The following is a 288,358-nucleotide window of genomic DNA, read 5'->3' on the forward strand; positions in this document are numbered from 1 at the left end:
ATGCTTATAGTTCTGTTGTTTGAAGTACAACCTGCTACAAAGACAGTCTGATTAAAACCAGTCCCTTCTGCAAGTGCATGGTGGGGCTGGTTTCAATCAGACTGCAAAAAAGAAAGATTACACACAAATAGCATCATAAATAACAATAATATCATTCATTTATTAAAACTTGTGATTCCAAAGTCAAACTTTTTTTATTTGTGAAATTAAATTGCAAAGTCAAACTTTTTTAAATTTGTAAAATTATATCATGTATATTGCAAAGTCAATCTTTTCTCAAAATTGTTAAATGATATTGACCTAAAATATCTTTATATTTATCTGAACACTTTCATTAATTCTTTAAGAGCCAAAACTTGTTACTCCTAAATGGAGTCCAGTTATGAAGTACAATCTGCTACAAAGACAGTCTGATTAAAACCAGTCCCTACTACTGCAAGTGAATGGTGGGGCTGGTTTTAATCAGACTGCAAAAAAGAAAGATTACACAAAAAAAGCATCATAAATAACAATAATATCATTCATTTATTAAAACAGGTTATTGCAAAGTCAATTTTTTCTTAAATTTGTTAAATTATATTGCAAAGTCAAATTTTTGTCAAATTAGTTGAATTATATTGACCTAAAAATATATTTTTCTTTTATTCTAAACACTTTCATTAATTCCGTCAGAGAACATGTTTGAAGTACAATCTGCTACAAAGACAGTCTGATTAAAACCAGTCCCTACTGCAAGTGAATGGTGGGACTGGTTTTAATCAGACTGCAAAAAAGAAAGATAACACACTAAAAGCATCATATAAAATAACCATTATACCATTCATTTATTAAAATATGTGATTCAAAAGACAAAACTTTTCTTAAACTTGTAAAATTGTATTGTAAGGACATTCTTTAATTTGTTAAATTATATTGACCTACAAATATATTTTTCTTTTATTCTGAACACTTTCATTAATTCCTTAAGAGAACATACTTCCTACTTCCCAATGGTGCCTAAAGTTATGTTGTTTGAAGTACAATCTGCTACAAAGACAGTCTGATTAAAACCAGTCCCTACTGCAAGTGCATGGTGGGGCTGGTTTCAATCAGACTGCAAAACAAGGAGAAAGATAACACACAAATAGCATCATAAATAACAATAATATCATTCATCTATTAAAACTTGTGATTCCAAAGTCAAACTTTTTTTATTTATGAAATTAAATTGCAAAGTCAAACTTTTTTAAATTTGTAAAATTATATCATGTATATTGCAAAGTCAATCTTTTCTCAAAATTGTTAAATAATATTGACCTAAAATATCTTTATATTTATCTGAACACTTTCATTAATTCTTTAAGAGCCAAAACTTGTTACTCCTAAATGGAGTCCAGTTATGAAGTACAATCTGCTACAAAGACAGTCTGATTAAAACCAGTCCCTACTACTGCAAGTGAATGGTGGGGCTGGTTTTAATCAGACTGCAAAAAAGAAAGATTACACAAAAAAGCATCATAAATAACAATAATATCATTCATTTATTAAAACAGGTTATTGCAAAGTCAATTTTTTCTAAAACTTGCGAAATTATATGGCAAAGTCAAATTTTTGTCAAATTTGTTGAATTATATTGACCTAAAAATATATTTTTCTTTTATTCTAAACACTTTCATTAATTCCTTCAGAGAACATGTTTGAAGTACAATCTGCTACAAAGACAGTCTGATTAAAACCAGTCCCTACTGCAAGTGAATGGTGGGGCTGGTTTTAATCAGACTGCAAAAAAGAAAGATTACACAAAAAAAGCATCATAAATAACAATAATATCATTCATTTATTACAACAGGTTATTGCAAAGTCAAATTTTTCTAAAACTTGCGAAATTATATGGCAAAGTCAAACTTTTCTTAAATTTGTTAAATTATATTGCAAAGTCAAATTTTTGTCAAATTTGTTGAATTATATTGACCTAAAAATATATTTTTCTTTTATTCTAAACACTTTCATTAATTCCTTCAGAGAACATATTTGAAGTACAATCTGCTACAAAGACAGTCTGATTAAAACCAGTCCCTACTGCAAGTGAATGGTGGGACTGGTTTTAATCAGACTGCAAAAAAGAAAGATAACACACAAAAAGCATCATATAAAATAACAATAATACCATTCATTTATTAAAATATGTTATTCAAAAGACAAAACTTTTCTTAAACTTGTAAAATTGTATTGTAAGGACATTCTTTAATTTGTTAAATTAAATTGACCTAAAAATATATTTTTCTTTTATTCTGAACACTTCCATTAATTCCTAAGAGAACATACTTGCTACTACCAAATGGAGCTTATACTTCTGTTGTTTGAAGTTCAATCTGCTACAAAGACAGTCTGATTAAAACCAGTCCCTACTGCAAGTGAATGGTGGGGCTGGTTTTAATCAGACTGCAAAAAAGAAAGACTACACACTAAAAGAATCATATGTAACAACAATTTCATTTATTAATTAAAACATGTGATTCCAAAGTCAAAACTTTTCTTAAACTTGTAAAATTATATTGCAGAGTCAAAATTTTTTGTTAATTTGTTAAATTATATTGACCTAAAACTATATTTTTCTTTTATTCTGAACACTTTCATTAATTCCTCAAGGAAACATACTTGCTACTCCCCAATGAAGCTTATAGTTCTGTTGTTTGAGGTACAATCTGCTACAAAGACAGTCTTGATTAAAACCAGTCCCTACTACTGCAAGTGAATGGTGGGGCTGGTTTTAATCAGACTGCAAAAAAGAAAGATTATACACAAAAGGCATCATAAATAACAACAATTTCATTTATTAATTAAAACATGTAATTCCAAAGTCAAAACTTTTCTTAAACTAGTAAAATGATATTGCAGTCAAATTTTTTTTAATTTGTTAAATTATATTGACCTAAAAATATATTTTTATTTTATTCTGAACACTTTCATTAATTCCTTAAAGAAACATACTCGCTACTCCCCAATGGAGCTTATAGTTCTGTTGTGTGAAGTACACTCTGCTACAAAAACAGTCTGATTAAAACCAGTTCCTACTGGAAGAAAATGATTGGACTGGTTTTAATCAGACTGCAAAAAAGAAAGATTATACACAAAAAGCATAATAAATAACGATAATATCATTCATTTATTAAAATATGTGATTCAAAATCAAAACTTTTCTTAAACTTGTAAAATCATATTGCAAAGTCAAAATAGTTTTTAATTTGTTACTATATATTGACTTAAAAATATATTTTTCTTTTATTCTGAACACTTTCATTAATTCCTTAAGAGAACATACTTGCTACTCCCCAATGAAGCTTATAGTTCTGTTGTTTGAAGTACAATCTGCTACAAAGACAGTCTGATTAAAACCAGTCCCTACTGCAAGTGCATGATGGGGCTGGTTTTAATCAGACTGCAAAAAAGAAAGATTACACAAAAATAGCATCATAAATAACAATAATATCATTCATTTATTAAAACTTGTGATTCCAAAGTCAAACTTTTTTTATTTGTGAAATTAAATTGCAAAGTCAAACTTTTTTAAATTTGTAAAATTATATCATGTATATTGCAAAGTCAATCTTTTCTCAAAATTGTTAAATAATATTGACCTAAAATATCTTTATATATCTGAACACTTTCATTAATTCTTTAAGAGCCAAAACTTGTTACTCCTAAATGGAGTCCAGTTATGAAGTACAATCTGCTACAAAGACAGTCTGATTAAAACCAGTCCCTACTACTGCAAGTGAATGGTGGGGCTGGTTTTAATCAGACTGCAAAAAAGAAAGATTACACAAAAAAAGCATCATAAATAACAATAATATCATTCATTTATTAAAACAGGTTATTGCAAAGTCAAATTTTTCTAAAACTTGCGAAATTATATGGCAAAGTCAAACTTTTCTTAAATTTGTTAAATTATATTGCAAAGTCAAATTTTTGTCAAATTTGTTGAATTATATTTACCTAAAAATATATTTTTCTTTTATTCTAAACACTTTCATTAATTCCTTCAGAGAACATATTTGAAGTACAATCTGCTACAAAGACAGTCTGATTAAAACCAGTCCCTACTGCAAGTGAATGGTGGGACTGGTTTTAATCAGACTGCAAAAAAGAAAGATAACACACAAAAAGCATCATATAAAATAACAATAATACCATTCATTTATTAAAATATGTGATTCAAAAGACAAAACTTTTCTTAAACTTGTAAAATTGTATTGTAAGGACATTCTTTAATTTGTTAAATTAAATTGACCTAAAAATATATTTTTCTTTTATTCTGAACACTTCCATTAATTCCTAAGAGAACATACTTGCTACTACCAAATGGAGCTTATACTTCTGTTGTTTGAAGTTCAATCTGCTACAAAGACAGTCTGATTAAAACCAGTCCCTACTGCAAGTGAATGGTGGGACTGGTTTTAATCAGACTGCAAAAAAGAAAGATAACACACTAAAAGAATCATATGTAACAACAATTTCATTTATTAATTAAAACATGTGATTCCAAAGTCAAAACTTTTCTTAAACTTGTAAAATTATATTGCAGAGTCAATTTTTTTTTTAATTTGTTAAATTATATTGACCTAAAAATATATTTTTCTTTTATTCTGAACACTTTCATTAATTCCTCAAGGAAACATACTTGCTACTCCCTAATGGAGCTTATATTTCTGTTGTTTGAAGTACAATCTGCTACAAAGAAAGTCTGATTAAAACCAGTTCCTACTGGAAGAAAATTATTGGACTGGTTTTAATCAGACTACAAAAAACGAAAGATTACACACAAAAAAAACCAAAATAAATAACAACAATTTCATTCAGTAATTAAAACATGTGATTCAAATGTCAAAACTTTTCTTAAACTTGAAAAAATCATATTGCAAAGTCAAAATTTTGTTTAATTTGTTAAATTATATTGACCTAAACTATATTTTTCTTTCATTCTGAACACTCTCATTAATTCCTTAGGAGCCAAAAAATTGCTACTCCCAAATGGAGCATATAGTTCTGTTGTTTGAAGTACAATCTGCTACAAAAACAGTCTGATTAAGACCAGTCCCTACTGCAAGTGAATGGTGGGGCTGGTTTTAATCAGACTGCAAAAAAGAAAGATTATACACAAAAAGCATCATAAATAACAACAATTTCATTTATTAATTAAAACATGTAATTCCAAAGTCAAAACTTTTCTTAAACTTGTAAAATTATATTGCAGTCAAATTTTTCTTAATTTGTTAAATTATATTGACCTAAAAATATATTTTTCTTTTATTCTGAACACTTTCATTAATTCCTTAAAGAAACATACTTGCTACTCCCCAATGGAGCTTATAGTTCTGTTGTGTGAAGTACAATCTGCTACAAAAACAGTCTGATTAAAACCAGTTCCTACTGGAAGAAAATGATTGGACTGGTTTTAATCAGACTGCAAAAAAGAAAGATTACACACTTAAAGCATCATAAATAACAATAACATCATTCATTTATTAAAATATGTGATTCAAAAGTCAAAACTTTTCTTAAACTTGTAAAATTATATTGCAGAGTCAATTTTTTTTTTAATTTGTTAAATTATATTGACCTAAAAATATATTTTTCTTTTATTCTGAACACTTTCATTAATTCCTTAAGAGAACATACTTGCTACTCCCCAATGGAGCTTATAGTACTGTTGTTTGAAGTACAATCTGCTACAAAGACATTCTGATTTAAACCAGTCACTACTGCAAGTGAATGGTGGGGCTGGTTTTAATCAGACTGCAAAAAAGAAAGATTACACACAAAAAACATAATAAATAACAACAATTTCATTTGTTGAAACATTTGATTCCAAAGTCAAAACTTTTCTTATTTGTAAAATTATATTGCAAAGTCAAAATCTTCTTTAATTCGTTAAATTCTATTGACATAAAAATATATTTTTCTTTTATTCTGAACACTTTAATAAATTCCTTAAGAGAACATACTTGCTACTCCTCAATGGAGACTATACTTCTGTTGTTTGAAGTACAATTTGCTACAAAGGCAATCTGATTAAAACCAGTCCCTACTGCAAGTGAATGATGGGACTGGTTTTAATCAGACTGCAAAAAAGAAAGATTACACACAAAAAACATAATAAATAACAATAATTACATTCATTAATTAAAACATGTGATTCCAAAGTCAAACTTTTCTTATTTGTAAAATTATATTACAAAGTCAAGATTTTCCTTAATTTGTTAAATAATATTAACCTAAAAATATATTTTTCTTTTATTCTGAACACTTTAATTAATTCCTTAAGAGAACATACTTGCTACTCCCTAATGGAGCTTATAGTTTTGTTGTTTGAAGTACAATCTGCTACAAAGACAGTCTGATTAAAACCAGTCCCTACTGCAAGTGAATGGTGGGGCTGATTTTAATCAGACTGCAAATAAGAAAAATTACACAAAAAAATCATCATAAATAACAATTATATGTATATCATTCATTTATTAAAATATGTGATTCAAAAGTTAAAACTTTTTTTTAACTTTTCTTAAACTTTTCTTAAACTTTTCTTAAACTTTTCTTAAACTTGTAAAATTATATTGCAAAGTCAAAATCTTCTTTAATTTGTTCAATTATATTGATCTAAAAATATATTTTTCTTTTATTCTGAACACTTTCATTAATTCCTTAAGAGAACATACTTGCTACTCCCTTATGGAGCTTATACTTCTGTTGTTTGAAGTACAATCTGCTACAAAGACAATCTGATTAAAACCAGTCCCTACTGCAAGTGAATGATGGGACTGGTTTTAATAAGACTGCAAAAAAGAAAGATTACACACAAAAAACACAATAAATAACAATAATTTCATTCATTAATTAAAACATGTGATTCCAAAGTCAAACTTTTCTTATTTGTAAAATTATATTGCAAAGTCAAGATTTTCCTTAATTTGTTAAATAATATTAACCTAAAAATATATTTTTCTTTTATTCTGAACACTTTCATTAATTCCTTTAGAGAACATACTTGCTACTCCCTAATGGAGCTTATAGTTCTGTTGTTTGAAGTACAATCTGCTACAAAGACAGTCTGATTAAAACCAGTCCCTACTGCAAGTGAATGGTGGGGCTGGTTTTAATCAGACTGCAAAAAAGAAAGATTACACAAAAAAATCATCATAAATAACAATTACATGTATATCATTCATTTATTAAAATATGTGATTCAAAAGTTAAAACTTTTTTTTAACTTTTCTTAAACTTTTCTTAAACTTGTAAAATTATATTGCAAAGTCAAAATCTTCTTTAATTTGTTCAATTATATTGATCTAAAAATATATTTTTCTTTTATTCTGAACACTTTCATTAATCCCTTCAGCATGTTTAGAGCCAATAATTGCTACACTTCAATGGAGCTTATAGTTCTGTTGTTTGAATTACAATCTGCTACACAGACAGTCTGATTAAAACCAGTCCCTACTGCAAGTGAATGGTGGGAATGGTTTTAATCAGACTGCAAAAAGAAAGATTACACACAAAAAACATAATAAATAACAACAATTTCATTTGTTGAAACATTTGATTCCAAAGTCAAAACTTTTCTTTAATTCGTTAAATTATATTGACCTAAAATATATTTTTCTTTTATTCTGAACACTTTCATTAATTCCTTAAGAGAACATACTTGCTACTCCCAAATGGAGCTTATAGTTCTGTTGTTTTAAGTACAATTCTGCTACAAATACAGTCTGGTTAAAAACAGTCCCTACTGCAAGTGAATGGTGGGGCTGATTTTAATCAGACTGCAAAAAAGAAAGATTACACACAAAAAACATAATAAATAACAACAATTTCATTTATTAATTAAAACATGTGATTCCAAAGTCAAACTTATCTTATTTGTAAAATTATATTGCAAAGTCAAAATTTTCTTTAATTTGTTAAATTCTATTGACATAAAAATATATTTTTCTTTTATTCTGAACACTTTAATTAATTCCTTAAGAGAACATACTTGCTACTCCCAAATGGAGCTTATACTTCTGTTGTTTGAAGTACAATCTGCTACAAAGACAATCTGATTAAAACCAGTCCCTACTGCAAGTGAATGATGGGGCTTGTTTTAATCAGACTGCAAAAAAGAAAGATTACACACAAAACACATAATAAATAACAATAATTTCATTCATCAATTAAAACATGTGATTCCAAAGTCAAACTTTTCTTATTTGTAAAATTATATTGCAAAGTCAAAATTTTCTTTAATTTGTTAAATTATATTGACCTAAAAATATATTTTTCTTTTATTCTGAACACTTTCATTAATTCCTTAAGAGAACATACTTGCTACTCCCAAATGGAGCTTATAGTTCTGTTGTTTGAAGTACAATCTGCTACAAAGACAGTCTGATTAAAACAAGTCCTTACTGCAAGTGAATGGTGGGGCTGGTTTTAATCAGACTGCAAAAAAGAAAGATTACACACAAAAAACATAATCAATAACAACAATTTCATTCATTAAAATTACTTGTGATTCCAAAGTCAAACTTTTCTTATTTGTAAAATTATATTGCAAAGTCAAAATTTTCTTTAATTTGTTAAATTATATTGACCTAAAAATATATTTTTCTTTTATTCTGAACACTTTAATTAATTCCTTAAGAGAACATACTTGCTACTCCTCAATGGAGACTATACTTCTGTTGTTTGAAGTACAATCTGCTACAAAGACAGTCTGATTAAAACCAGTCCCTACTGCAAGTGAATGATGGGACTGGTTTTAATCAGACTGCAAAAAAGAAAGATTACACTCAAAAAACATAATAAATAACAATAATTTCATTCATCAATTAAAACATGTGATTCCAAAGTCAAACTTTTCTTATTTGTAAAATTATATTGCAAAGTCAAAATTTTCCTTAATTTGTTAAATAATATTAACCTAAAAATATATTTTTCTTTTATTCTGAACACTTTCATTAATTCCTTAAGAGAACATACTTGCTACTCCCTTATGGAGCTTATACTTCTGTTGTTTGAAGTACAATCTGCTACAAAAACAGTCTGATTAAAACCAGTCCCTACTGCAAGTGAATGATGGGACTGGTTTTAATAAGACTGCAAAAAAGAAAGATTACACACAAAAAACACAATAAATAACAATAATTTCATTCATTAATTAAAACATGTGATTCCAAAGTCAAACTTTTCTTATTTGTAAAATTATATTGCAAAGTCAAGATTTTCCTTAATTTGTTAAATAATATTAACCTAAAAATATATTTTTCTTTTATTCTGAACACTTTCATTAATTCCTTTAGAGAACATACTTGCTACTCCCTAATGGAGCTTATAGTTCTGTTGTTTGAAGTACAATCTGCTACAAAGACAGTCTGATTAAAACCAGTCCCTACTGCAAGTGAATGGTGGGGCTGGTTTTAATCAGACTGCAAAAAAGAAAGATTACACAAAAAAATCATCATAAATAACAATTACATGTATATCATTCATTTATTAAAATATGTGATTCAAAAGTTAAAACTTTTTTTTAACTTTTCTTAAACTTTTCTTAAACTTGTAAAATTATATTGCAAAGTCAAAATCTTCTTTAATTTGTTCAATTATATTGATCTAAAAATATATTTTTCTTTTATTCTGAACACTTTCATTAATCCCTTCAGCATGTTTAGAGCCAATAATTGCTACACTTCAATGGAGCTTATAGTTCTGTTGTTTGAATTACAATCTGCTACACAGACAGTCTGATTAAAACCAGTCCCTACTGCAAGTGAATGGTGGGAATGGTTTTAATCAGACTGCAAAAAGAAAGATTACACACAAAAAACATAATAAATAACAACAATTTCATTTGTTGAAACATTTGATTCCAAAGTCAAAACTTTTCTTTAATTCGTTAAATTATATTGACCTAAAATATATTTTTCTTTTATTCTGAACACTTTCATTAATTCCTTAAGAGAACATACTTGCTACTCCCAAATGGAGCTTATAGTTCTGTTGTTTTAAGTACAATTCTGCTACAAATACAGTCTGGTTAAAAACAGTCCCTACTGCAAGTGAATGGTGGGGCTGATTTTAATCAGACTGCAAAAAAGAAAGATTACACACAAAAAACATAATAAATAACAACAATTTCATTTATTAATTAAAACATGTGATTCCAAAGTCAAACTTATCTTATTTGTAAAATTATATTGCAAAGTCAAAATTTTCTTTAATTTGTTAAATTCTATTGACATAAAAATATATTTTTCTTTTATTCTGAACACTTTAATTAATTCCTTAAGAGAACATACTTGCTACTCCCAAATGGAGCTTATACTTCTGTTGTTTGAAGTACAATCTGCTACAAAGACAATCTGATTAAAACCAGTCCCTACTGCAAGTGAATGATGGGGCTTGTTTTAATCAGACTGCAAAAAAGAAAGATTACACACAAAACACATAATAAATAACAATAATTTCATTCATCAATTAAAACATGTGATTCCAAAGTCAAACTTTTCTTATTTGTAAAATTATATTGCAAAGTCAAAATTTTCTTTAATTTGTTAAATTATATTGACCTAAAAATATATTTTTCTTTTATTCTGAACACTTTCATTAATTCCTTAAGAGAACATACTTGCTACTCCCAAATGGAGCTTATAGTTCTGTTGTTTGAAGTACAATCTGCTACAAAGACAGTCTGATTAAAACAAGTCCTTACTGCAAGTGAATGGTGGGGCTGGTTTTAATCAGACTGCAAAAAAGAAAGATTACACACAAAACACATAATAAATAACAATAATTTCATTCATCAATTAAAACATGTGATTCCAAAGTCAAACTTTTCTTATTTGTAAAATTATATTGCAAAGTCAAAATTTTCTTTAATTTGTTAAATTATATTGACCTAAAAATATATTTTTCTTTTATTCTGAACACTTTCATTAATTCCTTAAGAGAACATACTTGCTACTCCCAAATGGAGCTTATAGTTCTGTTGTTTGAAGTACAATCTGTTACAAAGACAGTCTGATTAAAACAAGTCCTTACTGCAAGTGAATGGTGGGGCTGGTTTTAATCAGACTGCAAAAAAGAAAGATTACACACAAAAAACATAATCAATAACAACAATTTCATTCATTAAAATTACTTGTGATTCCAAAGTCAAACTTTTCTTATTTGTAAAATTATATTGCAAAGTCAAAATTTTCTTTAATTTGTTAAATTATATTGACCTAAAAATATATTTTTCTTTTATTCTGAACACTTTAATTAATTCCTTAAGAGAACATACTTGCTACTCCTCAATGGAGACTATACTTCTGTTGTTTGAAGTACAATCTGCTACAAAGACAGTCTGATTAAAACCAGTCCCTACTGCAAGTGAATGATGGGACTGGTTTTAATCAGACTGCAAAAAAGAAAGATTACACTCAAAAAACATAATAAATAACAATAATTTCATTCATCAATTAAAACATGTGATTCCAAAGTCAAACTTTTCTTATTTGTAAAATTATATTGCAAAGTCAAAATTTTCCTTAATTTGTTAAATAATATTAACCTAAAAATATATTTTTCTTTTATTCTGAACACTTTCATTAATTCCTTAAGAGAACATACTTGCTACTCCCTTATGGAGCTTATACTTCTGTTGTTTGAAGTACAATCTGCTACAAAGACAGTCTGATTAAAACCAGTCCCTACTGCAAGTGATTGGTGGGGCTGGTTTTAATCAGACTGTAAAAAAGAAAGATTACACACAAAAAACATATTAAATTACAACAATTTCATTTGTTGAAACATTTGATTCCAAAGTCAAATTTTTTCTTATTTGTAAAATTATATTGCAAAGTCAAAATTTTCTTTAATTTGTTAAATTATATTGACCTAAAAATATATTTTTCTTTTATTCTGAACACTTTCATTAATTCCTTAAGAGAACATACTTGCTACTCCCAAATGTAGCTTATAGTTCTGTTGTTTGAAGTACAATCTGCTACAAAGACAGTCTGATTAAAACAAGTCCTTACTGCATGTGAATGGTGGGGCTGGTTTTAATCAGACTGCAAAAAAGAAAGATTACACACAAAAAACATAATTTCAACAATTTCATTAATTAAAATTACTTGTGATTCCAAAGTCAAACTTTTCTTATTTGTAAAATTATATTGCAAAGTCAAACTTTTCTTTAATTTGTAAAATTATATTGCAAAGTCAAATTTTCTTAAATTTGTAAAATTATATTGCAAAGTCAAACTTTTTTCAAATTTGTAAAATTATATTGCAAAGTCACACTTTTCGTAAATTTGTAAAATTATATTGCAAAGTCAAACTTTTTTCAAATTTGTTAAACTATATTCACCTAAAATATATTTATATCTATCTGAACATTTTCATTAATTCCTGAAGAGCCGATACTTGCTACTCCCCAATGGAGCTTATAGTTCTGTTGTTTGAAGTACAATCTGCTACAAAAACAGTCTGATTAAAACCAGTCCCTACTGCAAGTGAATTGTGGGACTGGTTTTAATCAGACTGCAAAAAAGAAAGATTACACAAAAAAGCATCAGAAATAACAATTTTATCATTCATTTATTAAAATATGTGTTTCAAAAGTTAAAACTTTTCATAAACTTGTAAAATTATATTGCAAAGTCAAAATTTTTCTTTAATTTGTTAAATTATATTGACCTAAAAATATATTTGTCTTTTATTCTGACCACTTTCATTAATTCCTTAAGAGAACATACTTGCTACTCCCCAATGTAGCTTATAGTTCTGTTGTTTGAAGTACAATATGCTACAAAGACAGTCTGATTAAAACCAGTCCCTACTGCAAGTGAATGGTGGGGCTGGTTTTAATCAGACTTCAAAAAAGAAAGATTACACACAAAAAACATAATCAATAACAACAATTTCTTTCATTAAAATTACTTGTGATTCCAAAGTCAAACTTTTCTTATTTGTAAAATTATATTGCAAAGTCAAACTTTTCTTAAAATGTAAAATTTTATTGCAAAGACAAACTTTTCTCAAATTTGTTAAACTATATTCACCTAAAATATATTTATATCTATCTGAACACTTTCATTAATTCCTGAAGAGCAGATACTTGCTACTCCCCAATGGAGCTTATAGTTCTGTTGTTTGAAGTACAATCTGCTACAAAGACAGTCTGATTAAAACCAGTCCCTACTGCAAGTGAATTATGGGGCTGGTTTTAATCAGACTGCAAAAAAGAAAGATTACACACAAAAAGCATAATAAATAACAACAATTTCATTCATTTATTAAAGTATGTGATTCTAAAGTACAAACTTTTCTTATTTGTAAAATTATATTGCAAAGTCAAAATTTTCTTTAATTTGTTAAATTATATTGACCTAAACATATATTTTTCTTTTATTCTGAACACTTTCATTAGTTCCTTAGGAGAACATACTTGTTACTCCCCAATGGAGCTTATAGATCTGTTGTTTGAAGTTCAATCTGCTACAAAGACAGTCTGATTAAAACCAGCCCCTACTGCAAGTGAATGGTGGGGCTGGTTTTAATCAGACTGCAACAAAGAATGATTACACAAAAAAAAAACCATCATAAATAACAATTAAAGTAGCATTCATGAAAATATGTGATGGCAAAGTCAAACTATTCTTTAATTGATAAAATTTATATTGCAAAGTAAAAAAATCTTTAACACATCGTTGTGAACATCATTAATTTATTTAAACATATGATTGCACAGTCAATTTTGTAAAATTATATGGCAATCAAAAACACTGTTGGAGATACTGGTGAATAATGAAAAAAATTGGGCAGAAATTTGATGATATTTTTTGTAAACCTTAAAAGACAGATTAGGTTACAAGCACGTCAAACAATCAATTTATCAACTTGTGTCAATTAAAAATTAATTTACCAGAAAATGAGAGAACAAAACAACCATAAGATCAGAAAGTAAGCAAAGCATTTAAAATTGTATGTTTATGTATGCGATTAGTAGTGTTATTTTGGTGCAGCTGATATGTTAATCCATGCCATGCGTGTGTTTTCTTGTGTTTTGCAAACCAAAGGTTACAATCTATTTCGCTTTGAAACAGATTGTAAACACTGATAAGCAAAATTATGCTACGCTGAACCTTTTAACATTATGGAGTGCTTTACAATGATAGATTTTAACTTTGAAATGAACATTGTTTGATTGAATGTTGTGCACCTACATAAAGCAGTCGCGGATCTAGAAATTTTCACAAGTAGGGGGCCCACTTTAGTCACGCTTCAGTGATTCCTCATATAAGCAACCATTTTTTCCCCAAAAAGGGTGCCCTCCCCTAAATCCGCCTCTTTGAAGGTTGCGAGTACTAAACAATATGAGCTTTACAACTAATAATAAAAGAAATTTTGGAATGTTGTCATTCTAATAACATTCAGGTGTACAAGACCTGTAGCATCCATCTACGGGGAAGCAGGAAATGGTTGCATCAATGCTTTATTCATGAATTAAAATTAATACACATTTGGTGATCAACATATCTGAGATCATTAATATTTAATTTAAACAATTGTTTTTTATAGTGAATTGGGAAACAAGTTATTGCAACTTATATTAATCCCTACACTTCATAGTGCAAGTGCTACCTTGTAGCGGAATTAACCTGCTCTTTTCGAAATCTACAAGGGTGTCTTTTACGTACATGAGATATGGCTGCCTCTGAAGACAGGTCATCCATCTATCGTCGACTTCCGACGGACTATCATCGTTTCCTCAAGTCATACTCGCAAATAGTGTCCAGGTAGAGCCGAACATTCATTCAAAGTAACTGCAGATTTTATCAAGCAAATGTAAATTAGTCAAGTTGAGAAATCCAGAGGTTATCCGATAACTTCTACTAGGCAAACGAAATAATGAGTGCGTTCCCTATTACATCTTTGTAAAAAATAGGGTAGATAGGCAGGTATTTTTTTTTTTTTTACATTTGGTTTTACATTGCGTCTATAGGAGGGACATTCTGACTTTAACAGTGCTTATTGAAAGATTACAAAATAAACTTTAGGATACGCTATTCTCGAGCTTGAAAAATAAGGTGGGTACCATAATAGTAAACATGCATCTTTTTTTATTTGGCCTTACCAATTACTAAGAAATAACAAAAATCACAATTAGTTTTGACAAAATATAACAACTATACATGTGTTCCTGATTTGGTACAAGCATATTAACAAAAGAAAACTATTTTATCTATTATATATCGAATTATTTTTTTAAAATCTTTTCATATTTTCCCTCTTTTTAGTTTGACTTAGTAAAGATGTATTAAACTATTTAACTAAATACTTTAAATATGGCAGATAACCCTGGTTTTCGATCATTATGAAATTATTTCTTCCTTGCTTAAAAAGAAGTAATCACTATATACTTACCATTCTTCAACCAAATTGCTTTTCCTTATGGCTTGCTGTCTCTTCATTTGTCAATCGGTCATACTGCTTATTCAAATTCCATCTAAAACAGTAATTAAGCAGGTTCCTTAGTAACAAAACAGGATATATTTGTCAATGAATGTTCTAATTCAAAAGTACTCTCTTTACAAAGCCATTGTCTATATCATTCCTTGTATTTGGATGGTTCATAAAATCATTTGATTGATTCCAGGATGTTTATAATCAAGTAATCAAGATGGAATCTTGGAAGGAGGATGTGCGGGGGGGGGGGGGGGGGGGGGGTTAACAATATATTTTGAAGGAAAAATCAAATCTGGGTTTTTGCCACTAAATTTTAAATGGTTAACCAAAGGTCTAATCTATAAAAATAAATGCATACACGGAAACAAACGTATTATAAGTGAATATGTAACGAATAGGTAACGAATAGGTAACAGGGTATTTACTGAGCGCTGGAACCTGTACATGCGCGCTTATAGGGTAATTTCATCTCTAAGAACACATTGTTACCACAAGAGACACGGACACAATTGAAAATCCTTTTCTAAAAGGTGCAACGTACAACAAACGTATTATAAGTGAATAGGTAACGAATAGGTCACGAATAGGTAACAGGGTATTAACCGAGCGCTGGAACGGGTTCATGCGCTCTAATCGGGTCATTTCATCTCTAAGAACACATTGTTACCACCAGAGACATGAACACAATTAAAAAACGATTTATTTCAAGGTGCAACGTATACCTCGTGCATTAAAAGCAAATAAGGAACGAATAAGTAACAGCGTATTATCCGAGCGCTGGAACGAGTACATATGCGCTAATAGGGGTATTTCATCTATAAGAACACATTATTACCACCAGAGATATGAACTTAATTGAAAATTCTTTTCTAAAAGATGCAACGTACAACAAACGTATTATAAGTGAATAGGTAACGAATAGGTAACGAATAGGTTACAGGGTATTTACTGAGCGCTGGAACGGGTACGTGCGTGCTAATAGGGTAATTTCATCTCTAAGAACACATTATTACCACCAGAGATATGAACAGAATTGAAAATCCTTTTCTAAAAGGTACAACGTACAACAAACTTTTTAAAAGCGAATAAGTAACGAATATTTAACAGTGTATTATCCGAGCGCTGGAACGGATACAAATGCACTTATAGAGTTATATCACCTCTAAGAGCCCAAATCTTCCACCAGAGACAACAAAACAATTGAAAATCATGTTTTAAAAGGTGCAACGTAAGATACACGTATTATAAGCGAATTTTAAGCGAGTGATGGAACAAATTAAACAAGGTAATAGCATGCTCCGAAACGATGTACACCCTGCTTACATGTTTAACTCCACCTTATTATGTTAGTATGTGCCCTTCCCCAGACAAGAGCCTGAAATTAAGTAGTTATCGTTTGTTTTTGTGTTACATATTTCCGTTTATTTTTTTTGTATATGAAATACGGCCGTCAGTTTTGTTGTTTGAATTGTATGAGGTTGTCATGTCTGGGCCTTTTATAGGTGACTACACGGTTTGGGCTATGCTCAATGTTGAAGGCCGTACAGTGAACTATAGTTGATAATTTCTGTGTCATTTTGGTCTAATGTGGAGTGTTGTCTCATTGGCAATCATAACACATCTTCTTTTTTATGCAAGCGCTAACACGGTGATTTCATCCCGTCGAACCAAGATCCATCTTCAAACATACGGACATAAAGCAGTTAAAAGGTAGAACGTATAAAAAACAAGTAAGGAACAAATGCGTATCGAACATGAAGTAAAAGGATCGGTTGAGCACAAACACATATAAAAAGGTCATAAAAAGATCATTTTACCTCAACAAATTTAGAACTATTACCATATGTAAGAGTGTTAACAACTAGATTTGTAATTGCTAGCAATACCGGATGGCACTCTTCCCCCTATTACCAGGTGAGCGGCAGCCATTTTGACAATTCCAAAGTCAAAGAGAGCATCTACAGATGTCTAGTAACATTTTTGCAAAGTTTCATTAAGTTTGAACATTTTGAAATTTTGGATATTTTTGCTGTTTCCATGGTTACGGCGGCCATTTTGAAAATTCGAACTTCAAAATCCAACTCTGCCTATGCCAGTTGTTACCATTCCTGTAAAGTTTCATCCAGTTTACTCAAAATTCTTAATTTTGAAATTTTTGACCTTTTTGCATTATTTCCATGGTAACAAGACCTATTTTGGAAATTCGAACTCCAAATGCCACATCTACCAATGTTGCTCATCATAACTGTGAAGTTTCATGAAGTTTTGAGCATTTTGAGAATTTTGAAAATTTTGGTGTAGTTTCCATGGCAACATAGTAGTTCCAATAATCGCCAAAATCATCCAACACCTGTATATAGTGGGCACCTACATTGTTTTAAAATATAATGATTCTGAGTTGAAGCATATCCAAACAGTTCACCAAAAACCAAAAACTGATTTTTTTCACAATTGTGCCGTTTCCATGGTAACGGCAGCCATATTAAACTATTCCATGCCTTAATCAAAAAGGGGGAAGGATATTCAAAATCAAATAAGTAACGAATAGGGAATAGGGAATAGGTAACGAATAGGTAACGAATAGGGAATAGGGAATAGGTAATGAATAGGGAATAGGGAATAGGTAACGAATAGGCAACGAATAGGGAATAGGGAAAAGGTAACAAATAGGCAACGAATAGGGAATAGGGAATAGGTAACGAATAGGTAACGAATAGGGAATAGGGAATAGGTAACGAATAGTGAATAGGGAATAGGTAACCAACTTGACGCCCATGAAATGTCTTGCCTTCTTTTCATACCATTGATATTATGTTAATAGTTTTGATATGAAGCTTTGATACAACTATCACATAAACTTATTAACTGATGTCAAGGTAAAAAAACCGGAGATACTGACAAGTACTTCATAAAATATTTCCACACATCCAATATAGTAGATCTATTACATACAGTATAAAACAAGAATGCACAACCTGAAGTGTCTAGCTTTCTTTACTGACCATTGACATTTATGTTGATAGTCCTAAATATACAACTTTACTACAACTAAACTATCACTTAAAGTTAACATAATCCAAGAAAATGTGGTCAAGGTCATTTAAACCAAACGAGAAATACGAGAAGTACATGTACACCTTACAATTATTCAATACACTAGATATAGTTGACCTATCTGCCTACACCTGCCAGTTGGACATGTACACCTTACAATCATTCCATATACCAAATAGAGTAGACCTTTTGCATACAGTATAAAACAAGAATGTGTCCAAAGTACACGGATGCCCCAATCGCACTATCATTTTGCATGTTCACTGGACCATGAAATTGGATAAAAAATATAATCAGGCATTAAAATTAGAAAGATAATGTCATAGGGAACATGTGTACTAAGTTTCAAGTTGATTGGACTTCAACTTCATCAAAAACTACCTTGACCAAAAACGTTAACTTGAAACATGCACTTTCATTTTCTATGTTCAGTGGACCATGAAATTGGGGTCAAAAGTTTAATTTAGACCATGAAATTGGATAAAAAATATAATCAGGCATTAAAATTAGAAAGATCATATCATAAGGAACATGTGCACTAAGTTTCAAGTTGATTGGACTTCAACTTCATCAAAAACTACCTTGACCAAAAATTTTAACCTGAAGCGGGACAGACGGACGAACGAACAGCTAGACGGACGAACGGACAGGCGATGAAACAGACAGACAGACGGACGAACGGACGCACAGACCAGAAAACATAATGCCCCTCTACTATCGTAGGTGGGGCATAAAAATCCCAGACCATAATACAAAAACTATAACCACTCAACAATGAAAATGCCAGTTAGACATGTACACCTTCCATACACCAAATATACTAGACCAATTGCTTATAGTATCTGAGATATGGACTTGACCACCAAAACTTAACCTTGTTCACAGATCCATAAAATGAGGTCAAGGTCAAGTAAAAACTGTCTGACTAGCATGAATACCTTACAAGGTTACAGACAAACCAAATAGATATCCTATTGCTAATAATAAGAGAAAAATGGACTTTGTAACATAAGGCATCTATGTACAAAGTATGAATCATCCAGGTCTTCCACCTTCTAAAACAAAGCTTTTAAGAAGTTAGTTAACATTGCCACGCTAATCACTATTCCTATGTTGAGCTTTCTGCAGGCTCGACAAAAACGAGAACCGAGAAACACTCATAAACCACGTGCACATCAACAAAAGACAACCACTTAACAACAGGTTCCTGACTTAGGACAGGTGCAAACAATTGCAGTGGGTTTAAACATTTACACCTTTTGCAAACAAACATATAGCAAGCATGTTGATCAAAGGTTTGCTTTGCATGATTTTATAGTAAGGCTGTAACACGCTGCAATATCCACCCTGACCTGAATAAAACATCACAACATATGAAAACACTATAGGTTGCACTTTGTAAATACACAGCTTTTTCTCAAACCACGCCGCTTTTGGGGAGATTTTGAATATTCATAGATAATTAATTTTGTTTACATACTGGTTTCCAGTTCTGATCTGTAGGTTGCATCTCATAGAGACATAACTTCGGAATATTGTTTATTTTGAAATATGTGGTAACCCTACAGTAGAGCAGGGGTAGTTAAGAAATTTAGTGTTAGTTTAAACTCTTTGAAGTTCGAGGCATATAAATGATTAAAATATTTCGCACAGCCCTATAATTTGACCTTTGAAAAAAAAGTAGTGCATATGAACTTTCAATTCTAGGATATGACTTTTTTTCAAAACTTCATAGTAAAAGTGGTACAATTTAAGCTGTAAAGGGAGTTCCTATGGGAAAATGCATTGTCAGTATTGCAAGAAATTACAGAAATGCAATATAATATCAATTGAAATAGTTTAAAGGTACAGGGTAACAAAAACAGATTTAGAAAAAAAACATTACTGTACTTTATACATGCATTAGTTTAGTTACAATAAATTACGTTTAATAAGCCCTAACATTTCAATTTATGGTCATTATTCAATCAAAATAACAGAGAATGTATATATAGATCTAACATTGTTGGGTTGATGTTTAGACGAGTTGTATATACATTATGTACACAGCCATGTATCACCATCATTGATGGCGATCCGATGGATACATCTGTTGTAGGGTTGTCACTGACTGTTAAAAGGCTAATTTTAGTATTATTTGTGTAATAGACATTACAAGAACTTTAACTGTGACACCTGTTAACCGTTAAATAGTAATATTTTCTTAGCATCTGAATGAACTCTAGAGAACTGTCGCAATTAATTAATGCTATTTATCTATGGTCGTAAAGTCGCCACTGAAGAACACTTAAAGTTTCTGGTTATTTTAACATGTTTAACATTCAAAGATAAAGACAGAGTTAATGTATTTTCTGGTCAGTTAGAAGGTTGTTGCTCGATGTGAAAAGTTGGTTACATGTTTGCAATATATAAATATTGTATAAGAACTCGATGTTGTCTTTTTAATTCATATTGAGGTGTAACATAAATGGTGGCAGCGGAAATGGGATTAATTAATTTAAGTTATTAATTATTCTGTAGTGGATTATAAGCGTAATTTTCCTAAAGGATATATGTGCTATCGTAGGATTATTGCTTATGTAGCTGATGTGAATTATCAGTGTTTTATTTTTTTGCCGTTAATCCGGCGTATATCCAGCTGTGTAATTCAGCGATTGATTGGATATAGTATATCCAGCTGTGTGATTCAGCGATTGATTGGATATGAAACTTTTGTTTAGTTTATTGGATATTGATTTCGTATTTTGGAATATATCCGGCTGTTGATTCAGCGTTGACTTTGAATTATCGAGCATAGCCTTAAACTCACTTTTTCGTTATATTTCCATTAATCACAGGATTAATTGTAGTTAGTTATACTATCCGTAATGGCAGAAGAAGGTGTACAAGAAGGAAGCAGCATAGCAAAAAATCGACCAAGAAGAAATATAAATTTAATGCAATTTACAGATGCCGAATGCGCAGATGAAAGCGACGTGCCAGTTGAGGAAGAAGTTTTTCAAAGACCGAAAACTCCGCCGCCGAAAAAAGCAACAAGAAAGACAAATAGACATGAGTTAGATATTGAAAGGGAAAAGCTTGTCATCGAACGGGAAAAACTAGAAATCGAAAAAGAGAAATTAGAAATCGAAAGAGAAAGAATTCGTTTACAGGGATTAAACTGTTTAAATACTGATAAATATCAGTCACTACCATTTAAAGTAAAATTACAACCATTTGATCCGAAACTCGATGACATCTTAACATTTTTATCGGAATTCGATGCAGTAAGTGGTCAGGCAAATTGGTCTAATGACATTAGGATTTTACAATTAAGAACATTGTTGACAGGTGAAGCAAGACAGGTTTCTTCACAAGCGTCCACTTCGTACGACGATCTGAAAAGTGCGCTAATCGATCGATATGGAAAGAGACCCCATGAATATTTTGTTGACTTAGTTAATGTTAGAAAAGCTGACAATGAAACTTACAGAGCTTTAATGGCGCGGATTATACAAAATCTCAATCGATGTACCAAGGACAAAGATCCGATCAAAAGTTTACAAGAGGAATTTTTCCTGATGGCTCTTTCACCCGTTCAAGCGCAATGGGTCAGAAGAAACAAAGGCAGCGCGTCCGTAGTAGAAGCAGCAGAAGACTATATAGTACCGACAAAGAATGACAATGTACAAAATGATGAAAATAGAACTGACAATAACCGTTGTTTCAAATGTAAAGCTGTTGGACATTATGCACATGATTGTGAAAAAAAGGCCAAGACAACAGGAAATCTTGCATCTTATTTGGTTAAACCGCTTGTTGGGCATAGACTTATTTGTGTTTCAGGAGAAGTAAACGGGAAGCAAGTAAGCTTTGTGAAAGACACCGGTACCGACATGACATTAATTCGTGAAGACCTTGTGGATAAAAAGAACATTTTAAAAGGACAAAATGTAACTCTACAATCTGCTATTGGACAACCGTTTTGTGCTAAGCTTGCTGTTGTTAACATAGACACACCGTATTATACAGGTATCGCTAAAGTTGGACTCGTACCGAAATTGGCCGCCGAAGCACTTTTGGGAATGGATATACTAGAGCGAACTAGTAACGCATTTGTTCTAACCAGAGAAAAAGCCAAGCGCGCCGAAGATGAAATTGAATCTGACGATGATACACCTGAAAGCAAAGTTGAACATGCCACGGAAGTGATGAAAATATACGAAGATGACGAGATTGTTATTGGTAACATTTCGTCTGGAAATGAATTGGTTCCTTATGCGTTAAGCGAGTATCGTGAAGTTCAGTATGAAGAAACAGGCTTTTCAGCGCCGTTTGTGTTGTTGTATGGCTGGTCTATGAGAGGTCCGATGATTATACATATACTTCGTGAGAAACACTGTTCAGTTATTGAACATGGAATTACTATGCGTAATTGTTTGGCAGCTATGCCAGAAATTGTTAAAGAAAAGATCAAGGCTTGGTACGACAAGCATACAAGGTTCAGAGAATTTGAACCTGGGGGCGAAGTGCTATTATTGTTACTGTCCGAGGCATTAAAGAACAATACCGATGCTTTATCAGGAATATAACAAAGATTGACTCTAAGCGTTATGCTTTATTGTTTTTATTACATCTCTGTAAATTCGAGCAACGCCTTTTATTTTATTTTTAAGTGAATTTTCGAAAACAGTGTTTTCTCTTGAAAAGGGAGATGTTAAAAGGCTAATTTTAGTATTATTTGTGTAATAGACATTACAAGAACTTTAACTGTGACACCTGTTAACCGTTAAATAGTAATATTTTCTTAGCATCTGAATGAACTCTAGAGAACTGTCGCAATTAATTAATGCTATTTATCTATGGTCGTAAAGTCGCCACTGAAGAACACTTAAAGTTTCTGGTTATTTTAACATGTTTAACATTCAAAGATAAAGACAGAGTTAATGTATTTTCTGGTCAGTTAGAAGGTTGTTGCTCGATGTGAAAAGTTGGTTACATGTTTGCAATATATAAATATTGTATAAGAACTCGATGTTGTCTTTTTAATTCATATTGAGGTGTAACACTGACTCAGACGTACTTATGAATATAATTATTTTCTGTGACTGTATCTTACATTAATTTGTAGGATCCTTTACGATAGATAATTTAGCTGATCTGTAACAATAACATCTACATGCCTTATATATCATGTACTGTAGTACGCCGCTAGATTAAAACTGACGTGGAAAGGTAACACATGCCCACCGAAAGCTCTTTTTTTGAGAGCCCAGGTGGTCGTGTGGTCTAGCGGGACGGCTGCAGTGCAGGCGATTTGGTGTCACGATATCACAGTAGCATGGGTTCGAATCCCGGCGAGGGAAGAACCAAAAATTTGCGAAAGCAAATTTACAGATCTAACATTGTTGGGTTGATGTTTAGACGAGTTGTATATATATATATATATATATATATATGTATATAAACTAGAGGCTCTTAAGAGCCTGTGTTGCTCACCTTGGTCTATGTACATAATAAACAAAGGACACAGATGGATTCATGACAAAATTGTGTTTTGGTGATGGTGATGTGTTTGTAGATCTTACTTTACTTAACATACTTGCTGCTTACAATTATCTGTATCTATAATGAACTTGGCTCAGTAGTTACAGTGGAAAATATTTTGTAAAAGACGCAATAATTCCTGAAAGGGTCAATGGAGCATTTTGATCATGTTGACTTATTTGTAGATCTTACTTTGCTGAACATTATTGCTGTTTGCAGTTTATCCCAATCTATAATTATATTCAAGATAATAACCAAAAGCTGAAATTTTTTCTTAAAAATTATCAATTCAGGTACAGAAAACCAACAACGAGTTGCCTGATTGCTCTAAAAATTTCAGGGCAGATAGATCTTGACTTAATACACAATTTTATGTCTGTCTGATTTGCTCTGAATGCTTTTGTTTCAGAGGTATGAGACAAAACTGCATTTTGCCCTATGTAATATTTGTAGGCATGGTGGCCAACTAAGTTTGCGGGCGGGATCATCGGACACATTTTGTAAACTAGATACCCTATTAATGATTGTGGACAAGTTTTGTTAAATTTGTCTTAATAGTTTTAGAGAAGATTTTTGTAAAAGATTACAAAAATTTACGAAAAATTGTTAACAAGAGTTCACACGCTGAAATGTCTCGCCTTCTTTACTTATCATTGACATTATGTTGATAATCCTAAATATAAAGCTTTATTACAACTGTAACATGAACTTAATTAACATTAACAAAAACAAATCAACATTGATCAATGAACCATGCCAGGCAAACATATAACAAATAAATAAAACAACAAATAAAGTTGACCTATTGCTTATACTTTAAGAAAAACAGACCAAAAGACAAAAACTTAACACTGACCACTGAACCATGAAAATGGGGTCAACGTCAGATGACACCTGCCAGTCATACATGCACACCTTACAATCATTCAAAACACCAAAAATAGTAGACGTATCACATACAATATAAGAATAAACTGTTATCACAGAGATGTAATTTTGATAATGCAAATGTTGAAATTAAAATAGCAAGACTTTTAACATGTATGTTTTGCAAATATTCAAAGTCAATGTACTATGACTGAAAGTATATGGTTAACAAAGTCCATGGAAATGATATAATTTTATAAATGCTAATACAACTATATAACAAATACCATTGACTTATCACAAACTAATACATGTAAACTAAGCAACATTTCAAAGTAAATAAACCATGACCGAGGGAGCGGGGCCAAAAAACTCCATGGAAATTAAGTGTGTCAATGCTTATGCAACTGCATACTAATTACCATTGACTTATCATAAATAGTTCCATTTTAACAAACTTAAAAAAATACTTAGTCTAATACATGTAAACTAAGCAAAATTTTAAAGTCAATAAAACCATGACCGAGGGGGCGAGGCCATATAATCTCCATGGAAATGAGATATGCCAATGCTTATGCAACTGCATACTAAAGACCATTAACTTACCACTGGTGATTACCTTATAAACGCATTCATTTGAAAAGGTCTTCCCGAATCGACGTACACAGAAATATTTGCCACTGGCCTTTACTCAAACAACGATTCACGCATAAATGTATTACAAAAAAAGTGTGATGTATGTTTGTCTAGTGACTCAGATCCGTTAAATTACACTTAAAATCATAAAAACATTACCCTCTCCCTTTGCCACATACTCCTTTGAGAAGAAATACAATTTGAAACAGAAAACAGAAAAGATAAAAATGTAGTGATCCCTAAAATGACAATCCTTTGTTTTCGTCTCGGTAAGCAAGCTGCTGCAGTCTTCGTTTTATAATACGTAATCGATCATCTGCTGAATCAGTATATTTTAACTACTGTAAATCATCAAAATGGCTTTCATAAAGGAGCAACCACTTAACTTCAAAATTATTTTTTGGGTTTTTAAATGAGTCATATATTTTTTTTTTGAGCGAACGTTTTATTCGGCTTTTTTTCGATGCTGGTCCCTTCGTTTAACATTTAACTTTAAACTTCTGTGGGATGATTACATCATACATGTGTTGCCTTTTTATTAGACATATAATGTCACTTTCGTTCATTTTGAAAATAAGTATGAACACAATTTCACTTACCTTTCGTTATGTTTTTCGTGTGTTTCAGATTCGAAAATGCTGTTTCCTTTGTGAATAAGATATTTACTATCTCCAATTTTATATCGATGCTAAACGTGACATGTGTGGTTCAAATAAAAAGTTGCATGCGCAATGAGGTTAATAGAATTTCGGATAAAGGTAACTTTTGCTTACTTTGACCTTGACCACTGACAAAGATTCACTCGATTTGATTGTTTTTTTTAAATTGATCAATGATAAATTGATTGTCCTTCAGCTAGCATGACTTTTTTTCAAATGTAGCAGAAACTTGGTTAACAATTATATAAAAATAGGGGGGTAGGAAAGGGAGATCTATTGATCTAAATCTAAATATTTTTAATAGTTAAACGTCTGATGATCTGTATCGTACGTACCCCCAATGTATGAGAACAGATTTTATAGGTCGTGTTTTTATCTATAAAGCAAAAATAATCTTGGAAAATATAAATACCTTGTATGTGTGGCTTATTAATAAACAGTTTCAAAGATTACATTAAGTCTTTTTCTTCTCAAAAATATGTCCGACTTGTTTGTCTAGTGACAAAGGATATTTTTTTTAAAACATTTTGGCGGTAAGTTTTTCACTGGTCAATAATTGAGGGTCATAAAACATCTAAACCAATGAGAACCAACAAAACAAGACACACTCTCGACACGAAAACAGCTCACACATTTATTCGACCAAAGCCTTGTTGATCAATTTAATATCGATCTCAAATCGAGCATAATAAGGTACCTTAAGGACAAAGTGGAAAGGGATTAATATAAGTTGCAAAACTTGTTTCCCAATCCACTCTAAATAAATATGTTTAAACTAAATTATAATAAAGAACGAACATTTATTTTAAATCCATATACTCAACTTGAGAAGCCTGATATTTAGATTTCATAACGGCAACCAGATCTGAATCTATATAGATATAATGATATATTTAAATATTATTTCCTGACACAATTTGAACAACTTCAGTTGCTAGCTGACAATTTACAAGGAGAAATGTGTTTTAGTCTTTACCTACTCAATAGACTCACTTCCGACAACAGGGGACCAACGTTCTCACCTTAACTTACCTACGTATTATTTTATTTTTGTCTAGAATATGCATGAAATATTTGCAACTGGACATCGGCGGATACAGAACTTTTTATAAGGGGGACCCGCTGACTGATATTAAAGGGGGGCTCCAATCATGCTTCGGTTATTCCCTATAATTATAATCAACCAATTGTTTCGAACAAAAGGGAGCCGGGCTGATTGAAATGTATTTACAACAAAACCATACGATTGAAAGTAAATGTAACAGTGCTAAATATGGTACTACGTCATAAGAATCTGCGTAGCATAAGGTATGAAAAATACCGGTAAAAAATACTTTACGCCAACGCCGCATTGTATTTCGAAATCTGCGACTAAAAACACCAACTAGGGTGAGGAAAATTGATAATTTCAAAATTGAAACCGTCTCGTTTGTCATAGATTCTGGCACGGAGATACTGTTTATTTCGTTTATGTCAAACTCGACGTCTAATCTGTTGCTGCATTTTGAAGAATAAACTAAAACCAGTGACATGAATTTTTTTTAATGATCGTAAGGTCATGTGTATGGTATATGTATTATTGCTGCCGCCTGAAATTTTCCGCTCATCTTGTTTATCCGTTTTATCAGGTACGCTTGCGTTAGGTGTCCGTTTTATGCGATACTCGTCCATTGTATGAACGTTCGACATCTGTTCTCTTCGGAACATTTTCGTTTCTCGTACGTGGCATATCCTGTGGGTATCCGTTAGGCATTCGTTAATCGTTCGTTTTAATAAGTTATGACACCATCGGACTCCCAACGGAATGAAAAAAAATGCCAACGGAAATTTTTTTTCTTCCGTTCGGCGTCAGGTGTTACCACAGCTTTAAATTAAATGATCTGTCTCCTGAGATCTTCTGTTTTTTTTACAAGTGTCCAAACAAACTCAGACTTATATGACAATAAGTAAAGGTCGGAAACATTCGGTAACCGTTGAAAGCATAATGACCTCAATACTACACACGTGAATACAACGCTATATTGAAACAAAAATCCCATCGATTTCCCCCAGAATTTTGTAAAAAAGAAATTGCTTAACAGAAAGGTAATCGAATTCAAAGAGAGGGGTACAAAGGGAGGGGACTCTGAACACGGGAAACACATGAAATTAAAATCGCAAGAAGTTGCAAGGAAAATAAAAATCGAATGAAACGAAGCACGAGATATAAAATCGTAAATATTAAGGACATAAATACGAAGAATAAGTTATTATTCAGCTGTTCATGGAGATCATGCAGTCATTATTATGGACATAAACTTTAGACTTGCGGTCATATTTCGTCGTCTGCTGCATATGATTTGTTTGATTTGAGAAAAAAAATATTATTCATAGTAACTTGATAACAATTTATATCCTGGGAACACATAATTTAAAACAATCTCCGAGCTGACTTTGAATTTAGAACTGATTTACTTTTTAATCAAATTCGAGACAAGCACGAAAAATTAGAATACCGACACGAAACACGGAAAATAAATACATGGGAAACACGGAGCACGCACGTCTAACCAAACACGAGAAAACGAGAAATTAAATGTAAAAACACGAAAACACGTGAAATAAAAAGGCCGAAAACGTTGCACGAAAATAACTCTTTACCATCCTCGTTGAAGGCCGTACTTTGACCTATTATATGGTTTACTTAAAAATTTTATAGATTGCCGTGTATTTGGCATGATGGAGAGTTGTCTCATTGGCTTCCATAACACATCTTCCTATGTATAATTGCCCATGTGAAACCTGGGACTATTATCATGATTATCATGATTACTAAGTGTAATAGTCACAGGTGGAATTGAAAAATAAAGAAATCTGAAATCCACAGTTCTTTAAGGAAGCTCGCTTGTCGTGTTTTGGAATTTCGGTCAGATTTTCGGAATCCTCTGGTTTTATCCATTTGAATGCCTTAACACATTTTGCCAGGTGACCCTCATTTATCTTTTTATAATTTTTTACATGTATAATGATACGCTATCTGTTGAAGTCTCATATAACATTATAATATTTTTTAAAAAGTTTTTGAGGACTTACCCTTGTCGATGATAAAGCTATAAAAAGTCAAGAGAGAACATTTTTCCGCCAAAATTTCAATGGCTAATATCTCGAAAACAAGCACGGTGATCTTACATATTGTGTTTGCTCTTTTGATTCCTTTATTAATTCCTTATCAATGTTTGTTAGTGTTTTGAAAAGTTAATTATTTTGGAACTGAGAAGCCAACTCTCTTAAAATGTAACACAAAAATGGAAGATTTATTACTTTGGGATACATATTGGAACGAACTGTGCGCTTCTCCTGTCGAACTCCTGATTATTTTTTTTATTTTTTTTGCAGAACAAATAAATCACAAGTTTTCAATATATGGTAGAATTAATAAAGTAAGTATGTTTTTGGAGGAAGGCTTTTATTTTAACAAACTGTCAACACTCCTATGGGATCGAACTGTGCGTCTCTATTTGTTTTCATTTGAGTCGGAGTTCCTTCAGACACTTGTAATAAATAAGAAAATCAAGGAAGGCAGATCATTTTTTTTTAAATTCAGATATATTAATGACATTCTTTATATCAATCCAAACTTTTCTGATTTTTTTCCACGATACTTCGAATTTGACATAAGGTGTCATCTCAATACCATAATCTATGACAAATGAGACGATTTAAATTTTGAAATTATTAATTATATATATTAATAGTAGCAATATACCAATTTCAACTGCATATTGGATATACATTTTTCATCTAACTGTATATTTTTCGATCGGAATGAATCCAAGAGCTTGCACCTGCAACTCAGACTAGCGTTTATTACGTGTTAAGCTAGATTCACACTGCCGATCAGACCAACTCGATCAAGCCCGATCAAGACAAATTACGTGATTGGGAGACTGGTCCGACTCAATCGACAATCATGCTCGGGATAGTCTATCTTGCTCTTCATCGATCTGACTTTCTACCCGAGAGTTTTTGACATGTCAAAACATTCGAGTAAGAATCAAGAAGCTAGAAATCTAGAATTCGTCGTGTAACGGTCGAATTGGTTGGGAAAGGATCGTGTAGAGATCGCGTTAGGTAGGAATACCAAAAAAGTTACCGATCAGTTCTCGATCATTTCGACCTTTGCTCGACTAATGTCTAATCATTTCCAGATTACTCGAACAATGCCCGATCGCTTCCAGATCACTGCGACTTCTATATTTATTTTTATCCAGACCAATTCAACCAATACCCGATCCCTTCGCAACCACATTCGACCACTCTTCGATCTCTACTTGGTCATACACGGGAACCCATGACTGCTACACTATTCTCTAAATGTATGTGCAGATCTAATTTACTCTCATAACTCTGTTACCGCAACAATATATTGGCAACACTTTTTTTAATTGTACAAAAATTCTTCCATGTACAGTACGTGTCCTAACTTTTGCAAGTAGAGGAAACATTTTAAAAGAGAGGCAAAAGACACCAAAGAACCAATCAAACTCAAAGGTAAAAAACAAACCGACACAGCCATAGCGTAAAACGAAAACCGACGAGAAGATAAACAGCAGTCCACATAACATAGAAAACTAAAAACTTAGCAACACATAACCCAACAAAACCTGAGAAGATCTCAGATGTTCCGTAAGGAAATAAAATCCTGCAATTTTGGCACCGGCGGATTTTTCAAATATGAAAATAATTGTGCAATGAAATTCATTATTATTGAAAAATTCGCCGGTGCCAACATTGCAGGATTTTCTTCCCTTCCGGAATACCTGAGATCTTCGAGAGATTTGCTGGGTTACTTGTTCCTATGTGCATGCGTTTTTGACATTTCAAACAGGGTCAGCAAACTCTCAGTGTTTCTGCTTCTGTAACGTTTAACAAACTATAATACACAACGTTTACAAAACTTTGGGGAGAAAAAATGCACTCTTGATCTCTTAATAGATGTATGTCAAGTTGTAACAGTTTCAGAAAAGGTATCAGTTTACTTTGGGTAAACATTTACGGAAATGTGTGACATCTTTTCCCTCTTTTGCAATTTAGCAAATGCATGCAGGTTGTTGCCTTACAGCAAACAAATAATGTTTCTAACCCTTCAACTACTGGATATCAAATCTATGAAAAATACTGATTACATACTCATGCACAATTATTATTATAATATATGACACAAACGGTAGGCTTTATTTGTAAGATAACAAGGACAAGGGAGTGATAAAGTTTAGGTATATCATAAGTTCTAATACAGAGACACATCTCATTTTGTGGTGTCCACTCTAATGTTCCTCATTGTTGAGTTAGTGCAAGTTTTTCTAATGCCCACACAGTGGTCATCGTATCAGCCACTGCCTTACCTAGATTTCTCGGTGCCCGTTGCTGTCTACATCATCTTATATGCATTCTTCAAGCTCCGTCACAGCTATTAACGTGTCTCCATGAGCTCTTACCATCTTGCTCACAAATCCAACTGCTTTATTTCTATGTCGATATTTTAAATGTATAATTTTACTCGGACCTTCTACTGAATGTAACCAAATAAACGGAGAGTGTGTCCAGCTATCATAACATTATAAAGGGTCATTACACAAGAACGTGCACCCGCATTTGAACAGTGTTTTATGGTAATAAACATTGTGTATACGGCGATTCATAAAATTTGGTAGAGGCAAAATAAAATTAGAGAACGGAAATTAATATTGTTTGGGAGTATGTATGGACAAGAGTAACTCTTCGGAATCAAAATTTCGGGAAAATGTGCATACCCTACCAATTCTAGATTATCCCTACGTCCCTATACGATCTGGTCAATCTGGTATGGTCGAGATCAGGTTGAGATCGTGAATAGTTAATTTGGTCTAGATAGTCGAGTAAAGATCGTGTAAATATCGGGAATTGATCGGAATTATCGAATAAGTATTCATTTTGTTGTCTGGATGAAGTCGTGATGGAGTCATTAAGGAGTCATGAATGGTCGAGTTAAGGTCGTGAACAGACGGATGGCGATCGGGTAGAAGTCGTAAACAGGCCAGACCAAGAATTTGGCTGAGCTTGGTTGCGGAAATTTGGACAATCGGGATCATGAGTTGATCTGATCGGCAATGTGAACCTAGCTTTATATAGTGTTCATTAATTTTCAAAAGGTGGGACAATCGGGAAGACAACGTATATCCCGTCATTTTATTGTTTTGTAATGGTAAATTTTTGTATTATTGTCTATCGTTTTTGCTGATGTGCATTGTCTATACTGATTCTGACCAATGCTTATATTCTATATATGTATATGCCGCTATTACTGTTGTTGTTACCACTTATGTAAACCAATTGTATCTGATTTTATGCCCTTTATGGGCGGGCGCAGGACATTTGAGCGAAAAAAATAAAACTACTAGGGGACATTTGAGCGCCGACATTAGAGCCCATTTAAGCGCCGGATTAATCCGCTCACCTGTATTTTCGGAAGCCCATTTTAGCGAAAATTTTATAGTTGTCACCAAGCAATTCATGTTTTCCTCGATGCTATTATAAAATTACAAACAACAATAGTCGAGTGACCATTGCGCACGTTCTCTAGGTTATAAATTCCAGGCTAGAACAGACTTTTAACATTTGATTTAACCTTTTAGACTTTTTAGTGCTGCATTTTAATTGAAAAGTTTTTTTTATTGTTTTATGTTGTGCTGTCTTTGTTATGAAGTCAGTGGTTGATTAAATAATTTTATTATGTAATTACAAAGTCAAAAATGTTTCTAAAGTTCATATGTTCGAATGTTCAATGAGTCTATTACTGCTGTATTGTAATGGACATGTTTTATATTGTTTTATATTGTGCTGTCTTGAGTCTATTTAACATTTTTTAATTTATTATATATTATTTATTTACTAAAAAGGGTTAAAAATATTTCGCTAAAATGGGCTTTGACAATTTTAATTTTCGCTAAAATGGGTTAATATTCTGGCGCTTAAATGGGTTCTATTTTGGCGCTCACACGTCCTATTTTTTTCGCTAAAATGTCCTATCAATGCGCTCAAATGTCCCCCCCCCCCCCCCCAAATATGCCTGTTTGTTTTGTTCACACATTGTTGCAAATTTAATGGAATTTTATTGCACTGTCAAACAAGTGATCGATTTTTTTTATCCGATGCAGTAGATACATAATCTTTTTCGTCAAGATATATGTGTCTGTAATATTTTTTGCTAAATATACACGTGTGGACACAGATCAGTGTGGATAGTTTGTTTGAATGTTTGACAGTGTTAGCTTACATGGAGTTCTATATATATATTAACCTGTTGCACAATCAATGACAATGACAGCTCACCTGAAACATTAGCAGTATTGTTTATTTAATACTTTGTTTTAATGTTCAAGACTGCAATGGAGGAGACACTAATTGCATTGCTTAACCAAAATTAATGATTCAAATGATGAAATGTTTCGCTAAATATAACACTGTGTTATAGTAATTCAAGTTCTAAAGGGTATATATGAGCTGAAAAACCTGACAGCATTGTCTGACTCCTTATCAAAAACTAGCAAAATAGATTTTTTTAAATGGATCAAACTGGAAAGCATTTGACAAAGAAAAATAACTTATTATTATTGCTGAAAGGCTGTGACCTATACTTGCCCTCAACTTCTACTCACAGTTTTTCTCATGTGGAATCTTGTCTTGTTGACAATCGTCTACATCCAGTTTGTCTCAAGTGTAAACTTGTCTTGTTGACAAAAGTCTACGTCCAGTTTGTCTCAAGTGTAAACTTGTCTTGTTGACAATCGTCTACGTCCAGTTTGTCTCAAGTGTAAACTTGTCTTGTTGACAATAGTCTACGTCCAGTTTGTCTCATGTGTAAACTTGTCTTGTTGACAATCGTCTACGTCCAGTTTGTCTCATGTGGAAACTTGTCTTGTTGACAATCGTCTACGTCCAGTTTGTCTCAAGTGTAAACTTGTCTTGTTGACAATCGTCTACGTCCAGTTTGTCTCAAGTGTAAACTTGTCTTGTTGACAATAGTCTACGTCCAGTTTGTCTCATGTGTAAACTTGTCTTGTTGACAATCGTCTACGTCCAGTTTGTCTCAAGTGTAAACTTGTCTTGTTGACAATCGTCTACGTCCAGTTTGTCTCAAGTGTAAACTTGTCTTGTTGACAACCGTCTACGTCCAGTTTGTCTCATGTGGAAACTTGTCTTGTTGACAATCGTCTACGTCCAGTTTGTCTCAAGTGTAAACTTGTCTTGTTGACAATAGTCTACGTCCAGTTTGTCTCATGTGGAAACTTGTCTTGTTGACAATCGTCTACGTCCAGTTTGTCTCATGTGGAAACTTGTCTTGTTGACAATCGTCTACGTCCAGTTTGTCTAATGTGTAAACTTGTCTTGTTGACAATCGTCTACGTCCAGTTTGTCTAATGTGTAAACTTGTCTTGTTGACAATCGTCTACGTCCAGTTTGTCTAATGTGTAAACTTGTCTTGTTGACAATCGTCTACGTCCAGTTTGTCTCATGTGGAAACTTCTCTCATTGACAATCATATCACATGCATTTTCTTATTTTATATCGGCGATAAACAATGCAATATAACAATGTTTTTTTGATAATCGAAAACAAAATTGAAGATAAAAAATTAGGGGATCACAAAATAAATGAAAAGTAAAATAACAAAAATGGGACTCCGAAAATTCAAAACGGGAAGACCCTAAGCAAATGACAAAATGACAAAAACAAAAGCTCACTCATCAAACGATTGATTTCATCATAAAAAAACCAACAAAACTGGTGAAATCACATAACAAGAAAAACAAATGGCGAATATATCATTATAGAAAAGGAAAACAAAATGGTGGAGATATCGTAGAATAGACAAAACAAATGGCGAAGATATCATATAACAAGAAAAACAAATGGTGGAGTATCATAAAAATGATCATAGTACAGGAAACAAAACGATGAAGTATCATATAAAACAATAAAACAATAAATGAAAATTGATATCCTCATGATAATAGAGCAGGAAAAACTATCTGATGTATTGCGGAAGTTAAACAGTGCCAACTCCAGAATGCGCAACTAGAAGAATATTTTAATTCAGATTAAATGGATGATTATGGTTTTTAATTCAATTGATCAACATAATTTTGCATTAACAAACCAGCAATGAAGCTGCTGAAAATCGATTATTGGTCATGTAAACGACAAAAATCGAACTTATCAATCATGAACCGCAATATTTGGATTTTTTCAACAAGCGATATCCATAACTCTGAAATAGAAAATGTAAAAAAAAAAAGACAATCAAAATTGACCATTGTTTAGTGGTCTATAACATTTCAGTACTATTTGAATCACAACTGTAAAGGTTCTCTATCTATTATCTAGGAACCACAACATTTAGAAAATGTACCACACTCAATAGTTTATTTTTACACAAGTCATGCCATGCAATTCGAAAGGCCAAAGTGAAACGACGCAAATACATGTTTAGAAAAGAAGCGAAAGAACCAAAGGGATAAAAAAAAAACTGGTTATGTCATGGCAAAATAAAAAAAAACCAAACAAACAAACAAACAATGTTTAACCTGTATTGTATGGTCCACACAAATCCATTAGAATTGTAATCATTTCATTCGACAAATGCGTGTATCAAGTCATATGACAGTTGTGTTTCACTTGTCCAACTAATTTATAATGTTTGATTTTTTTAATTCTTTGTTACATTGCTGTATTTTATAAATATGCCAACATGGTTAAAACTCAAATAAGACAGCATGGATCAGGTATGCAGATTTATTTTTTAGACCAAGAGTACAAAAAACAAAGGAGTTAAATAAAAAAAGAAAATAATAGGGTGTTATATATAGAATAGGAAATAAAAGTTAAAACTTATAAAGAATAGAGAAAAAATACATCAGTTTAAAAAAGAACAGAAAAAAGAAAAGTCCATTTCAACTATGAAATAAGCAAAACATTGCCCATATCTAGCTATCATGGTTATGTATGCATCGAATAGCACATTGAATACAGAAACATACGCATGGATGCGTAATGATAATAGTATGCCTACCACAACATTGTTGCCCGGCGAAAACATATATAGACAATAATAGTGCATTGACTTGACATATCAACGATATAAGGATGAGACTTAGAATCGGGGAAATGCGAGGCTGTGCCGAGCATTTTTCGCGTTTCGGACCGAATCTTTATATCGTTGATATGTCAAGTCAATGCACTATTATTGTCTTTATACTGCAATCTAAAAAAAACATTTTCTATTGTTGTTCAGTGTGTTAATGTTATCTTTTTATATAAATATTGGGAAAAATCCCCCTTTAAAAAGGCCTCATATCACACAGGCGGAGAAATATACAACACGATGAAATGTACATCATAACCTGTTGAAAACCGGAATCAATGGTGAACGAATTCGTTTGTTTACAGACTAAAATATCAACAATTAACATAAAAAATAATGATTTATAAGTTGCAAACAAAAAATAATAATAAGTGAAATATGTTTTTCCCAAAAAATGTAAAAGAAACAAGTTTGAGTCGTTAAACGCATCGTTGTTTACATTGGAAACAAGAACAGGTTGAAGAGGTCGTATGAATAATTAAATATAGATTCTTACACTGCAACAAGTGTATTACGATATTTCTCCACTCGAGACAGTTAAATTTTATTATTTAAAGCGCGAGGCTTGCCGAGCCCTTTAAATAATAAAATTTAACTGTTATCGTAATACACGAGTTATAGTGTCGGAATCTGTTTCTCTGATGCTTTTTATCGTTCTTTTTCAATGATTTTCAGAAAAGTGTGCTCTTTATATGCGACGTCATCAGGCAAGGTCGCCTTCATGACGTCACAATAGGAAAATTGAAAAGAAAACAAAACATTTTGACGTCATAATCAAATTTCGACTAATCATTTGCCGAGAACAGATTTTTCACTAGTGAGGAGAAATATTTTTCTCACACCGGTCAGGAAATGTGAAAATAGCACAAAAATTAGAGAAATATAATTTCGACAATTTCTATTTAAATATTCATGAGGAAAAGTGATATCAGGTCAGTGACTGTATATGACATAGAAATATACGGTCAACGCATTTTGACTGCTCAAATAGAACGAGTGCAGCATAAAAAAAAACTATTACTTCACTTTGTAAAAATTCTTCTTCTAAAAGAGCATAATGATAAAGTTGACAACAATTCCCGTTTACATTAACAAACTACAATAAATAAATGACAGTTTGTCTACCTAGTGCAAATTACAGTGCCAACTAATATCACCAAACGTTCTGATTGAACCACTAATTGCTTTGATCACAGTCGTTATCATTTTCATCTGTAGCACTTTTGTTTAACTATATAAATATTCATCATCTTCATCATCTATAAATAAATATTCATCATATTCATCATCTATTTCAACATAACTACAATCACTTTGTTCACAACTATCAACTTGTTCGGTAACCGTATAGTAATCTTCCTTTTGTCGGTTGTAAAGGTCACATGTGAAGGGATCACTTAGTGTATGGTTATGATCTTCGTCTTCGTCTAAAAATCGAAGTTTGTACGGTAATAGTGGATGCATGCTCGGCCATGGTACATTAGGTCTTTCAAATGAAGCTTTATACCTGCGATCAATATCAGGCCCTAACATCCCATAAACAGCTTGGCGTATCATATCCTCTCCAAAATAATCATCAAAGTTCATCTTCTCCAGGTCGCAAATATATTTTCCATTCCGGGTGCTTTGTTTGTGTTTTCACTTTACTATTCTTCGTTTTAGTCGGAACAACCCTGTGACTATGTACCTTAGTTTTAGATTTTGTAAGATCAGGTTTCTCACAAAAGTCATTTGTCATACTCAAATTCTTTTTTTGCAGATTTTTTGATATGACGTTGTTTTGTATACAATTTTTATCATTGTATTCATGAATTTGGCTAGAATACTGATCGTCAATATTGATTTCTTCCATATCTTCTGACGTTTGACTTTCAACAGTTTCTTTGTTGACATGTTTACTATTATTTCGTTTTGTTTTGAATTTTATTTTTTGTTGTGTGTTCTTAATTTTGCAGAAATCGGATAGTTGTACTGCCCGTTCTTCAGATTCTTGAAGTTGAATTACATCTTTAAGTTTTCTTACGTTGCAGCCTTCTTTCAAATTTTGAAGATTTTCAGCCACTTGAAATGCCGTATCATTGAAGACATTTGATAAAATCTCAAGTCGTAATTGCCCTTTTCTGCCCGAAAACAATAAGATATCAAAACTATCGCCATCAGTTACGTTCTCTTTTATTATTTTCCGTATAGCAGATGGAGAATATAGATCTTTTTTCCAACTAAAAAGAATACATGTGTCTCTATCTTGCAATGAATCGGAGGTCGAATACGTAACAGATTCAAGAAGTGATGTGTGTCTTTTAAACACAAATTTCTTTATGCTTGGTGATGGTATTTCGACACTTACTCCGCGATAAAATGGTTCCTGAAAAATCAAACAAATTACTGTCAATAAAATATGCAAAAATGAAGAAAACCACATCTTTTCTGTTATTAACTCTAGATGATAATGTTTGCTATCTTCGTTCGATTATTTTTATTGTTTTATTCATTTCCCTTGCATAATGTTCAAGGCGGCTAACGACTAGGGGAGTATTTTTCTGTATTTTTATTACAGTTTCCATTTTCTATTCCTAATTTCCCCCATTTTCCTCTTTTTTGTAAACTCCACCAAGAATCACAGAATAGGTGTCTAAGGCGGAAGAGGGTTGTTATTGTTCGTTATTGTAAAATTGAAAATTGAGGAAACTGTTGTTGATAAGTTATATCAAACATTGCTTACAATGGAAGAAGCCTCCTTCCTAATCAACAAATATATGTTAATAGGACACTATGTCGCACAGACAATACCACAGTTTCGCGTTCACAGAACCTCCAATTACTGGCTTTAACTCTTGTTTTGGAATATGTTTTATGCCAAGAAATCCTCTCTAAAAATTCTGATGGACCTCTTACGGCACTCATTAGTATTAAATCATTCAACAAATTAATGTATGACCTCCATGTACGTTCGCATAGAACATGGCCATATACATGTGACAATTCAAATGGTCAATATAAATCATCCATGTTACTTGCTCTATGGGATGATTTAAAATTTCAATGGAGGCAATGTCTTGGCATGTAAAACGTTTATGTTTTTTACGCCACTTTTAAGAATCGTATTTAGGCTATTTCGTGGCGGCCAGTTTTATTGGTAGAGGAAACCGGAGTGCCCGGAGATAGACAAACTGACATATCTAGTCAATTAAGATTGGAGTCGAGTGCACCCACACGAGCGGGGTTCGAACTCACAACATCAGTGTTGACTGACTAATGATTACAGTAGTTAATACTTAGACCACTCGGCCAATGAGTCCCCCTTATATAATGAGCATTGGCATCAAATCGATTTTTTTTTATTTAAGGTGGTACCCAACACTATCACTAAAATTAATTTGGCTCGTTTAATTTTCTTAAAATTTTGTCAAAGTATTTATTTTGACCCTTTAACAAAAATATTAAAATATATGAAAATTTTGAACCAACCGTTTTGTCAGAAAAGTTACACTGGTTATATAGCAATTTGACAAACACCAACTTTGATCATCGAGAAGCTTAATATTCCTTGTACAACACAACGTAATTAAAACGTTTAGCTGACTTTACAGAGTTATCTCCCTGCAGTGTTAGGTACCCCCTTAAGTAATCTACATGTATACGGTCTAGTGGTTATAAAACAATAAACTCATCATAGATACCAGGATTGAAATTTTATATTTAGGCTAGACGCGTGTTTCGTCTTCAAAAGACTCATCAGTGACGCTCGAATCAAAACATGTTAAAAGGGCCAAATAAAATACGAATTTGAAGAGCATTGAGGACCAAAATTCCTAAAAGTTTTGTCAAATACAGCTATAAGGATTAGCTATTCCTGAGGTAGAAATCCTTATTATTTCAAAAATTCAAAAGTTTTGTCTGCAGTTAATTTATAATTATGAACATATACAATGAAAGAAGGTATTTTCAAGCTTACATATTTTAAGCATTGCTTTTTTTTTAATACTAGAACACACCCGTGATATCGCGGGTCCGTGACTGAATTAAAGTATACAACTATGCGCAAGCCTTATTTTAGTATTATTATTGTCATCTGATAAAGTCATGCCGATTATAAGATACACAGTTTTCTCTGCTTTTAAATCTTTCTGTTTGAACCCGTCGAACTGGAACTTATCAATTTTTGGTAATATTAATTATTTGGAAAACAAAAGGTCCTGGAATGGAGTATTTTTTAATCAACAGCATTGTCCTATATTAGTTATGAATACAGTTGAATTCTTTGATTCGCTGTTTTACGTCATGCCCGCTAACAAATTGAAAACTGTACCTATACGCCTTATTTTTAGTCCAGATTTACAATAGGTAACAATTTGCCAATTTAGTAGTGTCAACCCTGTGATAATGACCCGTGTATATAGCATATTAATCCTGAATACACCGTTTGTTGGTGCGCCTGTCGGATGCGGAACGTACAGATAAGGTAATAGGTAACAGGAACAGGTGATTATACTATTGGTATCGGTATCGGACTCGACCCGGAACTTCTTAATTATTGGCAATATTAATTACGTGGAAAACAAAAGGGCCTGGAGTGGTGTAATTTTTAATCTACACCTTTGTACTATATTAGTTATATATAAAGTTGAATTCTTTGATTCGTCGTTTTTACGTGATGACGGCTGACAAATTCGACCTCGTAATTTTAGTATTATAGATGTTTAGATGAATGTTCTGTTTCTCTTCAAAACAGAATTGTTCAGACACAATATACAGAACAAACTTGCAATTTAAACCACAGCAGCTTAAAGACGGGAGTCATTATTTCAGAAAATCACAATTTACTAAACCACATCTACATGTCTGAAAACTAGCCAATGGATTGTGTTAATAATATCGTGTTGTTGTTTTCGCATTTGTCATACAATCAACGACAAATGGGCATGTCTAAATAGGTTCAATGCTATATAGTTTGAATATGACATTTTTTTTCGTGACGGACATGTTTTTTAATGCATGAATATTACAACCGAATTACTTTTATTTAGCAAAACGTTTACATATTAGGTTTGGCAAAAACCCTGGTTTTATGAGCATTTTCCAGCCCAGCGGGAAATACTGGAAAAACCCGGGTTTTACTGGGTTTTACCAGATAATACTGGGTAATATGAAATACTGACCTGCATTTTGAAGAGGATTTAGTCATTTAAAACAATGCAATATATTTAAGATATTCATAAACCCATTTTGATTTATAAATCAGTATCATACTTGTTTAAGAGACTTAGGTCGTGTTCACACCAAACGCCGTGTAGAGTAAACATGTTTACAATTAGTTGAGTGTAGTGTGCACTGGTTTCACATTTGTTCACATCTATACACCTTGTTCAGCTACCTGTACATAAGATTTGTTCTCACTTGTAAACTATGTGTCATTTAAATGTTCATTACGTAGAACTGAATTCAAAATTTTGGGACAATTTTTCTAGCGGTAAGGGAACAACCATTTGACTTCAAAAGGGGGTTGGTGGGTGGGAATTGAAATATTCCGATCCCCAATTTGATACAAAAAAAAAATGATCATACAGATGATAAAAGAAATATTCTGATCAAAGAGTTTTACCATACATTATAGTGTTAGATATTGAATAAAAATGTATTTGATCACCAGCATCGAAAAAAAAGGAATAAAAACGTACGCGCGAAAAAAATTCTTACTCAGATAAAAAAAATTACCCTCCCCCTTTTTAAGTTAAGTGGTTACTACTTTATGAAAGCCATTTTTATAATTTGCAGTAGTTTGAATATACTAGAGATGTCTCGATTACGCACTAGAAAAAGATAGCTGCAGCAGCGTGCGTACAGCCGAAAAAAAGGATTGAGTTATTAGGGATCTCTAAATTTTTATCTTTTCTGTTTGTTTCAAATGGTATTTCTTCTCCAAGGAGTATTTGGTAAAAGAATAGGGTCACGTTTTTTAAATTTATTTTAAGTGTTATTTAACGGATCTGAGATACTAGACAAACATATCATTTACCCCACACTTTTTTTAGTCATGCATTTATGCGTGAATCGTTGTTTGAGTATAGACCAGTGGCAAATATTTCTTTGTACGTCAAGTCGATTCGGGAAGACCTTTTCAAATGAATTAGGCAGCAACTATTTACTTCATTTTTTGGGGAGGGAAAAGGGGGGGGGGGGTAGAGGGGCGTGGGCTATTGATTTTTCCAGGACAAATTTTGGTGACAAGTCGAAATCAATTTTAGCATTATATATATATAAAGTGGCAGTTGAGGGTGAAACAAACACATTTTTTTTTCAGGGCCAAAAACTAGAAACATTTTTTGTTTCCAATACAAAATCCATAGCTCACCCCCACCCCCTTGCCTTTATGTTTTATACTCAACTATAATAGCCCCACCCCCATGCCTTTATGTTTTATACTCAACTATAATAGCCCCCCATGCCTTTATGTTTTATACTCAACTATAATAGTCCCTCATGCCTTTATGTTTTATACTCAACTATAATAGCCCCCCCCCCGAAAATCAATTGTTTCCTGCCTTATGGGTTCGGCAATGATGCTGCTTTGAGTCTTAATCGGGGGTTAATAAAGTACGTGAATTTGTTTTTAACAAAAAAAAATCTGTAAAATTTTTAGACAACAATTTCTGTAAAGAACTATACTAATAATTATCAAAAATATCAATTTTACTCAAAAATAGTTTCCTCCTTAAATATATACACGATAAAACTATTTTCCTAAATGCCTAGTTTCGTGTACACTTAACCTACACAAGACATACATTGACTATCGACTGTGTGTAGATAAAACATGATTTAAACTACATGTAAACATTGAGTTTTATCAATGGGAACGCAATTGTGTTTAGTTTACGTGTGAGTTACACTAACACAACACCGAATTTAGGTCAATGTGAACACGGCCTTAGACAACAAAGATTTTGTTTCATCAGAAATTTTAAATCTATTGAAAAAAGGTTGTATTAAAGAAGTAAGCACTATACCGTTAGTGGTTAACCCTCTTATGGTAGCTTTCAACAAATCGAGTAAACCCAGACTCGTCCTTGACTGTCGTCACATAAATCCACACTTATTTAAATACAGGTTTAAATACGAGGATTCTAAAGTCGCTAGATAATTGTTCAATGAAAACGATTTCATATTAACACTGTGTATCATCGCCACCGGAAATTGGGTACTAACGAAGCGGAGAGAAATAGAAAAAAAAGTAAACAAGTTAAGAATTCATTCAATTTAAAGCATTTCCACTCATTTGATGAGGGTGCCGCTTCAGGAATGATTTTCTGATATATAATTCTTTAAAGTATTAGGCCGATAAGTACAAAATTAATACAAGATATTGTGTAATACTCCAAAACTTGCCACTTAGTACCGGAAAATTTAGAGGTCTATCGTCCTCTGTCGCCCCAATCTCAAGATATTGAATTGTTTTTCATTATTTTTCCAGACCCTTTTTTAGATTATTATAGTTTGGCATCATATTTACTGAAATTTGTTGTGAAAAAGATGTATTTTAAAGAATATAGACAATAAAAAATAAAGTCTAGGGTACGGCAACTTGCTCGTGTTGACAAATTTACTGTATGGCAACTTGTTTTCAACTGTATGGCAACTTGCTAATTTTAGAATAGTTATTTACCGTACTTTCAAAGAAAATAAAGTATTAAGTTCAAATATCTAAGGTTGGGGAGCACCTTTTTATGTTTTTGTCCTTTTTATGGAAAGAGAATCGTCCATAGATTTGATTTCCAATAGTAATAATGGTAAAATATAATCTTTTTTTTTGTGTGTAACGATGGCCTGTAAAAGCAGCATTTATTTGATACCAAATATTGCAAAATAGGGGGTTGAACATGTCACAAAGATCTCAAAAACTTGGTCCAAAGGAAAATTTAAATCAATTAGAGTGATACCTTTCCTGAAACCATAGACATATATCTATCAAGAGGTGAAAAAAAAATCATATGCATTTCTGCTGTTTTTTTCTCCATAAAATTGAATTGAAAAGATCGAACGTCAAATCTTTGTTGAAAAACAATACAAAATGACTTATTAAACATGCTAAATACAATCTAAATGTTCATATAAACCCACTAGGAAGGCTATTATATTATTCAACTATCTAAAAATCAATGCAATTGTACAAAAACTTTCATATTTAGCAAATTTACCATGGCTATAATGCGAAACTAAACTTGTAACTGTGTATTAGTATACCTGAAGCTGTCTCCTAAGTGGGCAATCATTTAACTACAAAAAGGGGGTAGAAGTTCAATGTTTGTTTCTTGAAACATATAAATGAACCAAAATTCAAAAAATGAAATAAATACAAAGGCTATAGAGCAAAGGTTACGGACTCAAGTTGGGTCACGCAGGTGCAACAAAGGCAGTGTTAAACACGTAGGGATATATCATGCCCCTCTTTTTATGTCTAACCAATGTAGTTATTTCTGATTTCTATTTGTAATGTATCCAAAACGTTAAAAGGAAAGACCACTTCTTATCCAGCTAAAACCCTGGTCAGTCCGTATGATGAAAATAATTTAGATGTATATGGAATGTTATATTGACCCAGAGTACCTGGATGGAATTGTGAAAAATAAAGTACCTTTTCACTGATTTGCAATTCGTAAAATAACCGAACAGTTTGGCCTGGTAGAAGAGGCCGAAAATGAGGACTTGGTTCTCAAATTGATGTCAAATTTGCTAGTCTAATACTTCAGAAATGTAAAAATGGGCCCAGGCTTTTTATATGTCAACTCAGAGTTTTTTTTAGTTTGGACTTGGAGATGAAATAGTGCTTCAACTTGTGACACCTTACATGTTACTTTCTGATTTATACACTGGTTTTGATGAGTTAAAATAAAAATCAGTAAACCTTCGCAATTCATTTTAATAAAATTATGTAAGCAATGAGTCGTATGAATACCCTGACTGAGATGTAACCTTGATCTATAAGAGTCCCCGCCATAAAAAAAATAATGTTCTCGCCCTATAGTATTCACTCATTCTATCTGTTTGTTACACTTTCCTACGTCTTGACGATAACCAAAGTTTGCTACGACTGATTGACATAAAACATTTACTCAACAATATGCATAACCAGAAGAAGAATCCCTTTTGCTGTTTGGAGCATTTTCGATTATTCATAAAATACATGTAGTGTCTTTTTCTTGGAGTCAATCACTCCGTCTGCTTTAATTGTCTGTCCATGTGTCAATAAAAAAAATATGGTACTTGAGTGCGTATTTTGAAAATTAGTCAGCTTTATAAAAGATTCCTTATGGAGCTTGGCATTTCTGCGACTTTGTACAGTGGTTTTCAAACTTTGGAATACATTGAAGATATGCACTTCCCCTTTTCATTGCTTTTGTGTTCGTTTGGAAAAAAGGGTAGATTAAAGTTGCTGTTACCTCTTATCAGTATTTAAAATTTGTTGTTAACTGTTTTTGTCAAAAATCGAGGTGTTGTTTTAACGGACCCTCTACCCCCCTCCCCCACCACCACCACCATCTAATTATGCATTAGATAGAACTACCATTTTCTTGACAGCATTTAAGATGTGAACAAAATTATATATTTTAAAAAGGAAACTGACAAAAAAATAATTGTAAATGCAATTCACGATTTGTTTCTCCTTACTTTTGATGAAAAACAAAGTATTTTCTTAAATTTTCTTTTTACAAATGTATCATTTCAGAAATTTAATAATAATACATTTGTATGTGTCTGTTCGAATTCTCGATCCTGTGGTTCGGTTCGTTGCTTCATCTCTATCTTATTTGTTGTTTTCATAAATTGTTTTGTTATGAGTTGGGCCGTCAGTTTTCTTGTAGAGTCCTTCCACATTTTTCGGTCGGTGCCTTTTATAGCCGACTATAACATTATAATGTACGAGTTTTCGTTGTTGAAAATCGAAAAGCGGTACGCAACGAGGACTTCTGAACTAAATTAACGGCATATATTTGATAATATTTGATAAGTACAACATTTTGTATATTTGTAAGCCTGTAAAGCTTTGATATCAACAAAATATCGTCACTTGATATTATCTATACAGTGATTTATTTCCTCTTAATATTATAATAAATTGCAAGACGCCGTAAAGACAAAAGTTGTTATTTTGCAATTCGCCGTACAACGTCCTGCAATTCGCCGTACAACAAACAAACAATGTTTTTGTCCATATTCTCTTAAAAACATGTTTTTGACAACAAATTTCAGTAAATATGATGCCACACTATTATAATCTAAAAACGTGTCTGAAAAAATAATAAAAAACAGTTCAATATTTTGAGAATGGGGCGACAGCGGACGATCAACCTCAAAATTTTCCGGTACTAAGTGGCAAGTTTTGGAGTATTACACAAAATCGTGTATTAATTTTGTACTTATCGGCCTAATACTTTAAAGAATTATATATCAGAAAATCATTCCTGAAGCGGCACCCTCATCAAATGAGTGGAAATGCTTTAAATTGAATGAATTCTTAACTTGTTTACTTTTTTTTCTATTTCTCTCCGCTTCGTTAGTACCCAATTTCCGGTGGCGATGATACACAGTGATTAAGTTATGATTTAAAATTGTCAGATCATCATCGTGAGATATGTAAAGATCATCAACAGTATTTAGGGTTTTCATGGCTTTTTGATAATACAGTAAAATATTTTGTGTTTGCTGTTCTTTCCTTTGGAATTTCAACCGCAGGATATATCTTTTTGGTTTTGCGAGAAGTGGTTAAAGATTTCAGATCTCAAGGCAAGAGAATTATAATGTTTTAAGATGATGGTCTTGCGGGCGATAAAGTTTTTGCCACTGCTTTACAGTGTAGTAAACAAGTTAAACTTCAATTAGAAGATTTGGGATTTTTAATAGCGCATGAAAAATCGCACTGGTTTCCTTGTCAAAAACTAGATTGGCTTAGTTTCACATGGGATATCAAAAATGGTAACATATTCGTCAAGGAAGAAAGGATTGAGAAATTAGAAAAATATTTGATTTTTTTTGTTTCAAGTGACTAATGGGAAGATTTTATTCAGAGCTAGATTTATAGCAAGTATTGTTGGTCAGCTTATTTCTATGCACGCCGTTTTTGGCAATGCAGTACGTAGAAATACTAGATTTCTTTATGAGTGTGTTATGTCTAAAGCCAGCTAAGCTTTAAGCGAATTAATGTACTGGAATCTTCACTGAAGAAATACAGTAGGTGCTAAGATAAGCACGGTAGCAGTCAATACTTTGTTTGACTGTGAGGTTTTTTGTGATGCCTCAGATGTGGGCTATGGTGGTTATGTTACACCTTTTGCTGAGTCTCATTTTGAGACTTTTGAAACATTTGGTAATTGGACCAAATCGGAAATGGGTGAAAGTTCTACATGAAGAGAATTAGAATGTGTCAGAAGGGTATTAAAGACATTTAAAAATGTTACTGAAAACAAAAATTAGAATTAATTCCGATAACAAGAATGTCGAGCATATTTTGAAAGTAGGTAGCAAGAAATTATAATTACAATCAAATGCTATCTCTATTATTGACTTTTGCGAAGTTCGAAAGATTAACTTAACACCTAATTGGATACCAAGAACTGAAAATTAGGATGCAGATTATCTGAGCAGAGCCATGGATCATGACGATTGGGGAATATAAACCTCAATTTATCATTATTTGTGTAATTTATGGGACATTTGTACGGTAGACAGATATGCTACACACTATAAGTCTCAGTTTGAGAGATTTTATTCAAAAGTATGGTGTCCAGGGACAGAAGCTGTAGATGCTTTCACTCAGTTTTGGGGTCATGATGTAAACTGGCTTGTACCGCCACCTATCTTAATTACTAACACTTCGTTCCCGTGTGGAGTTCTGCCCCTTATTGGCGTATTTTACATAGAGATGGTGAATTTTTCGATTTTGTCTGAATATTTATTATTTACCACAGAATAATTGTATCGTCAAGGGGGCAGGGAAAAAAAAGTGTTTTCAAAACAGGGTTTCTGAAATTCAGACTGATAGCTATGAGGCTATCGTTTTGATTTAGTAATTCTATTTTGCAGGAATAGGATTGAAGCAGAATGTCGGAGCAGCTGTGGAAGCAAGCGGAGTTTCGAATGACCATATTCTTTATGATTTAACCGGAAAGATGTCGTCATTTCTTCTCAACTCAAGAAGTAACAATACGAACAAGACATACTTTTCAAGTTTCAACAGATGGAGCCCATTTATCAAAGAACATGGTTTTAATAATTTACCCGCTGCTCCTATTCACGTCGCATTGTACATAACTAATATGATAGACAAAAACTGTTCTCCTAACGTTATTAATAGTGCTATTTATTCTTTGAAATGGGTACATGAGCTGAATGGTTTTGCTGACCCTACTGATAATCAATTCGTTACATTACAAGAATCAGCCAAGAGGTTAAACGGAAAACCTGTCAACAAGAAAGATCCTGTTAGTATCGACATTATTTTTGAACTATGTACAAAATTCAAAGATTCTAATGATTTATTAATTGTAAGAGATTTAGCAATATTATGATAGTGTTAAGTTTATTCAGGATTTCTCCGTTTCGACGAGCTTAGTTCTTTAAAATGTAAAGACGTAACTGTGTATGATGAATTTTGAAATTATTTATTTCTCAAAGTAAAACGGACCAATTTAGACAGGATAAAGCAATTTTGATTGCGAAAGTGAAAACTATAGCATGTCCAGTCAGTATTTTCAAGAATTATATTAATTTGGCTAAATTGAACCTGAATTCAGATTTTTACATAGTTCGACCTATATTTAGGCATAAGTCTATAGCTACACTTATTTACAAAAATAAGAAAATAAGTTACACAGCAGCTAGAGAAAATATATTGAAAAAAATGAAATTAAGCGCACCTACGTTGTATTTGGGTTTACATTACATTTCTTGCGTGCCGGTGGGGCGACCGCTGCTGCTAGTTCAGAAGTTGATGAACGATGCATTAAAAGGCATGGCAGATGGAAGTCTGACAGTAGCAAAGACGACTATATTGCTGACACTTTAGGAAAGAGACTTTCTGTATCTCAGAGTCTTGGATTATAGATATTTTACTCATAATTCAACCCTTTCATTGTATGTTTTCTAGCTGTCTGGGTTATCGGCAATATGAATATATTGTTTTGTTTTATTATAATAGCTTATGTATTTAAGGGGGAAAATGTTAAGGTAATACTTACATTTTGCCGCGTTTCAACGAATAGCGGGAATCATTTGTATTTACGATGCGTATGAATTTTCAAATTTAGTCACGTGAAAATTTTCATGTGCGGGAAAATATTTTGAAAGCCTTCACTTTCTACCCAAAAGTCGTAGTGTCAAGTTTATTTTTACATTTCAGATATGTAACATTTTAGTTTAATTCATGTTTCTGCACATGGTTAGTGTTTTTTTTATTACAAATAATTGTAATTCAATATTTTTTTTTATATATACTGCCCAAGTATACCTCTGGAGACGGTCTTTCGAGCAAAGGGTTTAGACGCAGGTTTCTAACTATTGTCCACTACATATTTGGTAAATAATGTACCGAGTTAACTCGTTTAAGTTGGTTGAACCTGGCCGGCGGGATCGTCGATGTAAGAGCCTTTGTAATTATTTGGTATTAAACTAAATATACAACATGTATGTCATATATAAGCATTCAGTAACCATCTATAAGTGTATTGATTTGTTTATGTATTCATGCTCATGAATTGTATTTTCAACTTATTAAAATCCGATGTCCTTCAAGTTGTCTGGGTTATCGGCAATATGAATATATTGTTTTGTTTTATAATAGCATATGTATTCAAGGGGGAAAATGTTAAGGTAAAACCACAAAGAAATATCGCTTCATAATATGTTTCCATATATCAAAATACAGCATAATCAACAAAATAAATATGAACAGTACCTTTAATTGAATCAGACTACAAAATAGACCCTTTAATGGGTAAAACATTCCAATAAAGAAGAAAAAACGCTTGAAAATGTACATTTACAGTTGGTTGGGTATTTTGTTTAACTTAGATCGTATTAAGCCTTTCAGACTTATCAAATACACATTTAACATAATCGTTTAAGAGACTATCAATTATCAAATACACTTTAACATAATCGTTAAAGAGACTATTAACGGGTTATCAACCATCATCTTGATCACTATCATTGTCAATTTCGTCTGTACATTCACTAGTACAACTATCATATTGGTCAGTATCGACACCACTAGAGTAATTGTCTAGATTTTCAGCATTTGGATCATTCTGAACTTCATCATGCAGTTCCGGGTTACGATGCCAGTGTGATGTTTCCTCGTTTTCGTCCAGATATCGTAGTTTGTAGGGTAAGAGTGGGTGCATACTAGGCCATGGTACATTCGGTCTATCAAATGAAGTCTTATTTCGCCGAGTTACATCTGGACTACAGAACCCATAAACTGCTTGTCGTATCATATTATCTTCAAAATATTCATTTACTAAACCCGCAAAGTCAACTTCTACTGATTGCAAGTATATTTTTAATTCTCGGACTGGCTTTGATTGTGTTCTTACTTTAGAATTTTTCATTTTCAAACGGTCAGTCCATTGCGTACGTAACCCTGTATTATTGTGCAATTCCTTTTCTCTATTATTGTTATTAACGTTTAGCGTTTTCAGTTCAAAAAACTTGTTTCTATCATTAAGTAAAGCATCATTATCTGTGTTGTTATTTACATGATGTTGAATAGGCCGGTCCGCACTTTCCTGATAAGCATCCACACCATTATTCTGAAAACTATTATCATTAATGTCATTAAGATAGTTATCGTTATCTTTCCCCGGGCCCGTAATTGAATCGTCCGGACTGAAGTCTGACCACAGCAAGTTGGACTGTTCGAAAAGGTCATTTGTTTCGAATAAACGAAGAATATCTGCTAGTCTCATCAGTTCTAAACCATTATTTTGGATCACCTTTGCAATTGAGATTGCCAACTCTTTACTTATACCTTTCATAAATTCAATATTGAGGTAACCGTCTGTTTCAGAAAATGCTGTAACATATATAGCTTGGTCAAATTCCTCTAGTCCTTGTCCTTGTACTTTCTGCAAAAACGCAGACGGTGAATACATTTTGTCTCTGCTAATCAAGAGTGTGCACGTTTTTCTACGTTGCATATTTCCTTTCGAATATTTCAGTGATATCAGTAAACATGTTTCTTGATCTATGTATATTTCTTCAGTGCTATACGACTTGAGTCTTATTTCTTCTCCCCTGTATGCGTTGGCCTAAAATAAAATAACAGAAATAATGTGATTGAATGAATGGAATTATCAATCTAGAAATCTGCTATGCACTGTTTATTTTCGACATTTTTGATACATGTGATATGCCCGACAGTTTTAAGCCTTCCTAGCTACTATCGGGACAAAAGTTGAATATAGATATTAAACTAAAAATACGAACAAAGCCAAGTTGAACTTATACATTGTACTGTGTTGAAAAGATACTGAAACAGTGCATGCCAATTTCATGTTGTGTATCTATTTCTTTCTGAACATGTAAAAAGTTATACGGCATGTAGAGTTAAAACATTTGTTCTCAAACGAATTTGACAGACAATGTAGAAATAACACAAGTAGTATTTTCTTGTTATCAAAGGATAACACTTTACAACGACAGATTTGAAGTCTGTCAAACTCACTCGTAGTGGATCTAAATTTATTTGTTAGAAACTTCAATGGATTTATCGAGACTTCAAACAATAGTGGCTGAACAAATTGGTCAATTACCGGACTATTATATGAGATAAATTTGGAAAGACATACGTTGATATCCTTCAAATAATAATTTGTCTTACAATGCGATTTTAACAGATATGAATATTCTAATTTCATAAATGGTTTGGAGGATAACTGAAAGTTTTGCCCAAAATCCATACACTTAACATTTTTAATTTGTATGAAGCCTAAATTGCGAGTTTTTCTTTCATTTAATTTACTTTTACATACACACCTTACAACAAATACAATACACTACTACAGGTTCAAATAAGATTGTGTCCAAGGTGCCAAACTCGAACTATCATTTTCTATGTTCTGTGGATCGTAAAATTGGAGTAAAAAACTATAATTTGGCATTTTGAAAAAAAAGATCATATCATAACGAACATATGTACTAAGTTTCAAGCTGATTGGACTTCATCTTCATAAAAAAATTACAGTCATCAAAACAAATCACTTTAAGGCGGGACAGACAAACGAAAAGACGCACAGACCGTTAAACATAATGACCTTAGGTGGGGCATACACAATCAAATTAACAAAATTGAGATACATACAATGCCAAGTGTCCTTTGAAATAAACTTTTTTTTATAAAATTTCAATAGTTTTGAAATACATTTTCTCTAGAATTTTTTTTTGGTCCTTTTACTAAATAAAATTTTATATATCTAACTCCGTTATTATTCCTTCAATGAAAAACAAATACTTTTGTTTTGAATTTGAGTGCTAGTAGCCTTTTACGACAATGGAATGAAATATAATAACTAATTACCATACTCGAGCCTTTTGCTTGTTCTGTAATAAATAAAACATAATTATATATAGTAAATCATAAGCAATAGTAATCTATTTTGTTTTAAAAGAAAATCAGAACAAAATAAAAAAAAAAAGAATGCGAAACTTTTGTGTTGAGAAAAATTGAGCATTATGCAGATGACAGTAGAAAAACAAGAAATTATTCCAATGAGATTTTTCACAATTTTAGTTTCGTGATGAATTACAAGACGTGTAGTTCCTTGATATGTACTTTCATTTTAAACAATTGAATAGTGTAATCATCAACTCAATCATTTCAAAACAAAAACTAAAAGGCGAATGTAAATTGAATGCATTCGTATAGATTAGTCTTTATATTTGTTTACGATAATTTTTTTCATAACCCATAAGTTTTGTAGTTATTTCACGTTTCAGGATTCAGCATTACATTCATATCATAAACATGAACAATGTTTCTGCGTATCTTTTCTTATCAATCAAATAATCTGCTATCCCCTTTTAGAAGGTAAATCAAGTTTAAATACCTTTCATTAAAATGTGTTTTACTTTACTTTGTTATATCTAAGTCATAATTACTATAAATTGAAAAAAAGTTCATTATGATACGATCAATTGTTTATATAATAAGAAGAAGCTGTGGTATGATTGACAACGAGACCACGCTTCAGCAGAGACCAAATAACATTAACATTTTAAACAACTATAATAGGTCACAGTACGGATTTCAACAATAAGCAAAACCCCTACTGCATGGTCAGCAATGGAAGGCACCGAAATGACAAAAAAATGTACACACAATATTAACGTTTTGATTTACTTATAATCAAAACAATGATCGAAAAAATAAAAATAGTTTGCGGGTGTCAGGACCTCCTCTAACATGGGACATAATCACAAGGAGCTTCATCTAGGAATAATTGTTATAACTCTTTTACAGCTGAAATCCATTTTAATTATCAAAATCATACTGAACCAACGCCCCTTTTCTACCAGACTTGTATGTAGTGTATGCATGTATAATACAAAATATCAAATTAATCGTTATGTCACATAAAAATAAGTTATTTATTAGTATTATGTTTTACCTTTTCTAGTTCTACAGGAACCAGCACTAGCATTTTGAAACTGTATTGACTGACCCAGATTTCCGTCATGAAAGCTGTGACTATTGTTCAGTTGTCGAGGATGTGAATTATCTATTTAATGAAATATTTATCATCAGCATAACATCATAGAAAGAAATGAATGCACATTAAGAAACCGATCATATTATAATGAATTGTGTTTGTATTATAATATTAAATATATCCTTTACAATAACAGAAATATAAGGAAATGGGGTATGTTTTTCGAATTGAATTAAGCAGCTAACAAGATTAAATGGCTCACTTTTGTAAATAAAACTATCCTACTATATACCATCAGAACAAATGCATACTCATTGAGATTTTCCTTCGTTTCAGTATGTAAATTTTGCTTTATTAATGTCATCCATGTTGAAATATCTAATAAAGTGTTTATTTTGTACAAACAACTGTATACTTATAATTTCCAACGGTTCGATAGTATAGTGCGAAATTATTGTAATAACGGTTCTAGTGATTACTATTGATACGGTAGCCTGGGGTCCTGGCTAATCTTGTCAGTATAGCCAGGCGTGTATCAATGTACTGCCTGTCAATGATTAGTTAATACTAATTTTGTCCTCAATGTTTGTTTTACATCTGTATTCAATCAATTCTCGTTAAACATCGATTAGTAAAAATTAGACTGTAATTATTTTTCTTATGAATTGATGTATAGTGTTATCATATTTAATTAGTAGTAGGATGATAATTAGTTAGCAGAAAAGGGTTAATTCTTATCAGCAATCGCCTGGTGAGAAAGTTAAAAGTTTAAGATTTCACATGTCCAAGGTGTCAATTGGATTCCAATTGTGCTGGTTTACATCAAACATCAAAATTTATGCAAATATTTATTCAGCCTCACTTTAGATTCAGAGTCAACTGGCACTGAATCGATCACATGGTATTTGTTCCCCACCTGGCCCTTACGACGCGCAGCTAGATTGGGCCGGATCCCAGGCTATTGATACGGGTACTTATGTACACGTATATACATACATGTATCACGTGATACTGATATTTAGCGGGAATATTTTCCCTTGTTGGTCACTTCTAGCCGAGCATCAGACTGGACAACAGTGAAATAAATTTCATTTTCTATTGAATTGTTATTCTAATTTGTATTTAGTAGGGATTTATATTTTACTATAAAGTAACTTGATTTATTATTTCATATAGTATATTTATTCAGTTATATACAGTCCAAGTGTACCTCTCGAGAAGGTCTTCCGATCATTTGGGTTTGGACACAGGTTTCCAAAATTTTCCACTTTATTTAAAATGTAGTTTTTTTACTGCAGTTTAAATGGAGTTTGAACCGAGGTAACTCGTTTTTGTTGGTTTTTCTTGGCCGGCGGGATCGTTGATGACAGAGCCCATATTTTTTAACACAATTTACTGGTTTTTCTATAGAATTCCTTATGAAAGTTGAATCATAGTGCATTGATACTTATGCTTCATGTATATTGTGTATATATATATTATATTTATATTTAATAAAATATGGGGTCCACCAGTATTGCTGGGCTATCGGCTATATATAGTATTTTAGTATTTATTGATATGCCTAGAAATAGTATTTAGTAAAGTTGATACATTAAATGATATGTGTTGTGTACGTGAACATGGATAAGTATGATTTCAACAAAATCAGACACACCTATAGAATATTTGACATGTATTTACCTGGTATATTCTTATCAATAGTTGTTGTTTGGTCTCTGGTAACAACATTCTCATTGGTTTGTCGCTTTTTCTTCACTGTTCTCCCTTGACGTTGGACGGCATTTTTATTTGATACTAAAAAGTTAATGAATTCAAAAACGTTTTTAACCTTTGTAATACATTTTCTTTTGTTCGAGTACTTAAGATCAAACCTAGTTTTTGGTGGGGTTTATGTTGCTAAGTCTTTGGTTTTATTTGTTATGTTTTGTGCACTGTTGTTGGTTTTTCATCCTCCATCCATTTTTTGAATTTTTTTGTCAGATTGTTTTCAACCTATGAATTCAATTTGATTGTCTCTTTTATATCTTTCGCCTCTGTAGATCTTCTTCTGATCAGTGATATACTAGCACACTCCAGCACTACTCTTTAATCTTCTATCACGTTTATCATGTTGTATCTTTTGAAAATCTTAATAAAAGTGAATGTATTCAAAGTAATCTCTTTTTAAAATTCAATCTAATGCAAAATAGTAAATAAATTTTATGCAAACACAACTCGTTCTAAGCATTTAGTTTGGATTTACCTCCGGTTCCATCAGATACGCTCAAACCCAGATACCAAAAGCTGATAAAGTACAAATAATTACATACTTACGTCGCTATGTGACACAACAGGATTATATATAGCAACATTCAATCTGTTGTAAGCTAGTTATTCACTTACTTTGAGAAACATATCATGCCCGTATCAAAGCACTTAACATGACTAGATTTCATTTTTATTGATTTTTTTTTGCCTTGCTCAAGCAAAGCATTACTCACCGTATAGATTTACCAGTTCAGCTTGGAATTCAGTTCCATTCTGAGTTTTTGAGTAGAATTTAAACTTAAAACCAGTAGGCAGTTTTATATCTAACTTGGCACGACCAGAGACTTCTGAAAAATTGAAGAAACAGTTTTTTATCTGTGTAATTCATGTAATTCAGACAGTTTTAAACCATAGGACAACAAAGACCTCTGATGCAATTTAAATTTGATAATGGTCAAGCGATACAAATTTGTTTTGCTACAAGTTCTAAAAACAGTAAACAATTACCATAAAATGCTTAGTTATAGAAATATTAAATCTAAATTTTTATTTTTAACCATAATATGGTTGATTGTATTGATATATGCGTATCATAGATGACCACGAATATATTCCCCGATACAATGTAGGGAAATAACCGAATGCGACGTGTACGCGCATATTTCATGGACAGGTGCAACAAGAAGGAACTGCCTACCCTCCTAGAGCATAACAATTTACCTCGTGTTTTTGTTGTCTTTTTTATTACCTCCTTGTTATCTCTTCCCTCTTTGTCTTTTTTACAATTCTTTTTATGTTTTGAAAATGAAGTATTTTTAAGAGGTTCATATCGATACAACGATACGTGAATAGTACACGATGTATCCTTCGCTTCCGTATGCATGTTTGTACAACAACGTTGATTTTGATTACGGTCAAGATAAAAAAACACAATTAACTTCTTCACCTTTTTCTTTAAAACTTCATTTAGATTAAAAACGCAAGTCAGAAATCCGGCCAATTGTATAAGGGTAAAATACAATGAAATGTATCATTATGTCTCTTATACACTTTTCGTGTTTAAGTTTAATTTGTTCTTGATCATATTTGTCGGTTGTTAAACAATGCTGAGACGTGTGTTATAGTAGTCTCAGAACAATGGTACATATTAAAAAAGGAGATTGCCACCGGATGAGAACTATTAACCAGAGTAAAAAGGAAGTGGATGATAGTCCTCAAGACCATACTCGCAAATGGTGTCAAGGAAGAATTCAAGTAATCAGTTGGTTCTAATGCAAGTTCCAGATCTTGGTACTTGAAAGACGAAACCTCTACATATTTTTTAATGTACTTATTTGTTCTTCTATTTTTGGTAAGTTCAGTTCTTACAATATTTTCTTGGATTGATAGAATGTTTGGATCTTAGATCTTTAAACAGTCAGTACTTGTCACAATATACACTTGTTTATAAAGGATAAGTTCCTAGTATGTTTTATTTTGCGATTTTAGTGTGATTCGTTGCTTTATTTTGTTTTAATAGTACTGTACCTTTGTAACTAAGTATATCTAATGTGTTGCTTCCTTGTTCAATAGAAATATCGGGATATATATAGATATTTTGGATTTTTCCGTTCCCGGTAATATAATCCACAAATCTTTGAAAAAAGGACTTCTTAATAGCTATTTCTGTAAAATAATAATAATTCATATTTTCACTTACATCTAGAAATTAACAATGAGAGTCGGTTAAAAACAAGAGTAACAGATGTGCCTGTATCGCTCATCTGGTGAAAAAAATTGCGAGCTTTGGAATAATGAGATTGACTTTTATATTACTATACCTTATATCTATTTTTTGTTGAATATCATTTTGCAATTATCATGGTGCTTGTACGTATCTCCCGCAAGATATCAAAACTGCATCAACAGTACCAATCAGCATGTGTAAGATACCCTGGTTAAACTTACAAATACAAAAAGACGTGTTTTTAACCTCTCTGTTTTTTTGTTCTGTCTGTTTCAATACAGACCCCTATGTTCTTTTTTACCATAGCCATGTTGGTCAAAATATATGGACGAAAACCAAAAACCGTATAGTAACACCCCAAAAATGAAGCAAACAAACTTTGGTTTTACTCCATTGAAGAATGTCGGTGGTGAATATTTGAAAGAAAGTTACGAACGACAGTCGACATACGACCGAATGGGACACATCGAACGCACAGTGGCAGCATTTTTTTTTAGCTTACATTGTCGATCACGCCAGATGAGCTTACAAAACCTTACAACAAAACACGATTCAGCTTCCAAATTTTGTAATTTTATGTAACAAAATTTCAGGGAATTAAAACAGCAAGACTGCGAACACGTGCCACGTGGTATTTGACTCGGGACCAGGGTTATTCCTGGTACAAAACAATGTACCAAAAATCTCACGGGTTTATAAATTATACAAATTCGTTAAACTGCATCGAAGAGAAAGCACAGCTCGATTTCCGCCAAAGATAATGAAATAAGTCCTGTTAATATGTTAGCGTGACAGACTGCAATGGTAAAGCAGATTATTATCCAAAATCATTTAACTCTACTTTCCGCTTTATAGATAATGTTCTTTCACTAAATAATTCAAAATTTGGTGACTATGTGGAACGCATCTATCCCATTGAACTAGAGAAAAGGGATACTATAGATTCAGTTAAGTCGGCCTCATATATTGACTTACATCTAGAAATTGACAATGAGGGTCGGTTGAAAACAAAACTTTACGACAAAATAGATGATTTCAAATTTCCAATTGTGAACTTTCTATTTCTAAGTATCAACATTCCAGCAGCACCTGCATACGGGGTATATATCCCCCATTTGATACGATGTTCCCGTGCTTGCATTTCCTATCATGATTTTCTTGAAAGAGGGTTGCTGCTCTCACGGAAGCTATTAAACCAAGAGTTCCAAAAGGTGAAGTTGAAATCATCCCTAAATTTTACGGACGCCATCACGAGTTGGTTGACTGTTATGGAATAACCGTTTCACAAATGATATCGGATTGATTCCTTACGTTGTAACTGCAATCTCCTTCCTTTTCATGAATGTGACCTACCTAATTAGACTATTTACCGGATTTATTATCACATAAGCAACACGATGGGTGCCACATGGTGAGCAAGATCTGCTTACCCTTCCGGAGAACCCGAGATCACACCTAGTTTTGGGTGGGGTTCGTGTTGTTTATTCTTAAGTTTTCTATGTTGTGTCATGTGTACTATTGTTTGTCTGTTTGTCTTTTTCATTTTTAGCCATGGTGATGTCAGTTTATTTTTGATTTATGAGTTTGACTGTCCCTCTGGTATCTTTCGTCCCTCATTTATGTACGATTAGGTGCAATCAATATGAGAAAACAAACATGTATATTTTCCGGACCATATGAGTATTTGGACCATACGCGTATGGTAATGACCAGATGCGTATACTCATATATAAGTTGTGTGTAACACTCCCAAACGTGTCCTTCCCTCTAAACGTGTCCGATACCCCTAAACGTGTCTATTCTCCCCAAAAGTGTCCATAATATTCAAAACGTGTCCAATGTCATAACCCACACACGTGTCCGATAGTTGTTATTCGCTAAAACGTGTCCACTATTTAACGCTAGAACGTCTCACTTCTTTTAGCGCTAATTTAATACATATATCTACTAAATGAAAGCGATAACGGTTCGTCAATTCTATTATGGGGGACACAGGTGATGAAGCTGTCTTTTATTAGCTTATTAACTCAATGCCGGTTTTTCAGAATGATCTTAATTTCAAATTTAATTTGTATTTATGAATTTACTTTTAAATGAAATTGCTTAGTGTCCAGGTGCAAGTATTTCACACTTATTTAGAGAGAACATACAAATAATTCTAAAGTTGAATAATCGTTAACTTTGTAAATTATTTTGTACTAACAATTATATAATCTCCTATGTTGCCTTTTATATTAATCCAAATATTGCACGGCTGGCTTTCAGCAGGATTGTTTTCACTTTTGTCAACAGTTCTAATATTTTAAAAGCTGTTCAAATTATAAACTAGTTTACCGTTGTTTTTTTTTAATGTTAGGTTTTCAGCGTCATTAAAACACACGATCATGAAACATAACGTCCAGGGCCAAATATTTCATGCATTATTGAAACATCATGTTAACAATTTATATATACTGAAAATACTAGGTGCTATTGTCATACTGGAAATGTAGGATTGGGTCTAAATTTTTACGGATTTTCAGGATTAACACTACTTGGTGTTTAAAAAAATAAGAGCGAGTGAAGACCGTTTTTTTTATGACTTCGAATTCATTAAGAAACTATTTTATTCTCTGTTATGAAATAGTAGCCGTTTTAAATAAAAAATGCAGAAATAAAAAAAAAAATGTTGCTATCTGAAATACAATTGATGGCACCACGAAAAAGAAAAATGTTTTAATGGGACATTCACCTACACAAGCCATCTAATTTATTTAATGTCTACAATTTAACTGAGCATGGCTGCTTACATTTACATCCAACGTAGCCGAACGGACGCCCACACTTTTACCCACGTTATTCTGTCGGTTTAAAAAAGACCTAGAGTAATTTATTTCTATTTTACTTTAAATAGTAAAATGAGGATACGTTTAGAAAAAGCAATAACCAAATAACCTACATATTTATAATATGGACACAAATAATAGTTCCAGTAAATTTAAAAAAAAGTTTGATATGGACACGTTTGAGGAGTTATATACGTTTGGGTGTTTATACATATAACAAGCGTTGGTGCCCTTTCACAACTAGACATGTTTTGCATTTCAGTGACGTCGATGTGGACACGTTTGGGGGAGGACACGTTTCTGAGTGTTATATATATAAATGTATTTTACACATGAATTTAAGCTAGACGGCCGGATACGAGTTCACATATATATCCTTCCTTACGAGATAATGAAAAATCCATTCTTCTAACATATGTTATACCTTGTGCTCCTGAAAATTGGTTACTAGTATTGTAATGGTTTGGATTCTCCATTTTTACCATCGTTGTTCACCTTATGTAACTATAAATCCTAAAACGAAAGTGCAAGTAGAACATTAAATGTTATTGACGAACATTCTGTTTATGAACTAGAGGCTCTCAAGAGCCTGTGTCGCTCACCTTGGTTTATGTGCATATTAAACAATGGACACAGATAAATTCATAACGAAATTGTGTTTTGGTGATGGTGATGTGTTTGTAGATCTTACTTTACTGAACATTCTTGTTGCTACAATTATCTCTATCTATAATGAAGTGGCCCAGTAATTACAGTGGAAAATATTTTCTAAAAATCTACCAAAAATAAATGAAAAATGTAAAAAATTTACTATAAAGGGCAATAACTCCAAAAGGGGTCAACTGACCATATCAGTCGTGTTGACTTATTTGTAAATCTTACTTTGCTGAACATTATTGCTGTTTACTGTTTATCTCTATTTATAATATTATTCAAGATAATAACCAAAAACAGCAAAATTTCCTTAAAATTACCAATTCAGAGGCAGCAACCCAACAACAAGTTGTTCGATTCATCTGAAACTTTAAAGGCAGATAGATCTTGATCTGATAAACAATTTAACATCCTGCTAGATTTGCTCTTAATGCTGTGGTTTTTGAGTGATAAGCCAAAAACTGCATTTTACCCCTATGTTCTATTTTTAGCCATGGCGGCCATCTTGGTTGATGACCGGGTCACCGGACACATTTTCTAAACTAGTTACCCTAATGATGATTGTGGGCAAGTTTGGATTAATTTTGCCCAGTAGTTTCAGAGGAGAAGAATTTTGTAAAAGATTACTAAGATTTACGAAAAATGGTTAAAAATTGACTAAAAAGGGCAATAACTCCTAAAGGGGTCAACTGACCATTTTGGTCATGTTGACTTATTTGTAAATCTTATTTTGCTGAACATTATTGCTGTTTACAGTTTATCTCTATCTATAATATTATTAAAGATAATAACCAAAATCAGCAAAATTTCCTTAAAATTACTAATTCAGGGGCAGCAACCCAACAACCGGTTGTTAGATTCATCTGAAACTGTTAGAGCAGACAGATCTTGACCTGATAAACAATTTAACTCCTTACCAGATTTGCTCTTTATGCTTTGGTTTTTGAGTTATAAGCCAAAAACTGCATTTTACCCCTTTGTTCTATTTTTAGCCATGGCGGCCATCTTGGTTGGTTGACCGGGTCACCGGACACAATTTTTAAACTATATACCCCAATGATAATTGTGGGCAAGTTTAGTTTAATTTGGCCCAGTAGTTTAAGGGGGGAAGATTTTTGTAAAAGATTACAAAGATTTATGAAAAATGGTTAAAAATTGACTATAAAGGGCAATAACTCCTAAAGGGGTCAACTGACCATTTTGGTCATGTTTACTTATTTATAAATCTTATTTTGCTTAACATTTTTGCCTTTACAGTTTATCTCTATCTATAATACTATTCAAGATAATAACCAAAAACAGCAAAATTTCCTTAAAATTACCAATTCAGGGGCAGCAACCCAACAACAGATTGTTCGATTCATCTGAAATTTTTTCAGCATTTAGATCTTGACCTGATTAACAATGTAATTCCATGCCAGATTTGCTCTAAATGCTTTGGTTTTTGAGTTATTAGCCAAAAACTGCATTTTACCCCTATGTTCTATTTTTAGCCATGGCGGCCATTTTGGATGGTTGACCGGGTCAACTAGATACCCTAATGATGATTGTTGCCAAGTTTGGTTTAATTTGGCCTAGTAGTTTCAGAGGAGAAGATTTTTGTAAAAATTAACGACGAAGACGGACGACGACGGACGACGCCGGACGCCGGACGCAAAGTGATGGGAAAAGCTCACTTGGCCCTTCGGGCCAGGTGAGCTAAAAAAATGTGATCTACATCGTGCAATTCCATTTTAATGATTGAAATGTTACAATGAATATCTTTTCATTCAATTCAAGTGTGCTTTTGTTATGTTTTCAATTAATCATAATTCCTGTCGATTTACTCAGGAGCATTGATGTGCTTATTGTACATAAAGTTGTTCAAAGTGCTAACAAAAAATACATTCCAAAAAAGTGCTCTTTTTATTGATTATGCAAAATTAACTGTTTTGATCTTTATTTAATTTGATGAAAGTATTACAAGTCAGAACTTTGTTTTTATAAATCAGAGAGAACTTTAACTAATGATTGCCTTTTTTTGTTGAACTTTGTTTTCGGTCAATTATGTGTGCTATTGTCTCTTTAATATGGACGAAGTCAGAATGTGGCACTTTACAGAGTGCTTGACATACATTGATTCATTGACTTACGTTTGTGAGTATTGTGTGGTTGGATATATTCATGTACATCATGTACATGTAGTATATAAGATGCAAAAAGTTTTAAATTTTCCCAGCAATTATCTTAGGCAATAAAACATTTTTAACCTATCCAAATATACAAACTTTACAAAACTTGGTTTAATTTAAACTGTTTATTATCTCGTTGGCTGTAAGTTCTTATCAAAGGGCCTTGTGAGCTATTGACTTTGCGTCCGTAATTAAAAAAATAAATAAATCTGAAATTACGTGACCACATGTTACCGAAATGTCCTTAAAATTACCCATTGAATTTAGCTGAGTGAATCTAGGAAAAACAATATTCATTAACAAGCATGACTCCGGTTAGGTAAAACAAATTTTAGTTGTAGAACTGCAGAATTCAGTTTATATCGTAAAAGTTCAAGCAGTTAGAGCAAAACTTACCGAGTAAGATATACAACACACTAGTATCTTTTTATCTTGCTCTTTTCCAAAAATTATATCAGATACCGAAACTTGGTGCAGACACATTTATCAGCAATACAAGTTTTTGACCTTCACAGTTTCCATTCAACACAAATATTTTTGTTGCAATGAATAATTTTAAATGCAAAAATACCAGTTGCAGCCTTAAGTAAGTGCTTTAAGTTTGTTTAAGTATATAATATGCATAAATGAAGGGTAGCAAGGTGTGAAATCCATGTCATTTGAATTGAAATACAATGCATAGACTAGAAATCGACAGATAATAATTAATGACATTTAAAAAACAAATGTATCTTGTTTTGCAGTTTTATTTTGTCTAAACGAATTGACACAAATCATGGATATATAAATGCTGAATTATTAACTTAAAATATTTGATGCATTTGAAAGACCGGTTACTAAAATAATTAAAAACCAATTGTTCGGTATTTTCACATGAGAAGATCTTTTTGTTTTATTCAAAATGTTATATTTCGGTTTAAAATGTCATTTCTAGCGTCAAATTATACGCTGATGTCAAAAATATATTGTTTCTATACATTTTTTGTTTACATATTAATAGGCCGTTAATCAGGTTAATTTGTTACTCCCGGTTTTATTTGAAAGTTTATTTGACACCGATTTTAAGAATATATGATTCTATATACTTGTGATCACTTGTACATAACCCAATCAAAAAAATAGCTACTTCACGAATCAGGTTTAAATGAGGCAAATTCCGGTTGCGAATTGACCCCCCCCCCCCCCCTTTTTCCGCTAAGTAAATGTCTAGGTGGATCAAGTCTGTTTCCAATATGGTGAATGTTATAACCACATAACTTTCTATTATGTTATGTTTCTACGTTATAGATCGTTTCAGACATGTTCAGGTTTAATTTGATTCAATTCGTGGTTATATTCCACGAGCACAAATTTTACAAGTATAAATCATTTTTTTTTATTTAAAATGAAGAAATATAATGTTTATTTCTATTATTGTATTCTTTTTTTTTCATCCAGTTATTTGACATATCCTATAGGACTATGCATTCATAAATATTGCGTGAGAGTTTAAATTCAAGTATCAATTTCCGGAAAATATCCACATCTTTTAAAAATTCCCTATATCAATTTGTTTGACACGTACACATTGTACATTAGTATTGGATTTCATAACAAAAGTCGTTAAGCCGGATTTAGACTTCTAAGAGCGAAAACACAACATAATCATTTATATTCCTATATGCCTCTCACACTGCGTTATTTATCAGAAATAACCCGAAAATATATGTAACGAAAATAAACATGATAAACAAAATTGAGACACATTATTTAACGATTCCTGAGAACGATTTAACTTTGTTTACTGAGTATAATACTCGGTGACATATAAACAAAGATGTTTAAAAATCACATGAGTGCAGAATTTAAGTTTCCTATACAATTGTACAAACTTCCTTTGAGGAAATATTTACCTTATCACTATGAATATGAAACAACTTACGTGTGTGACCTTTAAGCGTCATTTCAAATGTTGTATTGACTATTTAAACATTAGTCAGAAACCGTAGGCTATTAATTTCTATTTTTAGAATTGAGACTTCCCCGTTCCTATTTCCCTTTAATTGGAAATAAAATATTCTTATATTAAGAAAAAAAATATACACTTAATTATGTTCATAAGTAAACAAAGTCTGTTTTGGTCAGTATTTTAAACATGTTAAAGTAACTAACATTTTATTCTATCATTATTCAAATCAATAACAAATTGTTATATTCAAAATGAGTTTTAGTTACTTTCAGTTTTTCAGTGTCACTGCGTACATTGTTTCAAGTGTACCATAAACCCGCGGTGTGGAGAATAATCTATAATACCATAGATGTAATTACATCTATTTTATATAAGTTTTAAATAAACGTGCGTGTGTAGTGGAGATGAACCTTAAATGTTTTGTTTCAGTGTAAGTTGATTATACTTAGATTTTTTATGACCGCATGCATGGCATATCTATATATAATGTATTAATATATTGTAAAACATGCATGTCTGCACTTTGAAATGTTGTAATTTATTCAACGTGTTTAACATGTTCAACAAAAACGAAAGTTGTAGTTTAGTCTTAGTCTTGTAATTTTTTTATTGCAAGTTTTGTAAAATAAAAAAGGCTTGATCATGATTTTAATAATACCTAATGTTTTTTTTTTTTAATTTACACTGTTATTTCATGTCAAAACTATCGTACATTGTCTGGTTTTTCGGTCGGATTACAAATAATATGGCCTCTAAGCTCACATGATAATGCGTTATATATAAAATGTATTTTCATGATAATGTATGATAATATAAGATGTATGAAAACCAATGAGACAAATTTCCATCTGAGAAAAATAACGTAGAGGTTAAAAGCCATAGGTACCGTACAGTCTTCGACAATGTGTAAAACTAAAACCGCGTAGTAATCTATGCAAGACCTCGACTAGACGATTTAAATGTCAAACCATTAAACGAGAAAAATGACTGCATCATTTATGTACAAAACAATAAACGATAAACAGCAACAAACGACAACCATTGGATAACAAGTTTCAGAAGGAAAACAAAATTGAAGAAGTTCCAACTATAAAAAGACACAATTAAAGCACAGAAATAAAAATTTAGCTCGCAGTTATACTGATAGAGGTAGCGAATCAAGTCATTCTACCTTCGCATTTCGTACACATGCGATATTACCTTTTCGTACCCAACGTTTACCCATAATCAAAACCTATTTGTACCCTGAAGGCCATGTACTCCAATGGAAATAATGTATAACGTATGGCTTAGTGCAATGGTAAAATTTAGGTATGGGTCTTATATTATATTTGTAAAAAATGTTTTAGAGCATAACAAAAAAGAATACGATCACATTATTTGAAACGATCAAGATAGTCTTTATCAATATCTGATCAAACAGGAAACAATGAAAGATCCGTGGCCCCTTGTAACTTATTGTAGTACTATTTACAATTAAGCTCTTCAAATTATTTTCAAGTAACGATTCTGTAGTCTGTGGTAGAGGAACTAATAGAGAAAGTGCCAATACAACTTCATCAGGTCATATGGAAAGTTTAAATAATATTAGTTAACTTACATAGTGCGCTAGTGACCTTATACGATAGATATTAAGTCAGAAAATTCCATATGGGTTGAGCGAAGATCGAACCATTAAATAGAATTTACTGATCCCCATATATATCGTAGTAGGTCAGTAACGCACTATGAAACTCATTTTTCCTACCGACTATCTTATCATGTGATATTAGACCATATTGACCTATTAAAGTGACCACGTCTTCCATACTGTTAGTATTACGAACCTACTTCCATTGATCTGGACAAAAAATGCCAACAAAAACAAATTATTAGCTGAAAATCCGTGTTGAATACCGTACCTTGTCCTTAAATGGTATACTTTTATAAATTGTGACTTGGATGGAGAGTCTCATTGCGGCACTCATACCACATCTTCCTATATCTATTTAAGAATATATTTCAATCGCTCATCATCAATTTCTTCATCTTTCGAAACCTTTAAGATTGTTGCTCAAAAAAGTGTTGGTTTTATAAAGTGACGTAATACTACTACTAACTGTGTATTGAATTTCACCCCGCCTACTTACCAAATATGGAACCCTACTTACCCCATATATGGAATATACCAATCTCCACGCGGTTGCTTTTAACCTAATTTTATTATTTCCTTAGTAATGTATAGGAATTAGGATAATTATTTATTCGGAAAAGGTGACCTAGAGCAATGCTAACATTTAGGTATGGGTAACTTATATTGTATCTATATACGAGTTCCACAAAATTGATACACAAACATAATCTGAACGATAAAGATTTTTTGAACCCAATTTGTTCTAAAAGGAAATAATGAAAGGTGCACGCTAAATGCATCTAGTTGTATCCCTAACAAGCTTGTAAAAGAATTTTCAAGTAAGTATTCTGAAGTCTGAGAAAACAATAATGAATGTGACAGTGCATCGTCATATTGAGTTTATTATTCCAATTTCATTTCAGACGTAAAAATGAAAAGACTTAATAATTACTGTTTGTCAATTTTTGTGTCGTGAGGTTATAAAAACAAGCGAATAAGAAACGAATGTATGTTATTTAAATATTTATGTTCAGGAAGTAAACAAAGCAAAGGTAATGGAATAAAACATTCATTTTACTTGCCGTCTGGAGATATAAATATCTGTTTACCCCCGAAAAATCACATTTCAACGGGTGTTGTCCTCGTGCAATATCAATCCGTCTTGGAGAACAAATCTTCATATCTTTCTCAGGCACGGGGAAAAATTATATTATTAAATGATGTTTAGATAATTTATAATAAACTTGTTTTGGCCTTATTCACCACTGGGAATGAAAAGGATAAATAAGGTAATATACAATGATGAAATAAGGACCTGTTCTTATGAATATTGTACAATTTAAAACAACATCCACATTTTATTCCTTATTTAGATTGGTACTACATCCACAAGGTGGTATAGTTTCTAGATCCACTACGATGTCATTTGGTGACCAGTTTAGGCTGTTTCTTATGTAAGAACATGATGTAAAATTGTTATAAAAGACATTGCATTTTTTTTTATCAGAATCTACTGCAACAAGATAGATCTACTATAATTGTATGTGTTTTAAGGAAATTGAGTTTAAGGATATTGCTGGACATCTAAATTACATTTTATAACAATCTGTAATTTTCAAATCGTTTCAGCATGTTCTGTGAATATTTATCTATAATCCTAATTGGTAGGACGAACCCTAAAGATAAAATATATCTTATTGAATTTATCTAAATATATTAATGAAATATTGAACAATACAAATTTCCAACATGGGTAAAAGTTATACCATAAGTCCAAAAATAGCAACAATTAGCAACCCCTTTGAAAGACGTCATGCATACACCAATTGGCCCTTCGGTGAATGTGAGAATAGGGAGCTTGCAGATGCAGGATTTGTTTACACTGGAAAAGAAGATATCCTGAAGTGCGAAACATGCGAGAAGACTACACGATATCGTCACTGGAAGGATACAAAGACCCCAAGTGAAGCCCACATTGACCTAAATCGCCACTGCGAATTCGCAAAAGACAATACAAAATTTACCAGTCTGTACAATCGACTAATTTACCGTCCGATGTTTCCGTATTATGAGGATTATAATCACCGACTTTCAAGTTATAGCACTTGGAAGTTTGAGAATGTTCAGTCATCGAAAGGTCTTGCCGACGCTGGATTTTTTAATACAGGTATTTAAACAAAAAACGATATAATTTTTAGGCCCAAAACAAGAAAAATGCAAATAAAAATCCCCTATTATCTTTATAGTGCGTTCTAATTAAGCATTATTGTATCTATTTTGTGTTGTAAATTTTTTTGAATATTCTTTAAAGTGCCTTTTAATGTTTTCCAAAGAAATAAACAACTCTTTGTTATACTAATGATTTAAAATGTATGATGTACGTATCTTTATGGATATTTATTAGTTTTAGAAATGTATCGATTCTTGAATAATATTGGATATTCTAATAAATCGTTTTTCGAGATGGGTTATGTCCGTAAAAAGTTGCATTCGATGACACCACGGTAGATACAAGAATATTAAATTCAGTTTATAGCACCAGCTCTACGCTTTCATAAAAACTTACATCAAACTCATTAAAGCCTTATAAATTTAGAAAAAAAAGTCTGCGCTCATTGGAAACATGACCATGCGTGAAAGTGCAAGTAAAGGTTATCTTTCACCAATCTTTAATGCACATGAAAAGCATGAATATTTAGTCAAATCAACCCTCCTCTGCTGTTTTCTGGTTTAGATATGAATATACCTCTATTTTACAGGTTTTTTATAATCCCACATTTCATGGTGCACACATAATAATTATATAACTTGTACGTTTTAGTATGAAATAACTTGAATTGAAGTCATTGATGCGTGACAATATCAAATAATTTTGCTGAATATCGTGTTATGCGTGAATATTTTTATGTCTAAATTTTGTCCTAAGCACATTCAAGACAGTCAACATATGCCCCTTACTGTCTTATCAATCTAACTAAGCAGCGAATTTAACAACTTGCTAAAACAATCGTGAGCCCCTTCCAAAATAGCCAATGTACATGTACTTAGGTGAAATTAAAAAAATCTAGAATTTAAAATTGATACTATAAGTCAGAAGAGCATTTGTTAAGAAACAAAATAAGCTAAAAATATTGATAGGTTATGGAGCTCCTTTTCGAGATATTTGATATTAAAAATGGCGGGAAAAGGCTGACTCGGACTTTTGGTCTCAATTCGAAAGTAAAGAAATCTAGAATCTGCTTAAATTTTGGTAAACGACCTTTTATGAGCTATTGAAGTTATATATAAAAAGAATGGGTGTTAGTGGGCAAAATATTTTACCCGTATTGAAGGAAAAAATTCAAGGAGTCCGAACATCTGACACAAGTTCCTAAACCTCACCTAAGTACACCCTTAAGCACAATTTTCTACAAAGTATTCGAAAACACATTTTAGGTAATAGACGGCAGTACTGTCCAAGGTATTCAATTTAAGCACCTGTCTAACAAGTTAACCTAAGCACCTTTATAGGCAACATATGTAAGCATATTTATACATTATTAACGTAAGCCCATTCCCAGTATTAAACATTCTACAATATAAAAATATGGACCTTCTTCATACATTTTATACCTCCAATTTATCTAATAAATGCTTTAATGAATGGTTATTTAAATGTACGTATTATTTGTGTGATATTGTTGTTCATTATATAAATAAAACAGAGCTGAGAGGGTGATAGAGCAGATTGTTACCCCGAGAAAACACTGTCAACCGAGGCGAAGTTTTTTCAAGGGGTAACAATCTGCTCTCTCACCCTTACAGCTACATGTATGTGTTATTTAATTTTTTATACTGAATGTTCTGTGATTATTGTCTTTTAAATTTAAAATTTAAAGTACTTTACTATGATGTCATGAACATAACAACGTTACAGTTATTAGAAAAAAAAGTGAAGCAAGATAAAAAATAATATTTTGACAGTCTATGAAAAAGATCTAAAGCCAAAACGTAGAACTTGTGCATTGTCTTTGAAATTATTGATGTAATTTTATTTCATTGTCCTTTAAATTGTCGATTTTTGATTGAACTGCACGAGAGGATGACATTCAAAATATTGTCGCCAGCTGAGCCATGGGATAGACTAAATTATCTTCATCGTATCAAATCAAAATCTTGCATTTTAACGTGAAGTATAATAATTTATGATAGAATACATGTATGTTAGATTTCCTCGTTTGTTATACTATACTATATGTTGATATTACCCTACAGCTGTGTTCTCAAATGGATAGAAACCGTACGTGTAATCGACATATGAATTATACATGTAGCCAAAATAAATTTGAAAAGTGTTGATTAATAAAAGGAGATTTCGGGTATATGTTATTGATACAGCAATTCAACGCCACAAGCAATCAAAATAAATAGAATCTATGAGACCAAGGAAGGGGTTTCAATGATAGACAAGGGTTTATACAATATGTTCGCTCTGAATCGACCCTAGTCTATAGAAGTTACGAAGATCAACAGGGATTCTTATGATCGCACGTGCATGATCTGCCATCAACACTAAATTCTCTGACGATTTTCCACTGTGTCGCAACCAGCTTATTCATAATTTAATATTAGGACACAATTATAAATTTTATAAATATTTTAATGTATTGAATATGAGCATCCGCCTTAACGAAAAAGATGTTTGACTAACATCAACAACTTATATAATTAAGTACAAGACATCGTACATATATAATTATGACAATATATCGTTTTGGGGTAAAGAGTTTGTTCGTGTTCAAAATGAGACAATTCAGGAAATTCTCTAATCCTAGAATCTTAAGACCTGAAGCAAATCTCTGAGACAAAATTCTAAAATATTCATACTGCAGATTCAGCCCTTAAGAATGTTCACAAAATGAAATTCGGCACGTGTATGGTACATTTTGAATTTTTAATCAAAAAGAATTAGACTCAGGTAATCTAGCAGCAACTCGCTACCAGCCACTTCGCTTGCAGACATTACGCAGATATGTCTATAAACACAATAGTAGCATAAAATTAAGAGGCTAATGTAAGAGGTAAGCAATTTTGAATTATTTTTATTTTGTATCTTGATTTGTGCAATGTGTCATTTAGAATCACAAATCAGTGAAGTGCTATTGGTGAGATTATTTAGAGTGATAGTGCTTTTGATGAGATTAATTAGAGTGACGCCTATTGCAAAAACCAGAAAAGAACCTCTAACGGGAGAAAAAAATAGATGAAACCATTCATTTTTTTTTATTAAAGTTTAATTGTTCTATACAAAACAGGTCAACAAAGCAAGGTTAACTTTTTTATGATATATACTCCGAAAGTATACGGCCATAAAAGCGCTCTTACTTTGCTATGAGTTTTTGTCCAACGCGTGTACTAAGGATTTTGTGTTATGAATTATAATTCAAAATAGCCCTTGTATTTCATTACTTTAAATTACGACACACGAGTTGATTTCAACTTTCCCACAGTGAACTTGCCTTTTTTATTTGGGGAATACCAGTAGCTCATGAAAAGCCTTGAATTGTGTTATATATTAGGGAAATCTATGGTTTCCATCATCATCATCATCCATCAGTACATAGTTTTCCCTTTCAATTGGATACTGGACATTTTATTGTATGGAATATGATGTGAAGTCATATATTCATCAGACAATATTAAATTTATGAATGAATCAACGCTTACGAGTGTTTGTTTTGGACGTTGCGAAATATTGATGTTAATGAGACCAGCCGAAATCATGTTCATGTCACATGACATGATACTTTCTATATTGCACTTAATATATTGTAGTACTATGGCAGTAGTTGTCCAAGGGAGAATTTGTGATTTGGCATTTCAAAGACTACAAATGATGAGGGGGCGCCAATTTGAAATTAGGGGGAAGATTATTCATTTTTATCTTTCATGCAAAACTAATTCCAACAATTTGTTAAATTTATTTCAAGCCATCTTTATGTTTTTTATTTTATTTTTGCATTCCTTCTGTGCTACCTCCCAAGAATATCAAATGGTCGACCCCTTTGTTCTCAATGATTTTCAATTTGGGTGTAGATGGATTGAAAAAGTAAAATTTTCGAAATTGTTAACTGCCTTACAAGGACAAATAATGTGCAAACATTTTAAAATAATTTAATTTTGGATGTAACACGTCTTCTGATTGGTTGAAAGTTTTTTGTTTATCAGCTCATAGACATAATTTTGTCATGTGACCATGAAGTCATCAACGTATTTTTTCTTCATGATTTACTCTTTAAAAATGGAATTTTATACAAATATATCATGCTTACAAGGGGTATTTGCCAAAAATACCGGTTGAGAGGTACAAATTTCCAGAGCCGATAGGCGAGGGAAATTTGATTACCTCGAAACCGGTATTTTTGGCAAATACCCCTTGTAAGCATGATATAATTGTTTAATTCCACCGAATGTTCAACCCCAGTAAGTTTATTATAATCAGGTATCATATGTAATTTCTACTTGAATGTATAATTTTTTTATACACTGCCGCTGTGCTATTTGCGCAGTCAAATTGCATTGACCGTATAATCATTTCTTATCAATTTTTTTATGTACATTCACTAGCTGACCTTTTTATGATAATTTGCTGATTCTAGGCTGACCCCTACACTTATTTCATCAGTTTGAGTGAAGCGTAATACAAGTGGATTCCAGTTTTATGTGACCAGTTGACAATTCATTTCCGTTGAATTTTATATATGACGTCATTAAAAGTACAGGTTCGCGGAATTTTTGCATCATTCAAATGATGCTTTTTATCCAAAAAATATTTCATCTGGAACCGTATATTTAAAATGACCATGAATTTGTCATATTTATTTAGAATAGAAATTATTCATTGAGTTATTTTTAGACATGGTGATCCCCATCTGCCATGGTATTTGCAAATACCCCGGCACATGGAATTCCCTAATGACAAATACCCCGGCAGAGAAAAGAAAATCTCAATACATAGAAATTGGTAAAAAATACCATGTTTCTCATCCAATCAAAATACAGCATTATAACATGAAGTCGAATTAAAAATTAAATTATGAGGAATGACTGTAATATTTTTTCTGTCTATTCGAAATAACCTAAAAAAAATATGGTGCACACTTTTAAATAACACGCTACTAGGGTTATTCAGTGTGCACACCATTTTTGATGTTATTTCTTTATAGACAGAAAAAATATTACAGTCATTCTTTAAATAGATTCAATAGGTTATCGTGATATAAATCTCCCGAGAATTAGTTTTATTTTGCAATAAGAATTTCTATCTCACCTGGGACGTTCTATTTAGGGGGAGGGGGTGGGGGGTGGTATACGAAAATATCACATGCAAGCTTTCAAAATATGAACTAGATTTTGCATGATTCTAACATGGATAGAATTTTCGTTAACTAGTTTCATTTTAATCTCAAGGATTGTAAATAAGATTCAATTATGTCTACTAATTTTATACAATTAATCTAGCATAAAAAGGTATTGCTCGTTACATATTTTTCTATTTTATATGGATGTGTTTATTTTCAGTTTTCGCTTGTCTTTGTCTGTTCATCTCGTTGTGCACCTAAGCCTATTAATTATGTTTAAGAAATATGTCTTATATTTATCAGTGTTGCATGTGTGTTCACAGGAAAAGAAATTTAGCTGTTATTTAGTAATTATAAGGATTCTAACTAATAGAAATAGAACAAATTGCATTGTATTCAATTCATTAGGCCCATTTTCAAAGTTTTTTTAATCTTCACTTCAATTTTGTGCTATTTAAGATTCTGACAAAAAAAAAGAATTCTGAACCTGTGACCTGTAAAATTTTACATTCTAGATAGTCATACATGTAGTTGTTGATTGATACATTTTTTAGTTGTACGAATATAGTTCCTTTTAATTAGAGTGTATTTTTCCTTAATTTTTTTTCTTTCTCTTCCTCACTCATTTCTTAGAATTTTTTGGGGTGGAAATGAAAGAAGAGAGGTGAAATAATTTTTTGGACACGTTGTATTTAAACTGATTTTGATATGGAATGAGTGATTAGGCCGAGTGCAAAAAGGTAATATTTACAGTTTTCGGAACATCTCATGACTTGTCCATAGGGTAGTCCTATAACATATGACTTCGCATTCTTATTCAATTTTTAACGTTTTTATCCTGATATTTTCATTTTTTATTTTTTTTGAATGCGAGTTATAAAAAGCACCGAGAAAAGAAACGGTCAAGTTATGTACAAAAAATGAACAAAAACAAATATGTAACACATAAATAAACGACAATTCATGAATTGGATTCTCCTGATTTGTGACAGGTACATACCAACAGAATGCGGCGGATTAAACATGCTAGCAGTATCCCCGCCCTTCACCTCATGTGACATGAGCGCCGATGAAGTTAGAACTCTCCACAAGAGACCAGGTAACACAGAAATTAACAACTATATGTCACCATACGGTCTTCAACAATGAGCAAATAGGTATAGAAGATGTTGTATGAGTGCCAATGAGACAAATCTCTATCCAAATAACAATTTATAAAAGTAAACCATTATAGGTCAATGTACGGCCTTCATACGGAGCCTTGGCTTTCATCGAACCACAAGCTATAAAGGGCCCCAAAACTACTAGTGTAAAACAATTCAATCGAGAAAACCAATGGTCTAATCTAAATAAAAAAACGAGAAACGAGAAAAACGTATAAATTACACAAACAAACGATAACTACTCATCAGATTCCTGAATTAGGACAGGTGCAAACATTTGCAGCCGGATGAAACAATATTATAACATCACGAAAATAGAAAAAAACACGATAAAACGAAATTCAAACGAGGAAAGAAATGGACAAATGTATAGGCCACTGACTTGCGACAGGCACATGCATACTAAATAGGGCGGGGTTGAACATGTTAGCGTGGTCTTCACCATCTCCCTAACCTGGGACAATGGTTATTTCCACATACAAAAAAATGAATTAAAAATTTGGTAGCGTCACTTTTACCGTTCAAGAGTTATCATGTTCCTTTAAAAACATAGAAAATGCTGAATTTGCGTTTTCGTTTTTTAGCTCACCTGGCCCAAAGGGCCAAGTGAGCTTTTCTCATCACTTGGCGTCCGTCGTCCGGCGTCCGTCGTCCGTCGTTAGCTTTTACAAAAATCTTCTTCTCTGAAACTATTGGGCCAAATCAAACCAAACTTGGCCACAATCATCATTGGGGTATCTAGTTTAAAAAATGTGTGGCGTGACCCGGTCATCCAACCAAGATGGCCGCCACGGCTAAAAATAGAACATAGGGGTAAAATGCAGTTTTTGGCTTATAACTAAAAAACCAAAGCATTTAGAGGAAATCTGACATGGGGTAAAAATGTTTATCAGGTCAAGATCTATCTGCCATGAAATTTTCAGATGAATCGGTCAACCGGTTGTTGGGTTGCTGCCCCTGAATTGGTAATTTTGAGGAAATTTTGCTGTTTTTGGTTATTATCTTGAATATTATTATAGATAGAGATAAACTGTAAACAGCAATAATGTTCAGCAAAGTTAGATTTACAAATAAGTCAACATGACCGAAATGGTCAGTTGACCCCTTTAGGAGTTATTGCCCTTTATAGTCAATTTTTAACCATTTTTCATAAATCTAAGTAATCTTTTACAAAAATCTTCTCCTCTGAAACTACTGAGCCAAATTAATCCAAACTTGGCCACAATCATCTTTGGGGTATCTAGTTTAAAAAATGTGTGGCGTGACCCGGTCAACCAACCAAGATGGCCGCCACGGCTAAAAATAGAACATAGGGGTAAAATGCAGTTTTTGGCTTATAACTCAAAAACCAAAGCATTTTGAGGAAATTTGACATGGCTAAAAATGTTTATCAGGTCAAGATCTATCTGCCCTGAAATTTTCAGATGAATCGGTCAACCTGTTGTTGGGTTGCTGCCCCTGAATTGGTAATTTTGAGGAAATTTTGCTGTTTTTGGTTATTATCTTGAATATTATTATAGATAGAGATAAACTGTAAACAGCAATAATGTTCAGCAAAGTTAGATTTACAAATAAGTCAACATGACCGAAATGGTCAGTTGACCCCTTTAGGAGTTATTGCCCTTTATAGTCAATTTTTAACCATTTTTCATAAATCTAAGTAAACTTTTACAAAAATCTTCTCCTCTGAAACTACTGAGCCAAATTAATCCAAACTTGGCCACAATCATCTTTGGGGTATCTAGTTTGAAAAATGTGTCCGATGACCTGGCCATTCAACCAAGATGGCCGCCACGGCTAAAAATAGAACAGGGGTAAAATGTAGATTTTGGCTTACATGTATAACTCTGAAACCAAAGCATTTAGAGCAAATCTGACAAGAAGTTAAAACGTTAATCAAGTCAATATCTATCTGCCCTGAAATTTTCAGATGAATTGGACAATCAGTTGTTGGCCTGCTGCCCTCCAATTGGTAATTTTTAAAGAAATTTTGCCGTTTTTGGTTATTATCTTGAATACTATTATAGATAGAGATAAACTGTAAACAGCAATAATGTTCAGCAAAGTAAGATCTACAAATAAGTCAACATGACCTAAATGGTCAATTGACCCCTTAAGGAGTTATTGCATTTATAGTAAATTTTTAACAATTTTCATTAATTCGGTAAATTTATGTAAATTTTTACCAAATATTTTTCTCTGTTACTAATGGGCAAGGTTCATTATAGATATAATTGTAAGAAGCAAGAACGTTCAGTAAAGTAAGAACTTCAAACACATCACCATCACCAAAATACAATTTTGTCATGAATCCATTTGTGTCCTTTGTTTAATATGCACATAGACCAAGGTGAGCGACACAGGCTCTTTAGAGCCTCTAGTTTTAAATAAGTTTGACTCATTCAAATTTTTAAACCTTATACGTAATGCTTATTACCTCATAACACAGTTCTAACAAGTTCGATATTGGGTGGTGTTTCTGTTCAAGAGTTATTAGATATAAGAAGTTGGTACAAGTACTAATGATACAAATATCAACACGTAGACTTAAGATAGGAAAGATGCTTAATCTGTTGTTTCTGTTCTTTAACTTTAGTTTGCCTTAACCAAATGTTTTGAAACTTATACACAATGCTTATATAAATGGTCACTTAACAGTCAAAACTACGTGAATCCTGTTTCTATATGTGGAGTTTACTTGTGTTTTCTTTTCACATGCAGGGGTATCTGTGGCCCATAGACATATTGTACATTTATTTCAGTAAACGGTTTATTTACTTCCTTTAGATTCTACTTCTATTAGAATTAACTTGCATATTTTTTAGGATTGCGGTGCATATATTTAATATAGATATAAAAATATGGGATATGAGTGCAATCAGACGATTCTCCATATACTTCAAACAAAATATACAAGTTGTACAATGACGGCAAATGTCAAGATCATATGAAGTTTCTCGTGCCACAAGATTCGCCATTTTATGACAATACATCTTCATGCTCAAAATTCAGAAGCAATGTCAATTTATAATTATACTTTAGGTCAGGGTAATATTCAAAGGAACACACTGTATCATGATGACACACCCACAGTGCATAGGTCAAGAGTCAAAAAGTCAAAGTCTGGTCAGGAGTTCCATGCCAAAAAAAAGCAGTCCTGCACGAAAGTTCATTACGTACCAATGTCTCATGGCATGATGCACTACACATGCCAAATACAGAAAACATGGGTTAGGGACAGAAACAGAAGACATGTATCTAAACTCAATGAACAGTACTTGTATTTCTGGTCACTATATGCACGTTCCTTCAACATATAACATAAACTCTCGCAACAATTCAAAGTTAAAACCGTCTTTTACAAAAATTTGAGCAGGATTTTTTGCAACGATTACTTTGCCACTGTTAATTGAAAATCGGATCATGCAGTTGTGTCAATAAACTAAAACGGTAAATAAGACATTAAAACACTTAAGGTGGTATGGGAGTCTAAAATGAAAATGATAGAATTTGTTCGTACTTTGCCAAAACGTGGTATCTATTAATATATCTTGAAATAAAACATAAAAATGATAGGTCACCGCACATATTCTCAAGCTACAGGACGCGACAAAATGAAACATTTTGTAAGGATTATACAGGAAAAACCACCATTTTGTGGTTTACAACTAAACAAAATGATAGAATTGTTAAATACTTAAGGAAAAGATAGCTTTCAGACAATGCGTTGAGAATCTCAAAAGAAAAGATAGGGTCACCGTGAGTTTTTTTCCGGTTAAAATACAAAATAGGAAAATTCCATGTAAAATCCTTTAGAAAATGCACTATTTTAGAGTTACCTCCCCTTAAATAGCAATTTAAAAACAAATAAAAAACAAACAAAAATAATCAATTTTTGCAAAAATATTAATATTTATAAGTAACATTCTTATGAATTGGTTCTTTTAAATGAAAATTCAAATTAAATATCTGCATTCCTGCATCAAATTTTGCTAACTTGATTAATTTCTAACCTTACCATGTGATATCACTATGGTTAACTGATGGAAACACTTGATGCAATCATGCAATCGAATATTTGCAATAGTACGACGAGAACAATACAAGACAGAGTAAGAAACAAATGAAAGTAATTATACATACGAACTTTTTATCACAATGCACGAACTATGAACCGTAGTTTTCATTCATTTTATTCATTTAAAATGTACGCTCCCGTTAAACAATGGAAATTAACGCTGTATATTTATATAAACGATCAATCTTGTAAATAAATAAATTATTTGGAAATTACATTGAAGGTATAAAAAGTCATGAGAATCCCGAATGCAATTAGGTTCTATCCGGGCACTCTGGTTCTAAACCTTGGTTCCATCTGGGTTTTCTGGTTCTGAACCTTGGTTCTTTGGTTCGAAACCATGGTAACTGGTTCAACATCCGGGTTGTTTGGTTAATTGTTTAATTGTTTTGATAAGGAAACTAAATAAAAATAAAATATCGTATAGATTTTTAAAACAAAACGAAGTATACAGTACATCGAACATCCTTTTATTTAATTCAGTCATTTTGTTTTCTTTTTTTTCCCTTGTTAGACTCATCCCTTATTTATGTATTTCTAGACAGTGGGGGATCCAGAATTTTTCCTAAGGGGGGCCCGCTCCTGTTACCTGTTACCTGTTACCTATTCTGTATTTTCCACCTTTATCAGATGAACCACTTCAGTTGGAAAATCCTCTTGAAGTGTAGAATCCCTTATTTGTTGATTATTCACTATTGGATTAAAAACATCATCGTTATACACTTATATACACCGCCACCACACTTATTTAAAAGTAATTCAAACTGTATATATACAGTCATATTTTAAAATCTAAAACTTGATAGATTCATCCACTATTATTTTGTCCTTTATCTCACTTGAGTCTCTCTCCTCATCGATAGTATATATATATATATCACATGTATCCACAATGCACATTGACTGTAAAACTTGCTCAGCTCAGCAAATGTCTATTTCACATTTCTTTTACTTAAACATACTCATCAAATGCAAACTGTAAGATCTAACCCTTACACCTGCACGTAGTATGTACCCCTAACCAGAGAACCTAATTACAGAATAGTTAATTCTTAAACTTACGGTAATGAATAATTACATTGGTATTTGTACTTATGACTTAGCGACTAGTAAACATTTAAAATCTAAAAAGAAAGTGTAAAGTTATCACCTATCATATAAGCGTTAAAAAGACCACCTAACTGATTTATTTAAAAAATCAAATTAACAATCAGTTTAAATCTTTGCTCATCATTATGATCTATATCACACTCAAAAAATACGCACGATATGTCTCTTTAACTTGGAAAACTATACGAACAGTCTTTATAGTAACAAACTAGTTCTCTTCTGATGTAGACCAAAACATAAGCTGCTTGACAGGCGCTCAATATTTGTCCATAATAGTTTTAAAAACTGGAATTTCGTACAGTCCATTATTAATTGTAATAGATTATCTTCAAAGTTAAATAAATCATCCACAAGAAGAGCATTCATCTTATCATTTAGTAGATTTCTTAGTAGCATAATGAATTTCCTTCTCACTCCTTCCAATGAGTTACTTTTTTAAAAGAAAGTGCATTACGTCTTCTGATTGCTCCATTCATGCTTCAATGAATCCCTATATAATCAATAAAATTTTTCCCACAAAGCCCCCCCCCACCCCCGCCTCCACCCCTCCTGGATCCGCCTATGCTAGAAGTGTTGTTTAAATGGCTAACGATATGTGCATCTAGCCACTTGACGACTTGCATATACATTTGATTGCACATTTATTATCAAGTTCGACTGAATTTTATTTAATGGCATTTTAATAATGTCAGATTTGAAAGAAATACGTTCATGTGAAGTATGTGTAAGAAATTTTTTGTTTTAAACAGAATGTTAAAAGAAATATAAAGGAAAGTGATTATCAATAAGTTGGTAAGCTTTAATAAGTTGGAAAAAAAGTTATAAAATATAATAAAATGTATAATTATGTACAATCCTGCATCTATATGTGGAAGTTTACTCAATTTTTTTTCACAAACAGGGGCATCTTTGATTAATAGACATATTCTACATTTATTTCAGTAATCAGCTAATTTACTTCCATTGAATCCTTTTTTAAATAGACTTAACTTGGACATTTGTTTCAGGATCTCGGTGCAGTTTGGTAACAGACATGATTGATATTTCAAGTTAAATGTGACTAACTTAACAAAAGTGTTTCACTAGATTAAGCTCTCTTTCTAAGTGTACGTTAATGGTTCTTAGCATTGAGTTCAGTTTATTGATATGCGTATACCTTCTTTGTGAATTTTTATGATGTAAAAGCAGACTATCCATACCTACATGTCCATGAAATGAAATCTAACTATTAAAGGTAAAATGATTGAAACATTTTGCATTATCTATCACAACTAGCAGTACACGATGTTACTGAAGCAGTAAATTTTCTTACTTGATATTCACGGAAATTAAAGGATTTAGTTTCATGATCTGAACCAAAAATTCTTAAAAATTGAGAATGGAAATGTGGAATGTGTAAAGGAGACAGTAACAATGTCAAAAGAGCAGAAAGCAGTCAAATGCCACTTATGGGCCCTCATAGCTGACTATACGGTATGGGCTTTGCTCATTGTTGAAGGCCGTACGGTGATATTTAGTTGTAAATGTCTGTGTCATTTTGGTCTTTTGTGGACAGTTGTCTCAAGGGCAACCATACCACATCTTCTTTTTTATATCTTCAACAAAGCGAGAAAATCCCTCGCCCAGAGGCGGGCTTCAAATGGCCCTTAACAAAATGTGTACCAGTTTTAAATCCAAATTATAAAATAAATTTACAATTTAAAACATACAAGACTAACAAAAACCAGAGACTCCTTGACTTGACGTCAAGGTAATCATACCAAGAGACGCATACGTCTCAAAATTGGTTGGTTTTAGGTCAACAATCTGTGTTCAATTCAGGATCTTTGACATCAAATAAACGTTTATGACATACACATATAAGTCCCAGGTCTAGAAAATGAGACTATCTAGTGAACTAGTTTGAAGCTCTAAAATCTATACCAAATTATCTAAACTAAAACCCTTATGTATGTATATAATGAGATATAATAGAAGTTCCTCAGGAAATTATTTCAATAAAATCGGCTGTTATCCGTCGTGTTGTTGTTTTGTTGTTGATTACGATAATTATAAACACTGAAGAGCTAAGTAAATATAAAAGTTAGTTTTAAGTTATTTTTATGATTATAATTTATGGCCCAATCTAATAGGTTATACTGGTGATTTTTATTTATGGCCCAATCTAATAGGTTATTTTTGTGATTATAATTTTTGGCCCAATCTAATTATAGATTATTTTTGTGATTTTGATTTATGGTCCAAAGGTTATTTTTATGATTTTAATTGATGGCAACCTCTAATAGGTTATTTTTGTGATTTTAATTTATGGCATAATCCAAAAGGTTACTTTTGTGATTTTAATTTATGGCATAATCTAATAGGTTATTTTTGTGATTTTAATTGATGACATAATCTCATAGGTTATTTTTGTGATTATAATTTATTGCCCAATCTTATAGGTTATTTTTGTGATTATAATAAATTTATGGCCCAATCTAAGAGGGTAGTTTTGTGATTATAATTTATGGCCAAATCAAATAGGTTATTTTTGTGATTATAATTTATGGCCCAATCTAATAGCTTAATTTTTGTGACTATAATTTATGGCTCTATCTAATAGGTTATTTTTGTGATTATCATTTATTGCCCAATCTAATAGATTATAATGGTGATTTTTAACTATGGCCCAATCTAATAGGTTATTTTTCCCCAAGGATTTCCTTGTAAGCATCCTGTCCCATGGATCTGTATAAATATCCTATGGATGACCAGACATGTTCATTGTATCGTCAAAGCTGTAAGTATATGTGTGAAAATTTATAAGTAAATGATCTATTAAAATGTATGTAATAAAATTGAAAAAGAAAATGGGGAATGTGTCAAAGAGACAACAATCCGAACTTAGGATAGACAACAACAGAGGGTCACCTATAGGTCTTCAATACAGCGAGAAATTCCCGCACATGGAGGCGTCCTTCAGCTGCCCCCTAAACAAACATCTATACTTGTTCAGTGATAATGGACGTCATACTAAACTTCAAATTATACACAAGAAACTAAAATTAAAAGTTATACAAGACTAACAAAGGCCGGAGGCTTCTGACTTGGGACAGGCGCAAACTTGCGGCTGGGTTAAATAATCATGTTATTAGCCAAAGGCTGGCGAAGGATACCAAAGGAACATTTAAAATCATAAGTCGGATATAAACTGACAACGCCACCTTAATTTAAAAACTTTTGTAAAAATAATCTATGAAAATTAAAGGCCGTAGAAGGGATACATGTACTTTGCCAGCACATATAGAAATCATCTGTGGTTGCAACGAAACAAGATAAGCGTTTATCCTTACCATTAAATAAGCAGTATTTCCTTATTTCCCTTCAATGTTCAGATGAATATGTAATAGATAGAATACTAACGTATTTCAACTAAAAACGAAATAAACTACAAAAAAAAAAGAACGGGAGTCGGGGGTTACATTTCAAATTTAATTCGATGTATTGCCTGTTTTCAAAGTCTATTGGACTCGTAGATTCAGTGCTGCTGCTACTGTATGGAACAGTCTTCCAAACTATTTCAGGACTGAAAACAGTTTTTCACATTTTATAAGTCTTGTTCAGTCCTGGAACGGTTTGGAATGTCACTGTTCTGCTTGCAGATAATTCTTGAAATGTTTATCATTTAAGCTGCTTTTGGTTGCTCTGGTCAAGCATGGTTTTACTTCATTCGAAAATGTGTTGCTTATTTGTATTGCATGCTATGTGTATGAGATTTCAACTTTGTATTACAGGTTGTTTTATATGTCAAAATGCACTGTTTTTATGTTATTTAAAAATAAAGTTTTTCTTATCTTATCTTGTCATGAAGGTTTCTTAATTTCAAAAGCATTCAGTCGATCAATTGATTGCTTGGTGATTGCGTAACAACGTCCAGTAACAATCTTTTTAAACACGAATGGGTCACTGAGGAATACCTAGTTTAGAGTGATTAAATGACTGAAAATTCAGTGACATCCAGGAGCTTAATATTACAGCCGGTATGGGCATTGCTCATTATAAAAGGCCGTCTGGTGACCCTATACCTGTTATTTTCTGTGTGAGTTGGTCTCTTGTTGAGATTTGTCTCATTGGCAATCATACCACATCTTCTTTTTTAGCATGCATTGTTGGAGTATTTATTTTGACATAATGAAAGCAGATACGAAATATACACCCCCCCCCTAAAAAAAACCTAGAAAAGACACTCAAAGATAATAAAACATACCATTAATGTAACAATATTGAGTGTAATCTACTCATATTCTGCAGAATGAATTTAATGACATAAAACTTGAAATCAAAGGACTATATTCTAATTAACATTTTATTGATATTGTTAAGAAAAGAAAAAAATACTGAGATTTTGATTATTCATTTTATGAAACCTTTATTTAAAATTTCTTTTTAAAGAGTTAATTTTACACTAAGTAGTTGATTCTTAATATGTTTTTTTGCGGTTGCATTTACAACTAACGGAATAGTATTTAAGGTGGTACCCAACACTTTCACTAAAATCATTTTGGCTCGTTTAATTTTCATAAAATTTTGTCAAAGTATTTACTTTGACCCTTTAACAAAAATATAAAAATTTCAAAAATTTTGAACCAACAGTTTTGTCAGAAAAATTACACTGGTTATATAGCAGTTTGACAAATACTAATTTTGATCATTGTGAAGCTTTATATTGCCTTCACAAGGCAACGTTATTAAAACGTTTAGCTGATATTAGAGAGTTATCTCCCTGTAGTGTTAGGTACCACCTTAAATGGAAAAAAGATACGGCGGTTCAAAAAAGTAACAGATTTGAATTGCCACAATTTTGATTGGTTGGAAATGATACATTGGAATGTAATGAAAGCTATGGAACAAACGGAAATGGTACGTTTATCATGCGTGTCATTTAGTGTCAACTTGACATCTTTATTGAGCAATGAACAATTGTCAATATTTCAGTGAAACGTGTATGGAACAAAACCGTATACACTGAGTGTTCAAATTAAACATATCTAACCTCACAAAAGAGGGGAGAAAGATACCAGAGGTCATAGTCAAACTCATAGATAGAAAACAAAATGACAACTATATGGCTTAAACAATAAAAAGCAATAGTAAACAAGAGGCAACATAGAAAACTAAAGACTAGGTTGTGTACAATGTATGCCTTCTATACACTTTAATTATATATGAATGAAGCATCATTTTTTACTTTATTCTATCGTAATCCTAAAGTGATTCTGATTTCCCCGGTTCTATGGTTTATTGCTTCTGATTCTTCATGTTTCTGAGTGATCCTGGTTCCCAGCGTTCCTTGTGAGTTTTCATGATTTTAACAATCTTCCATAATATAATTACACCATAACTGATAACAGAACAAATGTAAAAATATAATATTTGGTAAAAAAAAAAAAGAAATCAAAATCGCTTCAGCTATTTCTTGTCAAAAATATTTCTTGGTTCCTGAATGTGTGCACGAATCCATGCGTTGAAAACAGACAGATACATTAATTCATTGTCTTTATACAAACGAAAATGAGACAAACAGTTATAAACAAAATCACTGCACTTAAAAACGAAAAAAAACCCTGATTGACTTTCGCGATTTTGGCATGAACGTTGTTCTTGCACATTAAGTCAAGCCAGTCGAGTTCTTCGTGAAATGCCAATAACTCTTGACATGTCAAGTTCACTTAAGGTCATTAACAAGGAATTGAGAACAGGTTTGACGCTTCGATTCAAGATCACATTCGAAGAAATCTGTGATAGAGATATTAATTAACGGGCAAACAAATAATGACCGCATCTGCCTAACTGTCCCAATCCATCATATATCATATGTTCTAGTTCGGATTGTGCATGTTATATTTGCCGCTTGACGTTAAACATGTACTTTTTTTTTTACATAACCATGATAACTAACAGTTTATCAACCAAAACCATGTTTTTTACAGCATCATAATCATTTACTTGTTAAGATTGAGACTTTTTATCAATTTTTATTTTATTAACCAGAACCATGTTTTTTTACAGCATCATTTAGTTGTATACAACTGAATCTTCACTTTGAACGGGACATTGGTTATTATATGATACAGTTCTTTGTACTCTACTGGGTATCGTTCTGGTTGACGATCGACGCTGTTCCAGCACGAATTTCATTAGGAATTCTCACTGTTTTAACAATGACGACGCAGAGATCAGCGGGTACTGCGTCACTTCCGAGAGTATCATACATTAAAGCTATAGACGTATGGATGGGAGCTTGTTTAGTGTTTGTATTTGCTGCGCTGTTAGAATTTGCGTTTGTAAACGTAATGGAACGGCGGCAGATCAGACGAGTTCAAAGTGTTAGACTCAAAGGGAATGTAGAAAGTAAACCTTGTCTGGTAGGTATTCTTCGACGAGATTTCAGTATATAACTAAGGAGATATTGTTTGTCTAACTTATTTAAATATACTTTATACACATTTGGAAAATAAGGAGAAGACTGCAAGAATGCCTTTTTAGTTTCTGTACAGCTTGTTTTAAACTTTATTTTTAAAGTTGCCTCTTGAAGTATAATTAGTCATGCTAAATGCATTGTCAAGGTAATTTGGCTACACACCTTCTTGATCTTGACGCGGAACATATACATACACGGTATTATGTGCACGATGTTAGAATTCGCAGCCACTCGACAATCATTTGCCACTTCTGGTTGGAATATGAAGAAATACTCCCTGTTGGTTAAAGGACTCTTCTTTCCATAGGAAGTCTGATACAGAGCGCACTATCTGAAAATATCAGCCTGATCTTCGGCGCAATATCTCGAACTATTTTACTCTCTTTGCATTTCTAGGAGAATGATTGGTTAAAACCAATTTCATTGGAGACAATATATCTTTCATCTGGGATTGGTAGTCGTGATTTATTTCAATTTGCGTTAGTATCATTGTTATGTCCCTTTGTTAAAACAAACGTGCCTAGGGAATCGGTTAGCAGATTAAAATTTCGTCTATCAATGTTTTTATTTAATTTGGAATTTCCTAGATATATTAAAGCTTACAAGTATATATTTGTTTAGTTGACAGCGGAAGGATGCCTCCGGGTGCGGGAATTTCTCGCTACATTGAGACCTGTTGGTGACCTTCTGCTTTTGTTTTTTCTATGGTCGGGTTGTTGTCTCTTTGACACATATCCCATTTCCATTCACAATTTTCGTTTATGTTAATGTTGGCGTTTATATTTTGTAAAGATCAATGAAAGTAGGTTCTGAAAAAGCAAACTTGATCACTTAATAGGCCACTAGTCTAAATGCAACATGTTATGATAGTCAGTAAGATTATTGATTATTGATATGATAGTATGTTATTGATGTTGTGATTACATTCCATATTGACGATTAGAAAACAAAGAAGGCAAGGGATTAATTTAGAAATTAACACAAACACTGTTTCCTTATAATTATTAATCATCATTTATTTTCTTATCACAGGAAAAGTTGGAAAGGAATGTTCCAAGGCAACCGATGACCGGTCACAAGAAAGCCGAGACAATAGACAATGTTTCACGTGTAATATTCCCTATATCTTTTATATTATTTTGTGTTGTGTACTGGGTGTATTACGTAATGTGAGTACAGAAAAACAATCATTTAATTTTTATATTAACATTTATATAATTTCATACAATTCATCGCGTAGTGAACTCAAATGAAATTGTATCTTCTCTTATCTTTTTGGTGTTATCTACAAAAGAAGGACGAAAAATACAAAAGGGAGAGTCAAGGTACAAGTGTCGTACCTATCGTACTGTCAAATTCCCGCCAAAATACGGATTGTACTGGCCATTCAGCACGACAAAGCGACCAGTACCAACATAACTTAAATAATTTAAATCTGTATGTAATTCATTCCTCCTTTTTATCATTATTAAGATAAGATTAAACGATTTGAAAATTCGCCTTTTCAGAATCTAAAGGACTATGAGTAATCTCATTGTTCGTACCCCAAAACGAAAATAACGTTACGTGATTGGTTCATTTTCCATTGTTTAGATTGTTTTAAGGTGGCTCGGGCCTTTTCGAAGTTTCTATCAAAAGTGCCGTTTTTTTGGTTATTTTATTCTTCAAAGAAAATTAATCAAATTGGTCGAAAAGAAATAGGGGGTCACGGACCATTTAAGCTCAAAATTTAACTTTTAAACATGTATGTGAAAGGGACCATTTTTAATGAAATGATAGGACAAATAGAGGTGTTGACATATTTTTATCGGAAAATCAAAAAAACGTTCTATGACAATTGGTCCAAAACTGTAATATGAAAAGCTAGAATATAGCTCCAGAGAATGAGCCAATAAAGAACATATGTCACCGATAAGGAAAAAAAATATTTTGCCTTAAAACCCAAATTTTGGAGGGAAGATGGTGAAAAGGGACAACATGTCATTTTGACTCTTTAGAAAATACGGATAATAACGAAAATATTCTATAGTATAAGTCACATAACTACAATGATTTAACATTTCTAATCAATCAAAATATTAAAAAAAAATATATCGCATTGACGACAAATACTTTTGTAATTCATGCATAAAAATTATGCGCAATCGAATAGTCCCGAGAAACCTTAAACCAATACAAACACAACGTTTCGGGGTACGTTTTAGAAAATATTACCCAGAATGCATTAGATTCTGAATATTAGGCGAATTTCCAAAAGAATGTATTCATTTTGTTCGTCGTACCATTTACCTTAATGTTTCAAGTGACCGTAAAAAGACCCAAAACGATCGGGTGTTCTTATTATTGTTTTTATATTTCACTGTATTATTTACTTTTTTTGTAAAAATCTCATGTCACTTTGTTATATTTGTTGTTCTCGTAGGGTTTTGTCTGATGCTTGGTCCGTTTCTGTGTGTGTTACATTTTAGTGTTGTGTCATTGTTCTCCTCTTAAATTTAATGCGTTTCCCTCGGTTTTAGTTTGTTTTTTGTCCATGGATTTATGAGTTTGAACAGCGGTATACTACTGTTGCCTTTATTTAATAAATAATTAAGCTAATTTAGTAAGTTATTTCGCACCTTTCGCAGTAGGAACATTCAGGTATGTTGATAATATTCCCGGATTTTATCGAGGTTCGTTTTGCAAGATATAAAACTAGAGGCTCCAAAGAGCCTGTGTCGCTCACCTTGGTCTATGTGAATATTAAACAAAGGACGCATATTCATGACAAGATTGTGTTTTGATGATGGTGATGTGTTTGAACATCTTACTTTACTGAACATTCTTGCTGCTTACAATCATTCTATCTATATTGAACTTGGCCTGAGAGTTTCAATCGAAAATGTTAGTTAAAATTTACAAATTTTATGAAAATTGTTAAAAAATGACTATAAAGGGCAATAACTCCTTATTGGCTCAATTGACCATTTAGGTCATGTTGACTTATTTTAAGGTCTTACTTTGCTGTACATTGTTGCTCTTTACAGTTTATCTCTATCTATAATAATATTCAAGATAAAAACAAAAAAAGGCAAAATTTCCTTAAAATGACTAATTCAGGGGCAGCAATCTAACAGCACTTTGTCCGATCCATTTGAAAATTTCATGGCAGATAGATCTTGACCTGATAAACAATTGTACTCCCTGTTAGATTTGCTCTAAATGAATTGGTTTTTGAGTTATAAGCCAAAAACTGCATTTTACCCCTATGTTCTATTTTTAGCCGTGGCGGCCATCTTGGTTGGTTGGCGGGGTCACACCACATAATTTTTTAACTAGATACCCCAATAATGATTATGGCCAAGTTTGGAATAATTTGGCCCAGCAGTTTCAGAGGAGAAGATTTTTGTAAAAGTTAACGACGACGGACGACGACGGACGCCAAGTGATGAGAAAAGCTCACTTGGCCCTTCGGGCCAGGTGAGCTAAAAAGTCTTAGTGTGTACATTCTCTAAAAGATCTTTTGTTTCTAAAAGTTCTTTTGAATTCTTTAGTACCCATATCGGTCCACGCCATCTCTAGAATATATAGTTTCACAATTTCTTTGAAGCCGATCTTTGATTGTTGACAAATTAATAATGAAGAAAGACAGTTCCGTTGAGGACTTGGAAGACTCAGAAATATAACGTTGATTTTAGGACACTTGTGTAGTTTAGGTATCCAGTACGTATACAGTGATTGAAGATTCAGATCTTAATCTTAGGTGAGGCTTAGGTATCCAATACAAACAAGGTAAGTCCTTAGATTTGATGTTTTTCAGCATGTTACAACTGTGAAATTCTAATCTTTGTAAGAACGCCAAAAGGAAGATTCCATTTATAGAATCGAAACTGTATCAAATTTGATTTACAAGGACTATCAACTTCCGACACCAGTAGGCTAAATGTTAACACCGAGTAATCATCTTGACCTAAAATTGGCCTGTCTTACGAATTTGTAGAAATGGGGAAAAAATGCCACTTATACTTTCGAATACAACATAAATATGACACTGAACTTTTCTTTGGGTGTATAGTGTGTATCTCATATCTGAAATGCAATGCCCTCGCGACTAAATACCGATCTGAACAAATTTAACCAATCTGCAATTTTGTTTGCCCCACTTCAATGTCTGCAACCTCTAGCCATTGTTAGTGTTGTATGTTTTTATTTATTTTCTATTTTTATTAATTTAGTTAGTTAGACGTCCATTTTTACTGAACTAGTACCCTTTTTTTGTTTAGAGCAGTGATAGGTGTAGCCCTCCTCCGGGTGTGGAATTTTTTCGCTTTGTTGAATCCATTGATGGTTTTGAGCTGTTTTAATATGCTTTTGGTTGAGCTTCCTTTTGGTCACATTCCTTATATCCATTCGCAATTTTATTAACTTTGAGGCTTTAAACATAAATACACATGGAAAAAAGAAATTAGATTTAAAAAACACTCTTTATTTGTTTGTGATATAACTTGTTGAAATAGAACTAGTTAAACATTATTTAAATATCACCCGAGTTTAATCAATAAATATCAACTCGATAAGTTATTATCTGAACATGCAGCTACAGCGTAAACAATAAAACAAATGTTTTTATCCTCATTGATTTCAACATTTTAAATAACCAAGTTTATAAAGTTATGTGCTTGACACCTTGTATTTGGTCATCCACAACCCATAACTGCAGCAAGATGGCAGTTAATCAGCATGAAAGAAGCAGGTATGTTGCTGTACACTTATTGTTGGTTATCACCATTCCACTTTAAGTCGTTTTGAGTATAAAAAAAAACAGGTTACAAACGATGTTCGAGACCAAGAAGACCCCCAATGACATCTGCTAGGGAAAATCAAGCATAATGTAGATTGGTCAGAAGGAAACCCATTGCAAACAATATAATCCTAGAAAAATGAGTGATGACCATACAAGAGCCTTTAAACAAGAACTGTTCATCGCTTATCGCTACTGGTTATCATGCGATAAGACCGTTTCGGGGACCTTTGCATTCGAACAGACACACAGTTGCCCGTATCCAATATAGTGTATAGCTCGCCAAAGTTGAAAATTAGCATTGTGGAGGAAGATCAATTGTTCCACTGGAATTCGGTTTATCTTCCTTGGCCCAATCGTAGCCCGAATTTGAACCATATCAAGCATATATGTGACACTATAAGGTGGAAAGTGCACGAAGGGACACCCAAGTTCAAACACGTCATGAAATAAGCAATACCCCTCTTCATGAATGGTTGCTGCTACCCTAGCAACAAATAAGTCGACCTATGGCAGGCATCAGAAGACGTTAAGATAAGGTTATCCGTTTGAATGGAGGCTGCGCACAAAGTAGTAATTCTTTGGCGTAAAACAATCAACCATGATGTGAACAATCATCTAAAGAATTCTTTTGAAATGTCTGACATTGTAAAGTTCGACTACTGTAAAAATTGTAAAATGTTTTTTTTTTGGTTAGATAAAAAAAAAGAATCATACTTTTTTTGTTTGTTTTACTGCCAATCTTGTCATTAACTACATTTTGATATTATTTTACAAATATTCTATAATATTTCATCCCAAATAAGAGGCTGATTTTTCAAGTTTAAAAAAATCAAGATGTTGCAATACTTTTTTCCATGTGTATACATGTATATGATTTTGAGTGCTTGAGATTCAATCATTAATACTCCGATTGCGATTTTGGTGCCCCAATTTATCTTTTAGGAACTGAATAGAAATTTCATCGGCGATACCATTCATAAATGGATACTTATTTGATTTGTTAATTTCATTACTTCATATCAAGTAAATATGTGGGACCAGTATTAATATATCATAATTTTCCCGATATACTAGATTTTCATTATCTTTTAAAATACAAAAGTTATAAATATAACCTTTACGATATAGATATCCAGTTCACCGTACTGTATTTGCATTCAAAATGTCACAATCATCAAATGTGGAAGGCCGTGTGTGTACCTGTTTCATTTAAAGAGGCTTTGTTATACTTTTTTCTATCTATTTCTCATCTTTTCGATAAAAACTTATCAAATACACCAGGTTAACTCGCGTCAGATATAGTAAACCACAAGACAGGTAGATTTTTATGAATTCTTAAGCTGGTACATCATACTATAGGGTGATAACTCTGTAAAAATTATCTGAACGTCTTATTACGTTCTAGTGTTATCGAAATAATAAGCTTATCATTGTCTTAATTAGTGTTTGTCAAACTGCAATGTATCCATGCTCATTTTCTGATAATTTTTATATCTAAGTCGAGCGTCAAAGTAAATATTTGAATTAATTCTATGAACATTTAAGTCAAATCAATTTAAGTCAAGGTGCTAAGTACCACCTTAAAGGAACTAGTACTGTGGATACATTAATATTCGTTGGATACCAATTTTCGTGGATTTCGAGGGTACAGGAGAACCACGAATTCAAATGTTCAACGAAATACAAATTTTGTAAAGGAATGAGTGTAGACTTTGCCAAAACCACGAAATTAAATATCCACGAATATGTAAGATTTCCTCAAACCACGAAAATTGGTACCCACGAAAATAAAAGAATCCACAGTAGTATAATCAGTTACATTCAAAATAATCGGAAAGAAGTTTAAAATGCAAAGTTATACAACATTGCAAACAAGTGGCAGTTGAAATACTTTATGAACTTGAACTTATAAAAAAAAGGCTGTCAAATGGTTTTTCATGTCAGAATAAAAGAATAAAAAATTAAGACTTACAAACTAACTGATTTATCATATTATTGAAATATCATCTGAAGCTGCTAAATAAGTACTTATTTATTATATTTTCAAAATATCATCTGAAGCTTGTCACTAAGTGCTGATTTATTATATTATCAAAATATCATCCGAAGCTGCTAAATAAGTACTAATTTATTATATTATCAAAATATCATCTGAAGCTGCTGAATAAGTACTAATTTATTATATTATCAAAATATCATCTGAAGCTTGTCACTAAGTGCTGATTTATTATATTATCAAAATATCATCCTAAGCTGCTCAATAAGTACTGATATATTATATTATCAAAATATCATCTGAAACTGCTTAATAAATACTGATTTGTTATATTATCAAAATATCACCCGAAGCTGCTCAATAAGTACACTTATTTATCATATTATCAAAATATCATCTGAAGCGGGTCACTAAGAAATGATTTGAGTGATGTCCCTTGTTGCTAAGGCTCGTTGAGATAGCACTCCGTTAAAAAAGTTCAATTATTAATGAAATAGAGGTAAGATGGATCCACAACTTGAAGCAATATGTAAGCGTATGAATGCTGATCGTATGAAACGCCTACTAAGTGTTCTACAAAACGAAGAATGTGAATCTGACGGAGATGAAGTGAATGAACATAATCAAAACAAAGAAAAAATGGCGTCTTTTTCTGAAGTAGTCACTGGTAAAACTCAAAACAAACAAACTGAAAACAATCAATCTGAGACACCCCAAAGAAATAATACCGGAAACTTTGTAAAACCCATCTTTCTAAAAGACGAAGATGTACATGGCTCAGTAAAACCCCCCAAGAACTCTTTGGCTCACAAATGTAGAGATATACAATGCCATAGGTACCAAAGTCCCTGCAGAGTGTATTAAAGGTATTCAACGGATCAGAGAAATGTGGCGCCTTTATATGGACAACGAGGAGGACAGACTGTCTTTGTTAGTGACAGGGCTTAACCTGCGTGGCAGGCAGGTGCCCCTGTACTCGCAAAATCCGCGCAATCCTGGTAGGCTTCAAGAAAATACTATTCATATTAAGGTGAAGAATGTCCCTCTGTCCGCTGACGATGGACAAATCCACAGAGCTCTAACCCTACAAGTCAATGGTGAATTAACTGCTTGCCAGACTGATGACAGAGTGGTTATCAGCAAGGTACTAGACAAGACCATACCAAGAAATCTGCAGATAGGCAAATACATGGCTAGGGTTTTCCATGCTGGACAACCTGAATTCAACAGAAGCATCAATTATGAAAACAATGTAAAAACTTGTCATAAATGCTTGAAGCCTGGTCACTTGATATATGAATGTCCAAATGACTGGGTTTGTAGAACTTGTAAAGAAAGTGGGCATAAAATGATAGACTGCCCAACTGACCTTCAAAGTGAACATAAAAATGATGAAAACTCAGAGGCTGATGTTAATGAAAGTGCGGATGTAAATCTACAGTCCAATGAAGCTCAGACAAAAGAACAAATGTCTGAAACAACTGACAAAACATCCAACACATCAAAACTTAAACCATCACAAAATAGCAGTGGATCTACCAAACACAGTGAAACAAGAACAGGTTCAACAAAAAATGTGCAAATATCAAATGTCAGTAACTCAGGCAATGACAAATCACAACAATCAATTGATAAATTTGTGAGAACTCCAAAAAATGCAAGAAGAACCGCAGCAAGAAATCATACCCCACCAACACCTACTGATAACATTGCACCTAAGAAATCAAAAGGGTAGACTATTTCACCTCTTTATACTCAAAATAGCTGTTGTAACATATTTCAAAATATTGTATTTTAATGATTTACCACTGAAATGTACTATAATGAACTGAACATATGTTTTTACACTATTTAAAAAAACAAAAACAAAAAAATATATAAATGGAAAAAAAATCAAGCTCAAAGTACATTTTTTATGGTTTATAGTATTAGAATAATAATTGTATCAAAAACAAGTATTAGCCTATCATGGTTATTGTAGTAAATGCACATCTTTTATGTGGGTATCTTATAATTATTTACTTACTATTTTGAAATTAAAGTGTAGAACTGTTAGATGCTTCTAACATTATATGGATATTATATTTTTTACACTAAATGTATTCCAAGGTTAAAAGTGGATAACTTTTTTTTATTGCCTTCTATTTCCCCTGGATAGATGGTTTCTTTTTGTAAACAGGGACCCTTAGCCTGATCCTGGACGACTAAGGTAATTGTACACAGGAAATATTTAGAAATAAAACGTTTATATGTCTTAAAAAAAAAAAAAAAAAAAAAAAGCTCAAATACAGAGTTTAATCGAAGTAAAGATGAAATATTTAAAAATGTTGGAATGTTATTAAACAAGATATGGTATAAAAAAGTTAATATGGTGTTGAAAACGCTATTAATAAAACTAATATTATGCATTACTATACATATGTTTGTATTTTTAAGATGTCAATTGAAAATATTAGAATCAAAGTTATGGTGTTACATAAATTATTTAATAGGTCAAAAGATAATATTTATTTTCAGAATCATGATCAACCAGATTTTGCATAATCATTTGTTTAAGTATTATCATTGTATAGGAAAAAAAGTCAACCAGCTGTTTTTTAAAAACTGGGTTTTCCCTATGCTATATTAAGAAACATCAAATCAGTGTGAAAATCTATCGGATAACAGAAGTTATTCATTGACCAAAACATATAGTTTATATTATACACTTTTTTGCTGCTTTATGAATTTCAATCAAATATATTTAGCTGTTAGTACTACACCAATATTATCATGGACATGGGTATGTAGTACTATCATTTTGTTATTCGCCAAATGTATATTGATTAAATTTGAAATGTTCGTATCTGAAATGGAAATGACAATGTACAACATTTATGGTTTTATAGCACGAAGATCAACATGTGAAGTTGAGATTTTATACAATTATTATAAGATAGTAGATGAGGAGTTAATTAAATTATATCATAATCAGAGGTTTACATGTACAGTGTCGAGGATGTTATATATCAAGCAATTTTGTGCTTACTTGCAATACTGGGTTTTTCCAAAGCTATTTTTAGAAATATGTTACAGCAAAAAAAATCGTAAAACTACCTTTAAACAAGAACAAGGTAGATTACATATAGTCATTTTTAAAACCTGTAGCTGTATGTTTGTGAAACAGTTATTTCTTACAATGTATTTGTATAATGTTAATGTGCGTAAATATAGTTTTAATATGCATGTACATCATAAAAGCGACACTTTTTGGGACTTACTATTAGTTGATAACAAACACAAACCTTTTGTTGCAAATGATAACAAAGTAATTAATAAGAAAACAAATAAAAACAATCTTGGGTATATATCCAAAATTACTTACCTTATCAGTGATGTGCTCATCTTCAGAAAACATCTGTTTCAGAATTGTAAAAGTAATCCAAAAAATCATTTACGTATGAATTATAAAACAGGATTTAAATCCATTCAAAGTTCAGGCTTATATATAGTATGCCACATATGCAAAAGCACTTTTCAATTGCAATACTCAGTTCATATGTTTAAAAGGTCTTGCTCGCACATTATTTTTATTTCACTTATTTTTTAGTGAACTGCAACGTAATCCATTTAAACCGATAGAGGTAGAAATATTTGTCCAAATTGAACATGTTGAATACTTTATACACAATGTAACAGGTGATGAAACAAATTTTATGTACCTGGGTACGTCCGTACTTCACGGGTTAATAATTGACACGAGATTAAATAAGGTCGCAAATTTTTACCTGTTGGCAATTGAAAGTTTGTACTTTAATGTTAGAATAGATCGTATAGATAAGTCAACAAAATTAAATTACCTTTTAACTAATCATTACAATGACAAATATTAATTTATGTACACTTAATGTTAATGGTATACAAAATAAAGAAAAAGGATTAAGAGTCATAGATTGGGTTAAACGTAATAAGTGTTCCATTGCACTTTTACAAGAAACACATCTAAATGAAGAAACTAGGGCTAGTTTAGAAAAAGAAACTGATTTTATTTTTCACTGCAGTCATGGAACTACGGCAAGTAGGAGGGTAGCAATAGGTATAAACAAGCATGCAGACATTGAGGTTATTAATAAATTCTGCGATAATGACGGAAGACTTATTTTATTAAATGTGAAAATGGATAATGTAATATTGTCTTTAGTTTGTCTTTACGCACCAAATTATAGAACCGATAGAAATTCTTTCTTTAAAAAAGTAAACAATTTTATAAAAGAAAATTCTATAGGCATTACTCTAGTTGCCGGCGATTTCAATGAAGCATTGCAAACTTTAGATAGGAAAAGCTTAAATAAAAATACGAAATTTTCAGAGCCTGTCAATAGTTTAAAAGTTCTTTTGAAAAATCATAATTTTATAGATATTTGGCGTATTTTACATAAAAGCACACAACAGTTTACATGGAGAAGAAAGGATAAGACACAAGCTAGTAGGATAGATTTAATTTTAATTGCAAAAGAATTTCAGTCTCTCGTTGAATATTGTAAAATTAAACCGGCACTGATTAAAGTGACTGACCATCAAGGGATAGTTTTAAACTTTAAGACAGGGGCTTCAGAAAGAGGGAATGGATACTGGAAACTAAATAATTCTATTTTAAAGGATATTGAATATAAAAACACAATCAACAGAGTAATAAATCAGTTCGAAAATCGTATAATCAATAATGACAGTAGCGATATCCGTCTTGTATGGGACAATCTAAAAATTGAAATTAGAGACGAATCTATTCTATACTGTACAAGAAAATCGAAGTTATCAAGGGAGACAACAAGAAAATTAGAAAGCGAATTAGAACACTTAATGACAACCAGAGATAAACAATTAAAAGAAGATGAAACACTTACAAATAATATAAAACAATTAGAATTACAATTAGACACAATTTATGAATATAAAGCAAAGGGGGCTCAAATTAGATCAAGGGAGAAATGGATAGAACTAGGGGAAAAGAACAATTCTTATTTTCTGGGATTAGAAAAACAGCGACAAGTAAAAAAATCTATTAACAAACTCAGAAATGAAAATAACGAGATAACAACAAATCAAGAACAAATTTTAGAAATGATTAAAAACTATTATAAAATATTATATACAACCACGGCTCCAGATAAAGATCTACTGCATACATATGTAGGTGATACTATTATGGAAAGGGAGATAAATGTAAATGACTTTAAAATTTGTGATGGGGAGGTTAGTAAAGATGAATGTACTAAAGCTATTAACACGATGAAGCTAAATAAATCACCTGGTCTAGATGGTTTAACATTAGAATTTTATAAGACATTCTGGGAAAAATTAAAAACAATGTTGGTAAAAGTTCTAAATAAGGGACATGAGGAAAAACTTCTTTCATATACACAACGAACAGGTGTTCTTTCTTTATTATTCAAGAAAAATGATCCATTATCTTTAGACAATTATCGTCCGATATCATTATTAAATGTAGATTTGAAAATACTATCTCATGTTTTAGCACAGAGACTAAAAAAACTTCTTCCTAAATTAATTAATGAAGATCAAACCGGATATGTAAAAAATCGTTTTATTGGATTTAATTTACGGCAAATTCAAGATATAATGGACTATGCAGAATCAAACGGAATAGATGGGGCTATAATATTTGTTGATTTTACAAAAGCTTTTGATTCTTTGGAATGGGAATTTATGTTAAGTGTTCTAAAGCATTTTGGTTTTAATGAATCATTCATATCATGGGTGGAAACATTATATAAGGGAATACAGACGTGTGTAATAAATAATGGATGGGTATCCGAAATTTTTGAAAACTCTAGAGGAATCCGTCAAGGGCTTTACTTTTTGTTTTATCAGTCGAAATTATGACCGAGCGATTGAGGCAAACCTCAGACATTAAAGGTTTTCGTGTTACTATAGATAATAAAACACATAGCATTAAAATATCACAATTAGCTGATGATACAACTCTGTTTTGTAGTTCAAAATCAGATATATCTAAAGCTATGAATATAATTGAAACATTTGGCTCTTTCTCAGGGTTAAAGCTAAATCGTAATAAAACAGAAGGAATTTGGATTGGGGCGCTTAAAAACAGCGTAGATAAGATTGAAGGCATACGCTGGACCGACAAACCCGTCAAAGCTTTAGGTATTTATTTTGGTCACGATAAACTTCAATGTGAAAAGTTAAATTGGGAACCTAAAATAGATAACATGAAATCATTAATTAAAACATGGGAAAAAAGAAAATTAACAATGGTTGGGAAAATATTGATCATAAAATATTTAATATTACCAAAATTTACATTTTTGGCTACTTCGTGTAAAGTTCCAGAGATTTACTTGAAAGAAATTGATAGCTGCTGTTTCAAATACATTTGGGAAGGAAAAAATGACACAGTAAAAAGAAACACACTTATTGGAGAATACCAAAAAGGGGGGTTAAGAATGATCGATTTTGACAGTTATTTTACAGCACTGAAAGCCTCATGGGTCTCAAAATTAACAACAACCAATATGTCGAATTGGAAGATTATTCCTACTAAATATTTTAACAATTTTGGTAAAAACTTTCTTGTTTTTAACATGAATTTAGATAATATTAAATCAATAGATAGACTTGGAAAAATACCCGACTTTTATTTACAAGTAATTTCAAGTTGGGTTAAAACAGGAGGAGGTTTATCAACATTTTCTAATCACTTCTCTAATATTAGAAAACATATTATTTGGGGAAATAAATATATTAAATATCGCAACAAATGCTTGTTTTTCCCGAACTGGGTTAAAAGTGGATTGGTTTATATAAACGACATGTTGGATAGTCAAGGAAATTTATCCGAAAGTTTTATTTTAAAAAAGTTAATTAATAAAACAAACTGGATTGCAGAGTTTAAAATGTTAAAATCATGCATCCCAAAAGAATGGATGCACGTTTTAAAAAAAGAAAACTCCGTTAAGAGTAAAATCAATATATGTAAGGTTAAATTAAGATGGCAAAATAAACAAATTGAAACAAAAGATATCAATAATAAAATACTCTATAAAACTTTAGTAGATAAAAAATATACAAAGCCAATCGGTAGCAACATTTGGACAAGATATTTAAAATTAGAATACGTACCACAGATGCCATTTGTATATGATTTTATATTTAAAATTTTAAAGGAAAATAAGTTGAAAATTTTCAGATGGAAACTGCTTCAATATATCATTCCTACAAAGAAGCTACTATTAAAGTGGAAAATATCTGAGAACGATAAATGCAACTTTTGTAAAACAAAAGAAGAAGATTATTTGCATTTCTTTATTACATGTTCATTGTTGAAAGATTTTTGGAAGAAAGTACATTATCTTCTAGCAAAAATGAATTTTCAAAACAAGATATTGGCAAAACATATAGTATTTGGATACAAAATATCAGATCAAGGATATAACGGTTTAAATTATTTCTTGACAATTTTAGGTTTTTGTATTTACAAGTCGTACTATGTGTCAGAGCAAAAGCTGAAATTTTTAGATGTGTATGCTATGTTTATAAAGGAACTACGAAGGTTTATGAATGAGAACAAAACAATATCTCATAATGTATTTTTCATAAAGTTAAAAAGATTGATATAATTGATGGAAAAAAAATAATGTTTATATTTATTTATATTCTGTGTATTTTCCTTGATACTCAGAAAGTATTTCACAGGGATACTTTATTGAAGCTTGGACAATGAAGTAAAGTTGTAACAAGCAATTTGATGAATAAAGAATATTTATTTGTTGTAAAAAAAAAGAAAAAAAGAAATGATTTATTATATTATCAAAATATCATCTGAAGCTGCTCACTTAGTTCTGATTTATTGTATTATCTTAAAATCATCTGAAGCTGCTCTGATTTGTCATATTATCGAAACATTCTTCTGGTTTTGTATACTAAGAACTGCTAAACAATGTTATTGAAACATTACTCTGTTGTTGCTCACTAAAAACTGATTCAATTTATAATCGGAACATTCTTCTAATGCTGTACTGAGTACTGATTTATTATATTATCGGAACATTCTTTAGATGCTGCACTGAGTACTGATTTATTATATTATCGGAACATTCTTCGAATGGTTCACTGAGTACTGATTTATTATATAATCGGAACATTCTTCTAATGCTGTACTGAGTACTGATTTATTTTATTATCGGAACATTCTTTAGATGCTGCACTGAGTACTGATTTATTATATTATCGGAACATTCTTCGAATGGTTCACTGAGTACTGATTTATTATATAATCGGAACATTCTTCTGATGCTGCACTGAGTACTGATTTATTTTATTATCGGAACATTCTTTAGATGCTGCACTGAGTACTGATTTATTATATTATCGGAACATTCTTCGAATGGTTCACTGAGTACTGATTTATTATATTATCGGAACATTCTTCTGATGCTGCACTGAGTACTGATTTATTATATTATCGGAACATTCTTCGAATGGTTCACTGAGTACTGATTTATTATATAATCGGAACATTCTTCTGATGCTGCACTGAGTACTGATTTATTATATTATCGGAACATTCTTCAGATGGTGCACTGAGTACTGATTTATTTTATAATCGGATCATTCTTCTAATGCTGCACTGAGTACTGATTTATTATTATATCGGAACATTCTTCTAATGCTGTACTGAGTACTGATTTATTATATTATCGGAACATTCTTCTGATGCTGCACTGAGTACTGATTTATTTTATTATCGGAACATTCTTCTAATGCTGCACTGAGTACTGATTTATTTTATAATCGGATCATTCTTCTAATGCTGCACTGAGTACTGATTTATTATATTATCGGAACATTCTTCTGATGCTGCACTGAGTACTGATTTATTATATTATCGGAACATTCTTCGAATGGTTCACTGAGTACTGATTTATTATATTATCGGAACATTCTTCTGATGCTGCACTGAGTACTGATTTATTATATTATCGGAACATTCTTTAGATGCTGCACTGAGTACTGATTTATTATATTATCGGAACATTCTTCGAATGGTTCACTGAGTACTGATTTATTATATAATCGGAACATTCTTCTGATGCTGCACTGAGTACTGATTTATTATATTATCGGAACATTCTTCTAATGCTGCACTGAGTACTGATTTATTATATTATCGGAACATTCTTCTGATGCTGCACCGAGTACTGATTTATAATATTATCGGAACACTCGTTTAATGCTGCACTGAGTACTGATTTATTTTATCATCGGAACATTCTTCGAATGTTGCACTGAATACTGATTTATAATATTATCGGAACATTCTTCTGATGCTCTGCACAGCGTACTTAATCAGTAATGTTAGCTGGTCATCATGTTTTACTCCTTTTTGTCTTAAGGATTTCTGCGCATTCATTACAATGACAGTAAACATATTCATTAAACCAAACACAAATATAAATATGAACAAAAGTATAAAAAGAGGACCTAATTGTGGATGAAATTCAAGATATTGATTATAATTGACAATCCTGAAAGTACATTCTATAAGGACCATCAAACTGTCAGCGAATGATCTGTAACCAGCCAATGATGCCCCAAACAACAAATGTCCACAACATGCAAACGCTAACAATGAAATAACATAGATAAAAAAGAAATATTTCAAAGGTTTTTTTACATGTTCCATCAATGAAAATAGGTATTTCAATTTCTGATTCAGCATTAAAAGTTTCAGTAGTTTTATCATTGTGATAACGGTTATTAAAGCCAAGATGTAAAATAATATGCAATCCCAAAGGATCGCAAGACTAAAATTAATGTAACTGTCTTTACCATCACTTCTATACTGGCGAATTATGTGTGTTATCATTCTAAATCTCTCTATAAAAATCGCCATTGAAGTATAGCACAATATTAACATCAACAAGGAAAGTTTGTTCCAAAACCTTTTAAAGTAAATTTTCAAACCGACCAGTCTTATCTTTTTGATCTCAATATAAGACACGACAATCGTCAAAAGAAAAAATACTATCTCCAACACCAAACTGGTAATTTCTTTACTAGTGGAGTAGTGGGATAAAGGTGTTGTATATATCTGAAATGATGTTGTTAGTGTACCAGGACTGCTATACTCAAAAACGATCATAACTGAACTATACATGTTAACATTGGGATTATACAAGACGAATTCTATGAAAAAAGCTCTTGTTCTTGTGTCAATCCATGACTTAAGCATTAACTCTGAAAGCTTTAAAATAGATGAAGGACTTGTGTTCATGTCAACCAAGTAGCCACCTCCACCATATATTGCCCGCTCGCCTAGATATGGCACAGACTCTAAGTCCCAAGCATTTTGGAAGGACCATTCATCAGTGGGTGTTACTAGTTGTGACTGAATCTGCCATGATTTGTTGTAATTGTCATTGTCATCATTTACCGTGTTCAATGTAGATGTACATTTCATGTCAAGATGGTCCAAGCCAAACAGTTTCCTCAACTTATCTGGGAATTTACAGCTGTCTAAAAAACAAAGTTGTTCATGAAAACATGCCTTTTTCTATTTTTATGTAGAAACAAATAAACTCAGATACCAGGATTAAATTTTGTTTATACGCCAAAATCGCGTTTCGTCTACAGAAGACTCATCAGTGAAGCTCGAATCACATGAAGTTAAAAAGGCCAAATAAAGTACGAATTTGAAAAGAATTAAGCCTTATTTTTTTTTCCATTTAAAAGTTTTGAAAATAGTGACAAGAATACATAAACATTCATCAAACTTTAGGTTATTTGCTAATGGCGCAACCTTTTGGTTGTAAAAAGATCTTAATTAGAAAAATAATTGACAGATTTTATTTTACCAGGCTAATCCCTAAAAATATATAATTCTAAATCTGATCTGTAATATAAGTGTGTGAACTATGATATATAATGTGCATCAAATATTTACTATCAAGAATTAGTTTTTGTTATTTTTGTTGTTATTGTTTATTTCCTAGTTATATAGTAACAAAGCTATATTTTGTATAATGTCAATTCCATTATAGAACACTTAAGGGATGAAAATAAGTTTTAGGGGTAGAACCTCGTCCTTCCCCAGTTTCTCAGCCTCATACAAAAAGTTGACATTTACCTGACATTGATCTAATATTGTTAATTTATAGTGTGTACCTCTTTTAACCCTTATCTGTCGCAGACGAAATTTTCCTATCAGTAGAAAATCATTTTCTGGAATCTTCTTTGACATGTCATAAGGTAATGTTCTACTCAATGGAGGAATAACACTTTCGTTGATATAAGTCCAAATATCACCACGTGTCTTAACCTACAAAATAATATTTAGATATTAGTAAAATGTCAAACAGCATTCACTATTCAATTCTGAGTCCACAAGCTCGAAGCTCAATTATTTGAAAATTTAAATTGGATTTTGATGGCTTGTTGAACATACTTTTTTAAGGGGGTAGACCTTTGTCCAGGGAGATTACTCTTTAATTCAGTGATGCGTTTGTAATAGACAAGTTTTGTTTATGTATTTTAAGCATTTACCTGAAAAAGATTGAAAATAATTTATGTATCCTAGAAGTTTAGATCATATTTTTGAAAATGGCTGACACAAACGTACTGATGATTTTAAGAGTTACTTACCTTAACCTAGGTCTACCACCTTAAGTCTGACAGCAAGTTTACAAGCCAATGAAAAGAAGAAAAATCTTTTTTATTTAGCTTTGTATTTATACAAATACTTTAACTGTGAAATACAGATAGACGAAGGTTGTAACCAATTTTGAGACTTAACTCGTCATTACACTGATTGATATGTATTGTGTTAATTTTGATGTTCAAACATGATACGACCTTGAAAGTTAAAGGACGCACATTTGATATGTGATTTACTTATATAAACGGATGATTGAAGGGCAAGTTGTCGTTTTACCTTTAATTGTTTTATAATAAATATTCTGAGCAATTGAGTGCTCAGAATATTTATTATCAAACATCATAGGAAAGACTACAACTTTCATGACATCTTCACTAGCCAAGTATTACAATAAAGTCCACTACTCTCCAATCTTGGCAGATCAAGCCAGCATGTGAGATTTAAATTCTGCGCCAACGGTTGTGTCTTTGTGAAGCAATGCAAAAAATATTGTCATTCCAACATTTAATGCGAAAAAAATGCACTGAAAATCCAATCAGTTGATAAAGAACTGGTAGACTGTCCTTTAATATCGTCTCATGTATGAGGGTAAAGACTTAATGCACAAACTGCATGTGACAATTGTTTTTTTACCTTGTCTTCATTTTCACGTGATCACCATATAGACAATTTTATAAATAAACAGATCAGTCAAATCTCCCTTGTGTATTGATTATCATGCATTGACATTTTTTCATCAACTGGTATTTTGTCTCGTCACAATGCGAGACCAAGAGGTGAAACCATTATCTTAAGATACCAGAATATATAACATGATTGAATGCATGATAAATTACTGCAGAGCAGTTCAAATTCTTTTCCTGACCGTCTGTCAATAAATATATAATTTGCTGATAGTCAATATTGTAAATGGAGCTATAAATAAACGTGCTTTACTCCTGTAATAAAACAGGGGTTTAAGATACTAGAGGGACAGTCGAACTCATAAATTGAAACTATTAACAATACCTTAGCTTTAAAAGAAAAAGGAAAACAGACAAATAATAGTACAAAAGACAAAACATAGAAAAAAAAGACTATGGAACACGGACCCCTCAAAAATGGGATGATATCAGGTGCTCCGGAAGGGTCAGCAGATCCTGCGCCACTTTTGAAACCCGTAGAGTTACATATGTTACTAAATTATTATGATGACACAATCATACTGCATCTTCTTAATTTCAAATCTAGTATAATGTTATAAAATAATCAATATAATTGTTTGCTTGAGAGTATTTATATTCCATTTAAACTTAGTTTTTATATAGTGTAATAATGTAAACGTTTCTCTTTCGAAATAGGTGTCTTCCTTATTCTGAAAAGTTCCCGTTTAAAATAAATTTTCACACGACAACAGTATGTTTTACGATGAAATTTATTTTGACTTTTTCGACAGACAATGTATGGATGCATGTTCACATTTCCCAACCAAAAAAAAACCGTGTCCTCTTCAAAACAAAACTGGGTCTTTATTCAAATGAAAAACATTGTCAAAAACAGTTAAGGAAAAAAAAATTCTCCCCTTATTTTATCTGTGTACAAGGTTTAATTACAAGGCGGATGATGCATTAAAAGCAGGAGAAACGTATTTGTTGGCATATCATGTCTCGCTCCTAATGGAGACTATTAAATTCTAATTTGTTTAAAACAAAATTAGTTGCATCTTATTGATGTATCTTTGGAATTGTTCGATCTCATTTGACTTTTGACTTGTTTGGCTTTGTAAATATTTTGATATGAGCGTCGCTATGAGAGTCTTATGTAGACGAAACGCGTGTCTGGCGTGCTAAATTATAATCCTGGTACCTTTGATAACTATTGACTAATGGTAGTATGATTGCTCCTTTTTTCATTTCCATCTTGTCTGTATTACTTACATGTTCTAATGTATTTTGGATAAAAATATTGTTGATATCTTGTGATTGCATGAAACATTTCTCCACTGGTCGATGGCTGTGAACAACAAATAACAACATAAATGTGAAAAACACATACAGAATTATATCTTGGAGATTGGTCTGGATCTTTTCTTTTAAATCAAGTTCTTGTTTAGCTTTCCTCAAATCTTTTTTTGAAGCATGTCCTGGGATAATTGATTTCGTATTACTTCTTTTCTGCATTAATGCATTGTTTCCTGTAATAAAAAGATAATTGTTTCAATAGATATCATCTACACAACTTCTTTTGCCTACGTACTATTTATGTACTAAAATCTGTAGTACTGGAAAACTACTTTTAATATTCAGTACTATTTTGTTACTTTAAAATTATTGTAATATTAAGGTACCTGTATTTTACAGTACTTAATTTGTACTTGAAATTTAGGTACTACAGATTTTTGGTTACTGCCGTTACATTTTCAGCATTTTGAAAGTTTTTCTATTTCAAATCTCAAAAAATTATGATTTTCAAACATGGAATATTGTATTATTTCTGTACCAAAATAATTAGTACAAATCAAGTACTGTACAATATAAGTACCTAAATATTATAATAATTTTAAAGTAAAGAAAAAGTACTAAATATTAAAAGTAAATTTCCAGTACTACATATTTTTAGAACAGAAATAGTACCTATGGCTATGCAAAAGCAGCTGTGTAGAAGTTATTTAGTTTTTTACAGTTTTTCTATACTGATATAAGAACAGTGTTAAACTATGTCTTTATTGGTAGTTTGTATTTTGTTATAGTTTCCCTATTTCTTTCCCGTCATTAATTTCAGACGTAAACACCTTTTGCAATGTATTATGATCATAGCTTCTTAGTTTTACTGTAACATAGGAATCGTTTGGCTGATATTGCGCAAAGAAGATGATGACGGAGAGGATTCCGGAAATGTTATGTGTAAAATAAGGACAGAAAAACGGAGAGGATTCCGGAAATGTTATGTGTAAAATAAGGACAGAAAAACAAAGATCTGTATGTGTATTCACAATATTTATTATATATATTTATGAAATTAATTTGTTATAGATCATGTAGATACTAATAATATATCTTTTCAAATGAAACTTCCCTTAACTATAAGGTAAACTAACATGAGGGATACTAAGTTATAAGCTCTTAATGAAGTAAGTTGTTACAGTAAATATGCAATAAAGAGATATTGATAAGTTAAAATAGAATTGTGTGCAGAGCTGAAAATATCTGCCCTATCACAAACATTGTCTCGCTTGTTCACATTCCAAACACATTTTAATTGTTTCCATGAGTAACGGACTGTTCATCATCTTCAAAGATATAAATCCACGATTGAATGTCTGTCACAAGTCAGAAGCCTGCAATTCACTAATTGTCCTTTTTTTGGATACAAATTAGGCCGTTAGTTTTCTGGTTTGAAATGTTTTACATATGTCATTTCGGGTCTTAGTAGCTGACTATGCAGTATGTTTTTTTTATCATTGTTGAAGGTCGTACTGGAGGCTATAGTTGTTAAGTTATGTGTCACTTGACCTCTCGTGGAGACTTGTCTTATTGGCATTCATACCAATTCAGATCAACCTCATATTCATTGAAGGTTTTTTCCCGAAAATATTCACTTTTGGTTGATTGCACGGACAAAACAAGCATTTCGAGTGAAATAGATTTACAATCTTTTCCTAATGTGGATTCATCATTATTCGTTGGATACCAATTTTCGTTGGTTTCGTGGGTACAGTGGAACAGGTGAACAACGAATTACAAATTTTCTATAGGTTTTGCATGCACAGTTCCCAAACCATGAAAATCAAATAACTTCGAAATGCAAGTTTTCCTCAATTCACGAAAATCAACGAATCCACAGCAATTAGAAAGCCCATTGACAACTCCGATGAAAATGACACAACCAGAATCAAACTCAAATTTGTTACACTAAAATATAAATATCTTATCATTTTGATCATAGGTTATACATTAAATTAAATTTCTCAGTACTAGTAGTTTTCTATGTCATCGTACCAAACCAACACATAACTCAAATCATATATATATCTTTTTAATATGTTAAGTATCTAATCTCTAGTAAGAGAACAAGTGCAGAAACTGCTTAATGCTTGTATATATGATTAGTTTACTTAGCATATAAAGAAACTGTCTGACGGACTGACTTGCTGATGAACAGACATATCGCAAACTCATCGTGACTTATGGCGTCATCGAAGGGCGACTAAAACTATTAGAAACCAAAAATAATCTACTAAAGATTTACAAACTTACTTTCTGGTTTGTGAACAATCAAGGCCGGAGCAGAATCAATTTTGATTTCCCGTTTCAATATAAAGGTGAACAACATAGCAAAAAACACGACACTGATAGGCTCCATTAAAAAGACATCATTAACAAATGCTGTAAGAAAGGAAACTAGCCAATTCAAACTTTCATAGTAGCCATATTTTAATCCGTACAGCATAACAAAATATGACGAAATCAACGATGTCAAAATAGTTGTGGTCCATGCAATGTATATAACCCACCATGGAAACCTGAAAATAATAAATTTGGATAAAAAATAAAGTGTAACCTGTGCAAACCGAATCGTGCATAAATCGAAATAATGTCTAATCCAAACAAGTTTTTAAGTCCAGTATATTAAACTTTATGAGAGGTTAACTTGTTTAAACCTAACAAAATATTTGTCCACGAAGAGGTTCAGTTAAGACAGGTTTCACTGTATGTACATTTTAGTTACATCAATAAACAAATATCGTTTACGTACTGATATGAAAAGATCTCAATGCATTGATAGCAAGTATGCAGTTATTTTGATTTACAAATGTCATAAAGAAATGATATGAAAAGATCCAAAACATTATGATTACAAGAGGTATTTCGATTAAGTAATATTAACTGCAATACCCTTCCCGTTTCACGAAGGTGATCTACCCAATTAGACTATTTACTGGAATTGTAATAACATAAACAACACGACAGATGCAAGATGTGGAGCAGGATCTGCTTATCCTTCCAGAGCACCAGAGATCACTCAAGCTTTTGGTGGGGTTCGTGTTGCTAAGTCGAGAGTTTACTATATTGTACTATCATTTGTCTGGCTGTCTCTTTATTTTTAGCCAGGGTGTTGTCAGTTTTTTTTCTTTCTATAAGTTTGACTATCCCTCTGGTATCTTTCGCTCCCCTTTTTAGAGAAAAGCATAACACAAATACCGAACTCTAATTAAACATTGAAACAAAGCGTCTGTAAGAGAATTGGGAACGATTTCGATTTATATAGAAGAATACATGGCAAAATCTATATCGCATGCTGTATCATCCCGTGAAACCAATATCAGTCCAGAGGGTCGAAGGTCCCGAGGGTTGATATTGGTCGAGTGGTGATATAGCATGCGATACGGATATTACCATGTATTATTCTGTTTATCATATATTTCGATAGAATCAAAATTATGATATCCCCTTTTTTTTTATTAAATCTTTCGAAATTATAAGCTAGAAAAGAACATAATAAATTTTCTGTATTTTTGCAGCTGGCTTGATTTTTTTATTGACTTCTTTATTTGCTTAATATCCACATCGTTATGTCCCCTATAACCTTATTACATTCTCAATATACGTTAAAGACATATATATAGATATATTAAAATGTTTATACTAACGATCCTGTTCTTAGGGAAATACTTCAACTAAAATTAATATTTATCAAATGAATATCATAAGATGTGGAAATGTTTTATTATTTTTTTGGCGATGGTATGATTCATGACCACTTTAATTTTCTGACGAGGAGAACAGTAAGAAAAACAGTTCTTGAAAAGTTTGCTAACTATTCTCACCAAATTATATTGTAAGAATTTTATTGTGTTTTCATTTTTACTGGGTAATAATTTATGGAAATGCGATTTTAGTTGAAATGATAGGATATTTGTTTTAGTGGAACTCATATTTTTCCTATGAAAGTAAATACAGCAACTGGACGTCATATGTTAAACGATGACGTCATTCGAATAATGATGTCACGCCAGGTATAAAATACGGGTTTTCCTATGCGATACGGGGTATGGGATACGAGTTTAGCTATATGCGATATGGGGTTTACGATACAGGATACGGACTGGAAAAAAGAACCTTTATTAGATAAACAAAATTGCTGTATTCGCATAAAATATTTGATAAAAGAAGTTAAGGTAGCACCATACAAAGATTTTATAACTCCAACTACCAAGTTTTAAAATGCTGTAACTTTCTTAATACAGCTTGAAAATTTATTAAAGTGGTAGTTTTGGATAGCTAACAGATTACTCTTTCAAATTAATGCAATGTTAGCATTATGCAACAATTATATCACCAATTATAATGTAAACGTTGTCTAAAATATTTTTCAACAAATTTCCACTTTCAAATGAAATTAGCTTCTGCATAGGTATCCCTAGAGGCTTGATTTTATTATATGTTGTTCCTATGGCCATTATCTACAAAAGGGTGTCTCAGATTTCAGATAGAATGTATAGAACAAATTTTACACCTAATTAAACATTATCTTCTTTTATGTGGTTAGGATGTTTCACTAATTGGAGATTTATGAGAGAATAGCATATCATAGAGACAATCTGAGACACCCTTTTGAAGCCCATGATGTGTTGATTCAGATTTCGTTAAAAGTTTCTGTATAGTTAAAGAGATGAAAGAGCTAAATTCATTCAAGTGACCTTACCCAGATTTGGCCACTAATTACATAATAATTGATTACATAATGATTGCATAATAAAAATATTACATTCAATTAAAAGATTAATCTTTTATCTATCTATATTTACCTCTTTTATTATTTTCTATGCATTCATAAGAAAGTTACAGCATTTCAAATGTTAGTGATTGGAAGTAAAAAAATCTTTGTATTGTGCTACCTTAACATGTTTGCTCTGCGATATTTTAATAACTAATAGATGAGGAATAGCAGTAAAAGCCATTTATCTTTTCTTTTGTGTGTGTTGTTTGCTGCGCATGTATTGATTTGGTTTTATAGATGACTATCATCGTTTTACTACCTTATGTATAATTAACCTAACTTTACAAACAGGCTCAGCCATATAATGCACACCATTGTGATACAAGTAATATATAATAAACTTACATCCATCTTTTTACTGCAACAATTTCATTATCCGTTTTATCTGATCCTTTTTCATCACTTGTCGTTGGACGGTTAACATCAATTTCCAGATATCGTTCTTTATGTAGCTGTTTTGTTTTTGATCGCACAAAAAGTTCAATGATGGCAAAGTTTATAGGAAACATTATTATACTACTTTCCAAACCAATGATAAAGTCTTTCAGAGAGAATTCAAATTGAATACTTGCTACATCCGAACTTATCGTTTCGTCAGTCGGAATTCCATGAAACATTAGACAGGACAACATTGTACAAAACAATAAAGATAATGCGCATGATAATCTTTGAGCCCTCGTAAAATTACTACATGGTGGTTTAGAGATTATACTGATCCACAAATGCCCTCTACGTAAATCCTGACTTGTTCTAAGGAAAAATTGTTGCTTCAACTCGTAACCTGACTTGATTGACAAACACACTTTAGCAGTACCACTTTGAATTCCAAGCCAATTATCGTAGTAGAAATTAAATACCTTTTTTAGTTTGCAAGTCTTGTATAATAATTCTGGAAAGAAACCTAAAACATAATAATCAAATTAGCTTATTCCTGGCATGTACATTTTTTTTTTATTGATAATGTATAAAACACAAATATATACTTTTTATTGAGTTGATTAAGATAAGAAACAATATCGAATTAGTACTTTAAACAAGAGGCTCTCAAGAGCCTGAATCGCTCACCTTAATTTTTTTGGTTAAATCTCTCATCAATGATTATTTTTGGCTTTTCAATTTATTTAAAAGTTCTTTGAATCGTCCTATTTTCTTCAAAAGCAAAAAAAAAAAAAAAAAAATCATTTTTTCCTATGTTCTATTTTAGCCATAGGAGCTATGTTTCTTGACATACAAGGAAATAAAATATAAAATTTATATTAGATACTCTGAAACTCATTTAGCCTAAGTTTGGCTGAAATTGATACAGCAGTTTCAAAGGATTAGATTTATTAAAGTAAGTCAATATGATGAACAAATTGTGAAAAAAGTCTTTAAAGGGCAATAACTCCTTAAGGGGTCAATTGACAATTGTGGTCACATTGACTTATTTGTAGATCCTACTTTGCTTAACATTTTTGCTATTAACAGTTTATCTGTATCTATAATAATATTCAAGATAATAACCAAAAACTGCAAAATTTCTTTAAAATCATCAATTCAGGGGCATTATATCTGCAAAACCAGTTACCCGATTCGTCTGAAAATTTCAGGACAGGTAGACCTTGACCTAATAAATAATTTAACTTCTTGTCTTATTTGGTCTAAATGCTGGAGTTTTTGAGATATAAGCCAAAAACTGCATTTTAACCTGTGTTCTATTTTTAGCCATGACGACCATGTTTTTTGACGAAATAGAAAATAAAACACAAACTTTATTTGATACACCCTACTGATCATTCAGTTTGGATGATTTTGGTTGAGTAGTTTAAGAGGGGAAGATTTTTTAAAGTTAGCAAATATGATTAACAAATTATAAAAAATTGTCATTAAAGGACAATAACCCCTTAAGGGGTCATTTGACAATTTTGATCATGTTATCTTATTTGTAGATCTTACTTCGCTGATCATTTTTGCTGTTTACAGTTTATCTTTATCTATAATAATATTCAAGATAATGACCAAAAACTGCAAAATTTCCTTAAAATTACCAATTAAGTGGCAGCAACCCAACAATGGGTTGTTGGATTCATCTGAAAATTTCAAGGCTGATAGATCTTGACCTAATGAACATTTTTACTCCATGTCAGATTTGCCAAAAACTGTATTTGACCCCTATGTTCTATTTTTAGCAATGGCGACCATGTTTGTTGATAGATCAAAACTTCGGATACAATTTATAAACTAGATACCCTAAGGAACATTCAGTTAAAGTTTGGAAGTATTTGGCTTAGTAGTTTCAGAGGAGAAGATTCTTGAAATAGTTTACGACGACGACAGACGACGACAACAGACGACGGACGACGGACGCCAAGTGATGGCATAAGCTCACATGGCTATGCCAGGTGAGCTAAAAATCAATAGTATACATCCATGTCCTTTAGTTTAATCATTGCAAATCAAACCATATATCTTTTTTTATAGAACCACTAAACATAGGACGATAACATCGGGTTATAAAAACTCAAAGGCATATGCATGGAAGGCAGCCAACTCTGTTCTAAAAATCGAAACAAAATTTCAAAAAAATCTTTAAAGAAAACAAAAAATATAATCAATTTGTACTCGTCCTAAAAATAGATGTTAAACGCCCAATTTCTATCAGATTTACATGACGAGCAAGCTTCGCTGAAAAAAAAAACTAGATTCAATGACAAGTACAATTGAGAAAACAAAAAACTTCAGTAGGAAACTTTTAGAGATCGAGACACAAAACTTTGAAAAAAACCTGCTGTTTTTTTTCATTCGATGAGGAACCAGTTAAAATTAATACAAATGATAATAACACCGACAAACAGAGGGAAGGAGACCAAAGTGTTGAAAATGAGCGTTGTAAGGAACAAATACTTGAATTCCTAGAAAACACTATAACGTTAGAAGGTGCGACCAATAAACATTTGGAAAAGGTGTTTCGTTTAGGGAAACGAAAACCCGACGCGATAAGACCAAATTTAGTCAACTGTCGGATAGAGCAAAAGTTAAAAATGCATCAGGTCGTTTAAAAGACAGAAAGTTCGGAATTAGTCCGCAGTATCCCCGTGAAATTGTTGAACGGCGAAAAAAAATGGTTCCGATAATGCTGAAAGAAAGAAAACAGAATAACGCAGCGTATATTATAGGTGATAAACTTTATGTGAATGGAGAAATATGGGAAGTTTAGGAGTCCGCGGAGAGTGTAAATAAAATATCTGAGACCCAACAAAGTGCTATTATTATATGTGCTTGGAATATTTCAAAAGGCCTAGTGCGAAAGCTACGTGATAAGGAATTTGTTCAAATTGTATCTGAATACGACATTTTATGTCTAAGTGAATGTTGGGTCAAATGTCCAGATGAGTTTGAATTAGATGGCTATGAAAAGGAATATTTGGCTAGATCAAAATGTGGTGGTGGTGGAGTAATATTGTTCTATAAAAAATGGATATGTCAATTTTTTGAAGAACTTACAAATGAAGTTGATTGTATGATCTGGTTAAAATTTGACAAACAAATTATGCCAAACAATAAAAATTTATATATGTGTGTTATTTACATGCCACCTGATCGAAATGTTTATTATAAAAAGTATAATATAGATGTATTTGATGTTTTACAAGAACAAATTGAATTATTTGCAACTTAAGGAACTGTGACTGTCATAGGTGATTTGAATGGAAGAGTTGGTATAGAACCGGATTTTATTGTAGAAGACACGCTAGATAAACATTTACTTGACACTATTGACTTTATAAATTATGTTTCTGATGTTAAAATTACAGATAGATTGTCCGAAGACTTATAAGCCCTAAATGGTTTTGGGCGTCGTATACTTGATATATGTAAATCTACAGGTTTATGGATATGTAATGGCAGATTTGGTACTGATAGTAGTAAATATACTTTTCAAAATAAAAACGGTTGTAGTCTAATTGATTATATGTTGATATCACAAGACAGTATTTTTACTTTAGTCAAGGCATTAACTGTTAAAGATTTTAATATGTTTTCATGTCATGCTCCATTAAGTGTTGAAATATATTTAAATTTTGATAGGAAGATTAATGATCAATGTACTTGTGTAAAATCTGTTTACAATAGAGTGAAATGGAATGAATTAAAGACGGTCTTGTAAATGACATGCTGACGAATGTTCAAAAGTTTGATGATTTAATGTTAAATTTAACGGAACATGAGAACGATATTGACAAATGTGTTCCACGATTTGAATAATCTGCTTACAGAAATTTGTAAACAATACACCAAAACAGAAGTTGAATTTACAGATTATTGTGAACATTGTATAGATAGTAATACTAATAAAAGTCGAAAATCGTTTGTTAAAAAAGATAAACCATGGATTTCAGAAGATTGCAAGAATCTTTATAGACAATACAAATTAGCTTTGAATATTTTTAATGCAAACCATTTTGCTAACGACAACAGAATAAGACTAAACTTGGCTAAACAGAAATATAAATGTACGGAGACTTAACTTAAAAGACAGTACAAAAACCAACAAGGTAATATGTTAAAAAATTTGCAAAGAAAAAAACCAAAGAAATTCTACCAGAAATTCAAAAGACCAAAGACCGAAAACCGACATAAAATAATTTTGGAACAATTTCAGAAACATTTTAAAAACTTAATGTCAAATAACTCAGAAACGGACAAGGCAACGAATACAGACACTTTACCAAACGTACACGAGGAACTAGACATTCCATTTACAGATACCGAATTAGAAAAAATCTTGAGGAAATTGAAATACGATAAAGCTACTGGGTTCGACAACATCATGAACGAATATCTTATTGCTGGAAAACTGTATTTATTCCAATATTGTGCAAACTTTTTAATAATATTCTTAATTCCGGAAATTTCCCTGAAATATGGGTTAACAGTATTAGTGTACCTGTTTTTAAAAAAGGAGACGTGAATGACCCTAACAACTACCGTGGAATATCTTTAGTATCGCATGTTGGGAAATTCTTCACCTCGCTGCTTAATACAAGGTTACAACAATGGAGTGAAAAGAATAATGTGTTGACAGATGCACAATTTGGTTTCCGTCCTGGATTTGGAACAGTCGATGCCGTCTTTGCCCTTTATTCCCTTATCACTAATTCTTTGAGTAAAGGTAAACGTTTATACTGTTGCTTTGTAGATTACACTAGAGCTTTTGATAGTGTCACACATTACAAATTGTGGCAAAGATTAGTCAGATGTGGAGTAACTGGTAGACTTTTAAATGTCATTAAATCTATGTATAGCAAATTAAAAACTTGTGTAAAACTTAATGGAAAATTTTCTGAATTTTTTGAATGTACTGTTGGTCTAATGCAAGGGGAATCCTTATCTCCTCTGTTGTACTCATAATATGTCAATGATATGGACTTATTACACAAAATTGTAAATCATATGAACTTAAAATGTTAAATCTGTACTTGTTAATGAACGCTGACGATATGGTTTTATTTCGTGAAAGTATTACTGATCTACAAAATATGATCGATGTTGTAAATGTTTATTCAAATAAGTATGATTTGTACATAAATTTGTCAAAAACCAAAATTGTAATTTTTAGAAACAGAGGGAAAATTAGACCAGAAGAGCAATGGTATATTAATGGAAAGACTATTGATATATGTAACGAGTTCATGTATTTGGGAATTTTATTTTATTATACTGGTAACTTTGCAAATACTCAAAAGAAATTATCAGAACAGGGTAAAAAGGCTGTATTTAGTATATTCAATAAATTACATGATGATTATTATAATCCTGAAACTTTGTTATCATTATTTGATACTTATGTAGCATGTATACTGAATTATTGCTCGGAAATATTTATAATTTCATTCGTTTAAACGGGCAGTGCATTAGAGTGAAATTAATTTCTCCTGGGTGTTTCATCATATGTAGCATAGAGGGCGTTATGTTTTCCCGCTTCAAAATTATTTTCGCGGTATTTTACTGCCTATGTTATCATTCAGCACGACATCGTCAATCTGAGCAGTCGAATTTTCTTGGTACGCTGCCTATCTTGAATTTGACAATGAACCCAGATTCTCCATTACTTGAGGAATCTCCTGCATGGTGTTTCACAACAGGACATTTTCAACACTAGTAAACAACAATTAAAGTTCCAACAGCAGCCCTTTCGAGAACCTCATCCCGGTTGTATATGCCGTTTTCCCGTTATATTGCAACATGTCCAGCATGAGCGGAAGTCAGTCTTAAGTTTCAGGAAGGAGCCTGCTATGGTTGTGGATAACCAATATTTGCGGAATAGATGCCTATTCAACTCGAAAGCAGTCTATGGTCCAAATCAGGAATTATTTATATAAGATGAGTATTTAAATATTTATATTAGTAGTCAATCGAGTGCACACATTTCTCACACACGACTACATTAAATATGAACAAGGTCAGTCTAAAATTATCGTCAGAGATAGATTATAGAGATATATTGATTTTTGGTATAACATTGGTTGTCATGATTTCATTACCGACAATTTTAATACCGATACCATTTTACACGCATATAAATACTCTTTTGTTAAAAATTGTACTACACGGCTGTCCGTTTGTTTACAAAACATTATTCTGCTATTACATACAGTGATCTTGTTTTATAAGCTATTGCAGATCTTTTGTTTAGAGGACTTATTATTGAATGTACAGATGTAAACCATTGGTTTGCTTATTCACTTGCCACCACTTGCTACCTCTGTTCTAAACAATGGTAATCAAAGTTTTAATTTTAGATATATATTGTAGGTCATGTCATTTAAATCTATGGAAAACACCTTTGTGAAATTTGAAGATATCTTGGTAGATATGCAATCTAATTAAACATATTTTTATTGTTTTACGTTTAACATTCAGCTTATCGCCAGATAGACATATATACGATCTGCATTCTGATCATCTTGGTTTTTACTGAACATATGACGAGGTATAATAGTTAAGACTACTAATCATTGGATGGAAGTTCATATATATTTTTATTCTCGTTCTCCTTTTTGGGATGAAGTTTTGCTTAATATATATTTACTGAAGTTACGTGACCACTAATTAAATTGATGTGAATGATAAGAAATTTAAATTTTATGTATATAGATTTATGGCTTTGTCACCGATTCTGATATTAACGTGTGTACAGATTTTGCCACCTGAGTTAGACAAGACCTTATTGATCAAAGTGGTTGTATCCACATGGTCTCCCAGTTATACATTGACATATTTGGTTACTAAAGTATTTCATTGATACAGACAAAGCTATCATAAGCATAACCGGATGAGAGACTCATAACTGTTTGATACATAGTTAAACTATCTTCAGAATATTAAGGGTAATTTTATGGGAGAACTGTAGCTTCCGTTGGTCAAATTATATCCATTTCGTATATATGTCATAGGAATGTGGCTATACTATGATTGAATCATTAGTTTTGATGTTATATCAGCCTATATGAATCTAATATTGGACTTTCAGTTCAGTAAGATTATTGCTCAAGGTATGTGTCATGAATACGATGTATACCATAGTTCTATTTGGAAGAACTTGCAGCTGTTAAATATATATGGCTTCTTGGACGGATTTTATGAGAGATAAACGCATTGATGGTTTACGGATAACCAAAACTTTTTGTTATTGTTTATATAAGGGCAGTATGAAGCCTTATTTGCAGATATTGCGTATGTCATTTTTGTGACTTGTTAGAAGCACAATTAAGTCTTGTTATTAGAGGTTGAATGGATACCTAGGGCAAAGATAAAATTGCAGACTATATAAGTTGTATCATAAATACTGATGACTGCCGTTTTGCAGTACATAATTTTGAATATTTGGATTCCCTGTTTGGGTCCTCATGAAATTAACTGGTTTGTTAGTGATCATAACCATCGATTACCTGTATTTTACTCCAGGTATTGGAATGTACATTCATGTTTATTGATGCGTTCACTATCTATTGGCAAGTAGATATAGGAAGATGTGGTGTGAGTGCCAATGAGACAACTCTCCATCCAAACAACAATTCAAAAATTAAACCATTATAGGTTAAAGTACGGCCTTCAACACGGAGCCTTGGCTCACACCGAACAACAAGCTATAAAGGGCCCCAAAATAACTAGTGTAAAACCATTCAAACGGGAAAACCAACGGTCTAATCTATATAAACAAAACGAGAAACGAGAAACACGTATATATTACATAAACAAACGACAACTACTGTACATCAGATTCCTGACTTAGGACAGGTGCAAACATTTGCAGCGGGATTAAACGTTTTAATGGGCCCAAACCTTCTCCCTTTTTCTGAAACAAGAGCATAACATCACAACATATAAAAACATACGATAAAATATCAATTGGCAGACTTAACTCAATCAAAAAACGTATGATTACACAATGAACGAATAAATTTGATCTGCGATATCTGAATACAAATGCACAGTTAATTAAATATTAGAGACAAACATTCATGACCAAAAGGCTAACAAATAAATTCAAACACACTGAGAAATATTTAACCAATCAATGTTTACTTTAGAAAAAAAACGTTTTTTCATAATCTTGAAGTTTATACAAATGTTGTAAGAATAAGTGAAAAATAGAAGATATTACAAATAATCAAAGCTGGTATACAGCAAAGATCCATATAAATAAAAAATGACAAAAAAGCATTATAAACAGTATCAACAGGTCGAATTAACAAGAAAATACGATTTGAGAGTACTCGCAGTTACTGACAGCTAGTTAAAAGCCAAAACCAATTAATAGTAAAAATTCATGCATCAGAGACTAAAATCGACTAAAACACATCACAGGGATTTAGTATTTTAACGTCATTAATAGTCAAAGAAGACATGACTTGTGCAATGCCAAAAATAAATGTATCGACAGGTAGTAGTATAGTGAAGAGCGACTTCTATAGAAATAAAAGTAAACGTGGCTGTGTCCCCTATACATCTCGCCTCAAAAGATAATGAAATTTAGTTATGTTTTAATTTGCTAATGACAAAATCAATATTAGTGCCAATGTGAACTATATTCAGAGATCTAATTACAATATTGGTACGATAACCCTTACTTATAAGTTTGTTTAAAGGTTCGATGAGTTTACAAGGATCACATAGTGATTTCCTCGCTTTAAGTACAATATTACCATAAAATTTAGGATGAGAAATACCATTTTTAATAAGCTTTCTACAGGTATAGCCAAATTTACTAATCAAATCTTTGTATCTATGAAAGAATTTAGTAAAAGTTTTAAGTAATTTATGGTATCGAAATCCCTGACACAACAATTTACCAGTTATGCATTGATTACGTTCGTTAAAATCTATGACATCAGAACACACACGGGCACACCGAACGAGTTGCGATATATAAACACCGTATGATGGAGCCAAAGGCACATCGCCGTCTAAAAAAAGGAAAATTAACAATAGGAAATGAAAAATCGTCTCTTTTGTCGTAAATTTTAGTGTGAAGTTTCCCGTTTGAAATTGAAATGTCTAAATCTAGAAAAGGACAACTGCTGCTGTTTATGTTAGATTTAGTTAAAGTAAGTTCGTTTGGGTAAATTTCTGAAGTATATTTAGAGAACTCTGGAAGTTTTAAATGGGTGGTATGTTCCCACAGTTTGCCTATTATTGAAAGTCCTTATGTATACATGCAGCAGTGTAAGGCATATTTTACTATTATTTTACCATTTGAGGAGATCGGCGTATTATTAGCCGCTTTTATATATCAAAGGAGATAGAATAATTTATCAGAAGGTATAAATGGGTGGTATGCTCCCCCAGTTTGCCTATTATTGAAAGTCCTTATGTATACATGTACAAGGCATATAGAACTATTATTTTACCTTTGTGGAGATCGGCGTTTTACTGGCCGTTTTTATGTCCCAAAGAAGATAGATTAATTGATCAGAAGGTATAAATGGGTGGTATGTTCCCCCAGTTTGCCTATTATTGAAAGTCCTTATGTATACATGTACAAGGCATATAGAACTTTTATTTTACCTTTGTGGAGATCGGCGTTTTACTGGCCGTTTTAATGTCCCAAAGGATATATATTTATTGATCAGGTGTTGGGTTTACATTACCTACTAACAAAGCTAATTTTTATTTGGTAGAGGGAATAAATCGGCTTTTGGTATATGGATTTACCATTTACGGTGTTGGCTATTAGAATGGATTTTAGGGTGACATTAAATTAACTAGTATTAACTTGGTGATAGTTTTCATGTATTGGGATAATTTTTATTGCATATGCTTTATTGTAATTTTTCATTTTATTGGTGTATAATGTATTGTATTGATGAACTATTTGTAACATTGGAAGGAACCACATATCAATTTAAATTTATGTTATTTAATATGTTTTTTCCAGGTGTTCAGAAACGATATTGCTTTGTCTAGTCCTGTATGTATCTGCATACTATAGTATAGAGGGGTGCACTCGATTACTGATGTAGTGCGTATAATAAGTTATTTTGTGTATATAATCGTTTTACACAACGTACCATTGGTGCGTGTATATTGGGATATCTATGTTTTAAGTGTATCAGAATTGTTGAATCTGCGTTATCATGCAATTATAATTGCAAGTCAATACACATTTCAATTTGTATCTGAAAAACGGATATTTACAGAGATGGGAACTGGTTTATTATTTTGAAAAACGCACAAATTTGCGTCCAGTCCTAATTTGAAATTATATTTGCATAGAGTAGCATTTAATCTGATTAAAATTTGTATTCATTCGGGAATTGTCACAAGTGAAAGAACTTTTTGTTTTTCGTTCAACAAATTAGCCTTTAAACTATACAAGGATGAGGGAAATTACTTTGATGCAATTTTCTCCATTTGTTACCGATATAAAAGCATACGGATTATATAGTTTACGATCTTGTGGTGCTATTACCGCTGCAAGGTTTGGTTTTTCAGATAGACTTTTTAAACGTCATGGACGTTGGAAGTCGGACACTTCAAAGGATGGCTATGTGAAAGAAGATTTATCAGAACGTAGGATTGTTTCTCAGAATTTGGGAAATGAATATCTTTTTTGTTTTATTTACATTTTGGACTCTATAATATTCCATACATAGTACTAAATAGCTTCCCGTTCTTTGGCTTCAGCATCGGCGTTGTCGTGCGACTATCCACTTTACAAAGTCTTTGGTATTTATTATAGCCTTTTATGGCGTTTATATGCAGAGTGTGTACATATTGGTTATACTTGGATATTTGGTACAAGTATTGGTTATACTTGGATATTTGGTACAAGTATTGATTATACTTGGATATTTGGTACAAGTATTGATTATACTTGTTTATTTGGTGCAAGTATTGGTTTTATGTCTACATTGATGGGTGGTTTATACCAGGAGAAGGGGATTTCATATGGCACCAAATATTTAAAAAGTTCATTTGTATTTTTTAAAACGTATTCTTAAAGTTAAAATGAGTGCTGTAACTTATATGATTTATTGTGAATTAGGTAGATTGCCAATGTACATTGAGAGGCAGTATAGAATTGTCAAATATTGGCTAAAAATTTTAAGTACAGAAAATTGTATATTAAAGAATTGCTATGATGAGATGTATGACAGAAGTTTTATTAAAAAGGACAATAAACAAAACTGGTGTTGTAAAATTAGAGATATTTTGTTTAGATATGGATTTAATTATGTTTGGTAAGTGTATTTTGTAAAGATATTTTTCTGTCGCAATTAAAAGAAAGAATGATTGGTGCATTCATTAGTGAAGAACTATGTTTTTGAGAATTCAAATGAATGTCATTTGTATAGATACATGTATAGTACACACACATTGCAATTTTATTTAGATAGACCTGTAAATTATATATACAAACCATACATTTGTAAATATCGTATATCAGCTCATATTTTAAGTTTAGAAACAGGTAGATATTATAACGTTGATAAAAATAATAGACTATGTACAAATTGTGATACTAGCTCTATTGAAGATGAATACCATTTTATACTTGAATGTAAAAAATAGTCAGATTCGAGAAAAGTATATAAAAAAGTATTATTGGAGAATCCTTTTACATTCAAACTTATCCAGTTATTATCTGTCAGAAATATCCAAGAATTGAATAACTTAGGTATATTTCTAAAATCTGCAGAAAAACTTAGAATTTTTACTGCAGTAAATAATATTTTTTTTCTCACTTTATGTTATAAGTATTATATCATTTTCCGCTCGTATTTTGTATTTTGTATTATGAATTATATGTTCTTTCATGCACACCTTATATTTATATATATTGTATATTTCTTGTGAAATTCTTATATTGGTGTAACATTGTGTATATGTATCCTATAAGCTGTATTGCTTTCGAAATAAAGTATATATTAATAGTAGCTTGTCAGTATTTTCTTACTTTTTAATTAATTGTTCAGACAATTCAAAGCTTGCATTATGGGAAATCTTTCCTTTGTTTAAGATTCTATATTGACCACCTCCATATCTGCTGTTGGTTAAGTATGTATGTTGGCGACCTCATTACGGAAAAAGTAAAAACACAAAAATACTGAACTCCGAGGAAAATTCAAAAAGGGAAATCACAAATCAAAAGGCAAAATCAAAAGTCCAAACACATCAAACGAATGGATAACAACTGTCATATTCCTGACTTGGTACAGGCATTTTCTAATGTAGAAAATGGTGGATTGAACCTGGTTTTATAGCTAGCTAAACCTCTCACTTGTATGACAGTCGCATCAAATTCCATTACATTGTCAACGATGCATGAACAAAACAAACATACTCAAAGAGTAAAAATGTCAAAATAAGGGGTACAACAGTCAATATTCTGTTATCATCTTAATATCACTACATAAACAACAAATGTAACAAAGAAGCCAAAAAAGGCATACATCAAATTTAACATTCTCATTTTGCTTTTCTTATACGGCTGAATTTAACTATGTAAAGTCTACCCATAAATGAAAGAAGGTTTTCATTACTGGTGTAAAATTGCGCGTTTGATTTGCACAGGTAGACATAAAAATAATTTTGTCGTATGAAGGCATACATAAATGCAGACTCACGTAAAGTAGATATAACAAAAAACAGACTTAACAGTAAAAATAATAAATAAAATAATGGTGTAGTTCAAAGTATGACGGGATACATAAGTACAGTTTCACGTCAAAAACGGCTGAATTTATCTATGTAAAGTCTACCCATAAATGATAGAAGGTTTTCATTACTGGTGTAAAATTGCGCGTTTGAAATTCGCACAGGTAGACATAAAAAATAATTTAGTCGTATGACGGTCTACATAAATGCAGACTCACGTAAAGTAGATATAACAAAAACCCGACTTAACAGTAAAAGAAATAATAATAAATAAAATTATGGTGTGGTTCAAAGTATGACGGGATACATAAGTACAGTTTCATGTAAAATGTATATCATAAAAAACAGACTAAACAGAAAAAGTAGTATTATTGAATAAAATAGTTGTGTCATTCTTAGTATGTCAAGATCCTTAAGTAAAAGTAATATCAATAAATGAAATAATTTTGCCGTTCAAAGTATGTGGTTTTACATAACCACAGTCACTTCAATGACTATCTAAAAAAGACATAAAAGAATACTATAATACTTAATTAAGATGATAACAAACGTCAGTACGCAAAAGTATATGTTCTTTGCTTAAGATTGTATGCTGGCCACTTTGTTATGGGTAATTGACTATTTGATATTTGTCCTTTGTTTAACTGTTCATATAACGAAATCGATGTTACTGTGTACTGGTAAAATAAAATATAAGTTGAAATCTGTCGACACTGATTTAATTTTTTCAAGAAAATAAATATACACTGTAAGTGTACATCTGTCGAGAATGATTGGACTTTTTACCGGTAAAACAAGTATAAACTACATCTGTCGAGAACGATTTGACTTTGTACCGGTTACATAAATATAAACTGTACATTTGTCAAGAGTGCTTCACCTTTTTAGTGGTAAAATATATATAAACTGAAAACCTGTCGAGAATATTTCAACTTTGTACCGGAAAAATGAACATTAAATGTTTTTTACATTTCACCACTGAATTCAAATGCTTTTACTTTTACATTTTTGGATTTAAGAATGTAAACTTTCCTTCTGTTCAGATAAACATAACAGAAAATGTATATTTACAAATACCACAACATAAATATATACGGATGTATCTAGTAAAGGGTTTATATCTTTGTTGACAGACGATAAACATTTTATGTAGCGTTAATTTCAATTTCATTTTATGTCCCTCTTGGAAACTATACAGTTAGCGGGCATTTTACCAATTGCACATTGCGATTACTTTACGAAGGTAGCTGTTTTTGGGAAGTCATTAAGCCACCTTATTTTTAAATTCATTGATTTGTATTTGCTAAAACTGTTAAACACAAATCCTAAATATAACATTGGTATTTTGGATGTCTCAGTTCAGATTTTTAATAATATATACTTTTTTCCAATAACCTTAATACGTCATTTTCCACACCAAGTTCTCTATAAATTTGGGCTCAAAAGTTCAATTTCGAATCATATTCTGTTAATTTTTTAATCAAATGTATAATATTTTAATTGACATATGATATTATATCAGAATAATATTTCGAACAGAATCGAAATGTTTCGAAATAAACATAAGATGTGGTATGAGTGCCAATGAGACATCTCTCCATCAAAGTCATAATTAGAAAAGTAAACCTTTATAGGTCAAAGTACAGTCTTCAACACGGAGTATTTACTCACACCGAACAGCAAGCTATAAAGGTTTTAAAAAGTGACAAATGTAAAAAAAATTCAAACGGGAAACAACAGTCAAATTTATAAATATATATTTATACATAAGTGCATACAAACCATGATGGCGAGGAACCACTGTTGTCGTGCCAAACAATTACATTCACCATGTCTCCTATATTGTAGGAAGAAGTAATTAGAAACCAGTCTTCACCACCGGATGTAAACAAAACCTGTGGTGATGAGGTCCTACTTAAACAATGCCTTGCACTTTGTCCATTGTTGCCTTTAATGTAGCATGAAACGTTTGCTGTAGTTCTAGCATCATACCGCCACCCTGTGACAATGCACATAAGATATTTAAACGGGTCAGAAGGATCACTTGGAAAGGGTGTCACTATACCATCCTACAAAAATATACTATGTAATATATATCATGAAAAACCTATCGTGGTTCCTGAAATTGTCCTTTTGAATAACATATAACTATTAAGTCGTAATTAAACTTGACATTTGGTTTCATGATTACAATGTAAAAGAGCAGATTATTGTTTGTTAATAACCCTGTCTAATGAACAGACTTCCAAATGTCCCAAAAATATCCTTACATCATTTAACTAAATATAGAGCAGTGATATTGTTGGCTTTTTTCAAAACTACCTCTACCCTTTTTTATTGGGAAGATATGCGTCATTTTCATCAAATTGGGAAATTTAAAATAAACCATAAATTTGACTGAAACTTTAATTTACAGACCCATTTTCAAGAGTCAGATCTGCTTTAAAATAAGACTCCATTTTGAGATGAAACATAAATAGACCCTTAAATGTGCACAATAACATGAATAAGTCATTTTATGCAAATGTGTTTAAATGAGTGTTTTTCAGTTTGTACTTAACCCAATTACTGCAGAGACTGCACTGTTTGGGAAAAAGTTGTCTTTTTGGGAATAATTTTAAGCCATTTTTTGTTCAAATTGTGATTCTTCTCCAGGGGAAAAAGCCTTTATTCTCCACTAATTTAAGGCAAACAATATCACTGTATGAGTTAAGATAATATGAACACTACAGTCTTACTGTTGTGTCATAGTTCTCCTCTTTTTTTTTTGTTGTGTTTCCCTCAGTTTAAGTTCGTAACCGGGATTTATTTTTGCCTAATTAATTTATCAATTTCGAACAGCGGTATACTACACTGTTGTCTTTATTTTCAAAATGCTGTGTTTTGCTTCTTTAACTTTTAGTTTATGTGAAATATGTTCTACTACTATTTATAATCAAAGCTTTAACTCCCTATATCAGTTTGATTAAAGATGATTATAGCTATCCCTTATATATCATTTGTATTTTGGTCTTATTGCTTATGATTCTGTATGAAAGAGACTCCATAAAAGCAATACAGATGTGTAATTTTCAGTTATTATGCGTAAAGGTGGTACATGACACTAGAGGGTGATAACTCTCTAAATTTAGCTGAACGTTTTATTAAAGTTATATTATTAAGGAAATATAAAGCTTTCCAATGATCAAAGTAAGTGTTGGTCAAACTGCTATATAACCAAAATTTTTTTTTTATAAAGTGGTTGGTTCAACTTTTTAAATTTTTTCATATCTTTGTCAAAGCGTCAAAGTAAATGTTTCGTCAAATTTTAAATGTTAAATGACTAAGTTAAATGTTAACGAGCCAAATTAATATTAGTCAAGGTTTTTTGGTACATTGTACCACCTTACTGTTAAATTATTTAACAAAAAAAGTAAAATCTAAAAAACTACTAAACGCCGAGGAAAATTCAAAACGGAAAATCTCCTAATTAAATGACTCAATTAAATGCTCAAACACATCAAACGAATGAATAACAACAGTCATATTCCTGACTTGGTTCAGGCATTTTCTTATGTAGAAAATGGTGGATTGAACCTGGTTTTATAGCAAGCTAAACCTCTCACTTACAAAATTTGAATCCTTCCGATCAGCTTGCCTTGCCCTGTAAAGACCCAGAAAATATATCAACCAGACCAATATCACTACTGTAACTACAACTGGGTTGTCAAAGAACGTCAGAAATAGTAGAGCATCTTGAAATGGATCCACAATATTCGGTAATACGAAAACTCCTCCAGCGAAATCGGTAAGATGATCACCTTCACACTCTAGTGTTTCGCTTGATGAAACAGGTGAAACCTGCAAATATAGGTTTTTATAAAATATGAATAAGTATATAATATTATAACGAGTGGTACATTTTTTTGGAAAATTCCTTTAAGAAATTTTGTTTTATTAGAGTCAGCATCAAAACAAACAACTGTCGTTCTGTAGCCATTTTTTGTCATGTGTTGTCTGCATTTACCAAACTATTAAATCTAAATTACCCATTATTTTCCTTCTACATGTACTAGCTAGCGTCCTGAGTACTAATTACGGAAACAATTTGATATTGCTATCAAAATTATGTACAGATTGATCTTTGATTAAGTTAATGGTCATCTGTGTAAGTTTGTTTTATGAATTTCAGATTTTAAGACAAGTGTCTTGATAAAAACAGTAGAGGTTCAATATTTATTTCGGCGTGTTTTTTTTTACTAAACCAAGTTAAATAGTCTGGATTGTGTGTTATTCGTTGATGTTTGATTTTGCTACAACGTCTGTTTTTTTCTGGGTCTTTCTATAAGTCGGCTGTCAGTTGTTGATGTGGTTCAGTGATAGTGTCTTAGATGTTTGTGATTCCTGTAATTCTGTCTGGAAAAATTAAAATAAAAAACACTGTTATTATTTGGTCAAGCACTTTTTGAAAATCAAACCAGTTGTTGTCTCATTATATCTAATAAGGAAATAAAAGTTCAAACTTAATCTTAAAGTTACTATTTAACACTTCTCCAAAAAAAAAAATGGATGAACAAATTTTTGTCAACCAACTTATTTTTCGCGCCTTTCGCGAATAGCAAAATAACGTCAATGTAATAAATCGTCCCGAAAAAAAACCCAACTTATTTCCTTATCCTTATTCCATTTATATTTTTGCAATATTCAAGCAGCGCCTATATACGACATTCCCTGGCTTGTAATTCCTATCAAAATTTTCCTATTAGAGGGTAGCTGCTCACAAGAAAGCTATTAAACCAAAAGTCAAAAATGGTAAAGTTGAGATAATTATTGACTGTCCCTTTGGTATCTTTCGTCCCTCTTTTATCCCTTCGTTCATTTTACGGAAGCCATCACGTGTTAGTTGACCGTCATTGCATAACCTTTGCGCAGTTGACATCGGAAATGATCCTTTTTATTACTCCAATTCCCTGCCCCTTTCACGAAGAAGACTATTTACCGGGTTTGTAATAACATGAGCAACACGACGAGTTTTTTTGGGGTGTTTGTGTTGCTTAGTCTTTAGTTGTTTATCTTGAGTCTTGTGTACAGTGATTTGTCTGTTTGTCTTTTCCTTTTTAGCCATGAGGTCATCAGTGTATGTTTGATTGATCTATGACATTGACTGCCCTTCTTGTATTTTTTAACCCCCTGTTCGAAGTCGACATACTGCCCGCGAATTTAAAAACTCTTTGATTTAACATTTGCTCAATTGTATTGCGATTTCAAAATTTCTAGTATATTTATAAATTTACAAATACAATTATGTTTTTAAACACAAGAATGTATAATTTAAATTTCATAGGTCATATATACACACGTACAAACGAATGAAATGCTACCAAAGGTATGACCATTACTCAATATCAAAATTATTGGCCCAAGAAAGTCCGCTATAAATAAATTTGATAGATGGCAAAACAGCGGAATCAAATACACGCAATTTGTAGCCAAAACCGATTTCACGAATTTGATACATGCACAAAAGGTACACTTACAATAAACTTATAAACTAAAAAATAATGTACTGTCGACTAAAAACTTTGAAATTGGTGTTTTATGTGTCTGTTGTGTTGCAAGTCTGTCATGTGAAGTTACACAAAATGGACTTCTAAAAGGTTACCTATTCAACACTGTAATAAGATTATTGAATATTGTTTTTATTGGTAAAAATATTGATTTTTTTATCAGTAAATCAAAAGCTAACTAAATATTACTAGTATGTTATTTACATATACATATTCATGAATCTATAATCTGTCGATACCTGCAACTTGACATTGCACAAGGTCATGTTTTTCTCTGGCTGTTTATGACGTTTTTATACTTAATCCATTGGATGTTGGATGTATAAGGATTGATAGTTTAGTCTTAGATGCATGATTTTTTTTATTGTTGTTAGTGGCTTTGAACTAGCTGTCAGATAACTGCGAGGACTCTCAGATCTGTTCATTGTGTCTTTTTGTGTCGGGATGTATAAGTACCCGGCCAAGTCCACTTGTACTTTTGTCCATCTGATGAGTTTAGCCTTTTTCAACTGATTTTTATAGTTCGTTCTTATGTTGTACTGTTATACCACTGTCCCAGGTTAGGGGAGGGTTGGGATCCCGCTAACATGTTTAACCCCGCCACATTATTTATGTATGTGCCTGTCCCAAGTTCGAACCTGTAATTCAGTGGTTGTCGTTTGTTTATGTGTTACATATTTGTTTTTCGTTCATTTCTTTTACATAAATAAAGCCGTTAGTTTTCTCGTTTGAATTGTTTTACATTGTCTAATTATCGGGGGCTTTTATAGCTGACTATGCGGTATGGGCTTTGTTCATTGTTGAAGGCCGTACGGTGACCTATAGTTGGTAATGTCTGTGTCATTTTGGTCTTTTGTGGATAGTTGTATCATTGGCAATCATACCACATCTTCTTTTTTATATTTGCTAGATCAAAAGTAATGTCTTATTCATTACAATATATTATGTATTAACATGAAGATGTGGTATGAGTGCAAATGAGACAACATTCCATCTTAGTCACCATGTGTTATAAAAGTAAACATTAATAGGTATAAATGCGGTCTTCAACACAGAGACGTGGCTCACACCGAAAAGCAATTGTCAAGAGCCCCAAAATGACTAGAGTAAAACAATTCAACCAGACAAACCAACAATATAATCTATATAAAAAACGAAGAAATCGTGAAACACTAATAAATAAGTTAACACCAACAAACGACAACACTGACCTACGGGCTCCAAATAAATTTATGCAAATGTAGTGAGTTTAAACGTTTTAAGAAGCGCTAACCGTCATCTAAGCTGAATCAGCAGTCAAACACTGTAACACGAAAACATAAAATGATACACTTTAAAATATCGATTGAAATAGTCTAATTCTATAAAAAAAAAAAAAAAATACACAGGATAAGCTAAGGTGTCAACTATCTTAAATAAAGTTATCCTTAGACGATTAGAAAAATGACACAATATAAATAAGGATACAATTTAAAAAAATAAATACTCTTTGACATTATTATGCCTGTGTTGGTTACTCTGTGTGTCTTTCCCGTGGAATGTTTTGCTAGCTATAAAACCAGATGCAACTCGCCGTTTTCTAAAGAAATACCGGTACCAAGTCCGTATTTTGACAGTTGATTTTCATTCGTATTTTTTTTTTTGGGGGGGGGGATAAAATTAGATTTTTTCAGTTGATATGGATATCTCCAGGGTTTGGTATTTTCGTTATAACTTTTTCAAATTAAGATCACAAAAAAAATATTTCAATATTATAGTTCTTTAAAAAGACGATTCCTAATCAAACTAACGCTACCAATTTTCTTGTGTTAAGAAAGTAACCCCTTTTTCATTGGTCAGAAACGGGAATGTGTTCCCCTGGTTTCCTATTGATTGGTATTTTACATCTTTCCTTCTCTATAGATTATTATATTACTTCCCCTGTTTTTACATCTCCTCTTCTCTATAGATTATTATATCACATACCCGACATCCATCTGGTACCCATTTTCCGATAGTGTTATTCCAATATCGACAATTAATGCCAGTCGAGGAAATTTTAACAGATATATTCTGACTAATATTCCCATCCCTTCTATCGTTGACGATAAGTCCTATACTCCAGTATAGCGATTTCTTTTCAGGTTCTTTTAAAAATGCTATTTGTGTATAACTAATGAGCGTCCCATTTTCTGCATCTGACAAAGACACCTGTTTATGAAATTCTATTGCAATCTTCACTGACATATTATACTGTGGACCGTCTGTCATAAGCTTCAACATGTAAAACATGTTTGCTGGCTGTTTCACTTTAAGACGTATGAAGTTATCTTCTTGGGAGTTCAAAATAAATTCGCTGAACTTTTCGTTTCCTGTAAAAAAAAAAAAAAAAAAAAAATAATACATATCTATTTAGATATTTTTTTTAGTTATATTTAAATGAAACATTCCAAATAAAAACAGTTGCAAATGCAAAATGGAGGTTGTTGATTTATATTTTAAAAACCAAGTAGGAGATAATTGTATTGTATTTTAAGCTTGACCATCTTATAACGTAGATGTTACTGTCGCCAGTTGAGTTTACTTTGCGACGGATATTTGCTTAAGTTCAAATTAAGTGGAAGTCATTTTCATGTCATACATATGACTTATCCTGACTTGATCTGAAAAATTCATACCATAAATTGCATATAAGTACGGTAAGGGCTTACTGGTTCCAGGAAGTTTGATAGTACAAGACTAATACTTCTGATATTAACAACATGGATTCACAAATGAAATGTTGAAAATATATTGTACTATGAACGTCAACATGTATGTAAAATTATTTAACTTAATTATTTTTACTGGCATATATCCTTCTAAATGGAGAGAAAATTACATTAAACTAGTATTCAAAGGAGGGTGTTTTAATAACCCCTCAAACTACAGAGGTATAGCACTTTCTAGCTGCTTAGGAACAATTTTCTCAAGAGTTTTGTATAACCGTTTAGAAAAGTATTCAAAAACTAATAATATTATCTGTTGTGAAAAAGATTGGATTCAAAAAAGGATACAGAACTAGTGATCATATTCTTATTTTAAAAACTATTAAGGCTTTCAAATCAAACAAAAGAATATATGCATGTTTAATTGATTTAAAAAAAAAAAGCTTTTGACACTATAAATAGAGAGGCTCTGTTGCACAAACTTGCTGAATATAACATTAATGGACCATTCTTTAATATTCTAAAAGATATGTACAAAGAAGTTCTATTTGCAGTTAAAGTCACTGAAGGCATTACTAATATGTTCCCTTCCACAGTTGGAGTAAAACAAGGCTGCATTCTAAGTCCTACCTTATTTTCTTTTTATATAAATGATTTGACCTCAATGTTTGATAACACATGTGATCCTGTAACATTACATGACATAAAATTGTCTAGTCGTTTATTTGCTGATATTGTTTGGATTTTAGACTAATAACATTCTTATTCTTATTCTTATTCTTAACAACATGGCAAATGTGCCCTCCTATTATGATTTTGTATTCCTTTCTAATCATACAAAAGAACACTTTCGAACAGCAATATGCTACTGTTGCCTTTATTCTACAGTAATTCCAATACCGCAGTCTTTCTGATTTTTCTAAGCAACTAGATAGGAAAAATAATATTTACCCAAGGTTCTCTTCTAACTTATTTTCCCAAAATGACTAATAACGCCAAAATTAATCGTCGCGAATATTTAAAACTTGTATCTTTCCTTATTATGCTACATCAAGTAAATTAGAAAATCGCGAAATTAAATAGCCGCAAATCAAACAAGAAAGGAAAAAACGCAAAACAATTCATTGCGAAAATAAATGTGGTTACAGTATATGTTTTTGGGCGTATTTGTAAACCTTTATCTTCTATTATTTACAGCCCAATTCATAACAAATAAATGTTTTACAGCACATTTCAGTCAGTATGTAGCTAATGGTAATATCTTTGGTTAGCTTGCTTGTTAGCTGAACCGTGGAGTCATTGTTAGGTAAGGTAAACTTCCCTACTTTAATAGTAGACTAGCCCAACAGATAAAAAATCTATCTCTGTAGGACTAAGCTACTATTAAAGGAGGGAAGTTTACCTTACCTAACAATGACTTCACGGTTCAGCTAACAAGCAAGCTAACCAAAGATATTACCATTAGCTACATACTGACTGAAATGTGCTGTAAATGACATCGATATTTTGGTTTAACTCAAACAGCTACATATTGTATAATTAAGTATAAAGAAGAGTTCAGATCCCATCCAATCATTATCATGTATCCTTTTTACTGATGTTTATAAATTCTTACTTCCAATAGGTATGTCAATGATGATAGGCTTTGGTAGTTTAGTTACATCAAGTGTTTTTTGGTTTAAATCCTTAAGAATTAGCGAAATCATTGGAGAATTAATGTATGCAGACGACTTGTCCCAGGATCTTGGATTCTTGTCTGAGAAAAGCATCTGTAATAGAAATAGGAGAAAATATATATGCAGACGACTTATCCCAAGATCTTAGATTCTTGTCTGAGAAAAGCATCTGTAATAGAGAGAGGAGAATATATGTATGCAGACGACTTGTCCCAAGAACTTAGATTCTTGTCTGAGGAAAATATTTGTAGTAGAAAAAAGGAGAATTAATGTATGCAGACGACTTGTCCAAATTTCTTGGATTCTAGGCTGAGAGAAGCATCTGTAATGGAAAAAGAAGAATTAATGTATGCAGAGGACTTATCCCAAGATCTTAGATTCTTGTCTGAGAAAAGCACCTGTAATAGAACCAAAAAAATGTATGCAGACGATTTTTCCTTTGTTCTTGGATTCTTGTCTGAAAGCCTCTGTAATATACTAGATGTGTCAAAGCGAGACGAATGGCCCCGTCCCAAAAAATCTGCAAGTTCAATTACACATGTGGACACAAACATGATAGTAGGCTCACATATCAAAAATCTGCTCAAAATCTGGGGGTGTATAGAAAAAAATCTGTATACCTGTGATTTTCAATAATTAATCAAAGTCCAAAGCCTGTTATTTCAGCAAAAATTAGCGGAGCAGAACAAAACTAATTTGATCTGTTACTCATCATGGTTAAGTCACATACCAAAAATCAGCCCAATATCTGAAGGCGTTTAGATGAAAAGTCCATATAACAGAGGGACGAAAGATACCAAAGGGACAGTCAAACTCATAAATCTAAAACAAACTGACAACTTCATGGCTAAAAATGAAAAAAGACAAAAAGAAAAACAATAGTACACATGACACAACATAGAAAACTAAAGAATAAACAACACGAACCCCACCAAAAACTAGGGGTGATCTCAGGTGCTCCGGAAGGGTAAGCAGATCCTGCTCCACATTTGGCACCCGTCGCGTTGCTTATGTGATTACAAAGCCGGTAAATAGTCTAATTCGGTAAATCATATTCATGAAAGGGAAGGAGATTGTAGTTACGACGTAAGGAACATATCCGATATCATTTGCGAAACGGTTATTCCATAACGGTCAATCAACTCGTGATGGCGTCCGTAAAATTTACGAAGGGATGATTTCAACTGCACCATTTGGAACTCTTGGTTTAATAGCTTCCTTGTGAGCAGTAACCATCTATCAAGAAAATCATGATAGGAAATGCAAGCACGGGAATATCGTATCAATTGGGAGATATATACCCCGTTTGCAGGTGCTGTTGGAATGTTGCTACTTAGAAATGGAAAGTTCACAATTGGAAAGCTGAAGTCATCTCTTTTGTCGTAAAGTTTTGTTTTCAACCAATCCTCATTGTCAATTTCTAGATGTAAGTCAAGATATGAAGCCGACTTAACTGTATCTGTAGTATAACTGTGATTTTCAACAATTTTCTCAAATTCCAAAAACCTGTTACTTCGGCAAAAATTAGAGGAGCGGGACGAAACTTTAACTTGATCTGTAACTCATGCATGGTTAACTTACATACCAAAAATCAGTCCAAGATCCGAAGGCGTTAAGAAAAAAACTATGTATAATGGTTTGTTGCGGAATGACGGGATGACGTCGGAATGACGGAATTTCGGACCAGGGTAAAACTATATGGCACCGACAACTTCGTTTGCGGGTAAGAAAAGAGGAAATTATAAAGTGCAGACGACTTGTCCCATTAGATCTTAGATTCTTGTCTGAGAAAAAGCATCAATAATAGAAAAAGGAGAATTAAGGTAGATCATAAGTAAATGTTTTTTGAGACAGAATTTTCTTATAATTTGCCAAAAATGAAGATTTTACTATGCTTTTTTCAAAAACATAATGAAAAGTAAGGGTCACTCTGCTATTTTTCAAGCTATGAGTCGTTGAAAATTGCCTACATTTGGTTAATTTGTTCATGAAAAAACACATAAGAGTGCATAAAAAAATTCTATGAAATAGAATTTTGAAATTTATTGTGAGAAATAATTTATTGTGAGAAATACATTAATACATGTAATATGTTTGAAGAAAATAAAAAGAAAACATGGTGTCACCGAACCTGTTTTCTTGCCACAAGTAAAAATAAAAAAAATCCCTATTAGCGCAGTATAAATTTTGTTCTCAAAGAGTTATCTTTCCTTAAATGGCTCATTTAAGTAAAATGATTTGAAAACCCAAAAGGTTGATGTTTGTTAAAGTATTTTGAATAATACAATAAATTATCAAGTTAATAAACAGTTTAACCACAAAATTGCAAATCTGTTACCAAAATTACTGGTTTGGGCAAATAACTAGACCGGTTTTTGTACTGTGATTGTACAATCTAAGATGGAGGTATACCATGAATCTACCATAATGTATGCAGACGACTTGCCGAATGTTCTTGGATTCTTGTATTAGGAAATCCTTTTTAATACATAATGAAATTATAAATTGCAGACGACTTGTCCCAAGATCTTAGATTTTTTTTTCTGAGAAAAAGCATCTATAATTAAAAAAGGAGTATTAATGCATGCAGACGACTTGTCTCCCTGTTCTTGGATTCTTGTCTGAGGAAAGCGTGTGTATTAGAAAAAGGAAACTATTAATTGCAGACGACTTGTCCCGAGGTCTTCGATTCTTGTCTAAGAAAAACATCTGTAGTAGGTCATCCCAACTTCATTCACTTTAAAAAAAAATTAGAAAACCCTTGCCAAATATACAATTGAAATTTACTTTATAACCACAACCAATATAAATAAAAAATGTGCCCAAAAAACATAATATTTCAATATTTTTGTCTGGAAAAACCGTGAAATAGACATGTTAACACAGCACTTACATCTTTTTCGAGGGAACACCATTCATCATTCATAAATAAAAAGTAAAATCACAAAAATACTGAACCCAACACATATCATCCTTTCAGTAATTCAGTACAAGTATCTGCCCTTATGAGTGCATATTTTTAATTTGTTTTAATTTCGGGTAGAGTGAAAAGATATTTTTAAGCAAAAAAGTATTTTTTGCTTCCTGCCTGGACAAATCTACACAAAAATATACCTGAAATTTAAATCCATTCTTACTAGCTTCTTTTAGTTGTTCTTTTATTTCTGGTGGTAGTTTAAAGGAACTAGTGACGGTTTTGTTACCAATTTTCCTGGAAGTGCTTATATCTGTTGAAGTATTTGTTGAATTGTTTAATTTGGAAACTCCAACTACTAAATTCATAGTCTTTGTTGAGAATTCCATTGTCTTGGGTTCATCGTCTGACAGAGTTTTAAGTGCTGAATCAGCTATGATATCCACTGTGTGAAGGAGCTTCTTTGTTCTTTCGATCTAATATAGAATCATGTATATATCTATATCAATATGCGTGTATTGGGTTAAGTATACAATTAAATAAATTGAAAATAACGTCACATTGTTGACTATGCCACACACTGGTCAATGGAGAACATGGTTTTTTGCAATGCAAAACGTGAAAAAGCAAACATTAAATTTTTCAAGGAATTAATCTTTTATCTGAAGTTTGCCATAAAATACACCGTAAACAAATTATATTTTAAATAGATCTTTTAAAAAGATAATGAATGTCGTTCACAGTAGCATATATAAACTCTGACAACACCACGAAAGAAATATAAAAGACAAACAGCAGTTCACAAAAAAGAGCACAGAACTAAAGATTGAACCCAACCATAAAAGAAGGATGATTCAAGGTGCTTCGCAAGGGTGACCATTTCAATTTCGTATAAAAAAAATGAGAGTATGCATAATTGGGAATAAAACTCAGAAAACCTGGGTCCTACATTTTGTGACAAAAATCATTCTCAGTCAAAAGCCAGGTATTTTTCTCAAACTTTTGTTCTATTTTCACATTTTTTGAACGGTTTGAGAAAAATATTTCTTTTCACTATTGAAAACTCTCTTCTCGGACAATTAGTTATCGACATTTAATTGTGACATTAAATATTCTAAATATTTTCTATAGTTACGTCATGAAAAAATGCAACCATGCCTGATGACGTCACACGAAATATACACAACTTTCTTAAAGTCTTTGAAAAGGAAAGAAAATACCAAAAAAGAAACAGATCCCACCACTATAACTCGTGTATAACGACATTTCCCCATTGTCAAAATATAAATTTAAATTATCTAAAAAGCTTTAAATGTAAAAAAAAAGATAACTGTCAGGAGTGGAGAAATATCGTTACACATTTTTTGCAGTTGTGGAATCTATCAGTGATTAACAGTTTTTGGTCGTTATGATCTAAAACGGCTTATAGTTTTTTTCTCTACACTTTCTCTTATAAGCAGCTTAACGAAAACATAACATAATGAACAAAAGAATTGACACACCTAAGTGGTGTGTACTATTGGGTGTTGACAAATAAGGAGGTAGGGAATATTTGTTTAAAACCGGGGTTTTAGAAAAGAGAGAGATAAAAAGGTGAAAAAATGGGAAAATTTGCAAAAAAAGCGTTATTGGGGTAATGAATATGTTAGCATGAAATGAAGGGAACAATGACAAAAACGCGGGAATTTGGAAATGATGAAAATTGAAAAATGGAGGAATGTTATTAAAAACAAATATTTCAAAACGACCACCACCATGTCTCTTGGTGCTCTTGAATGGCTTTATTGTTTTTAAACAGTTGTTTCTCAGAAAATTAATCTAGATGCATGAGTATAAATGTGTCGTTGAGATATAAATAACAAGACCCACGGGTCAAAACATACAAAACCGACTTCTTACTTCATTTTTACATGCCAGTCATCAACATTTATTTTAATAGAAAAATATTTTCTGTAATAAAATAAATTCTTATAATTCCTGTTATATTCCTTAAACTGTCATTGTAGTCATAACGGATAAGCAGTAAGAAAATTAGAAACATAGAAACAGTTGTTTTACCTATTTTTGTATTTCCCATTTGTTAAATCTTCTACAATACACCGCTTTAAATTTCTTTAAAAAAATTCTGAACATCTTAACTTTTTTTATCTAAGCGTCACTGATGAGTCTTGTGTATATAAAACGCGTGTCTGGCGTATCAAATCATTAACCAAGTACCTTTAATAACTTATATGGTCAACTGTATAAAAATCTGTAGAAAACAATCAGTTTCGTTTTTTTGGCAAATTCTTAAAGAAGTTTCCATACTTCTCTATAATCTGATTTATGTGAGTATTGTAATGTATCGATTTTTTATAAATGATGGTTTACCTTTTTTTCTCTCGCCTTGATTTCTGCCTCTGTTTCTTTAACTTGTGTTTCTTGTTGTTCTTCTGGGCTTTCATATGGAACTTCTTGTTCAGGTTCTGTTTCTTCTACATGTTTGACATTTTCAGTTTCAGTTTCAGATTTATCCTCTACTATAACCTTTTCTTTTACAGTATGACGTTCAGGTACATGATTCAAATCCAAAAGATTGGAACTCGAATCAAAAAGTGACCTGAAAATACAAAGACGTGTTCTATTTATCAAAAAGGACAGAAAAACCTCAACCGGAATTTTAATGAACAACATTCGATTGAAAGACTTCTGAAACTAAGTCTATCAGCAATGGTATTTAAAACGTTATAGAAATTTACTAAAATATTCATGATATACATATGTTTTGATTTTGCTTATAGTTAAATAATGTTCAGTGACCTACAGTTGGTAATTTTTATGTCATTTTGGTCTCTTTTTAAGCATATAATTAGAAACTTGATAATTGAAGTTCAGTTAAATTGTATTGTTATTGGACTGTTTGTCAGTTCTGTTTCGATAGATTGTCCTGTCACAGATCTGAAAAGATTCTATCAGGTCGCAGGTTCGATTTACTTGCAGCATCTAACATATTCATTACATCCTAACGTTGAGATCCAGGTTGTGACATAACAGCTAAGTTAGTATTCGTATTGTGGGTGGTGAATGTAAACAAAGGTGCTTATCCCGTTAGAATGTGTATCAACTACAAGATATATAATCATGAAACTGCTCCAAAACAATTTGCTTAATAAATTCAGTATTTGCAACCAATTCAGGGTTACGCAATTCTGACTCAAGTTGTCGGAATTCTTGTGCATATATTGGCTAATTGTAGGTCGCTACCCCAATATGAAACACTTATTTTAATTTAAGAAAAAGTAAAAACACAAATATACTAAACTCCGAGGAAAACTCAAAAAGGAAAATCCAAAATCAACACATCAAACGAACGGATAACAACTGTCATATTCCTGACTTGGTACAGGCATTTTTTAATGTAGAAAATGGTGGATTGAACCTGTTTTTATAGCTAGCTAAACCTTTCACTTGTATGACAGTTGCATCAAATTCCATTACATTGTCAACGATGTATGAACAAAACAAACATACTCAAAGAGTAAAAATGTCAAAAATAAGGGTACAGCAGTCAATATTGTGTTATCATCTTAATATCACTTTAAAAACAACAAATGTAACGAAGAAGCTCAAAAAGGCATCCATCAAATTTAACATACTCATTTTGCTTTTCTTTTACGACTTAATTTATCTATGTAAAGTCTACCCGTAAAGGATAAAGGTTTTCATTATTGGTGTAAAATTGCGCATTTGAAATTCGCACAGGTAGACATAAAACTAATTTAGTCGTTCGAAGTATGACGGCATACATACTTGCACAGTCACGTAAAGTAGATATAACAAACAAACAGACTTAACAGTAAAGTAATAATAGTAAATAAATTAATTGTGGTTAAAAGTATGACGGGATACATAAGTACAGACTTAACAGAAAAAGTAGTTTTATTGAATAAAATAGTTTTGTCATACATAGTATGTCAAGATCCATAAGTAAAAGTAATATTAGTAAATGAAATAATTTTGTCGTTCAAAGTATGATGTTTTACATAACCACAGAGTCACTCCAAAAGCATATCTCAAGAAATTGACTTAACAGTACAAGTAATATTAATAAAGACAAATAAAAGAATGACCGAGACCCACAAAAATTATTAATAAGTATTCTACCTCTGGTTTCTGTCCTATTAATAAAATAAATAACCAGACACTAAAAGATTGATATATATATACAAGAGTCACTCTTCTTTTCGATCAATACACTAGGCAGTAGCTAACACAACTCTGGTTTTAAACAAAAGAAATGTCCGACAGTGCAGAACAATGATCTTCTTAAAAGCCCGGATATCTCTGTAAACGTATCATGTTTACCATATAATTGAGAATGTAACGTCACAATACCTGTAGCAGAGTTCCCTTTATAGTCCGAATGGTTTTCGTATTTCGTTTTTTGGAAAAAGAATTGAAAGCAAAAATTCCTTAATACTGCGAAAATAAATCTTGTAATAAAATTAACGGTACCAATTTTCTTGCACCAGATGCGCATTTCGACAATACATGTCTCTTCAATGATGCTCGTGGCCAAAATATTTGAAATCCAAAGCTTATATAAAAGATGAAGAGCTATAATCCAAAAGGTCCAAAAAGTATAGCCAAATCTGTGAAAGGAATCAGAGCTTTGCATAAGGGAGAAATATTCCTTAATTCATAATAATTTCTAATATTTTGTAACAGCAAATATTAATAACACAAAAAAATCCGTATTTTCATGCCAGTACCGAAGTACTGGCTATTAGGCTGGTGATACTCCCGTGGACTTAAAGTCCACCAGCAGAGGCAACGACCTAGTGGTAGTAATAAAATTAATAGTACCAATTTTTTTGCACCAGATGCGCATTTCAAAAATACATGTCTCTTCAGTGATGCTCGTGGCCAAAATATTTGAAATCCAAAGCTTATATAAAAGATGAAGAGCTATAATCTAAAAGGTCCAAAAATTATAGCCAAATCAATGAAAGGTATCAAAGCTTTGCATGAGGGAGACACATTCCTTAATTTATAATAATTTCTAATAGATATTCATATTGTGCATACTTATCTTCAAGATTATGAATTTTCTCTTCATTATAAATATAAACATCTACAAAAATGTCAACCCTGTGTCAAAGTTATTTGAACAATAAGTATACATGATTTATTTAATCAGGTTTTTAATGTTATACTCACTTGACCATATTTTCTACTTTCCCCGGTTAACTATAATGCTATACTCACTCGACATCATTTTCTACTGTCCCGGGTTCACTTTAATGCTATACTCACTTGACCATATTTTCTACTTTCCCCGGTTCACTTTAATGTTATACTTACTTGACCATATTTTCTAATTTTCCCGGTTCACTTAAATGGTATACTTACTTGACCATATTTTCTACTTTCTCCGGTTCACTTTAATGTTATACTCACTTGACCATATTTTCCACTTTCCCAGGTTCACTTTAATGTATTACTCACTTGACAATATTCTCTACTGTCCCCGGTTCACTTTAATGTTATATTCACATGACCATATTTGTTACTTTCCCAGGTTCACTTTAATGTTACACTCACTTGAACATGTTTTCCACTTTCCCCAGTTCACTTTAATATTATACTTACTTGACCATATTCCCCCCCCCCCACCCCCCCCCCCTTGTTCATTTAAATGTTATACTCACCTGACCATATCTTCTACTTTCCCCGATTGACTTTTATGTTATACTCACTTGACCATATTTTCCACTTTCTCCGGTTCACTTTAATGTTATACTCACTTGACCATATTTTCTACTTTCCCTGGTTCACTTTCATTTTATACTCACATGACCATATTTTCCACTTTCCCCGATTTACTTTAATGTTATACTTACATGACCGTATTTTTAATTTCCCCGGTTCACTTTAATGTTATACTCACTTGACCATGTTTTTCACTTTCCCCGGTTCACTTAAATGTTATACTTACTTGACCATATTTTCCATTTTCCCCTGTTCATTTAAATGTTATACTCACTTGACCATATTTTCTACTTTCCCCGATTCACTTTTATGTTATACTCACTTGACCATATTTTCTGTTTCCCTGGTTCACTTTCATTTTATACTCACTTGACCATATTTTCCACTTCCCCGGTTCACTTTAATGTAATACCCACTTGACCATATTTCCCCCTTTCCCTGGTTCATTTAAATGTTATACTTACTTGATCATATTTTTACTTTCCTCGATTCATTTTAACGTTATACTCACTTGACCATATTTTCTACTTTCTCCGGTTAACTTTAATGTTATACTCATTTGACCATTTTTTGTCCTTTCCTCGATTCATTTTAATGTTATACTCAATTGACCATATTTTCTACTTTCCTCGATTCACTTTAATGTTATACTCAATTGACCATATTTTCCACTTTCCCCGATTTACTTTAATGTTATACTTACATGACCGTATTTTTTACTTTCCCCGGTTCACTTTAATGTTATACTCACTTGACCATGTTTTCCACTTTCCCCGGTTCACTTCAATGTTATACTTACTTGACCATATTTTCCATTTTCCCCTGTTCATTTAAATGTTATACTCACTTGACCATATTTTCTACTTTCTCCGATTCACTTTTATGTTATACTCACTTGACCATATTATCCACTTTCCCCGATTCACTTGTATGTTATACTCACTTGACCATATTTTCTGTTTCCCTGGTTCACTTTCATTTTATACTCCCTTGACCATATTTTCACCTTTCCCTGGTTCATTTAAATGTTATACTTACTTGATCATATTTTTACTTTCCTCGATTCATTTTAACGTTATACTCACTTGACCATATTTTCTACTTTCTCCGGTTTACTTTAATGTTATACTCATTTGACCATTTTTTGTCCTTTCCTCGATTCACTTTAATGTTATACTCAATTGACCATATTTTCTACTTTCCTCGATTCACTTTAATGTTATACTCACTTGACCATATTTTCCACTTTCTCCGGTTTACCTTGATGTTATACTCATTTGACCACATTTTCGCAATTCCTCGATTCACTTTAATGTTATACTCAATTGACCATATTTTCTACTTTCCTCGATTCACTGTTATGTTATACTCACTTGACCATATTTTCTACTTTCCCCGGTTCACTGTTATGTTATACTCACTTGACCATATTTTCTGTTTCCCTGGTTCACTGTTATGTTATACTCACTTGACCATATTTTCTACTTTCCCCGGTTCACTGAACTATGTTATACTCACTTGACCATATTTTCCACTTTCTCCGGTTTACTTTAATGTTATACTCATTTGACCACATTTTCTCCTTTCCTCGATTCACTTTAATGTTATACTCAATTGACCATATTTTCTACTTTCCTCGATTCACTTTAATGTTATACTCACTTGACCATATTTTCCACTTTCTCCGGTTTACTTTAATGTTATACTCATTTGACCACATTTTCTCCTTTCCTCGATTCACTTTAATGTTATACTCAATTAACCATATTTTCTACTTTCCTCGATTCACTGTTATGTAATACTCACTTGACCATATTTTCTACTTTCCCCGGTTCACTGTTATGTTATACTCACTTGACCATATTTTCTGTTTCCCTGGTTCACTTTCATTTTATACTCAATTGACCATATATTCTACTTTCCTCGATTCACTTTAATGTTATACTCACTTGACCATATTTTCCACTTTCTCCGGTTTACCTTGATGTTATACTCATTTGACCACATTTTCGCATTTCCTCGATTCACTTTAATGTTATACTCAATTAACCATATTTTCTACTTTCTCCGATTCACTTTTATGTTATACTCACTTGACCATATTATCCACTTTCCCCGATTCACTTTTATGTTATACTCACTTGACCATATTTTCTGTTTCCCTGGTTCACTTTCATTTTATACTCCCTTGACCATATTTTCACCTTTCCCTGGTTCATTTAAATGTTATACTTACTTGATCATATTTTTACTTTCCTCGATTCATTTTAACGTTATACTCACTTGACCATATTTTCTACTTTCTCCGGTTTACTTTAATGTTATACTCATTTGACCATATTTTGTCCTTTCCTCGATTCACTTTAATGTTATATTCAATTGACCATATTTTCTACTTTCCTCGATTCACTTTAATGTTATACTCACTTGACCATATTTGCCACTTTCTCCGGTTTACCTTGATGTTATACTCATTTGACCACATTTTCGCCTTTCCTCGATTCACTTTAATGTTATACTCAATTGACCATATTTTCTACTTTCCTCGATTCACTGTTATGTTATACTCACTTGACCATATTTTCTACTTTCCCCGGTTCACTGAACTATGTTATACTCACTTGACCATATTGTCCACTTTCTCCGGTTTACTTTAATGTTATACTCACTTGACCACATTTTCTCCTTTCCTCGATTCACTTTAATGTTATACTCAATTGACCATATTTTCTACTTTCCTCGATTCACTTTAATGTTATACTCACTTGACCATATTTTCCACTTTCTCCGGTTTACTGTAATGTTATACTCATTTGACCACATTTTCTCCTTTCCTCGATTCACTTTAATGTTATACTCAATTAACCATATTTTCTACTTTCCTCGATTCACTGTTATGTTATACTCACTTGACCATATTTTCTACTTTCCCCGGTTCACTGTTATGTTATACTCATTTGACCATATTTTCTGTTTCCCTGGTTCACTTTCATTTTATACTCACTTGACCATATTTTCTACTTTCTCCGGTTTACTTTAATGTTATACTCATTTGACCATATTTTGTCCTTTCCTCGATTCACTTTAATGTTATACTCAATTGACCATATATTCTACTTTCCTCGATTCACTTTAATGTTATACTCACTTGACCATATTTTCCACTTTCTCCGGTTTACCTTGATGTTATACTCATTTGACCACATTTTCGCATTTCCTCGATTCACTTTAATGTTATACTCAATTGACCATATTTTCTACTTTCCTCGATTCACTGTTATGTTATACTCACTTGACCATATTTTCTACTTTCCCCGGTTCACTGAACTATGTTATACTCACTTGACCATATTTTCCACTTTCTCCGGTTTACTTTAATGTTATACTCATTTGACCACATTTTCTCCTTTCCTCGATTCACTTTAATGTTATACTCAATTGACCATATTTTCTACTTTCCTCGATTCACTTTAATGTTATACTCACTTGACCATATTTTCCACTTTCTCCGGTTTACTTTAATGTTATACTCATTTGACCACATTTTCTCCTTTCCTCGATTCACTTTAATGTTATACTCAATTAACCATATTTTCTACTTTCCTCGATTCACTGTTATGTTATACTCACTTGACCATATTTTCTACTTTCCCCGGTTCACTGTTATGTTATACTCACTTGACCATATTTTCTACTTTACCCGGTTCACTTTTATTGACATCTGTATGTGATATCTGATCAGATATCTTGTCCATAACATTTAATAGTGCATCCTGTAAGAAAATTAAAATAATCAAAAACTTGCATCGTGAAAATGTAATGATTCTCAATTTTCATGTATTTTATAGTTATGAGTTGAATATTTTTCAATGTTTTAATTCTTGGGTTAGTTTTTCTATATTACATTGTTTTAAGAAAATATTTCTTTGTTTCCATTCTTGGGTTAGTTTTAAAATAACTAATTCTTATTACATTTACCAAGGACTTTTTATTTCAAATAGGTAAAAATAAAGGGAGGAACACTATTTATTTTTACTCATTCTCAAGCAACGTCATCGAGCACATCTTGATAATAATTGTTGAAGGCAGTACAGTGATCTATAGTTGTTACTGTTTGTGTCATTTTGTTTTTTTTTGTGGGTAGTTGTCTCATTGGCAATCATACCATATCGTCTTTTTTATATAACGCCAGCGGCCGGTCGTTCAACTTGTCGATAGCACTAACGTTCCGTTAAATTTTAATAAAATATCGATAAAATTTAACGTAACGTTAATCTTGTTGTTCATTTCATAGTTAGTTTAAATTTTCCATTATGTTGTTCTTAATTTAATTGAAATTTAGCCTTGGTTGGAAGCAGCATTAATAATTTAATAATGGCATATTGAAATGGCTGCTTTCATGATGCTACCATCATAAACGTTCAGATATTTCACATCCATCTTTTTATGGTAATATTCTCACCCAAAAAGCTAAGAAAAACGTTAAACATTTTATTATGAAGGGATATAGTTACGATACTGTTATCAGGGCATTAAAGATTGCATATTTTGGCTTTAACTTTGATTTACTTATAGGGTCTTTGCATTGGAATTAAACACATTTATTCTAAAACAAGTTGTTGGCATGACACATGTTATTTTTTCTCATATATTTAAAGATGATTCAATACTAAACCCTTAACAGGAAGGATAGTGCCTGATACTCATATGATGAAGACATAATCTTTCAATCAGTTAAATTGTGGTCTGGAGCTGGCATGTCAGTAACTGCTAGTCTGTTGTTATTTCTGTATTATTGTCATTTTGTTTGTTTTCTTTTGTTTCCTATTTTGACATCAGACTTGGACTTCTCTTAAACTGACTTTCACTGTGCGTATTGTTTGTCTATATTGGCAAGTGGTAAGGAGGAGGGTTGAGATCTCAAAAACATGTTTTAATCCGCCGCTTTTTTAACGCCTGTCCCAAGTCAGGAGCCTCTGGCCTTTGTAAGTCTTGTATGATTTTTAATTTTAGTTTCTTGTGTATAATTTGGAGTTTAGTATGACGTCAATTATCACTGAACTAGTAAAGATATTTGTTTAGGGCCAGTTGAAGGACACCTCTGGGTGCGGGAGTTTCTTTCTACACTGAAGACCCATTAATGCTGGCCTTTGGCTGTTGCCTGTTCTATGGTCGGGTTATTGTCTTTTTGACAAATTCCCTATTCCATTACTATGCATCCGGCTCCTTCTTACAGGTTAAAGCTTGGATACAACAAAAGTCAGTTATGTGGCAGATGCCCTTTCTTTTTTATTTCACTTGGATATTATGGAAAGTTATTACAATTTTTTAAAGTAACTATCGGTATTTCAGGACGTCTATTTCTATTTATTTTTATTTTTTTTATGATCTTAATAAACAGTACAACAATTCATACTAACTATTAATTTTCTACCTGAACGTTATCTGTTAAGGCATCTGCTTCCTTAGAAATTTGGTTCGAAGCCTCTAATACATTTTCCATTTCAGCTTCGTTTTCTGTAGGTAACACAGCTAAAACTGTAACCATTTCTTCAATTATCTGTTAGAATAGCACAGAGAAATCACAATCATTATGGGTAAAATAAAAAAAAAACTATATATATCAAAAAAGCTGAACGATATTGTTGCCGATTTACTTTACCAAAATAAGATGAAACAATGAGCCATAACATAAAACAAGAACTGTTCCCTAGGAGAGTGTACACAGTTCGAACAGACATTCAGTACTGATCCCTTGTTCTAGACAACAGATTGTTTAAACATGACATACATGACCGTTACACATATTACATACTATAGAATAGAGTAGTGGTCAAATCACCATCGGAGAATACTAGGAGAGTACAGTTCGAACAGACATTCATTACTGATCCCTTGTTCTATACAACAGATTGTTTAAACATCAAATACATGATCGTTACACATATTATCTGCCCTTATGAGTGAACAGTTTAGATTTGTTTTATAGAATAGAGAAGTGATCGAATTCGGAGAATACAAAAAAAAAAAGGTTTTGGAAACTTGGTTGTGAAATCCAAGACAGCGATTTGTATGGGTATCGTATCGAACTATAAACATATGTTATAAAAGTTGGACGTTTAGCTAGCTATAAAACCAGATTTAACTCACCATTTCCTTCGGATATTGATTGTACCAAGTCGGGAATACGGCAATTGGTTATAACTTGTTCCTTTGGCATGTTTGATTGATAGCGTTTGGTTTTGTTAAAATGTTTCATAAGGTTTCTTGGCGTTAACACAAAAGCTTTTGTATTCAAACTATTAAACGACATATGAATGAAGATCTTATTCTTAAATACTAAATCTAAATCCTGTTGTATAGATCGTTACGATAACCTCCCTTTTATCATATATTTATGTTCAAACATAGTGGAGAATAAAATCAACCTTTCGAAAATTGATATGGTTTGTTCTTATGTTGAACTGTCACACCTCAGTCTCAGGTAGGGGAGTGTTGGCTAGCCTACAAACTAGTTAGACCCCGCCACACTTGTATCTTCCTGTCTTAAGTCAGGAGCCAGTTATTGAGTGGTTTTCGTTTGATGATGTATATTATATTTGATATTTGTTATTCACTCATTATTTTGTTCATGAATCAGGCCGTAATCTCTCGCGTTCGAATTGTTTTACATTTGCTATTTTGAGGCTGTAGTATTTTTTGTCATTTGGTCTTATTAACAATCATACCATATCTTCTTAATTTTATATGTCAAATAAATATCGTGACATTCGCTCAAATAACACAACAAAATAAGTAAGAATGCTCCTTTGGTATCTTTTGCCTCTCTCTACATGATTATATACTTTAAATAATGGATTCAGTGAGAATGCTTATTGAATAATCAGATGGGATCTTTCTCTAATTCTTATGTGAATAAAATTGAAATGGAAATAGAGAATGTGTCAACAACCCGACCATAGAGCAGACAACAGCCGAAGGCCACCAATGGATCTTCAATGTAGCGAGAAACTCCCGCACCCGTATGTGTCCCGCAACTGGCCCCTAAAAATATGTATGCAAGTAAAGTGATAATGGACGTCTTTTTTAACTGCGAATCATACACAAGAAAAAAAAATTTAAAATCATACCAGACTAACAAAGGCTAGAGGCTCCTGACTTGATCACATTCCAATTATGGTTAAAAAAAAAAAGAATGTTAGCAAAAACCAAAACCATGACAGAGTGACAAAGGAGCCAAAAACAATAAAAATAAAAAGACACATCTTACATGCTCTTTCTCTTCTATCTCTATATGCATATGATGAATTGAATCCATCGTTGCTCCTACAATATTTCCAAATCCCTTCGTATCATTAACGAACTCCTCCGCATTGAAACTAGCTAAAATGCAAAAAAAACGTTTTAGTTTTTATGATGAATTTACATTTTACTTCAAATGTGTAAATTTTTTTAAAAATTCTTATGCGTGGAGTTAATAACATAATAACATAATCCTAGAGAACAAACATAATTAAAAGAGGGTTATCATAACTTCTTATTATTTTGAAATTCAATTCGTTTTGATTTCTTCTTGGTGTGGATCTTTTAAAATAATTTAGGTCTGTTTGCCATCTTGCATTAGGGTACGTAAATCTAGATCTCTGAAAGATATTTGAATTTAGAAAGAATTGCAATAATATCTGGCTTAATATCACTGGACGAGATGGACGAGATAGACTGTCTTTGCTTTTGATCATTGGACGATTAGACTAAATATATTCATCATTGATTACAAACAAAGTTCAAATTCAGACAGGCAAAAATTAGTTCATATTGTAATTGGTATTCCGTGACATCTTTATCGACAAACCACCTGACAGGATGCTCAAAGGTTATTGTTCACGTTTACTTGAATACGGAATTTGAATTTCAAAGAGTTTACCAGCACTTTAAAGGGAACCAATCAAGTGCCTTTCTCTGCTGAACTTTTCTAATTTCCATGTTACCATGCGAGGGCAGCACAGCCTGTCAAGGTCGTTTAACACTTTCTTTAACATGGTACTATCTTTTTATGATTTTTATAAACTTTCTCCACAAACAAGCAGTAATTTCAATGCTTTCATCGCCTGGAAACACACAATGAAGATGTATTGTTTTATGTTTAATTGTTTCTGCACTTTACATTTGCTTGATTTGGATCTTCATACTAAACTATCAAAAAATCACTTTTCTACACCATATTTCTAGATGTAATTTTTCGAAACGTTAATTGGTAGTTATCAAATGTACAAGGATTATAATTTATTACACCAGACGCGCATTTCGTCAACATAACACTCATCAGTGGCGCTCAGATCAAAAAAGTTAAAAAGCCAAACAAGTACAAAGTTGAAGAGCATTGACGACCCAAAATTCAAAAAAGTGGTGCCAAATACGGCTAAGTTAATCTATAGGTAAGTCATTTGATTTCACTGAATGCCACCAAAAATAGCTTACGCCTGTTGCAGAAAAAAATTCTGTGTTAATGAAATAGCCCAGTCTCGTTTGAAATCATAAAACACCATGAATGCAAAAAAAAAAAAACTACGAAAATGTCAATTACGTAAAAATAAACAATAAAGATGGTTTGTCTTAAACAGTTAATCTATTTTTAAACATATACACCTTATGAACAAATTACTCCTTATCTTCTACCTTTGCTCTTTTCCTAAAGTAATTGTGGAGATTGTGTGTAGTTGTCTCATTGGCAATCATACCACATCTTCTTTTTTACATTATGGCTATTTTGTCCAATCCGTGAAAAACAGTCATTTTTAAAACTTACTGTTTGGGTCGGGCCCCCGAAAATAGAGGTCATCATTAGTGAACTGAGGGAGGAAAAACTTAAGAAAGCGATCATCAAGAAACTTTCATAAAGAACGATCCCTTTTTTCGAAATTAAAATTGAAGTAAAAACATATTTTGTTTGAAGTATTTACGGTAGTTTAAACAGGTCTCATTAAAAAGAATCATGCATGGTGAAATGATCAAACAGGCTGCCAGATAGCTTCAACTGGATGAAAAATTTGGGTAATTTTTAAAGCTTATCCAAAATGGAAATAATAGCGATTATGTGTATTATAATAATGACTCTAGAATCTTGTTTTATCTAACCTTGTACTCTTTACGCCACATCTTTCTTTACTGTTCTTCTTTTTTTATATGTACCGTTACATAACGTTTGCAGTATTAGTATGCATAGCTAGACTTAAAATGTTTGTATACTAATATGTCTATTCATTTGTGGTGATGTATAGTAATTCGACAAACAAATTAGTTACTCCTTATTTTCTACCTTTGCTCTTTTCCTAAAGTAATAACCTTAGGAGATTGTACATCTCGTTTTATAAAAAAAAATGAGGTATGATTGCCAATGAGACAACTCTCCACAAGTGACCAAAATGACACAAAAATTAACAACTTTAGGTCATTGTACGGTCTTCAACCTATAAGCAAAGCCCATATCGCATAGTCAGCTATAAAACGCCCCAAAATGACAATGTTCAACAATTCTAACGAGAAACCTAACGGCTTTATGTATGTACACAAAATGAACGACAAAAAATGTAACACATAAACAAACGACAACCACTGAATAACAGGCTCTGAATTACACACCTCTAAACATTAAGAAGTCACTATCGTAATTGATTTACAATTAAGTCATTTCATGTATATCATTTTATAGGTTATGGAAAAAAGAAGTTACCACAACTGATTTTCTATAAGACGAGAAAGTTTAAGATGTTCTAAATGAGAGTTAAGTTTTATCCGAATTCGACCTCACAATTCAAGCACTTTGATTTAATTTATATTAACTACTTTTTATAGAAGTCGGATCTAAACTGCGTAATGTGAACTGAGTATGAGTCTATACAGGATTAAGTGTAGATACTGAATACGTACCGTCGTTACATGTATTATCATCGGCAACATAATGCATCATTGCTGGCAGTTCACAATGGCATACACTGGACGAACAAAGCAAAGGAGGGTAACAACTTATATTTCTAACCGCTGTTGAACAGGGGTCAAGGTATCTTCCAGCTGTAATCAAAACCTTTATATTAGCTATGTTAAAAGCAGAAATATTTAATTCTTAATGTTTAGTTTCAACAAGTTTAATAGGATTAATAAATATAATTATTCATTGTTTCCAGAATACATATTTACCTTTCGACCAATACGCCTGTAATAGGGAGCATGATAATGACGAAATAAGTGAAACTGTAGACTACTGTTCACCGATGTTACCCCTGCCTGCCGAGGATGTTGCAAAGTGATGAATCTGAAAACGCACCAAACGGTTAAGCTTACTTTTATAAACCTTGAAACCAAATAATGTCAACATTTTTTTGACTTGGCTATCATACGTTACTTATACAAGCGTTCGGTAAACAGGAAGGTCTTGAGTAATGAATCTGAGAACGCATCACACGGTAAAGATGACTTATTTAAACCCTGAAACCAAATTTCAAAATGATTGTTGTAGTTTCTGAGAAAAATGTGAAGACAGTTTTTAACTTGGCTATCATATGTAAAATGGTAAAAGTGTTCGGTTAACAGGAAGTAAACCGGAAGTTGTTTAGAAATCAATCTGAAAATGTATCATACGGAAAAGCTTACTGATATTCACCTTGTAACTAAATTTCAGGAATCCTTATGATGTACTTCCTGAGAAAGATGCGACGAAACATCTGGCTGATGACGGATGGACTGACATATGGACGTATGGATTGTCAGACAGACTGATGTAAAACATTATACCCCATATTTTTAAAGAAGGGTTATAATTACAAAAAAACAGTTGTAATATATAAGTTTCTTTTCTTTTCAAATATTTATGTTTTGTTATCAACTTTTAATTTAAAGATATTAGATGTGGTAGCAGACCTCGATCAACTTAACACCCAAAACCAAAGATGTGAACAAATATACATAAACGTACAAATTATTAAGTTTCATGCTTTTATCATCAAACCCTTAATTTTTTAAAATCTATGCACGAATCTGTATAAAACTGTTTTTAAGATACTTACTTTCATTACAACTATGTACATTTGGGTTATAATACTGGGTGGTGTTACAACCACACACACCACTCACACAAATCATATTGCCGTAACAATTTGAACCATCTTCTAATGCTTGACACGATTCTTTATATTTTGCTCCTATAAATGAATACTTTGTTAGTCTAGTATGATTTTTTTTTTTAGTTTCTTTAATATATTACTGAGGTAAGTATGCCGTCCATTACCACTAAACTTGTAAACATCTTTTTTAAGGGGCAAGCTTAAGCACGCCTCCTAGTCGGGAGTTTCCCGCTGCATTAAAGAACCATTGGTGGCCTTCGACTGTTGTCTCTATGACACATTCCCCATTTAAATTCTCAATTTTAAGATACATACATGTTATAACTTGATATTAAAAAATGTGAAGAAGCGGAATAATCAATAAAATGATTTTCGGTTAATACACAGTCTTTCTCACAATGTTTTTGAATGTGTTGTAAACACTTCTCAAACTTCAGAAAGAACTAGTAGGCTTATTGGTAATGATTCCAATGTTGACAAAATCAAAGAAAAATGTAGACATAGATGTTCATGTTTGTATTAAGTACTAATAGATGTATGTAATAAGTACTAATAGATCTATGTAATAAGTACTAATAGATGTATGTAATAAGTACTAATAAATGTATGTAATACATGTAAGTACTAATACTTCACCCCGAAAGTTACATAGTATTTGTTCAGCGGCAAAATCAAGTTTGAGCGCGAAAACAGCAAATTCAGCATATTTTCCATTTACAAAGGAACATCATTCGTAAGTAGCGACAGTGGACGACCACCGAATTCAAAGTTGTAATCATCATTGCGTATAAGTTTCAAACTATTAGAAATGAGCAGAGTATTGACTATCGAACCGATCTAAAAAAAAAAGCGTTTATTGTTAATTTACAAACGTACTTAAACTTAAAGATGTTATCGTGTGAAAAGTGTATTTGGCTGCAATAACGTTAATAGATAGAAATGCATTAAAAATGGACCGAGTTTTAAATTATTTCCGTAATATAAATGAAAGACGTTAAAAAGTTTCCAAAAGATTCTAAATATCTTAATTTACAAAATATTTGTTACGTTTGGAGGACTGATTTTAAACAAAACTAGCGGCATTCCCATGGGAACCAATTGTACTCCTATTGTGTAATTAGGCTAAACCCTGTTCCCATTTATTTCAATTTGGCATATGAAATATCACTCAAATAAGCTTTCGAAGATGCTGCATGTGAAAGAGGATCTGCTTACCTTCCAGAAGCATTTGATATTATCCAAGTGGGTTTTTTTATTTGAGTTTTTTCTAAGTTTTTTTTTATTGGCAAATTTATATTCTTTAAGTTGGGTTTTTTTGTACAGTGAGGTTAGCCTTTTTGCAATTTTCAGTTTGTGCTCTGGGATTTTCCAGTTTATCATATGAATTTGAAAGTCCTCTGTCCAATTACTAAGTAGGATAAATTGTATTCGTGCAATTATTTGCAGCACACAAGACAACTTTACGTAAACAGAGGCATTTCGTAAAAACTAGGTGACGTATGTGAGGTTAAGTGAATAGTAAATGGCAAATGATAAATCCTTGACATCAGTAATTTCAATGTGTACTGCAAATTTAAATAAACGAATAAGGAATACTTGATTTAAATCTTATGAATGAGTATTATATAGACGCCAGTCTGGGGAACTAATAAGCCTGGTTTATTCAATTAGATTATTACTTCAACAGATCTAGATATTGCTGGAGAAGCCATTTTAAGATGCAGTGTATACAGATTTAAGTCAAAAACATAAATTCTATATCATATACTGTCGTTTATTTTATTTTATTTAACTAAGATTAAAATTGTATACCATGAATACGTACTTGTTTTACAACTTTTATCATAAAAAACGTAATACTGCATGGCGGGAATCTCGCAATCACAAGTTCCAGAAACACAAACCATATTATTAAAACATGTGGAATCTCCAACTGATGTAGAGCAATTCTCTTTGTATGTTCTTACTAAAAAATATACTTAATTGTTAATATTTGTTATACATTTCAACAACAACATGAACAAAGCTGTGGTCCTGTTAAGACTGTTACTTCACTGTCTGTAGTTAAGGGGAGGTTTGGATCCTGCTCACATATTTAACCTTGCCACAGTCTGTATGTTTGTGTCTGTTCTAAGTCAGGCGCTTGTTATTCAGTTGTTGTTGTTTGTGTATGTATTACATAATTATTTGGTTTTCGTTCATTTTTTTTGGAACATAAAAAAGGCCGGTAGTTTTGAAGTAATAGTTTTTAACATTTGTCATGTCGAAATTATTAAATTACTACGATGAAAATGATCAAATATAAACCATATATTGTTGCCTAAAAATGATGAAAAAAATCAAATGTATACCATATGTTGTTGCCTAAGTATGATAAAAAGATTGAATATATACCATATATAGTTGCCTTAGTTTGATTACAATTAAGATTACAACTTTATACCATTAATCATGAATACATACTCGCTTCACAACTTTTAGCATAAGGATCGTGATACTGCATGGCTGGAATCTCACAATCACAAATATCAGAAACACAAACCATATTATTGTAACATGTGGAATCTCCAACTAGTGTTGTGCAATTGTCATTGTAAGTACTCACTAAAAAATATACTAAATTGTTAATATATGTCATACATTTCAAACTTCTTATAACAAGGTTGTGGAACTTTTATCCTTTTTTTTTATGTGACTAAGTAAACCATATCATCATTTGAGATAGTACAATACAAATGTTTAAACTGCAAAAAGCAAATTCATAAAAAATCTGAACTCCGATGAAAATTAACAATGCACACACTGAAATGTCTCGCCTTCTTTACTTATGATTGACATTATGTTGATAGTCCTAAATATAAAGTTTTATTTAAACTGTCACATTAACCTCCCATTAACCATGGAAAAAAGAACATTGACCGATGAGCCCTGAAAATGAGGTCAAGGGCAGATGACCATACCAGACAGATATATGCAGCTACCAACACCTATGCACCTATTACTTATAGTTAAAGAAAAACAGATTAAAACATAAAAAGTTAACACTGATTAATGAACCGTTAAAATGAGGTCTAGGTCAAATTAAACCTGCTCGACTGACGAATAGATTATAAAATATTTCCATACACCAAATATAGTTAACCTATTTCATATAGTATTAGAAAAAAAGAATAAAACTTTGACATCTGAACCATGAAAATGAGGTCAAGATCAGATGCTTAAGCTTACTTTTATAAACCTTGAAACCAAATAATGTCAACATTTTTTTGACTTGGCTATCATACGTTACTTATACAAGCGTTCGGTAAACAGGAAGGTCTTGAGTAATGAATCTGAGAACGCATCACACGGTAAAGATGACTTATTTAAACCCTGAAACCAAATTTCAAAATGATTGTTGTAGTTTCTGAGAAAAATGTGAAGACAGTTTTTAACTTGGCTATCATATGTAAAATGGTAAAAGTGTTCGGTTAACAGGAAGTAAACCGGAAGTTGTTTAGAAATCAATCTGAAAATGTATCATACGGAAAAGCTTACTGATATTCACCTTGTAACTAAATTTCAGGAATCCTTATGATGTACTTCCTGAGAAAGATGCGACGAAACATCTGGCTGATGACGGATGGACTGACATATGGACGTATGGATTGTCAGACAGACTGATGTAAAACATTATACCCCATATTTTTAAAGAAGGGTTATAATTACAAAAAAACAGTTGTAATATATAAGTTTCTTTTCTTTTCAAATATTTATGTTTTGTTATCAACTTTTAATTTAAAGATATTAGATGTGGTAGCAGACCTCGATCAACTTAACACCCAAAACCAAAGATGTGAACAAATATACATAAACGTACAAATTATTAAGTTTCATGCTTTTATCATCAAACCCTTAATTTTTTAAAATCTATGCACGAATCTGTATAAAACTGTTTTTAAGATACTTACTTTCATTACAACTATGTACATTTGGGTTATAATACTGGGTGGTGTTACAACCACACACACCACTCACACAAATCATATTGCCGTAACAATTTGAACCATCTTCTAATGCTTGACACGATTCTTTATATTTTGCTCCTATAAATGAATACTTTGTTAGTCTAGTATGATTTTTTTTTTTAGTTTCTTTAATATATTACTGAGGTAAGTATGCCGTCCATTACCACTAAACTTGTAAACATCTTTTTTAAGGGGCAAGCTTAAGCACGCCTCCTAGTCGGGAGTTTCCCGCTGCATTAAAGAACCATTGGTGGCCTTCGACTGTTGTCTCTATGACACATTCCCCATTTAAATTCTCAATTTTAAGATACATACATGTTATAACTTGATATTAAAAAATGTGAAGAAGCGGAATAATCAATAAAATGATTATCGGTTAATACACAGTCTTTCTCACAATGTTTTTGAATGTGTTGTAAACACTTCTCAAACTTCAGAAAGAACTAGTAGGCTTATTGGTAATGATTCCAATGTTGACAAAATCAAAGAAAAATGTAGACATAGATGTTCATGTTTGTATTAAGTACTAATAGATGTATGTAATAAGTACTAATAGATCTATGTAATAAGTACTAATAGATGTATGTAATAAGTACTAATAAATGTATGTAATACATGTAAGTACTAATACTTCACCCCGAAAGTTACATAGTATTTGTTCAGCGGCAAAATCAAGTTTGAGCGCGAAAACAGCAAATTCAGCATATTTTCCATTTACAAAGGAACATCATTCGTAAGTAGCGACAGTGGACGACCACCGAATTCAAAGTTGTAATCATCATTGCGTATAAGTTTCAAACTATTAGAAATGAGCAAAGTATTGACTATCGAACCGATCTAAAAAAAAAAAGCGTTTATTGTTAATTTACAAACGTACTTAAACTTAAAGATGTTATCGTGTGAAAAGTGTATTTGGCTGCAATAACGTTAATAGATAGAAATGCATTAAAAAATGTACCGAGTTTTAAATTATTTCCGTAATATAAATGAAAGACGTTAAAAAGTTTCCAAAAGATTCTAAATATCTTAATTTACAAAATATTTGTTACGTTTGGAGGACTGATTTTAAACAAAACTATCGGCATTCCCATGGGAACCAATTGTACTCCTATTGTGTAATTAGGCTAAACCCCGTTCCCATTTATTTCAATTTGGCATATGAAATATCACTCAAATAAGCTTTCGAAGATGCTGCATGTGAAAGAGGATCTGCTTACCTTCCAGAAGCATTTGATATTATCCAAGTGGTTTTTTTTATTTGAGTTTTTTCTAAGTTTTTTTTTATTGGCAAATTTATATTCTTTAAGTTGGGTTTTTTTGTACAGTGAGGTTAGCCTTTTTGCAATTTTCAGTCTGTGCTCTGGGATTTTCCAGTTTATCATATGAATTTGAAAGTCCTCTGTCCAATTACTAAGTAGGATAAATTGTATTCGTGCAATTATTTGCAGCACACAAGACAACTTTACGTAAACAGAGGCATTTCGTAAAAACTAGGTGACGTATGTGAGGTTAAGTGAATAGTAAATGGCAAATGGTAAATCCTTGACATCAGTAAATTCAATGTGTACTGCAAATTTAAATAAACGAATAACGAATACTTGATTTAAATCTTATGAATGAGTATTATATAGACGCCAGTCTGGGGAACTAATAAGCCTGGTTTATTCAATTAGATTATTACTTCAACAGATCTAGATATTGCTGGAGAAGCCATTTTAAGATGCAGTGTATACAGATTTAAGTCAAAAACATAAATTCTATATCATATACTGTCGTTTATTTTATTTTATTTAACTAAGATTAAAATTGTATACCATGAATACGTACTTGTTTTACAACTTTTATCATAAAAAACGTAATACTGCATGGCGGGAATCTCGCAATCACAAGTTCCAGAAACACAAACCATATTATTAAAACATGTGGAATCTCCAACAAATGTAGAGCAATTCTCTTTGTATGTTCTTACTAAAAAATATACTAAATTGTTAATATTTGTTAAACATTTCAACAACAACATGAACAAAGCTGTGGTCCTGTTAAGACTGTTACTTCACTGTCTGTAGTTGAAGGGAGGTTTGGATCCTGCTCACATATTTAACCTTGCCACAGTCTGTATGTTTGTGTCTGTTCTAAGTCAGGCGCTTGTAATTTAGTTGTTGTTGTTTGTGGATGTATTACATTATTATTTGATTTTCGTTCATTTTTTTTTGGTACATAAAAAAGGCCGGTAGTTTTGAAGTAATAGTTTTTAACATTTGTCATGTCGAAATTATTAAATTACTACGCTGAAAATGATCAAATATATACCATATATTGTTGCCTAAAAATGATGAAAAAAATCAAATGTATACCATATGTTGTTGCCTAAGTATGATAAAAAGATTGAATATATACCATATATAGTTGCCTTAGTTTGATTACAATTAAGATTACAACTTTATACCATTAATCATGAATACATACTCGCTTCACAACTTTTAGCATAAGGATCGTGATACTGCATGGCTGGAATCTCACAATCACAAATATCAGAAACACAAACCATATTATTGTAACATGTGGAATCTCCAACTAGTGTTGTGCAATTGTCATTGTAAGTACTCACTAAAAAATATACTAAATTGTTAATATATGTCATACATTTCAAACTTCTTATAACAAGGTTGTGGAACTTTTATCCTTTTTTTTTGTGACTAAGTAAACCATATCATCATTTGAGATAGTACAATACAAATGTTTAAGGTGGTAGACCTAGGTTAGGGGAAATAACTCTTAAAATCATCAGTACGTTTGTGTCAGCCATTTTCATAAATAGGTTCTAAGCTTCTAGGATACATAGATTAGTTTCAGTCTGTTTCAGGTAGATGCTTAAAATACATTAATAAAACTTGACTATTACAAACGCATCACTGAATTAAAGAGTTATCTCCCTGGACCAAGGTCTACCCCCTTAAACTGCAAAAAGCAAATTCATAAAAAATCTGAACTCCGATGAAAATTAACAATGCACACACTGAAATGTCTCGCCTTCTTTACTTATGATTGACATTATGTTGATAGTCCTAAATATAAAGTTTTATTTAAACTGTCACATTAACCTCCCATTAACCATGGAAAAAAGAACATTGACCGATGAGCCCTGAAAATGAGGTCAAGCGCAGATGACCATACCAGACAGATATATGCAGCTACCAACACCTATGCACCTATTACTTATAGTTAAAGAAAAACAGATTAAAACATAAAATTAACACTGATTAATGAACCGTTAAAATGAGGTCAAGGTCAAATTAAACCTGCTCGACTGACTAATAGGTTATAAAATATTTCCATACACCAAATATAGTTAACCTATTTCATATAGTATTAGAAAAAAAGAATAAAACTCAAAAATATAACTTTGACATCTGAACCATGAAAATGAGGTCAAGATCAGATGACACCTACCAGATAGACATGTTCACCTTACAATCCTTCCATACACAAAATATAGTAGACCTATTGCATACAGTATAAGGAAAACAGACAATAAACAAAATATCAACACTGAGCAATGAACCTTGAAAATGAGGTCAAAGTCCAATAAAACCTGCACGACTGACATAAAGATCATTAAATGTTTCCATACACACAATATTGATGACCTATTGTGAACATAGTATTAAATAAAAAGACCGAAAACTCGAAAACTTAAATATAACCATTGAACCATGAAAATGAGAACAAGGTCAGTTGACACCTGCCAGTTGGACATGTTCATCTAACAGTCCTTCCATACACCAAATATACTAGACCTATTGAATATGGTATGCGAAATATGGACCACCAAAACTTAACCGTCTTCACTGATCCATGAAATGAAGTCGAGGTCAAGTGAAAACTGTCTGACGGGCATGAGGAGCTTGCAGGGTACGCACATACTAAATATATATAGTTATCCAAATCTATACTATTAAACGAGAAGACTTTATTTTGTGTATCGCTTCCCTTCCTTCCACAATAAATGAATCATCATGCCTCTGTGTTCTTTATGTAACATGCATAGTCGTATTTGTCATCCATTCTTATGATTATTCAGATTGAGTTATTTTGGGAGAAAAACGACAAAATAGGTGTCCGGATATTGTTTCCGTTATCGGACTGAGTTTTAGCCATAGATAAGACTTCCGGGTTTATACATGCACAAGAACAACCAATCGTATGATAGATTACAAAAATGAAAAATAAATAAGCCAATCAGAGCGTTCTCCATATCATGGTTTTTAGATCGCAAGAACAACAACTATTATACCTCCTTAGAGACAATTTTGTTTTCGCGTTTATCCACATGTGAACTACGATTATACTACTATAATATACATAGACTGTCTGTATTCTGTCTATATTTTTCTGCAATAATTACTCTCGAAGGGGTCATACCAGTTGCACATATTTTGAAATAAGTAAAACATGTGGAAACAAGAATGTGTCCATAGTATACGGATGCCACATCGGCACTTTCATTTACTATGTTTAGTGGGCCGTGAAATGGGGTAAAATCTCTAATTTGGCATTAAAATTAGAAAGATCATATAATAGGGAACATATTTACTAAGTTTCGAGTTGGTTGAACTTTAAATTCATCAAAAACTACCTCGACAAAAAAATTTAACCTGAAGCGGGACAGTCGGACGGACAAACGAACGGACGGACAAACAGACTAGAAAACATCATTCCCATAAATGGGACATAAAAATTTATTGTTGAAAGTGAAAACTTTAACCTGAGGCCAGACAGAAGGACGGACGAACAGACTAGAAAACAAAATTCCCATAAATGGGGCATAAAAATTTATTGTTGAAAGTGAGGGTAGTGATTTGGCCAAAATGAAAGAAGGATAGAGATTAGAGGGAGGCAGTACTTATTCGGGACGTCGGGATCGGGTGTTTTTAAGCTCGGGATTTCGGGATTGATCTCTACGGGATGCGGGAATATTTTTTTTTTTTTAATTTCGTGATGTCGGGATATCATGTTTTTAAACCCGGGATTTCGGGATCAGGGCCATTCAGACCACCCCTCAAATGAGCCTTGGTCATATATACGAGATTCAAATCCTACCATTGGCATGTTAATAGGGCTCTCAAAAGGAAAAGCACTGATGGATTGTCCTAGAAGCAGATTTTATTAGAAAATTAATGGTCTATAAGCAGTTTCATTTATTTCATGTTGAAGCGGTACAAATTTTGAATTTAATGTGATTTTTACCAAAAATAGCATTGTATGAAGGGGAAGAATAATTGTGGTTTAAGGCCAGAAACACGAAAAAAATAAATTTAACAGAAAGGAAACACATAACGGACTTAGGAAAAAAGGGAGAGGGCTTTTGATACCTTATATGAAATTCTCCAGTCATAATATCTTTAACAAAAATTCATCCTACAACACTTTACGAGCTGTTTATGCCCGCGATTTCGCGGGTGTGTTCTAGTACTTATAATAAGAGAGAATTTAACATTAAAAAAATCGTCACATGAGTCATCTATATAAAACGTTTGAAGCTACCAGGTCTTCTACCTTCTAAAATGTAGTGTCTTTAAGAAGCAAGCGAACGCCGCCGCCGTCGACGGATCACTATCCCTATGTCGAGCTTTCTGCGACAAAATTTGCAGGCTCGACAAAAACGGAAAGTCCCTTTTCAAACGACAATCAAATGATAAAACACATCAAACGAATGGGTTACAACTGTCATATTCCTGACTTTGTACAGGCATTTTCCGATGTAGAAATTGGCGGATTGAACCTAATTTATAGCGCTAAACCTCTAACTTTAAGACAGTCGCATCAAATTCCTATATATTTACAACGATGCGTTAACAAAACAGAAATACTAGGTAACATTGTCAAAATATGGGTACAGTAGTCATCACTGTGTCACAATCTCAAAACAAAAAAGTTTTAACAAAGAAGCACAAAAAGCATAAATAAAATTTAACAACCACATTCATTGCTTACTTATATATGTATTATAAATCAACTCATAGAGGATTGAAATATTTGAAGTCCTGTGACTGCATCCACCTCTTAGCGTAGTTGCGTGTTTGACGTCAGAAAATGTTAACGTCACAAAGGAAGAAATACAAAAATTAATCTGTCGTTAAGTATTTTGAAAATTATAATTTCACATGGGGGAATAGTGGTATATACAGGGTTGAAAAATCAAAAGTTTTAGTCAGAACTAATTTCAGAAAAAAGACCGAGATTTAAATTTATCAAGAAGTTCTTTAAATTTTTTAAGAGTCCACATATGGTTAATACAACTACGCAAGTAAAATAATTGTGTCAATCAAAGTATTTTCAAAATTATGATGGACCAATAACATAATGGCGGGATCATGTAAGCTATGCAAAATATTCAAAGTTATTGAACAATAAGGTACAGGGCCCAACGATCTCAATGGAAATGAAACTTGCCATGGTTAATTCAACTGCCTGCCATACAATCATTGACCTACCACTTGTAGTTGCTCACTTTGACGCTGGTTTAATATTATTGTACATCTATTCTATAGATGACCACGAATATTTTACAACTGAGTTAACCTGAATCCGGTTCTGATTTATTGTAATTTGACATTATTGAATTTTTTCTACAAAAGCATCAGGACAGGTGCTATATGTGGAAGAGGATCTGCTTACCTTTCAGAAGCATTTGAGTTATCCCAAGTACTGATATTTTAATTGTCTTTTGGAAGGGTTTGCATGGTAAGGTCTTTGTTTTTTTTTTGTGTTTTGTACAATGAAGTCAGTTTATTGTAAAGTTTCGTTTTTATCCAAAGATGACAACTTTGTCTATTGATTATAGTCCGCAGGCCAATAACTGAGTCGTATAAGTTATCTTTAAGGTAGTTGTTTGTATTTAGCTCCTAATTGATAAGACTTGTGTTCATATATATTGCATTCATAATCATGAGTTGCGCAGAAGGCAACGCTATATGTACAAAGGCGTATCATCAACAATAGGTAACGTTAGTGTCGACATTAGTTGCCTTGTAAATGAATACCGTTATATCCTTGACATAAGTAATTACAATGTGTACTGCTTATTTGAAGTAACATACCTTAATATGATTCAAACTCATTTAATGAGTCTTAAGCAGACGAAACACCTGTTTGGAGAACCAATAATTCTGGATTATGTAATGAGTTTTCTTTCTTCAACAAATAATTCTGGAGAAGCAATTTAGAGATACAGTTTTTAAAGAAATAAATTAAGGATGAAGAAGATCAATTATATACCTATATATATTGTGCCTAAGTTTGTATTATCCAATTAAGAATACAATTATATAGCATGAATACGTACTTGCTTTACAACTTTTATCATAGGGATCGTGATACTGCGTGGCGGGAATCTCACAATCACAAATACCAGAATTACAAACCATATCATTGTAACATGAGGCATCTCCAACTTGTGTAGAGCAATTCTCGTTGTATGTACTCACTTGAAAAAATGCTAAATTGTTATATTTCATACATTGTAAACTTCCAACAACAAGGCTATGGACCTTATATTTTTTTTCTAATGTGAATTAGTAAACCATATTATCATTTTTACATGTAAGCTTTGCAAAATCTTCAAAGTGAATGAACAATTAGGTACAGAACCAAACAATCTCAATTGAAATGAGATTTGCCATTGTTAATACGACTGCTTTCCAAAAATCATTGACGTATCAATAGTGAGTCGCCACCTTCGAGCTGGTTCATTGCTATTGCAATTTATCTCATAGATGACCACGATTATTTTCCAATTGTCTCAACATAAATTCAGTTTTTATATTTTTGGGAGCATCTGATTTTATCCCAATGTTTAATTTTTAAATTTTTGGAGGATGGAGAGAGGGGGGAGGATTTCTATAGTACAGTCTCATGTTGTTTTTTGTACAATGAAGTTAGTTTTTTCTGCAATATTTAGTTTTGTTTGGATTTCAAGTTTGTTTTATGAATTTGACAGTTCTATGTCCAATAACTGAGTAGGTTATCCTGAAGGTTATGGTTAGTATTAAGCTCTTATTTGATAAGTGTTTATACCAACTCCATTCATCTAATGATAAGTTGTGCATAAGACAACGCTATGTATACAAAGGCGTAACTTTAACAATAGGTAACTTTAGCGACGTTAGTCATATAGTAAATGAATAGCGCCATATCTTTGACATAAGTAAATACAATGTGTATCGTATCTTTTATATTTGATTTAAACTCAATTTATGAGTCTTATGTAGACGAAACTCCCGTCTAGCGAACCAAAACTTTTTTTCTAATAAATTAATTTTCTTTTTTCTATACAGAAATAAATAAACACATGCAACATAATTTAAAGTTGATTTCGGTGACTTATATATCTGACTATGTAGAAGGAACTTTGTTCGTTGTTGTGAATATTTGTTTTATTTTATCTAGTGGAGAGTTATCTCTTTGACAACCATACCTCATCTTCTTTGTTTTATAAATCATGTTTACCATTGTATATATGTACATCATGTTACACATATATGTGTCTGAGCGTTGCTTTACAATAAATCTTGAAATCTTTCATGATATACAATACATTATTAATATCGGATATGTTCCTTACGTCGTAACTATAATCCCCTTCCCTTTCATGAATGTGACCTACCGAATTAGACTATTAACCGGATTTGTTATCAAATAAGAAACACATGTGGAGCAGGAGCTGCTTACCCTTCCGGAGCACCTGAGATCACCCCTAGTTTTTGATGGGGTTCGTGTTGTTTATTCTTTAGCTTTCTATGTTGTGTCATGCGTACTTTTGTTTGTCTGTTTGTCTTTTTAAATTTTAGCCATGGCGTTTTCAGTTTATTTTAGATTCATGAGTTTGACTGTCCCTTTTGTTTTCTTTCATTCCTCTAGATCTTTTGTTTTCTAAGGTATTTTTATTTTAATTTATGTTACAATTATATACCATGAATACGTACTTGCTTTACAGCTTTTATCATAGGAATCATGATACTGCATGGCGGGAATCTCACAATCACAAATATCAGAAACACAAACCATATTATTGTAACATGTGGAATTTCCAACTAGTGTAGAGCAAGCCTCGTTGTATGTACTTACTAAAAATATACCAAGTTGTTTAATTATAATTTAAAATAAACCAATTACAAAACTTTTATTTTTTTATACTAAGGCATTTCTATCTGATCGAGCTTATGTAGGAAAGCTTTTAAGATGTTGCATTGCATATCCTCGTTTTACTACACGATATACAACATGACAGTTCCCCGTGCTATGTAAAGGTAGTGATACATTTTGCCAAATTGTAAGTCATATCAAGCATACTCAAAATACTCGAGGGGAAAAGTAAGTAAGTGATTAACAGTTCCTAAGAGCGTGCATTTGTTATAACACTATCAATCTGTTAATCAAATAGGAAGCTTATTAAATGTACAGAAAAGTGTGCTGAAAATATGTGTTTGCAAAAATATGGGAACTGGGTTAAAACCTTATAGTCCCACTCCTAAAGTGGTATTATAAAACACTAAACTAACTACCTATACATTTTAACATAAAGCCTCAGTAGTTTAATACACATAAATTTACAAATGTCTGTTTCTACAGAAAATAAGAAATGATAGTAATATTTTACCGATGAAGCTCAAAAACAAATTTGATCAACACCTTTTTTTTTTATGTCAACAAGATATAGATTAAATAGATAACACATAAAATTAACCAAGTATTTCAATATACTGAAGTTTATTTTTGTTTTTGTTCGCTGTAGAATTTTTAACTATTAGCATTTAAAATAAAGTACAGAATTTCTGGAAACGCTTTACTTTAGAGCCTTTTAATTAAAAATTCAAATATAAGCGACAATCATGTATGTTTAAGTCTAAGCTATTGATACAAGTTAGATATTTTTTGGTAGAACTTCAACAAGACTGAAATATTACCTGCATTAAAGGCATGTCAAATATTACGAATGGACAACAACACACTAGCTTTTATTAACTAACATCACTAGTTGATAAAACTATACCCTTTAACAGTGTTGATAACATAATAGACATACTTTTGAAAGGAAAGGATGATTCTCGCTAGATTCACATTTTTGACCACACAATGCATGTTTTCATACTCAAACTTAATAATGAACACCTACTAATGGTACAGGTATTATCATCATCATTGTAGTAATGATTCGTTTCACATTCACATAGATCAGAGGCACAAATAAGGGGAGAGTAACAACTATTTACTTCTGTCGAACAGGGTTCTGTGTATCTTCCAACTGTAAGAAAAAGCAATCATGATTTAATATATCGTTGATAGTTGTTCTCGCTTTGGGTAAGTAAGTAGTATTTTTTTACATTTAAAAAGGAACACTGTTTGCATTTTTTTTTTTTTAAGATGCAAAAAAATTATACGTGCACACTAAAAATATTAAACTTGAATTTGCACGTGCTGTCTTACTATGCATAATTTCATATCAAGGGATGAAATAGGAAGAAGGTGTTTAACAGTTTGAAAAGCACGCAGATGATTAAACACATTAGGTTCATTTTAAGGTGTGACGAAAATATCTGTTTGCCTAAAAAACGAACAGACAACCAAAGTAAATCCAATATAGTCAAACTCTTATACAGTAGTATTATTATACACGAAACTAAACTATCTTGTACATTTATCACAAATCCATCGTGATTCAATTCTTGCAAATTTACAAATATATGTTTCTACAAAGAAGAAGGATTGATAAGTATACATTATCGAGATTTCTACATATTACGGGGTAATATGGTTAATTATCAGCCGTGTGCCACAATTCGGCGAGTAAACCAGCACAAACAAAGAAAAAACATGAATTTTGTCATTTACCATTCTTTAAACTTTATAAAAAAAATCAAAAAAACACTTACATGTGTTGCAGGTATTATAATCTGCCTTGTAGAAATGATTTGGTTCACATTCACATAAACCAGAAGCACAAATAAGGGGAGAGTAACAACTAGTTACTGCTATTGAACAATGTTCTTTGTATCTTCCAACTGTAAGAGGATTAAAACATGATTTTATTGTTTGGTTGTGCAATTATGTTTAGATAATGTACAATCTTTGTCCAAAAAAAATTAGAACATTTGAACAATTGCCCAAGATGACAATCTTTTTAATAAATCACTCATACCAAATAAATTGAAAAACAAACCATCAGTAGCTTGCTAGTTGAGTTTTATTCCCCAAGGGTATCACCAGCCCAGTAGTAAGCACTTCTGTGTTAACATGAACTATCCTTGATATGGTCATAATTATAAATTAACTGTTTACAAAAACCATATTTTTTTTTAAATACTAAGGCTTCTCTACCTCATGAATAGATTACCTTAGCTGTATGTGGCAAAACTTTTAGGAATGTTTGGTTCTCTATGCTCTTCAACTTCGTACTTTTTAACCTTTTTTTTTATCTGAGCGTCACTGATAAGTCTTTTGTAGACGAAACGCGCGTCTGCCGCAAAAACAAAATTTCAATCCTCGTATCTATGATGAGTTTATATATATATATATATATATATATATATATCTCAATTAAAGGAATCTTCAAAAAGTAAAACAGCAGTTTCAAGCATTTCAATATAAAAGCTTGAAATTGCACACGTTGCCATACTAGGAATAATCTTAATCATAGGGGTACGACAAGATGTATTTGTTTTTCTTCCGATTTAAAAACAACAAAGGTGCAGAAAAAAAAAAACAGAGCCTGAAATTGAACGCAGTGTTGTACTAAATATAGATATAGGCTAAGCATATTAGCAAAAATCAAAGACAAGAATACACAAATTTACCATAATACAATAACACAATGACAGGATGTAAAGTTACAGAGCCACGTCATATACGTATCAAAGAAATAACAACTCGACCAAAGAGTAAAAAAACAGCCGAGGGCCACTAATGGGTCTTCAACACAGCCAGAAAAACCAGCATCCGGAGGCGGACTCCAGCTGGCTCTAAAAAAATGTGTACTAGTTCAGTGAAAATGGACTTCGTACTAAATATGTTAATTTACAGATGTCCGTATCTAAAAAGAAGCAATAATCATAATGCCATTTTTTAAACAAACGAATTAAGTATAATCAATTAATAAACAAATATGTGTTCGATGTTAATAAGATCTAAATATGGCAAACACAGTGAAATTGTGTTTCGATATAAATAATAACAAAAACCTACATGTGTTACAGGTATCATTATCTGCATTGTAGTAATAATGTGTTTCACATTCACATAAACCAGAGGCACAAATGAGGGGAGAGTAACAACTGGTTACTGCTGTCGAACAAGGTTCTTTGTATCTTCCAGCTGTAAAAATAAGCAATCACGGTTTTATTATTTGACGCTGCATGCAGTTTTGGATTATTGACAATATTTGCCAATTATATTATTTAAGAGCATTTCACATTTGTCCAAATTCAAAATCCTTCAATAAATCACTCTTACAAAACGGAAAATAGAAACTTAAGTTACTGAATATTTACTTGAACCTTGCATTGATAAAATTCTTCCTGAAAAGCATTCATGACGGTCTAAATGAAAATAAGCCTTATCAATTTGATTGGAAATCCCAATTATTAGGCAATATACATGCTATGTATGGGCAGTGATACAGTTTTGCACAATTGTTTTTTCTTAAAATTACAAAAAAAAAAAGTGCATACTTAAAACCTGAAATTGATAGCGATCGTCGTACTAATCACTCATGGTGACAAAAAATACAAAGTAGTTGTAGGAAAGTCTAAAAAAGCGTACACATGTTATAACTCACCACTATATAATCAATCTGTTGACCAAATAAGAAACTAATTATTCGTACAGAAAAGTGTGGCAAAAATATATGTAGTCCAAAATCAACAAAATATAAGGATTCAATATACCCCTCCAACAGTTGTATTATACATCACTAAATTAAACTTATAATGGTTTAATTTTACACATTGTGTCTTGAATGGAGAGTTGTCTTATTGGCACTCATGCCACATCTTCTTATATCTATTAGCATAATAATAAATGAAATTAATATATAAAGCTTGAATAAATCAAAACATGTTTATTGACAAATATCCTGTTTCTACAAAGAAGCAGGAATGATAATGGACATTTTTTTAATTATATATTTTTCCGATATAAAAAAGATCAAAATTTGCCAGATAACAGTAATGATATGTTTCAAGTTCTATACTCTACAGACCAGATAGAAAGCTCATTAAGTTTACAAAAGAGTGTGACAAAATTATATGTTTGCCTATAAGAACAAACAGACGAAAAATGTTAATACAGTATAACCCCAATCCTAGAGTAGTATTATTATACACTATAAACTAAATTTACTAATACATTTTAATATAAAGCCATATTAATTCAATATAAGTGTTAATGACAAAAGTCTGCATCTACAAGGAGAAGAAACGATATTGGCATGTTTATACTTTTTAGATCAAAATCAATAAGTATTATCAATCTATCAACAAATATGTTTGATGTTAAAAAGATATAACTTTGCTGATAACAGTAATGATATATTTCAATATACGAAAGTATTTTCTTTTTGCTCTAGGATTTTAAATTTTGCATTTGAATAAACTATAGAAAACCTGAATATGCTTTTGTTTGTATCTTTTTGAGTTAAATATATATATATATATGTGCGATAATCAGATACACAATCAACACTATCTTGCTTTGTGATGTTTATATCTAAGTTAAACTATTTATCATGTGTATTCCTGTATAAAATGGTAATACCAACAAGACTAAAATATTACATGCATTCTAGAACAAAAATGTCAAATATGACATATGAATAACAACACACAGTTTTTTTTTAATTGAATGGCTTGTTGATAAAAATATACCCCTTTTTTTTAACAGAAAAAAACGAAATCTGAAAGGAACTACAACAATGAATCATTTGAATCTGGATTATCTTTAAATTCAGGAAAATTGATGAGAAAAGTATGATGAAATATAACCCAACTAAATAGGGTTTTCAATGCGTCCATGACTACGGTAAATTTTTCTTTCACTGGATTTTCAGTTCGAACTAGCTAACCCACCGTAGCCATGTGCACATGGCAAACCATATTTAGTTGGATAAGTTATCATCATACATTTCTTATCAATTTAAAAAAAAATCAAGATTATTCCAGATCCAAATAATTCCTTGTTTAAAGAATGTTTGCTAGATTCGCTTTGTTAGCGAAATAATTAATTTGATTCTACTTCATTATTTCCCCTATGATAATAAACACCTACATGTGTTGCATGTATTATGATCTGCATTGTAGAAATAATTTGTTTCACATTCACATAATCCAGAAGTACAAAAAAATGGGGAGTAACAACTGATGTCGAACAAGATTATTTGTATCTTCCAACTGTAACAAAAAGAAATCATGATTTAAGTATTTGATGTTGCATATATTTTTGAATACGACTAGACTTTTTTATTTCTGCCAAAATTGATAATACCTCATAAAATCACTCTTACAAAAGAATGTAAGACCACTCCGCTATTTGATCTTGCATTAAACCTTGCATTCGTTAATTTTTGTAAAAACATCATTTGATGACGGTCTTAGGTAAGAGTTTTAATTGGGTATCCCGCTTTTACCACGCAATATGAATAATAGTTCCTTATGTTGTGTGTATGCAGTGAAACAGTTTGCACTATTGTTTTCTTAAGTTTTGAAGAAAAAAAACACATAATTGTAGACTAAAAACCTGGAATTTCACGCGTATTCGTATAAAGCACACTATTACTCATAGGCAAACATAGAAAGTATGTGTCGACACTTCAAATAAGCGCGAATGTTACACTCAACACTATGAATATCTATTGTTAGAAATCGGAATTCCAATTTATACTTATTCAAATCCAGAATAAATCAGAATTCCTATATCTACTATTAGAAATTGGGATATCTTAATTTGTACTAAGAGGATTCTGGTTTTTACTAAATTTCAGTAGGGTCCGGGTTATTAATATAAACAATAGCTAGACTAAAATTCTGGATTCTACTAGATTTTTGGGGTTATTGTTTTTTTTAACTGATGCACTTGATTAGTAGAAAAAACAAAATAAATGAAAATGACGCTTTCAATACTTCATTGCAAACAAACTAAGGTACATTTCGTAAAATTCTTTCATTTTAATAAGATTTTTTATTATTTTGTTTATGATATTTTGATGACCACACAATTTCGACTTTACAACATGAACAGAGTTAATGGAAACAGATTTTGTGTAATTAACAAAATTGTCTTCTGAATATCAAACTTGAGATATAATTGAAAAATAAACATGTTTTATTTCGTATCAAAGGATATCATTAAGATTAATGCATATATTTTTATCTAAAATCCTTCAAATAAAATTTTGGTTAAATACACTACAAAAGTCAAAAAGTCTGAAAATACCAATTTTTGTCTGAATTTGCATGAATTTGTTTTCGACATTCTTTCTTTGTTTGAAATATTTTTAGAAATTCTTAACAAAGTATGAATTTGACTAATAAAGTTCTTGATTTTTCTTGACATATGTCTTGACAGTATTAACATTGAATAAGAATGTCGAGAATCTTTCGAGAAATTTGAAGACAGTGTTCAAATATCGAGAATTTGTAAAGAAATTTTAAGACCATATTCAGAATGTCGAGAATTTGTCCAGTAAATTTCATACAAATTTAATATAAATCAGAATTTGTCAAGAAAAATTAAGACACAAGTCATACTTATGGAGAATGTCTAGTTCATGCAAATTAAGACAAAAGTTGGTATTTTCAGACTTTTGGACTTTTGTAGTGATATGTCGTGATAATTGCTAAAACTAATTGCCAACATTGAAGTGTTTAACCATATTTGGGTATCTATAATTAAATCAAAAGTTCTGAAGTGCATGTGCAAGTACTAAAGTGTTGTTAAAACGTCCAAGTACCCTATGTGATACTGTAAGCTCAAGAAAAGATTGAAGAATGTTTAGAAAAAGTCTTTGCTGCTAGATCAATTCACAAGAAATTGGCCCTACCTCTGTACGGTTAAAATCAGACAAGTTCGATAATATTAGTTTATTTCATTACAAAAAAAATCAAAATAATTCTTTAACATTATTTTTTTTTTTTCAGTAAACATCTTGTACAATTCAGTCCTCCTAGTACAAATCTAGATATTCCAATTTCCACCAGTAGATATTGGAATTATGACTTGTACTGGATTTTACTTAGTTGAAAATCAGAATTCCAATTTCTAGTGGTAGATATTTGGAATTCCAATTTGTATTAGAAGGATTATGTGTCCTACTTAATTTGTACTGTAAGATAGACATCAAAACTAGCATCATACGTTAAATATATTTCATACTTCCCGCTAATGGCCGTCAGGTCGTATTAAACATTTGCAATGGGCGGTTGAATATAATGAGATAATCTCGGACTTAACTACAAATTTCGAATGTTTGTTTTGACGATATATTTTCGCAGTCTTAGATCTTTAGATACAAGAGTACTTGTCTGATTTGTCATTCAAATTCCCGATCGAAACATTTCGATGCATACCTTGAAGGAGTCGCTAACCCTGTCGACAAACCCACCTTCTCTCCTTTTGGTTAAATTATATTTTTGGTTCTTTGGCAACCGTACGCTAGTTTATATTCATATTGCCATAACATTGTACGCACCACTTCATTTCTACAAAAAAAATTCTTGTATTTGTAAATCGAAAATACCTTTCAATTGACAAACTGCCCAATCTAGCGATCTACACTTGCTATCAAGCCATCTAACTTTTTCCGCCTTTATATATCCTGTACCACAATTCTCATAACGGAAACCATTTGGTTCATCTACAAAAAAAAACATTTTTTTTATTAAAAAAAAAATTACAGTAAAAGTTACTATAAGTGCAACTGTTTAGGAGACATGATTTCATAAATGCCCTACCACTCACCGGAAAAGTCTTCCTAATGTTGTCGTTAACTTTCCAAATCAAACGACATGAACAATATCGTTTCCAGATTATAAGTATATTGTGACGCCATAACCTAGGTTTGATATGAATATATTGCTCGATTAATTTATGTTGATGATATTAGCTGTACAAGATATCAAAATCAGTTTTGATTTTCAACGAGCGGAGTTTGGTAGCCTTAACAGGAACATGGGTTAATATGACATGTTTACTTTCAGTCATAAAAATCCAAAATTCCAAAAACAACGCTTGATAATGACCTTTGGATTTGTAACCCTATTATCAAATATGAAACGTTTTGGAATATTCAATGAATAGATTTAAATTCGGAGATAAATGTAATATAGTATTTCTTAAATATTTCAATTTTCACAACAAAGAATTGAGAAAGTTTGGTTCTCCTATTAAGATTTATGACCCCTTCTGTAGCCAGTTAAGTATGAACTTTTCAAACTGCAATAGTATCAAAACAACAAATATAATAAATAATACAGATAGGCCATTTTGTACATATACCAAGGGGAAACTTCGTGCAAAGCATTATTATTTACTGTTTCAATGCATTTAATAGAAAAGGGTGACTTTGTGGTATATAAATCAACATTTGTTATAGAAAATCCATAGCCTTTAATACAGAGATTTTTGTTATACAATTTTAAACATAGATTACTCACTTGATTTTCTATGATTTGCTAGCGATTATTGTTTACAAAAAGTTCTAAACAACCTTTAAATTCCCCAAAAAAAAACCATCGTACTGAGTCACTAAAGTCGAGCGCAGCTTCAAAGGTGTACTTGATTTGGTATATATTTATATTTGTTTTAACCAATATCTAAATTAATAAACTAGTTTTAAGGAAATAAATGCTAGCACTGCATGCAATAATCCTCTACCTATCAGTCACCGAATTGCCATATATGAGAGTACAAGGGGACATGCTGTGGATTTTCCATAAAATTCACACATGTTTAGCATTGAATCAACACAAGGGTACATAATCCTAAAACAAGGACGTTTCGTAGTTGGTTATACTATAAATTCTCAAAAAGATGTTACCTTTCCATCTCTGTATTAAGCCAAAGAGTTTAAAGACTTAAAAATGACTTTTAAGAAAGATGAACAGATACCAATGGGCGTTCAAAAACATAAGTCGAAGAAAAAACATTGGCTTAAAATAAGAAAGACGATGATAGAAACAACAGTTCACAAGATAAACAAACAATAAACTAAAGATTGATAAATACCAAACCACCAAAAAACATTGGTTAGCGTATATGCTTCGTTATTTATCATTCCAACTCTATTTCCGTGTAAAGTCGCAATGGAGAAAAAAAAAACAATGGTGCTGTGGTTACAATAAGTGGATCTCACCCGTGGTCATCTTTAACACAGATATTCCATAATGACAAACCACATTGTTTTGAAGGAATGTCTTCATTTTTATCGTTAGGAACCCTTGGTTCCATAAATTCCATGTAAGCAACAACCTTCTGTAAACAAAAGCATATTTTGGAATTGTACACATTCATGCTTTTCTCGATGCTGATATGTACTGATTGTGTATTAATATAATTAGTAGGAATTCGTCTTTAAACTAGCTGTCAGAAACCGATAGTAGAGTAACAGTATATTTTCCGGTCTGTATGTCCGTCCCAACATCCATTGGTCCATCCGTCTATCTGTATCAAATTAAAATTGTGGTGTAAGGTAATTTGTGGTCAGATCGACATGGAACTTGGTCCCCTTGTTAAGTGGTATTTATGTATTTACCAGATAAGAGTTCAGATTCGGGTTTCGCGGTTCTATGAACAAGGAAACATGATAGAGTGAACTTGGTGTTCTTTGGAAACATATGTTTGTTGTTATTTGTTCTTAGTTCCGATCCGTTGATTCAATATAAAAAAGGAGATGTGATATGATTGCAACTGAGACAACTATCCACCAGACAGAGTTCACATAACGAGGATGTAAGTAATTATAGGTCACTCTACGGCCTTCAGCATACTGTATAATAAGCTATAAAGGTGTAATACCACCAAATCATAGTACGTCATATCACATTGCATACGAAAAAGGGTCGAAAAAATGTTCTCTTGAACTTGACAGTAATAGGAAATTAATCCTAAATTTCATTGCAGTAAATCAAATTCTTGGTCATAAACATATATTTTGGGTGTTTCAACGCATCATTTTTTTTTTTTATTTGGTGTTTCTATAGAATACTTTAGAAACTTGAAGTTACATGGTTACTAAAGCTTGTACACAGATAAAACAGATGTGAAAATTTGATTTGTTAATTTTCAGTGATAGTTATTTTCTTATATGCAATGACATGTCATGTGAAATTTTGTCTTTAGTACTGGACAGGATAAAACTATACTCATGCAAAGTATTTCTTTATTTGAAACAAAGATAAATTCTACACATTTGTTTTTAAAGTGCAAATTTAACAAAGAATAAAATGGAAAATCAATGGTGGTATTACAATTAATATGGGAAGCTGTACATTCACCTTTGATCTTGTGAGTACTGTTATTTGTTAAAATTTCATGCTATTTAAGTGAAATATTACAGAAAATGAAATATTCTGAGTGGATTGTGTCTTAAAAACACATTTTATGAGAAATTGCCTTGAAATAGGACTCTACCATGAATACTAGTAGACAGAGCAAGCCATACTCAGTGTTTTTGGTGAGCTTTTTCTGACCTTTTCTCCTTATTTCTTATATTCTTCTATAAAAGAAAACTTTTTCCTAAGTAATTCTTTAATAAATGTATAGTTATAAGTAAATAAAATAATCTTTGAAGCAGTAACAACAAATTATCCACTAAAAGGGAAGCTTTTTATGTTCATCTCTGGAACGCGGCGTAAGTTAAAGTTTTAAGTACAATGTAAGGACTTTTTGAAACCTCCTTGGAGTCAGTAAACTTTTATATGGATAGTTCATTCAGCTTGAATACTTCAATTACTTATGTTTTTAATACATTTCTATCATAATTGAGTGAAAGTTACCCCAATATTTTTATTTATTGGCATACAAAGTTGAAATTTTGAGGAAATGAGAAGTCTAAATGGACAAAAAGAGACCTTATAATGAAGACAAAGAGGTCCGTTAGTGGTATTTATCATCATAAAGTCATCTTTTGTATCATTCAACTGTTTGTAGGCGGATGAGAAAAATATTTGATAATTTATTAGTTCACACTATATTATATCATAATGCGGCTTGATTTGAAGTTTTCGAAGAAAGGAGTTGTGGCTATAATGGCCTAAAATGGCCCCAGATTAACAAGATAATAACAGAGCAGACTTTTCTCCATAAATTATTAGAATATGAGTCAATGATTTAAAAAAAATGTTTTTATCTAGCAAAAAAAGGTTCAATGACGTCACATTGGTAGTAGAAAATGGCGTCATAATTGGGAAAATAAGCAAAAATACAGAATTTTGGATGCTTTTTCTAAATTTTTATCACCGCACCATGCTTGCACCAATTAGAAATTTTAACACTTTTACAAGTTCATACATATCAAACTTCGGATAACAAATCTTTTTGGTGCAAGGTTGGTGCGATAGTTTATTTTATATTTTTCATAGCCAAGCGGAGCAATAAAAAGCTGAAATTTGCCATCCAAATTGGACCTATTCATCTGACAAAGTTTAGTTTATACATTCTTATGCCTATAGAAACTTCATTTTTTTGTTTATGAATGTTACGTGTATTCCTAATATTATTTCTGTAGGTAAATGTAGTTAAATTTCTTTAAAAAATCTGAAAGCAATGAACTACATGTGTAAGGGAGTCAAAAACAACTTTGAGGACATATTTTTTTTAGTTATGAAATTTTAGATAGACCTTCAATATAACAAAATCTGTACATTTCTTATGTTTCTGCTAAATATCAATCCAAAATCTAGTGTTTGAATGGGTCAATCTTCTCTCTCTGGTACATGCATTAGGTTCGGATCCATGATTTATGTTAGGAAAAAGGGGGGGGGGGGGTCCGAATTTAAAAGATTATTTTGCTTAAATTTACAAATTTGGCGAGAAACACGAAATTTATTTTGAAAATGAAACTACCTATATTCCAATAGGAGAACAGAAACGGCATAAGGTAGACTATCCATATATCCGTATATACATGTATATATGTATATGGATAGTTGACCTACCCATGCATAAAAACAAGTGCCTGACGTCTGTAAGCATCCTACATGTCTGTTACCTTTTTAAAGGTTATGTTTTGAATAGTTTTATAATCATGTGTAAAATTAAAGCCTAATTTTAAAAATGTGACCCGGTTTTGATGTTACGCCCCATTTGTGGGCATTATGTTTTCTGGTCTGTGCGTCCATTTGTCCGTGTGTATGTTTGTCTGTTCATCCGATCAAGGTGTAAGTTTTCGGTAAACGTAGTTCAATCTGACATCAGACTCAGACTTCTTTTGAACTAAGTTTTACTGTGCGTATTGTTGTGTGTTTGATTTTTTTCTACTTTGGCTAGAGGTAAAATGAGAGGGGGTTTGAGATCTCAAAATAATGTTCATGTTTGAGCACGCCGAATTTTGCGCCTGTCCCAATTCAGGATTCTCTGGCCTTTGATAGTCTTACTATTTGGGCATCCATGTACTAAAGACACATTCTTGTTTTCAACTATTTTGACGTATATATAATGAATATTGTCATAATAATCAAAGACCAAGTCATACGACACTAAGATAAGTGATGGCGAAAGATAAACTAGTCACAGTGACAAGAACTAAAATAAAACAAATAATATATATAATGAATATAGAAAAATTTTAAGAATACGGATTAATACGGTAGCATGTACCAGTTTTGTAATGCTATAAGTATGATATGGTTATAAATCTGGACGTCTGAAATAGATAATAAAAATAAGATGCATTTCGAATAGTCAACCCAAACGATCCTCTACATATGTCTAGAGGGGTGGATGGGGTGTACTGCAATACTTAATTGATAGGGGTGCCATTGTTTTGTTACCTCACCCTGTTTTACATTTTAAAAATATATACCTTTTCATATATTGCGTAGGAAAAAAAGTTATCTTTTTTCCCTTATTGATTTGGTTTTATGTGGTTTTATGAAAAAGAGGAATACTTAAGTGTCAAAAGAGAAAAATCGGTTGATAAAGACACAGCGGGAACACCAAATAAGTTGACAATCAAAGAAGTTATGGGAGGGAACTTTATTGTCCTCATCATATATATCTGATAGTTTTTTTTAACTTTTCACTTATTTTAAGCTTAAAAAGGTGAATTATTTCAGAGGCACGTCCTATCACCTTGTAAATAGAAGTCTCCCCTCCAACTCCAACCCCTACCTGAAACATAACTAATCTAATGGAAATACACCGACATTTAAAAACACCCTTTAATGCATGTGTCTGTATCTAGTTATTTTAGATTTTTAATATTAATTTCTTAGCGCTAAATATGTGTTCTTGTCTTTATATCATTCTTCTTGTCGCTGATAAGTGAGACCCCACCCAGCACTAGATGCACAATCTGTATAAATCAGCAATACCCGGTGTTTTGTTTTGATTGTTGATGTTCCAATATTGCTTTTCCCCTTAACATTTACTTTGGAGTTTGTTACTATTTATAATTTGCCTCTTAAATTGCCTTTCTGTTGCAACATATTTAAAATTAAATCTTGTAAAATAGAAAACAAATTGCGGTTGCCATGGGCACAGATGTGTTGCTAGGGAAAACAATCGTGAATTTGGCAAAAATGTGCATTTAATTATGTAATATTGGAATAGTTTACAAGTGTAAAGTTCACTACATACTAAACAGGTTTAATTTCAAATATAGATATATTAAAGCTGAATAATAATCATATTTGATGAGTTTAACTTTGCCATTATATTGGTTGCTAGGCAACTTAATAAACGAGCTAGACCCAAAATTCAATTATTTTCAGAAGGTATAGGCTTACAACATAACAAATTAAATTAAATTTGGGGGTGGGGCCAAAAATGGGCCTTATAGCCCCTAGTCCCTTTGCTCGAATCGCTGTAGATGTTATCTAATGCGGGGTTCACACATTGCCGATTATTGCTCCCGATTGATATCAGACAGCGATACGACACGAAAAGTGAAAAAGTCGGATTAGTATCCTCAATTATCTGGAATGTCCTATTATTGTCTGAACGCAGTCGTTTTAGTTCGTAACAGATTCCTACTGGTCGGAAAGGGTCCGAATATTTCGGCAAAGCACCCCGACAGTTAGGTGCGTCCCGTAACATTCGGGGATACTCAGCCGATTTTGTCTAGTCTGATTACAATCGTGCCTATGTCGTGACAGATTTTGCTGTATCGGATCGAATTCCTAACAATGTTCTGTGTATTCGGGACGGTGTCCTGTGGACCGGGAATGATCTGGAGAAGTTTTTCTGCCAATTGAGTCCAGATTGCATCCAGATCTTGTCGATTGCGAACCGTTTTTGCCGAAACCGTTCCGAAACAGTCCCGTTATTAATTCTAAATTCGTCAATGATACCCACGTCAGAGTCCCGACAATTACAGAATACAATACGACTGAGACCAGACAAAGCCGTTTGCAATGCGATAGAGCGGACCGTGATAGGAATACGTTCCGACAGAACCTGATCATCCCGTTATGTCGACAGTTTTCGGACGGATAACTTCCGTCAGCGTCGGTTCACTGTCTTGTCACTATCTGATCTCTGTCGGATTGCATTAGAATCGGTAGAATCGGGACGCACTCGTGACAGACTCGGTCGAATTTTACCTGGCGAAAGATACAAATCGGATTAGAAGCGGATTTAGAACGGGATTATCGGGATAAATTCGCTTGGAAACGGTTGAATATCGACGCTTCCTGAACAATATCTGATTGTTGTCGTGATTAAACTTTTTTTTACAAATTTTAATTAAAGTTTGAATTTCCATCCACGATTCATAGGATCTTGATCAGACTTTTAATAAATTTTAATCGGGAATGGTCCTGTCAAGGACGGCAGTAAAAATCGTGAATGTGTGACCCCAGCTTAAAATTATACTAGATTTTTCTCAAACTATTGAACTGGTAATGACAAACTTGACAGTTATGCTTGAGATAACCAGTATTACATAGAAAAAATCATTTTCAGTTTATTCAACAAAAAAGTCTTCTTTCGGTGTAATACCACCAAATCATAGAACGTCACATCCGGTTGCATACGTTAAAAGGGTCGAAAAAAATATTCCCTTGAATTTGACGGTTGTAGGAAATTAATCTTACAGTTCGTTGCAGTAAAAAATGTCTGGGTCGTAAACATATGTCATGGGTTTTTCAACATACCATTATTTTTTTAATTGGTGTTTTTATAGAATATTTTGGAAATTTGAAGTTACATGGTTACTAAAGCTTTGTTTTTTTTTATTGTTTACAACGTTTCAATATGTATTAAGTCAAATAGAGAATATTGTTTGCAACATGCTTAGCTATATAATATGAGCTTTTTATTTCGGAAAAGACATCTATAAACATTTTAAAACAGTGACACAAACAACTGCTGCTAACAGGTGTTTGCTTTTTTACTTTTGTTTTGAGGAAAGAATACTCCTAGCCAAATCAAAACCTTGTTCGTCGGACACGTGATGTAAAACGTCGACGTCTTTAAACTTGCGTCCAGGTAACAAATACCCTTGTCTGAATTTGAATTTTCACTGCAACATAGCAGACCGTTGTGACCTTTAATATTTAAACACCTTTATCTCGATGTTTGACTCGAAATATGGTCTACATTAAAAAAAAAATAATATGCCAAAGCGACGGATATGTTTTGTCTAAGTGATCTACCAAACAATTTTTTTACTACAACTACTTGAATAAGGACTCTCCCTTTAAAACATTCAGAGGATCAAGGAAAAACACAATCAAATTAAGAAAACGCAAATCATTGCAATTTTCGAATTGACATTTATCACTATGAAGGTAATTTTATCAATAAATTTTACATGTCATAACATCACTGTGTAAGTGCATTTTGTGGGTTTCGTGTTTGTTTTAAATGAACAGCATTTACTGGAAGTAAAAAAATAAAACCAGTTTATATGTGATACAATAAAAAACGTGTTTTGTTTAATTCATCGCACTTGAGAATAAGATTTAGTTTAGAATTTAAGCATTATTACGGCGCATATCGGTTGAATATCTGATAGCTACACGAAACTTTATACCCTTTAGTGATATGCAAATCTTCAATTTGTGAAGTTGTGGTTAATGTTTTGGATTAAATGTATACGAAACAAAGGGGTAAGATATCAAGGGGCATTGAAAAACAAACAATACATCAAAGAAAGAATGACAATGATACGTAAACAAGAAACTAACATACGAACAAAAGTATACAAAACAATACACATACGACAAGATATTGAGCAACACCATAAAAATTCCGGAAGTGCAGTAAGGTGGTCAATGAGGATAAGCAGTTATTACTCTACTAGTGTTTTTGCCATGTTGCTCATTCTAAGGGAAAATCCGGTGATAAGTCTAATTCACTGATGTCACTAATCAGCTCAGATTATGGCTACAACATAGACAAGTGGAATATATCCGATTTCATCTGAAGACACAGATTTTTTTACAAAGGTTAATCAAATTTTGATGACGCCCGTTTAACTGCAACTTTATCATGCAATATAATATGGTTCAATATCTTCCATGGACGCGACAATCCTTATGATTGCTGTGACTTGAGTATATGTATTGATGTTTACCTTTATCTATTGTTCAACAAAATTGTAGAATTGACAACACAATTGGGACATCTAAATTGACCAGTTGGTTTTTGTCAAGAGTTAAGTCTACCTTGATGCTACCTGATCTGTTTTTTATTCACCTAATAAAACCTTACAGCATGCTTTTTTTTCCAGAATTGTCTTTACCTTGGGTTATTCTATTATAACATTGATAGGGAAGAAACTATTATTATACTGTGTTCACTCAAGGGAATTCAATTTTTATAAGTTAGGATTTAGTCAATCTGAAAATCAAAAAAAAAAAAAAAAACCGGAGTACAAGTAGAAGAAATAAGTTCATCCAACATGCTTCTGTGGCTTTAAAAGTGATTTTGAAAATAATTATTATAAAATTCAGAATTTGTTATGAAGATGATTTCTCTTTTTAAATGGAATAAATATCATGGAAATGAAATGACATGTGAATACAGTGGATAAAGTCAAATATAGTGATAAATTAAAAAAAAAAAAAAGTAAATTATTCCCCAAAAAAATCATAAAGCGGGGATAATAATTTTGAATGTGATGTTCGAAATAAACAATATTAAATTATGAATATAATATAGTTTTATTGGGACAATTAGTGCGTGGTTTATCAGAGAATGCATTAATAACAAAAACGGGTAAAACAAAACTTTAATATTCAATAAATGTTCAAACGATCATACATATTAAAAAATTAAATATTACCGAATTAAACTATTTTGACATGATAAATTTGTAAAACTCCATGAATTATTCTAAAACTTGTAAAGGATTTATTCTTCAAGATCAAGATAAATCATGGTTTTTTTGAAACTTTTACGAATGTATTATAAGTTTGTCTGTCGTTCCCCTTTTTTATACCAAATAACTCTGATCAACAACTTGAACTTGTTCCAAAGCGCATTACACAAACGACATATGGAACTCGATCTAAAAATAGAACATATTTTTTTTCCGAAATGGTCACGTGGTTTTACCTCATCAAGTAATGGGATAAACACATCAAAGAATGACAGGACCACATCAAATACTGAAACAAACACATCATGTAGTATAAAATCGTCAGATTTTTAAACATCATTACGTAATGTTAAAGCCATATAAAGAATTGGCAAATCATCATTACGAAATACAAAACAATATCATGTAATGAAGCAACTACATTACGTTAAATCACATACACATCAAGTAATGTTAAAACCACATTGCCTAATGACACATTCACATTAAACCATGGTGAAACCACATCGAGTAATGACAAAACCATATTAAGTGATTACGAAACTATATCAAGTCAACACGAAACCATATCATGTATTTATCAACTATAATACCAACTGGTCAATTAAATGTCCCATTGTATTGTCAATTTTACAATCTGGTTGAACAATAGGCAATGGTAAACAGCAACACCTACATGTATACTAAAGTCACAGTAATTGTATTGATTTCTTTACAAGATCAATGTTATATTTGTTTCAATGTCTTTTTAAACACATAAACATTTATGTTAAGGTAAATAAACTCATCATGAATACTAATATTAAAATGTTGTACGCCGGACTCGCGTTTCGTTCACAAAATATAATTCTAAAACTCGTCAAAAAAGTTTAAAAGGCCAAATAATGTACGAAATAGAAAAGCATTGAGATAAATGTGTACGCTTGTTAATGCAGATGTTCTCAATCTTCATTAAATATATAATTCATCAAGTTTGTATACTCTGAAGATTGCTTAATAATTTACGATGTATCAATATCCTACATCAGATTTCTGAATGGTATCTAATCACATGTGTTGCATCTTATTTATATACTTGTATCCCAAGCTCATTGGGAACTTCTTTCGCTTGGCCTACATGTAATAGCAGAAATGGTCGTCTATGTGCCTATTGTATTACTTGCAATTGTTGACGGCTGCATGCCAAATCATGAGCAACGATTTGATTGAAGTAGTATAATTGTTATGTATTCACGTGTAATAAAATAAATTGAGAAGTAGTCTCACTTTTCGATATCAAAGCATAAAGACAAATATATGTGATAAATTTCCAATTAAATAAAGTTTCTTGGAATATTTAAAGTATCATAATTAAAAAAAAATGTAGCTCAAGGGAAGCAAATTCTCTAAACCTCATTTAGGTTTGAATGTAAACTTTTCCATTAACTTGTTTTTTGTTTTTGTTTTGTTGAAAATTCGCGTCAACATGGTCAAAAAAAATATTTTTTGTTACTTTATATACGTATTATACGTATCTGACATACGCAGGAAACAATTGCAACAGACAATTGAACTCTTTAATTAATTTAAATTGTCGGCCTGTTGCACTAGAATATCGGATATAGTACATTCAGTGTTTGTGACTGTTAAGACGCATATTGAATGATCTCTCCTAAGCATGTAGCCATCTTCACGAATTGGTGAGGGTATGTGCTTAAGTGGAATTTAAAAAATTTTATTTGCATTTTAGTAATACCAAAAGCTTACTATTTTCAGTCCACCAATGTGCATTTGCAGAATTTAGTTTTGTTCCATCATTCCAACGCCAGTTGTTTTCAGATGCATGATCGGTAAGTCCAATCCAAATTCCATAATATGGTTTGGTAGTTTTAATCCTGTTAAATATAAAAAAAAAAATGCATTGATATATTCAACAATGTTATAGTAAAAGTAAGTTAACTGTTTATTATAGTGCCATGTGTAAATCAATGTAAGTGTATACATGTGTACAAAATATAATCCGACTTACATAAGACACCCGGCCCATTGGATCAATAAGTCGCCTTTACTTTCGATTTAATATTAATGTTTCAATATCACGTGTTAATTGTCAATTAAAATTCGAGAAAAAGATAATCATAATCTAAGAATGAGAATTTGTAAAAATTCAGTATTGGTTTTTCTGAAGTATTTGAAAAAGTTTGAGAATGTTACCTTAAGTAAACTATTTGTTTTCTATGAAAACATGACGCTGCTAAGTACTTAGCTATTTTCCGTGGATAGTTCAACATTAAAAATGTTAATTTTCACTGGTTATCTGGCTTCATATAGTCCGGCAACACTTATATCTTGCTAAAACAGTTTGTCTGATATCATTATATAAAATGTACAGTTTATACGAAAATCATGAAAATGAAGTTCACGTTCAGCATTCTATGAACTACAAAATCAACAAATTAAATTTATATCCTCTACTGGTTCCCATATATATCTACCAGTCTCAATTCGGATCGGTAATATCCTGCACCTCAACTGGGATAGCACAGATCATTCGGTATTTGTAAGATTTAGATTAACATAATGTTTTGTTCACAGTTTGTTTTAAAGTTTATTTAGGATCGTAGCTTTGGCTTATTTATCAAGGACTCTATCCATATACCACATTAATGAGTTCGAACAATTAGTTCAAAAAAGATTTTAAATCCCCAATTGATCTACTTTCGTAATAATGTGAGTTAAAATATCTTTAATGTCAATACACCAATTGTTTGTGCAAAGTTCGTAATCCATGATGAACACAACTTTCGTTAGTCGCTTGTCTTTAATCGTTAATAGAAGTGTTGTCAAATCGTACACTTTTGCCTAACCGGTTATATTACTCGAATAATCGTTCGACCGATTAACCGGTTAACCGGTAATTTAAGTTGGTGTTTGAAAGCCTTGTCTTTAGTACCCTACACATAGATATAAGCTGTGGTATCATTGTCAATGTGACAACCTTCCATCCAAGTCATAAATTTACGCTTTTTGAATTGAAGTTTGTCATTTGACTTCATAAGGCTTGTCTGTGAGGATTCCTTGCGAAGTTTGACTTTTAATAATCAAATACACCGTATCAATTATGGCGTTTGTACCAACTTCAGATTGAAAAAAAAGACTTCTTGATCTCTTAGAATTGAATATGTCTGAAACCGATTATTCTTTCCTTTTCTCTTGATGTCTCTGAAATTTATGTGGAGTGTTTCAATTTGAAATGATTAAGCATGTTACTTTTACTATCACGTTTACATCGAGTACATTCACATTGGTTTGCATTTCACAAATTTTTAGTTAGCATTTCGTTCAAAGTATGAATAAGCCTAGCACGACGGAGGTTGCACATTTAGATGTAGGTCTACACAATATTAGATCAATAATGAAATAATGAAGAAAATCGTAAAATTTAATCGCATTTTTTATTTAAAGTACATTGTAACTGTAAAAAACATGTATACTAATTATGTTTCCTTAAGATCTTGCCCCGAGCTGATAACAATCAATGGACTGGACAATTGATCTGTCAAATTGATTTCAACGACGACATTTTTTTTAAATAAAACATTACTAGTTAATGATTTTAATACAAATTTATATCAAATCTATCAGAATTGAAAAAAATGCCCGGTTAACCGGTTAGTGTTTTTGGTATTCGGTATTACATTATACACACAGCCTCGTTTTCTACCTATTTCTAAGCCTTGTACAAATAACATTGATAATTCGAGACAATGTATGGTTATTCTATATATATATGAGACAATATCTGAAAAAGTCTAATTTCGATGTCCTGTCTTTCACCAGCAATTATTTTTTTAATCAACCATCTTTTTTTTAAATTTTAAGTTTCAGTGTAAACTAAATTATATAATGCACCAACTCCTGCCAATTAAACACTCATTCTTACATTTCTTCCAATAAAATATTTTTTTAATTTAAATGTTCAACCCCCCCCCCCCTTTTCCCCCTAAAATCATATTGTCCCCTGTGTTGTTTTTTTTTAAAACTAAATCATTAAAATAATATCCAAATTAATTAAACAGGCCTCCGATTCTCACATTTTTGATATATTATATAATAAACTTGCCCCTAAGTTGTCTTTTTATATTATAACTATAGCATGAGATAAAATTTTGCAAATTTGAGAGAAAAAAAAATTGTCCCCAGGGGTAATTTCCCTCCTGTTACCACTGGTTTTTTTTTTACCTTTGAAAACGTTTACAAGACCAAGAGTTATTTTCCCATAATGCATTGTGAAGAGCATCATTTCCTGAATGCATTAGTACAAAGAAATAGTTGGAAAGGCGGCCAGGTTTGAAAATCCAAGCCCATCCAAGGTAAGAATTTATAGAAAAATACTTATTGGTGTTCTATCCTGTTATAGCCTTTTCTTGCACTTTCTGAGAATATTTTTAAGTGTGCACCACAACATTAAGTGTGTTTTTATATCATCTTATTAAAAGTGATATGTCACAGTAAATTCACTTACATTTAATGTCATAAAAAGGACAAAACTATCGCGTAATTCCTTTCTGTTACGTTACGTCATGTTACCTGATAAAAAGTAACAGCATAGCCATCATTGGTAACATGGTTGAATTTGGCAATTATATTCATGATTTAAATCACTTTTTATTCATGATAAAGCAATAAAGTAATATATCCACTACACAATTTGACAAACACAGTTTATAAAAGAATAGTGTGTGTTGTTTTTATTTCTCAATTGTCATAAAGATTTATGAAAACTTATTTATTTGGTAACAGTAAAGAATTGGATCAGTTTCAGGAAGGATGTTTAAGTGATTTTTTTTGTTAAAACAGAAAAGTTAACCTACTTTCTGCCAAACAGTTCATTTCATAAGAGTTACCATCATCATATCAAATAATCGTTATCAAAATATCCTGGGGTTTTTTAAAAGACGTAGTTTTAATTTTTGGTAACAGGAGAGAATTCGAAAGTAACAGCAGAGAATTTGTGCAATTATCATATGGACCATGGTAACAGAAAATAATCTATTTCTAAATTTTTCATTACAGGCAGAATTTTCATCAAGCAAAGAAAACTTTTGAAAGAAAATTGTCCTCCTCTTAAGGTGAGTCTTCTAAATTTTTTAAGAAATTGCAAAAATTAAATTGTAATTAAAACAGTAAAGCCATTATAGAATCATGATAGGTAACATGATTGAAAATATTTATTGTATTTCCAATTTAAATCAAATTACATTTAGACGCAAATCCGCTTGAATAACCTTCCGTACCAATATGAAAAATACATTTTCTTTAAGATTAGAGCAAAGTTTTAAACATTTAGAAACATATATATGAAAACTTAATTTCTTGGAAACAGGAAAGATTCGTTACAGTAACAGAAGGGATTAAAAAGAGAATTTGACTGATTTAATACAAAGCGAACCTTTTATCAGGCAAACAGCTATATTACTTTTTTAAACTGTGTGATCATATAAAAAGAATTTATTAAATAATTGTTGTCACAGCATACTTTTTAGGCAGGAAAAACTATTTTGATCATTTGGTAACAGCAAAGAAACTAATAGAGTTTTTAGAACTAAATATGAAAACATAAAGGAATGTATTAGTATGGTGTTTTTATATTCACAGGAACATTGATGGCATTGAGTGCTGCAGAAAAACAGAGGTTATCGTCAACGAAGAGACATAGACCCTGAAAGGAGAAAACAGTATTTAGAAAAAGAAAAAAGCTAGATATACAAGTGACCTTGCAACTGGAAAAAGAAAAAAATGCTGCACAGATGTCAGTCAGAGAAAAAAGGATCACGAGGAGAAGATGGAGACTACAAAAGAAAGATTCGAAAAAAAAAAAAAAACAGTTAGAAAATTTAGTCACTCCTCCTAGTTTTCCTGCTCGGCCAACAGAACCTGATGTACCACGACCGACTAGATCATCTGCAAGAACAATCAATGAAGAGAACACTCAAAAACAGAACGAGACAACCAGTAATAGATTGTTGAAAAAATCAAGAGTTTCTAAATGCTACAGAGATTTAGCGAGAAAGACATTTACAATAAAAATTCTGCAGAAAAAGATGAAATATTTAAGAAAAAAGCTCCGTAGAGAACAAATTAAAACCACCACAATACCAGGAGAAGAAGACACACCAAGAAAAGAGACAAGACAAGTTATGAGGACATCTAAAAAGAACAATAAGTCGGACACTTTTGTTTCATTACACAATATTAGCTCAAATGAAAAAAGACAGGAAGGAAGGACAAAAATACTTGATTTCACTTGCTAGTGGACAGTTACTTGCAAGTACAAGTTAAGAACCAGAGCTTTTATTATATTAGGTTGTCATTTTAGAAAGAAGAGTAATAATAACAAATATCTACCTACCACTCGTATACGCAAATATGTAGTGAGGTTCTTGCTCAGAGATGATGTTTCAAGATTGACATCCGGAAAGAAGTCAACTGTTACTCGTAATGGGATAAAACAAAAAAAAAAGAGGTTGTTGTGTGATTCTATGAAAAATCTTCACCACAAGTCAATTGCGGAGAATGATCTTTACCAAATCAGTTCTATCACCTGAGACCCTTTTGGATTGTTGCACCAACAGAAAAAGATCGACAAACATGTCTTTGCAAACTGTGTGAGAATAGCAGATATTTGGCAGAGTGCTTAAAAAACACCAATATTTTAGACACAAACAACTTGTCAGAGCTTTGCAAATTGATTGTTTGCAATAATATGAACAAAGATTGCATGTACGGCATCTGCAAGCACTGATGTCATCAGAAATTAGTTGACGAAGCTATAATAGAAACCAAAGAGATTTCATGGAACCAATGGATAAGTGTTAAAGAGTCTAGAACAGGAGAGGAGAAAGAGCTCACACTTGTGAAGAAAGAGCTGAGGAAAGGAAATATAATGACAGCTGTAAATGACCTTGAAAATTATTTAAAACCTAAACTAACAAAGCACTTCTTCAATAATCAACACAAGTTTCAGTATTATAAACAACTTAAACAAGACCTGAATGATAATTAGTGTTTGATTCATATTGACTATGCAGAAAACTATTTAGGCAAACTTCATGAGGAAATACAAAGTGTACATTTTTGAGCTTCTCAGCCCCAAATAACATTACACACTGGTGTTTACTTCACAAAAAATCTACCAGGTGGATCGACATTTTGCACTATCTTCAACACGGACCTGCAGGGACCTACAGGGGTTTGGACATACCTTCGACCGCTTCTAAATGACATAAAGGAAAAACACCCTTATATCACAAACATTCACTTTTTCAGCGATGTACCCGTGACTCAATACAAGCAGAGAAAAAAACTTTTATTTACTTTCGTCAGAGCTCTATGAATTAGGGTTTGAAGGTGCATGCTGGAATTTCCATGAATCTGATCACGGTAAGGGAACCCCTGATGCTGTAGGGGGCAGCCTGAAAAGAACAGCAGACACAATAGTAAGATGCGGTGAGGATATATTATGTGCAGCAAAATTTAAAGAAGCGTTAGACAAAACAGGGACAAATGTCACTATTTATATAAATGATCCTAAAGAAGTCCAACAATTGGCGGACAAGTATGATAAATGCTTTCAGAAGCTAAAAGCAATGCCAAATACCATGCAAATACATCAAATCAAAACTATAACTTCGTCTTCTGTCTTATTTTGAGATGTTAGCTGCAACTGTGGCTTAAATGAGGGACCATTGTGTAAAGGTTATGAATTCAAAGAAAGAACATTTATTGTGAAACCAACAGTCAGAAATGTAGATCTAGATATATCAAAAACAAAGCATGTACAGTTTGATGATACTATACTTGAAGAAGAACTAGAAAATGGCAAATGTTACAGGTAGTTGTACAGGCAAGCTAGAAAATGACACAGACAAAGTTGCAGGATATCCTATTGAAGAAATAGAAGATGACATGAAAATCTTTACAGTATTAAGTATACCACATACAAAGGAAGGCAGGCATGACCATTATTTTAAAATCTTAGAAAAACTACGACAGTGTAAAACCTTTAACGAGTTCAGAGATCAGTGCATGGCAATCAAGATTAAAGATATACAAGGAAAAGATTGATTGATTGTTGGTTGCTTAACGTCCAGTGGCAAATATTTCATGCATATTCAGGACGAGAACAAGTTCACAATAAATACAATAGGTAGGTCATGTCACAATAGTGGACATCTGAGATGATGGTCGGTGAAATTTGGACTGCCACTGGAAAATTAGGGTATATTGGATAGGGACCTAAATTTTGCCTTGCAACAGTACAAGGAAAAGAACGTTCTATACTCGAATGTAAGTCGACTGTTGATCAAGCTGCCATAGAGTTAAAGTCCAGACGCCATTCCTTCAACAAGAGCCATATTTCCAACTGCTGTAAGAGCAGATGGAGACTGTCTGAAAGGCTGTGGGAGTGTCTTCTTTTGTGGTGATGACAGTCAAGCTATCGAAATGAGATTACGAATAATTATAGACTGAACTAGTCTTGAATGAAGACTAGTATATGGATAGAAAACAATTTGAAGTTCTATTCTCATCGGGCAAATCTAAAGATCTGAGAAAGTCCTTTGCCATGTATTCTGAAGCTTTCATTCCCGGAATCCATCTTGATGATTAAATGATAACAAGAATCTATCAACAAGAGATAATGAGCATTGCAACACCCAAAAAATACATTGGAATGTGGCAGATTTATGGACTGGCTAGTGTTCTGAAAATGAATATATTTTCCTGCTATCCAAAAAAAGGAAATCGAAATGTACGTGAAGACTTACATAGACTTGTCCAACCAAGATCCTTACCTATGTAGCAACAAGTTCAATCTTTATCATGTGGATTAGCACACGGTCAGATATGGTAGAAACGCATTGGGTCCCTGATCACTTTTTGCCAATTCTACCGGTTAACAAGGACTCTAGTGAACATGAAGCAGTGGTGATTGAGTGTGATAATTACGACACTAATCTAGCCAAAAGCGATGACATCGTGGACATGCTGTTTGATTTACAGAACACTTATTGGACCGAGAATGAATCCAGTTATGTAGAAGTAGAAAGGACAAAAAACAATCAAGCTGAAACAAATCTTGATGAAATGACTATCGAGACCGATACAATTATAGAACAAAGTCAAATGGATATTGATACCAGTTCTGATGGAAACCAGATAAAAACTGAAACGAACATAGAACAGGGGCATTATACAAAGGATAGCGAGAATATCCATATCAATAATGATACCATCTTTAAGAGAAGCCAAACCAAAACAGCAGACAAAAAGTCATCAAATCAGGGAAAAGATGGTGATATTGATCATGAAAGTGGTGTTGCTATGAAAGACTTAACAGTTGGCCAATTTGTTCGAGTGAAGTATGAAGATGATGATTATCCTGGAAAATCCTTAAAATAAATGAGTTGTTAGAAAAAAGCTATGTTCAAAGTATGAAAAGAGTTAACGAAAACAGCAGTTTGTACTTTTGGCCGAGGAAAAAAGACCTGTGTTGGTATCCTTTGAATGCAGTAGTTATGAACATACCTCCTCCAAGACTGATTGATGGGACAAACCAGTACACGATGGAATTTCAAAAATTACATATTTGTTTCGCAATGACTGTTTGTTGTGTTCAATTTGATCAATGTGTAATGATGTTTTTTTTGTTTTAACTATACAAACAAAGGAATTGTTTTGAAATTAAGTTCTTTCCTGTAGCCTACGTTTATCATGTTAATGAAGATTATTTGATGTAACTGACTATATTTTACTTAATTTCTTGACACTTATCTATTACAAACATTTTTATTATTTCTACCGGAAACTAACTGTAGTTTTTTTTTCTTTCTATCAAATAAAGTTTCTTGATGAATAAAACATCAATTTAAAGTATGGTTTTCAGAACTTAGGCAGTGCAGCTAACTTAAATACAAATTTCTAAGACTTGTGCATTGTAATACTTGATAAATTTATTGGTATTTGATAGATTATTATGAGAAGTAGTAGTAAACAGCAAATAGTATATTAAGTAATTATTTTTTTAATCACATTAAAAACATTTTAAAATTAATTTACTTCGGTACCAGGAAAGAACTTGGATTTTTGGTATCATTTTTTATTTTGCCATAGTTACCATTTATATTATTTTTTTGGGGAATTACAGACAACAATTCTTGCATCTGTTATTTTTGTTCTTTGTTTTGAGCCATTAAATTACCAGTTCAAAAGACATTTTTTGTTGGTTTTTTTCCATTGCCAAAAATAGGACTTTTTCAGATATTGTCTCATATATAAATGTCTAAAGCCTCGGTCACACCTTACCGGATAGCACGAACGGACGACTAACGGATGAAAATAAAAGTTGTTCGTTGACAAAATTGATATCCGTTCCGAGTCCGTTGATGTAAAACGGACGCATAACGAATGCATAACGGACACATCGGATTTGCAACGTACGAGAAACGGGAACGTACCGGACAGAACGGATGTAGAACGAACATCCAACGGACGAGTACCGCATAAAACGGACACCTAACGGAAGCGTACCGGATAAAACGGATGAACAAGATATACGGAAAAATTAAAGGCGACAATAATAATACATGTAAATCACATAAATATTCAAAATATTTCTGTGTAACTGGTTTTGGTTTGTTATTCAAAATGTCGCAAAAGGGCGGTGTCTGGCGTGAATAAGAGCTGCTTGATTATGAACAAGAATAATTCATGAACCTAAAAATGTCTAATTATTCGCAATCGTTGATGCGAAATTTTCAATTGGCATTTATCCGTTACATATCCGTTCATCATCCGTTTTATCCGTTATACGTCGTGTAGAAGTCCGTTTCACATTCGTTCAACATCCGTTTTATCCGTTAGACGTCCGTTAAAAGTCCGTTGGTGAATTTATCTGCCAGACCTCCAACGGATGTCTAACGGACACGTAACGGATACGAAACGGAAACGAAACTGTACAAAACGAACGCCTACCGGACGTTTAACGGACATTTCATCCGTTGGACGTTCGTTAGAAGTTTTGAACATGCTCAAAGTGTTCCACCGGACAGAACGGACGTCGATGGATAAAACGTACGCAAAACGGACATTGAACGGATATGGACGGACGTCTAACGGATAAGAACGAACATGAACGGATTTAAAAACAGTTATCCATTAGGCGTCCGTTCGAGCTATCTGGTAAGGTGTGACCGAGGCTTTAGAATATAACTTAAACACGCTTGTTAATACATTAAAAAGTTCTATTAGATTTTGAATAGAAATACGCAATATTTCGCTAAACAAATCAGCTTCATCAGGCGTGTGCATCTCTCAAGGTGAAATCGGATGCATGACAAAAAAATATTTTTGTAGCTTAATCTATACAAGATTTGAGAAAAAGTGTAACATATTTATTGATGTTGCATAAAATATGTTTGTAGCTACAACTACATAAAGTTGGATCAAAAGTTTAACACATTTATAGATGTTCGATTAATTGTATGAATTTCTATTAATTAATTTGTATGATTTCAAGAGTTCGTAACTGGTGCATCCAAAATCTCTCTCTCTTTTGTCTTCCTTGTGTATCTTAATTTTGATTTTTCTCAATGATTTGAAATATGACGTTTTCAAAATCATGTCCTGCTCTTAAAAGGTGTCTTGTAATTGAGCAGTTTCTTTCTTTTGCTTAAAATGACCTATGGTTATTTAGTCGGATGTTAAATGGTGTTTCTGTATCACCAACATATTGTAATTTGCAAGTTCCATACGTTAGAACATGAATGCAATTTTGCATTTTGCAATTTGATGTTATAAATATGTTGTATTTTTTCTTTGTGACTGTGCTGACGAATTGGGTTTCGATGTTGGCGACTTTGAAACACTTTCAATTGCCCCTTCCGTATGGTTTATAACCTCCGATTGTTGATATCTCTTGTTTAGATACTTTGGATGTTTCTAGAATATCTTTGAGGTTTTTGGGTCTGCGGTAAGCCGTAACGGGAGGTGATGGAAAAATCTTTCTCTTTTAAAGAAGAACCATTTTCAATAAGACGCCAGTGTTTGTGAAAGATTTGTCAGGTCAGGGTGAAAGCTAACAACAAACGGGATTTTAATTGTCTGGGCCGTCTTTTCTTTGTATTCAATAGGTTTGTTCGGTCTTTTTCTTTTGCTTTACCGAAAGCTTCTGAAATATTTTTGTTCTTATAACCTCTTGATTTTAGTTGCTGTCTGAGTTGCCCCAAACGATGGTTTAATTTTGATTCCGATGAACAAATCCGTTTTAACCTGATGGCTTGGCTGTACGCAATGCTCCGGGAGCAGTGTTTCGGGTGACAACTCTTCGGAGAGAGAAATTGGTGTTTATCAGTTTTTTTGGTGTGAAGGTCGGTTGTCATGACTCCGTTTTCTAAAGTTATGGTGGTGTCGAGAAACGCAATTTTCTCATTTGAAACTTCAGATGTGAAAATTATCGATGGATGAAAGTTGTTACAGAAAACGAGAAATTCTTGCAGACGTTTTGCAGTTTCGTTCCATTTGATGTCGATGTCATCAATAAAACGGAGCTAAGACAAGGGTTTGTATGATACATTCGAAAGGGTGCGTTCTTCGAGACTCCCCATCAAAATGTTGGCAAAAGAAGGTGCCATTTTGGTTCCCATACTGGTACCGTCAACCTGCAAGCAGTGCTGGTCGTTGAATACAAAATTGTTGTTTTCTAGCACTAGTCTCAGCAACTAAACCAGACAGTCTGTTGGGGGATGTTTATCCTTATGATTGTCCCATACTTGTTCACAAGCGACTATTCCTTCATTTTTGGGAATATTTGTGTATAAAGAAGACACATCCATCGATACCAAAATTGTGTTGTTTGGTAAGGGATTTAATGAATCTATTTTCACCAAATAATCTGTTGTATCTTGAATGTACGATGGCATTGTTCTAACATGTGGTCTAAGATGGTAATCCACGAATTCAGATATTTTTTTGGTTGGATTGCCATTTGCAGATACTATCGGTCTTCCCAGAATCCCTTCTTTAAGAAGTTTTGGGAGCAAGTAAAATCGACCGGCTATGCAGCTTTCATCAGGGCGTAGATAGTCGTACGTGTCGTCATCTATGTTTTTTTTGCTGTTCATATCTAAAAGTACCTCATAAATTTGTTTACTTATGTTTCTTTTGTAGGATCACTTTCTAAATGTTTGTAAAATTTTGTATTTGAAAGCTGACGATTCCCTTCTTCAATGTAGTCGGTATTGTTGATCACCACAACTGCACTACCTTTGTCTGCTTGTTTAATAACAATATCATCACGGCTTTTTAAATAATTCGTGGCTTGGCTTTCTTGTTCAGAGAGATTCGGTATACGTTTGCCACTGACTGATGATTTTACTTCAGTTTTAATAGATGATATAAAGGATTCTAAATTGTCGTTCTTACTCCTTGGTGGATTCCATTCGCTTTTCTTTTTAAATCTTGGGATGCACTTGTCCTCTGTATCACTCTCATATTCCAAATCATTCATTCCGGCCTCCTGTTAGTTTTTTTGTGTTGCCTATTAAAATGTTCTTTTAGGCGAAGACGTCTTGCAAATTGATCCACATCTGTCTCCCATTGTAGGTTGTAAATGTTTGCTGGTGTAGGACCGACGTTAAGACCTCTACTTAATAATTTTTCTTCGGAGTTGGTTATTCTGTTGACGTCAGATCAACAACTAAATTATTCTCCGCGGGATGTGTCCGTTTGTTAAAACGTCTTTTTTAAACACTTTTCCTCAAATCTTGCATAGATTAAGCTACAAAAATATGTGTTTTTGTCATGCATCCGATATCACCTTGAGAAATGCACACGCCTGATGAAGCTTATTTGTTTAGCGAAATATTGCGTATTTCTAGTTTAAATCTAATAGAACTTTCTAATGTACAAATGTATTATTTAGCGTGTTTAAGTTATATTCTTAGACATTAATATGATTTTAATTCAGCAACTGTATCAGTTTATTTTCACAAACTGATCTACGCTTAAATTGGTTGAATGTTGATTGTTGCTATTTTTAGACATTATATATATACATTATGTACACAGCCATGTATCACCATCATTGATGGCGATCCGATGGATGCATCTGTTGTAGAGTTGTCACTGACTCAGACGTACTTATAAATATAATTACTTTCTGTGACTGTATATTACATTAATTTGTAGGATCCTTACATGTAACTATAGATAATTTAGCTGATCTGTAACAATAACTTCTTCATGCCTTATATATCAGGTACTGTAGTACGCCGCTAGATTAAACTGACGAGGAAAGGGAACACACGGCCAGCGAAAGCTCTTTTTAAGAGAGCCCAGGTGGTCGTGTGGTCTAGCGGGATGGCTGCGGTGCAGGCGATTTGGTGTCAAGATATCACAGTAACATGGGTTCGAATCCCGGCGAGGGAAGAACCAAAAATTTGCGAAAGCAAATTTACAGATCTAACATTGTTGGGTTGGTGTTTAGACGAGTTGTATATACATTATGTACACAGACATGTATCACCATCATTGATGGCGATCCGATGGATACATATGTTGTAGAGTTGTCACTGACTCAGACGTACTTATAAATAAAATTATTTTCTGTGAATGTATATTACATTAATTTGTAGGATCCTTTACTATAGATAATTTAGCTGATCTGTAACAATAACATCTTCATGCATTATATATCATGTACTGTAGTACGCCGCTAGATTAAAACTGACGAGGAAAGGTAACACACGGCCAGCGAAGCTCTTTTTAAGAGAGCCCATGTGGTCGTGTTGTCTAGCGGGACGGCTGCAGTGCAGGCGATTTGGTGTCACGATATCACAGTAGAATGGGTTCGAATCCCGGCGATGGAAGAACCAAAAATTGCGAAAGCAAATTTACAGATCTAACATTGTTGTATATATATATACAACTCGTCTAAACATCAACCCAACAATGTTAGATCTGTAAATTATATATACAACTCGTCTAAACATCAACCCAACAATGTTAGATCTGTAAATTTGCTTTCGCAAATTTTTAATTCTTCCCTCGCCGGGATTCGAACCCATGCTACTGTGATATCGTGACACCAAATCGCCTGCACTGCAGCCGTCCCGCTAGACAACACGACCACATGGGCTCTCTTAAAAAGAGCTTTCGCTGGCCGTGTGTTACCTTTCCTCGTCAGTTTTAATCTAGCGGCGTACTACATGCGGTTTTTATCCAACGCAGTCATAGGTTTGAACGTAGTTTTCAATTTAGACTCGTTTATATTTTTTGTTTGGGCATGTATCATATTTTCCCTCCGGTTTATATGATCCGTTCATCCTATATATTGACTCTTAAAATTCAAGAGTTAATCTGAAAATGAGGGTACTTTCTCTAAAAATGAGGGTACTTTTTATATGGCCTTCCAAATACCGTTTCGATCCCTAACATCACTGAAGAGACATTTATTGTCGAAATCCGGATATGGTGTACTAAAGAAATATTGACACCGAATGTTTGTGGCACAACATCCTGTCCACAAGTTAACAATTTTTTTTTCTGTGACGAATTAAATTTATATTAGGATACATTTTGTTACATCTTGTGATCAATTTTATTTGGCAATCGTCAATGGCAGTCAGCAGGGTTAAAGAACATCAATTGTTCGACCTGTTAGTTAAATGCGTTTTGTTTAAATATACTTTTTCACTCTTTTGGTCTTTTGGAAAATGTTGTTTGTGCTGTTTTTAGACCCTTTTACAACGAAATTTGTTTGACATGCACACGTATAAAAACTGCGGTTTTTATCCAACGCAGTCATAGGTTTGAACGTAGTTTTCAATTTAGACTCGTTTATATTTTTTGTTTGGGCATGTATCATATTTTCCCTCCGGTTTATATGATCCGTTCATCCTATATATTGACTCTTAAAATTCAAGAGTTAATCTGAAAATGAGGGTACTTTCTCTAAAAATGAGGGTACTTTTTATATGGCCTTCCAAATACCGTTTCGATCCCTAACATCACTGAAGAGACATTTATTGTCGAAATCCGGATATGGTGTACTAAAGAAATATTGACACCGAATGTTTGTGGCACAATATCCTGTCCACAAGTTAACAATTTTTTTTTTCTGTGACGTATTAAATTTATATTAGGATCCATTTTGTTACATCTTGAGATCAATTTTATTTGGCAATCGTCAATGGCAGTCAGCAGGGTTAAAGAACATCAGTTGTTCGACCTGTTAGTCAAATGCGTTTTGTTTAAATATACTTTTTCACTCTTTTGGTCTTTTGGAAAATGTTGTTTGTGCTGTTTTTAGACCCTTCTACAACGAAATTTGTTTGACATGCACACGTATAAAAACTGCGGTTTTTATCCAACGCAGTCATAGGTTTGAACGTAGTTTTCAATTTAGACTCGTTTATATTTTTTGTTTGGGCATGTATCATATTTTCCCTCCGGTTTATATGATCCGTTCATCCTATATATTGACTCTTAAAATTCAAGAGTTAATCTGAAAATGAGGGTACTTTCTCTAAAAATGAGGGTACTTTTTATATGGCCTTCCAAATACCGTTTCGATCCCTAACATCACTGAAGAGACATTTATTGTCGAAATCCGGATATGGTGTACTAAAGAAATATTGACACCGAATGTTTGTGGCACAATATCCTGTCCACAAGTTAACAATTTTTTTTTCTGTGACGTATTAAATTTATATTAGGATCCATTTTGTTACATCTTGTAATCAATTTTATTTGGCAATCGTCAATGGCAGTCAGCAGGGTTAAAGAACATCAGTTGTTCGACCTGTTAGTCAAATGCGTTTTGTTTAAATATACTTTTTCACTCTTTTGGTCTTTTGGAAAATGTTGTTTGTGCTGTTTTTAGACCCTTCTACAACGAAATTTGTTTGACATGCACACGTATAAAAACTGCGGTTTTTATCCAACGCAGTCATAGGTTTGAACGTAGTTTTCAATTTAGACTCGTTTATATTTTTTGTTTGGGCATGTATCATATTTTCCCTCCGGTTTATATGATCCGTTCATCCTATATATTGACTCTTAAAATTCAAGAGTTAATCTGAAAATGAGGGTACTTTCTCTAAAAATGAGGGTACTTTTTATATGGCCTTCCAAATACCGTTTCGATCCCTAACATCACTGAAGAGACATTTATTGTCGAAATCCGGATATGGTGTACTAAAGAAATATTGACACCGAATGTTTGTGGCACAATATCCTGTCCACAAGTTAACAATTTTTTTTTTCTGTGACGTATTAAATTTATATTAGGATCCATTTTGTTACATCTTGTGATCAATTTTATTTGGCAATCGTCAATGGCAGTCAGCAGGGTTAAAGAACATGAGTTGTTCGACCTGTTAGTCAAATGCGTTTTGTTTAAATATACTTTTTTCACTCTTTTGGTCTTTTGGAAAATGTTGTTTGTGCTGTTTTTAGACCCTTCTACAACGAAATTTGTTTGACATGCACACGTATAAAAACTGCGGTTTTTATCCAACGCAGTCATAGGTTTGAACGTAGTTTTCAATTTAGACTCGTTTATATTTTTTGTTTGGGCATGTTTCATATTTTCCCTCCGGTTTATATGATCCGTTCATCCTATATATTGACTCTTAAAATTCAAGAGTTAATCTGAAAATGAGGGTACTTTCTCTAAAAATGAGGGTATTTTTTATATGGCCTTCCAAATACCGTTTCGATCCCTAACATCACTGAAGAGACATTTATTGTCGAAATCCGGATATGGTGTACTAAAGAAATATTGACACCGAATGTTTGTGGCACAATATCCTGTCCACAAGTTAACAATTTTTTTTTCTGTGACGTATTAAATTTATATTAGGATCCATTTTGTTACATCTTGTGATCAATTTTATTTGGCAATCGTCAATGGCAGTCAGCAGGGTTAAAGGACATCAGTTGTTCGACCTGTTAGTCAAATGCGTTTTGTTTAAATATACTTTTTCACTCTTTTGGTCTTTTAGAAAATGTTGTTAGTGCTGTTTTTAGACCCTTCTACAACGAAATTTGTTTGACATGCACACGTATAAAAACTGCGGTTTTTATCCGACGCAGTCATAGGTTTGAACGTAGTTTTCAATTTAGACTCGTATATATATATATATATATATATAAAACGTCTGAATGATAGTCAACGATTTTTCCCACGAGGGCGCTGGATCGTTACAAGTAACGATACATGTACACAATAAAATAAATTATATAAACGCCTAAAAAGTGTACATAACAACACCAATAACATAAAAAAGAACTATAAATGTAATTATTTATAAATATTTCGGATAACAAATATCCTTCTTCGATATATATGATTGTGATGTTGAATGAATCAATTATCAGTCTACTTAGATTAAGCTGTTACAATCTTGAAATTTATACAATAAAAAAAGTCAAACCGAACATCAGGTAAGACGCTTGCACAATTCTAAAAATTTGTTAAACACGACATAGGTTATTTGACTAATAACATCAGAGAGTTCAAATATATGCTTTAAATTAAAATAATTATGTTCGATATGAACTAGCACAATTCTAAAGCTTTAACGATGTCGACAATTATGATGTTACAAGAAAGATTGCGTCAATAAGAATTCCAAATAAACAGCACTGAACGGTCTAAATTTGTAAATATTTCAGATTTGACAACGGTAGTGTAGTTACATTATAGTTTGCGATGTTTAAAACAAACGGCCAATAAAATATAATAATAAATTTTGACTAATGTAAACTAGTTGAACGTGGCTTGGTACTCAAAAAATTAAGCAATTTAAATTGTTATATTCAACAGATTTATTTAAAAGATGAGTAAGGTAAAGAAATAGAAACAGAGACTGTAATAATAAGTAATATAACCCAGATGTGAAGCACTGCATGGTGTCGAACTACATCTTTTCATTTATCCCATTTGGTGCCAAAGTTGTTAATTATCTTATCCAAAATCTTTCCCGAGTAAGTCTATCCTCCCTAGACCAAGCAGAGTTGTGGTCAATGATAGTAATGGTCAGTCGATTGAAATCTGCTTTAGTGTGGCCAGGGGATCTCAAATGTCGACTAAGAGGGAGGTCTGGCTTGCATTTGTAATCGCTACGATGACCGTTCATTCGTTTGTTAAACGGCTGTTCTGACTCGCCAACATACTGTTTACCACATTTACACTGTAGGAGATACACAACATTTGTAGCCTTGCAATTAACATTGTATCGGGAAAGATCTTTGATAGTTTAGGATGTTTTCGATATCTTTCCAACTTTCGCGGATAAGGTGAGATAAGTTGTCAAATTTTGGATGGTAAGTCAACACAAAAGGCACCCTCCTGTTGACCTTTTTGACTTTATATTGTAAAATTTCTTCTCGGCTGATGTTGCTAACACGAGAAAAACCTTTATCAATGTCTTTTCTTTTGTAGCCCTGAGGTTTTAGGTGACCGCGAAGTTCTTGTAGTCGTTTTTGGCAACATCGTTGGTGGAGCCAATCCTTTTTATTCGTATGGCCTGCCTGTAGGGAATGCTCTTGGTGCAATGTTTATGGTGACAACTTAAAGGAGACATATATTGATGTTTGTCTGTGGGCTTTCAATACAGATCTGTAAATATGTTTCCATCCCTCACTAAGGTTGTAGCGTCAAGAAATGTGATCTTAGAGTCAGAGATTTCATATGTGAATTTTATTGAGGGATGGACATCGTTGGCATGTTGAATAAACACATTTAGTTCTTGTTCAGTATTATCCCACTTCATGTCAATATCGTCAATAAATCGGAACCAAGAGAGGGGTTGATAAAGAAAAGAATTGAGAATTCTCTGTTCTAATTTCCCCATAAAAATATTGGCATAGGACGGGGCCATCTTTGTTCCCATTGCTGTTCCATTAACTTGGAGAAAGTGTTCACCATTGAATGTGAAGTTATTGCATTTTAATACCAAAGTTAGAAGCTGGATAAGACATTCAGTTGGTGGATGTAAGGTATTACGAGAGTTCCAGACTTCCCTACAGGCTTCAATACCATCGTCATGGGGGATGTTAGTATAGAGGGAGGTAACATCAAGCGAGACAATGATCGTTTCAGGTGGGAGAGGGTTCAAAGATTCCATTTTTTTAAGATAATGTGGTGTGTCTTGTATATATGATGGTAAATTTTCTACATGTGGTCTGAGATGAAAGTCAATAAATTCTGATATTTTCTCTGTATGGTGGTCATTGGCGGAAACAATTGGTCTACCTGGATTATTGACTTTAGGTAGCAATAAACAGTTAGGAAAAAATATTAAAATTTGCCCTTATAAATTTTACCATCCCCTTTTCATTGCTTTCTTGCAATATCAAGCTTACTGTCTGTGTCAGATATGGGCATCTGTATGTAATCAGAATCTTCCATAAATTTTATATCCAGTATTTAAAATGGTAAAATATAATTTCTTTTGGGTGTATCCATGGCAACAATCTGCATTTATTTGTTATAAAATATTGCAAAAAGGGGGGAAAAGATGTCACATATTTCCCCAAAATTTGGCTAAAAGTAGAATTTCAATCGCTTGAAGTAATACCTTTTCTGAAACTGTGTACATATATCATTCAGCAAATCCAATGAAAATCATATGTCTTTCGTCTCATTTTTTGGTAAAATTGCGTCAAAAACTTCGTGTAGAAAAAATGTGTTTGTAAACATTACATTAATTTCTGGACCGATGGCCGGTCTAGCTATGAAAATACGGATTGTAAAACAGAAAACAGGCCATAAAACATGTCCAAAATAATTTTGATGCTCTTATAAACCATCTTTGAAGGCTAAATTAGCACTCAGCTGTCTAAAAATGAATTTTATTACTCAATAACTTTCCTATTTGAAAAATCCACAGGGGCCAAAATGCGAAACTAAACTCCTAACTGTGTATTGCTACCTTAATAGTAAATATGTTTTTCAAATTCTCCCTTTTAACTTATTTTCTGTGTTCTGCTAGCTAAATCGAGCAAAATGGCCTTTTATTTTTGAAAATTGGTTGAGTAATGAATATTTTATGAAGGTTAGCAGTTGACACTGAAACGTGACAAAAACTGATTTTAAAGAAAGGTGCCAAGTCAAAGTGTAATATCTTGCCTCTATGGTCGTCATCTGAGTCGAGATCACTTGTGTCACTATCAGTGGAACTTTCTGTGGTGTCTTTAGAAAAATATTCCTTGATTCTGAGGGAAATTGCTAACTTGTCTAGGTCATCTTCCAAAAGTTTACAATCTATTTTGCCCGGCGTGGGACAAAAATTAAGACCTTTTGACAGTACCTTAGTCTCGGTTTCCGACAAAGCTACTGAAGACAAATTGACTACAGTGTTTGTAGAGTTCATGCAACCTTGTTATTTTCTCCTGAATCGGCGATTCCGGGATTTTTTTTCTCCGGTTATGATGGTACGATTGAGAGTTAAGGTAGCACTCCACAGTTAGAAAATAAAATTAAAAATGAGCCACAAAATGTTTTATCATCTCCTATTCCTGGATTTCTAATACATTAACCTAACTGTTTGTGTTGTACATGTGCATATGTATGTAATCAGTATATGCCATAGGTTTGATTTTCAAAACTTAAAAGAGTGAAAATTAATTCCTTTTATGTGTATCCATGGCAACATTCTGCATTTATTTACCATAAAATATTGCAAAAAGGGGGGTGGACATGTCACAACCCCCCAAAATTTGGATCAAACTAGAATTTCAATGCCTTTGAGTGATACCTTTTTAGAAACTGTTTTCATAAATCTTTCTAATGATCAAATAAAAAATGGGTGTCTTTCGCTTCACTTTTTCGTAAAATCCAATCACAAAGTTCGTGCGATAAAAAGTTGGAAAAAAACATTACAATAATTGCCGGACCAATGTATGGTAGGGACATGCAAATACGGACTGTCATACAGAAAACAGCCTATATTACATACATAACATAATATTGATGTTCATATAAACCCAATACAAAGGCTATTTTAATACTCAGCTATCCAAAAATGAATTGTAATGCACACTAGCTCTCATATTTGAAAAATCCACAGGGGCCAAAATGCGAAACTACACACCTAACTGTGGAGTGCTCCCTTAAGGTGAAATTTTTCCCCTCCTGCCTTAATTTTTATTATATTTTCTATGTTCAAGTAGCTGTTACGATGAAAATGGTACCTTAGTTTTTAAAATTGGTTCAGTAATAAAGATTTTATGAAGGTTAGCAGTTGATGTTGAAACGCGACAAAAAGTGATTTAAAAATAAATGCTGGATCATAGTGAAAAACTTTAAGTCTGTCTCATTTTTGGGGTAAATTTCTAAAACTTTTCCCATTACCTTATTTAAAATCATAAAATTACATTAAAAGAGGACAAATTGTACAATTTTAGGTATTTGAAAGCACTTATAGGTCAATTTTGCTGTAAATAGCATACCTAACCTTGGTTTAGAAGCTCTTAAGCAGGGTATACATTTCTAGCAGTACTGGCATCATTAAATTTAATTAATACCAAATTATAATATAAAATCCTGCTAAAAATGTTTATTTGACTTATTCACGTTCAAAAATATAAAGCGATACATTCTGAGGATATCATATAAAGCGCAATCTTAGGTTACATTGGCGAAGGTAATGGAGTACAAATTTAAGACAGCAACATGTCTAAGTGTCAAAATGTGTATATTTGGTTGCTAAGGACAGTAAACAATAAAATAAACATAAATCGCATTCCTAGCAGATTTTTTACCTTCAGAACTAAAACAGGAACATAAAAGACTAAAGATTTGTTGTAAATTTTATCTTAAAAAGTGCATTTCTGTGCTTTCTGATGTGCCATAAGGTAGCACTCCACAGTTAGAAAATAAAATTAAAAATGAGCCACAAAATGTTTTATCATCTCCTATTCCTGGATTTACGTGCATATGTATGTAATCAGTATATTCCATAGATTTGATTTTCAAAACTTAAAAGAGTGAAAATTAATTCCTTTTATGTGTATCCATGGCAACATTCTGCATTTATTTACCATAAAATATTGCAAAAAGGGGGGTGGACATGTCACATATCCCCCCAAAATTTGGATCAAACTAGAATTTCAATGCCTTTGAGTGATACCTTTTTAGAAACTGTTTTCATAAATCTTCCTAATGATCAAATAGAAAATGGGTGTCTTTCGCCTCACTTTTTCGTAAAATCCAATCACAAAGTTCGTGCGATAAAAAGTTGGAAAAAAAACATTACAATAATTGCCGGACCAATGTATGGTAGGGACATGCAAATACGGACTGTCATACAGAAAACAGCCTATATTACATACATTACATAATCTTGATGTTCATATAAACCCAATACAAAGGCTATTTTAATACTCAGCTATCCAAAAATGAATTTTATTGCACACTAGCTCTCATATTTGAAAAATCCACAGGGGCCAAAATGCGAAACTACACACCTAACTGTAGAGTGCTACCTAAGGTGGTCGGCTTTCTCACAACAGTGTCTAAAAGTACGCCGTCTCGTTTAAATTTATTAACTTGTTTTTTGTGTAATTTCCGGGATTCAATGCGCAAGATGTCATGGAGGCGCTCGTTGATGGTGAGCAATTCAGGACCGAAAAGTTCTTGGCATGATTTATTGTAAAGATGGTTATAACTAGTTTGTAAATTTAAATGTTTATGAGACGCCTCAGCGTGTAATAGATCCATCAATTTCACGGAACTACTGTGGAGAATATTATTCCATGTATCCATAAATCTGATAGATTTTTCACCGGTGGTAAGGGGTGAAGCTTTCAAAATCAGCCCAATCGGAACAATACCCTGAGATAGATAAGTTTTTAAATTTGATACATGATGTTATCAGGTTTGTGGTGATCTCTTTGTTGAATTGAGGGGTGGGGTCAGAGTCTAATTTCTTATAAAATCTCTCATCAGAGAGTTGACGTTCTGCCTCTTGAATGAAGTCACATCTGTCCATGACGACAACAGCGCTACCTTTATCTGTTGGTTTTAAGGCAGATCTCAATCGACTGACCATTACTATCATTGACCACAACTCTGCTTGGTCTAGTGAGGATAGACTTACTCGGGAAATATTTTGGATAAGAAAATTAACAACTTTGGCACCAAATGGGATAAATGAAAAGATGTAGTTCGACACCATGTAGTGCTTCACATCTGGGTTATATTACATATTATTACAGTCTCTGTTTTAATTTCTTTACCTTACTCATCTCTAAAATAAATCTGTTGAATATAACAATTTAAATTGCTTAATTTTTTTAGGGATGTATAAGTACCAAGCCACGTTCAACTAGTTTACTTTAGTCAAAATTTATTATTATATTTTAACGGCTGTTTGTTTTAAACATCGCAAACTATAATGTAACTACACTACCGTTGTCAAATCTGAAATATTTACAAATTTAGACCATTCAGTGCTGTTCATTTGGAATTCTTATTGACGCAATCTTTCTTGTAACATCATAATTGTCGACACCGTTAAAGCTTTAGAATTGTGCTAGTTCATATCGCACATACTTATTTTTATTTAAAGCATATATTTGAACTCTCTGATGTAATAAGTCATATAACCTATGTCGTGTTTAACAAGTTTTTAGAATTGTGCAAGCGTCTCACCTGATGTTCGGTTTGACTTTTTTTTATTGTATAAATTTCAAGATTGTAACAGCTTAATCTAAGTAGACTGATAATGGATTCATTCAACATCACAATCATATATACCGATGAAGGATATCTGTTATCCGAAATATTTATAAATAATTACATTTATAGTTCCTTTTTATGTTATTGGTATTGTTTTGTACACTTTTTAGGCGTTTATATATATATAAATTTACAGATCTAACATTGTTGGGTTGATGTTTAGACGAGTTGTATATACATAATGTATTGAGATAAATTATATGGCCTTCCAAATACGGTTTCGATCCCTAACATCACCGAAGAGACATTCATTGTCGAAATCCGGATATGGTGTACTAAAGAAATATTGACACCGAATGTTTGTGGCACAACATCCTGTCCACAAGTTAACAATTTTTTTTTTCTGTGACGTATTAAATTTATATAATTTTATTGTATAAATTTGCACCTCATGTTTGTGGTATAACATCTTTGCTGCAAGTTTATTGTTTTTCTGTTAAGTATGAAATTCATATTGAGATCCATTTTCTTACATCTTGTGATCAATTTATTTGGCAATCGCCAATGAGCGAAAGGAAATTTATAGATCTTACATTGTTGTGTAGATGTTTAGACGAGTTGTATATATATATAAAAGTACGTCCGAGTCAGTGACAACTCTACAATAGATTTATCCATCGGATCACCAGCAATGATGGTGATACATGACTGTGTACAATATGTATATACAACTCGTCTAAACATCAACCCAACAATGTTAGCTCTGTAAATTTGCTTTCGCAAATTTTTTGTTCTTCCCTCGCCGGGATTCGAACCCATGCTACTGAGATATCGTGACACCAAATCATCAAAGCGGGACGGCTACAGTGCAGGCGATTTGGTGTCACGATATCTCAGTAGCATGGGTTCGAAACCCGACGAGGGAAGAACAAAAAATTTGCGAAAGCAAATTTACAGATCAAACATTGTTGGGTTGATGTTTAGACGAGTTGTATATATATATATATATTTATACATACCTTCAAATTAACGGGACAGCGATGGGGACGAAAATGGCACCGTCTTACGCCAATATTTTCATGGGCAAATTAGAAAAACAAATTATTGCAACATCTTTATCCAAACCTTTGTCTTGGTTCCGTTTCATTGATGATGTTGACATGAAATGGATTGAATCTCAACAAAAACTGGATGATTTCATCAGACATGCAAACAACGCCCACCATTCAATTAAATTTACGTATGAAATTTCCGACTCTAAGATATCTTTCTTAGACACAACCACATCTATAAAGGACGGTGTCATATCAACAGACCTTTACTGTAAACCCACAGATAAACATCAATACCTTTCTCCCCAAAGCTGTCACCCCAAACACTGTACAAAAAGTATCCCGTACAGTCAAGCTCTCAGAGTCAAGCGGATTGCTCCTCTGAGGAGGCTGTCACGAAACGGTTACAGGAACTTCGCGGATTTTTGACAAAACGAGGTTATAAGAAATTGGACATAGATAAGGGGTTTGCACGCGCTAACAATAACAGCCGCATCCTCTTACAGTACAAACGGAAGAGGCGCAGCAAAATAGTCCCGTTTGTTCTTACATACAATCCAGCCTTTAATAACCTTTCATGTTTGATCCGTGCCAATTGGCAAACTATTGCCAAACACCCTAAATTATCCAAGATCTTTCCCAATCCTCCTGTCTTAGCTTTTCGGAGACCAGCAAGTCTGAAAGACTTATTTGTTAGAGCTGACGTCTCCTCAAATAAAAGCTGTTCAATTGCAGGATGGTGCAAGTCATGTGGTAACAGACGTTGCCTGACTTGTCAACAAATACTGAATACTCAAACATTCACTTGCCACTCGACTGGGTCTGTGTACACTATATATTGCAATGTAACTTGCAAAACCCAGAATGTTGTATACCTCCTTCAATGTCGTTGTGGCATGCAGTATGTTGGCGAGACAGAGCAGTCATTTAACAAACGCATGAATGGTCATCGAAGTGACTACACTTGCAAGCCCGACCTACCCGTAAGTCGTCATTTGAGATCACCTGGACACACACAAGCTGATCTCAAAAACCTTACCATCACGATCATAGACCACAACGAGGGTTGGTCGAAGGTCGACAGAGTCGCTCGGGAAAGATTTTGGATAAGAAAGTTACGGATAGTCTCCCCAGAGGGTATAAATGAAAAAACATAGAACGAGTCCCTCATTTTCCTGTGACTACCTTTTTCAAACAACGCCGGATTTAGTACTGGCTTTACAGTTGGAAATTATTTTTAAAATAACAGTTTAAATTACAGGTTTTCATTGATTCGGGATGATGTATAAGTACGTTGCCACGTTCAATTATTTTACCTCATTATACAAAACTTATTTTTTCAATCATTATTAGACTGATATTCGTTTGGGAGGCTTAAATATGTAGTTTCTGTTGTAATTGCCCTACCGTTGTCTAATTTATACCATCCTGGATCGGTTAGGACATTTTTGATTTTTTTGTTTGAGGACTGCCCTCAATGCAGTTATAACATCTCAACTGACACAACCTTTGGAAATCTAGAGTTGTGCCATTTCACATCGTAAATAACTATTTTTATTTTTGGCATATTTCTGTAGTCTTTGCGGTGTGTTTGGAAATTTTAAAATTGTTCCAGCGTTCGCTTAAATTGTATAAATCAAGATTTTGATAAGAGTCTCAATTTGTATTGAAATGATTCATTTGTCATTGTGCAATTACCGAAGAAGGATATCTGTTATCCGAAATATCTAATATTTGTATATTTTATAGTTATTTAATGGTGATGTTGTACCCTTTTTGACTTGTTATATATTATATTTTGTAGTGTACAGAATCATATTACATGATCCATCGCCCTGTAAGATTGATCGTTGACTATTTATTCAGTCATTTATATATATATAACTCGTCTATATATATATATATTTATATGCAACTCGTCTAATATAATCAAGTCTAAACCGAAAACAACGTTCAAACCTATGATTGCGTTGGATACAAACCGCAATTTTTATACGTGTGCATGTAAAACACATTTCGTTGTAGAAAGGTCTAAATACAGCCCAAACAACATTTCCCAAAAGACCAAAAAAGTGAAAAAGTATATTTTTACAAAACGCATTTGACTAACAGGTCGAACACCTGATGTTCTTAAACTCTGCTGACTGCCATTGGCGATTTCCAAATAAATTGATCACAAGATATAACAAAATGGATTTTAATATGAATTTTATACTAAACAGAAAAACAATAAACTTGCAGCAAAGATGTTATACCACCAACATGAGGTGCAAAAAAACATTGTGTACACCAGATCCGGATTTCGACAATAAATGTCTCTGCAGTAATGTTAGGGATCGAAACCGTAATTGGAAGGGCATATAATTTATCTCAATGTAGGAAAGAATCTTGAGTTCAAAGAGTCAAAGTAGGATGAACGGATCATATAAGTTTCATGCAATTTGGATAAGTCGTTATCAAGTTACGGTGCGACATGTTTACGCCGGACAGACGGACAGACGGACGGACAGACAGACAGACAGACGGACGGACGGACGGACACCGGACATTTCTATACCATAATACGTCCCGTCAAAATTTTGACGGGCGTATAAAAATATAAACAAGTCTAAATTGAAAACTACGTTCAAACCTATGATTGCGTTGGATAAAAACCGCAATTTTTATACGTGTGCATGTAAAACAAATTTCGTTGTAGAGGGGTCTAAACCCTGCTGACTGCCATCGACGGTTGCCAAATAAATTGATCACAAAGATGTAACAAAAGGGATCTTTATATTAATTAAATACCAAACAGCAAAACAATAAACTTGCGACAAAGATGGTAAACCACAAACATGAGGTGTATAATCTGTTGTGTAGTTGTCACTGACTCAGACGTACTTATAAATACATAATAATAATTATTTTCTGTGACTGTATCTTGCATTAATTTGTAGGATCCTTTACTATAGATAATTGAGCTGATCTGTAACAATAACATCTCCATGCCTTATATATCATGTACTGTAGTACGACGCTAGATTAAAACTGACGAGGAAAGGTAACACACGGCCACCGAAGCTTTATTTTTGTGAATCCCAGGTGGTCGTGTGGTCTAGCTGGACGGCTACAGTGCAGGCGATTTGGTGTCACGATATCTCAGTAGCATGGGTTCGAATCCCGGCGAGGGAAGAACAAAAAATTTGCGAAAGCAAATTTACAGATCTAACATTGTTGGGTTGATGTTTAGACGAGTTGTATATATATATATATAGTTTACGTAGAGTTGTCACTGGTTCAGACGTACTTATAGTATAAATATCTTGTGACTGTATCCTACATTAATTTGTAAGATCCTTTATGATAGATAATTCAGCTGATCTGTAGTATTCCATCTTCATGCCTTATACATCATGTACTGGGTTACGACGCTAGATAAAAACTGACGAGGAAAGGTAACACCCAGCCACCGAAAGCTTGATTGTTTATCGAGCCTAGGTGGTCGAGTGGTATAGCGCGACGGACACAGTGCACGGCAATTTGGTGCCACGATATCCCAGTAGCATGAGTTCGAATCCCGGCCAGGGAAGAACAAAAAATCTGCCTCCGCAAATTTGCAGATCTAACATTGTTGGGCTGTTATTTAGACGTTGGACCCTGCTATTCGAAATATCGTCATCGGCAGTGTCCCAAAGTGAAGTAGCAAGAAATGAAAATGTTAACCAGAGCATAATTTCGCATCTTTGGAACAGATTCTAGCAGAATGGCTGTACTAAAGACCGCCCGAGAAGTGGACGACCTCGCTTAACGACTCCTGGACAAGATCTTGTTTTTTTTTGTTTTTTTTCTACCCTTATTGTTAATTTCCAGATGTATGAATATCAATATATGAAGCAGATTTAAAGCTTTCTGTTGTATCCTTCATTATAAGTTTGATAGGTTAGATCCGTTGAATCCTTTAATATGATTGTCCTTGCCATGAACTTTGTCAATAGACCGAACTGATCATTTTTGTTTTTTATATTTCATTTATTCCTTTTAAAATAAACCTTTCCTTTCATATATATATGTACATCGTTAAAATTTGTTATTGAAGCTAAAAAAGTATGATAAGGGTAAGGGTATTTAATGTGTTCTCAATATTGATCAAGACGGCAGGAATAAAACTACATGTACTGATTTTGTGTCATGGATGTATATCCCATATCCTTTATTTTTCTGTAACAAAAAAATCTAGATAATCTGCTACATTTGGCAGAAGTACAGAGGATATATGTTTTTAGAAAACTTTTGAAAAAATAACTGAATTTCCCTTTTATGAAAAACAAGATTTTGTTAATATGACCCAATTACTTACTGTTCAATCAGGGTTTTCATCGTATTGTTCTCTTCGGCCGTTTTCGGCATAATGACGTCAGCATTCTGATCATTACAATATTTTTTTGCATCCCAATAAGATAAAGTCTGGTGATACATTTTATAACATTTCAATCCAAGAGAATTCCAACCAGCAGGACAGGTCAGAGTACCTAGAAAAATAGGAACATATCAGTTAATGCAGTGTTATTATTATATTGTTTTATTTTCCTATATTTGTTATTAACTTTTTACAAAATTGTAACATCTACATATAAAGTTAGACAAAAAGAATAAAACAACATATTGGTATCCCTAAATGGATTTGCAAATAAGACCCTCCTTCCACATGATTCCCATAGAATGAATGATGAAAATTGTTGCGGAGTTAAGGTTGCACTTTGTAAATACAGCTGTTTCTCAAACCACGCCTCTTTTGGGGAGATATATAATATTCATAGATAATTTGATTTGTTGACATACTGGTTCCCAGATATGATCTCTATGTTTCATCTCATAGAGACATAACTTGGGACTGTTACCAGTATAAAACATACTATTGCGGTAGAAAATGAATTTTGAAGCAGGCAAAAAGTAAAGGTTGGGGTAGTTCAAAGTTTTAGCATAAGTTTAAACTCGAACAAGTTCGGGGCATATACATGTTTAAAATATGCCGCACAGCCCTATAGTTTGACCTTTGAATAAAATAGTTGTGCATATCAACTTTCTATTCTAGATATCATTTTTCACGAAACTTCATAGTAAAAGTGGTACAGTTTTAGTCGCAAAGGGAGTTCCCATGGTAAATTGCAATGTCTATATTTACAGAAATGCAACCTTAAACTTATACTTGTATTTGCATTTGCGTATAAGATATAATGAAACACATGTCCGTATTGATGACATTGCTGTATATATAATACTCTATGAGCACACTGTTACAATTTCGTGCAAATAAGGTTTGAAAACCCAGGTTTGAAGATTTAATTTATCACAAAGTTAAAACGCCGACATGCCAACGTTGGAGAAGTGGACGACCTCGCTTAACGACTCCTGGACAAGATCGCTACATCTGGTTTTTTTTTATCTACGGAATCGAACCGCTGCAGTTGGGATACCAGGATTGAGACGAATTATCTCACAATCAGTCCACAATCGACTGCGACAACATTGCGTTAAAGGGAAAACGGTACTATTTATTCTGCCATAGGCGACAATACTAACATTTTCTAATTTTAACACTTTTTATAATAAAAACCTGGATAAAACAGTTATGTGAGGTGTTAGTACTTTATTACTCTATTTTAAAAATTGAAGCCAAATAGTATCATGACCAATTTCCAACGGAGCTTGTTTATGTTATCCATGCCCACTGTCATTTTTCAGCAAATTTATAAAATTTTGAAAGCCTTTTCGAATAATCATGATAATTCTCTAGAAAATATTTCAATAGGTTTTAAAATTTATATTGTAAATATAAACACTGCAGTTATTCATAGATAAATAAAAAAATATATTGTACCCTTACATCTAATCACAGCGCTCCTAAGTTGACTTCCTTCACCTGTCTTGAGTACACAAAAGGCCAACCTAATGCTAGGAAAATGTAATAGTACCGTTTTCCCTATACCCAGGAGGCCGTATTTTGGACCCATTTGAGGCCGTTACACAGACGGAATAGAATCTGGTTCAATAATGGGTTCCGTTTTATGATTTAGAAACGTGATTGAAGAACTTTTTACTTCCTCATGAGTCCAAGACGTGGACTACTTCGATGGAGGAAGTGTAATGATGTGGGCGGCTATCTCGAATGAATGTCAAACGGAATTGGTACATGTTCCCGGTAATTTAACGGCTAACAGGTACAGAGACGAAATTCTCCAACCTCACCATATGCATGTTATTCACCGGCAAACGTAGTTATTCCAACGGGACAATGCTAGGCCTCACACAGCGCGTTAAGCAAAAAGTAAAACAACAAAAATACCGATCTTCTAGGAAAAAAAGCAAAATTAAAAACTCAAACACACCAAACGAATGGAAAACAACTCTCATATTCCTGACTTGGTACAGGCATTTTCTTATGAAAAAAAATGGTGGATTAAACCTGGTTTTAAAGCTAGCTAACCCTCTCACTTGTATATGAGAGTTGCATAAAATTCCATTATATTAACTATAATGGAGAATAACATCTACTATCACCGGACATGAATCCTATTGAGCATCTACATTATAGATATGCCTCATTAATTATTGCTTTAAATGTTTTTAACCACTTTTTACCTAAAATATTTCTTCATCTGATTGAATGTTCTTGTTTGAATAAATGTATTTGTCTATTCTTAACAACAACAAAAATATAAATCGTACCAATCCTATCCTTTTATTAAAGTAACTAATCAACAAACGTTCCTATATAAATTAATCCAAATGAGTTTGTTTATTTCGTTTAAATATTGTTGTGTAATCCCACAATTAAGGACAAATTCATACTTTTTACAATGATTGTTTTGCGGGTGAAGGTTGGATTTCTGGTTTTCAAAACCTCCAGACAACTTTTTTTATTTTATTACTTTTATCACTCCAAATCATGCATATCATCGTCTTTCGTTTTTCACACATTTAATTTAAGTGAACCTAGGATTTTTGTCTGTTAACATCCCTATAAACAGACCTTGTGTTCCATCGTAATTAATTCTAGCCCAAGAATTAAGTTGTATATTGTTAATATTTCAAATGGCTTTTTAACTAAATTTTTGTTTTCTTCAACATGTTCAATAGATATATGAGGTACGAGTGCCAATGAGAAAAACTCTCAATCCAAGTCAATTATTTTTTTTAATGTAAACCATTATAGGTCAAAGTACGATCTTCAACGTAGAGCCTTGGCTCACTGTATTTGGCAAAACTTTTAGGAACTTTGGTTCTCAATGCTCTTCAACTTCGTACTTTATTTGGCTTTGTTAACTTTTTTGGATTCGAGCGTCACTGACGAGTCTTTTGTAGACGAAACGCGCGTCTGGCGTATATACTAAATTTAGTCCTGGTATCTATGATGAGTTAATTCACACCGAACAGCAAGCTATAAAGGGCCCCAAAAATTATAAGTGTAAAACCATTCAAACGGGATAACTAACGGTCTAATCTATATAAAAAACGAGAAACGAAAAACACTTATGAACCACATCAACAAACTACAACTACTGAACATCAGATTCCTGACTTAGGACAGGTGCAAACAATTGCAGCGGGTTAAACGTTTAAATGGTACCAAACCTTCCCCTAATCTGAAACAATAAATGACAAAGAATAGCAAAGGTGGGGAAAAAAACTGTCCCACTAATAAACATATATACATGTCTACTTCTAAAGATAAAACTAAGGGGGTATAGACAGGTTTTTCCAATTATCTGCCTTAGTTTGTGACGCGGCTCCTATGCGTCGTAGTAGTAGCGATCGCCATTACAACCCGGGGAAAAAACCCGTATACAAGATATACATCTATTTCCCCGACCACATATAATTAACGTAAACACACGAATGTGAAGCGTACTTGACCTCGGTAAAATTACATAATAAATAATAAAGTATGAGATAAGGAATGGACATTAAAATTATAAGTTCATTGCAGGCCATGTGTCGTGTCCTTAAAATATAACTCACGGTATTTGATACGTTACACCCGGGACATAATATATACTATTACTAATCCCAGGTTACACATCGATTATAATCATTTGGTCATTACTTTTGTATCCGCATGAATTGCGCTATATGCTATCAGTGTGTCGGGCCATATGTAGACTTAACTTCAGTCTTTGCAATTTAATTGTGCCGAAGAAGATTTGATCTTTCACATCCCATGTTATCATATAGGTGTTCGATTCCAATTTCTTTTGCAGAAAAATTACTTGACATAAAACTTCTAGTATGCATAGTATAACATCATGCTCCGGTCATTGCTTAAAATAAATAAATGTCATTAAACCACAAAAGACGCAAACGTATAAATTAAAAGCAATGATTAGTTGTGTTTTAAAAAAGCCATTTAGTGTTTTCCAACTCCTCCTCCCCACCAACCCAAAACAGAGGCCTTTATAAGTGCCAGATGTATATAATACAGTGAAATATTGTATTACAGTATAACATGCATAAGGGGTGTTTATCGGACCGTCGGGCTACTCAACTGTCGGAATTAAGGATTGTCGGATTATGGCTTCGCTTCCGTAGGTTGTAGTAAACTACTTGATTACCAAGACCTTTGAAAAATTCTTTCCAATGTGTAAAATTTTATAATTCATGCACAGAATGATCAACTGAGGAAAGTTCAAATCAAGTTTCAACAGAAAATACTGTTTACGTCGTATAAAGACAGCAAAGTGAATATATACATTGTACTTTAAGCACACATGCCTTCATATATATGGACCCAGGAATAAAATAGTTTACCAGCCTTACTTTCCGAAACATGAAAGCGCCGTCCCAAATAACCAAATATTTAACTAAGTCATGTAAGAGTTACAAACGGAAGAATATTGTCAAACCTATCTACAACGAACATAAGTATGGTTATGGACTGCAACAACCCATATGTCAACCTTCAGATTTTAACCAACTCCTTTAAATCGATTAGAGCTGTGTATTGCTTCAAATCATGCTGGGAACGCGGGTGTAATCAATGATATCGTCGCCATCATCGATGCTATGAAAAAGGGGGGTTTCATTAACAGTAAAAAGTATAAAGAGATGCATCGTAAACTCCTATAAATAAATGTTAATCATTGAGAAAGGATACAAACGTAAATATGTGGTTGATGGTAGGGGTCTGTTTGACACAATCGCTAATTGAGCTGTTGTCTTTTGATGAAAGTATTCCGGAATATCAAGTCAATGAATACGAACCTCAAAGTGGAGAATCCTTAAACACATCAGGTTCTGAAATAAGAATCAACATTGAAACCCAAGATTTGTTTGTTCATCCAGCTGACAGTTTTCTTTTGGTGTAAGAATGACTTCTGAAAAAACGACGACACAGCGTTTGCCGATGCATATCTGGTCTCCCTTGTCAACAATAGTATTATGTATCTCTTCAAAAGCATCGGTTATAAACTATCCATTCAGGAGATTGAATACCTCAATGATCCAGGTATAGCAACTACTATCTTGGAGTTGTTGACGTATTCCGACGACTTTGGTAAAGCGAAAGGTCTTAACCAATTGTGGTATAAAATACTACGGCTGACTCGGCGTCAGCCGTAGTATTTTATACCACAATTGGTTGAGACTGATGACACTGGTTTTGCAGCTAGACGTGGTTAGATCATCGCAAAAACCCATAACAACAGGAATGTTTTCATTCGTCATCCCTTTAAAACACATCTTAGGTTTGCAGGGAATTATGATAAGATTGTGTATGGATTCAAATACGAACTCACACTCGTGCGAGACTCTGATGCAAATACAGTGTAAAAAGCAGCAAGGGTAGATCCAGAAAAGATAGTATTACATAAACTATCCCCCCCCCCCCCCCCCCCCCGATGAATACAAGATGAAACTATACAAAATAATCCAAAGCAAAACTAAACTCAACTGTGGTTTCCGCAGGAGGCAATGCGATTTCCATATCTGTTCCCCATAATAATATAGATATCGATTGGCGACTCTCTGCCAAGAGTGGACGGGAGAAGCCAAGATACATCATCGTTTTCTTCCAAACCGAGAAAACTAACAATCAAGAAAAAAACGCAGCCGTGTTTGATCACTGTCGATCAAAAAATATCTATAATACCCTGACTGCTTAACATTATCCAGCCGTAAAATTTAACACCCTCTTCACCCAGTGTCAAGTATCTAGGGTGAACAAGGAAGTCGATTTTCATAAAAGGTTTTTCAACATGGATCATCTTGTTAGCAATAGTAACATCAATCCTTCTGACATGGTAGACATATACCCTTTGTTCATCGCCAGTGTGAGTCGTCAGTCTGAGAAGTTGAAAGAGTATATGGTTGACATTCATATTAGGGGGAAATTCGAACGTAATGATCCAGCAAACGCCAAAGCCTTTGCAGTGGTGATCTCAGATAGAGTCCTACAGTTCGAGTCTGATGGACAAAAGATGAACGTTGTGTTCTAAAGATAAATGGATCATAACTTGTTACAACGCATCGTTGAAAATACAACATCTAGAGAGTGTTTTTCTTTCATAGTGTCTGCTAATAAGAATAAAATCGATACCCGGTTCAATCCACCTATTCACTTAAAAAATGGGAAGAGTTATGAAATGGCGCTTGTCAACCTGGAGACTTACTACTCTTTCCCAAATATTCATACAGGAAACAATAACTTTTGTTATTTTAATGATAATGGTGCTACCTGGTTTAGTATTGAACTGAAGACTGGCTAGTACTCTATCGAAAACATCAACGACGTGTTACAAAGAAATCTACAACTCAACAAACACCTCACCAAAATCCACATCAGTGCTTACCATAGTACACTGAGGGCAACACTTACTTTAGCTAAAAACTATCAAGCCAATTGTAAAGTTGACAATAGCATCAATACAGTGCTGGGCTTTGAACGAAAAGATTTACACACACGATCGAGCTACAATCGGTTACACGGTTGACCATTGTCAACATCATCAGCATCAACAGCATTCTCGTCAATAGTGATATCATCCGTGGTAGCTATGTTAATCGATCACACCAACCCACCATTTCAGGCGCGGATCCAGAGGGGGGGGGGGGGGGTCCGGGGGTTGGAACCCCCCTTTTTTTTTGGACGATCAATCCATTTGAATGGGGGCATGTAGTTGGAACCCCCCTTTGTCCTGGGTTAGGAACCCCCCTTTTTTTTAAATGACTGGATCCGCCCCTGCATTTACAGTTTCTTTCCAAATGTATCCCCTGGTATGAAAATCATTCAAACTTCTCAAAATTTGGTCTATTTACCAGTCACAATGAAAACCATCAATCGTATGAGTATTACTTTGACATATCAAGATGGAAATTCCATCAATCTAAGAAGTGAACATTTAAGCATATGTTTTCATTTTCGTGAGATATAAACCACCTTAAAGCTAAAAAAAAAAAAAAGCTAATGACTTAATATGGAACACAACAAGAGATGTGATTGGTGTGTGTGTGTAAAATAAACTCTGATGTGGATGCAGTGTGGTGTCGACCTGTTGACAAACATTACAAATCTACGTTTTCTAAGTATTATTACATGTGTGTTAAGAGTAAAGCATTACCGTTAGACATGTTTTAACAAGTGAGTGACCCACATGAACCTGAACCTTGTTGTGCTAGTCATCGTTCGGTGTTACGGGTGCTTGGTGGACCCTTAGGGTATGATAAGTTTAAAAAACTGTTTAAAATTTGTAAGTAAAACGTATTACATGCAACGTGCTTTTTCAACACGATTAAAAATGCTGTAGTGAAAAAACATAAATCTAAGTAAAAAACGGTTTTGTCTTTTGGGAAATAAACCAGTTCCCTAAAAAAAGAAATCTTAGTTAGGTATAAATAAATGAACTATCTGATATGCATACGTATGGTTTAAATTTGAAACAAGGTCAAGCCCATACATTACAGACAGCAGTCAAGAATGGTTGTCCTGTTAGTATTCGTTTATCGCATGCTAATTTATCGGAGAACGATAAAATGTTGCTCACTCAGCGGCAAATACAAAAAAATCTACAAGCTGTTAAAAGTGGTAAAGTTGGTATGGTCTTGGAGTTGAGTGTAAAACAACTCAAACAAAACATGCAAAAGGAATGTGTTTTTTGGGGAATGTTAGCCAGATTAGCCATGCGAGCTCTTCCCATGTTAGCTATAACAGTATTCACTGAGTGGTTAAGGTAGTGCTGCCATGAGTAAAGCCATTGGTTCTTGTCTCTACCTTAAACGTGGAGGTAATATTTGCATTGGTAAAAAACAAGGTTATGGTCTATATCTTACCCCAGGTCAACTATCTAACACAGGTCTATGGTGATGGGTTGTATTTAAAACATGGTGGTAAATTTTACCAATGCAAATGATAAACAGGGTAGTGGTTTGCCTTTAGGTCCAAATAGCCCTTTAAGTCAAATTCCTCTTCTAGGTTGTTTTTTTTTTTTTTTGCTGTAATCAATTTGATTAAAAAAAAAATAAGAGAAAAAATACTACCGTCAGGTTTGCGTTATAACGCAAATATAGGAAGAAATATATAAAAAAAAAATGTGTGGCGCTACTACGCTACCGTACATTTCAGCATAAGTTACGATAAAAATTTAAAATTTGTTGTGGTAAGAACCCCTGACCTCGAACGATATTTCAAAAATTACTTTTAGACCGGAGATCGATCGGAAGCTAAAACCTAATAAAAGTTATTTTAAAGTTTAACTCAAACACGATTTTTTTTTCGAAATCTTACCAGAAACCTAATTTTTTTTTCGCCACAAGGCACAACCATATATTGGACAGGAACCCGTTTTAATCTAAATGATATCGCATGTGCTCGGATCCTTTAGGACAAAACATTGTGTACTTCAAACCCGTAGCAAGTCCGGGACTGGCGTGAGTGTTTATAGAACTTATATTGCAAACTTACCGACTGTCGATACGTGAAGTATGCACAGTGTCAGAATGGTAGCTATTAATCTTCTCATTGTCGTGCCATCTACCTGAAAAATAAAATAAAAACAACCTTTTAATATATATTGGGTATGCTGTAATATTGTGAAGTCTGGATATCAGGCGAGGATGATGGTGATATCTAAAATTTCGAATCCCTTTGAACGAAAGAAACAAATGTGTACACTATACGGCCGAGATGTCTAGAGCACTTGGTACAGTTCAGGGGTGTTAAGACTGATACGTCAGAGACCGAATCTCTCGAAGGGACGATATATATAAATGGATCTTCGATAGGAGTACGGGATAATATTCCATATAAGTGTTCTATATTTCTCCTCTGGAACGCGATAAAAAATTATAATATTATACTGGAGTTCCCTAAGTTTCAACATTTATCTCCATTCTGATATTCGTTTTTGTTTACATGGGTTATATGCTTATATACCCTGTCAAGTCAACCAACCAAATCTCACAAAAAGCCGGGAGACTTCACCCCAGTATAATATATGGTTGTATATATCTCTAGACAAGTTTAGAATTCGTCATGTCGGGACATCATTTGGTTCCTGTTGGATAGTGGTCTCATTTACAATTATACTACTCTTCATTTTCTGAGTAAAATTCATAAGAAGATTAGTATACCCTCCATTCACAAGATGATCTCCGTATCAAATATCGTCAATCTGGAGAGAAAAAAACTGCATGTTGGTTGATTGGTTGGGTGTTGTAAACAATGTTTGTGTTTCGTTTATTATTTTAGTATCAGGCCGTTTGATATTTTATTGTATTTGGGTTGGGTTTTTTTTGTCATGCCGGGATCTTTTCTAGCCTACTATACGGCACATTCTTGTCTATATAGCAAAAAAGAACGGGGGGAAAGGAGAAAATACCACCCCATCACAAAGAGCAGTCCAGACCTATTTGAGGTAAACAAAAAAACAATACCATGACAACAAAAAAAAACGAGAAGACTAACAACAGTCCACAAAAGACTCCATGGAAAACTCGTGATCGAGGAGCATCAACCCCATCACATTAACTTTCTTAAATGGATTCATTAATTGATTGAGAAATTGGTGTCTAAGCCACTATCAGCACTATTGTTTGTTTTTGTTTTTTTCGTGGCGGTCATTTTTTATTGATGGGGTAAGCCGGATTGCCCGAAGTGAACCACCGACCTTTGGTAGAAAATCTGACAATTCTAGTCAATAAAGATTGGAGTCGAGCGCACCTGCCACCTGCCACCTGCTCAGTGTTAATCAGGTTAATGGTAAATTAGTTCGACTATTTGGACCATTCGACCACTAAGGCCCTTTCTGAAATGGAGAGTAGTAACTTATAGAAATATAAAAAAAACAGAGATTATACATATGTTAGTGCTGAAATAAACTGGGTGATTAACACTTTTGTTCCCCTTCACAATTACGAAATCAGTAATTTTAAATTATCCATTATATAAATCTAGTTTTACAAACGAATCTACTACTTTTCATTCCAAGTTTAAACAAATGTCAAAACCTAGCTTTAAATTTTTGTCAGCAGTCTTCGACATTCAATGTCTGTACATAAGCGTTACAGACATTTTTATTCACAATAAGAATGTTTACTCTTTGTCTCGTCTGTGACGTAGAGCGAAACTAATTTCTATGGAACGCCACAGCTGTCTTAGGTAGTAAGTTCTAATATAACGTTATGTTGTTTTATTATTACTTGATGATATTTTGTCTTTATGTAATATGGTTTTGACTTTACACAATGAACAATTAAGTTTTGATATAACTCAATATCTAATAGTTCTTACTTAAGAGGGTGTCCATAGAAAAACCAGGCAGTGGATGGCACATGACATATTTTGTTTTCAAAATTTGTTCATCTATTTCATATCACATATTCATTCTTTCTCAAAGTTAAATTTTGTATTTTTATTAACTGCAACAAATAAAGAGAAAAAAATTACATAGAAAGCACTGAAAATTCATTGAAAAGGGGAGATAACTCTTCATTTTGTACAAAATTTTGTTGCGTTGTTAGTGAACTTTAAAATGATTTTCTGAGCCATCCAGTGTTGATTCAAAAATATCTTTGATATTTATATCTTTTGTATTGGAACCAAAATTTCAGTGGGAAAAAAATTATGTTGTGCCACCCATATCATAGGATTTGCCTGATATTTACTTTGACAGCCTCTTAATTATATTCCGATATAACATGATATGGTTTCGTATTGACTTGATATAATTTTGTCATTACGTAATATGGTTCTGTTATTACTCGATGTGGTTTCACAATTATTAATGTGGCTGTGTCATTAGACAATGTGGTTTTAACATTACTTGATGTCTATGTGGCTTAACATAATGTAATTGTTTTATTACACTAGAACACACCCGTGACTGAATTAAAGTATATAACTATGCGCAAGCCTTACTTTAGTTTTAGTATTGTCATCTGATAAAATCATGCCGATTATAAGATACACAGTTTTCTCTGCTTTCAAATCTTTCTGTTTGAACCCGTCGAACTGGAACTTATCAATTATTGATCATGATAATTACTAATTATTTGGAAAACAAAATGTCCTGGAATGGAGTATTTTTTAATCAACAGCATTGTCCTATATTAGTTATAAATTAAGTTGAATTCTTAGATTCGCTGTTTTACGTCACTCATGCCCGGTAACAATTTGAAAACTGTACCTATACGCCTTATTGTTAGTCCATATTTTTAGTATTCGTATTGTTATCTTGGAAAGTCTAACTGATTAAAATACTACAATAGGTAACAATTTGACAATTTAGTAGTGTCAACCCTGTGAATATGACCCGTGTATATAGCATATTAATCCTGCATACACTGTTTGGTGGTGCCCCTGTCAGATGCGGAACGTACAGATAAGGTAATAAGTAACAGGTGATTATACTATTGGTATCGGTGTCGGACTCGACCCGGAACTTCTTTAATAATTATTGGCAATATTAATTACGTGGAAAACAAAAGGTCCTGGAGTCGTGTAATTTTTAATCTACACCTTTGTACTATATAAGTTGTATATAAAGTTGAATTCTTTGATTCGTCGTTTTCACGTGATGACGGCTGACAAATTGGACCTCGTAATTTTAGTATTATAGATGATGTGGTTTTGTAATTTTGTAATGATGATTTGCCAATTCTTTATATGGCTTTACATTTCATAATGATGTTTCAAAATTTGACGATTTTACACTACATGATATGTTCGTTCCAGTAATTGATGTGGTTCTGTAATACGTTGATGTGGTTAGCACATTACTTGGTGAGGTAAAACCACGTGACCATTTGGGAAAAAACAAGTTCTATTTATAAAACCGATGTCCATGTATTATGTGCCTCGGATGAGAGTGGTCATCCATCAAGTTGGAGTTCAAATTAAAGTTCCGGTTTCTGTTCGAGTTACACTTCGAGTTAGTGTTCGATTTCGCGTTAGAATTCAAGCCATAATTAGAATTAAATTTCGAGTTAGCATTGAGTTTCGAGTTGAACTTCCAGTTTGAATCATATGTAGAGGTAGATTTCGAGTTTCAAGTCGACTTCAACTTTAAATTTGAGTAACTTTTGAGGCAGAATTTGAGTTAGATTGCGAATTTGAGTCTCATTTAGATTAAGATTTCAAGTTATCTAAATTAATATGAGTTCGTATTTAAATTTTCTATCGCGAATCAAGGACTTTGGATCGGGCTTCCGAAATGAGGGCCAAGGGGTATACGTACAAAAGATAAACAATGTTATAGTATACAAAACACAATATAGAAATCTATACTATTAAACGAGAAGACCTCATTTTGTGTGTCGCTTCTCCTTTTTCCACACTAAATTAATCAACACGCCTCTGTGTCCTATAGGTACAGTGCATAGTCGCATTTGTCATCCAAATGATTATTCAGATTGAGTTTTTTTAGGAGAAAAACGAGAAAAAAGGCATCCGGATATTGTCCCGTCATTGGACGAAATTTTAAGTCAGATTAGACTTCCGGTTTGCGTTTTTCTGTTTACTTTGAACATACATATACTATGAATAAAGTATATTTTCAGAATTTTATCTGCTATCATTTTCAAGTTTACTATCTGCGGCGGTCACAGAGTTTATTAAATAGAGAGGGTCTGTATACTATATCAATGACCACCATGGATCGATTAGTAAACTTAGAATTGAAAGTAAATACACTTTATATATATATATATATAATAACTGAGACTACTATAACACTGTGTGCTACTATAACACTGTGTTATAGTAGTCTCAGATAGTAATGAATGTTCATAATATACAGATAAGTGCTAAAATTATTCATGTGAACTTTTGATACCTTTTCTGAAATTCTCCAGTCATTAAATCTTTTACAAAATTCATTGATTACAAAAAAAAGAAGATGTGGTATGATTGCCATGTTGACACAACTCTCCACAAGAGACCAAAATGACACAGAAATTAACAACTATAGGTCCCCGTACGGCCTTCAACAAAGAGCAAAGTCCATACCGCATACTCAGCTTCAAAAGGCCCCGAAATGACAATGTAAAAACAATGCAAACGACAAAACTAGCGGCCTTATTTGTGTACAAAAAAATGAACGAAAAACAAATATGTAACACATAAACAAACGACAACCACTGAATTACAGGCTCTTTACTTAAATGTTCACAACATACTAAATGTATGTTCATATTGAAATTGATAGAAAACCAAAAATTGGGAACTTTGAAAATAAAGGTGGAGGGATAAAAAAAAAAACATTTTCCTGTCCCGAATAACCTATGACTTGTGATACTTTTGCTGAAATTCTCCAGTCATTCAGTATTTTACAAAATTCTTCCAACAAAACTTTACATACTTTAAACTACGCTCTGAATGCCCGCGAATTCGCGGGTGTGTTCTAGTCTAAATAAAGTTAAGAGATGTGGTGTGATTGCCAGAGTTTAAATCCAGTGCATGTAAGCAATTATAGGCAACCGTACGGCCTTCAACAAATCGTATAGTCGGCTATAAAAGGCCACCACGTGGAAATGTGAAACAATTCAAACGAGAAATGTAACAGCCTAATTTATAACAAAACGATTTACGAAAAACAAATATGAAACACATGAACCAACAAAACCATTGAACTACAGGCTCCTGACTTGGGAAAGGCATATACAGAATTATAAACTGGTGCGCACGAGTTTGAAAGTCGAGTGCACCAATTTAAAAGTCGTGCACGCCATTTGGAAAGTCACGCCCACCAGTTTGAAAGTCATGCGCACAAGTTTGAAAGTCATGCGCACAAATTTGCAAGTCATGCCCACAAGTTTGAAAGTCGTGTGCAACAGTTTGAAAGTCGAGTGCAACAGTTTGAAAGTCAGGCGCACCTGTTTCAAAGTCATGCGTACCAGTTCTTGAAGGTCGTGAACACCATTTTTGAAAGTCTTGAGCACGAGTTTGAAAGTCATGCGCGCTAGTTTGAAAGTCATGCGCACAAATTTGAAAGTCATGCGCACGAGTTTTCAAACTGGAGCGTGTCAGATTAAATCTCCGGCAAACGAACATAATTATATTTACATGACACTAAAGGGGCTCCGTAATTACGCTTTACTGTACTGGCTGTATTTTCAAAATCTTTTTTATTGGCGCCTCTGTTTGATTTAATTGTAAGTGTGTTTGAACGTTACATTAAATTGTGTTGTATGTCTGTGATGTATGCTGCTGGATTCCAGATATGGCCACGGTAACCAATAATTTGTGTTGCTTCCCTAATTTGGCAATATTCCGGAACATTAAACAACTGTCATACAAGTGGGCGTATTAGCTAGCAAGAAAACCAGATTTAAACCACCACTTTTTTTTAGGAAACAGTTGCTTTTATGCCTTTTTTTTTAAACAATGTTTTTTCCTCCAATTTTTACAAAAATCAACAAGGATCTTCGTTTTATAGATATGACTATGCATAAACATTAATGGAAATTAGATGAGACATTCTTAACTTTTCAAACGACACAAAACTTATATGCAGAACGGACAGACGGACTTGTATTGTAAGAAAAATAGTCTGTGTAGTATCATCAAATAATCAGATTCAATGGCATTGAACCGGAATAAAGTCATGTAAATCCAATCTTTTGATATACCGATTACAAATATAAATTATCACTTGTTTACAAAAAGATTTGATCGTTTTCGTGGATTTTTTGGAATAACGTACGCAGCAACAGATCTTTCACGATCCTTTTCACGATCATCAAAATGCTGTACCCGATCTTTCACTATCCGAAATATCATTTTTTTACAAAAATTACCTTTTTTGCAAAGTTTCTGAATAAACTAAATCAAAATAACGGTTAAAACTATTTTGAACAGTAATATTGAATGATATTTCTATGAGAAAGGTAGTTTATGTATAGAAAGTTGTGTTCATACAATCTTGTCTTGTCAGACAAATATGTTTAGGTGAATCATTTTCTTTCTGTAACAGAGGATATCGCTTAGTTTTGATTAGACGAAGGGTTTATTTTTAGTAATCAGAGTACAGATAGAGTGCAGGAAATAACTAAGTAGTTATTACAGCACATTTCTGTCAGTATGTAGCTAATGGTAATATCTTTGGTTAGCTTGCTTGTTAGCTGAACCGTGAAGTTAGATAAGGTAAACCTCCCTCCTTTAGTAGTAGACTAGCCCAACAGATAAAAAATCTATCTCTCTGTAGGACTAAGCTACTTTAAAAGGAGGGAATTTTACCTTGCCTAACAATGACTTCACGGTTCAGCTAACAAGCAAGCTAACCAAAGATATTACCATTAGCTACATACTGACTGAAATGTGCTGTAATAGTACTTATACATTAGATTTATATAGTTACAATATTTGGATGACAATAAAAACACAGTAAATTTTTAAAAAAATACCATATTATTTTGTTTAAAACTGGGTACATACTCTCTCCTACCCCACAGGTGACTGGGGAATAGAAATATGGTCACTTCAGGTCTTCTTCCAACCGACAATAAAACTATTGCCGGAGTGGGGTGTCTGTTTGGCTATGCGGGATGTATAAGTACGCAGCCACATCCGGTCGTTATGGGGACGTTAAATCCGATGCCTCGAGTGCCACGATCTCTGCACATTATGTACCACTGTAACAACTCTTTGAGTGGTCCGTAGAGATTCTATTGCAAGGCAAAATGTCTGTCCATATTTAATATACCCCCAGTTTCCAGTGGCAGTCTAAATTTCCCAGAACTGCTTCCTGTGTGGCCTCTATTGCAGGTCTTACCTATTGTACTTATTGTTAATTTATTCTCGTACTGAAAATGAATGATTTATTTGCCACTGGACGTTAAGCAACCAACAATAAATCAATCATTATCTCTCATTTATAAATTATACAACACTTCCGTTTGTACCTAGCCATGGTGTAAAAAAGGTATTGCCGAAGGGGATTTTTGACAACTCTGAAAGTTGGAGGGGATAGGAATGACAGACCTTTATTTTTTTTAAATCCATGATTTATCCCACCTGTTTTGTTTTTTTTATTCAAGCAAGCCTTAGGTACCCAGCTTCCATTTGCACCTAGTGTGGAAAAATAGTTGCTGTATGGAATATTCTAATATGACGTTCTTCTTAAGCTTTGGGTACAAAGCCATGTTCTAATTGGCCTGGGCCTGGGCATGGGCTGTACGTGATTGACGTCACAATTGAAATTGCAACGTCAGATGAATTTTGAACAACGCCAGAGATCAAAAAGGACATTTTTGTTGGTGTTGCTCTATAGGAAATTAAATAAAAACATTCTAAAAGAAAGTTTAAATGTTTCTGTTCTTTTTTTATTGATAAACTGCTGATTTTCTATAACGTTTTTGGTTCATGAAATCAAAATGGCGACATTCCGAGCGTCTACTATAGGTCCGCTTCGAAGTTAAAAAGTTCAAATATTCGTATTAGAATCGAAATAATTCTATCCTGCCATGCTCTTAATTTGACACACTCTGACAGTCTTCACAACAAATGTTTTAATCCACAGGCCCAAAGCTCAATTTAAATAAAAGTTTAGTTTGATTCTGTTGGCCTGTAGAGAAGATTTTATTAGGCCCGAAAGCAATTTTACAAGCCTGGGCTGATGGGCCTGTGGTAAAGCGTGAAGACTGGACTCTGAGAGTTAGGATGGGGTAGTGGATAGGAATGTCAGACTAAAACTTTGAACCTATTTTATAGAAATTCCCTCATAATAATACTCCTGGGTTTTTTGGGTTTTTTTTTTGTCGTTTGTTCGTTTCAAAATCATACACCAAATGCAGTTGGATTACTGCTTACAAAAAATGAGAACCTAACTCTCTCTACACGAGGTATCGGATGTAACGCTCATATTCTGACCAAGGATTTGTACAGCCCGCACAGCCAAACGAACCCCCAATTGGCAAAGGTTTTACTGTCGGTTGGAAGAAGACCCAATTAACCATATTTCTATTTTCCGGTCACCTTTTAGGGTAGCTATGAACTTTTTGTTTTTTGTTTCCAGTTTTTGGAGAAAAAAATAATTTGTTTTTGACCCTGAGGGGAAAAAAAATGTTTGTTTGACCTTCAGCTGCCACTATATGTAATGCTAAAATTGAAAGAAAAAAATTCTTTTCGACTTGTCTCCAAAAAAATAAATTGTTTTTCGCCGTAGCCGAAAAAAAAGGTTGTCCGGGGGGGGGAATCCATAACCCCCCCCCCCCCCAGAAAATGAAATGGTTGCTGCCTTACGTATAGTTACTAGTAACTTCATTCATATATGTAGGACTTTGAAGTGCGATGGGGAGGCTAAAACGCGATGATCACGCTTAAGTGTGATGGCCTACGCTAAAGTGCGATGGTTTATGCTATTCAATGGAACACACTAAAGTCCGATGCCGCGATAAGCAAAAGAGCGTTTTTCTGCGAAATTGCGTTTGTTCGCGAAAGTATGATTTTTTTAATATAAAACAAAACAGAAAAATCAGCAGAAAGTCCACAAAATGAAACAAATTAAAAATTGCATACTCCATAAAAGTACAATCTAATTAAAATATGGATCTCTGATTACGTTAATATACTACATATGAGTAGTATAACGTAATTAGAGATCAATATTTTAATTAGGTTGTTTTAACTTATAAAAATATATATATAATTAACTGACCTTCATATCCTGTTCTGATATGTTTTTTCATCCAGAAAATGTCTGTGCAATGCATTTTTTATTGCTATTTTTTGTGCTTTTGTCCATCCATAGGCTATCATTAATTTGTCTTATGAATCTCCAGTATAAATAAATTTTCTAAGACGTAGTTATAATTTCAAACGCAATACATGATAAAGAAGAACTTTGTTTGTGTTTCACTTTGCCAATACTATGCACATGACCCTGACACATATTTTGTTAGCGTTATATGACGTTATGTAGAAAAAGAAAACAATGTCACCGTCAATTTGTGTAGGGGATCAAAAAGGGTTTTAATTACTTTAAAATGGAGGTATGGAATTGTGAAAAACAACAATTTTTAATCACATTGTCAATTTCATTCATATCTATAATAAAATCAGTATTTAAGAGCACTTTGGGACAGGTACAATGAAAATAAGTTTTACTTTTATACTGTTTAAAGTAGAAACGCCGCCAAAACCAGGTACAAATTGACATGACTGGTGGTCACTAAAATTGATGTATAACAGTAAAAAATGATGGCTTCAAAATTGTGTAGAAATATGAAATAGGAAACCCGGTTTCATTTAAGATTACTACCGTTTTTTCCGTATTTGGATACGCAAACGTCAAGTTATGAAAAATCTATGTTTTTGGCGAACAAAAAAGATGGCTGATTTTGTTTTGAACGGAAAGGATAAAGAAATAGCAATAACAATCTATTTTTGATAATGTTTGTATGTAGTATTGAAACTATATTGGTCGAAAAAACCTAAAAATTTGAAAATTCAATTATAATAAAAGCATGACAAGTTGAAAAATACTTTAAACGTTAATCTTCTGGCCGATTGATTTGAATATAAGAGGAGAACAACGACACAACATTAAAATGTAACATACACAGAAACGGACTAAGCATTAGACAAAATCCGATGAGAATAACAAATATAACATCAAAACCAAATACATGAATTTGGGATAAAAGCCGTTTGTACAAACAAAAATTGACATGCCGGTATAAAACGAGAACGTTTGTGCAGATAAAGGTTTTTTACTAGACAAGAAAAGTGAAACAAAAAATCCCAATCCGGAACATTTTTGGTCGGTGATGGTAGACTTTGAATGCGGAGGAGTTATTTTCAAAACAAAATCATCCACAGTAACAGAAATGGAAACATTCGATTCCGCTGTGTCGGCAGAGACATACTTGTTTCTGTCAGGATACTGGAAAAAATACTTCTCATATTCATAGAAACTGACGATAGTAAGGGGAAGGTGTGTACCGTAAAAGAGAGCGAAAACGGCAAAATACACCAAGTGTCAAAGAATTTAATTCGTCCAAATCTAATTTAGAAACTCCTATGTTTTTAATCCGATGTCATTTACTTGCATGAAATAAAAGTTACTTTTTAACTTTCTAATTGAATTATTTTATAAAACAATAGTTCCTGTATCAGTAAAAGAACCTAAGTAAACCTAAGTAAGTAATTGTTTACAATATGCTTCTTCATGTCTGTGAAAAATATGGATACTCGTCAACAAGACAGTTACCTAACGACCAGAGGTGTTGTATCATAATATGATATGATTACCAATGAGACAAGTCTCTATCCAAGACTAAATGTCATTAATGTAATTAACTATAGGTAACCGTATGGCTAACCCCGCAGATAGTAAGTATTCTATAACGACCAAAGGATATCAAAACGACCAATGTGAAACAATTCAAACGAGAAAAATAACGGACTGATTTATAAACAAAACAATAAGCTAAAAACAAATAAGAAGTCTACGATACAACAGTACTATCCACCAAAGACCAAATGTCGTTTATGTATGCACCTAATAACATTTTGACCTCCAACGTGGAGCCTTGGCTTCCGTCGCATAACAAGCTATATTGGACAACGAAATGACCAGTGTTAAACAATTCAAAAGAGAAGACAACGGCATGATTTATAAACAATACAATAGACCAAAAACTAATATGAACACAGCAAAAAAATAAAAACCATTGCCTGATCCTTATTCCCGTTACACCATCGCTCTTTCGCGTGTTAAACCATCGCACTTTAGCGTGTTAAATCATCGCACTTTAGCATTATCAAACCATCGTACTTTAGCGTGTTAAATCATCGCACGTTAGCGTTTCATATGATCGCGCTTAAAAAAAAACAAAAAAAACATCGCACTTTAGCGTCTGACACCATCGCATTTTAGCGTAGACCATCGCACTTTAGAGTACCATCGCACTTTAGAGTCCTACATATATACATGTAAGGTAACGTAACGCTGTGAAATAAACACCTATCGGCACCCAAAGAGTTCATAAAAGTTTCAAAACACGATAACACGACATAATATAGTGGCTATTTCGTGGCGGTCAGTTTTTATTGGTGTAGCCTGTAGGGAGCGGATTGCCCGGCGAAAACCACCGACATTAGGTAGGAAAACTGACAATGATAGTCAATTAATATTGGAGTCAACCGCCACGTGCGGGATCTGAACTTACAACCTCGATTTTGATAGGCAAGTGAAACAGTAGTTGTACTACTTAGATCACTCAGAGACGAAAATCAACCATTCATCATTTAAAACGTTTTAATCAATCGCATACCTTTATTTAAAATCATCAAGCATCATTTGGTTCTGACAATGCTGGAGATTAAAATTCAATAAACAAATTATACATCTAAAATTCCTGTAAAAGAGAGGCGAAAGATACCAGCTGAGGGACATTCAAACTCATAAGTCGAAAATAAACTGACAACGCCATGGCTATAAAAGAAAAAGACCAAACGACAAACAATAGTACACAAAACACAACATAGAAAATTAAAGACTGATGTTTGATAGATAAATGAAAATAAAACGATAAATTGACAAAAAGTGGCATATATCATATATATCTGTCGTGACCGGGGACCGAGTCGTGTTACGAAAGACGATGATAATGTATCCTCGTCTCATGGGTTTTCGTACTATTGAGAATGCATTGTGACGTCACAATTTCCATTTAAAAAGCATGCATACTGATAGTACGAATGCATATGACGCACGAAAACATATGATCTGACGATATATTGTATCACTTTACAGTATTTGAGAAAATAAAGTGAGATAATACAATGATTTTTTCAAAATAATCCAAAGAAATTATTATAGGCTTATTATTGATTTCCAATACAGTGTGAAGAAACAAGATTGTATACCTTTGTTTTTAAAAATACTTCACACGAATGGGATAAGTGTTGGCTACCCCCTAGTCCAAATAATTATGACGTCTGGCAAGGCTATTTTATTTCTTTTCTGTGACGGCGTCTTAGAAAAGGACTAGCAACCCCCACCCCCCACCCCCACCCCATAATTATCAGTTCTCTATTTTTTAGCACCCTCTTTGATTTTCTAATATTTCATTTTGTCCCCCATTATTTTCTTTTTTTGTAATGATATTCTGGATGGAAGTTATGAAATTGCTACCCGCAGGCTAGATCGTGTTGTTCTGACATATTTTTTTTTTTGTATGGCCACTAAAAACCAGCAGCAGAAAAGAATTAAAAAAAATCTTAAAACTGAGATGACTTACCAACTTTATGGAATGATCTAACAACTATCTTTTCTTTTAGTCCACCTTTTTGTTCTAATGTATAACTCTGACGCTAGATGTGTATGTCAAAATCGGTGTTTCCCCTATTTCCATGACGTCATACATAACATGGTAAAACAGGGAATGACTCCTTGCGCGTAGCTACGTTTACGTCAAAACACAGTGCGTCAAAACGCCCGGGCGTACACTTGAATTTTGATAAAAAGATATTATAATCTAAATAGAATAAAAAAGAAAGGAAAAAAACACATCAGCCATGCAATTGTTTCTTCAATGGCTTGTAGTTTCGACTGAAAGTAAAGAACTTTCCCTGTTTCAACCAAATATTATATAATATCTATCATATAGAGTGGGGTGCTCTTTTTCGCCGAAGACACAAATTCGCCGTTTTAGGATTTTGAGGTGTAAAAACTTCAAAGGATGGCTGAAATGGCAGAAATGTACTGGTAAATTATATTTTTATAACAAATATGATATTTTTTTGGAACTGAAACAAAATTGCGTCTCCTACCGAAAATGACCGAAAGACGGACAATTATTTTCGGACAATTTCCTGAATAAAAAATATGATTTCAAAGAAGTATTTCTTAGTAAATATTTGACTGAATGCCCTTATTTTTAATTCTTTACACCTTTGAAAAGTCTGCTATTCATCTATAATGCAATTGATTTTATAAAAATTATTGAAAGCTGCGGTTATTTGGTTTTAAATAGATGTGTAAAAATGGCGAATATGTGTCCCCCATTGACAAAAAATCCGGAAATTTCAAGCACCCTTTAATCTAACTTTTCAGATGATTTTTTTCAAACAAACACGTTTTCAAGCTTAAGAATATTTTGCATTTGAAGTTATCTTCATAATATAGAAATATCAGTATACTTCCAAAACATTTAGACCTGACCATAAACTGTAGAAAACATGGAAAGATGTGGCGAAAATGGGCACCCCTCTCTAAGTCTGAAATATGTGAATTTCACCAACCATTTGATATTCTGGGAGGGGGGTCTATGGATTTTTTTGAATGAAAAGTTTGTTTCCAGTTATTGGAGAAAAAAATAATTTGTTTTTGACCCTGAGAAAAACAAATTGTTTGTTTCACCCTCAGCTGCTACTATATGTAATGTTAACATTGAAAGAAAAAATTGTTTTCGACTTGTCGCCAAAAAAATAGATTGTTCTTCGCCGCAGGCGGAAAAATAAAGTTTGTCCAGAACAAAAATACATAGCCCCCCCCCCTCCCCCACGAAAATCGAATGGTTGCTGCCTCCACTTTGCTTTTCTTTAAAGCAACTTATCATCTCCTGAAATTCGATATGTGGTTTGCCTTATTTTTCGAGCCTGTGAAAAACGTGTCGCAAAAGCGAGACATAGCTATTCTAAACGTCGGCCACGTCAATCATAATTTAAGGTTTAGTAAGGGGTAAACACATATCAATAACTTTGTCAGCCCTTCGTGAAATTTTATGGTAGTTGGACCGAAACTGTTTGTGATCAAATGAATACCCAGAGGATTATGATGAAATGATGTCTATTTACTATCCTGTATTTGACCGATAATATGAATTTCTTAGCAAAATTTTGAAATTTTTTGTTCTTTCATTTTTCAGTATTATATTCACTATATTCACAGACAGACTTTTATTCCGCAATTAACAGACCGTCCGGAATTTAAGTTCACATGATAAATTTATAAACCTTCATATGTTGTCATATAACTTGACCAGTTCAAGAAAATATAGGACTTATTAAGCTTTGGCGGAAAGCAATCCCAGGCGTGAACCAGGGTTTCGCAGAACACTTTACGAATTCTAATAGTGCGCCTTAACATCTCTGAAAATTAAGTATACATTTCCATGTTCATTAAATAACAAGTTTGTACATGGAAAGGTGTTTTTGTCGATTAATTGTTTTACGCCATGGTAACTTAAAGTGTTTAATTTGATAATGAACATATTTTAAAGTAACTGCTTTGGACATTTTCTCTAAAACCAATGACCTTTAGATTCCAAATTAACACAATCATGACAATGAATGAATTAAACATCAAAAAGTTTCAGATTCTTAAAAGCAATGGTATCTTATATTCGATATCTCGCCCCTCCCTTCGAACTTCTATCAGCAGGTGCTATGAAATAAACCCGCTTGGAACCCTGAAAATCCCTCGACGAGGTTCGGGCGTTCACGTAAAAATGACCTAGATACGCCACTGGACACGTATATAAAAAAAATGACAGAATTTTCTTATACTTTGTGAAGTTAAACTTTGTAGCATGGTTATTGAAAAAATGAAATAAAATGTGGGGGTCACCGGCCATCCAACAGATTTTTTTACCTCTGAAAATGAGTGCAAATAGGCTAATTTCTCAATGGATATAGATCTATGGGGAAAATGAACATAATTACTCTTTGATTGAATATTCACAGCAAATAAATTGACAGAAGTTGCTCATTTTTTCATACTGAAAAGCTTGATGTCTCTATTTTATAAAAATTGGAATAAAATTTAGGGGTCACCTGCACAATATTCACCGGCAATATAAGAAAAATACTTTATTTTGTATGACTTACTCTACCGTGACCTACCATGGAAATAGACTAAAAGTAACAATTTAGAAAAAAAAGAGCAATTTTTATGAATGGAGAAGTTTGATATCAACATATCTTTAAAATTTTTAAGGGAATTCAATAAAATGTGGAGGGTAATTAGGTACTATATGCAGAAACAAAAGTTGATTTTAGAGGTTTCCCATGGTAAGACACGGACTCAATCGTAACTACTCGGCCATTCTCGCTATGCAGTACAATAATTATTTCTTCGTGCAACCAGAAAGGCTGAGTAGTTTCGATTGACACGGACTTAGCCATTACTCGATCCATTTCAAATGTCATCAACATGTCGCTTGCAATTTCCATTAGTAAGAATTAATTAAAACTTCAAAGAATTATTTTAAGTATCATTTGTAGATATACAAATAGCTTAATAGATTTTTTTTTTATTTATCATACTGACTTTGTGGTCAATTATGGTAAAAACAAGGATTTAGCTATTTATGTTTACTCTATATCTCCTTTCTGAGGAGTACCACCATGCGATATGGTCATGGTGTTAATACGACATTTAGTACGTGGAACATGCATAGATTAATGCAAGCATTAAAATTTAGACTGGCCTACAGTCAAACCAAGCACATATCCTTTCTTATTTATTTTGCTAGGTTGCTGTCTAATTGGCGTTTACTTCATATTGTCACATTGATGCACAATACTTAAGAATTGAATGCTTCTTTTTGTACATTTTTGTAACTTCATTGGGGTGTAAAAGCGTTGACCGAAGTACGTTTTGTATGAAGCGCAGAAGCACGAATTTTTTTAATATTTTTTTTATTTAATTCACCTGTGCACTTTATTGTTGGACCTCGTGTCATCATAAATGATAAATTCTATTGCGTTATTCAATTGCTTAAGGAATAACGCAAGATGTGCAGTTAGCCAATCAGAATAACCTATTATAATGGAACATACATCTACTGTAATTATTTAAGTATAAATTTTTAAAAAATCATGAAGTTGAGATGTTATGTCATGCATAAATAATTGCAGGAAAAAAAGAGACTCAGTGAACTAAATAGAAAAAGACGAAATGAACTGATTTTCAAAAGTGACCTCTTTGGTCGCTCGTAATCGGTTGTCTATAAATATAGTTCCTGTCATTTTTTATGTATGGAAACTTTTAGTACTGTGTTTTTTATACATACAAATATATGGCTAAAAGTGTTAGTTATGTTATTTCTTCATAGTGAACTTGTATGAAGTTCGGCAACTCTGCCTATTTAAGCAGCAACACTGTTCGCATTTGTCTTGTTACTTTTTAGGTCCAGTGCACGATGTAGTGACGATATCGCTGATATTGTCAAACTCGTTCATGATTTTAAACCTGCTCGCAATATTGTTAGACTTGTTGTCTACATTATTGTATCACTGGTATTGTTCTTCTTGCTGTATACATCGTTGACATTGCCAATCTACATCGTTCCCTTTCCTGTCTACATCTTTGATATCGCCGACATCGTGATGTTAACAAGATTGTGACGACATCGTCTACATCGTCACCCTTTCCTGTCTACATCGTTGACACCGCCGACATCGTGATATTGACAACATCGTGACGACATCGTCTACATCGTCCCCCTTTCCTGTCGACATCATTTACATCACTGACATTGTGATGTTGACAACATCGTGACGACATCGTCTCCATCGTCCCTCTTTTCTGTTTACGTCGTTGACATCGTCTACATCGTCATGTGTACAACATCGTGACGACATCGTCTACATCGTTGACATCGCCGATATCGCGATATTGAAAACATCGTGATAACATTGTCTTCATCGTCCCCCTTTCCTGTCTACATCGTTGACATCACTGACATCGTGAAGTTGACAACATCTCGACAACATTGCCTATATCGTTTTTCGTGCTGTCTGCATCGTTGACATTGCCGATATTGCGATGCTGACAACATCATGAAGACATCGTCTAGATCGTTCCCAATCTCTGTCTACATCTTTGTCATCGCCGATATCGTGATGTTGACAACATTGTCTACTTCGTTTTTCTTTCTGTCTACATCGTTGACCTCATCAATATATCGATGTTGACACCATAGTGACGAAATCGTCTACCTCGTCCCCTTTTCCTGACTACATCGCTGACATCGCCGACATCGCAATGTTTACAACATCGTGACGACATCGTCTTCATTCGTCGCAAATTGTGAGATTGTGTTTGTTTTTGCGTGTTTTGATTTGTTGGTTTATTATTTTTTTTTACTAATGCTGGATTTTAATCACCCCAAAGTTAATATAAATAATTATGTGCTTAACACAATTACAGTTATAAAATTAGGTACTAAAATGGGTCGTATGTGTTACTGAGTTTATCCTTCTGATGCCTCGAGTCGTTCACAGAAACATTTAATTTAAATAGAATTCGAATCGACTGCGAATCGAATTCGCTAATCGCGTTCACAAACTCTTCTTTGTTAATTCGAATCGATTGCGAATCGAATTCGCTAATCGCGTTCACAAACTCTTCTTTTTTAATTCGAATTGATTCGAATTGGCTAATTCGAATAATCCAATTCGCATTCGAAATACATTTTTGTAAAAATTATCGTCGTTTATACAGTAAAAAGAATTTGACGCGTATGGCAATTCGAATTAGAATTGACGTTTCGTATGTTGTCGACGTAAAACGTTTCGAATGCGAATTAGTTAATACGAATCGAATTCGATTTACGTGTGAACTCAGCATAAATGATTGTATACATTGTAGTTATTAAGGATGTTTTATGCACTAAATTTGCGGATTTAAGTACAGAGGCGGATCCAGGGGGCCTGGGGGGTCCCGCCCCCCTTTTTTCGTGGAAAAAAAAATGGTTGATTATATAGGGAATAACTGAATCATGACTGGAGCCCAACCCCCTTTTATGTCAGTCAGGGACCCCTCTGGATCCGCCACTGAAGTAACTATTTCATAAAGGCACAGCATTAATAATTTGATAACTAATAAATATATTAAATATGTCAAACTAAAGGTAGTACCCAAAACTTTCACTAAAATTTATATGACTCGTTTAATTTTCATAAAATTTTGACAAATGATTTATTTTGACTCTATGACAGAAATATAAAAAATTTCCAGAAATTTGAACCAATCATTTTATCAGAAAAATTAAACTGGTTTCATAACATTTTTACAAACACTAATTTTGATCATTGAGAAACTTACTTTTCCCTTAAAAACACAACGTAATCAAAACGTTTACATTATGTAGCTGAGTTTACAGAGTTATCTCCCTGTAGTGTTAGGTACCACCTTAAAGTCAATCAAGGATTTTTATAGTGTCACTATACATATCCTTGAGTCAATTGTTAACATTTTTTTTTTTTTCGTAAAAAGTTGTAATTTTTTTTACAAAAATCTTTTCCTCTGAAACTACTGGTCCAAGATAATTAGATATAGAGATAACTGTAAACAGTTAATTTAAAATGATCAGTACAGTTAAATAAAAAAAAAACACGTCACTAGCACCTAAACATAGAATTTTGTTTAATAACAGTTACATGTATTAACACGGTTTTCCAAAAAGTGTTTTTTGACCTTTGATTATGACTGACTATAGAGACCTTTACTAACTTGTGTATGTTCCTCATAGAATCAGATATTACATAGAATACCATAAAAGTCATAACTTATCTATATAGGCGTAATGTAGGTTTTGATTGATTTGACTACTTTTATTTATTACCTAAATATCTTTAAAAAAAATCCGTTTTACTAGACGTTGCAGAGTATTAAAACATCTAAAACGTCAAAACCGCTTATACCAAGTTATTAGGTCCGGGAAAAAAACAACCTTAGTCTTTTAAACATTTCGTCGGATGATTCGGGGTCAACAACACACAGACGGATAGTTTTAGATACGAGCCTGATAAAGTGATGCTTGATTTGAGGTCAGTACTGTAAAAATAGCTTTATAAGACACGCATCTATTGGTTTTACAGTGAAGATGTCCACCTTGATTCACACCTTCAGTGACAAAGAACTGTTAAAGATTAATATAACGTTAAACGGTTTTTGCATCTTATTTTTTTCGAACAAAATACGGGGTAGGGATGGGTAGTGTTTATATTTTCGTGAAATTGACATATTTCGATGGAGTTGATAGACTTGAAAAAAAATTAAAAAACCAGCGTAGGGTGTATGTTGGGAAGGTGATGAGGGGGACATTTTGAACCAGACTCTTACAGGGGTAGATTCTTAAACAGCAAAAACACAAATATATGAAAAGCAACCCCCTCTATAGATTATGGAAAACAAAAAAAACATAAACTATTTATGTAAGTTAGGGTAGTTAATTATAATTTTCCGCGTTTCGAAGTATAGAGGAAAATTATTGTACTAACGGTTCTTTCAATATATGTATGGACACGTGATATTAATTGTAGTATCACGTGAATGGTCATTTTGGCGGGTTTATTTCCCTATCAGACCTAGTCTCGATAACCCAGACGCATATTCAAATATAGCGTCTGGACTGATCAGATATTTATAGGGGGCGTAACAAATAATTAAATATAGAACATATCTATAAATAGCTCTTCCGTTATCCCCATTATATTTAAAAACAATTAATACAAACAGTAAACAGTGTAACGTTACATGTATAAAAGTTATGTGATTATTAAAACTGACAATTTGTAATTGACCCTATTTTACCCAACTTGCAGATGGGCAATTTTAAAAGAACGACCAAAAAATGTAATTAGCGGTGGTCTTTTTTCCTTAATTTTGTGACACATGTAAAAAAAAAAATAAGAATTAAGAAGATTTTTTTTCGTGGGAAAAATTTGGTTGATGATATAGGGAAACAATGTAGCATGACTGTAGAGTGCCCTCCTTATAACAAGGTCTGGATCAGCCACTGTTTGTGTACATAGGGGATACCACGCTCCGCTGTGCGCTATTTTTTTTTAGAAAGACCATGGATCCGTACAGGTGGACCGTTGTACATAAAGCCATACAATATACCCTACTTTTCTGGTGAGTTACAGTTTCTCCGACATGTACCACAGTATCCCGAACGGCCTATAATATAGGACCTCAGTCATCTTTATATTTATTGCCGTTTTTTCGTCCTGAACATTACCATTATTTACCACAAGACGATAACCAAGCAACCCAAAAACAATCTATTTGTATATTATAACACACCACGTTTAATATTCTCTTATCTTAATGCTGTAAAATGCCATTTTTCTATATTTTTGTATTTTAGCATTTTCTCTCTATTCTATGAAATATTTGCCACTTGACGTTAAGCAACCAACAGTCGGTATATTGATCTATATTGAACCCACATTAGTCTGTATTCTTTATTTTTTCCCTTTTTTCTTAGTTTTGTCTCGTTATTCTTATTTCTGTAAATCCTTGTTATAATTTATGCTTTCCTTTTTATATAATCTTTCAGATATCTGACACACTTACCTTACTCGAAAAGCACACATCACGTTACGTTTATGGAAAGAAAAAACAACTCATACAAATACTTAGATTTCAATGTAGAAAATCCACCATAACAACTTATTACATGTACTGGCAGATCAGTGAGATCATACAATGAGCCAACTCAATTTTTATTTACAAAATTAACTGATCTTAAAATTGCAAACAACAGAATAGTCTAAATGTTTCACAATAATCTATATCGCCTAATCCTTTTGGGGAAAAAAACATTTCGGGACCAATCTTCACACAATACCACTTTGCCAGTCTCCGTGTCCCTGAAGAAATACATAAGTTAACCAGCCATTCATGAAACCCAATTTAATACTCTTTGAATTCATGTTTGAATCAATCACATGGACAAGATGGAATGAGATTTATCAAATACTGCATGATAACTTGTAAAAAAAAACCCTGAAAAGTGTATTCTCCTACTACAAACTATTATGCTGAGTTCACACGTAATACGAATTCGATTCCAATATCCATCGTGTATTAAAGGGCAGCTTCACAAAAATTCTCCTGTCACATGTGAACTTTTATATAAAATAAGGAGATTAGTATGATTGCAGTTGAGGCAACAAACTAGCAGAGTTCAAATGACATGGATGTTCGCAAATATAATCACTGCTTGGCCTTCAATATTAAGAAAACTCCACACCATATAAATAACTGAGAAGGGTCAGACATGTAAATGAGATACAATGCCAACGTGAATGTCTGGGAACCTTTTTTCGCTTTATGGTTGCTGTCAAGAATAATGTGTATATATATTGTGATTATAATGATTGCTGGAAGCTTCAGTAATTAAAAACAAATCTTTGAATCTTTTTTTTTATATAAAATTGGAGCTGTTTATGATACAATGAAAATTCAAGTATTATAGATTTTTTTTTAATTCTTCACATTTTACATATAATATCTGTGTCCAGAAATCTTCATTGGTTAGTCTACAAAAGAAAGTAAATGTTAAAATCATATTAATTTTTTATCACCAGCATAGCATATATGAAAACAAAATGTTTGGAAAAAATATTATATGTAAATATATATTTTAAAATGTCTTGGTGCAAGCTGAATCCCGCTACGACATACGACATTATCTCGCTGTGTTGATGACACAAACCATTGGTGGCATTGGGTTGTTTCCTGTTCTTTTGTCGGGTTGATGTCTTTTTGACACATTCCCTGTTTGTATTCTCTATCAAAATCATGCATGAATTTTTATCATTATTGAAGGCCATACAGTTGCCTATAATTGCTCACATCTACCTCGTTTGAGCTTGGGGTGGATAACTGTCTCATTGGTATTCATATCACATCTTCTTATTTGTATAATGTTGACCTTTTGGTACTTTTATTCTCAATTTTTGTTTTAGTCTACATTATGACCTCTTAATCATGTAGATGTCTACTTTGGGTAATGTATGTCACTGGGATCACCGGTTGTTGCCTCATTGACACATCCTTTCATTGATGCTGGATCTATTGTTTTGCATAAAATCGAATTTTCAGTGTTTTCCTCATGCCATGGTTTTATTTCAAGGTTAAGAAAGCCAATTGGTATATATTCACCGACAACATTGCATGTATTCTTTTATGATTTTTTTTTAGTGTGGAAAAAATGCCTTTTCAAAGTGCAAAAAAAGTATTGACCATTCCAGACTTTTTTACCAACAGTATATTTAAATTACTTTTTATAACAACGTGTCCCACTTCTTATATGTTTGTAAAAGCTAAATGCATTTGATTTATAAAAAAAATCGAGCATAAATCATTTTGACCATTTGGTGTATGTTCAAATTGGCATCTTCTAGATATACTTTGTTTGGTTTTCTTCTACTTATGGTTTTGGATTGCGTTCCCTCCTTTAAATGTGTACAACATTGCGCATTCTTCCTCCCCCCTTTTTTCACATATCAAAATGCGAACTCCATTATACACTGCAGACAGATACAACAAACTTATCCTGGATGAAGTTCACATTTCATAGCACTTTTCAATAAAGTATTTATAAAGTTAAAGATACTACCAATCAACCACAAAATGTATTTATAGCGTATACGACTGTTCGAGTGGTCCCAGTTAATACAACAATTGCCATTTATTGTATATAAGTATTAACTTGTTTGCGTAGCACGGACATGCATGAAAGAATATAACTACTCGATTTTTCAGGTTATACTAGTGTTAAAATTTATGTAACAGTTTGTGTTGTTATATCTTACCAAAGTTTGATGTGCTGTTATTTTCCTTCGCGGTGATGGAAGCCATGCTGTCTGGTGTTTTCCACGACTTGTATGTCGTCACAAAAAAAATATAAATAGCTTTAAGCAACAATCGGTACACTCGGGCTTTTCAATAGTATTATCGTAATATAATTTCTTCCGAAGTCAATAACCAACTTCTTGGTTATTCGTCTTGGACATTATCTTTAAATACAAGCTAAAAAATCCGATACTATTCCGAATGTCATAAATTACCATTTTTATATCACATGTCATCCAGACGCTCTACTTTGAAAAATAAAGCGGCTGGATGATCGAGACTATATCAGACCATTCTCTCGCCAACTTCGAACTGGTCAAGATGGACACCGATTTAGACGATTCAATTAAGGCAGTTATTCTACGCGAGGTGAAAAATGCAGTTTCTTCTTCACAGCAAGATCTTCTAAACAGCATAACTACAGTGATGGATAGTAGGCTTTCATCTTTCCAATCAAATCTGCAACATTCACAGCAGGAGATTTCCCAAACTCAGATAGCCAAGCTTGAAGAACCATGACTGACAATTATAGTTTCCAGCGTAAAGGAAATGAAAACCAGTATCGTCATGAAGTGAAAGTGCTAACCAAGCTGAAAGAAGCTAAAGCCAGCCTGGAAGCTCCAGAGTTAGGAATTGAGTCAGTGCAGACAGCGAAGATGAAGATTGTTGAAGGTATTGACTTAGTGCGTGAAAGGCAAAAACTTATAAAACTTGCCGACTCTTCCCAGCTTGGATGGAAAGTCGTCAGCGAGTACGTTGCTAATCCCATCGCTGATGATTCAGAAGACGAAAAGAAAATGATGAGAGCTCAATCTAGAGCAGAAAGAAAGAGTAAGGCGGAAAAAGTTAAGAAAGGAAAACCAAGACCAACACCTTATAGCAGGAATTCAGAGAAAGAAACCAAATCTGTTAAGCCTGGAAGATGTTTCAAGTGTGGAAATAAGGGTCATTGGGTAGACGAATGTCCAGACATGAAAAATAAGATAAGTAATTCTTATTCACAAATTTTAGTTTTTGATAATATTATTGTAATACAAGGCCGCTTTGCGCCTCTAGTCAGTGATTCAAGCAATAAGTCTGTAACTACAAAAGTAAATACTGCTAAAAATACTCACACGGTGATGTGTATTGATACGAATACAACCGTTCAGCATGAATGCGTCTCGCCAGTTGGTAGACTCAAGGTCAAATTAGGTCAATGGAAATTGATTACAGAAAACAAACACATTATTGACGTTATTGAAAACGGTTATAAAATACCATTCAAAACTGAGCCTCAACACGCTGTTATTAAAAACAACAGATCGTCATTAAACAATAAGAAATTTGTTCAAGATGAGATCACCAATCTTTTACAGAAAAAATGTATTTCTGAGGTACAAAATGTTCCGCAGGTAGTTAATCCTTTAACGGTTGCATACAACAAATCGAGCAAACCCAGACTTGTACTAGATTGTAGACACATAAACATACATTTGTTCAAATTCAGATTTAAGTATGAAGATACAAAAGTAGCCCGAGATATGTTTCAGAAGGATGATTTTCTGTTTTCCTTTGATCTTAAGTCGGCTTATCATCATATTGAGATACATGTATGTCAATTACATAGAAGTCTTTTTTTAGGATTTTCATGGGATTTTGAAGGCAAAGTTAGATACTTTGTTTTTAATGTACTGCCATTTGGTTTAGCTACTGCTGGGTACATTTTTTCAAAAGTACTACGAGAATTAGTCAAACATTTGAGATCTGAAGGCAAAAGAATCATCATGTTTCTAGATGATGGTTTAGGTGGTGATCGAGATTTGAGCTCGTGTCTTAAAACCAGTCAAGAGGTAAAACAAAAACTGGAAGTTCTTGGATTTTTGATTGCACATGAAAAATGTAGTTGGTTCCCTTCGCAGTATGTGAAATGGTTAGGTTATGTTTGGGACAAAAAAATAGGAAAAATTTGTGTTAGTGATGAGAGAATTGACAAAGCAGAAAAAGCTGCGAGTCGTATTTTAAGCGAGATTGAAAAAGGAGTACTTTTGTTCTGTGCTCGAACCTTGGCTAGTATTATCAGTCAGCTGATTTCTATGCAAATCGTTTTGGGGGATATCGTTAGACGGAACACAAGATTTTTATATGATTGTGTTCAAGCGCGTGCTAGTTGGAACGCACCTGTTAGAATAACAGTAGAAGCTATTGATGAGCTTGGTTTTTGGAAAAACTCTTGCAGAACACTTAATCTTGTAGGTGTTGATATTTGTTCAGTTAATTTAACTGACATGTATGATATTGAGTTATTTTGTGATGCCTCAGATGTAGGCTTTGGTGGATATTTTTCCACAGTTTTGGATTTTCAGAGTGAAAATCATGAGATTTATGGAAATTGGTTCGCGGGTGAACAATTTGAAAGTTCTACCTGGCGAGAATTAGAGACGGTTAGGAGAATTTTTAACTCATATGATTCATTTCTTGAAAATAAGACAGTTAAAGTAAATTCTGATAATAAGAATGTGACACATATATTGAATGTTGGTAGCAAAAATACAAATTACAGAAGGTTGTAACAGATATTCTCAATTCTTGCTCAAAGAAGAATATAGGTTTACAAACCAATTGGGTACCGAGAACTGAGAATGAACATGTTGATTTTTTAAGTAGACATACGGATCCTGATGATTGGAGCATCGAAAAGAACGTTTTCAATGATCTGAGTTGTACATTTGGTCCTTTTACTGTTGACAGATTTTCTACCCATTACAACGCACAGAGCTCTCGTTTTAATTCGAGAATTTGGTGCCCAGGTACTGAGGCAATAAACGCTTTTAGTCAGTTCTGGGGAGGTGATACTTATTGGTTAGTGCCACCTCCATCTTTAGTTGCCATGACTATAAACAAGATAATTAAGGACAAGGCTATATGCATGTTGGTTATTCCTGAATGGAAATCTGCTCCTTATTGGCCACTTTTATATAAAGACGGCGGATTTAGAGATTTTATAAAGGAGGTTATTTATTTGCCTAGATACAACCTTATAGTAAAGGGTTCCGGTAGAAACGGGATTTTTGGTGAAAATCCTCTAAGATTTAGTATGATTGCTTTATTTGTCAGATTTTAATGAGGATTTTTGCGTTTTTTAGGTTTAAACTGAAACAGAACGTTGAGAATGTCGTTGAGAGCAGTGGTGTAGGAGAAAACAATGTGTTGAGATCTTTGGCAGGAAAGATGGCTTTGTACATTATCATAGTGGATTCGAAAAGCGAAAATACATCAAAGAAGTACAAAAATGTACTTCGCCGGTTTTAATCGTTGGAAGTCATTCATTAATGAACATGGTTTTTCTGATTTACCAGCCGAACCAGTACATGTAGCGTTATACTTAACATTTCTTATTGACAAACATTCTTCACCAAGTGTATTGCAGTCCGCGGTTTATTCTATTAAATGGGCTCACGAATTGAACGGTTACATAGACCCTACAAGTAATTCATTCATAACATTTCTATTAGAATCGTGCAAAAGGAGGAACGGTAAACCAGTCGTGAAAAAAGACCCAGTTGATAACATTATGCTTAGAGAACTATGTTCTATATATCAGGATTCTAGTGATTTATTAGTGATTAGGGATTTAACTATGAAACTTATAGCTTATGCAGGTTTTTTACGTTTTGATGAATTAAGTTCATTAACTTGTTGGGATATCAAGATATATGAGGAATACATGTCTATCTTTTTGTCGCATAGCAAAACTGATCAATATAGACAGGGCAACGAAATTTTGATTTCCAAAGGGACTTTTCAAGCATGTCCCCTTTTGATGTATAAGCGTTATTTGAGTTTATCTAGTTTGGACGTTGATTCTGATCATTTTGTTTTCAGGCCTATATTTAGATCGGGTGGTACAGCTAAATTAATTTATAAAATAAGAAACTTAGTTATACAGCAGCCAGGCAAAATATTGTTAAAAGGTTGAAGATGGTTGCTCCTCAACTTAACTTAGGTTTACACTCATTACGTTCTTGTGGCGCTACGGCAGCAGCCAAGTCAGATGTTAATGAGAGATGTAGTAAGAGGCATGGACGTTGGAAATCTGATTTAAGTAAAGACGGGTACATTGCAGATTCGTTTGATAATATAATTTCAGTTTCTAAGAATTTAGGTTTATAGATTATATTTTTCTATCCGTTTCAGCCCTTTCTTTGAGTTCTCTAGTCTTGTGGGCGATCGGCAATTATAAGTTGTGTTTGATATATTTATTGTTATATATAAGTATAGTGTGTACTTATAATTTTCCGCGTTTCGAAGTATAGAGGAAAATTATTGTACTAACGGTTCTTTCAATATATGTATGGACACGTAATATTAATTGTAGTATCACGTGAATGGTCATTTTGGCGGGTTTATTTCCCTATCAGACCATTCTCTCGCCAACTTCGAACTGGTCAAGTTCAGATTTAATGTTGGTTCATTAATGTTTGATTTTTTCTTGTTTTTTGTACTATATATTATTGGTATTTTTCTTTGCTATTACACATTTTGATGGTATTTTGTTTATGTAAACTTAAGCTAACTTTCAGTATTGTCCAAGTACAACTCTCAAGACGATCTTCCGAGCATTAGGGTTTGGACACAGGTTTCCATATCGACTAAGGTAACTTGGTTGTTGGTTTTTCCTGGCCGGCGGGTTCGTTTATGACGGAGTCAATGTTTTCGTTTCGTATTGAACGCATTGTTTATATATATGTATATAGATATTATTTGCATAAATATTATGTTTGTTATGACAGATTATAATAAAATCCGGTGTCCTTCTAGTCTTGTGGGCGATCGGCAATTATAAGTTGTGTTTGATATATTTATTGTTATATATAAGTATAGTGTGTACTTACATAATCATAGCGAATAGAAATAACTTTGAATAACTTCCCTTTAATAAATATTTTATTTTCATACGGAAACTAAACTTAATAATTATATGTATCTTTATTACGAATCGGTTATCTGCTTGAAGGAAATAAAGATCTAACATTGTAAGTATGTTATATCAAATACAATATATTATTATAATAATAGTGATTTTTTAAATGAAGTGTAGTTTTATTTCAAAAGATGAAGACATTATCTTTCAATGGTTTGGGCTGTCATATCAGTTACTGCTAGTAGTCCTTTCTTATCATTATAATTTTGTCTAGTTTGTTTAATTAGCTATGATCCTAAAATCAAACTCGGATTGTTTAAACTGATTTTAACTGTGCGTATTGATGTGTGTTTGGTTTTTTTCTTTTCTACCTAGAGGTATAGTAGAAGGGTTAAAATCTCACACATTTTTGTTTAACCCAGCTGCATTTTTGCGCCTGTTCCAAGTCAGGAGCCCCTGGCATTTGTAAGTTTTGCATATATCTTTTTTAGTCTAGTATATTCATATGTTTTCACTGAACTAGTTTACATTTTTTGTTTAGGGACATGAATTCGGTCTCTGGTGCGGAATTTTCTTGCTGTATTGAAAACCCATTGATAGCCTTTGGGTGTTTTTTTTGTTTTTACTTTTCGGTCGAGTTGTCTCTTTGACACGTTCCCGATGTCCATCATCAATTTCATTATAAATTGTGGAAGTTGAAACCCAACACATTTTAAAATTACACATCCGTTGGCATTGAAAGATCCAGATAAAATTAAAAAAAAAAAACATAAGAAGGAAGTTTTTAACGGTTTACGATTATATAGTTTCGATTTCGTTATTAAGTGAAACAAGATTTTAAAATATTTATCATATTTTTAACATGTTTAAAACCAACTTAATATATATAAATTATAATAAAAGATTGAGATCACATTGCGAAAACGGATATTTCCTTGTAAATAATTACGGAAAAAGAAACCAGAATACATTTGTAATATTATCTGTATTAAAATCCTCCCACAGTCACGTGACTTATCACAACATGCCTTAGTTATCTCACCATCTTTTAATTTCCTATCCCTTTTTTTAACACAGTTTTTTGTCTATTTTGATAAAAAAAAAAATGAATGACATGATAGACATAAATTTCACTTTAGACGTCAAAATATATTGATTTATCACTGTTTTACGAATTTATCCTTTGATCTTGCTGCCTGATAATTTTCGTTCTCAGTGGAGTCGAGTGATATGAAACTGATCGCTAGAAACTAAGGAAACACGTGTCGTTGTCAATGGAAATTAACAACGTCTTCATAGGTAAAATACCGACCACAGATTATCATTGGTCATCTCAACTCGATTGCTATTGTCGCTTTCGCCGTACAAGCTCCAGCGAGAAAATCAATCTTGTAGAGATAACCAACTATAGGTTTAGTTTATCCAACGTATCCAACAAATTTTATAGTGCTTTATTATTAAAGAAAGGATCCGAAGAGTACTTCTTAATGTGTTTTCCGGATATTCTGTAAAAACATTTTGTTATGCTTTTGCAGATGCAGAATCCGTAGTAGGATGAGGAGATTTAAATAAACCGTTTCAGTCGAAAAGAATATAATATTCAGGTAATTGAACATGTTGAAGTAGTCGAAAACAACACATTCGATCAAACAGACTTCCTTTGTAATCATTTTGAAAATGTTCTGTTGTGCTTCAAACACATTTCAAAAAAAAAATGGAGAATATCTTTTACATTAATTTGTTTTATTTGTTGTTTCGTTCCAGTACAAGACCTGAAAATGGACACGCCTAGAAGAAATGAAATACATGATATAAGCTCAAATCATCATGATCATGATCAGCGTAAGTCTTCATACTTCAAACAATTTTGTTACAAAAACTCGGACTTAATAATTTATGAACTTCTGCACTTTAAGCTTTTTGGTCAATGCTTTTTTACATGTTTTTTTTTCTTGTTAACTAAAGGTCTTTTATAACTCACCTGTTAGTCTTATTATGTTAAGTGTTACTCTAATTTTCATTTGCTGTAGATATGCGGAGAGATTATGCATGTTTGTCGATATATTCATCTATGTCTTTTTTTTTTTTTTAAAGTAGTGTTATAACCATTAAGACAGCATTCTCCCAAATTTTAGGAATGTCTTTACCTTCAACTGAAAAGTGACCATTTGTTTTTAGTTAAAAGCCTTACTGTATTTTAAAGAAAAGATATTGTAATTGGTAAACATTATAATTTTTGAAAGTGATGGTAGTAATTGTAACATAAAAAAAATACTTTTTAGAAAATTCATTGTAGAAAAAAAAGAAATAACTTAGCGAATGAAATACAGTCAACATGGCTCTATGCATTGCATGTTCAACTGACAGAGTATCAAATTGAAAATGATTTTTTTAATTAACTCTTTCTTTTTCAGAACCATTTGTTCCACAATCTTTTATTCAAAAGATGACTGCATTTTTTACACAGACAAAGGTTATGTATGTGCCTCCAGATGTTAAAGTAACACAAGAAGGTGAAATCTTACATGTTTTAGTCAGTAAAGGTACCGTTACTTATAGTGATTCTTAAGAACAAAATTTATTACAAAAAAGAATACATGTCCAAATACAAACTCCCCGGCAGTTCCAACTCCGAAACGCATACTACTCTAAACTAATGGATGGAGTAAAGGAAGATAGTTCATGAACGGAAACGATCACTGTACGGAGTTTGGTGCAAATATTTTGCTACATTGTACCAGATTTTTAAACGCAATAATCATCAGTATCTAAAAAATCAAAAAAGTTCTAAACCGATAAGTCATTTGAAAAGAATTAAACAACAAGTCGTTAAATAAAGGCAAAAGTAGTATACTGCTGTTCGAAATTCATAAATCGATTGAGAAAAAAAAATCAGGGTTACAAACTAAAACTGAGAAAAACACATCAAATATAAGGGGTGAACTACGACACAACAAAAACACAATTCTAAAATGTAACACATACACAAACGAATTATAATATAACAATTGCCATTTTCCTTACTTGGTACAGAACACTTTAAGAAAAAAGTTAGTTGAACTGGTTTTGTGACTAGTCAAACCTCCCGCTTTTATGACAACTTTAAATATAAATAATTAAACTAATAATTAAGCTGGTAGACAACCCTTAGTGTTTGTGATGATGGATGAATGTCGTTAATTTTGAATATACAAAAAAATAATTGTTTTTTATGCTATTTCATGTCAGCACACGAGTGCTGAATATTTGGTAAGTGATATCATCTTAAGCGAGACATCAAATAGCTGTTGCATCGAAGATTTGTTATTACCTCGTTAAAGTCCAGGTTTATAATTTTGTACTCAAAGCGTTTCTCTCATCCAAGTCACAATTTGTAAAAGTAAACTATTGTAGGTCAAGACACGGTCTTCAACTCAGAGTCATTTCTCATCGAACAGTAAGCGAAAAAGCGCCCCACAAATGACATGTGTAGAATATAAACCGAACGGTCTAATCTATATACTAACGAGAAACGAGAAACACTTAAGACCTACATCAACAAACAACATGCTTAACACAGCCACATTATTTATGTATATGCCTGTGCCAAGTCAGAAGCCTGTAATTCAGTGGTTGTCGTTTGTTTATGCGTAACATATTTGTTTTTCGTTCAAATTTTTTACATAAATAAGGCAGTTAGTTTTCTCGTTTGAATTGTTTTACATTGTTTTATTGGGGCCATTATAGCTGAAAAGGCAGTATGGGATTTGCTCATTATTGAAGGCCTTACGGCGACCTATAGTTGTTAATGTCTGTGTCATTTTGGTATTTGTGGATAGTTGTCTCATTGGCAATCATACCACATCTTCTAATTTATAACAACTACTGAACATCAGATTCCCGTATTCGGACAAAACCTTTATTTCTTTTTCAGATAGAGAGGGAAAATCGACAATAGAGATAACGATACCAGCAAATGGAAATCTCAAACATTTTACCAAAACTCAAGACATAACTGAGATAAAAGTAATGTTTGGAAGTATCTTATGTAAGTAATCTTTCGCTATTTTACTTTTTTGTTTTTATATGAAACTTGAAAACATGGAAATAGCATGGAATAGACAGTGTTAATTTTAAAATATACTCCAATCACATTGCGTTCAAGACACTCTCATAACCAAAAAAAAAAATAATAAAAAAGTAGTTTGAATAAGATGCTGTCGAGATATATCAAAAAGAACAAACTACTTCCATCGATTTTCCTAGGATAGAAAGTGTTGAGGAATTGTGACAAAAAATGTTCATTCATGATTTAGATAAAAGAAAGAGAATTGAAAATACATACAAGAAGTTAAAAAAATCAATATGCATTGCAGTCATGTTTGAACAGAATATTAGATTAAATGAGTAAAATTTAACCATAGGTAGCAAGGTAAAACATTTGCACTCAAGCCACACGTTTTATTGTCAAAACACAATCCAATTTTGTAGTCACATTGAAGGTGATAATTTATTTAAATTGTCAGAGACAGGATACAATTGCAAATTCCGCTGTTCGTATATATATTTTTATCTTTTTATGTCTTTTATTATGCTATCTTATGTGTACCTGATTTATAGCTAGACCAGAAAACCACGAGAACACACAGAACAGAATGCTTAGCCAATATTCAGATCTTGAATTAGGAAACCAACCCCGTTTTACTAAAAAGGGTATGCATAAAAAAGACATGTTAAGTTTAATTTGAAGCTTTAGGGTCAGAACCATAACAGATTTACCTTTGCATTTTCTCTGATTTCAGAGTTGGAGATGATTGTTCGATCACTGTCATGCGCGTAGCTACGTTTACGTCAAAACGCCCGGGCGTACACTTGAATTTGGTAAAAAAAAATTCATATAAATAAAAATAAAAGAATTAGTTAACAGTATATCAATCTTCTTATTATTTCTTCCAATGGCTTGTAATTGCGAATAAAAGTGACGAAAATTAGTTTCATATTGTTTCTGTCAAATTCTAAATCTACCGTTAATTATATACTATCTCTAATTTATTTGTCCTGAAAAAATTCATTATGAGCTAAGATTCGATATGTGGTTTTCATTTTTTATCGAGCCATTAACATTCATGTCGCGATGCCGAAAGCGAGCTATTTTCATCGTAAATTTCGTCGGCAGTGCCAATATTATAATTATGTGCATGCAGGTTCATTACGTTGTTTTAGTTTTTTAAAGATATAAATAACTTTGTCAAACATTTGTGAAGTTTTACAGTAGCTGGAAAAAAAAACTGTTTATGCTCAAACGAGTGTCCAGAGCATAATGAGGAAATTACATATGATGAGTTTGCCCGTATTTTATCTTTTTTTCTTTTCTTTTTTTTTTGCATTTACAGTCTCACGTTAAAATTATTTACATATCAATACTATTAAACCTTCGTCGAATTCACTTAAACTTCTTTGAAGTGTTTTTTTTCATGGTTAATTTCAGAAGCCATTTGTTTTCGTACCTTTTTTAGGTTTTGCGCGATTCAAGTCAGACGATCTGGTCACCGTTTAGTAACATATTGCAAGCTTTCAAATACTTGTAAGATCTAGTTACGTTGCTACATTAGATCGACAGATTCAGAAGCCATGGCTTTGCTAGGTTCAATTTAAGATAAAAATATTTGACGAAAGAAGTCGAGAACACTTTTCTGCAATTGATCCATCTTGTTTTCATAAAGTTTAATAATCCTAAATGAAATACCACGCATACTGCTTCGGTAATGATTGAAGGCTATCCACGGCTCTTTTTAATCATAGTTTAAGTTAACTGGTTTGTACGTTTACTCCAAATTAAACCAATGACCGTCATTAGATTCATTCTAAATAAATTTTAAACACAAAAATAGATTAAACATAAAAAAATATATATATTGAATCTAAAAAAAGTTGTTATTGATAAGTTTTCAATGGCAGGAATTTTATGACATTCTCTATTACTCTTAAACTTCCGGAGGCTTGTCCCTGCTTGTCAACTTTCAGCATTTTTTTTTTGGCTGGAACCGCTTGGGCATTCAGGCCCCTTACTGAGGTTCGGGCGTACACGTAAAAATGACCTGGCTACGCCACTGTATGTTTTTCAGTGATAATGTGGATTTCAATTACAGACTTTATGGTGTATGCAGGATTTACTGTTTATGTTTTTTTTTCTATGATTGTAGATTATTTAAGTTTTCCAACTTCAAAAAAACCTTCGCGATTAGACAACACGTTAAGTGATACAGAAAATAACTACTCGAATGAAGGTAAGTAACATTTTATAAAATTTCATGATAAATATTACCCAAAAAGATATTCGTCTATAAAAGATATATCAACGACATTCATTTCAAAACAGATGCATTAAACAAAATAGTTAGCGTACTTGTTCTGGAATTGTATTCTCCAACAGCTGTATGGCTTGTGTACACGAAACATGCGCATTATGAGTTTTAGATTATTAAATTTATATATTTAATGAGTTTGTAGGATTAGATCAGAAGCGAAGTAATTGGGAGGCCCAGGGTACCCGCCCTTTTTTTTTTATGGGACAAGAATTGATGGGTTATATAGGGAATCAATTGAACATGGATTGGACCCCTCTTAGACAAGCAGTGCCCTCCTCTTTAGGAAAGTTTCTGCATCCTACGCTGTAGAGTACGTATTTAAAAGACAAGAGAACATAAATATACTGATATTTAACAGCTTGCGCATATGTATATTATATTGATGTGGCAAAAACCTTTGTAAAACAAAGTAAATATAAAACTGCGTTTAAAAAAATAAATAAACAATCACGAATCGGAGCATAGAAAGTGCCACATACACATCTTTTAACACAGAATACTTTTTATATGGTTATTATTTGAATTCTTATTTTCTACCTCTCTTATTTGCATATACAATTACTCTTGATATATTCTTTAAAAACCTAGGTATATATAGTATCAGGCTGTTGATGATGTTTTGAGCAAAACTAAATCTAAATCATCTAATGAGAAATTGAGAAGTTATGGCAGATCTTCGAAAAAGCCTTACACTGATGGATGAATTAAAATTAAACACGTTTTATTCAATTTGATAACTGTTGTCATTTTATTACTGTTACATCAAATTTCGTGGTCACTCATTGCCAGAGTTAACAGCAATTTAATATCTTATGTTCATGTTCAAACACGAAGACACATGGTATATTTGCCCCTGGATGATTACTATTTGACCAACTTAACCGTGCATTTCGGCTACTAAATCCATTTTTAATATATAGAACTTCTTTTTTTAATATAATTTAAGTAAAATAATAAACATTCTATAAAGTTCAATTATAACAGAGGTGCATCAAAATTTTTATTGAAAATAATTTGCAAATCACCTTTAGCAATATTAATATACGTTTTTTAAATACCAATTACATCTTAAACATGCGTTATTTCATTTTATATACTTTAGTTATTGGTTTATTATCCAAGTATCATAATAATCAAAACATGCTTATGGTGTGCAAGAAATTAATAACAATTCTCACAAAATCTCTACGCGTTTAATTGAGATTGCTTGGGAAAGACTTTGTTCTTATATTTTGTTTATTCTTTGTAGATCAGTCTAATGGAAATAAGGTAAAACTTATATTGTATACATATACATTTATATATATAACAAACATTTTCTTAATCAATATATTTTCAAATAAGCACAACATTTCAAGCTATATTTAAAATGCCATACCTTGACAAGTATTATCAAAATTTGTTACCATTATCTCGGTTTTTTTTGTAAAATAACTCAAATTGTTAACAACAATCAACAAATTGTTTTTTTATTTTGAATTATAATAAAGTGTACGAATTTAAAGTTAGGTCCAATATTTGTTTGAAAAAACATCAAATAAGAAGAACATTTGTACCTATTCTGCAAGACCAAATGGCACTGAAATTAACAACTGTAGATAACAGTACACACTATTGAGCAAAAACAGAAATGTTACACTGCAAAAAAACATCATCCACTACATTACAAGCTTCTGGCTTTGGACAGACACATCACAAATGTTGGGTGGGGTTTAACTTGTATGAAGGCGCCAAACCTCCGCTGACATAGAACAGTGGTGTAACAGTACAATATTATAACATATATCTATAAGCTGATTTTCAAATTGTTCATTGGATAACAAAAACATTCAAACGCATATTAATGGTTGTTCAATGTACTCAATGTATACAATACATACGCTTTCCTTTTGCAGACCCTATATCATCGAGGATTTCCAGTAGAATTGGTGTCATACAGCACAAAGAAATTTAATGTCAGTGGCAATTCATCTTTATTAGAATCGGTTACGTTTACCAAGGAAAATAAATCAAGAAAAAGAGACACATTATTTTTGTTTCGTTTTAAAGGTATGCTGTATTCTCCTTCTGCTGTGAGACATTTAGATAAGAAGAGTATTGAAAGTACAAACTCAGTCGATATATTATCAATTTCTGAAACTGAAAGTAACGTTCGGTTAGAAGTTTTAACAGGTCTCAGTATATATACGGCCTTTCAGGTCGCAAAACTTCTAAAATGTCCTAAAAATGGCCGGCGTGTAAGAAAGTTGAAAGATCTGATCACATGTCTTAAATTAGGGAATAAGAAAAATGACGATCCAGATTTTCTTGAATCTGTCAAGACAGCGAATGAGGATAACATTAAAGCCTGTTACAGTCCTTATCAAGATGAAAATGGTACGCAAAATCAAACGGACAAAGTTAAAGACAGCAAAGAAACAATAGCCGAGAATATCAAGAATTTACGACAAGAGCTGAAAAAAACCCACCAGGATGTAAATTTCACCATGGGCTCAACAAAAGATCGAAATGTAGGAAAAAATGCTACTACAAAATTTTTCACTCACAGTAAATGGACAGACCGCACACGAATGGGAAATAACAATATACGACCACAATCAGAACGTCCTTCATGGAAAATATTTCTACAAAATCGGGAAGATGAAACGGACGGGGTAGTTAGTGAAAGTCTTGGGGAACCTATGATAAGTCAAGCAATTTATGAGTTTTTTGGACAGCATGTTGATAGCGGATACAAAAGTTCAATTAGAAGATCACAAGAACCTTGGCCAAGTATGCATCCTCTCTTGCCATACAAATGTCTGTACATAGACAATAAAGGATCTTAATTTTTATTATACACGAATCAATTATTTTTATAAAGAATCTGCTTTCCCTTCCGAAGCACATGATTTCACCCCCAGTTTTGGTGGGGTTATTCGTGCTTAGTCTTTAGTTTTCTATGGTGTGTCGTGTGAACTATTATTTGTCTATTTGTTTTTTTCATTTTTATCCATAACTTTGTCAGTTTATTTTCGATCTATGAGTTTGAATGATCATCTGGTATCTTTCTCCCTTTTTTAAATAAGCAAAATACAGTAGCGTTAATAAATATGAGAAACACTAGCGAGTGTAAAGCATTTCTGAATGTATAAAGAGTAAGTTTATGATAACTATACACTAGACACTGTATATTAGATATGAATACGATACAGCATGCAGATTATATTTCTCAAAATAGTAAGCGCTTAGCTTGTGCAATAATACGAATGATAATTATCTAAACTTTAGAGAAAATACACTTATGTTATGAAATTGGTTATAAATATTTTTAGGAAGTCACAAAGACTCTTACCACATGTTTTTATACTAGTATTTACACACAATATTATGTGGCCATACAGTTTGGAAAATGATGCTCCTAGTATCAACGAGTTTTAACAGTTTGTCAATTTGTTACAGTTATTCGTTAACCGTTTTTCATAAACGGACTGAATAGCATCGGGACGATCTTGCATTGAAAATACGCCCAATGAAATTTTGTCCTAAAATTAAATGAGTTTACAACACATAAATCTTATCCATATCGCTAAGAACATCTTAGTTAGTCATTCAAATTTTATAAGGGCTAACAAGATATATTTGAATGCTCTTTGTTCCCAGAAGTTGATTACCTTAGCCGTATTTGGTACAACCTTTATAGAATTTTGGGTCCTCAAAGCTCTTCAACTTTTTACTTGTTTGGCTTCATAACTATTTTGATCTGAGCGTCACTGATGAGTCTTTTGTAGACAAAACGCGCATCTGGCGTATTAAATTATCATCCTGGTACCTTTGATAGCTATTTACTCCACTGGGTCGATCCCACTGCTGGAGGACGTTTCGTACCCGAGGGTATTACCAGCCCAGTAGTCAGCACGTCAATGTTGACATGAATATCAATGATTTCGTTTTTTTTTTAATAAATTTCCTGTTACAAAACTTTGAATTTTTAGAAAAACTTAGGATTTTCATATCCTCAATGCTCTACAACTTTTTTACTTATTGGCTTTATTACTATATTGATCTGTGCGTCACTTATGAGCCTTATGTTGACGAAACCCGCGTCAGGCGTATTAGATTAAAATCCTGGTACCTTTTATAACTATTAAAGGGAGAGCGTTGATCTATTGTTTATTATTTTAGGCAACATCTTTTTGGACGTCTGTTTTCGTTTTCTTTCGCCTTGTTGGATTTTAGTGCTGTATTTGTTTATTTTCGTTTTCTAGCAAATATTGGTCTGCAAGTTGATATTTAAAACTGTATATAATGTATATTTAAGAATTTATAAAATTTTGAACATTTAACTTGTTTGAAGAAACACATGACTCTACATTGGTAATGCACGAAGACATTCGTCTCATTCACTTATCCATTGAACATACTCTAAAGGTTTTATACAATTCATTTATTGCGAAATGGTTGATTAGATTTTTTAATGAATTAATTGCATAGAAGCAGACAGCCCAGGCGTCCAATATATGCAACTAATAATGCCCTTGATCAGTATACATTTGTATCTTGTTGGACTATACCATGTATTTGACGACGCTGATTCTAGTACTCAAATGGCGAATTCGATTATATGGAGCAGATCAAACCCATTTCTTTATCCGGAATAATTGTAAAATGGTCGCATTAATCAGCTTTCTAAACTAATGTGTTCGTTGATTGTATCGTTAAATATATGTTTTATTGGACAAATATAAAAACAACGTCAAAGTTGTCAAAACAAAACTGTTAACACTAATAAAGAATAACAAGACTCTGATGATTAGCGTTTATTGATACATAGGGAAACATTCTGAATATTGATGATAACTTCATAGCCAGAACAGTATCATAAATGCAAAACCTTTAAATGTGTTGGTTCACTTTATTTATGGTATGATCAATTCTCGAATACTTCCAAGAGTAGCATTGGCATATTATCGAAAATACGTTAAATTCTTTTGTTAATTTTGTTCGAAGCTAACTATGATAGCATGGACACAATTTGTTGACCTCGTGGCAAAAGTCAAACATTGGAATGGAAATAAAAATGCCTACTTCTGAGAACAATATTCCTTTTAACATCATAGACAGAAGCAATACATTTATAAAATTGAGAATGGAAATGGGGAATGTGTCAAAGCGACAGCAACCCGACCATAGAGCAGACAACAGTCGAAGGCCACCAAAGGGCGTCCTTCAGCTGGCTTCTTAACAAATATGCAAACTAGTTCAGTGACAATGGACGTCATACTAAACTCCGAATGTTAAACACTTTATTTGTTGTCGTGGCAAAACTTCAATGTTTTAATATCGATTCCTTTTTAACTGCTGGAGATGTGATGAAACAAGAAGATACATTCTTTTTTTCACCCCGATGGTAAGATCAGACCACTTGTCCGCAATACTTGTCCGTTGACACGAATTGTTATGGTCATAAATAGATTGACTGTTTAAAACAGTTTACATATACTAAGGATTCTTAACTCTACAAGAGAATACCTTAGATGTATTTTGGAACTTTTTAGATAATTTTGGGTCATCAATCCTCTTCAACTTCGTACTTTCTCTGATCTTTTTAACTATTTTGGATTCGAGTGCCCCAACTGAGTCTGTTGTATTCGAAATGCTTGTCTGGCGTACACAATTTCAATCATGATATATATGAGGGTGGTATTATCTACTGGTTTACAGGTATAAGTTTACCTGAGTTTGTCCTGTTTTTTTTCAGATAACGTTTTGGGAATAAGGGGTTCCCGTTTAACTCTGCGCAATGCTAAAATACACAGTCAAGTAAGACCGGCGGGTTACGCTTCTTGTGATGCCTCTAAAACAGAGATTGTCACGCTCGATACATACCACAGCAACTACTCACTCGGGGGTCCATAAAAGCATGTTGAATAGCTGAATATTTGTCCCTGTCATTGCCTGTGTTTTTCTCTAAATTACCTTTTCGTCTTCTCCGTTGGCTGGTTTTGTATAAACTACTCATTGTTTTCATGGTTAATCATTTCTAGTTCTGATTGTGCATGAAACTTTTTTTTTCATTTAACGTTTAGCAACCAATAATCTACAAATGCTTTAATTGCATTTGGTTAAATACTGCTAACTGCACTTATGCAGTTAGTTATACTGTGTTATCTTGTACAACACTTAACAATAGATTGCTAAAAAAAACTAAATAGTCAAAAATAAAAATAGTCCCTTATCCAAGATCAATATGAAACATTCAACAATAAAAAAGCGCGCTTTTGGGATTTCAAATGATTGCAAGGAGCGTTAAATACCAATAATCAAGCAATGTATTGCTGCTTGTCAGTCCTTAAAACCGACGCTTTATACCATAGCATTTATTAAGTTTATTACAAACAACTAGAACAAAATGCGATCTGCATTTCATTTTGTGAATTTTCCTGAAAACAAGCTGAGTTTAGACAAGTTGTTTTATTTGAAAGAAAGAAAAACAATAATCAAAAGACTACAACCAAACATCGATAACTCAGATGTATTTTTTATGCTATGTGTGCCTATCGAGTAATGCATACACAAAATAACTGTCCTTTTTTTGGATAAATTTTGCTATAGTAAACAACATGTAACAAATTGTACACTTGATTAATAACAATGGTAGGAAAACTTTTCAAAGAAGAAGTATTGTCAAACGTTCCATATGACATTTGTTTTTGTAATTATGTCACACCGTGTTTTGTTCACAAGATACGATAATATTAAGGAAGAATAGATCATTGCTGGAATCATGTCTTTCACTGGAAAAGATCGTCAATTTTGAACGCCTTTATGACTTCATTTACCAGATAGAAAGCGCGCCTGTATCCCTGCTCTGTTAAAGCTTAACAGCACTTTCATAATAGTCATTATGTAGGGTAGTATAGAAAAAAAAATGTTCCGAAAGTACATTATCGTGATTGCCGTATGTCTGAGGGAGGGTGACCATCCTTTCAGATTTTATTTTTCTTAAATATTTTATGCAGTATAAAATAAAAACCTTTTCACCGTTTGCTCACTATGTGTTGGAAATTTCTATGCATACATTTTTGTAACGTGATAATGGAAGTCACATAACAGATTCGTCTGAAAACCGTATCCCGGAAGTGGCCTGTCAAGATGCAACAGATTTGCAATGATGCAGGAATTCATCTTTAACGTTGGCAAAATTTTATGAGTAGTGCGTAAGCAGGATATTGCAACAACCTTACTTTTAAATCTGAACTATAAATAAAATATGTGCAATGTTGAATGTAAATGGGGACTATGTCAAAGAGACAACAACCCGACCAAAGAGCAGATTTGATGTCAATAGAGAAAATATGCAAAACATATAACGACCAATCGCTACAAAATCTTAGTTTTAATGGTGCTTCCTTTTTGGATCAACATTTTAGTATAAACTGGTGAAATTGAACATTTGATATCGGTAAATTCAATATGCACGTAAAAAGTAATTTTCAATAATGTGCATGTTTTTCTGAATACTATCTAGACGGTGTTTTTTAAAGCATTGGACTATGTTCTTCCTCATTGACCATATCAAACATAAATGAACAGAGACTCGTTTTCTCATGATCATGTAAAGACACGGTTTTCAATGTTTTTATTCCCTTGAACAGAATATATATCGATCAATGTTTTAAAAGTATCTTTAGTCTGCAAGCCGTTAAATATTCTTGTAAATAATTGAAAAATTACTCCATCTTATATCCTATATATAATGCTACATGTAATGTAGATTTAGAATTAAGTTATAAGAAAGGACTTTAATATTTTTTTCTGTCTTTGAAGAAATAACATAAAAAATGCGTAGCGGGTTATTTAACAGTGTGCATCACATTTTTTTAATGTTATTTCGAATAGACAGAAACAATATTACAGTCCTTTATTATAATTTAATTCTAAATCCATTTTCAACCATAGAAAACCACGAAAATGACTAAAATGACCACGGTCAAATGACTAAATTATGTCTATGGGCTGAAAACAAAATAACGTCAGCCGACCAGAAGACGCGTTACATCCAAAATTAAATTATTTTTCATCCATAAAGTTGATAAAAAATCTAGGAAGACACATATCAGTGTTTGCATAAATTATAATGATCTTGTCGCTTCATATTGGAAAAAAGAAGATGTGGTATGAAATTGTGTTGCGGCAGGGTTAAACATGTTAGTATGTGCTAAGCCTTCGCCGACCTTGGACATTGGTAAAACAGTATAACATAAGAAAAAACTATAAAAATCTTATATATATATTCCTTTCAAGGTAAATTAGTTTCTGGTTTTTTTAGTAACGCTTACCCTATTACCAATTATAACTTAAGACGTTTCATTATCATTATAAAATCTGGTCTTGAATGCATAATGTAAGATATCAAGTATTGAAGTTATTCTCTCGATGGTACACAGTTTAAAAATTTTGCACATTGCTTCCATCTTGCGGTAAAAATAACGTTGTCAAACATCACCAATTCAGGTCGTAAGTTCTTTTTAATCTCTTGTATTTTTAAATAAGTGTGAAAATACCATTCAGAAAATTCTACCTATTCAATGTAATATATATTGAAATTCATTTGGTTTTGTCTACGTAGATACTTTCATTTGCAAACTTTAAAATATCTGTGTTTCATTTTCTTGGTATAATGTATAACAATTCAATCTTTATCTAATCAATTTAATACTTCCTTCTAGTCAAGGCTCTTTCATACGGAAATAAAACTATTTATTCATCATACAAAATTCGTTGATATAGTTCTAATACGTATAACAGCTGTTTTGGAGATACAAAAGGTCTCACAATGTAAGTTTTTTTCTAGTAAAAATAAGAAAAATAATAATATGTGTAATAAAAGTGGTTTTTTTTTTTTATCAAAGTTTAAATAACAATACCATTTCAAGACATAATAAAATGTTGACATAATGAGGAAGTAAAATGTGTTCATAAAAAAACCGGATGTTTTTATCAAACTTCCTCGACAATATTTTTTTATTTGCCGTTTATTATGACACTTTTGAATGAAATTCGAGAATCCTACGAATAACATTATATTTTCCTCATTTAAACGTAATTTATAACAACATATAACGTGTATAACGCCAGCAGATTTTAAAATTCAAAAAAAAAAAAAACCTGACCTATCTGTCATCTTACAAAAGACTGTTCTATAGTTAGTATTTAAAGAATAGCTTTTAAAAATTATCTCTCAAGTGATTTGTACTTTGTAAGTTTTATATTATCAATATTTTTTATTACAAGGAACAAGACGATGAACATTCAATTAACATAAAGAGTTTTTCTAAAAGGTTTCTTTTATTTTTCATTACAGATATTATCAGTTTTACATTTAAAGTTATTTGTCTACAATAATTTGATTTGTTTACTGTATTTATACTGACAGGAGTATACTAGAAAAGCTGTTTGATTGAAATTCGTTCTATCTAAAATTTCAATTTTATCGTTGATATCATCATTAACAGATTGACATGTTTTCTGTGGGTTTTTTTTAAAGTTTTTTTTTACGTCAATAAAGAGCATATATTTACAAAGATAACATGTGTCTTTGAAATACAAACGTTGTTATATGTTAGGTAAACCATAATAATACAGGTATAATTCAGAGTGTGCATGTGTATGTGTGTGTGTGATTGTTCTGTCCCCTTTATTATAATGTAATGTTGATATTCATATAACTTATGTTGCCTGTTGTTAAAAATATAAGTACATTATTAAAAAGTTTTGTTTTATAAATCAAACAACAAGTATTTAAGACATCCTTTCTCATGTTTCTACGTGATTCAAATATAAAACAGTTTCATGTTACCTAACGTGTGTTATTCTATAGGTTCTGTGTATCAGTTAGGAATTTAATAGATTATTGGCTAATCTCTCTTTCTTTCTTACAAAAACTGATTTTTCATCTCAAAACAGATAGACATCACAAAAGGGAATGAAACAGCGTTTTAATCTACAATATTGAGTCGATTCGTTGTCGCAAAGATATAAAAAAAAATATGAAATAACTATTACAATGACTTTCAAATATATTTTCAGTAGAAATCCTCTATCAAAATGGAAAGAATATGTAGTGGAATTGATAAAGATGATCATTGTAAATATCCTGATGCTCAGCGTAAGATCGTTTGACTTTCAAACAATTAGGTCGAAGTCATTCACAATTGAGACTATTTTCTACTGCATAGAATTTTTATGTGCTTATTGTTAATCTAAATTGAATCCTATTTATTTTGTCACTTTCTATCATTTTTTAACATGTTTAAGTTAGTTTACTACAGGTCACTGCGCCTCATTACTGACAAAATGTTTCTGATTTTATTTGCTCCGACAATAGTAAAGCAAATTATTGCGATTTTTTTTATATAGGTGATAGTTATATCATGTATATACATGTGGTCTTTAAGTGGTAAATATAATTTAAAAAAAAAAAAAAAAACACCACGGTATAAATTTCATGCGTCTGAAGCGCTTTTCTCGATTTACCTTCATCAGGAACGCTAAAGCTAAATAAAAATGAATATTTTATAACTTATGATTAACAGAACCTAAAACGTGTATATAACCTAAAACGTGTACATAACTAAAAAAGACGTAAATTCATCAAAGGTCAACTTTGCCAGTTGAAATACTTATATACAACAGTTGTTTCAACTTATCCCCATTTTAAGAATTTTTAACAGAATCAAATTTAACTATATCTTCTTTTTCAGAAAAATCGTATTTTCAGAAGCTTATGGGACTTTTTACATTATCAAAGATTTATGGTCATGCAGAAGTTAAAATAACCCAAGGAGGCGAATTGTTTGATGTTTCATTCTATCAAGGTAAAATTGAGAAAACGTGTTATGCGTTAATCTTAGTTGTTCCAAATAACATGATATAGATTGATTAACATTACTTAACGCACAAATCTAGCTAATCACTTTGCTATACTATCGTGATAACTTTCGATGAGATGTAAAGAAACTACTATAAAAATGATTATTTCATATGTTTGCCAATATGACAACTTCAAAACAATTTCAATGGAATTTGCTTTAAGCAATATTAGGCAAGTGTACGGCCATCAACAATAAGAATAATCCGTACTGTATAATATAGTTTGCTATAAAAAGTTAACGGAAGCGACATAAAACATATAAAACAATTCAGGTAAAATTATTATGAAATATTTGAATATTTGTGGTCATTCATAAAAAAGGCATTTTTTAAAACGTTTAATCCCGCTGCAAATGTTTGCACCTGTCCTAAGTCAGGAATCTGATGTACAGTAGTTGTCGTTTGTTTATGTAATATATACGTGTTTCTCGTTTCTCGTTTTGTTTATATAGATTAGACCGTTGGTTTTCCCGTTTGAATGGTTTTACACTAGTAATTTTGGGGCCCTTTATAGCTTGTTGTTCGGTGTGAGCCAAGGCTCCGTGTTGAAGGCCGTACTTTAACCTATAATGGTTTAATTTTTAAATTGTTATTTGGATGGAGAGTTGTCTTATTGGCACTCACACCACATCTTCCTATATCTATTTATTCCATTCTGAATGATAAATGACTTTAATATTTAACTATTTTGAAATATTTGACAAAACAGTCAAGTAAGTATAAAACAAATTGCACAGTTGTTATTAGATTAATACTTTTACATTCATCAATAACCGTATCCAATATAGGTCGTCTATTTTATTTTACAGATAGCGAGGGACGATATCATTTGGAAATTACATATCCATTAAACTGGGTTCTAGAAAGTTTGAATACAACACCATACAGAACTAAATTAAGAATAATAAATGAGGGTACGTGTTTTAGTACTCATTTTTAAGATTGTAGTACGCATTTTGTCTTCAAATGACATATCATTGACATAGACCTTTTCTGACGATTGATGAATTGGTAATAAATTGCTGATCACTTAAAATACTATTTTTCTTCAATAGGTGAAACGTGCGTCTGGCATATATACTACATGTAAATTTAGTCCTGGTATCTATGATGACTTAATTTACAACCACTGAGTCAATGCCACTGCTGGTGGAGATTTATTTTCCCGAGGGTGTCACAAGCCTTGTATTCAGCACTTGTTGTGCTGGCATAAATTGCCATTGATATGGCTATATTTATAAATTTACTGTTTACAAATTTTTACATTTTTTGAAATACTAAGGCTTTTCTACCTCAGGCATAGATTACCTCAGCTGTATTTGGCAAAACTTTTAGGAATTTTGGTCCTCAATGCTCTTCAACTTAGTACTTTATTTGGCCTTTTAACTTTTTTGGGAATTCAGCGTCACCGATGAGTCTTTTGTAGACGAAACGCGCGTTTATTTATATTGTATTGCGTAAGCCAGATTTCATTTTGTTTTTTAAACAATGGTTTAAATGTTTTTCAAAATTAGAAGTGGCATTCCAACTGTATCCAAAAACGCATATATGTGCGCATAATAGTGTATGCATTTATATCACTAGATAAATTGACAAACATAACCTTATATCGCATGTTGATTCATTGTAATTTGCTGGGAAGGTTATACTTTCCACTGATAACTTATAATTGGTGCATGATTTTGAAATGAGAAAAAAACAAAGCATATCGTTTTTTCCCCTTTTCAAAGGAATTAAAAGGATTATACTAGTGTCTTAAATCAACAAATTCATTCATAAACAAATATTTGTGTGACAATATGTTTGTTGGTGACCGGACCCGTTCATTCACGTCTCTTAAAAGGTGTTTTATCCTTTAATATATGTATTTGAATTTAGAGATAGGGAATTTAAAAATCCAACTGTTAACCTATTGTATGCATATATTGTATATGTGTGTCTTCGAAAAGGTCTGGGGCATGAATATATTTAGGGTTTACGCAAATACAAAAGTCTTTAAGAAATTTGTTTTATGACAAAACAATAAACTGCCTAAATTTTATGAGCAAACCATTGGATTTTTTTTGGTTACTATTAAATTCAACGAGGAACACAAAGTGATAATTAAAATTGTTTTGGCATCACCGCTATCTTCTTTACCTTGAGTTACAAAAATCAGTCAACGTCGTCTTTCGAAATGTAACTAACATCAAATTAGCCACTACCAGAAGACCAACAATATAAACATAACTCCCAATATGCATATCAGAATTACTTGTTTTAACAGGTAGGACAGAACACTCAAAAATAGAGAATAGAGTTTTCAACAGCCAATCAGATATACAGCACGAACAATATTCATGTTCAACCGAAATAGGTATGAACACGGTGAAAAGCTAGAATTTTTTTTTATTACATATTTTGATATACACAATGGTACACACATCCTCTATAATCGTATGGTATCATGTAGGGATCCAAACTACAGCTGGGGCCAAATTCGAGAAATATTCCACCAACTTAAATTTCTTACCTTGACCGTTTCTTGCATAAGGTGGTTATTGATAAAGAATCATGTAGGAAAGTTATGTTTGCAAAGGGACACATATATAGTTACTGAGCTATATAAATATGTGTAATGCAAAATGTTGAAACAAGTATAAGGGAAATACTAAATTTACTCGTTGTACCGTGTGACTTGTTTAATTACTAGGTTCATAATAAAAAAAGATTGTTTGAAAATATTGCTAAAAAACTTAAGTCTATATGAAATGAAACATTAAACTCAATATCAAAATATATATACACCGAACAAAACAAATAATATAATTGTTGCTATCCTGAAAAGGCTGGTACCAAGCGAAACATTTTATTTTATAAATGAAAAATAAAAATCCAGTTGCTTCAACTCATATATGAGTCATTTTGTGGAGTTAATTGAAAAACATATAGACAAGAAATGCATGATAGTCAATTAAAAAAACAATAACTGTTGACACCTTTGTATAAATGTAATGCTTTAACGAAGAGTTACCGTTATTGTGGTATATATACATTGTCCGAGTATTATCCTATTTGCTTACGCATTAAGTAAACCAGACGAACTAAATAACCAATAGGACAATTTTCATCCACATTCAAACAATTTATTATTTGAATTGATTTACTTATATCATGCACAACACCAGTCTAGGATGTCATTATTTTGATTTATAGACAAAGGTTAGAAAATTGATATTCTGAATTTTTCCATGCATGCCACATATTTTAGCAAATAGACGGGTAGGCTCAGGTTAGGAGTAATGTGTCACCTACTCGGCTACCGTAATAATAAACAAATCAGAGCAAAATTGACATACATAAAAGTGACAGTAGTATACCGCCTCGAACCTCATTAATCCATTGGGAAAAAAACAAATCCAGTTCACAAACTCAAACTGAGAGAAACGAAAATATAAGAGAATAACGACACAACAGAAATACAACATAATTATTACCTATTTTAATACATCATGATACGATTTCAATAGCGCGTGTCTTAATTTTCGAATTCACTTAATTGGATTTTTCTCTTTTTTAATTTCAGATAGAACAAAAAGACACAATTCCATAAAGAATAAAATTTGCACGATGAAGTCACATCTAAAGCCTGCAAATGAGTTTTGTTCACCAAAAAGAGGTTGGAATACATGGAAAAATAATCATGGCTTAAACACTTATTTTCTGTATCTTAAGATCTATTCAAAATCAGAGAAAAGTCGATTTGCATAGCATCCTATGTTTTCATTATAACAAACATTGTAGTCTCTCACCTAATTATTTTACTAAAACAATGTATGAGAACAGTTAGTAATAGCCTCTCTCAACATGCGCAATACCATAACTTATATATACTCTCTTTCATCTTGTAACAGTATTAAAACATTTGACTAATCTACTCTTTACACAAGTATTCCACATCCCAAACTAAAAGACAAATTGAAAGAGTTGGTATTGCTTTGCTTAAAAAAAAAAGACTGGCCGACGTAGATTCAAGTATCTTGTCTTAGGGAGGGATAAATTCTACTTTGTAAAGGATCACTCTGATTCAAACAAAAAATCTCTGAAACAGATATTATCAAGACGATTGATTTCTTGATTGACAACATATTTGATACGTTTGGAGGAAGTGTTTTTCAACAGACGATATTCCCGTGCTTGCATTTCCTATCAAGATTTTCTTGATATCGGATATGTTCCTTGCGTCGTAACTACAATCCCCTCCCCTTTCATGAATGTGACCTACCGAATTAGACTTTTTACCGGTTTATTTATCACATAAGCAACACGACGGGTGCCACGTGTGGAGCAGGATCTGCTTACCCTTCCGGAGCACCTGCTGTCACCCCTAGTTTTTTTGTGAGGTTCGTGTTGTTTATGATCAAGTTTTCTATAAATTGTCATGTGTACTATTGTTTGTCTGTTTTTGTCTTTTTCGTTTTTAGCCATGGCGTTGTCAGTTTGTTTTAGATTAATGAGTTTGACTGTCCCTTTGATATCTTTCGTCCCTCTTTTATAGATGTTTTGTCTTATTCAAATCATGATTCTAATTCTAAGCAGGATGTATTACTAATATTCATTTTTTTCTATGATAGATGATTCAAAATTACAAACTTTGAAGACACCTCTGTAGTTTGTCAATACTATTCAAAAAATAGCAACTCGAATTGAGGTCACGGGAATTATATAAAATGTAATGCTACAAAGAAAAACTCGTAACGGCGATGGCACGCCTAAACATACTGAAGTGCAATGGTTGCATTGTGACACTATATTGTTGATAGCTGCGCCAAAGTGCGATGGTTCCAGGTTGTAACGCCGAAGTGCGATGAAGAAGTCAATGAGTATATCAAAGCAGTTTATAATTATCATAAAAACGCGAGGTTTGGCCAGCAAAAAAACCAGGTTCAAATCACCATGTTTTACTTTAAATGTCCAGTACCAAGCCAGGAAGATTGCGGTTGTTATCTTACAGTTCGTTTCTGTGTGTGTGTGTTGCATTTGTTTTTGTTTTTTGTTATATTTTAGTGTTTCTTTTGTTTCACTGTTTTCCTCTTATTGTTGATGTGTTTCCCTTGGGTTTAAGTTTGTAACCCACTGTTCCCTCAATCAATTTATTACTTTCGAACAGATTTTTGACACTGTCGCCTTTATTTACGTAGATTATGTATATTTTATTGGTAAGTAATTGATAAGTTTGAGACGAACTACTTATATTTTGGTTTTTCCTTCAGATGATCCTGATCTTACAACTTTCGATAATCAACTAATGTACAAATATAATGTGATCAGTGAAGAGGATGAATGCTCTCTATCTGAAGGTAAATAGCATAACAATGACTTTGGTTAAGATAACTCCATTTTGATAGACTTTTCATTCATAACATTTATTTGTCGAAATAATTTAAAACTTGGGAACAACTTAAGGTTACCTTACCAGATTGAACACAGAGCAAATACTATGATGTCTTTTTTATAAAACAATATTTTTCTCATAAAAGGCATCAAAATGAAAACTTCAGTTAACAACTGTTACTTTGGTAATTCAGACAGTATTGTTACAGCCTTTTGCTTATAAACATCTTAACTTAGAATTTTAGTCACTGATATCGTTTCCGCAATAGTCATTACACGAGGACACGGTGTGCAAGTGTAGATGTGTTATTCATGAGTCTTTTTATTAAAAGTTCGAATCACATTATAATCACTGGATTGTTCCTACATAAGTTTTGGTAGTTTGTCTTTTCCGTACTAAGTTTCTTCAAAAGTGATTCCACAAAGAAGCAGTGTAAGATCACCCCAATGACCGGTGGGAATTTTTTTTTTTTACATCTCAACTGTTTAGATTAAATATAATAAAATTGAGAATGGAAATGGGGAATGTGCCAAAGAGACAACAAACCCGACCATAGAAAAAACAACAACACAAGGTCACCAACAGGTCTTCAATGTAGCGAGAAATTCCCGCACCCGGAGGCGTTCTTCAGCTGCCCCCCTAAACAAAAATATACTAATTCAGTGATAATGAACGCCATACTAATTTCCTATTTGTACACAAGAAACAAAAATTAAAATAATAGAAAACTAACAACGGCCAGAGGCTCCCGACTTGGTACAGGCGCAAAAATGCAGCGGGGTTAAATATGTTTATGAGATCTCAGCCCTCCCCTATACCTCTAGCCAATGTAGGAAAGTAAACGCATGACAATACGCACATTTAAAATTCAGTTCAAGAGATGTCCGAGTCTGATGTTAAAAGATGTAAACAAAGAAAATAAACAAAACGACAATAATACATAAATAACAACAGACTACTAGCAGTTAACTGAGATGCCAGCTCCAGACTTCAATTGTCTGATTGTAAGATTATGATTTCATCATATGAATATTAGACACAATCCTTCCCGTTAGGGGTTAAGTATCATATCATCATAACATATATGGGAAGAACATATCCAATGTCATGCCAATAACTGGTTTTTGAATAAATGTGTTTAGTTCCGATGCAAAGACCCTATTATTGAGTCAATATTAACGCCAAAACATGCAATCTTTAATGACCTCACAACAGTATCATAACTATATCCCTTCTTTATAAGTCTATTTAAAGGTTTTGTTAGTTTCTGAGGAGAATACTGACATTGTTGTGCTTCATAAAATAATATTTCCATAAAAAATTGGATGTTAAATACCCAAACGTTTAAGAAGTCTGCATGTTGAGCTATATTTTCGAATATGTAAAATTTTCCGATGGTAAAGTTTAGTAAATGTTTTGACTAGTTTGTGATATCGAAAACCCTGGTGTAATAATTATTCAGTAATACATACATTTCTCTCGTTAAAATCTAAAACATTGTTACATACACGAGCGAATCGTACAAGTTGAGATATATAAACACCGTAATATGGTGACAAGGGAACGTCATCATCTAAAAATGGATAATTTAAAATGCCACACATTCATTTTAATATACTGTATTTATTAATATATAGTAAATACCTTTTATGAGCCCATAACACAATGTTTAAATATGTCATATTAACACAGTATCCAGTCGTCTTGGTGTAGAATTATGGTTCGTTTGGATATGTAATTAAGGTCTTGAGTTCGAATCGTTTCTACATAAATTTTGGTAGTATGACTTTTCTGTATGAGTTATTTTAATTCTAAATTTAATTATGGCATTGTCATTTCCGCTAAAATGTAACAGAACAAAGGAAAGTATGCAGAAACAAAGACACACAAGCTCGGGTGATCTGGTAGGGATGATCCGGCTCAGACCATCCCTGGTATAGCAAAAGAGCTGGGATGGGAAAAACATTTACAATGTATATTGAAAGAGCTTGTGGTTGCGTGATATTACTTTAAGTTGTACATGATTGATTTATCCATAAGCTTGACCAAATCAAAAACATAAAACTATTAGTGGCGTCATGTCTTAGAGAAAAGGACAAAAGAAAAGACAGAATTATTCGGTTTAAAAATAACACAATATTTATAGATGATTTGTATTGAACCGTATCTGAAAAGTAAAGTTGTGGTATATTAACTATTTGTAGAGGTATTTTATCCTTCATTTTCTTGTATTGTCATAAATAATCTTATCTTACATCTATTGCTCATCTTGGGCCTCCGCTAGTATAAATACATCCTCGTTTATCTGAAGTTCATTTTTGATAATTCTAAAAAAACAACATTATTGATATTCTACTTAACATTCTTTTTGTTTCCAAAAAAGCTAGATAATACATATTTATAAATAAGAATTTCATATATACTTATTTATTTTCGATTGAAAATGAAATATTTATAATATAGTTTAGATGAATTGTATAACCTTATTGTTAAACAAAGAAAACCTCTGGATTTCTTGTAAAAATAAAAATACCCTTTACTAGAATGCTGGACAAGTCTAGTAAATTGATAACAGCAAACAATATATTGTTAAATAAAGAAAAAAATCAATTTTATTAACCTTCATTTGATTTTGGTACATACAAGATTTTAGTTACAGCAATTAAAAACCCGAAATATAATCATGGTAGTCTTCAAGAAAAACAGTACATTTAGAAAACAAATGTTAAATGTTTTTATAATGATCAGTCTTTTCAGTTATTTTGTTTCTTTTCTTTCTAGAACAGTCTGATGTTGAATATGAGGTAATGTACTTTTATATGGTTATGTTAAAATTTCAGTTCTCCTCATTAAAAATCCGGCAGTGGTGGAAACGTTCCAAACAAAAACCCACTGTATGCAGGTGAATACAATTCGTTCCTTTTCCTATTCTGGTATTTAAAGATATAATTTGATTGAAATGCACTAGAAATGAACAATTAAGTAGGACGGGTTACTCCTAACATTGCAATCATTATAATGCTTGAAACTTTTTCTAATTTGGGATTACAATCGGTCGATTGGTGGGGTTCGTGTAACTCAGTAGGCTTCTATGATTAAGTTTAAAACAGATGTTTGCCTTTTTGTCTTTTTTGCCATGCCGTTCGCCAGTTTTATTCTATCCCCAAGTTTGAATGCTCTTTGGATATCTTTGATATCTTTTTTTTTGGTAAAATACATTTTGTATCAAATTATGGATTCGGCTTGAATCTTGTCTCATATTGTTGTGTTTGTTATGTATGGTTCCTCTAATTTTGCATAGCATCTGAGGAGCATAAATACCTAAAGAAAATATTCTTAAATAAAACATGATAACTCTTTTTAGGAAAGTTTGATGAGTGTTGCCGCACCAATTTCCAACAGTAAAACTACCGATAGTCGTCATAAAAGCTTCAAATACAACAGAGTGGTTTCTTAAATATTCCCATACACAACATGTCAAGTTTTCAATTTCCAACAGTAAAAACACCGATAGTCGTCCTAAAAGCTTCAAAAACAACACAGTGGTTTCTTAAATATTCCCATACACAACATGTCAAGTTTAAGTTTAAACATGGAAGTATTGAGCAACAAATCTATGAAATATGATGAATACAATTTTGAAAGAACAAAAAGGTTTAGCAATGTTAAGTTAATAAGAATCGTTTATTAATACACGAGATTAACAGGTGAAAATCTAAAGTTTAATCACTCGTCCTTCTTAACACTCCCCTCGTTGGTTATTTTTATAAAAATGTGTGAAGAAAATAATTCAAAACAATGTTTTTTGGGATAGATGTTTCTTTTGGGATATTACATGAATTGTCTCATATCTAGGAAGTCCAGACAGGTTATATCTTAACGATGTCAAAAAACAATATTGACTTCCTGGTAATTGCTTTTTGCTTAAGACAGCTCAGGGGTATAGAAAATAAATGACAGAATTTTTCCATACCGTGCCAAAAAGAAGATTTTACTATTTTTGTTTCAAAAAAATAATAAAAAGTATGGGTCATTGGCTATTTTTTTATAATACGAGTCGTTCAAAATTGCAAAATTTGCTTAGATTGTTCATGAAACAACACATTTTTGTGCAAGAAAAAAATCTATGAGACATAATTTTGAAATAAAATATGCAGCTTTATATTTTATAATATATTTTTAGAAAAAAGAACAAATGGTGTCACCGAACATGTTTCTTGCTACAAGTAAACAAATGAAGAGTGTCCGTATACAACTTGTACTATCTCCCTTTAAATTGTTTATTTGAAGAAAAAAAAATCTGAAAGGTTTTGTATTTATTTGATATTTGTTAAAACATTTTTCTTTTGATAAATAAACAGTGTAATCAATAAATTGCAAATATGTCTCCATATTTGCCGACTTGGGCAAAACACTAGACATATTACTTACTGTGATTGTACATTTCAAGATAGCAGTATACCCCTGACCTGATCACACCAGATAAGATATAATTCAAAAACAATATGTTTAGATGCATAAGTTTAAATACTAGTATTTCATTTTAGAATTTGATAGAAAGTTTTTCGACAAAGGGAACACTTCAAACATATTGTAAAATAATTTGGTTGTGTAGTTTACTTTGAATTTTAACATCTTATATCGTAGTCAAACTGATATCAGAATAATTTATCACTTTATAATTACATTAGATGTAAGTTTCATTATGATACGTTATTCTGATTGGCTAACATGTTATTCCGTTAACAATTGCATCAGACAATAACATTTATCATGCATGATAAAACGAGGTCCCACAAAAAAGTGCACAGGTGAATTAAATAAAACTGGATAAAAACCGTGTTTTCATGATTTTAGCTAAAAAAATGTAATTATAAGTATTGAATGCTTCTTTTTGAAATTTTATAGGGTTGTAAAAGCGTTGACCGTGCGTACATTTTTAGAATGAAGCGCTTCCGCGCTTCAAACAAAATGTACTTCGGTCAACGCTTTTACCACCCAATAAATTTACAAAAAGAAGCATTCAATTCTTAAATAGTAAAAGCATGAAACGGCGTATACTGAAAGTTAAAGGGGTATAGAATAAATTCAGATATGGAGCCATGAAAACAAATCCAATATGGCCCACAAATATAAGATAGCCGACATAAGTATAACATCTTTCACTTGAGTCCAGAAGATGTCACAAACTTAAGGAAATACAATTAGGATATGTGAAGTTTTATTTTTAAACCTTATAATACATAAATCATCAAAAATGGCGTCCAAATTCAAAATGACGCGTCAAAATGTTTTGATTTTTGGCGGCAAAATTGAATTTGTCGGTCATTATTAAAATAAGTTTTTATAGTTCCATATTGAGAAAAGATAACTTAGCATCATAACTAGCAATGTGTTAAGTTTTGTGCCTTTATATCCAAATGATCAATTATACATTAATTTTTAATCTGCCTCATGACTGTTGGCGGCCATTGTTGATTTTTTATGATGCCATATCCTTAAATATTTATAAGCATCATAACTAACACTGTGCAAAGTTTCATGCTTATACCATAAAGTGATCAATTGTCCCAAACTATTAAACCTATAATGGTTTAATTTTTAAATTGTTATTTGGATGGAGAGTTGTCTCATTGGCACTCACACCACATCTTCCTATATCTATTAGACTTAGCTGCTGGACTATGAAACAAATAATTGGTTACTTCATTCGTATTATGGAAAATCTCTCTCCATCATCTTCCTTTTTTTTGGAGAGATGAATTATTGAAATTCAAATACATATTACGCTTAATTTAAACCTAGTACGATTCAAAACTATGAATTTCTATATCACTGTAAAAAAACGTAATGTTATTTACTCAGATGATTTCATGCAATGACTTAATATATATCGAATGGTGTTAAGATAAGGGTTACGATTTAAGTTTTCTAAGTTGAGTACGCCTTTCATGCATATGACTTAAGCAGCTCACCTGACTATTAGTAAAACCGGAGTTTGATAAACAGTTAAGTTAAGATGTTTGATGCATTACCAACAATATCATTTCTTTCGATAATCATAAAAAAAAATTGGTATGATTGCAACTGATACAGCTCTTTACAGGAGACCAAATGACAAAACAATAACAGCTATAGGTCACCGTACCGCCTTCTAAAATAAGCAAAGTCCATACCGCATAGTCAGCTTAAAAGGCCCATAATCACAAATGCAAAACAATTAAAACAAGAAATCTTGAGGCTTATTAATGTAAAAAAAATAAAAAAATAGACCTTTTGGCGTTTTGTTTTTGTATGTTAATCGAACAGACACCGGAGAGTATTGTTTCTGCCTTTAACCTTTCAAGACTATTGAAAACGGACAATGTCATTTATAGTAAACCATAAAATTGGAAACAACATACAAAAAACATAACATACTAGTAAATAAAATGTTAGTTTGATAGAGTGATTGCTTGTTAGTGTTTTACCGCCACTCTTAAGAACCACTTCTGAGCTATTAGGTGGATGAATCATGAGAGCCTGGAGAAAACAACCAACTTTTGAAAGGAAAACTGGCAATCTTAGTCAATTAAGATTGGAGTCGATTGAACACGCACGAGCAATGTTAGAACTCAAAATCGAAGTGATAACTGGAAAGTGATTTCAATAGTAGAACAACTTAGACAATTTGTCCACCGAGGCCCCATAAAATTCTGGAACAAACTGATTGCACAATGATCATTTTTAAATAACCTTCACATTTCAAAAATAAATGCCTTGAAGCACATTTCATTTAAACTTGCCACTGGACGTTTAGCAACCAACCATGAATCGATCAATCGATGGAAAAACCTTTTATTCTGGGAGCTTAATGAAATAATTTCATTGATGTATATTATTGTATGAATTTTCATTTATATTATATACTTTTTCAATGTTTTGCAAATAAATAAAAGATATTTTTTCTTAATGATTAAGCAATTATGCATTTTTATCTAATGTTGCCTCGATCGTGATTTTTTTCTCAACATTTTCACCATGCACAGTAGATTTTCAAAACACAAAGTAACGCTATCAAATACAATCCTCCGGAATTCAATAAAAAGTAAAATCACAAAAATGGCAAAAGGCGAAGGATAAAACACACTAAACGAATGGACAACAACTGTAATATCCCTGACTTAGTAAAGGCATTTTCAAATGTAGAAGATGGTGGATTGAATATGGTTTTCTAGCGCTAATCCTCTCAACTTTATGACAGCCTAAAAATTCTGTTTTTTTTACAACGATGCGTGAACAAAATAGACATAATCGGTAAAATAGTCAAAATATTTATTCAACTTCAGTTCTCACTATATCATGTATATATTTAATACAAATTCTTATTTTCCTATTTCAGAATCCACGTTTTCGAGGATCTTCAGTTATATTAAAATCGCACAGCATTAAGAAATTCGATATTAACGACCACTCGGGTTTAGTAGAATCTGTTATGTTCACCAAGGAAAATAGTTTCGGCCAAACAGATCCGTTTCTAATGTTTTCCTTAGGGTGTGGGTTTTATACCCCACATGCTCTGATAAACTCCAACATGGTGGATAGTGAAATTGGAAACTCTTTCAAAATATTTTATATTTCTGCAACCAAAACTGAGCTCCTAATACTATTGTTCACACCTATTAGGAAATTTACAGCCTTCCAGATTGCAAATACAATCCTAAATCGTATCGACTGTCGAGACGTTAGAAGTACTACAGCTTTCCTTGAATTAATAAGCCAAACTGACAAGGAAAACGATTGTGAAAGTGTACGGTCAGAGAAAGAAGAAGAAGTAAATTACGCTTGCGACAGTTTAGATCCAAATGACATTATAGAAAAGACAAAAACACAGTTCGATCAATCTGAAAGCCATAAGAACATTCGACAAACCAATTACAAAAAACTTGGAAAGATAGATATAAACAGCAAACAAATACATTATAAAAGTATAGATAATTGTAAGAGTAATTATGTTGGAAAAAATAGTCATACTAAAGATTTTACTCACAGCATAGGAGTTCATCGAACGAAAACTGGAAATCACAAATTAAAAACTCAAGGCCAAACACATGCGACATGGAAAATAACAATCATACGTGGGGAAGAACAAATAGTTGATAGTTATTTAGGGGACAGTATGGTACGTCAAGCGATGTATGAATTCTTTGGAGAAAATGACTACATAAGATACAAAGCTTCATTTGAACGACCGAACGTTCCCTGGCCAAGTATGCATCCTCTGTTACCATACAAATACCGTTTCTTAGACAACTGCGGATCATAATAACAAAAAGTTTATAATTGCAGTTATATATAAAATTATTATATTCCTATTTGCTGTTACATTTATGTATATATGTTTTGGTCTTTAGTGTGACATCTATGTTCACTGAACTATTACACAATTTTATTGAGGGGCAAGCTGAGGACCACACATGGGTGGGGGATTTTGTCGCTACGTCGAAGACCCATTGGTGGCCGTTGGCTTTTTCCTGCTCTTTTGTCGGGTTGTTGTCTCTTTTAGACATTCCCAATTTCCATCCTCAATATCATTACATTTCTTTTGAATCACTTAAGTAGCAAGTCATTTCCTTACAGCGTATAAGATTATTAACCGATATACAATTGTAAATTGTGAAGAAATCCAGTTTAGAAACACTTTATATGAAAACTTGATTGTTATCAATGATGAAACCGAATAAGTACTCAACATTCTAAATAGAAAATGTACAAAGGCTAAGGGTAACTCAAAATTATCAGTGTAGGATAAAAAGGTCAACAAAATGGCCGAAAAAGCAAACAGAGACGAAATGATATTAAGCGACACGATTTGCATCATAAAAGAGAGAGTGGGTGTATATTGTGCTCCAACAACATCGCAGTTCGTTAAAATTAACAACAAGATTAATATATAACTTAGTTAACTTAGTTAGGTCTTTCCACTTTTCTGTGGAAAGACCTATTGTATTTCTTCTGATTATTATTTTTTTTCCGCCAAGTTTTGAAATTTTTGTTTCGCAATATGTCGCTAAGATATTTCTTACATGGTATCGTACAGTTTATGCCCTTTTAAATTTCACCCTGCTAAAAAGAACAATTTTCTTTGTAAGAGTTTTCTCCCTATTTACTGTTTATCAAATATGTGCATCTTCTTTGTAACAAAATAAATATCGTCAAAATTCTTTTTCTTACTTGTCCGTTACATCCTCGGGAATTTTTGGCTAATTGGGAACGAAACGATTCGATAAAATTTTATAGAAGTTATCTGACTTAACAAAATTAATTTGTCGGTATGTTTTTTAAACTCACTAACCTTTAACCGTATAACCCTAGAACCTTTTATTTGAGGTCCATGGGTCCTAACTAAGAAAATAAGGTCAAGGTCAAAGGTCAAAGGTCAATGTCAAATACTAATCGTGGACTTTTGCTTATTTTTGAATTTTCTCAAACACTTTTAAAGATGTATATAACAGAACGAATGCAAAATGTTTGCTTTATTGTAATGAAGATACGTTACACTTGGTCTGAAACAGTCCCATGATATCTGATAGGAGTAAGTGCCCCTAAAATGTCTAATTATAAGGTTAATTGGTTATTTCGTCAACTAGGTTCATAATGAAGCCATATGATCTTTTCAAAAGGTTTTGTGACATATGACCTTAAAAAATGACAACAGGAAGTGACCTTGAGAGAACCCAGAATTAGCCATGTTTGCACATTTTTCATGAAAAAAGTACTCGGAATCCTTGTATTTTGTAACATGTGTAATTCAAATACTTGCAAGTATCACTTAAAACTAGAAATGACTCTTGTTCAACCGGAAGTGGCCAATTATCTCCTGATTTATAGGCAAAAGTATATAGAAGCTATATATATATATTTAAAATCAGTGTGAAAGAATCTATCATATCAGACATTCACTTCACCGGAAGTAGCTAATTATCTTTTTCATTTCACTCAAAAAAAAATATGAACCATTGATTCATTCCCATCAGTATAATGAAACTATCTTCTTTTCTAAATTTCTTTGATGTATAAAGACGTTCAATTGTTCTCTGATCAATTTGTTTTTAATTTTAATTTAATTTTAAGTGTTTTTGTTTAAAAAAAAAAACCCGCTGAAAATGGAAAATCCAGTGAAATGTGCTTCTTTTATATTATATTGAAATCAATTATCATTTTAAAAACCTGTCGTATTTACATAACTGTTTATTCGGGGGTTTATTCCCTAATAGATTAACTTGCATATTCATTCGATACTAATGTTTTCATTGCTTTAAGTAAAAACAAACATTACTAAAACTAGACACTTTCACTATGTGTAAAATTACAAAGTTTAAGAAAGAGTAAAAAAATAAAATAACAGGTATTTTTTTCTTTATTGAAAGGTTAAATGTTAAATTATCAGTTGATTGGCTATACAAATATTTTGATCTGAGCGTCACTGATAACTCTTATGTGGACCAAACGCGCGTCTGGCGTATTAAATTATAATCCTGGTAACTTTAACAACTATTAGAGGATCAACGTCTGACGTTTTTGGTTCAATTTTTTATTGTGTTGAATTGAACCAATTATTTATTGACTTGAATTAGTTTTTGGTCAATAGACTAGCACAGGACATACAATGTTCCTATCAAATTTATTGATTGTGTTCTCTTCTTCATGGGATGTTGGACACTGGACATAAAGCAAACCACAACAAATCGATTAATGTTTTTTACAAAATAATAACCCCAACCCCACTCCCAACGATGTTGAATATTTTCATTTGTGATAAGTATTTATGTATATGCCTAACACAAACAATTTAAAGCTTGGCTTTTCTTGAACTTTCAATTGTGTCTTCTTAAAAGTATTATAAATAGGTAGGTGCTAGTAGCTTTAATTCCAAACTGTCAACACCAATTGGCACTTTGATCTATAATCTTCACTACAGCAGTTGAATAATAGTTGATGGAATGACTTGCAAGACTCATTATTCTTTGACATTGCATTTAATTGAAAACATACAGAAGAAAGTAATTGCATGCGAGATTTAGTCTGTTTTAAAGCGTTTTCAAAGTTAATGCATATAATATGTTGCTTCTATAGTACACGTAACACTATCAATAATAAAACCTGGCATATTATTAATATTTCCTAAAAACAAGAAAACCTGCATAATGTAAGCAAAATTGTATACATTCATACAATGTATATGTGTGTACAATTAAACATAATAAGTGTTAACTCTTTCTTACTTCTGTGCACATTTAAGAAACTAACTGAAACTTTATCAAAACTGTTTTAAACTTGCATATCATCATGAAATTGTTTCCACAGCAACACAGTTAAGACTATTATACCGTTATGTATGAATATATTTAAATTTTGAAAATTACAATCTATTTGTATATTTATTTTTTTTTTCATTCTACATACAGAATAAGGTTTTAAAATATTTTTTTCAAAAACTTTTGCAATATGTTTTTCCGAATGTTTTTTAAAAATAAGCATTTTGTATCCATGGTAACAAAAAATGAGACATACTTTACCCATTACCTTTTTCGTTATTGATAAGATAAACCTTAGACATCTATGAATTCATAGTTAACTTTTACTCAGGTATCCGTTAAAAAGTATGGTGAAAAATGACCTCAAAAGTTTTTTGTTTACCTAATGCAAGTCACTTAAAAAAAGGGGGGGCTAGAATATGTGATTATGATTGAAAATGAACATGAAAATATTGTTTATTAACATCTATTCTCTGTAAAATTATACCAAATATGAAAAATTTTGGCCAGATTATTTTTTTTCAATTACTTTTTTTCAAGTTTAAATGGTCCAAATAAACAATCAAATTAAAAAGAAAACCAGTACATAAAATCTGTATAGTCTGATTGCCAAGGAAACAACGTGACAACATATCTTTATTTTGGTATATCAAGGTGAAATGGCTAACTTTGTATTTTATGGTAAAATTGAAATAAAACATAACATTTTTTGTTATTTTCAATGGTATTCATGGTATAAGAGAAGATTTCAATCATTTTAACTGCTAATATAACTGATAATTTTTTCAAATGTAAATTGTCAATTTTTACATCTGTTTTTTTACCAAAAACGCAGAAATCCTCACATATAAGACTATGAAATATAAAATCAAGGATGTTTAGTCAACAAATTGCTGCAAATTATTTTGGGGTAAATGATGCAGAAAGTTGCAGATAGAGGAATACTAGTCATTGTAATTTACCCTGAAATTCCCTTTTATTTAGGATCTATTTGTAAATAAATATCGTATATGAATATTTTAATGATAAAATAGCTATTTCTTATGAAAACAGTCTTTTAGATGTTTAAGGGTAATTATATCATATTGCATATTCCAGAAATTGAAAATGTTATGTTCAAACTAATCTGAATGAAATTTTGAAAAGCGAGTTATTTCCCCTTTTTGAAAATCTGCGTTCAGGAGATAGAAAAAACAGTATCAGCAATAACATTCCAGCAGACAACTTGATTATACTATTTCTTGATCACTATTCCTTGTTAGACAGCTTTACAATAGTTATCAATGAAATATTTCACAGAATGTGACACACTGAATTGTGAATGTTGCCTGTCCATTTTTTAAACAACTCCCGGACATAATTTTTGACATTTATTACAATGAAATATCATAATGAAACCTGAGAATAGTATATCTAATACATATGTTCCTGTTGATGACTTTCAACTATGAAACACAAGGTACACGATTGACAGAAATTGATTTAATAAATTGTGCAACTATTATCTGATACATATTGAAAGCCTGATAGAGTTCAGAAAAAGAAAAACCACTTGTGAAATTCCAGATGTGATCAATTACATTACTTTTGAGAAACTGCCAAAGAGCGAGAGAACAGCCATAAACCATAACAGCTGACCAGAAACTTAATATCGACCAGGTTCTTCTTGTCTA

The 288,358-nt window shown here is 32.5% G+C and overlaps 7 protein-coding genes and 1 pseudogene across 11 annotated transcripts; 5 read left to right on the forward strand and 3 right to left on the reverse strand.

Annotated features, from left to right (window-relative positions):
* The first annotated feature begins 48,539 nt into the window (after nucleotides 1-48,539).
* Nucleotides 48,540-48,938, forward strand: LOC134687768 (uncharacterized). The gene has a single exon (XM_063548226.1). It carries the CDS (start codon nucleotides 48,540-48,542, stop codon nucleotides 48,936-48,938), a length of 399 nt encoding a protein of 132 aa, XP_063404296.1.
* Nucleotides 48,939-50,311: 1,373 nt separating this feature from the next.
* LOC134687769 (uncharacterized) lies at nucleotides 50,312-57,210 on the reverse strand. Its single transcript, XM_063548227.1, has 6 exons — nucleotides 57,048-57,210; nucleotides 56,561-56,674; nucleotides 55,761-55,874; nucleotides 54,036-54,146; nucleotides 52,946-52,968; nucleotides 50,312-51,677 (listed from the first exon to the last, which is right to left on the reverse strand). The coding sequence occupies exons 1-6, from the start codon at nucleotides 57,208-57,210 to the stop codon at nucleotides 50,553-50,555; spliced, it is 1,650 nt and encodes a 549-aa protein (XP_063404297.1). The 3' UTR covers nucleotides 50,312-50,552.
* Nucleotides 57,211-75,626: 18,416 nt separating this feature from the next.
* On the forward strand, nucleotides 75,627-89,966 carry LOC134687771 (glycine receptor subunit alpha-2-like; annotated as a pseudogene).
* A 12,039-nt stretch (nucleotides 89,967-102,005) lies between these two features.
* On the reverse strand, nucleotides 102,006-113,471 carry LOC134687078 (polycystin-1-like protein 2). The gene is made up of 5 exons (XM_063547051.1): nucleotides 112,972-113,471; nucleotides 110,103-110,368; nucleotides 107,784-108,040; nucleotides 105,378-105,531; nucleotides 102,006-104,729 (listed from the first exon to the last, which is right to left on the reverse strand). Exons 1-5 carry the CDS (start codon nucleotides 113,256-113,258, stop codon nucleotides 103,519-103,521), a joined length of 2,175 nt encoding a protein of 724 aa, XP_063403121.1. The 5' UTR covers nucleotides 113,259-113,471; the 3' UTR covers nucleotides 102,006-103,518.
* Nucleotides 113,403-237,599, reverse strand: LOC134687076 (uncharacterized). Of its 3 annotated transcripts, XM_063547048.1 has the most exons (27): nucleotides 237,493-237,599; nucleotides 224,714-224,786; nucleotides 216,119-216,290; nucleotides 187,747-187,874; nucleotides 176,254-176,370; nucleotides 171,708-171,836; nucleotides 170,399-170,527; nucleotides 169,642-169,770; nucleotides 168,452-168,592; nucleotides 166,813-166,953; nucleotides 161,934-162,074; nucleotides 161,295-161,435; nucleotides 159,411-159,545; nucleotides 157,924-158,064; nucleotides 157,286-157,426; nucleotides 155,404-155,538; nucleotides 154,271-154,411; nucleotides 151,614-151,726; nucleotides 149,778-149,903; nucleotides 148,022-148,116; nucleotides 140,963-141,191; nucleotides 138,793-139,068; nucleotides 135,618-135,771; nucleotides 133,281-133,666; nucleotides 129,379-129,609; nucleotides 127,552-127,838; nucleotides 113,403-113,527 (listed from the first exon to the last, which is right to left on the reverse strand). In XM_063547048.1, exons 2-27 carry the CDS (start codon nucleotides 224,769-224,771, stop codon nucleotides 113,476-113,478), a joined length of 4,068 nt encoding a protein of 1,355 aa, XP_063403118.1. In that variant the 5' UTR covers nucleotides 224,772-224,786; nucleotides 237,493-237,599; the 3' UTR covers nucleotides 113,403-113,475. The 3 variants fall into 3 exon arrangements, with proteins under 3 accessions (XP_063403118.1, XP_063403119.1, XP_063403120.1); XM_063547049.1 differs by lacking the exon at nucleotides 138,793-139,068; XM_063547050.1 differs by lacking the exons at nucleotides 161,934-162,074; nucleotides 166,813-166,953.
* Nucleotides 237,600-248,155: 10,556 nt separating this feature from the next.
* Nucleotides 248,156-250,890, forward strand: LOC134686089 (uncharacterized). The gene has a single exon (XM_063545772.1). The coding sequence runs from the start codon at nucleotides 248,366-248,368 to the stop codon at nucleotides 250,400-250,402; it is 2,037 nt and encodes a 678-aa protein (XP_063401842.1). The 5' UTR covers nucleotides 248,156-248,365; the 3' UTR covers nucleotides 250,403-250,890.
* A 1,839-nt stretch (nucleotides 250,891-252,729) lies between these two features.
* On the forward strand, nucleotides 252,730-261,939 carry LOC134687079 (uncharacterized). 3 transcript variants are annotated; one of them, XM_063547053.1, is made up of 9 exons: nucleotides 252,730-252,865; nucleotides 254,289-254,357; nucleotides 254,518-254,595; nucleotides 255,168-255,296; nucleotides 256,667-256,780; nucleotides 257,353-257,445; nucleotides 258,936-259,019; nucleotides 260,350-260,369; nucleotides 260,996-261,939. In XM_063547053.1, exons 3-9 carry the CDS (start codon nucleotides 254,532-254,534, stop codon nucleotides 261,926-261,928), a joined length of 1,437 nt encoding a protein of 478 aa, XP_063403123.1. In that variant the 5' UTR covers nucleotides 252,730-252,865; nucleotides 254,289-254,357; nucleotides 254,518-254,531; the 3' UTR covers nucleotides 261,929-261,939. The 3 variants fall into 3 exon arrangements, with proteins under 3 accessions (XP_063403123.1, XP_063403125.1, XP_063403124.1); XM_063547054.1 differs by lacking the exon at nucleotides 252,730-252,865 and adding an exon at nucleotides 252,906-253,218; XM_063547055.1 differs by lacking the exon at nucleotides 257,353-257,445.
* A 5,888-nt stretch (nucleotides 261,940-267,827) lies between these two features.
* Nucleotides 267,828-284,407, forward strand: LOC134686090 (uncharacterized). Its single transcript, XM_063545773.1, has 9 exons — nucleotides 267,828-267,920; nucleotides 269,172-269,250; nucleotides 269,846-269,959; nucleotides 270,824-270,928; nucleotides 272,281-272,370; nucleotides 273,580-273,672; nucleotides 275,267-275,353; nucleotides 278,170-278,192; nucleotides 282,770-284,407. Exons 2-9 carry the CDS (start codon nucleotides 269,190-269,192, stop codon nucleotides 283,691-283,693), a joined length of 1,497 nt encoding a protein of 498 aa, XP_063401843.1. The 5' UTR covers nucleotides 267,828-267,920; nucleotides 269,172-269,189; the 3' UTR covers nucleotides 283,694-284,407.
* The last annotated feature ends 3,951 nt before the right edge of the window (nucleotides 284,408-288,358 follow it).

Source organism: Mytilus trossulus, chromosome 10, assembly GCF_036588685.1.
Source record: "Mytilus trossulus isolate FHL-02 chromosome 10, PNRI_Mtr1.1.1.hap1, whole genome shotgun sequence".
Lineage (NCBI taxonomy): Eukaryota > Metazoa > Mollusca > Bivalvia > Mytilida > Mytilidae > Mytilus > Mytilus trossulus.

What these genes read in the sequence shown, in the direction of transcription:
- LOC134687768 (XM_063548226.1), top strand. Translation starts at nt 48,540, where the DNA reads ATGTCGTCATTTCTTCTCAACTCAAGAAGTAACAATACGAACAAGACA.
- LOC134687769 (XM_063548227.1), bottom strand. Translation starts at nt 57,210, where the DNA reads ATGCATACGGAAGCGAAGGATACATCGTGTACTATTCACGTATCGTTG. An exon ending in AAAGACAACAAAAACACGAG is followed by an intron (nt 56,675 to 57,047) that starts GTAAATTGTTAT and finishes TCAATTTTTCAG; the next exon opens with AAGTCTCTGGTCGTGCCAAG. An exon ending in TATTGATAAGAATATACCAG is followed by an intron (nt 54,147 to 55,760) that starts GTAAATACATGT and finishes TTCATTAAATAG; the next exon opens with ATAATTCACATCCTCGACAA.
- LOC134687078 (XM_063547051.1), bottom strand. Translation starts at nt 113,258, where the DNA reads ATGTTGTCCTGTCTAATGTTTCATGGAATTCCGACTGACGAAACGATA. An exon ending in TCCAAAATACATTAGAACAT is followed by an intron (nt 105,532 to 107,783) that starts GTAAGTAATACA and finishes ATTATTTTGTAG; the next exon opens with GTTAAGACACGTGGTGATAT. An exon ending in ACAGATAAGGGTTAAAAGAG is followed by an intron (nt 104,730 to 105,377) that starts GTACACACTATA and finishes TTTGTTTTTTAG; the next exon opens with ACAGCTGTAAATTCCCAGAT.
- LOC134687076 (XM_063547048.1), bottom strand. Translation starts at nt 224,771, where the DNA reads ATGAGAAGATTAATAGCTACCATTCTGACACTGTGCATACTTCACGTA. An exon ending in TAATGATACCTGTAACACAT is followed by an intron (nt 170,528 to 171,707) that starts GTAGGTTTTTGT and finishes ATCCTCTTACAG; the next exon opens with TTGGAAGATACAAAGAACAT. An exon ending in TGTACATAGTTGTAATGAAA is followed by an intron (nt 154,412 to 155,403) that starts GTAAGTATCTTA and finishes TTTTGATTACAG; the next exon opens with CTGGAAGATACCTTGACCCC.
- LOC134686089 (XM_063545772.1), top strand. Translation starts at nt 248,366, where the DNA reads ATGACTGACAATTATAGTTTCCAGCGTAAAGGAAATGAAAACCAGTAT.
- LOC134687079 (XM_063547053.1), top strand. Translation starts at nt 254,532, where the DNA reads ATGGACACGCCTAGAAGAAATGAAATACATGATATAAGCTCAAATCAT. An exon ending in ACATGTTTTAGTCAGTAAAG is followed by an intron (nt 255,297 to 256,666) that starts GTACCGTTACTT and finishes TTTCTTTTTCAG; the next exon opens with ATAGAGAGGGAAAATCGACA. An exon ending in AATGTTTGGAAGTATCTTAT is followed by an intron (nt 256,781 to 257,352) that starts GTAAGTAATCTT and finishes CCTGATTTATAG; the next exon opens with CTAGACCAGAAAACCACGAG.
- LOC134686090 (XM_063545773.1), top strand. Translation starts at nt 269,190, where the DNA reads ATGGAAAGAATATGTAGTGGAATTGATAAAGATGATCATTGTAAATAT. An exon ending in TAAATATCCTGATGCTCAGC is followed by an intron (nt 269,251 to 269,845) that starts GTAAGATCGTTT and finishes CTTCTTTTTCAG; the next exon opens with AAAAATCGTATTTTCAGAAG. An exon ending in TTCATGTTCAACCGAAATAG is followed by an intron (nt 272,371 to 273,579) that starts GTATGAACACGG and finishes TTTTAATTTCAG; the next exon opens with ATAGAACAAAAAGACACAAT.